Source organism: Perognathus longimembris, chromosome 3 (genome assembly GCF_023159225.1).
Source record: "Perognathus longimembris pacificus isolate PPM17 chromosome 3, ASM2315922v1, whole genome shotgun sequence".
Taxonomy (NCBI): Eukaryota; Metazoa; Chordata; class Mammalia; order Rodentia; family Heteromyidae; genus Perognathus; species Perognathus longimembris.
The window spans coordinates 114,246,548-114,495,529 of record NC_063163.1 but is presented as its reverse complement, the minus strand read 5'-3'; the positions used below and the strand labels follow the sequence as shown (position 1 = coordinate 114,495,529).

The following is a 248,982-nucleotide window of genomic DNA, read 5'->3' as shown; positions in this document are numbered from 1 at the left end:
CCAGGCTCTGTCCAGCACCCGTCCACCACTCTGCGGCATAATGGACTCCGGCCAACCTCTTGTTAGGCCAGTTTCAGGTCTAAGAGGAAGAGGTCATTGTGACCCCTTAGATTTTGTGATCACTATTCCCAATACTCCGCAAATAACAGGAAGACACGGCTGAAATCCAACACCCAGATGGCACCGCATGCCCGCTACCTTCATTTAATTTGGCCAGAGCAGGAAGCTTAGGCTGAATAATTCCGTTGGGAAGTAGGAAAATCGTATTTCTTCCATTGAGGGCTTTCCAACGATGTAGCAGCCAAACTATGTTCGTAAGTGACTTGACAGGTTATAAGCGAGTGATACAGCCTTCTTCGGTTTCCAGCAGTTTGGGGGATACACCAAGAAAGAATAAGTTGAATTTTAACTATCTCCCCCTCCACCCAAATGCAGTTGCTCAACTAAAACACCGTAGTTCTGTTTCTCATAGACTGACCAGCTTAGCAAGCATCCCTTCTCCTCAGAGTTACTCCAGTGACTGGAGCCCTTCCCATCGTGCTTTCTTAAAATCTACTTTTGAGTGGGTGCCTCCTGTACCAGGTATGCTATGTTGTAGCCAGCAATGTCATGGTTTGGATCTTCAGTGTCTTCCGAAGGTCTATGCGCTTTGAAGGTCTGGACCGCAGCTGGTGCAGCTATGGTTGGTGGTGGGAAGATTAGGGCGTGGAGCCTCATTGAAGAAAGGAGATCATTACAGAATGTCCTTGAAGAATATATGGAGACCCTGAGCCCATCTCTTCCTCTCCTTCCTTTCTTCTTCTTCCTCCTCCTCCTCTTCTTCCTCCTCTTCTTCCTCCTCCTCCTTCTCCTCCCTTTCTTCTTCCTTTTCCATCTTCCTTCCTTTCCCCCTCTCCCTCCACCTCCTCTTTCTTTCTCTCTCCCTCTCCTTCCTGAACATCATGAGATTGACACTTGAAATTCTGTTCCTTGAACTCAATGCCAATTCAAAAATAATAGAAGCACAGTTTTGGAGAAAAGGAAATAAAAGATTGGTTAATTTTGCTAGACAAAATGAAGGCTAAACACTGTTACTTCATTGAAAAAAAAAAAGCACAGCCTTAGCTCCAAGAGGGTGTGTGTGTGTGTATGTGTGTGTGTGTGTGTGTGTGTGTGTGTGTGTGTGTGTGTGTGTGTTTACAGAAAAGCTGAGCAGAAGTATGCAGCCAGGCCCATCCATTCCCCAATGCACTGGCGTTGCTCTCTGGAGTTATATTCTTGGCCATCCTGAACGTGTCTTCATTTCCATGGTTGGAAGATAAGGCAGGGAGTGCGCGGGTCTTGTCTGGAGCTGCAGATACCTTGAGCTCCGGCACGTGGAGGATGGGGTAAGAAGGAGACAGGACAAGGAGAAAAGAAAGGAGAAAACAGGCCCCTGCTCATGCCGGATTCGTTATTGGGCTGCGTTATTCGTTATTCGTAAAGCGGATTCGTTATTGGGCTGCAACTACAGGGTGGGCATCTTCCAATGTCTGTGCCTCTTACGGTTTCCACCATGAAATACCATTTCAACAGCTTTCACATTATGCCAGAGTGGGGGAACCAAGTGTTTTGAGGTTCTTAGGACCAGGGCTGGGTGAGCGAGGGCTGTGTTTTGGGGTTCAGCGGAGTAAGAATTCAGCTTGATGAGCCCACAAAGGAAGGGTCTTGAAACGAGCAGCATAGAGCGAGTGGAGTCGTGGTAAGGAAGTTCTTAGTTAACAGTGTTAGCTTCGGAGACAAGCCTGTCAGAGAACACGTAACAAGGTGACTTTTGTCCTTGTCATTGTCTTCTTTACTACAGAAACAGGGAAATATATCAAAAATGTCAATGAGCTGGGCGCTGGTGGCTCACACTTGTAATCTTAGCTACGAAGGAGACTGAGACCTGAGGACCCTAGGACTAGTGTGTGTGTGGCAGGTACGCGCATGCACACACGTAACACACACATACAATGTCAATGAGGTTTGTATGATACATGTATTCTCTTCTTTTTGTCTGTGTGGGGTTTGAACTCAGGGCCTGGGCACTGTCCCTGAGCTCTTTCATTCTAGGCTAGCGCTCTACCACTTTGAACCACAGCACCACTTCAGGTTGTCTGGTGGTTAATTGGAGATAAGAGTCTCATGGACTTTCCTGTCCCGGCTGGCTTTGAACCACAATCCTCAGATCTCAGCCTCCTGAAGAAGCAAGAGCCACCAGCAGCCAGCTTAAGATTTTTATTTAAGGCTCATCAATCTCTGAATGTGAAGGACCTTCAGCAATTCTAAGATGTGAAGGGTTAAGGACATCTCCCATTTGCACTGCTGCCTGGGGAAGGGTGGGGGAGAGTGGAGGGGGTAGGCGGGAAGGAGCTTAGAGAAACAAAAGTCACCACCATACTGACAGGGCACTGATTGGGCATACAATGGGAAGAGTTGGAAAGTATTCCACTTATCCAATTATCTTGTGTGCCTGCTAGTTCCTTTGCTAGATTATTAGCTCTCTGCGGGTGGGCCAGGCCTGTAGTCTATTCTTTTCCTAACCCTAGTACCTTTCATGGTCAATCACATTCCTTTATACTAAGGAGATTAGGACAGAATTGATGAGAAGGCCAACTTTCTCCATTTGTTTATGCTCTGTCAAGCATAGCACAACTGGATTTATGTATTCTTTAGATGTCCAAAACTTTGCAATAAATGACCGTACAGCACCATGTCTCTTTGTGGTCTAAATTTGGCATGCATCTATATGGCTATCCATGTGTATGTATAGCCGCTCTGTGTAATCTACCTCTCTTATCTCCTTCATTGTCTCTTTCAAATGTCTTTTCTAGGGCAGCACCACAGTATATCATTTTCACTGATACCAGTTCCAGGTTCAGTTTTTCCCCCTCTAGCACTTTCCTTAATTGCTGATTTGGCAACAACATTGGGTATTTTTGTTTTGTTTTGGTTTTTTTGTTGTTGTCTTCACACCTGCCAGTTTCCTTCTCTTAGAGCAATTCCTGTCAAATTGTGCCCACAGCACAATTACCAAGCACACACCGAAATCACAAGTATGCATTAGTTTACCAGGGTTATGCCTAGAATATATATTTTTTAAAAAAAGAACAGAGAGAAATAGAAAGAACGAGAGATAGATTGATAGATAGAAATAAGAAAGACAGAAACCGAGGACTGGAGATTGACAGGCGGATGGAGTGCTTCATTGTTTTCATTCTGCTTTATAGCTGCAATGTCCCATTAGAGAGCCTCCAGCCTTACTAGCATCCGCCTCCTGCAATGACACTAATGAAGAAATGTTCCTTCTTTAACCAACTGTGTGGCTCTTAAGCAGGAAGATGGTGCTTTCCTTCCTGTTCACGCAGCTACGAACAGCCAGGTCTCTAGGGTGTCTCTCATGTAGGCAACATTCGCTTCCCTTTGGGATCACTCTGATTAGATGGTAAATACACTTCCTGTCAATAAATCCAGCGCCCCAGATATTTCAAATTATGGGCAGAAACAATGAGTTGTTTTTCTTTATTTTTTTTTCCCCTTCCCGCTGGCAGGAAACCCAAGGGGGAAGAGAGATTGCTTTATTTATCATCACATTTCTCTGCTTTGGGGAACCACAATGTTTTCCTTCTAATTATTTCCTAATCATTTTATTCAGCCTTTTTTATATATATATTTTTAAGTGAAGACTTCTACATCTATAACCATTTTTTCGTATGTGTGAAATCTTCCACACGTGGCTGACTTCTAACTAGTTTCTCACTTAAGCAGAAAGTTATTCTGCCACTTTGCCAACACATCTACTGTGGGCTTGATTTCTCCTGGGGCTCATTTAGCTCATTCTCTATTTTCTTCTTTGGGTTCCTTCTGTTTGCCCAGAGGTATAGAGTTAGATCTCATGTCAGTTCTTACAGACTCACAAATAACTGAAGGTTAGTTTTGAGCAGTGAGCTGTGTTTTCAATTCACACTGACCTTTTTAACATGGTGTATAACTGAAGTTCTGGGTTAGGGCCAAACTACCTGGGACAGACCCTTAGACAGAAAAACGTTTTCCAGATTTAGGATCAGAAAGTGTCTTCTAGGGAGCAAAACAGATGCTCTCCTGCTTGGCAAGCACTTTATTTCTAAAGGATAATAGCCAGAACTTTATCCCACTGTGTACAGAAACATCAAATTGAATAGCTGGGTGTTTGAAACGAAGCTTCTCAAATGCCATCAAAATAGGTAAGTAGATGAAGAAATTTCTTTTTTTTTTTTTCAGCTGTGGAAAGCCAGAGAGTGATACAGTGTTTTTAAACAAAAAACCAACAACTTTACTTTCCAAATATAACTGAAACCACTGAGTAGGAATAGCCACCAAAGGCTTTGCTAACATTATTATCATAATTACTATTGCTGCTGTTAGCAATTCAAATCAACAACGTTTATAGAGGCATGTTATAAAAAGAAGGGGAGGAAAATAAATGACAAAATTAAATGACATAGCCCTTGAAATAAGAAGCCAGCAACAATGGCAGAAATAAACATGCAAATGATGGCTATAAGCTAAGGTGGAACGGCCTAAGGTCTAATTAGGAAACTCAGAGGAAAGAACAGGTAAATATATTTTTGTTTGTGAAAAGAGGTTTCCCTATGTACCCAGGCCTGGCCTTGAATTTGAAGCCTTCTTGCCTCAGCCTCTACAGTGGTAGTGAAAGGGTAGATTAGTTAGGACCCAGGACCCCAGGTCAACCTGGAAAGTGAAATCTAGATACAAAAGGGACAACATTGTTTCAAAAGAGATTCTATGAGGAAATGCCCCTCTCGAGCCCCTCCTAGCTTCTCCTGTCAGTAACCTTCCCATGACCTTAAGGGAAGAATTTGCAGAGGGTACCTGATTTGAAATTAACAACCTATCAGATCTTCAGTTGTCCAAAGGAATAAAAAACTCACCTTCTAAAACATCTAATTATAATAGAGGGGACCAATCAGAGCACAGACCAGGATATTAAGAGCTTCTAGGCTGAGCCATTTGGACCACAGCAACAGCCTTTGATTAAGATACTTCTCTTGGCTCCACCTGTAATCCTAGGTATTCTGGAGGCTGAGATCTGAGGATCAGGGTTAAAAGCCAGTCTGGGCAGGAAAGTCCGGGAGACTATCTCCAATTAACCATCTCCTTCTGTGGCTCAAAGTGGTAGAGTGCTAGCCATGAACAGGGGAAAAAGAAAAAAGAAAGAACGGAAGAAAGAAAACCAGATACTTCTCTCCTGAATAAAGTTCTTCATCCTCACCCTCCATTGTCTGTGGACCTCATTTGTCCACATAGCAGCCGGAACCGAAGGTCGTGAAGCTGTGTCTTGGGAAGGTATTGGCTGATCCTAGCAGGGCTGGCTTCAAACCCAGATCCTCAGATTTCAGCCTCCTGAGTAGCTAGGATGACACGGTGTGAGCTCCTGACAGAGTGTGCTAGCCCTGGTGTAGTGGACCACACTTCATCCGGTGGAAGCGTAGCTCGATCGTGGACATGGTATCCCAGGATGAGTCAGTTTTCCTCAGCAAATCAAGCTTTGAAGGGCAAACCTGCACGCGTAGGGCAGACCTCATTCAAACTTGCTACACATTTAAGTCTGTGGCATTGTGACAGAGAACACAAACATGCCTTGTTCCCCAACCAACAGCTCCTCCAGCAACTGGGACATGGTGGCCAGTTGTGCCTCGTGACGCGCTTTCTCTGGGGCCCGGAGTCTCTTCCCCAAGGACCCTGTCTCTCACACTGGTCTACATACAGGCTGTCAGCTGCAGGACAGTGATTTTCCTACTTGCATCACAGGCAAGAAGTTCCAGCAGATAACATTGTTGGCAGAAGGAATTTTTCCTTTCCTCCCGCTCTTCTAGGATCCATTTTAATGGAAACACCAGACCCTGCAAAAATAGGGAATGTTTCAGATCCCTCAATACTAGGACAGAGCAGACCATCACCGGGAAAATGCCAGATGATGGAAACATTAAGCTAGTAAAGATTGGAAGATTTTGGAGGGGGAGGAGTGCATTTCTTTGTGTTTCCTAGAATCTTCTGTTTCAGAGTCCTTTTTGTTTGGTATAAGAACTCCATCAGCAAGATGCCGGTAACTCACGCCTGTAATCCTAGTTACTTTAGGAGGCTGAGATCTGAGGATGGCGGTTCGAAGACAGCCTGGGCAGAAAAAAAAGTCCATGAGACTCTTATCTTTAATCACCAGAAAACCAGAAGTTGTGCTGTGACTCAAGTGGTAGAGCTCTAGCCTTGAACTCTCAGGGGCAGTGCCCAGGCCTGGAATTCAAGCCCCACAACTGACAAAAGAAAAAGAAAAAGAAGAAGAAAAGAAAAGAACTCATTCAAACATCAAACCAATGCCAATTGGCTGAGGAAAGTATTGAAAGCAGTGATTGATGGCTTCCTGACCTCTCAAGAGAATGATTGGGGCTGGGGATATGGCCTAGTGGCAAGAATGCTTGCCTCCCATACATGAAGCCCTGGGTTCAATTCCCCAGCACCACATATACAGAAAACGGCCAGAAGTGGCGCTGTGGCTCAAGTGGCAGAGTGCTAGCCTTGAGCAAAAAGAAGCCAGGGACAGTGCTCAGGCCCTGAGTCCAAAAGCCCCAGAACTGGCAAAAAAAAAAAAAAAAAAAGAGAGAATGATTGGACAGAAGGATTTGATTCAGCTACACTCAGAGCAATAAAACCACAGAAAAGGCTTGGAGAAGCTGTGGCTATTAGAATTGTTCCTAATCAAACCCCTATAATGCTAGCAATATGATGGGTTGAGTTGTTTTTGTTTTTTTTCTTTTTCTTTTGTCGGTTGTGGGGCTTGAACTCTGGGCCTGGGTACTTGTCCCTGAACATCTTTTGCTCTAGTGCTCTACCACTTGAGCCACAGGGCCACTTACGGTTTTCTGGTGGTTCATTGGAGATAAGAGTCTCACGACTTTCCTGCCTGGGCTGGCTTTGAACCAGGATCCTCAGATTTCAGTCTCCTGAGTAGCTAGGACTAGGATTACAGGCATGAGCCACCAGTACCTGGTTGATTTTTTTTTTTTTTTAGTCAACAATACATCATTTATTAGATAGTAAATATTACAGGAGAATTATTATTTTTAACGTATGTGTTCTCCTTTTCTCCTTTTCTTTTCTTTTCTTTTTTTTTAATGTTCAGCTGTGTAAATTGAAATGTTATCCCAGCCTTCGCTTAGTCTCTGGGATGGTACAGATAAGATCGTGCCTGACTTAATGACAACCCCAAGGAGCTAAGAAGGAGTCAAAAAAAAAAAAATAGAAGAGAAAGAACATGACTCAGGGACTTCAGGTGCTGGCAGTGACAAGGAGACTGTTTGTGAGTCTTATTAAAAACACAACAACAGCACCATTCTCTGTATCCTGCTACCGGGGGATTTGTTGTCTAAACTCAAGAGAACACACCAGACTAGTGTTAGACATAGCTTCGGTGTCAGACGTCCCCAGCACCTGGGAGAAACTCCATTTCTTAGTCTCAAGTGTCAGCTCGGGGAATGGGTTTTACTCCTGAGAGGTGCTGTTTGCTGTTTCTTCCTAATGATGGTTAATGTATGAACAAACGCAGGCCCCACTGCTGGAATTGATAGCATCTACAATCCTGGTGTGTACAAACAAGGACCGGTAATGAAGCAGAGCCTTGTGGTTGGTGCTTTGAAAACAAAACAAAACAAAACACACACACACACACACACACACACACACACACACACACACACACACACACACAAACCAACCCGTGGTGATGGAGATGGAGGGAAAGAGTTTGGCTAAATGAAGTCATTTCCAAGAGCAGTAGATAAAAGGGTAGAGTTAGAACCAAGCAACTGCCGAAGGCAATTACATATTTAAATCCTTTCACCCTGTGTGGCAAGAAAAATTCCTGCTTTTTTTCCTTCTTTTTATCACTTTCTCCTCTTGACATGCTAAAGCACCCAAATTTTCAAATCCTTTAGGGGCAGTGATCTCCACAGATAAAAATAAAAGGCCCCATCTCCAAAGGGGGCATTTTGGTAGGAGGTGATGGGCAGGTAAGACATTCAGAAAACAACTCTGTCACTCATCTCGCCACTGTCTGTGGAGCTGATTGCCTCTGTCAGCTGGGCCTGGGCCTGAGCCTCCTATTATGTTGGGGTGGATGTTGCCACAGTGACTTGCTCTGCTCAGCCACCATTAGCGTTCTGAGGGTGACAGAAATGGAGTTGTTGTTTTGGAGGTATGTGCGTGTGGGGGTTGGGGGGGAATCCTAGATCTCTGCCTGTTTTGCCACCTTGGAGGAAATGGTTATCCCTAATTACACAAGATGACAGAGAGAGCAGTTGACTAAAATCACTGCAAATGACAGTTATTTCCCAGAATAGCCGGAGAGAATAGGTCAGCCTGGCTAATCCACTAACAGCATCCTTTTCTGTGTATGCAATTTCACATTCCCCGAATGCTTGCGTGCTGACTGACATCTGCGGAACACAAAGCAGCTCATTCTGGTTCCCTTCCTGGGGGATGTGTTTACCTGTAGTCCCCATGATTTGTGGTCACAGGGAAGTTTTGCATCTGCAGTGGGAACAAGGAGATGGCTTTGAATGAGGAAATGAAGGCTGTGTTCAAACAGCGGAATCTAAAAGCACATGTCTGTTTTCCCTTTTTCTTGTCTTTCGGCATGGTTTTATTTTTCTCCTGGTACAACTCTGAATAGAAGTGGAGACATCAGAAATCCTGTCCTTGCCTGGTACCGGTGGCTTACACCTGTAATCCTAGCAACTCCAGAGGCTGAGATCTGAAGATCACCATTCAAAGCCAACCAGGGAAGAAAAGTCCTGTGAGACTCTCATTTTTAAATAACCACTCGAAAGCCAGAAGTGGTGCTGTAATTCAAAGTGGTAGAGCACTAGCCTTGAGTAAAAGAGCTCAAGGACAGCACCCAAGCCCCGAGTTCAAGCCCTACAACTGAATAAAAATAAAAATCCTGTCCTTGCTCACATTCTTACTGTGAAAAAAATATTCAGAATGAAGCTAATTTGATATTTGGTATAGATTTTTCAAAGATACCTTTCATCAGGCTGAGGAAAATTTTTGCTACCAATTTACTGATTTTTTTTTTTTTGGCCAGTCCTGGGCCTTGAACTCAGGGCCTGAGCACTGTCCCTGGCTTCCTTTTGCTCAAGGCTAGCACTCTGCCACTTGAGCCACAGCGCCACTTCTGGCCGTTTTCTGTATATGTGGTGCTGGAGAATCGAACCCAGGGCCTCATGTATACGAGGCAAGCTGTCTTGCCACTAGGCCATATCCCCAGCCCTACTGATGGTTTTTTAATCATAAGTAGATACTGAATCTTACTATTACTTTTTATTTCTCATTGCGATGATCGTATTGTGTTTCTCATTTATTCATTTATTATGAATTGTATGAAATGATTTCAAATACTAATTTAATATCCCTAAATATTCCCCACTTTTCTTGATGGATTAAATTTGTTAATATTTTTGAGGATTTTTGGAATTAGACTTTGGTCTTTATTTTGTTGTTGTTGTTCATGGGGCTTGAACTCAGGGCCTGGACCCTTCCCCTGAGCTCTTTTGCTCAAGGCTAGTGCTCTACAACTTTGAGCCACAGCACGGCTTCTGGCTTTCTGATGGTTTGTTGAAGATAAGAGTCTCACAGACTTTTCTTCCTTGGACTGGCTTCAAATCTCTATCCTTGGGCTGGGAATACGGCCTAGTGGTAAAGTGCTCGCCTTATATGCATGAAGCCCTGGGTTTGATTCTTCAGCACCACATATATAGAAAAAGCCAGAAGTGGCGCTGTGGCTCAAGTGGTAGAGTGCTAGCCTTAAGCAAAAAAAGAAGCCAGGGACAGTGCTCAGGCCCTGAGTTCAAGTCCCAGGACTGGCAAAACAAAACAAAACACAAATCTCTATCCTCATATCTCAGCCTCCTGAATAGCTAGGATTACAGGCAAAAGCCACTGGGGCCTGGCTGTTCTGTAGTTTTCTTATACTCAAGCCTATTATTTTTTATGAGTAAGTAATATAGAAGTGGTTTGGACTGTGGGGAAGTATATTGAGGTTGGTGTGCCATTTGGTGAATCTAAAATTATACTAGTGAACAATTACCCTAACACACACACACACACACACACACACACACACACACACACAGTTTAAGCATTGCTAAAAATATTGTTAATGCAGTCTTAGGTGATTTCAATGACCCAACACAATTCGATATAAGTTTACCCGATATAAGAGTAAACTTGGCAGAAAAGTATGATTAGAACAGCAAAAGAAAGGTCTTAGCCATTTACCCTTATGTATTCTGAGGAGGAAGGGTAGAAGACAGAAAGCATTTCCTTTACCTATTCTATTATATATAATGTATATATATATGAGATACATAAATCATATATTTTGATTTATAAATTTTGAGAGTGAGAATAAAATTCTATTTCATTACCTATAATAGATACATTATAGTTTATAAGCCTCTTGATTTATGAATTTCAAAAGTGACAAAAATTCAACTTTTGGGGGATTGAAAGAAAAAGTTTGGGGTCATCTTAATAAGCTGTATGCAGAGAGACATCTGAAATCACGGCAAGTCTGTCTGGCAGGTCCTTATTAATGACAAGTCTATCTGGGTCTATGTTTTGACAGCTCTTTGATTTAGTTTTATCCCAGGACCTCCTTTTAAAGGTCATTGTCCCACTTCTCTATCTTCAATTGAACTAACAAAAGATATTTATATCTGGCTAAGAGCTACTAGAAGGGTAAAAACAAACAAATTGATGGAAAAGAGACAAGATAAGTGTTTCACATTGTTTTCAGACGGGAAGACAGTGGGAAGAATATGGCACTAATGTGTTAAAAACATGCGTTTTGACAAATCTGACAACACAATCTTTGAAGAGGGCTGCCTTGAAACACGCAAAAAAAATACATATCCATACTCCAGAACAATGTCAAAATCAAAGATAAGATGAAGGCATGCACATACTATAAGAACACAATTATCCTAACAAATTTTCTAGTCATCGCAGAACTATTCAATGGACAGCCATTGCCATATGGTAAAAACATAATACAACCATTAAAAGTCATCCTGGTGAGCTCTATGCAGCATCCTAAGAAATGTCCATGATGCTGTGTAACAAAAAGTCCAGACACACACATGTTCAAATATGGCGGGCCCAATGGGAGAGAACAAAAGATAGTGCAAAAGGTTAGCCCTTAGATACTGGACATGTGCATAGAATGGCCACTAGAATGGAAATACTAAACTAGGACTCACACTTCTACCTGTAGGCCAAGAACGTGTAAGATTTTGCTTTCCTTCTACTTTTCTTTTTCTATCATGGGGCTTGAACTCAGAGCCTGGGTGCTGTCCCTGAGCTATTTTGCCCAAGGCTAGCCCTCTCCCACTTTGAGCCCCTGCTCCACTTCCTGTTTTCTGCTGGTTAATTGGAGATAAGAACCTCTTGGACTTTCCTGCTCAGTCTGGCTTTGAACCGTGATCCTCAGATCTCAGTCTCCTGAGTAGCTAGGATTACCAGCACCACAGCTCTTACTTGATCTTTTGAAAGCTTGCTCTTTGTGAAGTCATTGTCTAAAAGCTTGATTGTTCTGGTCCTTGGCCAATTTTCTTGTTTCCACCCACAGCTGTTGGTTTCCTGAGCACTCTGAGCTTTTGCTAAGTTTGTAAACAGGGTTGCTATGACATGGGTTCTGTGTTGCAGGTGAGTACCAGGTTCTGCTTTGCAGACAGGCCAGGTACACTAGGCAATAAGCATATTTTGAAGCCAGTACCTATATATGCTTAGTCCGCTTTCGAGAGACAATGAGGGAAGAAAATAGAAGGGGTCTCAATTCAAGTCTCTGCATGACAGACTCTAATGACCTGGACCTTCAGCTCATCTGTGAATGTGTACACTGGATGACCATTTCTATACCACTGTACAATATCAGAGTTCTAACCAGTTCAACCAGTTCTAAAGTTTACATGGAAAGCAAAATCAAATCCAAACCACACTTCGAATAGTTAACGTAAGACTGATGCAGAACTGATTCCAGCCAACTTCAAGAATCTACTGAAAAATGATAATCATCGAGACGGCAAGAGAATGGGCCAGGTGATCAATGGATTGGAATTGAAAGTCCAGAAACAGACCCAAGCAATATGTCAGCTGATCTTTGACAAAGGAGCAAAAGCAATCCAGTAGGAGAAAGGGTAGTTTTTGCTTTTCCTGGAATGGTGCTGTAACACTGATCACTGCCAGGTTAAAAAAAAAAAAATCTATTTGGGAGGTGGAGACCAGAAAGATTATAGTTTGGGGCAAGAGCAAGTAAAAAGAAGTTAGTAACACTTACATCTCAACCAGCCAGCTGAGAGTAATGGCACCCAATGTAGTCTCCAATGCTCAGGAGTGTTAGGTAAGAGTTGGGGTCAGAGGTCAACCTCGACAAAATTGTCTGAAAAATAATTAAAACACAAAGCCCAGAGACTTAAAATGGACCATAGCCTTGAATGTAAAAGGTTAAAACTATTAACCTTGGAAGGTTAACCTTGGAAGACAGCGTGGGATCATCTTGAATTTGGGGATCACTTTTGGTTTTGTTTGGTTGGTTTTGGGTTTGATTTTATGAGGTAGAATCTTGCTATATAGGCCAGGCTTCCTTGAGCTCATGATCCTGCCTCAGCTTCCCAAGTGCTGGGATTACAGGCATGTTCTACCATGCCTGGCTGAGTGACTGACGACTTTCTAGATACAACACAAAAAGCGCAACCCATGAAAGAAGAAAATTGGTTAAGTTGGGCTTCCTTAAAAATCAAAACACTTCTGCTCTGTGAAAGCCGCTGTTAAGAAAGTGAAAGCCAAGCCTCCAACTAGGAGAAAATATTTACAGAACATATACTTGACAAAAGACTGGTATCCAAAACAAACTCAGGAAACTCAGCAATAAGGAAAAAAACAAAAACAAAAACCAAACAACCCCATTTTAAAAAGTAGGCCAAAGAGCCAGACAGACACATCACCAAAAAGGATTCACAGATGACAACGAAGCAACTGAAAAGATGTCCCACATCCTGTGTCAAGGGAATTACAATTTAAAACAACACAGTAGCGCTCCACTCCCTGGCGCTTGGTAGAACGTTAGCCTGTTCAAGTGGCTGAGATCCAAAACAAGAACAACAGCACATGCTGGTGAGACTGACAGGCAAGAAGTCCTCCTTCACTGCCTGGTGGGAAGGCAAAACGCTACAGCCCCTTGGAAACAGCTTGACAGCTCCTGACAAAAACAAACACGCTGTTACCATGCGATCTGACAGTCACATTCACTGGCATGTAACCAAATGAGTTGAAAACATATGCACACATTAAAAACCTGCCCTTACATGTTTATATTAGCTTTATTCTTAATTGCCAAGACTCAGAAACAACCTATCTCTCTACTGGGGAGGCATGAAACAAGTGTGGTACATCTACCCAATGGAATATTATGCAGCAATTAAAAAAAAACAAACTAGAAAGAAATCAAGTCACAAAAAGACATGAGGCAACCTAAAGAAAGAGGTATTATTGTTCAGTGAAAAAGGCAACATATATCATGCTTCCAACTATAGGATACTCTGAGAATGGCAAAAACTACAAAGCCAATGGAAAGATGAGTGAGTGTTTGCAAGAAGTTAGGGAATGACGGAGGAGTTTTAGGGGGGAAATAGATTTTTAGGACAGTGAAATTCTTTTCTTTTCTTTTTCTTTCTTCTTTTGTGCCAGTCCTGGGGCTTGAACTCAGGGCCTGGGCACTGTTCCTGAGCTTTTGCTCAAGGCTAGCACTCTACCACTTGAGCCACAGCGTCTCTTTAGGTTTTTTCTGTTGATGTGGTAATTGAGGAATCGAACCCAGGGCTTCATGCATGCTAGGCAAGCACTCTACCACTAAGCCACAGTCCCAGGTCCAGGATAGTGAAACTCTTTTGTATGAGACTATAACAATAGACACACTTCAGTGTGTACAGGTTGGCTAGAGGCCATGGCTCAAGTAATAGAATACTAGCAAGCACAGTACCGCGACTTCAAACCCCAGGAACACCAAAATGTACAATGTGAATATCAACATAAATGTGGGGGTTTATTTACTAGCATTGGCTTAACGGTGGTTAAAAAAAAAATGCACCACCCCAGTGCCAGACATTAATAACATGAGAAGCTGTGCTCTGGGTGACAGGGCTATATGGAAATTCTATGGGTTTTTTTTTTTTCTGTACACCTAAAACTCTTCTCCATAATAAAGTTACGTTTTTAACTGTGAACGCCATTTTTTTTTTTTTTTTTTTTTTTTTGGCCAGTCCTGGGCCTTGGACTCAGGGCCTGAGCACTGTCCCTGGCTTCTTCCCGCTCAAGGCTAGCACTCTGCCACTTGAGCCACAGCGCCGCTTCTGGCCGTTTTCTGTATATGTGGTGCTGGGGAATCGAACCTAGGGCCTCGTGTATCCGAGGCAGGCACTCTTGCCACTAGGCTATATCCCCAGCCCTGTGAATGCCATTTTAAGCAAAGTACTCAATTAAGATATTCTTGGCTTCAAGTAGCTTGAAGCACAATGAAAAGTAATTCAGAGCCGGATGCTGGTGGATCATGACTGTAATCCTAGCTACTCAGGAGCTTGAGATCCAAGGATCACAGTTCAATATCAGCCTATAGTCTGTGAGACTCTTACCTCCAATCAACACCCCAAAAAGTGGTAGAGTGCTAGCCTTGAGCACAAAAATCTCAGGGACAGCACCCAGACTCTAGGAATGTGGGGGAGGGGGGAGTAATCCAGTATCTAATGATAGATAATAGATAGATGATAGAAAGAAAGAAAGAAAGAAAGATAGATAGATGATAGATAGATAGATAGATAGATGATAGATAGATAGATAGATAGATAGATAGATAGATAGATAGATAGATAAATAGATAGATAGATAGATGATAGAGACAGACAGACACACCGAGAGAGATGATAGACTCAAGAGAAGCTGTTTGGTAGGGAGCTGTTAGTACCTTTCATAGCATGAAGCAGACAGGCTGTTATTATAAAGGAAAGGCGCACATTAACAACCATGAATGTTGCTCAGGTAACATGCTAATCCTGCGCTCAGTGCTCATGTCTTTAACAGTGACGGAAAATTCTTCCTGGGTCTTCCATGAAATGATGTAACTATTATTTTCTTTTTTGTTCATGCTCGTAAAATATATACACAGTGTGAGATGTGCATTCATCTAAAAAAATATATAAGCATTTGCAAGAAAGACATTGCAAACACTGTCAAATCACATGGACATCTTCTGCTTGGGGGAGCGTTTTGTACCTAGATGTAAGCCCTGCCTTTCTAAACTGCCGTTGAAAGAGAAAATCAGACACAGAAACAAAACCCAGCCCAGTCAAGAACCAGGCTGGGTTTGTCTATATATGTTGCTGGTAATCTCTTGGGTTCTGATGGCTATTTGAGGCTGAATGTTCAACTAGAAAAATGCTCTGTTATTATCAGATACTAGTGACCATTACCAAAAGAATATATATATGCATATAATATATACATATATATATACATATATCCTTTTTTCTTCAAGTGTCATTGAGACAGGTGATCTTAAACCTGGGATTGCTGCTCTTAAAGATTTAGTATCTAGCACCGTCCTATTATGGACTGTGAATAAAAAAAAAAGAGTCTACATCCAGCTGAAGTGACAGCACTGCGGGAAATATACAAGACAGAAAGGAGATAAGGCTCCAGGTGTGTAGGAACCCTTCTTTTTTTTTTTTTTTTTTTTGCCAGTCCTGGGCCTTGGTCTCAGGGCCTGAGCACTGTCCCTGGCTTCTTTTTGCTCAAGGCTAGCACTCTGCCATTTAAGCCACAGCGCCACGTCTGGCTGTTTTCTATATATGTGGTGCTGGGGAATCGAACCCAGGGCTTCATGGTACGAGGCAAGCACTCTTGCCACTAGGCCATATTCCCAGCGGAACCCTTCTTATCTATCCCACAACCATGCGCCCAGGGTCTAGAATGGCACCTGACTCACAGGAGATATTCAATAAATACTTGTTAGATGAACGAATAAATTGATACAAATGGAACAAAACTGTTAAGGCTACAAGCATCATTAACCCACATCAATTAATAGTTCATTATTGTTGGAGTTATTCGATCATTATTGGAATAATGTGATTAGCTTATATACAAGAGGAAAACGAATAGCAAGAATGTAGAACTGGTTATATTTCAAAGGAGGGAGGGAGAGATGGAAGAGAAGAGAGAGACCAAGAAAGCGACAAAGACAGCAAGATTGTATGTTCTGGTGGGCACTTTCTCACCACTCTTCTGCATAGAGGACACAGATGGCTTCCGTGTGCTTCTGAGGGGGTACACAAGGTTCCCCAACATTATGTATGCAGAGTGCCAGTTATCACTGTTGGATGCTGACTTACACGCCTTTGAACATGTGTCCAGAGGTGGTAAAGCGAGATTATCTGGCAGTTCCATTTCTACCCGTTCGAGGAACCTCCATACTGGATTTCCATGGTGGCTACATTCATTTACATTTCCCCCAAATAGCTATAAGGGTTTCCTTCCCCACCCCACCCCGTCCTGGTGGCCAACACACGTTGTTATATACTTATGTATGTTGTTTATATTTGGGCACTCGCTTTTCTTCTTTCTAATGGGCTTACCTCAGATATACAGGGAGGATTTCAACCCATGTTTACAATATATTCTCATCTAGCTCAACACTCCACCCCTCTCTCCCTGCCCCGCCCTTCCTGGATGAAGTTGTTTCTGTCTCATCGGGTGACGACCCCAATATGGTTCCCATGCCAACACATTCATCTCAAGTATGAAGGCCCAGCTGATGGCATGGAGGAAGGGATTGAAGGTCTCTGGCTGGCACCATAACCTATCCCTTTCCTGTGACCCGATGAAGCATTCTATCTGGCAGACTCTCTACAGAAAATGGCCTTTCCTCAAGTTAGCCACATTGCCACTGCCTACTCCTTCTCCAAGACTTTCTGAATCTTTTCCCCCTCTGATTCCTTTCCAGTTCTACATCTTAAGACAGCTTGCTTCTGCCAACCTAGTTTATCTGTGAACAACACTTCAAAACTGACCTTAGGCGAAGAAAAATCATGATCAACGAAGCCTCTCGGGACAGCCCCAAGACAGCTGGACAGGATCAGAAAGTGTGGCTGAGAAATTCTCCACCAGCAAAGATGGAGCCCACGCTTCATCGCACACAGCCTGGGAGGGGGACAGGAAGAATACGAATACAACCAGCGGGGTGCTGAGCCAAGGGCAGCTACCAGCAGAACCAGGCACTGAACAGAACCACACATCAGGACAGAATTGGCCATGCCGGGAGGAGAGGGATGGAGGGACGTTGTGGTCAAGCATAAATGATACTCTGTGGGGCCCAAAGGAGCTGCCCAGGAAGGAAAGATGGTTTCGAGCACCAGGTCATTCGACGTGAGAAGTGACTGTTGAGTTGGGACTCGAGCATGCAACCTGCGGCAGACATGATAATCACCAGCAGGGCTTGTTGAAACATGGGCTGCCATGTCTCACCCCTCAGAGTTCCCAATTCCACCGGTATGGAGTGGGCCCCGGAGATTTTATACTTCTACCGAGTTCTTTGAGTCTTGCTATTTTTAATTTCACATATAAGTGAGATCAGTTGGTGGTTAAGCTGAACAAGGAGTTTTGCATTCTGACCTACTGTAAACACACACACACACACACACACACACACACACACACACACACACAGAGCCCTATACTAATGGCAATACATGTGGAAGCTAGCCTGAGAACACATGTTGAGAATCACAGATTTAGAAAAATAGCTGAAAGGCTTGTAACAACTCAGTTCTTGGCTTACACTTTCACACCTCATATAAGAGAGATGTTAATAAACACACACACACACACACACACACACACACACACACGGCTGGGAAGGTAGCTTAGTGGTAGAGTGTTTGTCTAGCATGCATGGAGCCCTGGGTTCAATTCCTCAGCACCACATAAACAGAAAAAGCCAGAAGTGGTGCTGTGGCTCAAGAGGTAGAGTGCTAGCCTTGAGCAAAAGAAGACAGGGACAGTGCTCAGGCCCTGAGTTCAAGCCCCAGGACCGGCAACAACAACAACAACAACAAAAACCAACTATATGTGTAGCATATTGAATGAATGGTACTGGTGGCTCATGCCTGCAATCCTAGCTACTTAGGAGGCTGAGACCTGATGACATATGGTTTGAAACCAGCCCAGGCAGGAAAAGTCTAGGATACTCTTCTCTCCATTTAGCCAGCAAAAAGCTGGAAATGGAACTGTGGCTCAGGTGGTAGAGCGCTAGCCTTGAGCAAAAGCCAAGCAAGAGCATGAGGCCCTACGTTCCAGCGTCGGTCCAGATACACAAAAATCATACTGAAAATTACAAAATAGAATAGTTTTCCTACCTGTGACTTATAAATAATATATTTATTTTTATGATTTAGAGAATGAGAGAAATCCAAAGTTAAAAAAAATGATAGGTTCTGTTGAATAAAAATGTAAAAGTATGGAACATGAAAATTCCATAACACAAGACAAAAAGACATGGCAAGAGAAGAAAAGTGTTTGCTATAAATATGACTGCATATTTAAAGTTTAATATGTAAAATATATTGGGTTCATTTAAACCAGGGTCTCAGAGGACCAGGACATGCACAGACAGTTTCATACGCCAGAAATACCAACATTAAGCCAGCTTTTGGAACACTAAGCCTCTAAAGTTAATTAAAGAAATTCAGATGCAAACAATTATAAGGGGCCATTTAACACATATCAGATAAACAAGTAAAAGGATAAATGATAAAATTCAGCACTAGTGAGACTGTTGGGAAATCGTTGCTAGGAAAAGTATAAATTGGTTGATTTTTGGAGTAAGACACACACACACACACACACACACACACACACACACAAATCCTTCCTACCAGAAATGGTAAGCAATTCATAAGAATAACAAAACTGTGATTATAGCAGTATTTATAGCAGAACTTATTGATGTTAGTTAAAAATAAAATTACCCCCCAAATACTCAATCGTAAAGCAATTGGGAAGTAAATAATGCTATAGAAGCTAACGTTCATTTATCAGGAATGAAGATGTATGAACCTTCTGCAAATGAAGCGAAGCCTGTGTGTGTGTGTGTGTGTGTGTGTGTGTGTGTGTGTGTGTGTGTGTAAATAGGAGAGGAAGGGGCAAAAGAATTGCTAGTCTGGAATCCTGAAGATGTTTCTGAACTGTGCTCAACATTTTTGCTTTGCTTTGTTTTTGCCAGTCCTGGGGCTTGAACTCAGGGCCTGGGCACTGTCCCTGGCTTCTTTTTGCTCAAGGCTAGCACTCTGCCACTTGAGCCACAGCGCCACTTCCGGCTCTTTCTGCTTATGTGGTGCTGAGGAATCGAACTTAGGGCTTCCTGCAGGCTAGACGAGCGCTCTACCGCTAAGCCACCTTCCCAGCCCCTGTGCTCATCTTTCAAAGCCGCTTCCCTCTCACCCCACCGTGGTTTTCTGATATCTCAGCCACTAACCATATGAAGCTTGGGAAGCTCACTGGTGGCTCAGACCTCTCATTCTAACTACTCAGGAGGCTGAGATCGCAGGATCGTGGTGAAGAGCTAACCGGGGGCAGGAACGTCCATGAGACGGTCATCTCCAATTAACCACCAAAAAGCCAGAAGTGGCGCTGTGGCTCAGGCGGTAGAGTGCTAGCCTTGAGCAAAAAAAAAAAAAACAGCAACAACAAAAAACAAAAGGAAATTAAGCTTGTGGTTTTTGTGTTCTGTGAAAAATCACACTTCCTCTCAGCAGATTTGTACGTGTTCAGTCCAGTCTGATCACTCATGCACTCTATTGGATAACGGATCTCCAGAACGTATTTATCTTGCATAACAGACTCTGTAGCCACTGACCCACTTATTCCTTCCTGAGCCCCCAGTGTACTTCTTGCTTCTTCGAGTCTCGCTATTTTAGATTTCACGTATAAGTGAGATCAATGGTATGTACCTTATTAAGGTGGTGAAGACGAACAAGGAATTTTGCATTCTGACCTATTATAAGCGCACGCACACACACACACACGGGCACACACACGTGCAACACACATACTAACAGTAACGTGTGGAAGGTGACTTCTAGGGGTGCACAATCGTCACACCCCACCTTTCCCCATGGCTGGATCAGGGACCAGTGGCAGCTTCTGGAGGACACAACTTGATTCTCCCTTAGAAATTACCCAAGGACCCTTCTTTTCCTTCTGTAGATGAACCAGAACCCACCTCTCGCTGAAAGCTATTGGCCGCCATCTTGTGGCCTCTGGTGGAAATACAAGTTGTGGGAAAGCAGAGCAGGGAAAAGGAAAAGCAGCTAAGGGATGTTAGTTAGCTCTGAGTTGCTGGATCCAGCCCTGTCTGAAGCTTGAGGTCTCTGAGCTTTTCAGGCATGTGATTTTTTTTTGTCTTTGTCACTGCGGCTCAAGTGGTAGAGTACTAGCCTTGAACACAGAGAGGCTCAGGGACAGTGCCCAGGCCCGGAGTTCAAGCCCAGGACTGGTAAAAACCAACAAATAAAGTAACAACAAACCTCAGTGTGTATACTTCTAAAAAGAGAGCATCTCAACACATGAAGTAAAAACTGATGGAACTGCAAAGAGAAATGGATGAGTCCAGTGTTATAGTTGGAGACTTCAACACCCTTCTGTCTGAAATGGGTGCATCCAGGAAGAGGAAGACATCGTGCAGAATTTAGAAAACTCAAGAATACCATTAACCAGCCAAACCAAACATCTCTAGGCCACTTCACCCAACATCCTTCTCAACACTGCATGACCTATTCACTAAGAAAGACTGTGGTCTGCTCCAGATAATATACCTTTTATAGTGGTGCTCAGATTTGAACTCAGAGGTGGCTACTCTACAACCTGAGCCATGACTCCCCTTTTTGCTTTCGTTATTTACCAGATAAGGTCTTAGTTTTTCCTCAGGGATGGCCTCCTACCTCTACTCCTTACATAGCTACAATTACAGGCATGCACTACCGTGTCTGGTTTGTTCTTTGAGATACAGTCTTGCTTGCTTTTGGCCTGGGCTGGCTCAGTGATACACCTCTTTCATCATGCCCAGCCTCTTGCAGGTTTCTGTTCCGGTAAGCTTGATTGACCCATCTCTGTCTCTCTAGTTTTGAGTATTCTGTTTACTCCACGCCTCACCTCTTTTATGGACCTAAGTTATAAGAGTTGTTGACTTTTCAAGTTTTGTTTGGTTAGACTTTACATGTTGCTAATCACAGTGGTGACTTACAAACTTCTCATATGAAAGACCAGCTAGTATTCCCTTTTTATACCTATCACCACCATGAGAGATTTTTACCTATTTCTGCTGCGTGGGGGAGGGGAAAACCTCGCACTCCCCTCTAAGTTAGAAGACATGGCCACTAATTAACAGCCCCCTCCCAACACACACACACACACACACACACACACACACACACACACCTATTTTCTTCAGAAACATGGAGTACATTGTGTCATCTGAGAGACTATTCACTTTCTGAATTAAAAAAAAACAAACAACGAAGCCAAAGAAAATATCCCCATAGAAGGAAACTCTGGATTACAAAGCAAACAAAAATGAAACTTCAACGTACATGCAAACAGAAGTGGCCACAGCCATCTTAAGTTGGGGAGGGAGCAAGAGGGCCTAACAAGCAGCCTGGTGGTTCTTTACAAAGCGCTTCTGAGGACTGTCCCCTTTTAACCAGTGATTTTTCTTACCCTAATGAACCCCAGATGCTTCCAATAAAAAGAATGGCTTGTATTCAAGCCATTTGCTAATTCTGCCTAGAGGTAAGAGGGAAAGGGGGGAAAAAGCTGTGCTTCACATCATTAATTTTAAATATCCTATTTTGTTTTATTTTCAGAATGAAATGGTATGGAACAGTGTAATGAGCAATAGAAATATGGAACCAAGAAGCAATTATATCTTCAAAAAAGCAAAATGAGAGCAAGTAAAAGGCCTTGCCCAAGTTAGCATACAAACAGGCAAATCAGAACATCATTTACTGAGTCCCAGTACATGCCTGGTGTTATGTCTGTAAATTATCTTCACAAACATCATGTTATACTGCTGGAGACTCATTTCTGGGCGCTCGTAAAAATTGGATTTCTCAAGAGTTTCCTAAAAACATCTTAAATTTTCATTTCTCCAGTATGGAGTGTCTCTGGTCGGTGGCCATTGCCAGGGGCTGGGGGGGGGGAGGGGCACCCGGGGACAGCGTGTACCTGCAAAGTTCCCACAGTCCAGTTGAAGAGACGGAGCCACACACGAGGGGACGGTGTGGGGCGTCTGCTGGGCATGCTCCCCGATGGCATATGGGATTCTGTGTGGAAGGAGGAAGCAGGGCTTTTGCAAAGAGAGAGGTAGGCACGGAAGCTCTCCAGCCAGTGTAAGAACAGCTGGGACCAGCCTGTCTTCCATCACTGTAGAAGGAAATACCCAGGGCTGCGTGGAGAAAGAATCAGAAGCATCAAACCAGCTTCTTAGCCAAAGGTCTCTACGAGTGAACTGGGGCTAATGTAGGTCTAACTCCAATTTCACAATCATTCTGTTTGGGATAATAAGGAACAGTGATTACTATATTTAAAAAAAAAATAGGAGCTCTACCCGTGCTGTCTCTAAGTATGACATCGCAACCATGGTGTTCCACAACAGAGCTAAATGCCCAAACACATACACGAAGATCCCGTTTGAAGTTGTGCCTCTGAGAGGAGCCCTTTGAGATACCCGACAGGGAGGAGCTGCCCAGAAAACAGTTCTCCATGCAAGTTTTCGTACAAAAATGACAAAGCCCCTAATAAGGACCCTGAATATGAAATCATACTCAAGAGATAGGAGGGATACCACGTTGAAAACAAATGTGTTTAGAATCTTCAGAGATAAAATAATAGGTTACACAATGTAAGGAGAGAAGAAGTATATCAGGAATGAGTATTACTAAATAAATATGGTAGAAGCTGACTGAAAAAAAAAAAAAGCCTCACCAATTCCATTTCCACTCCTAGGCACATAAGAAAAAAAAAATGACATTTCCTGGAAGCCATTGGAACCTGTGACTAGAATGCGGATGCAAGTGAAGTGTTTAACCTTTAGTCCTGGCCATAAAGCATGGTAGGTGATTATCTTCTCTGGATACCATGACATCCAGTGGAAAGAAAAAGTCATCGTTTCTCTGAGTCAATTTGGAGGTCACCTGCCCAGAGCGCCCCAAACCCTGCATCCAACAGTGACAAAGACAAGAAGTCAACTTTCCTTTTGCTTTCTGAGTTTGTTTTGCAGCCTAGAATAGCTTACTTTGGATATGTAGGAAATATCCTTAAATAAGTCTTCAATCATTGTGGAAGAAAATGCCTAGAGCTACTTGGGAACTAAAAGGAGCCAGAAACAAGATCCTTAGCCAAACATCTCTACAAATGAAATAGAATTAATACAAGTCTAGCTAAAATACTGAAAAAAAATGAGATATAGATGATGAGCCATGAAGCACCACTATAAGTATAATTGGTGTATCAAATGGAGAGAACAGAGTAGGGGAAAGAAAATATAACAAGAGATAGTAGATGAAGAATCTTCTAGAATTCAAACATGATATTAGTTCATAGTTTGGGAGAAAAAAATCATTCAGTGTGCCAGCTTATTCATTATAGTAGATTTCACTAAAATGAATACACAAAAAAAACCCAAATGAACAAAAAAAATGAACCCACACTTAGGAATATACTATTATCTTTTGAGCTTATTTCATTCACTCATTGATTCTTTAACTCATCCACATAAGAAATGATTTTAAGAACATTCTTTAATTCATCAACATAAGAAATGATTTTTCAAGAATATGCCAATGTCATATTCCTTACTGGGAACTAGAAGGTTGTGTATACTTCAACGGCAAGTCAGAGAAGTTTCTCAGAAAGCACAATATAGAGAAAGGAGGATTAGATTAAAGGCATTCTGACATAATGAAGCATAATACACCCAAAAAGAAGCATTTTCCTGTCTCAGTGTCCGAGAGAGTTCTGTGAACTGTGCTATTATTATCGTTATTCCCACTTTAGAGAAGGAGACTCCATGGTTAGCATTCTAGGAATCCATGCCTTGGAGCTTTGACTCAGAAACCCACATGCTTAACGAATGTCTAATTAGTGTTTAATCACCGAGTGTGGAGGTCCACCCAGCTGGACGAGAGGAGGGAGAAAGGGGTTCCGGGAGGAATAGGAGACCGTGGAAGTCGCTCCTATTGGTTGGAGAAGTGCATGGTCACAGCTGTTGTGTAACAGGAGATGGAGATGGTCAGTGGAGCACCAGACATGGAACTGTTTTCCTGAAAGCAGAGGAATGGTGGATACCCTCAACAGCAGCAGAGGAACAAAGTTGGCACCAGCCAGGCACTGGTGGCTCACACATGTAATCCCAGCTACTCAGGAGGCTGAGATCTGAGGAGCGTGGTTCGAAGCTAGGGGCCAGAGAAGATGTGATCTGAGGCGTGAGAGTCATTGGCGGAGCAGCTGGTATGTCAAGAGGAATGGGGCTGTGTCTCACCCATCCAGGAGCTGGAAGATCAGGTGTTGCACGAGAGGAACTTTGGAGGGACCACCATGCGCCCCCAGGTCCTCTGAGATCAGACTGGGCCACGCGTGGATCAGGCCAAAGCTCTAGCTATGAAGTTACCTACCACCATCTGACCGCGTCCGGTTTTTCTACCTTAATCTGGCAGAGGTAAGGGGCTGTGCGCTCTGAGAATGAATGAATCTAAAAAGACATCCTTGAGAGGAGAGGCGGTCTGAAACTCACCTGGCCAGAGTTGATCTCGTCCTCTCTGAAGGAAACAAGAGCCAAAGCCAGGTTCGAGGCCTGGCTATGCTGACTCTGAACATAACCATACTTCTCAGTTCTCCAACGTCTGTCGCTGCCCACGTCCCCCGCGTGCTGACCATCCCCGTTTGAGTCCTCCACATGGTGGCAGGAGATGAAGCGCATGAGCCGGAGCAGAGGCTGGCTAGTCTCCAGCGAGCCAGAGCCACTTCCATACTTCAGAGCAACTTGTCAGACCTTTCCAGGAACAGAAAGGCCAGAATCTCTGGAGAAAGGACCGCCATTGCCTATGCACAAATTCTTTCTGCCCGAGGACGTGCGTGGCATTTGTCTCCATCCCCCCATGTAAAATGAAGAAAGAACCCACTCGGCATGATTTCCCCCATGTGGCCCTCTGCCTGCCAGTACTGCGATGGTTTCATCTGGGAGGGGGATGCGGCCTGCTCCATCGCCGGCAGGACTGTCAAGAAACTTAGCTTCACTGGGCACACACCTGTCATTTGAGCTTCTCAGGAGGCTGAGATCGGAGGATCGTGGTTCAAAGCCAGCCCGGGCAGGAAAATCCACCGTGCTATGGGTGAAAAGGGGAGGAGCGCTAGAGCGCTAGCCTTGAGCGGAAGAGCTCCATTCTCCTTCAGCTCAGAAGCCCCACTCCTCAGAAATGCCCTCCCCACCTGGCTTTCCACACTGGTGTTCTGCTCATTGATGGCTTCTCGGATCGAATCCTATTGCCTTTGCAACAAAATGTCATTTTTTACAATTCTGGAGACTGCGAAGGTCATGTTCAACATGCCACCAGGCCCCCTCCCCCCAAGTCTGGGGAGGACCCCCTTCCTGGTTTGCGAATGGCTCCCTTCGACTGTGCGCTTACGTGGCAGAGTGTCTTGCAATAAGGGCCCCGATCCCATTCTGAAAGGTTCTACCTCGATGACGTTATCACCACCACCACCCCCCCAAACCCTGCATTCGAATCCATCCCACTGGCCCAGGCGGGGTTGTTCAACATAGGAATGTGAAGGACCACGATCATTCCTTCCATAGCACTTGCAACAAGAAATCGCTCCGAGAGAGCAGGGACCGTGTGTGTCTGGTTTACTATTGGTCTCTAGGAACCAGTGTCTCACACTCAGGGGGTACTTGTGAGTTCAGAAGCAAGGGATAGAACAAGATAACCCTGGAGACCCCGGAGTTCAGCTCACCTAGCCTGCCACTGGTGGGGTGGAGTGGGTGCTGGGGAGGATTGTGTGTGTTGTGAGAGGCTGGGTGCTAGGGGAAGCAGCTTTCCTTTCACTCCAGGCTAATGATTAGCAAGTTACCAAGGGTGCTGAGTTTTCCCTGCAGCCACCAGACCCTCTGTGAACTGTGAAACAATTGATTCTTCTCAAACACACTAAGCGCATTTAAATGTCCATAATTACAGTTGCATTCCTGAGAAGGACACTAATTATCTTTAACTCATGGATTATCCTTACTGCCTGGGAGGAAAGCAACTAAAGCCCACACTGCCTGGTGGAGAGGCCCCCAGCGTCTCCCCTACCCTGCCGTGGGTCTTCTTGGAGTCCTTTCTACCCAGCCGTCTAGGTCCAGCTGCAGCCAGGGACATCACTCAACCCTGCGCTTTACCCACTGAAAGGAAAGAAGCAAAGCATTAAGATATTCCCAGGAGGGCTATGGCCTAATGGTAAAGTGCTTGCGTCATAAACATGAAGCCCTGAGTTCGATTCCTCGGCACCACATATATAGAAAAAGTCGGAAGTGGCGCTGTGGCTCAAGTGGTAGAGTGCTAGCCTTGAGCAAGAAGAAGCCAGGGACAGTGCTCAGGCCCTGAGTTCAAGCCCCAGGACTGGCAAAGAAAAAAAAAAGGTATTTCCAGGAAAAAAATGGTGTGCCTGGTTAATTTTGAATTTATGATCCTGGTGTGCCTTTGTAGTTGATATTTGCTCATTTTGCTTTGGGTGTTAAGAAGTTTCTGGTTAGGTAAAGCAGAGTGAATTTTTTTTTCTTGCCTGCATTTGTGTTTTTAAAAAGATTTTTAAAGTGTTTTTATAAAGGTGGCATACAGAGGGGTTACAGTTCGATAAGTCAGGTGAAGATCACATTTCTTTTTGGACCATTTCACCCTTTCCCTCTCTTCTCTTCCAGTTTGTCCCCTCCCATCCACACCCAAGTTATATAATTCATTTTCCACATAATGTCCAGTGAGTACCATTGCTGTATTTGTTCTCTCTTTATCCCTCCATTCCTGTGTCTCAAAGAGGGGGAGGTCAATTTTATTTTATTTTATTTTTGCCAGTCCTGGGGCTTGAACTCAGGGCCTGGGCACTGTCGCTGAGCTTCTTTTGAGCAAGGCTAGCACTCTACCTCTTGAGCCACAGCACCATGTCCAGCCTTTTTTGTTCATATGGTACTGTGGAATCGAACCCAGGGCTTCATGCATGCTAGGCAAGCACTCTACCGCAAAGCCACATTCCCAGCCAGCGGCAGGCGAATTTTAAGCGCAGGGAAATACCTTGATCTGGGAGACTCAGCTGACCCTTTCCTTGAGAATACGTCCAGTATTGTAAGGGGGCTGCGAGGCAAATGGCTCAGAGCGAAGACGGATACAAGCACGGACACAGAGATGACAAAGCTTTCCTCCTGCTTTTAATCCACTTGCCAGCCTGAGTAAGTGACCTTGTCGGTGTCCTGATCGGGGGACTGAGCCTGGGGTAAGACGTTAGGTTTGGGTGCCAGGTTGACAAGGGGCGGACTTGTCAAGCTGTGGAGGGAGACGTGGCTAGGACGTGGGTGGCCCCCACTTGGGTCAGTGAGGGTGTGTGCATATGGGTGGGTGGACCGTGGAGGAAACGCCTTCCAGCTGTGGGCAGCACCAGGCCGACGTGATGGAGGGTGGAAGGAAGGGACGCCTGCACTCTCACACTTGAGTCTTGTGGAGCAGGCGCGATTTGTGGCTGCCGCCGTGACCAGATTGCAGCCTCTGCAGCCTTCCCGAGTGGACGCCCACCAGCCGGGCCCTCAGCCTCTCCCGCTCCTTGGACTGGGCGGGCACTGGTTCGCTCAGCCTTCCAGCCTGCAGAAGGCCGTGGAGACTCTGCACGCTTGGAGAGTAAGCCAGGCTACTAGATCCCTTCTTGCCAGGCGGCCGGTGGCTCGCGCCTGTCATCCTAGCTCCTCAGGAGGCTGAGATCTGAGGACCGTGGTTCTAGGCCAGCCCAGGCAGGAAAGTCCCCGTGAGACTCCAATTCATGACAGAAGAAACTGGAAGTGGCTCTGTGACTCAGGTGGTAGGGTGCTATCCTTGAGCAAAAAAAAGGAGCTCAGGGACAGCACCCAAGCCTAGAGTTCAAGCCCCATGACCAGCCCCATTCCCTGGCCGCCCCCCCCATCCCCTCTTAAAGTTCAGGGTTCTTCTGTGGAGAACCCTGACCAATAGAGATGAGAAGATTATCTTTCTCTATTCCTACATGACAATGACCCCTGTTACCTTGCAGCTTTAGTGAAGATACAACCAGTGGAACGTCTGAGCGTGGACGGAAGCAGAGCGATTGGGCTGGGGTCATGGATGCAGAAAAGGATAGCAAGGCCTGAGGCCCGAGACAATCCTCAGACTGGAATCTCCCCCAGGCCTCGCGGGGAGAAATCCCAGTGACTGGCCCCAAATGCCCCGGAAGATGAGCGGAATTGCAGGTTGGGTGAAAGGTGAGGTTTCGCGTCTACCCGCACCCCGAAGGACACGATTAACTCGGGTGTTGCTGGTGTTAGAATTCCATCCTGACAAGTATGCTCCTGTCATTCATAAACCAGAATACCGTAGCGCTGGTGGGTACGTACACCTCAACCTCTCATTTTGCGGGGCAGAGGGGTGAAGTCCCTGGCCCCCACCTCAGCCTCAATTTCTTCGGCAATAAGTCAGGACGTTTCAACTTTTGACTCTGTAAATATTAACTCATATTAGAAAGATTATGAATTCTGCCGGGGCAACGTTTGTATTAAACACTGGAGAATGCCACAGCATTGAGCAAATTGTACAAGGTGGTAAAGAAGGGGTAGAAATTGATGGCTAAGAAATAAGTAGTACTGAGAGAACTGAATGGCGTCCATAGAATCCTCCTCCTCCTCCTCCTCCTCCTCCTCCTCCTCCTCCTCCTCCTCCTCCTCCTCCTCCTCCTCCTCCTCCTCCTCCTCCTCCTCTTCCTCCTCCTCCTCCTCCACGTGCCTGCTCCGAAGAAGATTAAGGTCACTTGGGTAACAGCTTCAGGGTTAAGTGCTCTTAATTCCTCTTTTGTTAAAAGTTGAGAAGGATTCTCTGAGAAGCCAGAGACAATACCTAGCAGGAAAGAATCTACTTTCTGGTTTTTAACACTGAAGTCAGAACAAAGACAATCTTAACTCAAGGATCTGTTCAGGGTTTGAAAGTCCACCCCAATCCATCCATCCGTCCTGTGAATTCATTAGATGCTGTTAAAATAAAAATTAAAGTTTGGAGGAGAATAATGGTTTGGCAAGCGACTGTAGCCACAGAAAGATTTCTTTGGCTTATTATTTTTTTTTAATATTAAAAAGTTGGGATTCAAGAAAGCACAAAAACCTTTTTTCCCTTTGTTACATAGAACATAGAAGATGAGTTGGATGCATAATCTAATATTTAATAGTTCTCATGCAAATCTGGACAGCAGCCTCTCCATATGCTTTATTAAAATTTATATTGTGCCTGTAAATCCAAAGGGGGAGGGGATTTAATGTATCTTCAAAAAATAATTATGCATTTTTTATATAAAGGAAAATGTCTCCCTTCTCTTTCCCACAGCCTCATGAGTAGAGAAAGGGAGACATTTTGGAGAGGCCCTTCCTTTGGAAAGTGTATCTTAATTTCAACTTTTTTTTGTGTGTGTTTTTTTTTTCAAAAACAGGCAAACACAAGAAGGGATTCAACAAGGGCCGTGTGCGCCCCCTGCTGGAGGAAAGTTAAAATCACTCTTTTCATCAGAAAAAGCAAAACAAAAATGGACCGCTGGTGTTTCTCTTGGCTACATTAATCTTTAAACACATGTATCCTAGCTTGAATTTTTCTTGAGCGGAGCTGATATAGGTCCGCTTTTGTAGCTTTACGGGAAGGTACAGCTACCAGAAAAGCCCGATTTTGGCTTGTTCTGGTGGACACTGTCAGAAAAGGCGAAATGTGCTTGAATGGTGAACCTGAAAACCAAAAGAATGAGTACTTTGCCTAGGCTCTGTAAAAGTGCCTGGCCTTCTTGCTTTCTCCCAGGCAGGTTTCCAAGCCCTGGTGGCTAGGCTCTGTGTCGTTTTCAACGTAGCAGCCTCAGTGCCCAACCCCAGTCAGAGCCTGCCACATACCAATGCATCTCTTTTGAATGAATGCATAACCATAGTGAAGACTCTGGCGTTGAGGAGCCTGTGGTACTTCCTTAGCCATGTACAAGACAAGGTTTTGGAACGTTCATCCTGTAACTGTTCCTTAGAACGTGCTGCTGTTGGAAAGCACTTAGGCCCCACAAATGTACAAAGGAGAACCACAAATGGGGGAGAAGCCTGGACACCTCTGTCTCTGTTTTATATCGGTGTCTTCAGCTCTGAGCCATTCTTGCCTGTGGTCTCTTTGTGGCCATCTTGCAATCCAGGAAGCACAGGGATGGAATCCTGGGACAGGAGTCAAAGCTACCAGGCAGCAATAACGTTCTTATTGTCACAAGGGTCCTGCCAACTGCTCCTGAGATAATAAGCAACCAGCCAACCTCTGACCAGCCCATTCCCCTGACCAGAACCGTTTAATAATTATGAAGACCTCTTGCCTTCCATCTCCCATGCATTCTTAATGCAAACCTTAAGCACACAGACTGATGTGCTTACCTTGCTCTTCCAAAGTGTGCTGGTGTGGCCTTAATAAGTGTCCTCTCTCCTTTGACACTACTTGTCTCTTTATGTGGCCTGTTGGGGGAGAGGGGCTGGACTTGACCTGAAGAACCTCTGGAGTTGGGGGCCTGTGGATCTGCAACTCTGGCTACAATGCTGACTGGATTCATTAAGAACATCTATTAGAGCTGGGTACCAGTAGCTCACACCTGTAATCTTAGCTACTTAGGAGGACGAGATCTGAGGTTTGAAGCCATGCTGGGCAGGAAAGTCCATGAGACTTATCTCTAATTAACCACCAGAAAACTGGAAGTGACACTGTGGCTCGCGTGGTAGAGCACTAGCCTTGAGCTGAAGAGGTCAGGGACAGCACCAAGGCCCACAACTAAAAGCCACAACCACAAAAAGCTATCGAATGTAGCAACATGTGGCTCTGTGGCTACCCCAGAAGGGGTTCATAATACCACAGTTTTCTAATGCCTGTCACATAGCAGGTTACAAAACGCCTTCACAGGCATCTCATTTGATTTCAATCCAGACTTGAGAGGTGTGATTCTCACCCGTTTTCCTGAGGGGTCCCGAGTCTGAGGAAGGAGGAGACGCTGGGGCCTCGTGGCAAGCTCAGTCTCTGGGCCTCCAGTGCCAAGCACTTCTGCCTCCTCCTTGTCTCCGTCCGATCTGTTGGTCGCCTCGGCTGGCCTTCTCCAAGCTCGGTGAGGTTAAAATTAGAGGGGGCAGCCACCGCTCTTACGCCGAGCTCCGTACGGCCTATCATGGACATCTTCTTTGATTACTGTTGACAGCTGATGATGGGAATTACTAAGGCTGAGCGCATGACAGCAAACGGGTTAACAACCTCTTTAATAGCTTTCTTTTCCCAGGACTTTCCCCAGGGTATCGCACACTGACTTGTGGCTTTGCTGCGTCAGAAAAGTTGGCTATGGGTGAGACTGGTACACATTTCCTCAGAAAGTGAACTTTAAAAAAATCATCATAATAAAGCTGAGCTGGGTCAGTGGTCAGAGATTTACAAGGGAGGAGCTGCGCGATCCCTCGTCCAGGTTTGCTCGTGACTCGGTTGGTCTGTTTCATTTCAGGGAAAGCAAACAGAAAAACCAGGAGGCAAATGTTGGCAGAGGCCCGAGGTTCACGGGCAGAGCAAACCCGTGAGGGGTCTGCTATCTGGGGGAGTCATGGCACTGCCGTATCCACGCTGCCCCCCTCATTTTCCCTTTCCTGCACCCCAGACCCAGATCCCTCTCCTCCAACTACCCAGCGTGGCCAGCCTCGGAGTCCTCCCCCCATCCCTGTGGTGTAACCATGTGAGTGGAAGTTTCTCCAAGAAAATATTGGCTAGCAGAGAGATTCAGAGGTCTATACTATAGGCAAGTGGTTTCCAAACTGTTTTCATCACAACTTACTTCTAGTCATAAGGATATAGCATAATCCAGTTATGAGCAGGTATAGATGGATGAGAATGATAGACACAGATAAATGATAGAGATAGAAATAGAAATCGATCGGTAGATGATAGATACATAGAAATACAGATAGGTGATAGATAGGTAGATGGATACAGGTAGTTATGTAGTTGCACAGAGGCAGGTAGGTAGCTAGAGGCAGAGATATAGAGAGGACAGAGGTAGGTAGATAATAGAAGGTGAAGATAAAAGATTGGTGATAGATTGACAGATAGTAGGAGATAGATAGGTGGATGGTAGACAAACGATAGATAGGTGATAGGTAGATTTACAAATGTAAAAACTAGACTTCACAAAATACTACTACTGACGTGGTACAATCTGGGATTTGTTTTCCAGATTAGTCTTCATCATTTCTTGTAATGGTTATTGTGGAGTACTCCATTGGTTTGCTGCTGCGTCAGTGAATGACAGCTGACATTTTGAAAAACAGCGGTGTGGCTGGCACTTCGTCTGTCATATTCCTGCTCCCTACTTCATCTCTGATTTTCTCTTCAAGTGCCTGGAACCAGAAGAGGTTTGACAGGGGCGGGCAGTGGCGGAGTGTGGACAAGCACGGAGAAAACAGCAGCCCGCCTGTCCCCTCCTGGCTCCTGGCTCCTCTTATAAGCAGGACTGAGTGTCAGAAACTAACCAGGCTGTCCACAAGACATTTTATTAAACTATGGGCACAGGCAAGGCCGCTTTGGGGGGTGGGGGGTCTAGATCAGGGATCTGCCAGCTACAATCCTTACTTCCAATCTATCTACTTATGTTTGTTTTACTTATATTTATGATTTAATTTTTAAATTATTTTATTTACTGTTTGTGATTTTTTTTACTTTTGTGATTTATTTTTACTTTATTATATCTATGACACTCGTATTTATTTATTCGTTCATTTTTATTTTCTTGGTTGCTCAGCTATCTTTGATCCTCAGATCTCAGCCTCCTGAGTAGCTAGGATTACAGGCGTGAGCCCCGGGCGCCCCGCTCTACTGGTTTATTTATATATTGTCATGGCAGAGTTGAATGGCTTCAGTCAAGCCCAGGGGGTTCCAGAAAGCCAAAGCTATTTACTATCTGGCTCTGGGCGGGGTAAGTTTGCCAACTGCCCAGTAGGATGAGAAGGGTGTGCGACTTCTCTGCCTGGAAACAGGCAGAGCTTGGAGGCCCCGAGGCTGACCCCTGGCAGGACAGGACCTCGCCAGCCTCCTCAGCCTGGGTGGGGGCCCGCGGCGGGGCCTGGGCAGAAGAGGCTGAGCAGACAGCTGCGGGTGGGGCGGCCATCGCAGGTCAGAGTCTCCTTTGGAAGGATCTGGGCCCAGGGCAGTGGCACTTGGGGCTTGAGTCAGCTGACACTGGGGTGTCGTTTGCATGGTCAGGGCCTGGCCCAGGAGAGACATGGAAGGTGCTAAGTAAATGTCTGCTGAACCGCTCTTAAATGAGGACGGCGTTGGTGGCATGTAAGGATGTTTGTTTATTTTTTGCCAATCCTGGGACTTAACCTCAGGGCCTGGGCACTGTCCCTGAGCCTCTTTTTGCTCAAGTCTAGGGATCTACCACTTGAGCCACAGCACCACTTCCGGCTTTTTCTGTTTAATGTGGTGCTGAGGAATCGAACCCAGGGCTTCATGTGTGCAAGGCAAGCTCTCTACCAGTAGGCCACATTCCCAGCCCCAGGCCTTGAGTTTCAGTGCACTCCCTCTTGAAGGCCATTGCCGGCGGGGAGCCTGCTCCCGGCTTGGAACTCCAGACCTCCAGACCTCTTTCCTCCAGCTGCTTTGCCAACCCCTAGCAAAGATGATGGTGGCCATGGTTATGAGAAGAATGATCGTAGCTCTCATCGCTCACATGTCTACCGATGACCATCCCTTCCTCTGGGTCTTTCCTAAGCCGCAGTTGCTTTTCATTCTCTTAAGCAGTTCTCGTCCGAGCTCATTTTGCAGATGAGGAAACGGAGGCACAGGGAGGTGACGTGACTGGCCTCCGGGAAAACGCTTGAGGGGTTGACGGCGTTTGGAAACGGGCTGATCTGTGTAGGAGAGGGAAAAGGTTGAATGGCTGGGATGAAAAAAATAAATAAATAGTCGCTGCTCTCCAGCAAGGCTGCGATCACCAGCAAGCCCCTGGGCTTGAGCAGGGCACGGAGTGGGGGGGAGGTCTGGGCAGGCCACGTGTAGGCAGCCTGGGGCACAGGCCCCCCCCTTCTTCCCCCCAGAGGCTGGCTCTCAGTTCATTCCCTGCCTCAGCTTCTCCTCTTTTTCCCACCTCTGGACTCTGAAAAACACAAACCAACCAATGTTGCTGGCAACCCTACTCAGGGAGATCACGGGTGGCTTTGGTGAGGACCGGAAATAGCAGCGTGGTCCAGCATCTTTCAGGGCATCCCTGTGGGGAAGGAAGAAAGGAAGGAGTCTGGGTAGCTCAGTGGAGCCGGGCAGGATCTCTTTATGAAATCTTGGTGTCTAGTCACATGGAAATGACAAGGATCATTTCTTGCTGCCTGCTTCCTCAGTGCCCTGCCTCCGCCATGAAACTCATCTCCCTCTGCTGCTTTATTATTATTGACTTATTAATTGTGGTTACTATCCTTTTCCCCTCCGCCTAACTACAAGGAACAACCACTGGACCCTTACCTAGCAAGTAATAAAGGGATTGAAATGTTGAAACATCGTCTTTATAGTAGTTGCTGATTAAGCAAGAATGTGGAATGTGGGGTCATGTATTCCTTCTCTCTCTCTCTGTCTCTCTCTTTCCTTCTTTTTCTTTCTTCTCGATAACTCTAAGGATTGAACCCAAGGCTTTGGGCATCTTAAGCAAGTGCCACACACATTCCCATTTCTTTTTTGGTTTGGTTGAGTGTTTTGTTGTGGTCGTGGTCCTTGTTTCTGAGATAGGGTGGTGCGAAGTCTTGCCTAGGTTGGCCTCGAACACCAGAAATGGAGCAGATTGTAGCTCCATTTGGACACATTCAGTTGGAGCTGATTTTGAGACTGATGAATAGGAATGTTTGTAACTAGAAAGAAATGACTAGCAGTATTCTCTGCTAATTTCTCCAGAGAGATAAAGTAGGGAGGGGTGTGTGTGTGTGTGTGTGTGTGTGTGTGTGTGTGTGTGTGTGTGTGTGCGCGTGCGCGCACGCGTGCGTGCCAGTACTGGGGCTTGACCTCTGGGTTTGCTTCTGGCGTTTTGGTGGCTAATTAGAGATAAGAGTCTCACAGACTTTCCTGTGGCCTTGAACTACAAGCCTCCTGAGTATCTAGGATTACAGGTGTGAGCCACTGGTGTCTGGCCAAGAGCACCGCTACGAGAGCGAGGCTTCCTTAATTAAGGCCCTGCCAAATATACTCACCATGACCTCGAGATCCTGATTTTGAGAAAGAATATCAACATGCTTTTTGCAAGTCACAAAAACCCAGAGACACGAGGAAATAGAGACAGTCCGCTGGTTTACAAGGACAAACGCGGCACCTGTGTGCACTTGGAGACCACACACTCTAACATCTTGTTTAAACAGATGTGGAGAGCTTGGTGTGGACAGCACTGACTTTGGGGGACCACGACCAACTCTGTATTTGACCCCCACTCGCTTGCATGCCCTGGCTCACCTGTGGGAAGCTCTAGTCTAGACACCGGTGCTCTTCCAACAGAAACGTGCCAACCGTCCCTGGCAGCTCTCCAGTTGTGTACGAAGCCAGCTTCCATGTGGTCTGGGGACCCCACGTCAAAGGAGTTCCAGGGGCCCCAGGCTGATGAAGGCAAAGGCTCCTTTTCCTCTGTTCATGACATAAGCTGAAGTCGTTCGGCGCTTCCTGTTCCGCTCTCTGACTTAATGAATGAGGAGCGAGAGGGCAAGCCTTACAACTTCCCAGCAGTTGTGAAGATGAGTGATCTCGCAACGCACGCATCACGCCCCAGAGGTGGAGGAAGATGGCGGGGCTCCTTTTTTCCTTGCCAGCCATCAACCCAAGAAATAGCTGCAGATCAAGGAAGCGCTGATCTTGGGAAGAATAGGATGTAGGTTGATAGCTGTGCTGGAAGATGGGAGGAGGACCTAAGTTACCTAGGGATCAATCACTATCTTCTCCCAAAGAGTTGAAGCCCTGAGTCTTGTGTAAGGATACAAATTAGAAGACAGGAAGAACCGGGAGCCCCAAATGCAGTCCTTCATTCAGACACAGTGATGAGAAAAGGAAGGGTACCTTCAGACCCGCGCTGATGAGGCGGTCTGGGATAAGTAATGGTTTTTAGCGTCCTGCTGGATTCTCAGGGCTCATTTCTACGTGAGATGGAAAGGCCCGTGAAGGCTCAGGAAATTGAGAACAGAGTTCCGAAAGCCTTCTTGACATATGATTTAGATTTTAGAAGTGTGGAGAACTTTTTCTTTTTTTAATGAGCTTTTCCTAAACTTCTACAAATCCTGGTAAATTCCTTATTACATAGTTAATAATTTTTTGATACTGTCCAAATCCTCATATCTATGGTTTTTCTAGTTAATATCAATTTCATTCTGTGCAATCATGTATTTAATAGGAAAGAAAAGTTCAGAAATGACTTTCATGTTGAAGACTATATCTTGACTTCGAAGGCTAAGTGTGTAAAATTCTGAGCAAAGGGGATTGCAGGTTAGAATGGTATAACCACCCAACCTTCTCGATTTATTATTAAATGCTACAAAAATGGGGCCATATTTAAGCCATATGAAGTAATTTTACAGTGTTCTTTGTGAAAGTGACAAAAATACATTTCCATGTATGCATGGAGTTTAAAATGTCACTGACAGCCAGGCACTGGTGGCTCACGCCTGTCATCCTAGCAGCACAGGAGGCTGAGATCTGAGGATCGCTGTTTGAAGGCAGCCTGGGCTGGAAAGTGCATGAGACTCTTACCTTCCACTAGTTAAATCCCTCCACAAATAGTCTCGAAGTGGCTCAAGTGGTAGAACACTAGCCTTGAGTACAAAAGCCCAGAGACTCAGGACCCCAGGATTGGCACACGTGTGTGTGTGTGTGTGTGTGTGTGTGTGTGTGTGAGCAGCAGCCCCACCCCCCACCCCCAACGTGTCACTTATAGCTAGACATAGGATAACAGAACCCAACTTGGGTCCTAGCAAGCATTCTTGGTTAGGAAAAACCAACTGTCACTCAGGTACTCTCTGAAGGTCTCAAGGCAGACACGCGTTGTTCTACCTGTTCCCTTCCAGGTCACACATGTAGGTCACCACGGGAGACCAATCCAAGGCCTCTGGCTCCTTCTTCAGCTCCTGTAGGTTCTGATCCACAGAGCGGGTGACGGTGATCTCCTTGAAGGACTGGCAAGTGGAGAGTTGCTGGTAGACTGTGGGGTCAGAGCCGATGCCAATGAGGAGGCCTCCCTTGACATCACCTGTTACAACAAGAAAGGAGGGAGGCAGGTGGAGGCAGGCGTTAGAGCGCGGAGAGGGCTGTCTTTCCATTTCCCTTGCTGGGACTGTGTCCTTGTTGGGACTGTGACAGAGATCCTCAAAGACCGGCCGCCGTGCTACGCCACTCTCCTTTGCAAGTCCTTGTGAAAAACATCTATTCGGTTTGTATTTTGGAAACAGAAAGGGGAAAAGCCATTTAAGATAATATGAGGTAATTAAATCCCTATGTCAGATGCCAAGTCATTTAAATTTCTATATTCACCAAGCCCCCAAAATAGATTCCGGCTGCCAGGATTCCAATTTGAATTAAGGAGTTAAGTGAATCAAGTATTAGGTTCCTCAGTGATGACATTTTGCAGTTTTAGAAAAGTACTGGCTACACATTTACTAGGATCCTCTCCCCGCAACCTGACAGAAAAGCTAATCATTATTTTGCTGAATGTTTGAGTGGAAGTTACCAAAGGTAGTCCAGTTTAGAGAAATAATAAGTTAATAAATGTGGGCTTTACTAATTTGTTCTATAACACTCTCATACTTGTCTTTTTTAATTATAAAGTATCTATTTCTCAAGTTAAGAGCTTAGCTGTTTTTCCATACCTTTTACTTTCAGTTTTAGAGTTCAGGTTAATTCAGATTAGCAAGCATATAATAATGGATTATATGTTTAACGCCTAAGCTACTTTTAATTTCAGCATTCTTATTATTTCAGCTGCTATATTCTTCAAGCAATTTTAAAAATCATATAAGTTTTATGTGTGTGTGTGTGTGTGTGTGTGTGTGTACTCACGTGCACACACACAAGCCAGTACAGGGGCTTGAACTCAGGGCTTGGGCCTTCGCTTTTTTGCTCAAGCTGTGCCACTCGAGCCACAGCTCAATTCTGCCTTTTTGGTGGTGAGTTAGAGATAAGACTCTCACTAACTTTCCTGTCCAGGCTGATTTTGAACCACGATCCTTAGATCTCAGCCTCCTAAGTAGCTAAAATGATAGGCATGAGCCACCTTTCAAGTGCCTGGCTAGAGATGTCTTACTCTTAGGAACCTTTTCACTTCGCATATTCCTTCCCAAGCCCAGGAGGGAAGCATGTTTTTCTGAGCTATTTTAAGATCTAGGAGAGGAAAACACACACACACACACACACACACACACACACACACACACACATCTGGTATACAGATGCTCAATCCTGAAAGACTTCTCCTGAACAATGGAAGTATACTACTTGCAAAAAATTGGGAGGGGGGGAAAGTTAATTTTTGTCTCAAAATTGATATTTTATAATGACTTTTCCCTGTCCCCTCCCCAAAGTCACGTGCTCAATCCTTAATGTACTCCACTCATGCCCAACCACACAATTCCTTTCAGTTAGGAATTAAATACGTGGCAGACGCTCCATTTCTCACGCAGCCCACTGAAGTGAAGTGCCTCCCCAGAGCGAGCCAGCGGATCAGTGCAAACTCGAGGACAGCCTTCTGCCTCGTAGCCTTCCATTGGCATGACCAAACCGCTGTGAAAGCCTTCGGTGAACGACAAAGTAGCGAAACCAACACTCGTGGGTTTTTCCAGGTATGATTTTATTGTTGTTGTTACTAAGGGGTTGTACAGAGGGGTTAACATTCCGTAAGTTATGTAGTGAGTACAATTCTTTCGGGACAATGTCCCCACTTCCTTCGCTTTCCCCCAGTCATCCCCTCTCATTCCTGCCTGTAGGGGATGGCTATACCTTTAAGACCTGGGGCTGCTTGGCTGCTAGCCCCTCCTACCCCCTTCCGGGTTCTACCGGAAGAAATAGCAAACCAACCCCGCCTTCCGCCTCGGCCATGTGCGATATCATAATGGCCCCAGGCCAAGCCCAAGGAGGAGGTTCTGTGGGCCGTGGTCTCCGCCACTGAGGGAAGTTCCGTGACATCACCGTGATGGACAGTTCAGTAGCCAATCGTTAATACCCAGTTAGTCCCTCCCCTTCCTGCCGCCATTACTGTTATATAACCCCCCCTCCCCAGTAAACCCGGTGGGATTCCAGAAGCTCACCCCGAGATGCCCGCACTCCTGTCCTGTGTCGTGCTTTAAGGGACTGAGGGGAGGAGGGGCGTCTTGCGACTAGGCACCCCCAAGGTTTGCACACTGGGCCGCGCTCCAGCTTTTCCGCCCGGCGGGATGGGGCGGGATACGCGCGAGGGTGAAGAGGGGAGCCCGACACCTGCCCACAAGCTGCATGGTTCGTGTTCCACGTGTATTCTCAGAACCACGACTGCATTTGTTCACCCTTCCTCCCTCCATTTCTGTGCCACTCCCTTTGCCCCCCTAAAAAGGACAAAAAACAAAGGCAAAGATAAATACCAACACCAACAATAAAAAAAACCCAAACCCGCTTCCCTTTCCTGGAATTGGTTTAGATAGCTAGCGTTTTAAATGTCCATCGGAGTCACACTTGGGGATTCTTCTCCTAAGAGCACCTTCCTCATTCCGCTTGTGTGTGTGCACACCTTGACTCCTGTAAGTGTCACCACGTCCACCTACATTTCCGGTCTAGCTCCTGCATACGAGAGAAAGCATATGTGATTTGCTTCTATGGCTGACCTCATTTAACAGGATTTGTTCTAGGTCCTTCCATTTCTGTGCAAATGCTATAATCTTATTCTTTCTAATGGATAAGTAAAATCCTACTGTGTATAGGTACCACACTGGGTGGCTCCTCTCATTGATTGTAAGGCATCTGGGCTGTTTTTTTGTTTTTTTTTTTGCTGAGCCAAGGACGTGAACTCATAGCCTAGATACTACCCCTGAACCTCGCTGTGCACAAGGCTAGCACTTTACCACTTGAGCCACAGCACCACTTCCAGCTTTTGCTGAGTAGTTTATTAGAGATAAGACTCTCGTGGACATTCCTGCCTGGGCTGGCTTCAAACTGTGACCCTCAGATCTCAGCCTCCTGAGTAGCTAGGATTGCAGGTTGAGCCACCGGTGCCCGGCTACCAACATTGGTTTTCAACCCTAGTTAAAGACATCACTGACACCAAAGAGCTGTCAGACAATGATGGCTAGACACAAACCCCATCCTGCCCTCCAAAGCTTTCCTGACACTCACATTTAGGCAACAGCCAGACAGACAGCAGACACACTTACCCAAGCAGAATATCTTAAAAAGGCCTTTCAGAAGATGCCTCAGGATTTGGTTTTCAGCGGAGTGTCCGGATCCAAAGCTGTAATATTTTTCTAGGTAATCCCAAGGGTTAAAGTGGCTGAGATAAGTGTCTCTGGAAGTGACGCTAGATGCCATTGTGACTCACTTCTGTGACTAGCCCACTGTTCTTCCTTGTCCCTCAGAAGCTCTGTAGAAGTTGTCTCCCCTCTGTCAGCTGAACCATCCCTTAGAGACAGATGTTTGGTTAAACACTAACAGAGGAAAATAGACCACAAATGTCTGACTCTTTTAGAAAGTGATGGATTCCTGGAGAAGTGAGCTTAGGAGAAGAGCGTGGTCAAGGGCAGGCCAGGAACTCCATGCCCCGTTCTACTGGGTGAAGATTGGCTGCAAAGGCTACGGACCAATGGAATCCGCTGTGCTCATCAGGAGAAAGGGACAACGATGATGACGAACCTCTGAGTTCAGGCAGATGGGTCCGTTCTGAGCAGCAGCAGCAGGCTGCTCTTTCTTGCAGCCACGACCCCAGAAAACATAGTCACAAAGAAAGATTTACATTGAAACATGGAAGTCAGGTGCTGGTGGCTCATACTTGTAATCCTAGCTCCTGAGATCTGAAGATTGTAGTTCAAAGCCAGACCAGGAACAAAAGTCCCTGAAATTCTTATATCCAATTAACAGCAAAAAGCCAGAAATAGAGCTGTGGTTCAAGTGGTAAAGCACCATCCTTGAGTTTAAAAAAATAAAGCCAAGGAGACAGGTGCTCATGGTTCACACCTGGAATCCTAGCTATTCAGGAGGCTAAGATCTAAGAACTGAGGTTCAAGGTCAGCCTGGGCAGGAAAGTCCATGAGACTCATAGCTCCAATTAACAACTAGTAAACAGGAAGTGGTGCTGTGGCTCAGAGTAGTGGAGTGCTTGTCTTGAGCAAAAGGGCTCAGGGACGGCGCCCAACCCGAGTTCAAGCCCCATGACTGACAAAAAAAAAACAAAAAAAACAAACAAACCTCAAAGAGATAGAGCAAAAGCCCTGAGTTCAAGCTAGGACCTGCACACCACACCACCCTACCCCCCACGCACGTGCGCGTGCGCACGCACACACACACACACAGAGACACTTGAATCATGTAAAGAAAAGAGGGAAACCAAGTGTAGGAAGTGTGTTCAGGGCTGAGGAATGTTGGCTAAAGAAGGCATCTCCGTTGACATTTGGAAACGGTAACTGAAAAAACCCGACCAGGCGTGCTGTGAGGTCTAGGCCATCCAATGATCACGTGACTCTCCTTGAGTCCTGATACTACCAATGGGGGGAAATGCTCCAATTTTAGACAGCACAAAAATAATGCAATTGGACTGCATTTGCTTCCAAATCCGTCAGGGGAGGGAAACGGAGTGACAAAGTAATATCAATTCAAATAATATCACTATCAATGGGAGAGGGAGCGAGAGGTGTGGATCAGTGGTATAGCCCCTGCCTAGCAACTCTGAGGCCATGAGTTCAAACCCCAGTCCCACCAAGGGGGGAAACAACAGAACAAAGCAGGGATGGAAAGAAAAACGCCATCGGTCAGGTCTACAGGGCCTCACAGGGAATGGAAAGAAGACTGAAAGGACACGTGTGAGAGTCAGGGAAAGCGTACCATATCGGAACAGCAGGATTCTTAACCCAGTCAGCGCGGCCGACGGCCCCTGATGCTGGATTGGGGTGAGGATGTTTGAATCTGTCCAAACTCCACACCCGGAAGCCCCAGCACCCATGTTCATGGTGCTGGGAGACGGGCCTCTGCAAGACGGTTAGGTCGCCAGGGCAGAGCCTCCAAATGGCACGAGCGTCCTTCTCAGACAGAACCAAGGGCGCTGGCTGGTCCCCTCCACCCTGTTGGGGCACAGCAACATGGGTGAGCCAGAAAATGGTCTCCACCCCACCCTGCCCAGTGCCTTGACATCGGACTTGATCTCAGCTTCTAGAATGGTAAGCGAATGCGTTTCTGTTGCTTCTAAGCCACCCAGTGTAGGGCATTTGGTTATAGCCACAGGAATGGGACGGAGACACCTACACATCTGTTTCAAGAATACATCTGGGGGCTGGGAATATGGCCTAGTGGCAAGAGTGCTTGCCTCACATACATGAAGCCCTGGGTTCGATTCCCCAGCACCACATATATAGAAAATGGCCAGAAGTGGCGCTGTGGTTCAAGTGGCAGAGTGCTAGCCTTGAGCAAAAAGAAGCCAGGGACAGTGCCCAGACCCTGAGTCCAAGCCCCAGGACTGGCCAAAAAACAAAAGACTACATCTGGGCCTTTAATAAACCACTACATGCTAGCTCATAAAGCAAGCCCCAACCGCCTCCAAAGGTCTGGAAGGGAATACACTGGGTTCTTAAGCTAAAAGTGCAACAGAAATAAAGGTCAAGAGAATACCCTGATTTGTTTGAGAACGAAGAAACACACCAATACACCCATTCAAAGAAGAAATCATGATGGAAATTATAAAATACTTTGAACTGAGCAGTTACAAAAAAAAAAAAACCCTACTTATTAAAAATGTGTGGGCTGCAGTTAAAATGTAAGGAAACTCTTCTCAAACTTATATACTAATGAAATTAGGGGGGTGAAAATTAAGGGACTGTGACTTAGTGGTAGAGTGCTCACCTAGCATATATGAAGCCCGCCTGGGGTTCAATTCCTCAGCACCACATAAACAAAAAAAGCTGGAAGTGGCGCTGTGACTCAAGTGGTAGAGTGCTAGCCTTGAGCAAAAAGAAGCCAGGGACAGTGCTCAGGCTCTGAGTTTAAGCCCAGAACTGGCAATAATAATAATAATGAGCTGAAGGAGGTAGGAAGGGAACAGTAAAACATACAACAGTAGAAGGAAGAAAAGAATGCAAAACAGACCATCTCAACTACAATGGCGAGGATTAAATGAGGCCTAAAAGTTGATTTTCTGGAAATTCTCATCATGATTACGTTTCTGGCCACCACAGTCAAGAGAAACAAAATGAAGGTTTCAATAACCAATGCCAGAAGTGAAGAGAGGAAAACATCAGACGCTGCAAACACCGCAAACATAATAAGAAAGCGGGGCCCCGGTGGTGGGATTCCAGCTACTCAGGAGGCTGAGATCTAAGGCTCACAGTTCAAAGCCAGCCCGGACAGGAAAGAATCTCACAGGAGATTCTTATCTCCTGTGAACTACTCAGAAAAGGCCAGATATGGCCTTGCACTTAGGATCTGAAAAATCTCTCAATTCTCTGGAACATGCAACTCATTTGTTGATCAACTTTCATTATCTTCTTTTCTTTATTTCCCGTCCTGGGGCTTGCACTTGGAGCTCTTTTTGCTCAAGGCTAGTGCTCTACCACTTTGAGCCACAGCACCACTTCCTTCAATTTTATTTATTTTTTAATCAGTACCGAGATTTGAACAACTAGCCCTTTGTGCTTCAGTTGTTTTTCAGATCAGGTCCCGGGCTTCTACCTGGGCCAGCTTTGGAGTTTGATCCTCCTACCTATGCCCCCCAGGTAACCGGGATTACATGGATGTGTCACCATGCTCAGCCCAAACTTTACAATACTTGTCTGAGTTAAGGACCATATCCCCCTTTTGGTATATGAGGAAACGAAGGCACAGATAGATAGCGTAAGTAACCTGGCCAGGCCATACTTGTTGCTAGCTGCACAGTATAGCCTTGTTTTAGACCAGGTCTAATCAAGAGTTTATTCTGTTAGAAGCTACATTGCAACCAAGGTGATGATGCGTGCTGGGCACATGAGGTGATCTATCGTGTAAAAAGATTAATGAGGCTGGAGGCACGGCTCGAGAGATAAAGCGCTGTCCATGTGCAACTGAGCATGCGCGAAAGGCCCTGAGTTCAAGCTTTGGCACTCCTACCAAAAAATAAATAAGTAACAATAACTAATGCTCACCATAGCATTTCCTATTGTAGAAGAAATACCTTCTGGTTTATTCCATCGATTCAGAGTTGTTGTTGTTGTTGTTTTAATCTTAAGTTTAACATCCATCAGCAATAATAATCATACTGAAAACTTCTTGCCAAAATTGAAAGAACACGATAGAGAACATGCACACAATCTCACTGGCTATCGTGTTTAATGACAACACACTTGAAAACTTGCTGCTTGACATGAGGATAGAGATAAAAACCAATGTTACTAAGAATTCTACTAGAGATCCTGGACACTACCAGAGGTGAGAAAAATAGACGAACAAAAATAAAAACCCCGTAGGAATTAGAAAGCAAAAGATAAGTCGGTTCTTGGCAAATGATGTGCTGGTTCATATCAGAAAGTAATTATAAATTACTAGAAATAAGCGTTTAACAGAGGTTCTAGATGCAAATAAAAAGCTACAGGAAAACATCAAATTTAGTTTTGATACGCAACCATTATCAAATGAAGTTTAAAACAGACCTTTCCCCCTACAATGACACTAAAAAAATATGAAGTGCCTAGGAATAAATCCAACAAAATATGTACAAGACTTTTAATAGGGAAAATGATAAAATTTTATTGCAGGATACTAAAGAAGATCTAAATAAATGGAGAAAAATATCACTTCATGGATTGGAAGACTCCATATTGTAAAGATGCCATTGCTATCCAAATTGATTTATAGACTCACTAAAATCCCAATTAAAATCCCAATAGGTTTATCTCTCTCTCTCTGTGTGTGTGTGTGTGTGTGTGTGTGTGTGTGTGTGTGTGTGTGTGTAACTTGACAAGCTGGCTCTAAAAATTTATATGGCAGTGCCAAGGGCCAAGAGTAGCTACTCGCTGAGAAGAAAAATAAGATGGGAGGACTTGCTCTACTAGATATAAATACTTATTATAAAGCCATTGTAATTAAGACATGCGATATTGGCACTAGGGTTGATGAATAGACCCACGGACCAGGGAAGGGGGACCAGGGCAGATCCAGCCAGTCGGCAGGTGTGATATATGACAGGTGGGCGCTCAGATCATCGGGAAGGAGAGAGACTTGCCATGAATGGTGTTGAGATAACTGGGCGTCCATAGAGAGGAAAATTGAATTAGAACTCCCCACCTTGCGCTGCACACAAAAATGAGTTATAGCTTATTAGCAAGCTGCACACCAAGGGCAAAACGCTATAAAGATTTTCGAAGGGGATACAGAAGAATAGCTATATAACCTTGGGCAAAGGGAAGGATCCCTTAAACCAGACACCCAACTCATGAATTGTAAATGAAAGATTTATAAATTTGAATGTAGAACAATTAAGAAGTTGTGTTCCAAGGATAATTTGCAAGACTGAAGAGACAATCTACAGAGCGGAGAAAAAGACATTTACCACACATAAAACTGACAAAGGCCTAGGATTTCTAACTGATGAAGAACTCACATGACTCAAAATGAACACGAGGATGAAAGCAGGAGACTTGAACAGTCTCTTTGTAACAGAGAAAATCCAAATAAAGCGAGGGAAGGGTATTTAATCTCGTCAGTGAAATACAAGGAAGCCACCACAAAACACTATTACACAGCCATCCAATGGTAGCTGGCCCACACAAGGGTGTTGGCTGCGTTTTTGGTGGGCATATAAATGAGTGTGCCATTCCATCCCAGCCTGCCATACAACAGTGCGCTCGTGGGGTGTAGCATACACCCTTGCCCAGCAATGGCACGTTGAGCTTCCTACTCAAAGAAATGCCGGCACATACGTGTGAATATTCTCAGCAGAACTGGTCAGGACAACCCCTAGAAACACCCTAAATGCCCAGCAAGAGCAGAATAAATATGAATAGAAAGAAATAAAAATGAACAAGTTACAGTTATAGGCATCACATGAACAAGGCTCTAAATGGTGGAGGATGAAAAAAATAAGTCAGACTTTTAAAAAATTCAAAATAGGCGCTGGGTGCTAATGGCTCACACCTGTAACCCTAGCTACTCAGGAGGCTGAGATCTAAGGATTGTGGTTCAAAGCCAACCCAGGCAGGAAAGTCCATGTAGCTCTTGTCTCCAAGTGACCACTAGAAAACCAGAAGTGGAGCTGTGGCTTTAAGTGGTAGTGTGCCAGCTTTGAACACAAGAGCTCAGAGACAGAGCCCAGGCCCTGAGTTCAAGCCCCCACCAACAAAAGAAAAAGTTCAAGACAGACAAAGGTGAATGGTATTATTTGGTAGTGCTTAAATGGGTGAGGAAAACTATACAGAAAAACAAAGGAAACTGGGTACCAGTAGCTCATGCCTAATACCCTAGTTACTTAGGAGGCTGAGATCTGAGCACCATGGTTCGAAGCCAGCCTGGGCAGGAAAAGTCCATAAGACTTTTTCCCCAATTAGCCATCAAGAAAGGAAGGGAGGGAGGGAGGGAGGGAGGGAGGGAGGGAGGGAGGGAGGAAGGGAGGGAGGGGAGAGAAAGAAAGAAGTGAGAGAGAGAGAAAGGAAGGAAGAAAGGAAGGAAGGAAGGAAGGAAGGAAGGAAGGAAGGAAGGAAGGAAGGAAGGAAGGAAGGAGATGAGGAGTGGGACTCAAGTGGTAGAGAACCAGGCATGAGCAAAAACCAAGGGCCCTAAGTTCTAGTCCTGGTAAAAGCACACACACACGTGCAAAAGCAAAGAAACAAACAAAAACAGTGGAATGGTCAATGTAGCTTTCATGTTTAACGATTGCTTCTAGCTGGGGCTGAGAGAGAGAAAGGGTTGTGTTTGGCACTTCTAAAATCTTAGTGTCCACCAGTGTCTGTTCCTTATTAATAACTCTGTGACTGTTCATGAATTCTTTAAATTTTGTTTATTAATCATTGGTTGGTTGTGGGGTTTGAATGCGGGATCTGGCCACTGTCGCTTGAGCTTCTTCACTCTACCACTTTGAGCCACAGCGCCATTCCCAGTTTTTTGGAGATAAGAGTCTCACAGACTTTTTCCTGCCCCGGCTGGCTTTGAACTGCCAACCTCAGATCTCAGCTAGAATTACGGGTGTGAGCCACTAGCATCTGGCTGAATTTTTTTTTTTTAATCTTACAAGATCTAGCTCACAAGTATAAAACCATTCTTCACATCTACAGACTAAGGTACTTGAAACTACTCTACGTGTCCCCAACTTTCCTCTCTCTGCAGGGCCCAGAGTGTTTCTTTTACTGAGTTTTATTCCAATGGGGTTCAAACCACCCAAGCACACTGAAGGGGAAACAACATCTCAGCGCACACGGGCACTGGTGGAGAACCACAGAAAGTGTAACGCACATTTCTTTTGCCTCGAAGCTTCTCTTTCCAGCCCTGGAAGGGACCTTCTTGCTCCAGAAAGCACCGAGGCCGGATTGAGACCCCAGGCCCTAGGAGGTCGTGTCTCCAGCTTATCTCCGAGAGAGACCGCACCCCACGCACCCCACGCACCCCGGCCCTTCGCAAGCCTGTTCGGTAGGGCAGAGGCTCACGCATCTCACCGAGCAACGTCCACTAACTCTCTTCCCGGTTCTCTTTCTCAAGTCGCACCTCATGGCAGATGTGAGCCTTCGGGTTCACAAGTCTAAGCCAGAGTCAAATTAAGCAACACCCGGGAGGCAGCAGAACTGGCAATTTGGAAGCCTTTCATGTGCTCGGTCATTAATAATGAACAAAATTACAACCAAAATGATAAGTCATCCGATCTGATGTGGTCCCACGGAGCCTGACGGACTTGGATTTTAATGAAGGCATGTGGTGAGGAGACCAGGGAGTCATTAATGGGGGCCTTAATTACAGGGAGGGAGGGAGCCCCTTCCCGCAGTGCCCATAAGTGGGGGCGGATGGCCGGGACCGTGGGAGGGGCCTTCCCACACGCAGCGTTCCCACAGGGCTCCGGGCTGGACATCCACACGCCATAGAGACACTGGCTCATCGTGGCCAGGGCTCCATCCTCAAGCTCTCCCTCCCAAGTCCTCTTCCCAGAGCCCGAAGCGCCCTTCTCTCCCCTGATTCCAGGGAAGCCGGCCTCAGACAGGCCCGGGGGTGCTCCGGAAGGCACAGAAGGCCTGGCGGACTGCTTCTCTTTGCACACCCCCGTCCCTCGCCCATCTCCAAGAAAGAAGCGCATGTCCTGGGCACCCTCGCAGTCAGCAGACGGCTCCGCGGGCGTGGGCCTCAGTCAGGCGGCAGTGAGATGTTTAAACTGGCAATGGGATCCATTAGAAACACTTTGAAGGGTGCCAGGGAGGGCAGAGAGGGGGAAGGGGCGGGGGGGGTGAGCTGCTTGGCTTAAGGAAGAAGAGAGATGGACAAAACACACACTGGGAAGGGAAGCAGTTGAGAGTTACTTTGAAAGGATTCTCTGTGTGTGTGTGTGTGTGTGTGTGTATACATATGCACTAGTACTGGATCTTGAACTCAGGGCCTGGGCACTGTTACCTTTGAGAGTGAAAAAAAACCTTTCCAGCTTTTTGATGATTAATTGGAGATAAGCGTTTCATGGACTTTCCTGCCTGGGCTGGCTTCGAACCAGGAATCCTCAGATCTCAGCCTCCTGAATTGCTGGGATTGTAAGTGTGAGCCATGGTGCCAGGCCTTCTAGATTCATCCTCCGCAGGGCACAGGAGTCCCTCGTCAACTTCACTGTTTTCAGTTTACAGAAAAGGTGCTTGTTCCAGCACAGGACATAGAAAGTCTCCCAGAGAAAAGGAAAGAAAGGGCCACCCCTAAAACTAACTTCCCAGCCTCCAAATTCTCCAGTCTCCCCAGTGCCGTCATCCCTAGCCTGAACCCTCAAGTCATCCCTAGCCTAAACACTCAGCTGTCTGGACCTCGTCTGGGAGGGTACAGGCCGCCCAGCAAGTCCTTTCAATTGAGGAAGAGGCGCAGAATGGGAGGCACACGCATGCCCACTATGTTGTAGCACCGCCCTGGCAAACCACAGCTGGCACTTTCTCAACACATCGCAACCAATCCCACCACCCTGTGCCAGGGCTTTGATCTCCTGCTCGCCCTCTGGCCTCTTGCCTGCAAAGCCCTCCCTCTTACCCTTTCGACTTAGCTTGGGTGAGAACCACCGTGAGTGACTGCAGGGCAGGTTGCTCTGGACTGGCCTCCTCTTCCTGACTCTCCACACACAGGTCAGGATCAGGACGGGAAGAATCCTTCCTCCCTCATTGGCCAGGCAGCCTCGCCCAAGGCTCTGCTGCCCCCTTGTGTCCAGAGAGGAAAGGGCAAGGAGAACTCAATCCCTAGCGCGGCTAGGGATTTAAATTGGCAGCCATTCTGCCTTCTTCCCAAAGAACAGCCACCACTGGAGACCATTCTCAACAGATGACCTGGCCTGTGCCCAGGAACAGGCCACCCGGCCACTGCCAACGACTGCCTGGAGGTCTGAGTGCCTGGAGCCATCTTCTGGAAAGGGGAAGGGAAGGATTTGAAGGGTTAAAAGCTTTTCCATGGGAGGTCCCGGATGGAAGCATGCTGGGGGCATTTGTACCCGGCTGTAGTTTCTGCTTCTAGAGTTCTTTTGGTTGCAGAGCAAGGAGGATCCAGCCCTGCTGGTGCCTCCTACCCTACACCCTGCCGGTCTCTCTAAGTCCAGGCCCAGGTCTGTCCCAGGCACTGTAGGTAGCCATCTCCCCACCAGCTCCTCGGTCTCAGCTATCCTGAGATGTCCTCCACATCTTCCCCGACACAGGAAGCACCCCGGTGTTTGGCTCATTGTCTGTGGGCTGTCATCCCCTTTCCCCTTCCCCTTCCTCGTCCCTTCCCAAACAAAATGAAGGCAGGGCCTTTTCTGAGGCATCGCTGTACCCTCAGAATAGAGATTAGCACCCAGCACCCAGTTGGACCCACAGTGTCTACTTCCCCATCAGTTTCTAGTTGTGGCTGTGGCCCTAACCCGAGCCACACGCCCCCCCCCCTCTGCGCCCCGCGGCGCCTTCAAACCCACCACCCACTTCCACCTCACTGCCTTGCCTGGCAACCCAGGCCCCGCTGTTAATTCAAGACTCAGTTTAAACACGGTGCAGCCTACGAAGCCTCTCTTATCTCCCCAAATCGTGCATTTCTCCCTGTGTACCCCGCCTCCTGGAACACTGCCGCCATTACTATCTGCAAGCACAGCAAGGGCAGGAGCTGGAAAAATATTTGCTTATGAACTCTGATTACCCCTGGAAGGAAATCAAAGGCCGCCCAATGCCCCGGACTCCCTCGCTAGCTGGCCCCTTCTGCTCCAAATGAGCCTGCTTCTTGTCACCCTCTTCCCAAAGCCATGTTTCTAGTAGAATCGTCCCCTCAGTAGAAATGCCTCTGTGTCAACCCTCTTGTAAGATTCCTCTTCATGGCCTTAATCCTATGAAGCCTCCCACTGAACCCCTCCTTTCCCTACGTGTTAAGAATCAGCAGGCTCTGGCTAGGTATGAAATGCACACCTGTAATCCCAGCACTCGGGAGGATGAAGCAGGAGGATTGTGAGTCGGAGGCTGACTTGGACTGCACAGTGAGGCACTGTCTCCAAACAGACAAACAAGCAGCAGCAGCAGCAGCAGCAGCAACAGAACCAGCAAACTCTGCCTTGTGGCAGATCCATGCCTCCCCCAGGAGAATTTCATAAAGGCCGATTGCTGCTGCTTGTTGTGTTTGTTTTCTTTTGTTGATCCTCCTGGGGCTTGAACTCTGGGCATGGACGCTGTCCCTGTGCTTTCATGCTCAAAGCTAGCACTTACCATTCAAGCCACAGCACCACTTCCAGCTTTTTGTTGGTTAATTGGATATGAAGTCAGCCCAGGCTGACTTCAAACTGCGATCCTCAGATCTCAGCCCCCTGAGTAGCTAGGGTGACAGGCGTGAGCCACCAGCTTGAGTGCCTGTTGCTTCTTGTTTCAGCGAACTGTGAACTCTTCGTGGTCACTGGGTACCCAGGAGGCCAACTGCAAAGCCCGTTCGGAATGGAGAGTTCATGTGGAGAGTTGAATCCACGTGCGCCAACAGCCTCCATGGAGGGGCCACTGATGGATGAAACTCCTCTCACACACACACACACACACGTGTGCATGCACATGGACACGCTCATGCACATAGTATGTGGGTGTGTACTCAGGAGGATGAGGAGACTTTGTGTGTGTGTGTGTGTGCAGGGGTCCAAACCCACAGCTTTGCACTTCACAGGCAAACACTCTACCTTTGAGGCCCTTTCCCAGACAAGTAAGAACTCTTGGTGTGTTCAGCACATTTTGCCTTCTGCCAGTGAGGACAATACGAACCCTTTGCTTTCTCCAGCCCGCTGTGGTGTCTGCACTGGTGGAGGGAGGCGAGGCCGTGCGGGGCCTCCGTGTTGCATCCACATTTGGTGGGAGGACCAGCTCTGAGCACAAGCTCAGACACCTGGCACAGTCCCTCGCTTTCCAGAAGCATCCAATAAGTATTTGCAGACCGAATCAGCTACTGGCTTGCTCCCTTCCCATGCGTTTGTTTCCACAGTCTCAAACTCCTCCGTCTTCTTGAAGCTGGCTGGGTCAAGCACCAGGGGCTCCCGGTGCTGCCGGTATCTTCCAAGCACACCAACCCTGTATTCCTACTTGTGATACTGTAACGGAAGACCTGAACGAATTAACCCTATACAAAGAAAAGAGGCTTTTCAGTCCACTATCCTGGGGGTGGGGGCTCTGGATTGGGCGGAGCTTCTGCTTTAGGCCTCTGTGGCCAAAAGACAAATCGGCCAGGCCCATATAACAGGGCCAAACATCACACTTCATCAGCCAGGGAGCCGCAAGAAAGAAGAGGCCCCTCCAATGTCCCGCCCCCAATGGCCTGAAGTCTTCTCCCGAGGCTCCACCCCCGAATGATTTCCCACGGCCCAACAGCACCACCACGGGGCTGAAGCCTCCAGGATGCTCAGCACCCAGACCAGAGTAGCTCTCCTTTCTACCCAAGTGAGCAGCTCTTCCTGACGTTCACCAAGCACAATAGGTAGGAGTACTTCTCCTGTGATCTCATCACACACTCCTGGAAGTGCCGGCTCTTCCGTACCCCGCTTGTGCTCCTTGCTTCAATTCAGCTCTCTCTTACATATCACTTGTCCCTGCTCCAAACTGAGCTAAAGACAGTTGGGTTTCCTAACTCTTTATAAAGCTGATTGAAATGTGCACATACATAAGGCAGGTCAAAATCTTTACCTATGACATTGCATCCATAATTATCGCCAAGGGTATTTGTAGCAGATCTTTAGGGTCCTACAATAACATCAGGGAGGAGATAAGGAAATTGAGGCTGAGAAGTGAGAGAGAGAGAGAGAGAGAGAGAGAGAGAGAGAGAGAGAGAGAGAGAGAGAGAGAGTACTCAGGGCCTGGGCACGGTCTCTTAGTTTTTCACTCAAAGCTAGTGCTCTACTGCTGGAGCCGCACTTCCACCTCCACTTCCTGCTTTTTGGTGGTCTTTCCTGACCTGGCTGGCTTCGAACAGTGACCCTCAGAGCCCAGCCTCCTGAGGAGCTAGGATGACAAACTATGAGCACCAAGCTGAGGTGCAGAGATAACAACGGCCCAGGAGAGGCCACAAAGCCAGAGGGCTAAAGGTGAGAACCCATCCCTCCTGACGGGACAAGACTAGAGGGAGGGGTGAGGACGGAGGGGGCGAATGAGCTCAGACACGGCGCCACCCCAAATCACCTACCTCAGAAGACGGGAGGGCTGCAGCCGTTTTGCTCCGTGCCATCCTGCAGAGCTCTGTACACCAGAGGGAGGCCCGGCTAGGTTTCTCGGAACTTGTTCTTTTCTCCCCACCCCGGGGGCCATCATGGGCTGGAGGCAGGCACCCTCATTTAGCTGACTCTCCTGGGTCAAAAGCCTTGGAGGGCGTGGGCCCTGAGCATGGGGAAGGAAACGGGCTGGCTGCACAGGGAAGCAGATGAGGGGCTGAGCCTGCCAGCCCCAGCTCTTCCCCAGGCTGGGGGTGGGGGGTGGGGGGTGGGGAGGATCTCTCTGTGAGGCCCATGCTGTGGGGGGGGGGGAGGTCAGCTGCCTGTCCCCCGCAGGGCCGCCCACGGGGCTGCTCCCCCTCCAGAGGGGGCACAGAGACTCTCCTCGTCCCCCACTGCACAGAAGGTGACCTCAAAACCTCTACTGTGCGTCCCCCCATGGCCTCCGGGACGGCCCAGGAGATCCTGAGGTAGCTAGCACCAGGCACGGGGCAGTCACAGGTGGGGGCGCCCGGCTTCCCGGTGCGGGAGGTGGGGGGCAGAGCCTGGGGGGGGGGGTCCGGTTGCAGATTATGAATGTCAGAGTTGAGCTGGGGGGGGCACTCTCTGAAACAGCTCCTCCTGGTCAGATGGACGAGAGCGCACCCAGCAGGGCCACACCCACGGCACAGCGCATGCGCACTCCCGCCCACGGCACAGCGCATGCTCACACCCACGGCTCAGCGCATGCGCACTCCCGCCCACGGCTCAGCGCATGCTCACACCCATGGCACAGCGCATGCGCACTCCCACAGAAGAACCTCTGGGCCTTCACAGAGCTGTCCATTGCCAAAGCCAAGCCTGCGTTCAGGGCACTTTCTACTGTAGGCACTCTCTCCCTCCCTCCCTCCCTCCCTCCTTCCCTCTCTCCCTCCTCTCTCTTTCTCCCCCTCCCTCCCTCCCTCTCCCCCCCTTTCCATCTCTCTCCTGTGTCTCTCTGTGTGTTTCTCTGCCTCTGTCTTTATCTACCTCTGTTTCGTGTCTCTCTTCTCTACGCCTCTCTGTGTTTCTCTCTCTGCTTCTCTCTCTCTCCCCCACCCTCTGCCTCTCCCTCTTTGTGTGTCTCTCTCTCACTCTACCTCTTTGGGTCTCATGTCTGTGTTCTCTATGCGTGTGTGTGTCCCTGCTTGTGCCTCTGTATGCATGCGTGTCTGCCTCTCTCTGTCTCTGTCTCTGCCTCTCTCTTCCTGTGTCTCATGTCTGTCTTGGTCCCCTGTGACTCTGTCTGTGGGTTTGTTTCTCTCTCTGTCTCTCTCTCTCTCTCTCTCTCTCTGCAGCAGGCAGTGAGGAGAGAAGGCAGCTAGTTGCGGCAGTTCTGCTGCAGTTCCACCTCTGGCCTGGCTTCTCACCTGTAGAGCCATTTGGAGCCCCTGTCATCTGCCCCCCCCACCCCCCCCCCCCACCCACCAGCCTAAGCCGGGAGCGGCTCCGCCATCTGATCCCCGAGCTCTTATTTAGGCGTAGTGGTTCTTAAATGTCTTCAGATGGCAGGACACCTGGAAGTCTTGGCCCGTTTTGTGGAACACCGGGGAGCAGTCAGCTCTTGTTGTTGTAACACACATGATGGACAATTTTGCAAGCAGGAAGCTGAGCCCAGGGCAGGCGGGGACGGGAATCACCTTGGCTGATGGCACGTAGCCCGCTCATCGGACCCACGGTTCTGCTGCGACTCTCCATTTGCATCCTGTTTGTTGGATCTTTATCAATTTAATCGGAAAATTCTTTCCATTGGGTTAGGTTGGCTTTTCTTCGTGTGAATTCTAAGAATTTGCCCATTATTTAATTTTAATTTTTTTTTTTTTTGGTCAGTCATGGGGCTTGAACTCAGGGCCCGGGCACTGTCCCTAAGCTCTTTTGCCCAAGGCCAGTGCTCAAGGCAGAGACAGCACCGCTTCCATTTTCTGGTGGTTCACTGGAGATCAGAGTCTCACAGACTTTCTAGCCCAGGCTGGCTTTGAACTGCGATCCTCAGATCTCAGCCTTCTGAGCAGCTCAGAGGAATAACGGTGAACTTGGCAGCTAAGAGAGAGCTAGTCAGCTCACGCTGCAGCCACGAGCCACCAGTGTGTGTCCAGCCCATTATCTTAACGTCCTAGCCTTTCTAGTCCCACACCAACAGCGCACAGGCACAGGGAAGGCCTGCAGAGGAGGCTCCGGACACCTCCTGCTGCCCCGGGAGCCCCTTTGGGTAGAAATAGGGAGAGGGGGAGGGCTGGGAATATGGCCTAGTGGCAAGAATGCTTGCCTCGTATACATGAGGCCCTGGGTTCGATTCCCCAGCACCACATATACAGAAAATGGCCAGAAGTGGCGCTGTGGCTCAAGTGGCAGAGTGCTAGCCTTGAGCAAAAAGAAGCCAGGGACTGTGCTCAGGCCCTGAGTCCAAGCCCCAGGACTGGCAAAAAAAAAAAAAAAAGAAAAGAAATAGGGAGAGGGGAGCCCACTCGTGACTGCTGAAGCCACAGCTCTTAGCTTCCGAACTCTAAGGGCCTCCTGCCACACACCGCGGGGAGCTGCGATCTCCCTGCCAGCCAGCTGCTGCACATCCTGAACGGAGGCCCAAGGCTCCCCGCCATTGCCTGACCTTCCCCAACCCCCTCCCCTCCACCCCTGACCCGGGCTTGACAGAAACGAACATTGGATTCTAGGTAACCCGGCCGCTGCCTTCCCACAGGAAGAAGGGAAGCACATTTGGCTCAAAAAGGAAGGGAGTGGGGTGTTCCCCCGGGGGAAAACAAGGATTCGCTCCTCAAGGGGTTGGAGCCAAACTGGGGAGTCCAGGTGGCTTCGGGCCACCGAAAGAAACCAGGCGCTGCCTGCCCCGCGGGTGGCTCACCCCTGTAATCCCAGCTATCGGGAGGCCCCCAGGATTGTGGCTTGAAGCCAACCTGAGCCAAAAAAAGGCTACGAGACTCCACCTCCAACTAAGCTCAGAAAGCTAAGCTGGGAGGGTGGCTCAAGTTAGTAGGGCCCCAGGCCTCTGGGAGGTCGGGGTGGGGGGGGGGAGCTTTAGCCTAGAGGAAAGGATTTCCAGTCTCTTCTGCACCGATTCTTCCGCTCTTTTCTACAGCGGGTGTTCAAAGGAGCACCCATGATTATTAAACCAAGTCTCCTGGGAACACGCGCCCCACCCCCACCCCCCTAGCGAGGAGCAATAACAGAACAGAGGCAGTGCCATCGGGCTTCACATATGTAGTGTTTTCTGAATCACACCATGAGACACAACACCCTGGTTCAGGCTCCTATCAAGAAATGCTAGGTATGGGCTGGGGATATGGCCTAGTGGCAAGAGTGCCTGCCTCGGATACCCGAGGCCCTAGGTTCGATTCCCCAGCACCACATATACAGAAAATGGCCAGAAGCGGCGCTGTGGCTCAAGTGGCAGAGTGCTAGCCTTGAGCAAAAAGAAGCCAGGGACAGTGCTCAGGCCCTGAGTCCAAGGCCCAGGACTGGCCAAAAAAAAGAAATGCTAGGAAGATGGAGGGGTTCAGAGGAGGGGTGAGGAGAGAGGAGGGGTTCAGAGGAGGGGTGAGGAAGCTCAGAAGCGACGAGTTTGTTTCTGAGTACGCTCAGCTTGGGGGCTGATAAAGCCTAATCCCCTACATCTGATTCCGACCTAGAACTCCGCCATCGGAGCCGAAGCTACGAGGGTAAGGGACGCCCGGGACACGTTTGTTCTAGAACTGAACGGAGCGTGTTCTGCACTCCCCATTCCAGTGGGTGTGGCACTCGTGGAGTCTCCCTGACTGGTGCCGGGTGTGAAGGGTGGCATCGTAACCCTGCACACACACAGCTCCCTTTTCCATTCGCCGCTTATCATGGACTCAACTGTGACTCCACCCACACGCGTGTGCTAAAGCCAAGCCCGCCCTGTGGGATGTGGAGGAAGATCCTTCAAAGCGGAAATGCGGTCCTAAGGATGGAGTCCTAACCTAAACAGAACTGCTGTTCTTCTAAGAAGACGGAGAGCCAGGCACCGGTGGCTCACGCCTGTAAGCCTCGCTACTCAGGAGGCTGATTTCTGAGGATCGTGGTTCAAAGCCAGCCCAGGTAGGAAAGTCCAATGAACCACCGGAAAACCGGAAGTGTTGCTGTGGCTCAAAGTGGTAGAGCACTAGCTTTGAGTGAAAGGGCTCAGGGACAGTGCCCAGGCCCCAAGTTCAAGCCCCACAACCGACAACAATAACAAGAAAAGGGGAGAGACATTGGCATGGGCATACACAGAGAAAAGGCCCCTGTGGACACAGACACCAGACAAGGAGAGAGGCCTTGGGTGAAAGTATCCAGCTAGCACCTGGACCTGGCCCCTCTGACCCTCCATGTTGGGAGAAAACAATGGCTTCTGTTTTAACCACTGTGGCTGTTTGTTCTGCAGCTCTAGCTGACTAATACACCCCAGCGCTGGGAGCATGGGGATCAAGGAAACTTTCTCCTACTCTCCTCCCTGTGGTTGTCCGAGCTGTGAAACCAGCATCAAAGCACACCTTCTGTTTCTACGCCATGTTGAAGAAAGGACAACCCTTGAGTGGGGGCACAGGTTTCCTCTGCTCAGACTTCCCTGAATCATTAAAGAACCAGAAAAAAAGTAAAAATATAATTAGCAAGTTAGGCTGCTTTATATATTAAGCTTTATACTCTGCACCTTCTTTACAAGCTACTTGTGGAATATTATAAAACAACTGTACTTCAAAACCACAATTCTCCCCAGCGTAGAATAATCCAAAAGATTCTCTAACTAAAAGGTAACAATATGAAGATGAATGACCAAGCCAGTAATCAAGAGACTCTACCACTCAGCAATATTTTTTTTTTTTTATAATTTTCCTTTAAATATTCTTGGGTCACAGAGGAAACTGAGACCAAAAATGTGGGGTGCACCGGCTGGCCCCGCCTGTCCGCGCCCCGGAGGTGTGTGGTTGTTGCACCTCAGGAGTGAGGCCCTGAAGAGCCCCGCCTGCCTCAGTCCCTGGGGGCGTGCTTGCTTGCACCGCCTCCCGGAAGAGGGATCCCGGTTAGCCCCGCCTGCCTTCCGGGTCCGGAACTGGAAAGGCAGCTCTAGCTGGCCACGCCTCCCAGCCTTAAGACCGTGTGCAGCAAGATGGCTGCCGGCAGTAGCCTGGGGGCAGTCCTGCTAGTACTTAGGCCGCCCCTTAGGGAGGTCCCATGGCCTTCCGCCCTTGACTGACAGCTCGGACCGCCAATCATCGCCCCTGGCTAGGTATGTTACACCCTCCTCTTCCTGCTGCCATTGCCCATACTTAAGATCGGGTCCGCCCCACTAAAACTGAGAGCAGTCTTGAAATTCTCCCGAGTCGCCTGATTGTCCAATGGCCGGCGAAAGGTTGGGCTGGGCTGGGTGCGGGCGACTCGCGGCTCGTTACCTATTCTGGGTTCACCCTCGGCGGGGTGCGCTTCCTCACCTCTCCCGCTGGTTGGGAGAGCACCCGGGGTGCAGGGACCCCTGCACAAAAAGAAAAAAAAATAGCAATGTACAAGTGACTTATGTCTGCAATTCCAACTACCCAGGAGACTATCTTCCATGAGCCAGCAAAAGGCCAGACGTGGAAGTGAGGCTCAAGTGGTAGAGCACCAGCCTCGAGAGGAAAAAAAAAAAAAGCCAAGCAAGATCAAAAGGTCCTGGGTTCAAGTCCCAGTATCAGCACGCACATAATAAAGAACAAATATATTGAAAGAAACCATGAGGATAAAATGCATCTGGTGGAAGCAGGGGAGGAGCGGGTTCTGAGCCAGGGCAGAGCTGAGGTTGGAAGCCAGGTGGTGCGGAGGGGAGGGGCAGGAGGGGGGAGGGAGGCGGGGGACGTGGGGGCCGGGCGGGGTGTCAGCCACACCTGGGGTGGGGGGAAGACAGCTGGAAGCGGAGGAGCCCCTGACAGAGAAACACGCAACATGCTGACAGCGGGTCAAAGCCAAGGAGCGGAGCCGAGACCAGTCAGATGGAGAGGGACGCGTAGGAAGCCGAGCTCACAGCTGAAATGGTGTTTTCCTGAAAGTGACTGGGGGGGGGGGGGGTGTGCTGAGATGTGAAGAACCCTGTGGCAAAGGAAGGGTTAAAGACCACGGGGTACAGGCAGCCCCCTGCATCCAGACGCAGGCTTTCAGGAAACACGGGGTGGGGTGGGGGGTCCACACTGGTCATGCACACGCTTCTGTCATTTCTCTCTCCCTCTCTCTCTTTCCTCCCTCCCTCCCTCCCTCCGTCCCTTCCTTCCTTTCATCTTTCTTTTATTGATGTCATTCCTGGGGCTTGAACTCAAGGCCTGGGCACTGGCCCTGAGCTTCTTTGCTCATGGCTAGTGCTCTACCACTTGAGCCACAGCTCCACTTCCAGCTTTTTTTGGTTTTGTTTTGGTTTTGGTAGTGAATTGGATATCAGAGTCTCATGGACTTGCCTGCCTGGGCTGGCTTTGAACTGCAATCCACCCATCTCAGCCTCCTGAGTAGCTAGGATTACAGGCATGAGCCACCAGTGCCCAACCAATTTTTTTTTTGTTATTTCCTAAAGAGTAAAAACAATTTACACAGTGTTGATATAGTATTGGGTATGTATTGTACATGCTCTGGGGGTGATTTAAAGTATAGCTGAGGACATTCAAGGCTCTGTGCAAATCTCCATTTTGTGTAGGAGACTTGAGATGTCTGGTGGATGGTGAAATGTGAGAACTGGCAAAACTGTTGGATGTGGGGCTCGGTGGAGCGCTCAAGACAGAGCGTGTAAACCTGGGAGTCACTGGCCCTCACTGTGAAGATGTAGACAGGACACTGCAGGGGGAAGTGCAAACCCACAAAGCAAGAGGACCCAGGAACCATTTAGAGATCCTCTAACATCCAGAATTGAGAGAGAGAGAGAGAGAGAGAGAGAGAGAGAGAGAGAGAGAGAGAGAGAGAGAGAGAGAGAGAGAGAGAATTGCCCATGTCCTGCATGCAGTTTCCGTTCTGTCCACCTGGGGTCACTAGAAGCTCACTCTATGCCGAGCTCTGCTGACGCAGGTGGAGAGAAAGCCACCTGCAGCTCTTCAGAAGGAATGGCAATAGCGGACACCACTCAGACTTGGTGTATATAGAGCAGGTGAGCCCCAGAATCCCAAGCACCGGGCGTTTAGAAGTGCTTTCCCAGCCATTGACGCTGTATCCATCTGCAATGGCTGGGAGACCCAAGGCACAAAGGCGAGAGGAGCACAATTCCACTTCAAGGGGGACGGGGGGGGGGGGGGGGAGTCTACAGCCCCCCCCCCCAGAACCAAGGCCAGTCCCCCCTCCAGTGAGTGGTCTCCGTTGCGGGTTTCCCAGGCCGTCTGAAGGTGCTTGACCTCAGGGAGCACTTTCCTCCTCTGTCTCCCCCCACCCTGCCCGAGGTGCCCACCCCTCCTTTAGCCCATCTTTCCCAGCAGAATTGCCTTAGGGGAGCTGAATGTCATCTGAGGTTGTTGAGATTGGGGGTGGCAGAACTTCCCCGGTAAGCCCTTTGAGGATGGAAAGCGTGGGGTCTGAACTCCCGGTGGACCAACAGGAGAGGAGATGGGAGGAAAAGGGGTCGGGATAGAAAGACTGACTCCGCGAGGCTTCCAGAAGGGACCTACGGATGCCCCCATTCCTATAGATTTGAATATTCCGTGTCCAGAACAGACCCATATTCTCTCTTGGCCAACATCTGGGCCGCCGGAACACCTGCACCCAGTGCCCACTAGGTGGCGTCAGAGTCCCAGGGATCCTCCAGGGGCGGCTGGGCTCCCGGGGCTCCTGCCCTGGCACAAGGTCTAGGCCACCAGCTCCCCTTCCGGGCACCCAAGTCACCGCCACCTGCAACTGGGCTCCGGCGGTGCGATGGCGTCCGCCCTGCGCATGGCTGTATCTCCCCCGGGTCTGTCCTGAGGGCGGATGGGCCACCCACGTATCTCCAGAGGGGGGGAAGGAGGACCTGAGACCCGCTGCCCTCTCTTTCTGAGGCGCCTGGCCCCGCAGCCGCCAAAGCTGTCTTGAGTCAAGGTGGAGGCCGGCGGCTTGACTTCACGGGTGCCCATCCAGCTTTAGGTGCGAGCCCGGCTCTGTGTCGACTACTGAGACGCTTGCAAGTCTCCGCGTGGAGCAGGTGCGCGGACAAGGCAGGGGACACCCGGGGACTCTGGGGCTTTGCTTCAACACCGGTGATGGGGTGGCAGCCCGTGGGAACCGGCCAGGACTACAGGAATGTCTGCCTGGACAGGGTGGAGTCTGGAGAGTCTCGTGGTCAGAGCTGCTGTGCGCCACCTACGGCCTGGCCAATCACAGCCTCAGTTTACCTCTCTGTAAAAATCGGGGCCAGCAGCCAGCACCTTGTCACATTGTGACACAGGGGGAGTGTCCTGTAGATAGAACCTTCTGGTAGGTGCGCTCGGCCCGACAATCAGAGCCACCCTGGCAGGAATACGAACCGCCCAAAGCAATGGTGCCTCAGCGCTCATGACGGTCCAGCCCAGGAGTACTCCGTGAGGGTGTGCAAGTTTGAGGGGCGCTGTGTGTCTGTACTCCACCCCCTGGGGCGACTCGGGCTGGAGTGGGGGAGAAGGACAAGGTACACCCATCAGCCTGCAGTTGGGAGCCCTTCAAAGCAACTCTGCTTTGCCATTAATGTAGTCAGTAAATAAAGGAGGGCTTAAGCCTAGCATACAGCAATCAGTTGTGGAACTGCAGGGTAATTAGCGCCGCGGGAGGCTGCAGGGCTGCGGAGTCAGGTTTAAATGAGCGAGTTCACTTTCACTGAGGGGCCTCCCCCCCCCCCCACAACACACCGCCCCGGGGAGCAGACAAGGTTGCCCAGAGGAGCCTGCTTTCCTGCTGGTCCACAGCTAAACACGGGGACGGGCAGAGGCAGGGCCTAAGGAGCGGGAATCTGCGCCACGCCTCCCTCCCCCCACCCCACGGGTGCCCCACCCATATTCCCCAGCCCTGGAGCACCTGGCAAACGTGGCACCCTAGGCCAGGCAACTGTAAAAGCAAAGGCACCGGGGTGGGGCAGAGCCTGGGGCCACGCCACTGACCTGCGGGCCCGCAAGGCCACGCGTGGCACATGGAGGCGCCGGGCAAGCACATGGTAGACTCCCGCTTGCGGGGTTCTCCTGTCTCTCTTCTTCCCTTCTCCCCTCCCTCCTTCTTCTACCCCCCTTTGCCCAGCGAGGGGGTGCCAGCCCCTTGTGTGCCCGGCGGGGTCTGTTAGGTTTGGGGAATGCGAAGAGACGCGTTCCACCGTGTTTGACTTCAAGCTCGGGGTTGGTGACAGTTGACAAACCAGGTGGCCGGATGAGGGGACTGACTCCAGCCCGTGCTTCCATCCACGAGGGCCGTACAGACCAGGGGATGGAGGCTGGAGGCCGGCTGGGGCAACGTAATTAATGATGACGACGATGATGAGAGTTTTTTAAAGTTGGCCAGAGTGTGTCTCAATCCACGCCCGGCACAGCGCCCTTCGCCGGGCATCGGAGCCACGCGGGGAAGAGCTCTGTTCAGATCTGGGTTCAAGCCGGCCCAGCGCACACCACAGGAAAGGGGCTGGGCAAGGTAGCTCAAGTGCCAACGTGCCTGCCCCAGCAAGTGTGAGGACCCGAGTTCAAATCCCTGTGCCCACTCCCTCCAGAAAACACTCTGAACGATGGCCCGATGGTGGCCTGCAGGGAAAGCCTCATTCAGACCTGGAACGTCTTCCCTGAGGGAGGGTTTGAGTTGAAATGTGAACAGGGAGGATTTGAGCGGGGGGGGGGGGGGGGGGGGTGGTGGTGGTGGAATGGAGACTTCGCTGGGGGTGTGGGGGGGTGGATTCCACCGTGGGGGTGGGAGAGGCCACTGGGGACTCTGCAAGAGAAGAGCCCAGGCGCTCGGGGCCAAAGGGAGGGTGAAGGCCGGAGGAGCGGAGGCAGCGCCCAGGAGGCCCGGGGTTGGGGGGGGGGCTTCAGTTCCTGAGTCATCGAGGTGGAGGACGAGGGGGAGGAGGAGGAGGACGAGGGGGAGGAGGAGGAGGACGAGGGGCAGGAGGAAGGCCGGCCCCCGGACCTGGACCTTGCGTGGGGAAGGCCTGGTCTCCCTCCGTGCCAGGCCCCACCCGGCACGCGGGGGCCTCGAGGGTCACCAGGCCCTGACCTGGCCGTGGGGCGGGGATGTCCTGGACGAAGTGGCGCTCCACGCGGGGAGGGGGAGGCCGCCGTCCCCCCCCACCCCCCCACCCCGCCCCACCCCCGGCCCGGCCCGGGCTGCGTCCTCCGGGCTTCGGGCTGCGCTCGGTCCGCCCGCCCGCCCCGCTGCAGGGCTGCCGGCAGGAGGAGGTTCTCAGGCCGGGGCCCAGGGCCGGGGCCGGGGGCCCCCTCGCTCCATGAGATCATATCTGGGTCAAAGAGCACGTAAAGCAGCCGCCCCCGCGCGGACACAAAGCCCATTCAGCCGCCCTATTCACTCACCTCCTCTCCCGCCGACCCCGGCCCGGCCTAAGCCCCGGCTTTGATGTTGCTTTCAAGAGGGAGGGAGAGGGAGGGCTCCGCGCCCTCCCATCTGTCAAGAGAGAGCTGAGGTCTGGGGAGGGGGGGGGAGGGGGGAGGCCCAGGGCGGGGCGGGGGAGGAGGGGGGAGGAGAGGGGAGGAGGGGGGGTAAGGGGCAGCAGCTCCAAATCAAAACAAATACATCTTTTGGCCCAGGAATTGTTTTCCAAGAGGAGAAATAGGGAGAGGTGGGTGTGGGGGGGGAGACAAAGGCAGGATACCCCCCCTCCACCCCCTCCATTCCAAACCAGGCGGGCGGGGGGGTGAGGAGAGGGAAGGGAAGGGGGAAGGGAGGGAAGGAGGGAAGGGGAGGGCGGAGGATGGAGAGATGGAGGGAAGGAAGGAGAGCAGGGCGCCCAGGGAGAGCGAGTCTGGGGGCCACAGCTCTTGGAGTACCGACCAGAGCTCGCCCGCCTCCTGTGGGGTGCGTACTTTGTTCTGGAAGGTTGTCAGGCGGGGGTGTGAGGGCCAGGCAGGCCTCAGGGCCCAGGGCCCAGGGCCCAGAAGGGGAGCCGGAGGCGCTGGTCTAGTCCCCACCCCTGCCCCAGCCCTGGCCCTCGGGTCAGGTGGAGGGTCGGCCGAGCAGAGGAGGGCAGAGGGGCACAATGCGCTCTGGAGTGGGCGTGGCTGCGCCCTGGAGTGGGCGGGGCTGCGCGCTGTAGTGGCGTGGCTGCACCCTGGGTTGGGTGGGCCGTGCTCTGGAGTGGGCGGGGCTGCGCTCTGGAGTGGGCGGGGCTGCGCGCTGTAGTGGGCGTGGCTGCACCCTGGGTTGGGTGGGCCGTGCTCTGGAGTGGGCGGGGCTGCGCTCTGGAGTGGGCGGGGCTGCGCTCTGGAGTGGGGCCGTACTCTGGAGTAGGTGGGAGCTGCATTCTGGATTGGGCGGGGCTGTGCTCTGGATTGGGCGGGGCGCTCTGGATTGGGCGGGGCTGCGCTCTGGATTGGGTGGGACTGTGCTCTGGATTGGGTGGAGCACTCTGGATTGGGCGGAGCGCTCTGGATTGGGCGGGGCTGTGCTCTGGATTGGGTGGGACTGTGCTCTGGATTGGGTGGAGCACTCTGGATTGGGCGGGGCGCTCTGGATTGGGCGGGGCTGTGCTCTGGATTGGGTGGGACTGTGCTCTGGATTGGGTGGAGCACTCTGGATTGGGCGGGGCTGTGCTCTGGATTGGGCGGGGCTGTGCTCTGTATTGGGTGGAGCGCTCTGGATTGGGCGGGGCTGTGCTCTGGATTGGGCGGGGCTGTGCTCTGGATTGGGTGGAGCGCTCTGGATTGGGCGGGGCTGTGCTCTGGATTGGGCGGGGCTGTGCTCTGGATTGGGCAGGGCTGTGCTCTGGATTGGGTGGAACGGCTTTCACAGTTGAAGATGAGCCCGGTGAGGCTCCGGCCACTGAGCTAAGCTCCACCCCAACCAACCTCCCTCCACAGAGGTTCTTGGCTGTCACAGAACCAAGACACACCTGAGCAGAAGCTTCATGTGGAGACAGACATTTTGGAAGCTTGCTGAGCTGTCAGGAAGAAGTTGAGCTCCACTCTTGATATGTCGGTTCTTGGCAGGATGCTGAGCAAATTATCACACACACACACACACACACACACTTTGCAACTCCACGAGTGTTTGTCCCTTGTTGAGTTCTCAGTGCAAAACAGTCTTATTGAATGGGCAAATAAAAGAATGCTTACAAATACTGTGCCCCAAGATCGGCTGATATTAACAAATTTAACAGGACGGACCCTAAAACACATCAGGCAAGCGTGCTATGTATGGCACGAAGGTGTACTTTGTGTGTGGTATGTCACCTCACTGAAGCCCCATGTGTGGAGCCCAGACTCTTCTCGGTCCCCACCCAAGGGGGGGGGGGGGAAGCAGGAAAGAAAAGACCAAGCACGAAAACCAGTGACAACTGAATTAACTTTATTCTCATCTAACTGCAGATTCAAGGTATACAACTGAACATTGCTATTTTTCTTATGAGACTTATAAATAAAAATACAAAAAATGTTCACTACAAAAAAATCTACTGTTAGTAGGATGTAAAAAATATTCTCTTTGCTATAGAAGGCACAACTTCACTTGGTGACACATGGAGAGAGAAAAAAACCTGCAGCAGTAAATTCGTTTTTTTTTTTCATTTTTTTCATTTTTTTTTCATTTTTTTTCTCTTTTTAAATCTTGTCAGAAACACTGAAATTCCAAATAAAATGCATTAATCTACACGAACCGAAGGCAGGTGCGGAAAGCTGCAACTGAGACTGCACGACTTGGACTGAACTACTTCAGAAGACAGAGAGAACTGGCAAGCACGACTTGGTGGGGGGTGAGGAAGGAATACGGTGAGAAAGATGAGACAAACAGGACCAGGGACCCAGAGGAGGAGAAGAGAGAAGGAAAGGGGCAATGAGAAAGACAGGAGAGACCCAAGAAGACAGGGAAAGAAGGGAGGGAGAAAGGAAGAAAGAATGGGAGGGGAGGGGGAAAAAGAGGGGGAGGGAGAGATCAATTTGTACAAAAAAGAAAAAGAAGAACCAGGAAAGTTGAAGAAACAAAATTGGGCAACCTCCTAGGATCAGGCTAAGAGGAGGTGCTGAGGTAGACATCAACTAGAACATCAATGAATTCAAAACACTATTCTGTAATACAGAGCGATCAGACTGGCACTTGTGCTGTCACCACAAAAAAGACAAGCCACACACACACACACACACACGGACACACACACATACGTACACACACATACACACACAGAGACACACAAATGATAAACCAACAGGACAAAGAAACATAATACCCAAACCAAAAGGCTTAAGTTTTGCTTGGTCCAGCAGGGCCACAGGCCCTCAGTGCTATAACTTACATACATTATATATATATTTATCTTTATATATAGGGTGGATGGCATGGTGTACCATCACGGCTTCTTTACCTTACAAAGATCATGCATAACACTATGGAAACAAATGCTATGATACACACCAGGAGAGGAGACCCTGTCTACAAAGTGGGCTGCCAAGGCCTTGAGGGGGGGAGGGACTGCACTTGCTGATTGGCAGGCTCTGTGTGTGTGTGTGTGTGTGTGTGTGTGTGTTGCGGGGGGGGCATTGCTTGCACTCCCTTTCCCCCACTCTTCCTCTGACCCAATCTCCCAGCTTTGCCCAGGACTCCTCACTTGGCTTCTAGCCTTCATCCACAGGGCTGATCTGTTTCGATTCTCACTGACACAGCCAGGAGATTTTCCAGGGAGGAGGAGACAAATTAGAGGGGAGCGCGGGGGGGGGGGGGGGGAAGATGGGCTGAGGAAAATCAACAGACAAGACTCTTGTCTCTGCTTTTCTCTCATAGCGTGGTACCCCCAGTCCCCCCTGTAGTCTAACTCGCCAGGAAACTTAGCCACAAGTTTCTTCCATCTCCCCTCCTCTCCTGACCAAGTCCACGTCCCCCCCCCACCCCTTTGCTCACTCCTTTCTAAGGTTTCCTATTGCCCCCCCCCAAGACACGTGTACCTATAGCATCCAGAAAGGTACCGCATTTCCTTGTGAAAAGGTCGCAGCTTTTTTCCCCTACATGGAAAAACTGTTCAGGCACAAAGATTACATCAGCCCGCGTTGCCTCCCGGGATTGTACTGGTTCCTGGGTCCCCTGGCCTCCCAACCCAGCCTCACCTCTCAGGTGTCCCATTCTCATATTCACGGCCTCCAGCAAAGCAGCAATGACATGTACTATTTTATATCTCTCTTGCTATATATATATTTCTCTCTCTATATAATTTTTTTCTATCCTATATACACATAGGATTTTAATGCTTTGAGTGAACAGGGAAGGAACACATGGCTAGAAGGGGTGATGTCACCAGAAGCATTCGGGGACTCCCTCGCAGGAGCCGGACACGGGCAAAGGCCCACTAACCCACCCAGGCTTTCCACGATGGAGAAGTTCCCTGTGTTGGTAAGGCAGTAGTAGCGGGTCTCCATTCTGCAGGGCTCTATACTAAAGGCAGCAGAGTAACTCTGAGGACCAGGTGGCCCAAAGAAGAGAGGCGCAAATACACCCCCTCACCTGAAGAGGGCGCCACTTCCACCTTCCTGGTCTCCCCAGCACCCTCACTGCCACCCTATCGCCCCAGATAAGGAAAGAAAGGCCTCTTGGGACAGCCAGGGAAAGCCTGGGTCACTTGAGCATGGCTCTCGCGTCGATCTGTCCTTACAGGCAGGAAGTTTGGAGGAGAGGGCCGTGTTAAACTCCACTGGGGCATCTGGGGTTATGCGGAGGAGCCCAGCAAATACAGGGGTGCCTCTTCAGTCTAGCTGCCTGCCTCTACCTCCCAGGTAGCGCTGCAGAACCCCCCCTCCCCCAGGGGCAGGGGGTGCGGGCAGGTGCTGGGTTAGTACCATCCAATGCTGAAACATACGATTCTGACAACACAGTGTGAGTTTACACACACACACACACACACACACACACACACACGGAGGGATATTTTGGTGGTGGTGGTGATGAATTGTGGGGCTTTATTTTTTGTCTTTTTATTATATTTTTTTCTTTACTTCCTATTCACATTACAAAAGAAAAGGGCAAGGACTTGTAGAACTGACGAAAGAACGGACAAATATTACAAAAATATTACAATTTGTAGAGATCCGCTCAGCCTTCTCAAGCTTTTATGAGTGAGCAGAGAACTGGGGGGGGCGGGGTGGGGGGGCGGGGGGGGCGAGGGACTCGCTAGTTCTATGGAACCGTTTTGAGACTAAGTTTTGTGGGGATTTTTTTGTTTGTTTCTCCCTACCCCTATGAAATGACTTCTTGCTGTTAAAATGCTGTTTTTGTTTTTTTTTCCTGGGCTGTATGGATGTCCTGAGGGTCAGCGAGAGAGTGCCCTCTCTTCCCGGACGGATCGGGGAGGAAGGCTCGGTGCCTAATGATTCTCATCCGTCCACATCGTACACCTGACACCTGTTCTGCTCACAGTAACTCAGGTGTAACTTCTTCCCAACACACTAAGTCATTGTCAGAACTGCAAACTAGCCTCTTCCCTACTTTACCATCCCTAGTCCAGTCTAGTGACAAGTACCCCCTCGTCCACACCCCCCCCACATACGATTTTTAAGGCTTTCTGATTTGGTGGATGAGATTAAAGGGCAGGGCAGGAAGGATGGAGCCGAGGGACAGGGAGGTGGTTACAGCAGCACCCATCCCTCCGACTTCCCTAGATTCCTCTACGCCAACCGCTTCCCTAAACCACCTTCAAACAACGACAGCGAAAACAGAACATCGCAACGCGCTCACCACGTTCTCAGAGAAAGGAAAGAACAGAACAAAGCACAGTACACACACACACGCACACACGCACGCACGCACACACACATACAGAAAAAACAACCCATCAAGCATGAGATGACACCGAGGGCCCATCCCAAGGCAAACGCAACTCTTGCAGATGTGCTTTCTACACGTCAGGGTGGCGAGGCTGGAGGAAATGGGAGCGCTGAGCAGCGGAAGGGAGCTTCGAGAGAAGAAAAGAACAACTGGACGAACGGAAGAGGTAGCTTTTAGAAAACAAACAACACACCACCCAACACAAGACAACCAAGGCCGGGTCTGCTCTCTGCCGTATCTTGCACACGCACACATGCGCACTACCAGCCAGGAAAAAATCTACGTAACGATGTTGGCAAGAAGGACCCCTGCGAGGCCCGACACAGTTGCACGGATGTGGACGGTACGGGCTCCCTCGAGCCCAAAGAGCCCAGCCAATCCTCAGAACTGAGGAAGGTGGGGATTTTTCCCTTCCGAGTATTTCAGGCTGCACGGACGCTGGGTTCAGAGGGCACAGAGGGCAGAGCTCCCCGTGACTCTCGGGGGGGGGGGACAGAGGGTCGCCCATCACCCTCAGCACCCCTCCACCTGCCTTCTCCGCTCGCCCAGCGCTCCCAAGCAGATGTCACGCATTCGGCTCCTGTGCATTCAACTCCCGTGCGACGACGCGTGTGTTTCCTAGCTGAGGGGCTGTTTACCTGGCCGTGTGGGCAGCCTCGGCCAGCTGAAGTCTAAAGCCAACTGCTAACTTACACAAGAACAGGAAAAAAAAGCAACAACAACAAAACAAGAACACCCTCCTTATTCCTCCAAGCCTTCCCTCCCCCAACCTAGAAAAGACGTACAGGGGTTAGAAACCTAAAAAAGCTCATGAGGTCACACACACACACACACACACACACACACACACACAAAACTGAGGTAATTCAAGTACAATGTGCTAACAGGGGACACAGAAACGAAGCAAAACAGAACACAAGGCCAAAGAACTCCTCCTTCTCCCCCTCCTGCCTGTGTGTGGACTGTGAGCCAGAAATTCTGTGCTATTCTCTGGACCTAGGTCCCCTGCCTCCTGCCACACACACACACGCACACATACAAAGCTCACTGGGCCTGGGGTCTCCCAGACCCTGGGCTTTCAAGGGTCCCCAGTAGGACAAAAAGTTCCTCCCCTGGTCGTCACTCCTCCCCTGGGCTGGGCCAATGTTCCCTCTGGCAGGAGTGGCCCTCGGGAGAGAGATCTCTCCTTCCAGGGCCTTTTCAATGGGGCAAGGGGATTCCTTCCCTCAGGAGCTGAAAATGGAGTTCTAGGGATGTGTGTGTTTGACATGGAGGACACATTAGGTTTTATATATATATATATATATATAAGTTTTCCATTTTGGAAGCAAAAGCAGCTCCGCAGGAATCTAGCTCGTGAGTTTTGAGGACCAGGGTGGGGAGCTGGGCTTCTTTTTGTTCTCTGTCCTCAGAACCTAAGTTGAGAGGTGGAGGAGCCCGACGCAACTTTCCCCACAAGGGACCCGAGGAGGGAAGAGCTGCCAGCCCCACGAGGGACCAGGGACGAGGGACGGGAGCCCGCCGGGACCTGCAGGACAGCAGTCAAGCAGGAGCCAGGAGCTCAGGGAGAGTTAGGGGACCGGGAGACCCTGAGGGGCAGCCAGCTGTAGCAGGGCCGGGCGGAGAAAGCAACGGACGAACCCAGTGGTGGAGAGAGAAAGAGCCCTTCCCCTTCCCATGCTGCTCCTAGCAAACCAGAGCTGCCATTTTGAACATCAACCAGGTACCCTTCCTCTTACCATCTGTAGCTCCTCTCTCCATCTTTTGAGGAGACAGGGAGAAGGGGGTGTAATGGGTGGGGGGAGGGGAAGGGGACAGGCAGAAACGGTGTCCATTTCTGGACACAAAAGGAGGGTCTGGGGAGGAGGAGGAGAAAAATATGCCACCGTGTGAATGAACAAAGACCATCCTGGCCCCACCCAAGAAAATCAAGGAGAGGAGAGCCCCCCCCCCCAGAAAAAAGGGCAGGGACTTAGCCCTCGGTATCCCCAGAAGCCACAGAGAGAATTCAAAGCCACATCGCTATCAGGTTTTCCTTCTCTCTCTCTCTCTCTTTTTCCCTTTTCTTTTTTTTTTCCCTTTAAATCTCTTTGCACAGTCCTTCCTCCACTTCATCTTGCTCTCTAGAGCTCCTCTTCCCGGCTTCCCACGCGGCACCCCCCCGTGAGGGACGCCCCTTTCACACGTAGCACAGGTACAGGTACGTCTTCTCTATCCTCCAGTCGGGCGGGATCTCCTCCGGCTTGTGGCCTTTCATGTGCTTCTGCATGGAGGACAGGCTGGGGCAGTACTCGGTGCAGATGGTGCACTGGTAGGGCGAAGCTCCGTTGTGTGTTCTCAGGTGCTTGATCATAGCCGAGTAGTCCCGGGACCGCTGGTGGCACAGCTTGCACTCAAAGGGTTTCTCCCCTGGAAAGAGTGGGTAACACAGGGCAGGAGACAGTGAGGAAGGTAGGAGGTCCCCCACGAGCCTGTGCCACCCCTGGGCTTGTGGGAAAATCTCGGTCCCTGTAGCTCAGCACTCAACAGAACATCCTACGACCATGGACCCAACCTCCCAATATGGCGGCCACTGGGCACATATAGCTACTGAAATGCCTACTGCAACTGGAGTGCCAGACTTTTATTTCTTTCTTATTTTTGCTTTGTTTTATTGTGATCGTTGTAAACAGCCTAATTTAGCTAGTGACTAAGGGCTGTCTGAAGCTCCAGCCCTTTGCCTTGTTATTCTGAACTCTCCCAAAGACTGGTCTTGTCTCTTCTCATTAAGGAAGCGCATGTCCTGAAAGGGTGTGGTAAGAGATTAGGCAAGTCCTTGTGGGAAGGTGGATGGAGTCCTTTCAGAGCTTCTGCTGATGGCCAGTACAGGTTAGGGAAATCCAAGGAACCCAATCTTTTAAAACACACTACACCTGGAGAGATTTCTAGACCATCTCTATCTGTATCTATATATCTATACAGAGCGCAGACAGGCTCCGTCAGATCTTATGCCTTCCCCTCTCAGGTGAGAACGGCGAAGGGCCTCGCCTGCTACCTGGACTTGCCCTTTACCCAAGTACCCCAGAGCTGAGCAGGCTGTGAGGGAACCTTGTTTCAATACAGTAATTAACTGGCCAGCCATCTCGCTATCGATACTCCTCCGTGCAGAGGCCCCAGCAAATAATGAAGTAATGAACAGCCAAAGTGATCTAACTATTGACCAGCTATTTACAATAGTCACTGCCAGTGCCTTTAACGATCCGCTCGCCAGGTTCCATCCCCAACAAGGGGTTAAGGGAACCCCAGGCCTAGGAGAAATCCACTGGGTCACTCAAGTTGTCGGCAATAAGCACCCACCCTCTCCCGGGCTCCAAGCTGGGGGCAGGAAAAGAGAGCTCAGAATATCCGAAGCTCGGCTCCCTAATCCAATCCCCATGGGTCGTTAAGCAGGGCTGCCGGAGTTTACCTCTTCTTCCTCGGTCTCCCCTAGTCTGCCAGGTGAGTTCTTCCATACATCTATCATCCCACCAACTGAGAGGGTGCAGATGGGCGAGCTTTGAATAACTAGCTCTCCAAAAACGCACCCCTGGTAGTGTTAGGCTGTGAATATACCCACTACGGTGGATTTTCAGCAGCCAAGGGGATGCCACTCAACTTGAAACTGGGGAGGAGTAAGCTTTGGAAAGCAATTCCAAGACTCTACTACCCTCAAAACTCAGAAACTTCTGGAAGTCTGGACTGCCTAGACCCCAGGGAAAACAGCTGTTCCTATTTCTTTTATGTAAAAAAAAAAAAAAGGAGTGCGGAAGGCACTAGAAATGATCCACATTTATATGGAGAGAGTATTAAATACATCTCAGTACTAAGTCTAACTTCAAGACTGTCTGACCCTTGTCACAACCTTATTCAATAGATGTGATTTATATTCTAAGTCCCACACAACACGGCACAACTCTAATCTTTACTTTCTGTTGATATGGCCAACTTGAGGACCAATGGATCGATATCATCTGAACTCTTCCCGGGTGTGGCTGCCTCCCCACCCCAGGGGCTGTCCAGGGTCTGCTCTCATGGGACCCTATGCTGAGACTGATTGGTAATGTCTGCCTTGGCCTTGGGACTGGGCGGTGGAACTCAGGCCACCATATTTGCTCTGAACAGTGCTGCTCCTCTTGGGCTCAGCTTCGGACCAGCCTCACCTGGGCGGCTTCCACTCCCCCATTCCCACCCAGGTCTCCTCTCGGTACCTGTGTGCACCCTGTAGTGCGTCTCCAGCTGGTGCTTGAGGCTGAACTTCTTGCCACAGCCGTTGCACTCGTAGGGTTTCTCGCCAGTATGGATGCGCTTGTGGCTTTTCAGTGTGCTCTCATCCCGGAAGCAGCTGCCACAGAACTCACACTCGTACGGGTGGTCACCTGGGGAGGCAAGGGGTTGGGTGAGGGAGGCCCTTGCCTCTCTCCGTCTCCTCTCTAAGAGGGGCACCGTTGGTGCACAGGAGAGTGAGGCTGACTATGTGTACCCCCTCCGGAGGTGACTTCAGATCCACAGCCTCTGCCCACCCTCAGGACGTGAACGTCCACAGGTGACAGCGACCCGGCAGTCACCCACGGGGTAACCGCCAGTCCCAGCTGGCTCAGCGAGGAACCCCAGTCTTCTGAAAGCGGGCTCCGCGAGGGCAGGGCAGGCTTAGGGGCCCTGAGACCTGAACTACTGGCGCAAGTGCCATTCCGGCCTGACCACTGTACCCATGAAAAAATTCTCTTACCTCTCATTGTCCCCCAAACATTCCCACTTCTCCCCTCCTCTACTGTCCAATGTAGCTATTTCCTGTTTAGTTTCTTCCTCCCTCCCCCCACTCTCTCGCCCATGAACTCCAAGTTATCTTCAAAGCCTAGCTCCCATGGCACTCTAGCTGGGACGTTTGCTCTGAGCCCCCTGGTCTGAAGAAAGGACACTGTTTTTCTTTTATTTGCGTGTCCGTAGTAGGACTTGAATGCAGGGTGTCATGCTCTCGTGTGGCTTCTTTTTTTTTGGTCAAGGCGGGTGGCTCTACCACCATCTGAGCCACAGAAATGAGTCTCACAGGTTTTCCTGCCTGGGCTGGCTGTAATACCACAGTCCTCAGATCTCAGCCTCCTAAGCAGCTAGGATTACAAGCATGAGCCTCCAGCATCCAGCTCCCACTTTCTTCTTTAGGGTACTTTTCCCATTAAAATGGGCCCTACATACATGCGGAGGGCTCACTGCCATGCTAAGAATACACCATGTAATCATAAAGGCCACCTGAAAGACATTATTTTCATTTAACAGATGAGAAAAAAAAAAGTGGAGATGCTTGGAGATACTTCAGTCTCGTCCCCAAAGTCACCTAGCTAGCGGAAAGTAGCTGAGCTGGGATTCAAGTTCTGATCTGGTACCTCGCTCTGGTGCTCATTCATTCAATCACTGAATGACATGCTATACCGCACTGACTGGCAGGAGACCACACCTCTAACTCTAAAACGGAAGCATCTGGAAGGTGAGAAGTGAGCCCTCATGCGTCTTGGTAGCCCCAGTATTCAGTCGTCAGGAGGGACTTCCGAGAGATGCCCAGAGAATGCTGGGGTGAAGTGTCTATCCTCCCTCAGTCTGAAATCTATGCCGGTTAAGTGTCTTTTCTGGGGGGGAGGGTGCCCCACTCTTGACTTTCTGGAGGGAGGGAGGATAGGATGTGGGGTTCACCAGCTTGCCTACGGAGCCCAAAGTGAGGGGTGTTACGAAAGGTGCAAGGTGAGGACTCGAGCTACTTATTTATTACAGGAGTGAAGGCGCAGACAATAAAGATAGATTGATCACCCTAGACTTTGTTCATGAATATTTAAATATCGCTGATTCGTCTTGTCACTGTAATTACAATTTCTCTGGGCTGCATCTCCAACAACCACAGTTTATGGTAAAGAATGGCCCACTGTATTTCACTTGTCCCTCTGCAGATGTGCGGGGCTGCCAACCGTGTAATGTCCTCCGCATTTCATACATTTTCTTCAGCTGCTGAAGGTTTAAGTCATCCACAATGACCTACGTTTTTTCATTATCCCCATGTCAAACTGTGCTCGTGCCTGGGCATAAATTGTCCTTCTCCTTATAGACTCGCATGCCTGTGCCTTCACTTCCTCTTTAAAATGATATTTTACTCTCTCCTCTTTCTCTCTCTCATCCGCAGGCCACTAACCAAACCTCCCCCTTCCCGAATGCAAGCCCCATGCCTACATAAATCCTCATCTCCTCTGATGGCTCTGAAGGGTTTTTAAGGCTCTGTGGGGAGTGGATGCCGGGATCTGTTCACTGGCAGCCTCTCTCAGGGGTGGAAGATTTGCAAATAGCACTGAGAGCAAAATGGGTGTGTGTGGGGGGGGGGGGCGTACGTAATCTCTATCAAGGAAACTCAAAGAGTGCAGCCCATCTCTCCATCCAGGTCCTATCAATCCACAAGGTGTGACCTGGCTCAGAGGTACGGCTGGATTGTGGGGGTCCTCAAGGGTGATCTGGAGATAAGGCTGAGTCCTGGAGTTCTTGGTTGGGGAAATCAGTGCCTGCCTATCTTCCTGCTGCCAGGAATGCTCGTTCCCCGGCCTCGCTGAGCCCAAGGGAAGGGAGGCCCGTGTAGGCCTTGGCACTAATTGGCTGTGTGTGTGTGTGTGTGTGTGTGTGTGTGTGTGTGTGTGTACTTGCATGCCACTCAATCTCTGTGTCTGCGCACGTGGCCCCGTCTGGTCTGACATCCAATTCCTCCCCCTCCTCCCTTACCGAATCAGCAACGATTACGACTTTAATCAAAGATTCAGTATCCTCATTAAGATATAAATAAATAAATAAAGCAAGGGCCGTGTGAGACTTCAGCCAGAGCCGGTAATTAAAACGTACATCGGCAGCCACCCGGCCCCTGGGGAGGCGACGGGGGCGGGGGGGGGGGGGGGTTGATGGCTTGTGTGTGTTTTTCACCTCCAGAGGGGGCCCTAAGAGTTTAACCAACAACAGAGGGGTTTGTTTGATCAGATTTTTTTTTTATGAATTTAATTATGAAGTGGATCGCATGTTAAATGAGTTTAAATGGGGACTCTCTCGAGCCTGCCCAGGGAAAGGAATAAAAAGAACTTGGGATAAAAAAGAAAAAAAGAAAAAGACAAGTCACCTCCCCACCCACCCACGTTTTGCAGTCAGATAATCACCCAGCCTGCAACCCTCACCCCAAAGCTAATCGTGCCAGTGTGGCCATAATGTACACAAAACTGGCGGCAGGACTCAAAATCCAATTTGTGGTATGTTGATTAACTCTGTAGACTTGTTAATGAGCTTGACATTAAGTGCAGGACAAACGAGACTAATTAGAGCCCCTCTGGCCTGCCCAGTGCACCTGTGACCTCCCCCCCCCCTTCCTCTACCATTACCTGGTGGTTTCCCTAGCCTTGGCCAGGCCCAGTATCTCCACCCCCTCCTCGGCTCCAGCCCCTCGACTCCTGGGCCCTCCCTCTCGGCCCCTCCCTTCAGCGCAGCTGAGAGTTTATTATATGATGAGCCATGTGAATCAGGGATCCATCAATGCCAAGAGCACGGCTGGACAAACCTACCAAACACAGCTGCTGTGCTAAATGCCTGGCCCCGGTAGCAAATGGGCCAAGAACAACAGAATAGTAATGAGGTATTGTGTCTATGTGTGTATGTGTGTGTGTGGGGGGGGGGGTTGGTTCAAGGCCTATATAAAGCCAGTGTGTGTGTGTATGTGTGTGTGTGTGTGCACGCGCGCACGCATGCGGGCACACATTCATTCCATTCCCTAGAATAAGCAAAGGCTCCCCTCAGCTCCTATCCCTCTCCACAGATCTTTCCCAGTTACTGACACCGGGACAAGCAGTATGAACATAGACGGGTTCATGTCTTTGAAGGGGATGTGGAACCTATCCTGGGTGGACTTACCAGGACGACCATCATTCAAGTCACAGGAGGCCAAATGACTTGACCCAGGCGCTGCAAGGTACCTGGGCTGTCTTTCCTAAGGCAGACTAGGGGACCCATTGAGGTAGGAAGGTGCCCACGGTTGCTGGGAGATCCTTATGCAGTCACCATGGAGAAAGTTCTGGGTACCATTTTTTTCCTCCTTGGGGCCTATACCCTTTGGGTCTGCCATACACCCCCCCCCCCCAAGCAATCCCAGGTATAGACATCTAAGCACCTGGTGATCAGTTCACATCTGCTGCTATAATGCTCCTCGAAGGAGGATAGAAGTGAGGGCCCAGGTAGGTTGCGGAGTGAGGAGGCTTTGTGCTAGCCAGCCACGACAGCCAAGTCCTCTCTCTCCTCCTCCAGCAGGGTCTGTCACCCACGTAGGGTTTGGCTTCATTCTCAATCTCAGCTGTGACAGGACTTGAGAATGAGGACAGAAAGGGAGTCCTACCCTTGATCCCTCTGTGAGGCATGTTGAGGTCTCTACCCTCCCCCTCAGGAATGAGTCACCTGCCCCCTCTCCACCCACCCACACTCTTAAAACCAGGACGGAAGACACACACTCACACACACACACACACACACACAGATTCAAAAATGGACACTCATTTACCCAGTTGCGGTGGGAGAAGATCCCTATTCTTGTTTAAGGGGAAAGAAGAAATGTAAGCCCCCTATTCTCTTGCCCAAAGTCTGCTGCGGGGAAGCAGCGGCCTCCCGGCCCTCACATACCAAGTGTCTCATCTCCTAAATTTAGAGGTCGGTGGCAGGGATGGGTCAGTATCTGGGCACCTGGCCCAGTCTCCTTGACTCACACCCCGCCTCTCACCCCATCTGTGGGTGAACATAGCGTGGTGCATTGTTTAAATACCTTCCTTGGCACTCCCAAACAACATGAAGGCACAGACAGAAGCCTTCTGCTATTGTGGAGAAAAGTACTTTTTTTTTTTTCTTTTTCTGGGTGGCTCTTGGATTGAACTCGGGGCCTCATGCACGTTAGGCAAGTACTCTACCACACAAGTCACACCCCTCAGCTGCCCCCCCCCACTTTTTTTTTCTTAACCTGAGTTTATGTTTCAGATTGGGTTTTGCACCCTCACACTGGCCACCCACCCAGGACCAAGGTCCTCCTATTTCTCCCGTCTGCATGGCTGGGATTACAAGTATGTATGGTTACGCCCAGCCTGTTTCCCAAGGCCTTGTTGACTTTTCCCCCAGCCAGGTGCTGATTCCAGTCCTCCCTCTCTCTGCCTCCCAAGTGGCTAGGATCCGAGAGCGATGGATGGCTTTCACGGGCCGTCCAGAGCCCCAGGCTGACTCTGACATCACTCGTGGAGGTAGAATGGCGGGGGGGGGGGGAGAGGGGGGACGTGGTGAGAATGGCGAGAACTATGGCAGCCTTGAGCCCTACTAGCAGGCCAGCTGTTGTCAGAACCCGCTCTGGTCTGCTTTGCCTCAGAAGCTCTCGAGAGCACTTGCTTAGTTAGGCCGGAGTTTTGGATCCTGCTCTGGACCACTGACTCTGTTTCTGAGTGGGACTTGAAGAATCTGATTTCTTAAGTGAACCTCCTTCCTCTGTGCTGGACACGTGGGATGGGGGAAAGGTCAACACTGGCTGGCACTACAGGAGGAACCTGTGTCCAACCCAGGAGCCCAGAAAGGCTGGAGGCGCCCGAGCCTTTTGCGTGCACCCTAGATCTTTGGAGATGAAGTCCAGACACGTGGGCTCCCAGAATGCCTCACCCGCCCACCTCCCGAAGGCCTTCCTACCTGTGTGCGAGCGCAGGTGGCGTTTGAGAGCCGTGTGGCTGGGGAAGGTGCGGTTGCACTCGCTGCAGATGTAGCTGCGCACGCCGGCATGGACCTCCATGTGCTGCTGGAGCGCGCTCTGCGCCTGGAAACGCTTCCCACACAGCAGACAGAAGACGGCCATGTCCGTGCCTGCAGGAGACAGCAGCAGGAGACACTCGTGAGGGTGGAGACACAGAGGTGGGGTTGCCATTGCTCGAGGAGCCGGCCTGAGGCCTGCAGCCTCCACACCCCCCGCCCCCCGCAGCAGGATGTCTGGGTGGTACCAAGTGTGGGCACATCTGCCCCATGGGGCGGGCACAGGGAAGGTGGTCAGGGAAGGGGGCCAGTCCAGCCTGGTCAGCATGCACAGGAGCGGTGTCCGGGTAAACATCTGTGACACGGCAGCCTTTGCTTCAACCTGAGGATTTCCACCAGCACCGGTGCCCTCTCGAACCCACAGCGCCCACCCCATAGAGCGCGCTGACTAGGCCAGGCGTGCAGACAGCTGTATGCAGACAGTATTCAGGTGCAGGCGTCTCCTTGTGCCTCCTTTGCGATCTTCAGGATGGATGTGCGGGGTGCAGGGGGCACGGATGGAACCCCAGGAGGACTGCCCGAGCCTACACATCCAGCTCAGCCCAGAGGGGCTCTGGTCCCACCTCACAGGGCAGACCCAGACAGCTTCGGTCCTCTACCCTTTCGTTCTATCCAAGCCCCTAGATGCTGCTCCAATCTGCCAGCCCTCCTCTCTCAGGATGGCCTGAAACCACGTCCCTCCCTGTGGAGCTGACCAGGGGACGCTAAGACCGGGCAGAGACGGCAGGTCCCAGGCTAGCGTGGACCCTGGTTACGTCAACACGTTCTAAAGGACAGATAAGACAGTGTGACTCCAAGGAGAGCTGAAGGAATCAAGCCAAGGATGGGAGATGGGGCACCCATGCCAGGCTAAAGCAACACTCGCAGGCTGATTTCAGAGCAGGTGACACGAAGGGCGGGTCCAGGGATGGTGACGAGCCAGGAAAACTAGTCAGATCACGGAGTTCCACGTACACCCACGGCTCAGATGCCACCGAACTGGCACTGCAGGGTCACAGGACTGGTTGCTACGGGCAGCAGATTTGTGTCCCCCTCAACATGAATGTGTTGAAAACCCAACTCTCAATGTGACAGTGATGAGAGGCAGTGGTAGGCACTCTAGGTCATGAGAATGGAGCCCTCAGGATATAATAGGTGCCCTTATTAATAGGAGCTCAGGGCGCTGACTGACCTCCACCACAGGAAGATACTGTCTAAAGTTAGCAATCTGCAACCAGAAAAACAAAAAAGACCTTCACCAAAACCCAACCATACCATTACTTGGGTCTCAATCACCCAGTCTACGGTTATATGCTATAACAGCTCAAACTGGTGGGTGCTAGCAATGGAGGGCAGTATACCACACAGAACAATGGCAGGGACAAACGGCCCCAAAGGGGCAAAGGAGTTGATGGCTCTGGTGCTACCACTAACCAGGGCAGGGACTTTGAGAACAGGAGGGAATAAAATTCCTAGAAGGCAGCTCTATAGGACCTGGGCTTGTGTATGGAGGAGTGGTACTCAGCTCCCAGCCAACCAGTCCCATACCTTGTCAACAGGTACAAAGTTATGTGGTCACCAGCTAGAAAGGAAATATTGCAACGTCCACCCACCGTCTCTTGTCCTTTTCCAGAGATATCACACAAAGCAAAGGGGGTCTCCCTAGCCACCTAGCCACCAATCAAGGCTCAGAGGGGATGGGATGGAAGCTTGGAGGCTTTCTATCCCCTTGCTCCATTCTTCAGCTAGGAAGAGCATAGAGTGATAGGAAAAGATTATTAAAACAAGAGGGGAAAAAAAAAACACCCAGGGAAGTGTGGGTGGGGGGAGGGAGAGTGGATGAGACACAAGAGAAGCTACTGGTGCATGCAACTTAAAAATCTCAAGACTGGATTTCAGTTATTAAACAATTTGCTGTCGTTTCTGCCTAGCTGATTGTTCGCATGTATGATGAGTCAGGGCAGATTCTATTACACTGGGAGATTAAGCAAATAAATGCTAGCTTTTGGAAACACATTAAAATGTGGGGCTATGGAAATAAAATTATCTAGAAAATTGTATTAGCAATTCATTAGCTGCAGTAAGATGTGGAGAGCGACAAGGGACTGGCAGCATTAGAGCACTCCGCTCTCTTTAACGCCTAGCCTAAGTTCTGCTCTCTACTTGAGGAACCTCAGGGCCGGTTCCCCTGGGGAAAGGGAGAGCTTTGCTGCATGGAAATGGCCTTCAGAAATCCAAGCATCAAGCCAGGTGGTCAGTGGCTCACGCCTGACATCCCAGCTATTCAGGAAGCTGAGACCTGAGGACTGCCATTCTAATCCAGCCCAAGAAGTCCTTGAGACTCTTACCTCCAATTAACCAGTGACAAAGCCAGAGATGGGGGTGTGGTTCAGTTTAAGTCAAGTGTCAGTCTTCAGAAGGAAAGCTGAGGGAATAGCACCCAGGTCCTGAGCTCAAGCCTGTAATCCCAGCTACTCACAAGGTAAAGAGTAGGAGAACCTCAGAGGTCAAAGCCATCCTTGACCAAGTGAATAAAACTCCATCTCAGCCAAGAAGAATTGTCACCTGAGGCTGGCCCTAGTCAAAAATTCAAGATCCTATCCCCCCCACCCCAAAAATAGCCAAAGCACAAAAAAGGCTAGGAGCATGGCTCACATAGTAGAGTGCCTGTCTACTGAGTACAAAGATCTACGTTCAAATCCTAACACCAAGGGGGGGGAAAAAACAGTCCAATAACAATTTTTAAAGAGAGGAAAAGACAAAGGGAGGAAAAAGGAAGCAGTGGCCCTAACTCTGCCGCTTCATTTGCCTTGTGGCATGAAGTCATTGAACTTTCTCGGTCCAGAGAATGTCCATCAAATTGGTGGACAAGAGTGGTGGTTGTTGAGAAGGTTAAAGAAGATGCTTGGAAGCTTCAGAGCCGTGCGGTGGTGGCAGAGCCACCATGTGCCTTCTGGATAAGCAGGTGCAGATCCTCACCTGTGGCCAGCGAGGAGAGCTCTGGGTTGAAGTCTCCATTTCTCCCTCAGCCGGACACCCTGGTGCAGTGTCCAGCCCAGAGCACGAATCCTGGCAGCCCTGCACAACATCCAACCCTAAACTGTTTTATGGACTTTGGGTTGCTTCTTCCAGGAAGCCAGCCCCGGCGAAAGCATCCTGCATGAGTTACACCATTTAGGACTCAGGGCCAAGGACAGCATCGTCTAGTGAGTTCTCACCGTTGTAACACATAAAACCTTTACGGCATTTCTTTTTGAGATTGTAAGACTCCTACATGATTAGAAGTCTCCCTAGCAGGAACTGTCACTTTATGTTCCCCAACCTAGAGCAAGAGGCCTGATGCGGATAGGCACCCCCCAAAATACATGTTAATTGGAAAATAAATAAGGGGCCATGGAACAATTACAAAGGAGGGAGGATGATTGTGGTTGGAGCCATCCTACAGAGACAGACCAAAGTCCACGGAGGAGGCCTCGGCGGAGCTCTTCCCACACATTCCCAGTGATGCACAGGCGGCGGATCTCACTGAGGCCTTTTCTCATCGGGCTGGTGTGCGTCTGATGACCCAGCCACTCTGAGCTCTGCTGCTCAGACCATAGGAGGCCCAGTCCACCCACCTGACAGTGGAGCCAGCTGAGAACTCTACTCGTGGCTCCGAATAGAGCTCTTTTTGGCTTTAATATCCTAGGACAGGGAGAGGTGTGTGTGTGTGTGTGTGTGTGTGTGTGTGTGTGTGTGTGTTGCCGGACTACTGAACTCAAGGTTTCACGCTTGATAAGCAAGTGCTCTACCCCTTGGGCTACGTCCTCAATCCCTTTCTTGCTTTAGTTACTTTTCGTATCTGAAAAGGTCTTGCACTTTTGCCCAGATTGGCCTAGATCACAATCCTACTACCTATAGTCTTCGATATAGCTGGGATCATAGGTGCATAACATCTTGCTTATTGACTGAAATGTGGGCATTCATTTACTGTTTTGTTCAGGCTGGCCTAGAATCCTGATCGTCTCTCTCTCCTGGGTAGCTGGGATTACAGGCATGAGCCACTCATAAGTAGCTTGACCCTTGGTATGGCTGGGATGTGGCTTGAACCCTTGAAGACCCATCTGTTAAAGGCTTAATCTTAGCTTGGGGACTTTAAGAGATGGCACCTAGAGGGAGGTCGTTAGGACAATGGAGGCATGCCCTAAGAAGACACCTTCAAGGGCACTTGAAGGGCAGCTCAGTCCCTCCTGTTCCCCTCTCATTGACTTCCTAGCCATGGGGCAGGAAGTCTGTTCCACTTCGAGCTCCTTCCTCCTCATAGGCAACAGGGCCAATTGATTACAGACTAGAACTTGCAAAATTGTGAGCCCAAACCTGTTCACAAGCTAATTATCTCAAGGGTGACAGAAAGCTGACCAGCAGACTTCCATCTCAGTTTATTTACTGAGAACCTAGAATCCATAACCCAATACTGACTTCATAGTGTTGCAATAAGGCTACTGTACGTACGCATGTATATACACACATATGTATACACATACACATATATACATATATACGTGTGTGTGTTTGTGTGTGTGTGTGTGTGTGTGTGTGTGTGTGTGTGTATAGTACTATTCCTAGAGTTTGAACTCAGGGCCTGGGTGCTGTCCCCGACATTCTTATTTTCAAGGCTAGCCACTCTACCACTGAGCCACAGGGCTACGTCCAGCCTTTTCTGAGTCGTTTATTGGAGATAAGAGTCTCACGAACTTCTCTCCCGGGCTGCCTTCCAACCTCAATGCTCAGATCTCAGCCTCCTGAGTAGCTAGGGTTACAGGTGTGAGCCACCAGTGCCCAGCTGATAATGTATTTTTGAGGACAGAAATCCTAAATATGTATTAAAACATTTTCTATGAGTACCTATACTTTGATGTAAATCAGATGTAAAAATCAGCCTCTGCCCAAGGAATTTAAGTCACCAGGCCAAGAAACCAGACTGTTCCCTACTCTTCCAGAAAATGAGTAAGGTCTACCTTATTCTGCTTTCCCAGGACATCTGCCCAGGGTGCGTTTAAATGAGAACAATGGAGTGGAGCTGGCATGGGTGGGCTTGGAACCTGGCTCCAGCAGCCTCTGCAGGTTTCTGGGATCCATTTACAACACTCTTATCCCAGAAGGAAGTGACCCCCACCAGACTCCTCCAATGACAGCAGGGCCAATCTGGGATGCAGAGCATGTTCAACTCACAGACTCCCAAGTTTAATTTTAGAAAAGGAAAAAAAAAATAAGGTAGAAAGCCAGGGCAAGATAGAACAGGAGGCAGGAGGGGTGACAGAGTCTAGGGTATTTATCTCACCTAGGTGATGACGGGGTCTGAAATTACCAGACACAAAACCTTCGTGTTTACACCTGTGTCATTTCCATACCAATTAGCTCTTTAATAGAAAGGAAGGGAAGGATCTGATCGGAGGGGCACACAGCTGGAGAAGGTGCTCAGGTGCTACACCTTCTTGGAGCAAAGCTCTTATTATCTTCCTCTATAAGCTGTTTCCTAATCAAAGGAGCAGAGGGATCTAAATATACTCCTGCTTTTTATGGTAAGCCGGCTGGGCTGACGTGTGTGTGTGTGTGTGTGTGTGTGTGTATGTGTGTGTATGTGTGTGTGCGTGCGCATGTCGGTGTGTGGTGTGTGCACATGCATGTGTGTGTGTGTGAACATGGGTCACAGGTGGTCTTCTCATGGCCAACTTCATCCAACAAAGAAGGGTTGAGGGCCTCCCCTTCTACCCTGAATGGCTCCTTCTTCCTGGAGGAAGAAAATATATATTTCTTTGGTCCCAGTACTAGGACTTGAACTCAGAACCTGGGTGCTATCCTTGAACTTTTTTCCACTCAAGGCTGAGTCTCTACCATTTGTGCCGCGGCTCTACATCCAGCCTTTGGGTGGCGAAGAGATGAGTCTCAGGAACTTTCCTGCACACCTGGTTTTGAAATGCTATCCTCAGATTTTAGTCTCCTGAATAGTTAGGGTTACAGGCATGAGCTACATGCACCTGGCTGAAGATTTTAAAAAAGTGTGTGTGTGTGTGTGTGTGTGTGTGTGTGTGTGTAAATCTTGGTTTAAACTGGAAGCCTCTCCCACTACCCCCATCCATTCCCCCACTCCTGCAGACATGTCTTTCTCTTCTCTCTCTTTCCTAAGACATTTCCACCCTCAGGCCCAGCTCCCGACCATACACCAAAGCCATCACTTTAAATTGCGGCTCCTCTCCTTCCATTCCCCCCCGCTTTCTCCGTCTTTCTTCTGCTTTGCCTCCAGGTTGTTGTTGTCGAAGAAGGTGGCAAAGCTGTATCATCCACTGTTTCTCATATAGACAGGCAGCACAGGCTGAGTCACACCAGAGGCAGGAAGGCTCTGTCTGCATCTTAAGAGGCTGAGGTGGTGTGTGTGTATATGTGTGTGTGTGTGTGTGTGTGTGTGTGTGGACAAGGCAGAAAGGAAACAAAAGCCCATCCAGCCCATAACATCTGTGGTCTTTCCTCGTTCCTCGCTCTGACTTCCCCCCCTAAGCCATCAGTTAGGATTTGGCTCCTTCTCAAGAGATCTCTTGGAGCTAAAGGGCTAGGGGCTCCCTCCTGGTTTCCTCTGGGGTCTGAGGGGTAAATGAGGGGGGAACCAATCCTACTAGCCCCTTTGCCCCCATTGACCACTCCTCCCCTTGGGGCAGGATGGAAGGTCTTACTTAAACTAAATTAGCACTCATCTTTCCAAACCACCCCAGAAGTGGCAAAGCTTCAGACTGAGTGCCTTGTTTATATTTTCAGTCTTCCTATCCTAGCCTTGCTTGGTCTTCTTCTTTCCCTTTGTATCTGCTTAGAACTTTGGAAGGCCATGTGCACTTCTGTATTGCCACCAGAGGAAAGGAAGAGTTTATGGGTTTATATATCATCAGTCAACTTTATATATCCTTGCCGGATAACAACACAGGGGAGGGAGGAGTGTGGGCAGCGGATTCAAATTTGTTTTGAAACTAAGCAATGGATGAGTGACTGCAGTTTCTCAACACACACACACACACACACACACACACACACACACACACACACACACACACACACCCCAGTTTCAGTCTCTTGGGGAATGTAGCTGCCTCCTCCGGCAGTGGCAGCTCGCAGAGCCGGCTCCCGGAAACGGTGTATTTGTTTAGCAGTGAGCCCAGACACAGGCGCATTTCATTACACCGCACCTCCAGCTACAGTAAACAAATTTGTCAGCTCACTAGCTCATTAAGGTGCGCCCTGGACACGCGGGATTTATTGAGACCTGCACAATAAAAGTAACATGAATGGATTTGCTAATTTCGTCAATCACTCCAACAAACCAACCGAGGAAGGGGAGAAACTGGGGGAAGTGGGCAACAGGAAAAGGATGGAAAAGAAAGATAGGAAGGAGGTAAAGGGAGAAAAAGCGGGACATTTTGGTGTGCGAGAGGCAGATGAAAGGGGGTGGCTGGAGACGGGCACTGACGTCAGGGTACACAGCCACCCCCAAGCTCAGTGCACCTTGTCGGCTGGGCCCATTCTAGGGTGCAGGCGTCCTGGGCATTCCTTCCATTCCTCAGATCCTGAGCTCACGAATCTGGGGAGCAGAGGCAATGTGTGGGAATGCCAGAACCTCTGTGTCTCCACAGAGACTGCCTGCCACCTGCTGCATGCGTCCCGGCCTCTAGACTTCCCAACCCAGAGGCTGCGCCTTGCTAGATAGTCTCGAGCGAACTCAACACTTCTACTGTGAGAGCGGAGGGAGAGAAAAAGAGGGAGAGAGAAAGGAAGAAGAGGAGAGGAGGAGAGAGCACAACCATGAATGCGTGCGCTTGTGCCTGGGGAAGGTGGTAATGTGTCCGGGTGGAAAGTAAATCCGGAGAAGTATGCAGCTTTCTGGTCTGTAACTTTCAAAATGACAGCAGGACTGGGGCAAAGGTCAGGGGGTCCAAGGCCTTAAGCACCTCGGCCAGCTGTGGCGGGAAGCCGGGAGCCCACGGGACGCCTGCCCATATAAATCAGCGGCCAGCAGCGCCCGCTGGGGGCGAGGACAATGGGCCCACACGGGGGTAGAAGGTAGGACAATGGGGCCCGGCCAGTGCGCAGGCCCGGAACAAATGTGCCCTGGCACCACGGGGGCCCCCATTTGTGAAACTAATTGGCCCACGATTGAAAAATTGGACCAACTTCAACAGTCCTGAGAGGACTGCAGGAGATAACTTGTGCAGAGGCTGGGCCAGGCCTCGCCCTGAGTTCTGATGTGAGAGCCTCCCAGGGGCGGGCCCCAACTGGCCGGACGGGTGTGGGAGAAGGGATGATTGGGGTTCTGAGGCAGGTGGAGATCACGGCCATTTCCAACACTCAGGGAAGACCCTGCTTTTTCCTCTGGGGTAAAGCTCAAAGGACGGACGCCGTCGACTCTGCAGGTTTCTCAAGTGCAGGAGCTCCTACCCCTCGCAGAGTGGGCGGGCTGGTGGCAGGTAGACAGAAGTTCTGGGCCCCCTGCTTCAGACCACTGTGGACAGTGGGAGGCCTGTTACTCTCTGTGAAGTAAGGCTGCCTGAGGACTACAGGAAGAAACAAGGGCGGGTAGTAATACATGACTGTGATCCCAGCTACACAGGAGGTGGAGGCAGGAAGATCTCAATCTGAGATCTGGCCTGGGCAAAAGCATGAGATACAATCTGAAAAAAACTACTGAAGCAAAAGGGACTGGGGGCATGCATGGCTCAAGTGGTCTCTATGACTTAGAGGACCTGAGTTCAAACTTCAGTGTGTGTGGGCAGGCGGGCGGGGGGGGGGGGAGGATGGAGATCTCAAGAAAGAGGAAGAGGAGGAAGAGGAGAAGGGGGATGAGATGGGAGGTCCTAGGAAGATGGGAAAGCTGGCCCTGCGAGAACGTGAAAGGCTTCCAGGAGGTGTGCTGCAGACGGGTAGCCATGCACATGCACTTGGGGGCCATGCTTGAGTAGCTGGGTCTGAGGAACCTGGGATGAAGGCTGGCTGGGGAACAGGGACTTTCCTCCCATAATCCAAACTAAGGCAATAGCAACAATGCATAGAGGGCGAGTTAGTGGTCTGGCCCTGTCAATTTAATGGCACCATTTCCTTAGCATGCGTCTCCCATCTCTAGGTCTCAGCTGTGTCCAGAACTTAGTGAAGGGCTGAGAGCTTCAACCTGGAGAGAAGACCCCATTTCCTTACTGGTACATTATGTGGTCCCTGGTCTCCATCCTCACTGGCATGCTCCAAGCCTATTTTCATAGTCGTCAACTTCCCCAGCATCCCCCAGAGTCACCTAAGTCCTCCAGGGTCCAGACCACTTCAACTGGACTCTCTTTAAAGCTTTTGGTAAGCCCTAATGCAATGAAGTGGAGGCAGAGGGCCAAGGTGGAAGAGAACAGACCAGAGGAAAGAGAGGCAGGACAAGACAGAGTCCCAGGGTGACAGGATGGAGGAGGGCAGGGAGCAGGGGCTGGGGCCCCAGTAACTCAATGTAATGAAATCCTGATTGTTTCAGATCCACTTAAACATCTGACAAACATTGGCAAGGGAAAGAAAAACCAGCCCATGTAAATAAACAAAATTTAAAAAAAAGAGAGAGAGAGAGAGAAGATGTATTCATTTTCCTGACATTTTAATGGTTCCTCTCCTTGCCCCCAGAAGATGACTACAAATTAAGCAGCATTTAGATGCTTTTTACTGTCAACAATTAAAAGGAGGACGGTGGGCCTGGAGAGTGTGGGGGGCCATTCATTCCCACGGTAACCAGGCTAGCAGAGTCCCAGGGAGGCTTCACGTACTGTATGGCACACACAATGGCCCCAAAGGGACATATACATATATATATCTTCCATGTTGCAGGACATCCAAAGGCAAATTCAAATAGAAAGAGCTCTGGGCACAAAGGTAGCTATTAAGAGGAAGGGCAAGATGGGTCTCTAGAGTTCAAGTCCCAGTAATGGCAGAGTTTAAGCGTGGTCTGGTTCTAACTCACTCAGGGTGCCTATATTTCATGTTAGGTGTGCCCGTGCACGCATGTGTGTGCCCGTGCAAAAAGAACTAGAGATTGCCACTGCTTTGCCATCTTATGGACAACAAAGGACCAAATGAGCAATTCCCAGAATCTTTTCCTACACTCTAGAACAAGTCCGGGAATGGGAGAGAACTCACCCTCTTCCCCAGCTTGGCCTTCCCCCTGGGGATACGACCACCAACCTACACACACACACACACACACACACACACACACACACACACACACACACACACACACACACACTCTACCTGGCCTGAGCCACTGAGCTGCAGTGGATACCAGCGGCTTCTAAGTCCACTTTGCTCAACGCCAAGGAAGGATGTCATTCCAGCATGGACCAGAAGAACGCGCTTACTATTTCAGAAATGAATTCTCTTTATTTATGTATGTTGTTACTTCAACAATGGTTACCAATGCATGTCCCAGCCTAAGACCACTGATTCTTGCGCCTCTCTCTTTCTCTCTCTCTCTCTCTGAAAGGTTCAAACCCAGTCTGTTAGGCTCTGTAGATTCTATTACTAAGAGTCTTGGGTTGTTTTTTTTTTTTCGTTTTTGGGTTTTGGTTTTTTTTTTGGCTAACTCTGTATGATTTACAAGAACCTCTATCATTTTGGGCACCCTTGTACACAATGTTCCAGCATAAAGCGGAGAAAAGAAAAAGATTTCAAAGAGAACAAGGATGGAGGGTGGGATGGGGGTCGTGAGCTGCGGCTTATCATTCTCTTTTCAGCAGTTCGGGGAAAGCAGGAAGAGAGCGGACTACAAACCAGGTGAAGGGGTAAGAGGCAGCATCTAGAAGCAGCCGGGGCCCATTTCTGTGCTGTAAAGTTTAATATGCAGGAGGGACAACGGAGAAATAAAAGAGACACGTCCCCTTTAAAAGGAAATATAATTTACAGTGTGCAGCCAGGCGGCCCATAGTTTCAATCTCGTTTACTATAGAGAAAACTCTGCTAGCTGTTCTCTATCCCACAAATCCGATTTAATCAGACAAGCCAGCCAGCGTGGCTTGGAGTAAAAACGGATAATTAGTAAACAGAGAGCTACTCCAGTGCTTCATTGGCATTCGAGTTGGGCTACTGTGTCGCATTTAAAATGCAGTCTGATGAAGTTTACAAAATCAAACCATTTGTTACTCCTATTGAAGAGGCTTCAGGCCACTTGCAATTAAATTGGAATTAGTGCTCAGAATGAGACACAGCAAATTCATACTAAAAAGGGATCTGACTTTGAGACATTTGACTTCAACAGTTTTCTGTGTTGAGTGTGTGGTTGTTGGGTGTTACTGAAAGATTCTCTACTCACCCCAACTCCAAAGGGCTCCCCCCAACTCGTTGAATTCGTCCCCCCACAACTTGGGTTCGCTTGGGTGGGCTGTGGGAGACGGGGTGGAGGGGGAGGGGAGGGGCAGTCGACACTGGAGGGCCAGCCGAGCGTTCACACCAGGAAGATGCGGTACTAGGGCAGTGCGGCTACAAAGGAGCATATGGCTCCCTTCTGCATGGAGTCTTTGGACCCAGGGGGTGGAGGGCAGGGGGTGGGGGAAGCTGCCAAAGGCACACTTCTGTGGGGTATTGGCCCCGCCCCCTCAGACAGCAGGCTGGCGGCTGGCTGGGAGAATGGGCACCTTTCTCAGTTGGCTGGGCTCCTATGGTGCCCAACGCAGGGAGGGTCTCATTCATTCACCAACCTCTACTCATCAGCACACTCCTGCTCGCTGTGTTGCCCCTAGACAGGCTGCAAATGCTCGTCTCGCTAGGGTTTCTCAACCAGGAAACTAGGGTTCCCTACCAAGCCATCCCGAGATGGCAGTCAGGGTAACAGGGAACCTTGAGGGAGAACAAATTCACTCATCTCCAGCTGAGATTTAGGAGTTGGTAGGCAACCAATGGATCATATTCTTAAGTACCTGTAACACCTTGCTCGCCGTCAGCTACCATAGAGATTTTCTGTTTGCTTTGCCATGCCATTTATGCAGATCAATCTTGCAAAAATACCATGGTTTTCCCTCACATCTTGATCTTGTTAGTCAATAGGCTAACAAAGGAATCACAAATAACTACACTACAAATGTTGCCTTTCAATTAGGTAGCCCTAGGCTGGCTCTGAACTCACTGCTTAGCCCTAGTGGATGTCATATTCTCGGTTCTCCTGCCTCCATCTCCCAAGTGCTCAGATTACAGATAGAATCACCACACCTGATGTACAAATGGTTTTTTAAATACTTTCATTACAATCTTATGTCCTTTACTTCCTGCATTCACAGACATTATTCTGAGGACTCTTAAGGAGTTGTTCAAAGACCTCATGAGACTTTTCAAGGAGTCCATGACACAGAGAAGTTAGATGTCACTATCGGACAGTCTCGAGGGAGAGGGAAGAGGGGTCTGGGTTTCATGTGTGCAGTTCCAGTTTTACACGATGACCAGACACTTACCAGACAGTACAACCTCATTAATACCAGTAGATTGTACTCTCTGAAGATGGTCCAAATAGTCGACTTCATACTGTATCTTACCAAAATTTACAAAAATAAAAACAAGGGCTGGGGATATGGCCTAGTGGCAACAGTGCTCGCCTCGTATAGATGAGGTCCTGGGTTCAATTCCCCAGCACCACATATACAGAAAAGGGCCAGAAGTGGCGCTGTGGCTCAAGTGGCAGAGTGCTAAGCAGCCTTGAGCAAAAAGAAGCCAGAGACAGTGCTCAGGCCCTGAGTCCAAAGCCCAGGGCTGGCAACAAAAAAAACAAAAATAAAAACAAAATCCTGGTCTAAAGTAACCCTAACCCTCCAGGGACTCTGCTGCTCAGAAATATTTGGACCAAAATATCTATCCAGTCCTTCAAACTTTTCTATCTGTCACCAAGAGCAGAAGTGACACTCAGCCTCACAGGAGGAGAGGGCTACGGCACGGGGGTCCTGCAAGAGGACCCGGTAGGAGAGCCAGGCTCACTCCTCAGCTCTGACATGAATAAGACTCACAAGTCTCTCTGTCCTGTCCCACGAGCAGCCCCCTTACTGACCCCCCACCTCTTTCACTGGCTCCCAGGCAAAGGATCCCTAGTTCTGCCCCTGTCTTTTCAGATTTCTTCCTCTGCTTAGACACTCCTTCCTGATTCTTCTACCTCTCAAGTTCAAAGTACCTTCACATGTAAGAGGGAAAAGCAATATTTACCTGGTCCTCCTTAGTCCTCTTTCTTAACCATTTTTTTTTCAGACTACAGAGGGGATGTCATTTTTTTTTCAGATACTATGAGGGGGGCACTGAGATTTAGAACATGGATGGCACTTTCTGTTCAGTTGGATTAGAGTGAGTCAGATTTGGAGGATCTGGGTAAAGAACACTGAAGGGCGTGAATTTGATAAAACTCTCAATGTTCCAATTTGAGCTCAGATGGAAGGCCTGCAGGACTTTGCTTAGCCCCAGGGATCAGTGGGAAGAGAAAGAATGAAAGACCCTGTCATTCCGGAAGATGCCTACATCAAGAATGCTTCCGCACTGCTCTCTCCCAGGATAGAGTTTCTTCGTCAGTGTTTTCTACGTCGGGAACATCAGAGCCAAGCCTGGATGATACATGGTCATAGCCACTCTTAATAATCTGAGTCTCCTCTTTACCCTTGCCGACCCTTTATTCCTCCTCGATTCCTCCATTTCTAAGCACACCCTGGCACATTGAATCTGTCCGCTCCTCTTTCCTTTCCCAGCCTGTGTCACTGGGGTGTAGTTTGAACAATGGCCTATTGATAAACCAGCACCATCAGAGAATGCTAGAGATCACTTCTCCCTCTGAGGGTCCTGGAGAAGAAAGCACTTGTGAAATGGGCCAGGGGGACAGCTCAAGACCTTGGGTATAAAGGGGAAAGAAATCACCCTTAGATGACACCATGCAAGCCTGAGTCTCGGGCCTTGGACCATGCCATGAGGAAGGAGGAGAAGATGCAGTTGGAGATGGGAAGGGGGAAATCTGTGGAATACAGTACCATCTTTTCTACTGCAACTGCACAAACGCCAATGGTATCTTCACCCACCTCCACTGTTGTTTGCTTATTATGCAATTAATTTTAACTCTTAAGACAAAGCTACTTATTTAATCTCTACATAGGCAGGGTCTGTCTTAACGCTCCAAAGAAACTCACTCCCCAAAGGACAAGCACCCACAAAGGCACAATTTATGCAGGGCTCGAAAGGCAGCCCCTACACACGCTGTACAGAAAGGCTGCCTCGGAATGTGAAGACAGGGTATTCATATTAATTAACATCTTCACAGGAAGAAAAACTCTCCAGGGAGAATCTGTTTGATGGTTCTTATTTACTCAGTGGTATTACTGCTTGGTTTTTCCCTATCCTCACTCTAAGGAGCCTAAGGGGATACTGCAAAGGAAAAGGAAATGATCCAGCCTAGAGAAGGTGGGCTTGAGGTCCTCCTGGTCTCTTGCTGGAAACACTAGCTATAGTCTGTGCCTTGGATGTGAAGGAATATAGAAGAGACCCTTACCCACTCAAGGACAGAGGGTGTGCTTCTGAGACGGACAACCTGGGTAGTAGCATCTGAAGTATGGAAATCAAGGACCTGCGCCATGGCCAGCCCATCGGCTGCATCACAGCTGTGGTTCAAAGTCCTTAATCCTACACCTCAAACGAGCCTCACCACTGCCCCTAGAGGGGAACCGTGTGAGTTACAGTTGAGATTCTTGATCTATTATTTCTTTACTTAGACACGAATTAATTAGTGGAGGAGGAGTACCACCAGGCAATAAAGAAGGGGAAGAAATGACATCTGCTGAACTTTGCTCCGTTGTTCAATCATGTGGCACCTCCTGTGTACCTGCCCAGGTGCTGGATGGGGCTTGGGAGTTCATCGAAGGAGATCATCACAGTCCCCCCAAGGGTGGGCTACCCTACCCACCCATGGAGGGAGACAAAGTTAAACACACTGCGACCAAGTTTAACAAGTTTAACCCCAAGTTAAAATGGTTATGAAAAAAATCTCAGGGCTGGAACCGGGAAGGCATCAGGCTCCAGGTATTTACCCAAAAAAATCTCCTCACCCCATAAACACTCACACTTTCCTGCGAGAATCGGAGGCTATAAAAGGATATATTTACACACACATGTGTCCATATATCCCCCCGTTCCGACACCCACAGCAGAGATATGAATGGCTGCTATTCAGGGCCAGGGGCCTGGGCTGTGTCATTGTGGAATGGCAGGCAAGCAATGGCTCCAACTTCCTTGTCCTGGAAGTCTGCTTCTGCCTGAGCTGATTTATTCTGAGGACCATCTGGGCCCAGGGAACAATGTACTCTCCCTGCTGAATGACCGGCCTGTTAGTCATACCCTCTTAACTCGACCCCTGTGCCCTAATCTTCACATTCTTTGATGGAGGCCAGGGCCTGCCTCTCTTTTTCTCACCTCTCCCTGGGCTGGAGACGCTCATCACGACACGACACGACGCTGTGGCCTGCTATCTGTAGGTCTAGAAGTCAGGCAGGGGGCAGGCCAAGTGGAAGGGGCTATCTGCAGGGTACCCTGCCTCATTCTCCTGACCTGCCTCAAAAAGACGCACCCCAGACTTTCCAGGCTGTAAGCCAGACAGACTGGAGAATTGGCTCAGGACAACTCGGGTTGCCAAAGCTCTGCTTGGATTCATCCCACCTCCCTCCAGCCCTTCATAGGACTGGGACAGCAACACTGGGGCACTTGCCATCCCGTGTTCTCTACCTACTTAACGGGGGAGAACAGCTAGTTCTTCCAGAGCAGGAAGAAAAACGATCTACTTTTATCTCTCTCACTGCTCACAACGTAGCTAGGACCAGACTCACAACACGATGTTGCAGCAAGAATGAATGACCCTAATACAGAACCTCTAAATCCTCTGGCTGGAATAAAGAGCCTAAGATGCTCCTTCATCCCCTGCCTTCCCTGCCCTTCAGCCCAAACCCTGCCTACCTCGGGTGTGAAAAGGGGCGGGCCACCTGTCCAGAACTCCCATAGAACACCCACACCTGTGCAGGAAACGGCCCCTGAACATTCACTTGCAGGTTAATGTTTGTGACCTGCAATGTCATGGTTTGTTTTGATGGTTTCTTGTTTTTATGGTTGGTTTGTTTTTGTGCTTAACAAGAAAAATTAAAGATAAAAAAAAAAAGAATTCTTGGCAGACACTGATGGCTCACGCCTATAATTCTAGCTACTTAAGAGGTCGAGATCTAAGAATTAAAGTTTGAAGCTGGCCCAGGCAGGAAGCTCTATGAGACTCTAAGCACCAATTAATCAACAAAAAGCTGCACGTGGAAGTGTGGTTCAAGTGGTAAAGTGTTTACCTTGAGGAAAAAAGCTAAAGAGCAGTGTCCAAGCCCTGAATTCAAGCCCTAATATTAAAATAAAATTCTGAGCCATGGAGATTTTCAACTGTTCCTTTCCCACCACACTGGTTCTCATAGGATATAAGCCCATACTGCAGTGCCTTCCATTCAAATGAAATGGGAATCAGTGAATTGCCCCACACACACACACACACACACACACACACACACACACACACACACACACACACACCCGAACTCTTGCTTTATGTCTAGCCTTGTGCCAACACAGAATTGATGGTGATGAGAGAAGGAGACAGGAAAAAAACAAAACCCAGGCAGACGTTTAGCTGGGTTAGGTTTATGGCAACAGGCAACAAACTCATTCATTTCATGTTTTGCAGAATATAAAAGCACCGAAACATTTTAATTTTAAATTCTTATCATTGAATTTACTGCTTTTCTCTCACAATGATTTGTGTTGCTTTTTAATTTTTACAGTCTCTACAGAAGCCAGATGCTATTGCCTAAGGACAAAATAATAAAACCCTACTGCAGTCATGAGTTACAGAACAAAAAAGAAACAAGCGGTTGACAGAAGTTAATATCTCAATTTAACAGTGCTGCTTTGCTAATGATCCTTTGATATGTGTTTATTTAGAAAGGTCTGATCTTGACCTTGAAGGCAAACTCAACCACAAAGTCTTTATGAGAAAAGAAAAAGACTTTATTTATAGATTGGCTTTATGTCAATCATGCTAGCAGCTGGCCCCCAAAGCGCCGAGCCACTGAAGGAAGGGGGCGAGCGAGGGAGCTGGACACACCTCAAATGCAACATTCAGTTGCATTCAGAGATCAGTGTGGGAGAGGGGAATCGGAAGTGGGGTTCTAGGGAAGGCAAGGCCCACCTGGGACGCTGTTCTCTTTGAAAGAGGCCAAATGGCTTACAACCAAGCATAATCAAGAAAGAGACAGGCATAGGGATGGGGCTATAGGATGAGGAAGAAGGGTTCACCCCAGCTAGACTTCCAGGAGTCCATGCAGGTCAATGAGGGACCATATGGCAGGAAATGTCCTGCACTAAGAACCTTCTAAGAACAGTATGGAGAACTGACTGTCCTGCCACCCTGGGGCAGGACTTTTGTTCTGTCACCTTTTAGAGCCTTGTCAGTTCTGAGACTCCAGCCTGTCAAATCTCGCTGCTGCCACTCCAGGGCCCACCAGAGACCCTGGGATCTGATCATGTCTGGAGCAGGGCCGGCAGAGGGCCTTCTCGCCCTAAGAGCTCCATCTTTACACGGGACCCCTCTGCAGGATCCTGGAGGCCCTGAGCAGAGCCTTTGCCCTCACGCTCATCCCCAGGGTGCTTTGCTTTCCACCTCGAGTGCTTTGTTCCTGCCATCTGTTCCAGGAGAACCCTACTCTCGTGTGGTCACAGTGACACCCCAGCCTGTACTCCCCCCTCCTGAGGTAAGTACAAAACCCACAAATCCAGCAGCTGCCTGGACTCCATGGGCATCTGTCACCCCAAAAATCCAAGCCTGGAGTCTCCATCTCTGTCCCTCAAACCGGTTCCTTTTCCTGGGTCTTCAACTGGATTGTTTGCACTAATAGCCACTCTGTTTAAGTGTGTGTGTGTGTGTGTGTGTGTCCTGGGACTTGAACTCAGGGCCTGAGCACTGTTCTTGGGCAATTTTTGCTTAAGGTTTAACAACTCTACCACTTGAGCCAGAAACTCCACTTCTGGATTTTTGTGAGGTAATCAGAGATACGAGTCTCACACGGACGTTCCTGCGCAGGCTGTCTTCAAATCATGATCCTCAGATCTCAGCCTCCTGAGTAGCTAGGATTCCAGGTGTGAGCCACTGGCACCTGGTTTAATGCCACTCTGTCACCTGCCCCAGACATCATCCTGGAGGCTCCTGGGTTCTCCTCCCCACACATCCCAATCTGATGATTCGTAAAAATTATTACCTAGGCCTTTCTCTTCTATTCCCCTTTCTCCATATACCAGACAGGTACCAGCCTGGCCCAAGCCAACAGCAGCCCTCGCCAAGGTCCTCCACCGGGGGCTCCTGAGCAAAGCGCATCTCCCTTAGCTCTGACCAGCCTACCCCCACCGGTGTGTCAGTCGGAAATGTATCTGATCTCTTAGCTTTGTGTTTAAAGGCGCCTTAGGATTCATTGCCTCCGATGGACAAACCGCCAATTCCCAAATGCAAGGCCTCTGGTCACATCTATCATATTCAGATGTCACCCTATGCCATACCACTACCATTTCTAAACACTCACGGCTCCGTGACTTCTGCCTCCCACTCCCTTCATCCTACCTATTGTTTTATAATCTCGCCATGTGTCTTCTCCAGGAAGTGTGTGCTTGGGTGTCGGTTGTGAGTCCTCCCTCTGGCTGTTCCTACAGTCTCCTAACCACTCACCTCTCCACACGACGCTCAGCATTTGCCATTAAAATGGCCCATTTCACTATCTGTCTTCCCACAGCACGGAAATCCCTGAATCGAAGAGACCAGGTTTCGTCACCTGGGCTGCCCCAGCATGGACATTACTAACCCTGAATGACAAACGGTTGCTGGTCTTGGTTCTTTTCCAAACACTAGTGACAAGGGGTCATTTGGTGATATTCCGACTCACTGAGAATCCGGAGAGGTGGCTTCTTATTTCCCTCCATCTCTAGCCTTCCTCAGCCAAGTAAGAAATGCAGGTACCAGGGCTGCCTTTCTTCTTTGCAGGCTGGTAGTTGTAAGTCTTGCCAGTGGAGAGTCCTCTGGGCCCCCAACCAACTGGGGGTGAGTATTCCTGTGCCCATCAAAGGTCACTGGGATCCACATGCCAGGCATGGCCACAGCACTTTCTCGACCTTGTCACTTCTTTTGGGACATGGAAAACGACCAAGTCAGAGCCCCTGTTGACCTCAATAAGAATTCACAGTTGGCGGGGGGCTTGGGGGGGTGGGGAGGTAAAGGAGGCCCACCAACCATTCTGGGCACACAGCCAGCAGAGGCAATACTCAAAGCACAGGCAACAGATGTCTGAGCCCACCTTCAACCCACCCCCCAGCTCTGTTAGAAGGCGATCCGGGCTCACACACTTAGCCTTTACAGCTGTACATGGCTACCAGGGAGGGAGGCACTGCAGAGAGAGGTGGGGAGGGTCTTCTCTGTTCTCCGCACAGGTCAACAGCTCCAGGACAGGGTCACTCAGGCTGCTTTTCATGCAGACAACACAGAAAGAGTTGGTAGCCAATGGAAATCCTAGCCTTATCCCTGCTTTCCTTCATCAGTGCTCCCAGACCCCATTCTTGGATGCTGTTTGGGCCTTCCCATTTCTGGGTTTGGCACGGTGGGTAGCATGCAGCCTGTGGACTCCAAGCTCCGGTCTCTTGACTATTTCACATGGAAGTAGTCAACCTTTCTTAAATGGTGTTCATGGATGAGCAATGCTTGAGTTTTATAAGCCAGCATCCACTATTTTTAAGATTTGTAAACACCAAGTTTTAAAATTAAACATTTACTAAAAAACATAAAACGCTATAAAGAGCTAAGAGTGTGAGTATTTGCTCACCCGCAACAGAAGCAACTTCTAGGAACATCTTTTCAACCTTAGAAAGCTCTCCCTGCCCCTGGAGCTGCTTGCCACCATTGCTTTTTCTTTTCTTTTCTTTTTTGTAAAGTTCAATATTCCTGAGGGTGGAAATCAATACCTTCCCCCTGAAAACCATCGAGTGTGCTTCCTTATCTTTTAAAAAAATTTATTTCTTTATTGTCAAAGTGATGTACAGAGGGGTTACAGTTTTGTACGTAAGGCAGTGCGTACATTTCTTATGCTTCCTTATCTTTCCCTTCCTCTTTTTGGCAAATGCCAATTCTCACCTCAAGTTCTTGGCCATATTGGGTTGGCAAGGCAGGTGGTCCTTCTCCAGAGATCCCCCTCCCCACATTTGAGCACCCTGAGCCTCATCTTCCACCAGAGGAGAGGGGAGCAAAAGTAAACTCTGAATCCAAACCCCCAAGAGAAGCAATGCGGAAACTCCTAACCCAGTCATTTTGTGACCAGCAGCCAGGGCAGAGCCAGACTGAGTTACATATCCTTTGTGCTGAACAACTACTAGCTATCAGTCAGTCCTAAAGGATCATTCACAAAATGAGATTCACCACTTGTTTTTATAGCACTCGTTAAGCGACATAAAAGACCATTCTTTTTGGCGTTTTGGTGCTGAATTATAAATTCAATTAACTGGACACAGTTAATGTCAAAGATCCAGAAATCCTTATATCAAGGAGGCAATTGCTGAGTAGGAGCAGAAAAATGTGTGTGTGTGTGTGTGTGTGTATACACACGCATATATATGTATATGTATATATGTGTGTATCCTGAGCCAAAGGCTTGAATCCTTCAGCAAGATATGGGCCTCTCTCTAGCCTTAGTTTATTTACTCTGGGGATAATAAGAACCACAAAGCTGGTGGGAAAGCTAACTGTAACACGGACAGCCTCCCTGGCTGAGTCCCTCGCCCCTGGGAAGCCTACAATGAAAGGTAGATGGTCAGTAGTACCATTTACCTAAGATTTAGTGTCAGTCCAAGTCCCATCTTTCTATCAAGTCTTTCCTATTGGTTCCTAGTCAGGCTCTGGGATGGAGAAAGGGACAGGCACTGGACCGTTACTTAGACACAGGAGGCTAAATACCATTTCCTCATTACACAGTCCCCCTCTAAATTCCTCCCTGAGTACCACCCAGATTGGCCGGCATCTGATTACACAGTGACCTTTTGCTGGTCTCTGGCTGATTTATATATGTTTCCATATAGTGTCTTCCTACCAGATTTATGTTAGGAAAGTGAGAAAAGACAAGGCACAAAACAGAGGCACTGGGTTCCAGCCCAACTCCAGTCATTCACTGTCAAATCAAACCCCCACTCCATCATTCCTATGGCTGTGTAAGCTCAGGCAAGTTACGCAAGCCCTCTGTGCTTGTCTCTTTGGTAATACTAGGCAAATTATGCCTAGGTCACAAAGACCTTATAGGAGGTGATAATGTTTCAAATGCCCAGGACTACTTAGCTCAAAGAAATGTTCGGCAACACGTGAGTGATGGTGGGTGTAGGTATGTATCCCAGGTACATGCCGAAGCCCAACCCTTCCTCATCTAGACAAAGCAATAGTCTCCTTGCAAAGCTGAGATGAGGCTAAATAGAACCATCGGGGCCAGGCACTCCCCTGGCCCACAGCACTCCGTGACGCCAGGGATGCTTCAGTGGACAAGGCCGGTCCACTCATCAACAGGAGACAAACCTTACCCAGCGTTCATCCCTTCCTCACCCTGGGCTCCCATCAGCCCAAATTAGCATTCACTAATTTAACTTGAATGGGAATGGGGGAAATGGAATGGAATGAGGAGTTCTAAAGCTATTCTGCAGAAAATAATTTCTATGTAGAACATTTCTTTAAATGGGGGTGACTGGGATACAGGGAAATTGGGGATCCGAGTTCCACAGGACACAGAACTGACACGTAACTCCTGGCAAAGAAAAATCCCTCTGACCAGATGTGCGCCGAGGTTCAGTGCGCCTCTGAGAGCCAGGAGGAAGGCAGCTGTGCGTGTCCCAAGGCCAGAAGCTTGGGTGAAATCTCTGCGAGGCAGTGAAGCTCCCTCGGCACGGCACCCTAGACCATGATGCCGGGGAGGTCCCTTCAAGGTGGACAAAGACCAGCTTCTCCTGTGGGTCACCCCAGAGTGGCAGCGAGAGGTACTGAATGACTCCACTGTAGAAGACACTCAGGCTGTCAGACTGACCAGGGGTGGGAGGGCGGCGGGCGTCTTCTGTCCAACAAGGGACCCAGACACTCCCTCTTTGCAGACTGTTTGGAAAGGAGCCATTCCTTTGGGACATGAGCACACCCTGCTGGCTCAGAAGCAGAGGGAAGAAGGAGCTGTGGTCTCTCAGGGCCTCCCTGATTAGCCCGGGGGAACCGAGGAGTGGCCTCCAATATCTCCACTGAAGAAACCACGATGGGGACGTGACATTTGGCTTGGCTTGGCACCCAAGGGTGCAAAGGCTGCCTCTCCACAAGTGGAGAGGAGCTGGGGAAGGAGGGGGACAAGATCCCAGCACCCTGCCTGCGGCCTTCGCTGCTGTGTGACTCTGGGCCACGACTCTCAAGGGTCCTCTGCAACAAGACAAAGCTGGACCAGACAAACGCCAAACCTTTCTAAATGTCCCCAGCGATCTGAATAAAGAGGAACCACCCCTCTCCTTCCTGTTTTCCCAAGGGGGTTCCGTACGGCAGACTGAGTAGAAGGTCCCAACCCCAGGGCACTTTGAAGGTGTCTGAGGGAGAGAGGGAGAGACAGAGACAGGGAGAAAGAGAACAAAACCTTTTACTTTCCTTCTTTCTTCCCCTCCCCCCGCCCCCGGCCCCCTTCAAAGTCACTCTCCGCTTCTTGGGACACAAAAGTATCTGTTAAGGTAAGGTAAACCTTCTCAAGATGAATTTTTCCTGCTACTTTTAATTAAAAGTTCTTTAGAATCTAAAGGACACCATTCAGAAAAGGTTGAAAAAAAATTGCATTGACACTCGCCCTCCCCACCCCCCTCCCCACTTTTCCCAAGGAAGGAAAAAAAAAAAGCGGTTTTGTGCCCAGTGCGCTGGGTCCACACTGTACAAAAGGAGGTGGGCCGGCGGCAAGACACAGGGATGACCCCGTGACCCCAGGCCGCTGACAAGTCCTCAATGGCATAAATACCAGATAATCAATCACATGCCAGGAGGGCAAGTCCCCCTGCCCTGGCCCCGGCGTTGGGGTTTATGAGAGATACACTGTAAATAGACACTGGCTGCTCAAAGGAGGCCCGCTCAGCATTCCAGGGCCGGACATAATCCCGAACCAGGCCGCACCAGATCCTCCGCCATCTCATTTTACAGCTTTCATCGGGAGCTTATAAAGAAAGTGCCTGTACCTCCCTTCCTTCTAAGTAGAAACTTCCCCGTAGGAAATCAAACCTTAACCTCCAGTACGAGAGAGAGAGCGAGAGCGAGAGTGAGAGCGAGAGCGAGAGAGAGAGAGAGGAGAGAGAGAGAGAGGAGAGAGAGAGAGAGGGGAGAGAGAGAGAGAGAGAGAGAGAGAGAGAGAGAGAGAGAGAGATGGGGTATCTGAAAATGACTGCAAAGTCATCAGAGGCAGAGGAGGGGGAGGAAATGGGAAAGTCACCAAGAAAGCACCAGTGTGGGCTGAGCACTGGTAGGAAGGATCACAGCCCAGGCTGGGCCCAGGGTTAAAAGAAACAAAAACATGAAAATCCTGCTTTAAAAAAAAAAATGAAAGGATGGAAATGTGGCTCAGTGGTAGAATGCTTGCCTAGCCCCGGGTTTGATTCCTCAATACCACATAAACAGAAAAGGCGCTGCGGCTCAAGTGGCAGAGTTCTAGCCATAAGCAAAAGAAGCTCAGGGACAGCACTCAGGCCCTCAGTTCAAGCCCCAGGACTGGCAAAAAAAATAAGGTAGGCAAAAGAGGGTGGATGGAGGTGTGGCTCAACTGGTAAAGGTACCTGCCTAGCAAGTGTAAGGCTTTGAGTTCAAACCCCAGGACAGGAAAGGAAGGAGGGAGGGAGGGAGGGAGGGAGGGAGGGAGGGAGGGAGGGAGGGAGGGAGGGACTGGGGGGGGCGGCAATGTGTGTGTGCAGGAGTCAACTCAGACCAGGGAGGTGCTGAAGATACTTACAACAGTAATAATAATAACTAATAATATTAGTTCATAATAATTAATGGTCATTAAATACTCAGTAAGCACCTCATGCATTTTAAGCACTCCCCATCTATCTTATTATCCATCCTCAGAAATTCATGGAGAAGGCAGGTGTTGTTATCACTCCATTAGAATCTGGGACTAGGGCTAGACCCAAGGTCATGCTGCCAGTCAACAACAAGGAAGATGAGATCTAAACCCAGGGAAATGACTCAGGGGTAGATACACATCCACTCCAACCCAAAACAGATGGATTTCCACCTGGAAGGGGAAGATGTTGGAAAGCAATCCTCCAGAATAGGGCATTGGGGTCAGACAGCAGCTGTATGAACCGAAATGTTAAAATAAGTTCTGATAAGGAGGGTCTGGAAACCAACAGGACTATTTACACAGTCAAATCTCCAAGGCTTCCAGTGACTAGGCTAGTTTCACAGGAGAGCTCTTAAATCAATCCACAAATTCTGAATCCCACCGAAGTCTAAAAGTCTCACCTCTGTCCTTTAACCCACCTTAGACCCCCCAGAGCAGGCTATGGACTACTACAAGCTCAGAACGTCGCTAAGGCAACTCTGGCCTCTGAAACCTTTGCTCTTGCTCCAGAGAAGTTTACCAAGATCCTAAACCAGCCCCTGCAAACAGTGAAGAGGGGGTGGAGAGAGGAATCTCTGAGTAACTAAATTTGATAATGCTTTTGTTTCAGGGTCAAAGGTTAAATATGGCCACACTAATCTGCTTCTTCTAGAATTCAAGCACAAGGGAGATATTTTCGTAGCTTAGCAAGAGCACTTTTTTTTTTTTTTAAATCATTGCTGGGGAATGGGGATCTCTGGCAATTGAGGGGAGGGATGGGATGGGATGGGACATGAACTTGTGTTTCTTTAGACAGAACATCTCAGCTCCAGGCTACCCTAAGTTTAAGAGTTATTTGCTATTAAGATCAAGGTGAAAGGAATGCAGAGTGACACTTGAAAGATTTAAAAATTCCTCTCCACCTACACCACCTGCTTTTGAATAATACTTCCGGAAAGACTGGGGAGGTAAAACAACTTAGAAATGTATATTCAGAGAAGCTGGAAGAATCACATACACAAAATGCCAGCCTTGGCTACAAGAGAAGCCATTGATAACCACATGGCACATTTGCGGAGCGTCTCGAGGAACGCAAGGCACCTCTGTTCCTGTCATTCCATTGCACATCACCGGGGGCCCATTAGCAAGGGGCCTAATTGACCCTCTTCTACCAAGAAGCTAACAGCACCAACCAGGGCCAGAACTGTCTTTGTTCCTGTGACCGCAATACACAAGATGAAAGAAAAAAAAATCCACGGTTCCTGTGATAGACAAACAAGAAGGCCAAAGGGATTCAGGTCAGAATGGCTCTCTGGGGCACATTTTCCTGGTGGTGGGGTGTTCCTGTCCTGGCAGATGACAGAAGGGGAACCACAGAGATAACTGGGAATCTGTATGGTGTGTGTGTGTGTGTGTGTGTGTGTGTGTGTGTGTGTGTGTGTGTGTGTGTAATTAAATGTTCCTCCTCTTTCCCATAACTCTGGGATGGAGAAATGATTTCCCCCATCCTCAGCCTTTCCCCCCCTCTCCTTGGTTGGGGCTACAGTCACCACCCTGAGGCAGAGAGGAGGGCTCCCGGGGGATGGGGAGGCAGTCCCCTTCTAAGAAATGATTGTCCGAGTGTCAACAACCTGCTGCTTCCCAGAGCCTCAGGGTCAGAGGCCAGGAGGGAGCACAATGGCTTTCTGGAGCTCAAGGGTCCCGGAGAGGGGCCTCTGGGGATCTCCGGAATGCAGGAGGCTCTGAATCCAGGCACCGGGGTCTCCTGCCCTGCCCTTTTATATCCGTCCTCCCGCCCCAAATCCTAGACACCACTAACCTCCAAAACAGGAGACCAAGAAAGGAAGGGATTACATACACATGCATGCACACAAAGGTTTATTCCCCCAAGAGATGGCCGGCAAATCCTTCAGCAACTTCTACCCTAAGCGGGAGGAACAGGGTGAGAAGAAAATGCAGTTAGAGAGTTTCCTCCTTCTGCCTCCAAGACAGTCTTGGATGCTGGTCCCATGAGAATTGAGTCGCCACCCCTTTTGTATCCACTGAGCATGGTCTGCCCAGAGCTTCTTCTCTGCCCTTGCCCTAATTCTGTCTGCCAGTGCCTGAAGGATAGGCATGGAAGTTATTTTTGGAGGTTGGCACTTGTTGCTGGTGGTTATGGCTAGTGTCCAAATCAAGCCTGATACGTACATATGATTATATAAGATGAGGCTAAGCAAAATGTACTCCAAGAGATGGAAAGAGGAGGATTTTATTGTTGTCGTTAGGTTTTATGTACTAGGTGAATTTCCTGGGGCGTACCCCAGGTGGTTGCTGTACATGATTTTGGTACACTGGATATTGCATAGATGCTTATCTGAACTAGAGAAGGGAAAGAAAAATGAGGGAGGGTGTAACAAATATGACAAGAAATGTACTCACTACCTTATTGTTGTGTAACTGTAACCCCTCTGTACATCACCTTGACAATAAAATTTAATTAACATTAAAAAAAGATTTAAACTAAAAAAAAAAAAGAGAAGGAAATCAAGCTTGAGGGGGAGAGAGAAGGAAGAAAGGAGGGAGGGAAGGAGGAAGGAGAGTAGGCAAGAAAATGAAAGGAAATGCAGTATCCAGGCACTCACTCTCTTCTTTCTGACACTTTCCACTCAGGACCGGTAAGGATCTGCCTGTGCATTTGGGATGCATTTAGATGGCGCTGAGTGAAAACGCCATAAGAGACCTCTCCTCCCGACTTCTGCCCACCACCTGCCACTGGACACTTAGGTCCTGAGTGGACCAGCCTCCTTTCCTCATTGGTTTATGTCATTCACAATGTAATCGCAGTTGCCCTGCTTTTGTAAAACAGTCACTGTATGTGCAATGGCACAGCATGGCGGTGCAGAAAGGAAGCCACTGGAAGGAATGGAAAGGAAAGAGCTAGGATGGGAGACTGCATTGAAGAGCTCTCTGAAGCCCAAATCACCATAGTGCGGGGGTGGGGGTGGGGTCTGACCACCACACACCAGCTTAAATCCATTGGGCCTCATCACTTACAAAGGGCCCACTATGTTCTGAGCTCATTTTGTTCCTCACATCTCCCTATGCGGTTTGATGGCCTAATTTTTCAGATAAGGAATCTGAGGCTTGCAAAGGTTGAGTGACCTGTCCAAGGCCATACTGCTGGCAAGTGGACAGATAAAGAGATTCTGCATTCTTGTTTTCTCAGTTAACCACACACCAAATATTAACTACTTACACAAACAAAGTAGAAGGGTCCAGAGGACCAATGATGGAGCAGACAGGGCCCTCAGCACAGGAGACCAGAGGAAGGGAGCAGTGTGGGGAAGGGAGTCCCAGAGACCAGCACAAAGGAGCTAAGAGGGAATATGCCAGGCAGAGGAGAAATATGAGAATGGAGTTGGGGGAAAATACATAAAGAAAACAGCAAGACCTCAAGAAACTCCAAACAGCTTGGTATAGATGCGTTGCAGGGCTGGCCTGTAAGGCCCAGGAGTGACAGGATGAAGATTCTGAGCCATACAATGGAGTATAGTATTATCCTATCAAGCAGTATTAAACCCTGATGAACACACAAGGATTGTCTAGGAAGATTCCTTACTTACACTTGAGGCTGTTCCCATGATGGGCAGTTTGATTCAATTGGTATTTGTTTTCCAAAAAAGATTTCCTTCCCCTCTCTCTCTCCCTCCCTCCTTCCCTTCCATCCCTTTCCCCCTTCCCTCACTCCCTCCCTGCCTTCCTCTCTTGTACTGGGATTGAAATCAAGGCCTAGTACTAAGCAAGTACTCACTCACGTGAACCACATCCCCAGTCTTTTTGTTTTAAGTTTATCAGACAGGATATCTTGTGCTTTTGCCCTCAGACTATGATCCTCCTACCTCCACCTTCCCAGTAGCCGGGATCATGGATGTGTGACACTACACTGGGCCAGTTTCAAAAGATGCTAATAGGTAGCTGAGGTAAGACCGGAAGGATGCTTCTTGTCTGGAATATAGGGAGTGAAGACGCACAACAAGACCCTGAACTGTACCCAGCAACTTCACATCAACCTGTCCACTGCCGTCTATGTCTAATAGAAGTGAGGCAGGCATACAGGCAATGAATGGTGCTTGTCACCATCCGGGGCCTTGAGTGGCAATCATCTGACCTAGGGTCCTTTGTCAGCATCAATTGCCTACAGGGAAGCTACAGCATGTACAATCAAGCCCACTACTCCCACCCCAAGAAACAAGGCTCTATGGGTAAAGGAGCTATGGGTTTCTGGCCATAGCAAGAAGGATTTCAGGTAGACAGAGAGAACACTGAACCATGAAACTTCACCTCTCAATTCCTAGAGCATGTATCACATTCAATTGCCTCGTCTTGTTCATTTTCTTCTTTGAACATGTGTCCTTTGGACCTGTGGTCAGCTTTCTGAAGGTAGGGATGGAGTTTGGTTGAGAACGGCACAGCTAGTAGGCAAAGCAGGCTTGCTACCAGCTCTGTGGACCCTCACAGGGCCCTAAGGCTCTCTCTCACGCAGCTCCCTGCTTTCAGATTCCCAAGAGAGCCTCCTGCACCGGAATCTCCTATTTGAGGTATTTCCTGGGAGAAAAGGATGGTTTGCTGGGGACAGCCTACAAAGCAAGGGATAGTAAAGTGGTCTAGAACCAAGAAGCTCTGGATGAAGCACACAGTGTATGACCCTTTAACTTGCTGTGTGATCCTGAGGAGAATCACAGAACCCCTCTGAAATCCAGGATCATATTCCCAAGTGCCCTGAGTTCTAACTTCTAGGAATATACAGAGTTTCGAACCCTTAGCCTCTCCCCCACGGGCCACATGGGTATAAGTGGCAACTCCAGGCTCTACTTTGTTCTGTGACTCCCTGTCCTTTTTCTGAGGGGTACCCAAGCCCGCTCCTGACATCTAAGAGCTTCAGGTTAGAAGACCAGCAAGCAAGCATTCTACAACAAGGAAGACAAGCTAGGGAGCTGACCAAGGTCAGGGGGCAAGACTTCACCTTTGGGATCAATGGCCCTGGAGCTGAGGGACCCCAGGATTCATTTCATAACCGAAAAGCACTTGGTGCTCATTCACTCGTCAAAGACTTCAACTGCATTTCCCCAGAGGAGAGAAGTCAAAGCAACTCCAGGACCCAAGGGACAGCTTTCAGACACCAAGTCTACCCCCTACCCCCAGCTTTTCAATTCCTGTAACTAAAATGAATATGGAAAAGATAATTACCTTTAAAACATACTTAATACTTGAACACATTATCTCTACCTGCAGCAAAGGAATGTTATCTGATGGGATCTTCCCCATAAGCTTAATCAAATTGCTATCTTAAAACTCTCTGGAGTCCTGTGAAACAGTAATAGAAAATCCGAGGCAGAGGCTGGAAGCATTTTATATTTGTTTGGTTGAGGCGAACGCATATCCCATCTGACAACGGGCACTTAGAGACAATGTTATCCCCAATCTGTAATGGATCTTCTCCTGGCAGGGGCAAGGAAACATTTGGTCTGACCCACACCTGCAATCCCTCTGTGAAGTAACTTTGCCTACATGTGCAGAAGAGAGAAAAAAAAAAAATCAGAGGAAAAGTCTTTTCCCTGAGGCCTGTTTGGGGCTCATCAACTCAAGGAAACCTTCCCTAGTTGGGCCTAAGACATTTAATATATGGAGATGTTTAACTTGCTACTTAACTCTGGGTTTTAACTTGGCAAATAAATTGATGCCTGGGTTTCCCTCAATCTGCCCAGCACCCCCTTCCCACCCCCACCCCCTGCAAGCAGTGCCATTTGTCAGTGAAGAGAAGTGGTAAATTACCTGCCCAAATCCTGCCCAGGGCCAGTGGCCATTGCAAGGTGGGAAAAAACCCAAAGCAAACAGCTTCTGAGAAGATTGAGTGTGGGGACTGGAAGTGTTGCCAGAATCTCAAGCTTGCCTGGAATGGCTGCGTAAACAGTGGCTGGTGGAGCCCTGCCCAGCCAGTTCAGTTTGTCTTGTTGACAGGAACCTCCACAGGTAAGTGGTAACAATGCACTGTCTCTGTTAGCCACTGCTCTGGCCTGCAGTCCCCGAAATGTCCTTTGAACATGCAGGGGGGGTGGGGGTCGGTCTGGTCCCCCACTGTACAAGCAAGGGACATTTGGGCATACAGAAAAAAAAATAAGTGGGGATAGAGAAGAACATTAAGAAGCCATTAAAATAATCATCAAGGAACAGGTTTGTTAACAGGCAAGCAACAGACTACAAAATGGCATCTTGTGCACATTGCACCCCCACTTGCGTTTAAAAGAAAAGTGGAAATTAGAGGGCAGAAGTATTTTATTTTATTTTTTGCCGGCTGTGGGGCTTGAACTCAAGGCCTGGGGTCTGTCCCTGAGCCTCTCTGTGCTCCCAGCTAGCACTCTACTACTTGACCCACAGCCCCACTTCCGGTTTGGGAGTGGTTAACTGGAGATAAGAGTCTCCTGGGGATTTTTCTGCCCAGGCCGGCTTCAAACCCTGATCTTCAGATCTGAGTGTCCTGAGTAGCTAGGATTACAGGCATGAGCCACCAGGGCCTGGCTTGCTTGTATTTCCTAACTTCCCCACCTGAATGCCTATATATTACTTCTGTGATACTCCCCCTCCCTCCCCATCTTCCTTCCTCCTCCGCCCTTCCTTTCTTTACCTTCCTCTCTCCCTCCCTTCTCCCTTATGTACAATTTCTGAAGATGCCGAAATAAATGGGGAGGGCAATGGATCCCTGATCCATTCTACTCCAATTCCAGGACATTTTTCTCACCCCACAAAGAAATTCCACACTCATGAGCCTTTCATCGTCTCTGCTCCTTAGCCCCTGGCAGCCTGGAACCAACCAGGTCTCTAGAGTTCGTTGTTCTGAACATTTTACACAAATGGAATCATACAATATGTGCCCTTTTCTGTCTGTTCTCTTTCGTTTACCACATGCTTTTGAGTATCATTTGTGTTTTAGCATGTGCAGTACTGCATTCTTTTTTTAATGGCTGAATCATATTCCATTTTTGGATATACCACATTTTGCTTATCTGTTCATCAGCTGATGAACAGCTGGATGGTTTCCTCTTTGGAACTATTATGAATGATGCTGCTATGAACATTCACATATGAGTTTTGAGTAGATGCATCTTTTCAATAACCTTGGGCTGGAAGTTGCTTTAAAAAAAATAAATCCTTATAGCCGGGCACTTGTGGCTCAGGTCTGTCATCCTAGCTATTTAGGAGGTTGAGATCTGAGGATCACGGTTTGAAGCCAGTCAGTTGAGACTCATACCTCCAATTAACCACCAAAATGCCAGAAGTGGAGCTGTGGCTCAAGTGGTAGGGCACCAGCTTTGATTGTAAAAAGCAAAGGGACAGCAACCCACTCCATGAGTTCAGCCCCTCAGTACCCGCCCACACAGAGATATAAAACATGATACAGGATGTTTAGGACATAGTTTAAAAAAAAAACAAGACTTCCAACTAACTTGGCTCCAAGTAACTGTCCTCATCATATTCTAACTTTATTCAAGTGCAGTCCCTCTGCTCCATCCCAGACTCCAAAGCAACCCCATCCATAACTCACAGGCCTCAGCCACCAGCTTCTTCCTTTAGGCAAGAATCTACATTGCAGCATATGAAATATTTAAGCCGCTTTTCTAAATATATACATTATTTAGCCTACAGTCTATAAAATATTTACATTGTTTGTCCTCCCACCCACAAATATCTGCATTATTTACAGTATGGCTGGGGAAACCTTCATTCAGGTTTCCCTGACTTATATATCTTTCCCCACCCTTTCCTGTCACTGGGGCACACGTGTACGAACTGTGGCATGAAGGAGACAGAGAGAGAGAGAGAGAGACAGAGAGACAGAGAGACAGAGAGAGACAGAGACAGAGAGTATTCTTTTGTCCAAGTCACATAGAAGGTTCTAGAAGTGCAGGACATGGACACCATGCTATTCAAAGCCAGACCAACCAAACTAGAGTCTCATTGCAATTTGGGCAGTTTTGTTTTTTTTTTTTTGGCCAGTCCTGGGCCTTGGACTCAGGGCCTGAGCACTGTCCCTGGCTTCTTCCCGCTCAAGGATAGCACTCTGCCATTTGAGCCACAGCGCCGCTTCTGGCCATTTTCTGTATATGTGGTGCTGGGGAATCGAACCTAGGGCCTCGTGTATCCGAGGCAGGCACTCTTGCCACTACGCTATATCCCCAGCCCCGCAATTTGGGCAGTTTTGTATTCTAAGGCCAGTGTCTCATAGTGTTGATATATGACTGTCCCCAGAATTTCCCATACTAGGAATCACTCCCCTTCCCGATGAACTCTTCTCTGTCATGAATCTAGAGGTAGCCTCCATCTTCATTCAGGGAGAAGGACCATTTCTACTGTTTTGGTGACAGCTTTGGTGACAGGATGGCCTCCTGACTTCTGAAGGCTGGCACATGCCAAGCGTGTTAAGGCAACGGTGGCGTCTGTGTCCTCACAGTGGGGAACTAAAGCACCCACCTGTGTGGCTGAGGTATCAACGTTCTCTGTCTCTCCCCAAACCCATTTCCATGTACATGCAGCCTTTGTATGGGGAGAATGAAATGCAAAAGTGAAATCTTTCTTACTAATAAAGAGACCTTTGAAAAAGTTGAGTGGAATGTGAATGCAAAGAGTAGTTATTAAAAAACAGGCAGAGGGGGCTGGGGATATGGCCTAGTGGCTAGAGTGCTTGCCTTGTAGACATGAGGCCCTGGGTTCAATTCCCCAGCACCACATATACAGAAAACGGCCAGAAGTGGCGCTGTGGCTCAAGTGGCAGAGTGCTAGCCTTGAGCAAAAAGAAGCCAGGGACAGTGCTTAGGCCCTGAGTTCAAGGCCCAGGACTGGCCAAAAAAGAAAGAAACAAGTGGAATAAAAAACAGGCAGAACATTCTTTGCTCTATAATCCCATTGGTAAAGACATTCACTGCTAATGGGCAAGGAGCCTTATGGAATCTTACAGGATAGTTCCGCTTTATAGAAAACCAGATTCAGTATATAACCTGCTTTCTCTCACACCAGCTTTTATCATACAAAACCTCACAGACATCCTATCCAGGTCAGGTGCCATAATTAACAGATACCTTACCTGTGGACATTGAAATCATTCTCTATGCTCTGAAATTACAAATAATGTTGTAGTCAGCATCTCTAGAGGAAGTTTTTGAAAAGTTGGTTGACTGAGGTGGAGCACCAGTGGCTCATGCCTGTAATACCAGCGACTTGAGAGGCTAAGATTAGGAGAATCTCAGTTTGAGGCCAGCCTGGGCCCTCAAGATCCCCTTTTAACCTGTAGCTAAGTGTGGTGGATGCACCTGTCATTCTAGCTTCTTGGGAGGCTGAGATCAAGATTGTGGTTCTAGGCCAGCCCAGGCAGTAAAGTCCACAAGATTTCATCTCAACAGATGACTAAGCTGACTGAGATGACAGGTATGCACCTATCCTGTCACCTCGGCTACAGAGAGAAATAGAAAAGTAGGAGGATCAGGGACTGGATACATGTTTGCAAGACCTCGTCTCAAAAGTGATCAGTGCAAAAGAAAAGAAAAAAGAGCTGGAAGAATGGCTCAATGATAGAGCACCTGCTTAGTAACACACAACACACACACTCGCACACACAAGATCAAGATTTTGCTACATAAAAATACAAAGCTGGGGGGCTGGGAATATGGCCTAGCAGTAAAGTGCTCGCCTCATATACATGAAGCCCTGGATTTGACTCCTCAGCACCACATGAACAGAAAAATCCACTTGTGGCTCAAGTGGTAGAGTGCTAGCCTTGAGCAAAGAGAAGCCAGGGACAGTGCTCAGGCCCTGAGTTCAAGCCCCAGGACTGGCAAAAAAAAAAAAAAGCTGGGGAGTAAGTACTGAAGGTTTCTGTGCATTTGCTGCACCATTTCAGGGGTCAGCCCACAGCAGATCTCACTGCCCTGGTGGTCCATGGTGAAGAGAGAGGTCTCGGGCATAAGCAACTGAAGGCCTATCTCTGTAACACACACCTCAACTTAGAAAAGATGACAAAGCATGAAATCGACTGCCTCCTCTCTGTTGAACTCATGAGGTTCTCTCTTCCTCCTCCTCCTCCTCCTCCTCCTCCTCCTCCTCCTCCTCCTCCTCCTCCTCCTCCTCCTCTTCCTCCTCCTCCTCTTCCTCCTTCTCCTCCCCACACCTCCACTCCCCTTGGGTACCTCTACTTACCCTGCCTCTGTTTTGAATCTCTAAAATAATGTGACAAGTTAATGATGGGACAATTATCTAAATGTTTAACAGACATGTTATCTAAGTGAGTCGGATTGAGATTCCATCCCGCTGACAATAAACATCAATGGTGGAGCAGAAAGCGATAGGCAAATTATAGCAAACCCTGCAATTTCAATGCTATTAAATTTGGAGGAATAACAGCCTTGAGGCCTGTAAACTCTGAATAAAATAGGCCCTTGTGTTTGTCCAACTATTAAATCAAAACGCTACCAACATCCTAAAAAAAAAAAAAACACCACAAGGCGATTTATGGCTTTTCAAGTTTCAGTTACACATGGGTTTTTATTAACTCCTTTCTGTCACTGGGCAGTGGGGGTGACACTAGAAAAAAAAGGGGGGGTAGGTCTCCAGAGAGGAAGGAACTAGAGTATGGGAAAGGTAAAGGAAAGGCATGGGGTACTGAGGCAGGCATGAGGGGGGGCGACTGGAAGGGGGTAGCTGGGGCCCTGATATGGGGACCGTTAAGAATAAGAACAAGGACAGGATGGCTTGAAAGTGTCAGATTGATGACTGGGACCTCCATGGGAATCCCTGTCCTGCCATTGGCTGAGTCCTATTACTTACATCCCTCTGAGCCCAGGATTCCCCATCAGAGACCCAGACAGGGAAACCTACCTGCTGTGGGCTTAGATGACTCTATTGGACATTGCCTAAAAACTCAGCAGAGCACAAGGGCCCAAACTTCCCTCCAAATTCTAATTCTAAAAGATCCAGTTGTCATCCTCTTCTTTCATTTTATGGCAGCTTTAAGCAAGCAAAAGGTCTTTATCTTCATGCATCTTTGATAGATAGTTGTGAAATAAGCTTCCATATGAGATGAAGGAAATCTCTGTCTACAGCTCAGAGACAATAACTGTAGACTTCCAAATGAAGCCAGGCGAGTGAAGACAGCAATGAATCCAGGTGCTAGTGGCTCACACCTATAATCCAAGGTACTAAGGAGGCTGAGATCTGAGGATCTCAGTCGGAAGCCAGCCTGGGAAGAAAAGTCTATGAGACTCTTATCTCCACTTAACCAGCAAAGCACCAGAAGTAGCAGTGTGGCTCAAGTGGTAGCCTTGAGCAGAAGAAGCCACGTGGGAGTTCAAAGCCCTCAGTTCAAACTTCAGTATTAGCACACACACACATACACTCATACATGCACAGGTGTACACACGCACTCACACACAGCAAAGGGCAGCTACCACAAAGGCTGTTCTAAGTCAGTCTCTGGGCTGTATTACTTTATTGAGTCTTTACAACAGTCATTTATTTTTTCTTAACCAATCCTGAGGTTTGAACTCGGGGCCTGGGCATTGTCCCTGAGCTTTTTTTTTTTCTTGCTCAAGGCTAGTACTCTACCTCTTGAGCCACAGTACCATGTCTGGCTTTTTTGGGGGGGTGGGGGGATGGGATAAGAATCTCCCAGACTTTCCTGCTTTGGCTAGATTAGAAGAACCTCAATCTTCAGATCCCAGCCTCCTGAGCAGCTAGGATGACAGGCATGAGCCACCAGTGCCCAGCACAGCCAACTATTATTAACGTGAAAACTAAAGCTGAGAAAAAAGTAGACCATCAATACAACATCACATCAGAGCATCCTGGGCTGTGCCTGCAAACATACAAACCCCCAAACAGCCATTTTTTCCTTGTCCAATTCCCACACCCTACATTTGAGAGAGGGAGAGAAACGAAGCAATTTGTCCCGTGTCATAAAGCAAGTTTGTGGCAGAGCCAGCACAAACACTGAAGTTCTCCTTCCCCCTAAAGTATTTCATTTCCAAGTACCATGTCCCCTTTCGTGCTCCCTCCCCCCCCCCCCAGCCCCTACAACCATGTTCAACATTGTTTCTGCTACGGTAGGAGGCCTGTGGAGGATGACGGGCATGTGTGCCCTTCTCACTGCTGTATCCCATCCCAATGGGATGCTCAGATTGAGCGCTAAGCAAAGGAGCTCCAAACCTACTTCAGGCCAATTCTCTTTCTCCAATCCTCAAACAACAAAATACCTCCGATTCCCTCCAACACTGCCCAGTGCAGTAATGGCTCACATGAAAAATACTGGGGTGTGGCTGAGCACCTTGGCTCCTGCCTATAATCCCAGCTGCTACGGAGATAAGAGACTGGGAGGATCATGGTTGGAGAACAGCCCAGGTAAAAAAAAGTTAGTGAGATTTCCATCTCGAGCAATAAGCTGGACCAGAGGGTAAAACACACCTGTAATCCCAGCTACGTAAGAAGCATCGGTAGTAGGTAGGTCACAATCCCAGGTTGGTCTGGACAAAAAACAAGACCCTATCATCATCAACAACAACAACAATAATAATATAAAGCAAAATGGGTTGGGTGTATGGCTCAAGTGGCAGAGTGTACGCCTAGCAATTTTAAGGCCCTGAGTTCAAATCTTAGTATGCTTAGAAAAAAATAAAAGGATTGGGATAGAAGAAGATTTTCCAGGCAGTAAAATGTTATGACAGTGGTGGCAACGTCTAAACCTACAGGTCATCAACCACGCACCTGAGGTGAGGGTGAGGTATAGGTGTATAGTTTCACTGACTGTGGCACAGTGGAATGGATGCCATAGTCAGGGAGGTGTGTGTGTGTGTGTGTGTGTGTGTGTGTGTGTGTGTGTATGTGTGTTTTCTGGGGCTTTATAGTCAGGGAGGTGTGTGTGTGTGTGTGTGTGTGTGTGTGTGTGTGTGTGTGTGTGTGTGTTTTCTGGGGCTTTATAGGAAGCCTGTACCTTACAGTTGATTTTGCTACAAATCTAAGACTGCTGTTTAAGAAAAAAACAAACAAACAAATTTTATTAGTTAAAATATTAGCTCTCAGGGGCTTCTCCAGCAGAGCCCCGGGAGCAAAGAGTAGAAGAGAAGGCAGCATGTCTGGGCCAGCAGGTGACAGCTGGCTTGTCCCTCCCTGCTCTACAGCAAGCAGCTCCAACAGAGCCGAGAGCTCTGTGCTTGGAAAATAAAACTCTATATTAGGCATCAAACATGCCTTTATAGTAACAGCATGAAATTAGGTCAAGAGTAAACCTATGCTGGGGCACTGACTGTACAAACAGCAGCACATGACCCTCCTTCCCAAATGCCGGTGATGCTCTGCGGCCGACCCGGAGCGCCGGCTTCCCGTGTCACATTCCTTGGCACACCATGTGAAATGCTATCCAGATCACCTCTGATATTTATAAAAGTCAAATGCTAGGATGCTTTCAATGAGGAGGTCACACCAACCTGCATGGAGCCCCTGTATCCGCCGAGATGATTCACTGTCCTGCCCTTCTGCTATCTTCCAGCATGGGGCAAAGGACCCCCCTCCTTTGTACATATGAAGTTTTAAGTACATTGCGTTTATTTCTCTCTAATCAGTTCCTTCTCTCTTTCCCTGCCTCCTCTAGGCCAGGCTCTAGGAGAAGCCAGAATAGCTGCTGGTTTGCCTGCTGCTAGAGGGACCAAGGCCAACTACCCTGACACGGCTCTGAGTACCCAGCACTGCCCAGCCTGCCAGGCTCAGGGCAGGAGAGAGGCAGGGCCAGCTGCGGCCACTCCAAGGGACAGAATGCAGCCACTCATCCATTAAACCCTCAGCCCTGCCTGCTACACCTGCATCCTTCCTCTGGTCAACTCCACACACAAGGGCTCCATTTTCCACCCTCAAGTTCAGAGCCAATGCCATCCTGCTGGTTCCTCCAACCGTCATGAGCAAAACAGAGGTGAGAGGGGACAGGAGAAGCAGGTGGCCAACACGAGGTTGGAGGCACACTTGCACCATCAATGGGGATAGTTGGAAAGCTGTAGAGTGTGTGCATACATCTGATAACAAGTCCAGGAAAATCACCATCTCAACATTTATGTTCCCTGGAACACAGGAAGGTAGAAACTGCATTTCCCCCCCCAGGCCCCTAAAAGAAAGTCTTTATTCTGTAGTCAGAGAGCTGAAAAGGCTTGGGTTGGAAGTACAAATTTCTGTGTCTTAATTCTAGTTTGGGGACAGTTAGTTCTTAACTGACCCCTCCCTCTTCCAAATATGGGTTTTGATTTCCTTGTTCATTGGATGAATGTTTATCTATTGAATATCCAGGCCCCGCAGAGAAGGTAGTCAATGTTAAAAGGAGATCTTGGATGTACACGCATTGTTATCTAGCTGGACCTTCAAGTGGTATTCCCAAACCCCTCTGGGTCTCAGTTTTCTCCATCAGATACAAGGAATAATGTCTAACTGACAGATTGTAACATAAAAGTACCCAAGAGAGACTAGCTGCTGAATTATCCATACCAAAATATAAATTCAAACGACTCACTCATTGACTGCAAGTACTATAGGCTTCATTCAGGAAGGAGGGACCAAACTTTGTAGCCCATTATATAATATGCCATTATTTGTAGCCCATTATGATAGATACTTTAAAGCTCAGGGAATAAATGCAGAAAGATAAGACAGGACATGCTGGTAGCGCTGGCTACGTGGATATTCAGAAAACAAATCACTAACCTGGCAGACATGCTGGGCAGGGCTCAAGGAGAGAGCGGAATTGCTCTGGGATACAAACCTAAGGTCTAATTCAACCTAGCACCCTGAGCACATAGATACTACACCTAAGAATGACCCTGCCAATATCTGTCTGCCTTTTTACACCTTTCCTTCTCAAGGAAAAGGTAGGAAGAGACAGAAGGTCCTATGAGAATATCCAAAATACGTAGGCTCCCAGTGATGACAGATTTGAGACTTCACTAAGAATGCAGAGCTCCTGTTTCCTTAAGGACACTGCTCAGCACCTCCTCTAAGTTGCAGCAGGACACATGCTTGGTGTTCCTGGAAGCAAGAATACCAACTTAATCCCAATCCCAGTTTGCTGCCTGCCCAGCGTAGGTATACAAGTCACCTGTTTAGACACTGCATGGAGGTGGGGCTTGTGGGCAGCGATGGGCATTCCAGGCCCTGGGTTCTGAAGATCTACCAAATCTATCCCCCACCCCAAAATGTGAAACCTCATTCTCCTTGACTTCTCTCAGTTGCACTGAGGGGGCCACCCTGGTTGTGAGCCTGATGGACATACTGGAACTGTCCTCTTGACCGGAGGATGGGAGGAGGGTTCCTAGAAAAGCTGGACACAGTTTCTGTTCCTACACCTCTATCACCTGGACTCAGCCCTTCCTCTCACACCTGCACAGTGATTGGTTCTGGGCTCTTCATCTCTGATGAAGGCAGTAAAGACTCAAGGACAGGAACCACCATCTCCTGAGAGTACGCTCAAAGCCTATGCCAAGCATCTTACCTGGACATCTTACCTAACAGTTTTGTTCTTACAATGCCCCATACACAAAATCAGGGCACTATGACTACCCTGATGTTAGAGGGAGCAGATCAAGGGTCAGAAAAGTTAAGCAATGTGCCCAAGGTCATCAAACCAGTAAGTGTGGGAGCTGGATTTGTGATATCAGATCCCAAATTCTGCGTCATCGGGCACTGATATCCTGAATTACGTACAGGGATGTCAAGCTTACAAGAGAACCTCTCTTTCCTGGAAGTCTTCCTCCATAAGGACCATGTGCCTCCAAGGCACATCCATCCTCCTAAGCAGTCATCCCCCATGTCCACCCACATCTACCCGTCAGCCTGTTCTCATCTCTGTCTGGCCTGGATTACACAGATCATCACTGACTGACCTCCACCTCCGTGTGGCTGCTCCGAAGTTCTCTACATCTAGCCTTAAAGAGGTGAAATTCCTATCGGTCACACCTCCTGTCTTCTCCCCAAGACATGTTGAAGATGCTCCCAGCACTTCCCCATGGAGCCTAGCACCACTCTTCTGCCCTCTAATTAACACCATCCGCCTCTGTCTGTTGCCCCAGGCCTGTGTGAGTCCCAAATGGGAATGTACAGTGGCTTGAACAACGTTATGATTTGTACAACTCATTCCTAATTAGTTTGACTTTGAATAAAGAGGGTAATTATTTTTAAATTTATTAACTGCTGCCTGGCCGGAGAAGTTTCCAGATCAAATGACATAGAGGAGCTATTTCTGTCCAGTGATACAGCAATTTATATTACCGATCGGTCATTAAAACCTCTGGCACAAAACCACTGGTGTTTTCCTGAGCCAAGATAGTGTCTGTGTGTCAAATTTCAAACCCAGAGTATAAATTAAGCCATTAATGGTATTTATCAGTTTATCTGGACTTAAGGAACTACTTATTAGTTTAAGACTTTCCCAGCTACTCAAACCTAGGCAGATTCCTGGGTGTGGCTTGAATATGCACACATGTGCATATATGTGTTCTCTCACTCTTACTTTACTCAACAGTGTAAAAAAAAAAAAACCTACGAAATTTCTGATGTGTAAATGAACCACAGCGTCTCGAGAGCTGCCTAGCTGTTAATTCCTCGCTGTTCTGCAGCCTAAACATTTTGGAAGCAGCAGTGTTTTGCAATATGTATTTGTCATAATATAAAAGGTGTAAAATGATCTCTGTTTATCTCCTCAAAGTCTTTGCTGTACCAAAACAGAACACTGAAATATGACAACATAGCCCAGCTCAGCCCTGCCATAAGTGTGGCCTCCTTAGGCACCAGCTTGAGCTTGTCAAGATCTTTGTAGAAAAGCAATAAGGAAGGGGGAGAGGGGTCCACACACACCAGGATCAAGACCCAGGCTATGTAGTATGAAAAAGGGGAATAGGTCAAGCTAGGAGTTGGTGGCTCCCAGCTCCTCAAGAGGCTGAGATCTGAGAATCACAATTCAATGCCAACCCTAGCAAGAAAGTCTGTGACATTTTTTATCTCCAACTAACCACTCAAAAGCTAGAAGTGGAGTTGTGGCTTAAGTGGTAGAGCACTGTTAGTTTTAGCACAAAAGTGAAGAAACAATATCTAGGCCCTGAGTTCAAGCTCCGTACAGCACCAAAAACATAACAAAACAGCCCAAAGAAGTGTGTATGGGGGTGTCATATGATGTTGTCGTTTGCTTGGCTAGACTGGAATTGGAGCTAGTTTCTACCAAGTTCATTTTTCACTCTCTAAAATACCTGCAAGACCTTATGCAGTGTCACCTATTTCTATTAACCCCCACCCCCCACCCCCCACATACACCTGGTGGCTTGGGACATTGAATTCCCAGATACAGTCTGATTCAGGGAAACCATGCCCAGTCCCAGGGGGAAGATTTGGAATCAGAGCATTGAGAATTCATAGTTAAATGGGCCCTAGGAGTACAAAAGAGCCCTGCCAGGACCAGGTGATGATCTAAATCACTCTGAATGGACTCTCCATGAAGTGCCCAGCCCACGAACCCACAGGGTGGGTCAATGAACGTGCAGGTAGATGAGGAATAGGAGGAAGAACAGTGAAGCTGGTCAAGTTTCAGCTCTCCCCTCCCCAGAGGGTAGCTCCCAGATCTTTGTTTTCTCATCTGTACAATGGGTATGGAAAATATTCTATAATCTAAGACACGAAATATACATTATTCTACTCACCCCAAAATCTCTACTTCTTCTCCTTCCTTCCCCCGCAGCCTTGCTTATTTGCTGACACCTGGCACCTCCCTGGGCTTGTCACTCTCCAAGAACTTTAGCATCGTGCCCTATAATCAGTCCTCTCCCTTCTCCTGGCCCCCCCCTTTCCTAAAACAAATATGGTAAATAGAGCTGGCAGGTCCTTTCATCGTTAGGGAAGTCTGAAGATGCACGTGGGGCTCATCAGGAGGTAGTGCTGTGACTCCTAAGTGACCAGTGTCACACAGGCTGGCCTCACACAGAGGGTGGGGCTGCCATGACATCTCCCCTCAGTACAGTGCGCAGTACTGACCCCACACCTGCCACTGCCGAGCCCTTCACTGCCTACAGCCCACCCTCAAGCAATAGGGCCTCCTCAACGCTCCTGGCCTTGGCCTCACATCCCTAATGAGGATGCATCTCCTCCATTCCTTACCTGTTCAAGAGCTCAGTTGACCCAATCTCTAATGGGCAAGTTACATGTGGAATACTGGGTAGAGGAACCTACATAGCTGACTTCCTTCTGGTGGAAGTTGCTTCCTCTGAACCTTCTTCTTCCTCCTCCCCCCCCACCTCCTCCCTGGTGGAAGGCAAAGACTACTACCTTCATTTCCTTCAGGAACAGGAAGTGTGTGTGTGTGTGTGTGTGTGTGTGTGTGTGTGTGTGTGTGTGTGTGTAGCAAGGATTGCAGGGATGAGCCGCCATGCCTGGCTTGTGTTTTATTTTCAAGTTGTAAGAGTTCTTTTATTTTCTAGCTCCATGTTCTTTACCAAATACATGATTTGCAAATATTTCTTTCTTCTCTCACAAAACTCAAATTCCTTACTGTGGCTGAGAGACCTGTCTGATTTCTGCCCTAATCTGCCAGCTCATTTCTTGGTCTCTGACATACTACCCTGTTCAGCCTTGGACTTATCAGGCCCAATCCAGTCTCAGGGCCTTGATGGGTGCTGCACCCTCTACCAGGTCTTTTCCAGAGATCTCTGAGGGGTGTATTACTTCCAAAATACTGCTTTCCTCCTCGTCACATTCTATCTCTTTTCCGGCTTCAGTTTTCCCCCTTAATACCATTTATTACAACTCCACATTTCATCATATACTAACCTGCTGATCTGGCCTCCCATCTAGAATCTCAGTTCCATCAGGGGCAGGAACGGGGGTCTGTCTTCTATGTGACTGTTTTTTCAATGGCCAAACAGTGCCTGGCATACTGAAGACACCACCCAATACACACTTATCAAACTACTAATTGTTGAATGCTTCTTATAACCCATACATCGAGAATCACTGCAAATAAAACATCACCTTTGGGCTGGGGATATAGCCTAGTGGCAAGAGTGCTTGCCTCGTATACATGAAGCCCTGGATTCGATTCCCCAGCACCACATATACAGAAAATGGCCAGAAGTGGCGCTGTGGCTCAAGTGGCAGAGTGCTAGCCTTGAGCAAAAAGAAGCCAGGGACAGTGCTCAGGCCCTAAGTCCAAGCCCAGGACTGGCCAAAAAAAAAAAAAAAAAAAAAAAACTCACAAAAAACATCACCTTTAACATCCCTATAACAACTCTATGCTCTGAGATAGATACAAATAACTGTGCTTTTCTAACAGATGAGAGAACCCAAATGAGGACAGTTCAGGAAATTGACCTGTGGTTCTACAAAAGGGAAGTGGTAGAGGCAGGATTAAATGCAGGCAGTCTAATCTCTTACCTACAGGCTCTATAAGCACCTGTCTGTCCCCACAGTTGAAGTCAGCATATCCCTTTCCCTCCTTGGAGCCTCAGTTTCCTCATCTGTACCATGGAAGTAGCCTTCTGCCTCACAGGGTTTGTGAAAGACTGGGCAAGTGAAAACAGTGTCACATGGTGAACATTCCATCAAGAGGAACCATAGCAATGGTGGCAAGGTGCTATCAACCATGATGAGGCTAAAAAATCAACACTTCAAAATCAAGTCAAATGACACCATCACTGGTGAAAAGTCTTCAGTTACATCTTTGCATACACATTGATAGCTTAGTCATTTGTGGGTTTATTTTGAACTTAGGTGCCTGAGCACTGTCCCTTAGCTTTTTTGCTCAATGTTGGTGCTCTACACTTGAGCTACTGCTCCACTTCCAGCTTCTTAATGGTTAATTGGAGGTAAGAGTCTCAAAGACTTTCCTACCGGGGCTGGCTTCCACCCTTGATCTTCAGAGATCAGCCTCTTACATAGCTAAGATTAACAGATGTGAGCAATGGGTGCCATCTTTCAGATGTTGGCTCCGCCCACACCAGCCCACTGTGGCTCTAATGAAGACTCAAGAGTTTCATCAGAGGGGTACAAATGGTCTCCTGATCATTTTCTTAAGGAAGGGGAAACTTAGCTAACACCATAGGCTTCCAAGGCCTCAGCAAGAGTGTCCAAGATGCCCCCTGAAGACACGGTCTCAGAATCCTGGCCTCATCCAGGACAGCCATTCCCACCTGTACATTCCTGCCCTGCCCCACAGGTAAGAGTTACTGTGGGCACCACAAGCCCAGCCCCACTCACAGTGACCCCTAAGAATGATTGGACATTGTGTTGTCAAAGAAGCTGATGCCTCTGGTGTATTTCAGACCCCTGCACTGGGACGCTGGGAAACTTGGAGAATCCTAGAGGACGGGAATCAAAGGGAACTCACCAGTGTGGGTCTGCCTGTGTGTCTCCAGGGCGTCCTCCTTGGAGAACTGTGCGCCGCATTGGTCACAGACAAAGGCTTTGGCACCCGCTGGAAGAAAGGAAGAAGCAGTTGAGTGCTTGTGCATGTTCAGTTGTACATTAGAGCCCTGTAGAGCAGGTATAGCACCTTTTTCTGTTTTCAAACCACCTCAGATTTCCCAAGACTTTACTATATACTAAGCACAATGCTACCCCCTTAATATGTATCACATCATTTCCTTTAACTCCTAACAGCAACCATTTCAAGTACATACTATTAGACTCTATTTAGCACACGAGTAAAGGCAAACTTAAGAGAGGTTAAGCAGTCCATCCAATGTCACACTGCGGGTAACAGTAGAGGTGGATTTGAACTTGGGTAGCCTGACTTCAGAGCCTTCACTCTTTAAAGCCTCCTCGGGAATCCTTCTCCAAAAATCCTTTGTGGATAAGAGGCGAGCTCTGCTCAGAGAGACAAACATCGCATGCTTTCTCTCATACATGGAAACTAGATCTAAAGTGCAACTAGACATGATAAGTTATATAGGACTGTGGGCATTCACACATAGTCATACTAAAGGAGGATTTCTTCAGGGAGGAGCCCAAAGGCATAACTCCTCTGAACATCTAATATATCAAAATGAACTCCAGGAAATGGAAACACGGGGTTTTCTTTGTTGTTGGTGGTGTTTGTTTTGGGGTTTTTTTTTTTTGTCTTTTTAAGGGAGCAGAAAGGGGCATAGAAATGGAAGGAGGAAGAGCGAACAAATTCAGTTGTGGTATTCAATACACACTATGTAGAAAATGAACAATACAACTTGTGGGTAGGGACAAAAGGGGAAAGTGAAGGAAGGGGTGACACTGTATTCATGACCTGACTATGGAATGGTAACCCCTCTGTACAACCTCTTAATAATTAATAACAATAAAATTATATATACATACATATGTGTGTATATACATACACACACATATGAGCTCTGGAGTCTCTTCTCTGAACCCAGAAAAAAAAATGCAGGCTTCATTTATCCATTTTATATCATCAGGTCTTGGCAAAAATGGTTTTCTGGAAAATGATTTTCTTTGGAAAAATGGTCCTACTACCTTTTTAAAAGTGTAAGGCCTGGTATCCCAATGCATACTTATAATCCCAGAAGGGGAGACGGAGGCAGGAAGATCTCGAGTTCAAGACCAGATAAGGCTGCAAAGTAAGACCCTGTCTACCAACTCTATTCCTTTCAAAAAAAAAAAAAAAGTTAAGCCAGGTACAAAGGCTCACGCCTGCCATATCAGCTATGTGGGCAAGTGTCAATCTGAAGATCACAATCTAGGCCTATCCAGGCATAAAACATGAGACTGATACAAAAAAGAATAGCTAAAACAAAAAGGCTTGGGGACATAGGACTTAGCTCAAGCGGTAGAGACCCTGCTGGCCTAGTAAGCATGATGCCCGCAGGTCAAATCCCAGTAAAGCCTTGGAGGATTAGCATATACCTAAGTGCCTGACACTGGTGGCTCACGCCTTTAATCCTAGTTACTCAGGAGCCTGAGGTCTGAGAGGGTTCAAAGCCAGCTCTGATAGGTAAATCTGATACTCTTATCTCCAATTAGCTCAAGGTAGAGTGTGAACCTTGAGCAAAAAAGCCAAGCAAGAGCACAAGGCCCTGAGTTCAAGCCCCAGTACTGGCCTCAGACATAAACACTAAGGAATAGTTAGTGGTTGCCAGTGAAGACTATAGGACCCTACAGTATGATCCCTATATTTCAAATATTAAGGGGACATTCTAGTAGGTAGGTGTTCAATACATAGAAGCTGATTGAATAAATCAGTGACAAAATACCCCTGGGAGACATGAATTTACTTTTCCTGCAGAGAGTTTAAAATAACTATTGATGCTGGGGGCTGGTAGCTCATGCCTGTGATCCTAGCTACTCAGGAGGCTAAGATCTGAGGATTGCAGTTTGAAGCCAGACTGGGCAGGAAAAAAGTCTGTGAGACTCTTCTCCCCAATTAAACACCTGAAAACTGGAAGTAGAGCTGTGGCTCAAAGTGGGAAAGCAAAAAAGCTCAGCAATACCAACTAGGCCCTGAGTTCAAGCCCCATGGCTGATAAACAAACATACATTGTCAAGGGGATGGGGATAGACAAATGGAGAGGGGAAAGGTAGATAAATTCATTTATATTATCCAACATACATATGTGAAAATGGAAGTCGGTAACTTGAGGGGATGGGTAGAGTGGAGTTGGGATCGATAAGGTGGAGGATGGGAACGGTGACATTAATCAAGACACATTATATTTATAAACTGATGTGTTGAATTAAACTCCCTTTATACTACTTAAAAAGATATTTTAAAAAACCAAACAAGAATAGAGCTTAAAAAAACAAACAAACAGCTATTGTCATTTGCCTTAGGTGGCTAGAGGTTGGTTTCTCTTGGAGGCAGGGAGAATCCTGTGCTGACCTCTAGGTGTCCTTCAACCTGTAGAACAGCCTCAGTCCAAACACCTGGTCTATGGCTTTGAACATTTCTATCAGGGATGATGGCAAAGCATCTCTGCATGCTCACAGAAGTGACAGCTAGAAGCGCTTTCATCCATTCACACGGGAAATGCAGAAAGTCTCTCAAAGAGCAGAGCAAGCCAGGGTAGGAGCGTTGGGACCGGATAAAGCCACGGCTCCCTGGCAATGAGCAACTCCCCCTAGTCCCAAATCATTAAGCCATCAATGATTTTCTGTGGATCTGTAAGGGATCTGATTTTAATTGCAATCCCGTTGCTTCTATCTGTTTTCCTCGGCTCTCTGCAGAAGACTGGGGGTGGGGGTCGGTGGAGGTAGGATGCCTCAACAGCTTGGCCCTCTTGCTTGGAGCCCTGCGATTCAGTGAGGAGCCTGGCGGTGTGGGGGGCTTCAAAGAGATGCGGTGTGGTGAGGCTCTCAGAAACAGCCATCGATGTGGTAGTAGCATCTCACTTTAACGACTGAGCAGCGGAGAGAAAGGAAGGAGGGAGGTGGGAAAGGAAGAGCGCCTATCTACCATCAGACTTCAGAGGAAGATAAAAACACATAAGCACACATGATCTAGCGAAGGTTGCTGGCTCAACCCAAGCCTGACCACATCTGCTTGCTTTCAACGTCCTTCCTCACTCCACCCCACTGGCTGAACTCACCAAACTGAGCTCAGTGTGTGAGAAAGTCCCTGTGTCTTTGGGGACTTTGAGTCAGCTTCTTCGTTGCACACAGATGACATAGCTGGAGGCTCCCACTGCTGGCCCCTCGTTCACGACTCTCTAAATTCTCCAGGCTGACCCCACAAAGCACAACCAGGCTTTATACAAGAACCAAACCCAGTGCACCAGACACCTGCTCTCCCAAGAAGACTGCACCTTTAAATCGTCTCTGCAATGGCTGGCTCACAGGCAGAAATATTTGGCAGCCCTGAAATTAAAAGTGATAAATTTCCTCGCCCAGCTTTGATCGATAATAGAGGCCTCATCTGTTAATCAATAAGACAGTCTCTGCCTGTTTACTGTGCGTGTGTTGTTCACTGCTGCCTTCAGTGTGAGGTCAGGCTTGCATTCAAAGCAACTCGAGTGTGTACGGACCACATGGCTATTCCCAAAATGCATTACGGTGACATCATTCAGCCCCTAATACATTCATAAAGCATCAATGGAGGAGGTGGGGGAGCGAGGCCGGGGTGTGTAAGGACCTCGTAGCAGTATTTACACCCACAATTTTACCCCCGCTGGGTCTCATCCGATAGCAGGGAGAACCTCAGGGACACAGAAATGGTCATGGCCACCACATCCTTCCTACATACGAGGACTGTTTTGTGGATGCCTCGGGAAATCTATTTTATGAATCACAGTAAGTAAGCAAAAGGGATCAGATCTCTGCTCTCACGGAGCTTACATTCGAAAGAGGGAGGCACTGCTGGGAGTGGTAGCTTAAGCCTATAATCCCAGCTACTTGGGAGGATGGTGGAGCTAGAGGATTGACGTTCACAGTCCTCCTGGGCATTAAAGTTCTCGAGATTCCATCTCAACCAATGGCTGGGTGTTGTGGGGCCTGCCTGTCATCTTACGTACAGGGGAAGACAAGGGCCAGGCACAGAGCACACCTATCACCTCCAGCAACATGGAAAGCACAGGTACAAGGATCACAGCCCAAACTGACCAAGGCACAAAAGCCAAGATCCCACCTCAAAAATAACCAATCAAAGGGGCTGGAGGCGTGGCCCAAGTGGTAAAACGCCTTCCTTGCAAATGTGAGGTCCTGAGTTCAAGCCCTAGTGCTGCCAAATAAAAACAAAAAGAGAGGAAAGCAGATTTTTTTTAAAGTATGCCAATATGAAACATGTAATGGTATAAGAGAAATAAGAGCACCAGGAGCTGTTATTTTGGATGTGGCAGTTTACGACATGGGCTGGACGAGCTGCTAATTGTGAGAAGAACGGGAGGAGAGGAGGCAGTAAGAAGCAACACCTTTATCTGGAAACATCCACAGGAGGCAAAGCAAGAACCTAAGGCCAGCTGGATGGGATAGGCTTGGTGAGGCAAGATGGCAGAGAGAGAAAATGGTGGAGAGAGACAGGCAGGAAGGTAACAAGAGAGAGCAAAGCTACACTGCTCTCTGAGTCAATCACACGGTCAAGCGCATCACAGAAGAGAAACTCACTCAGGATGCGGAGTGGGGAGCGCTGGTCCCCATCTTGCCTCAGCCACTCACCCAAGTCATGTCCTGTCTATGAACGAACCTGTACAATGCCTGCCTCACTGAAGCTACTCCAAGACTGGGGGAGGCCACGAGTAGTCAGGATCGCTTAGGTCCCTGTTAGTCACAGGGCCGCTCTGCTGCAGATATAAGGAACCGTGCAAAGCTAATTCTTCCTCAGGAGGTAATGGAGTGTGGTTAAGAGCTCAGGATTTGGGTCAGACGGAGCAGAGTTCAAATCCCAACAGAGCTCCGTCATTAGCTATGACCTTCAGCAGATGTCCTAACTTCAGTGAGCACGTGGCCACATCTGTAGAAGGGGAACAGCAGGAATAGTCGGCTCCTCAAGAGAGCTGGGACAAGGTAAGTAAAGTGCTGGGCTCCGTGTCTGTAGGTAGAGACATAGAAACAGTAAATAGTAGCCACCGTCATCACCACTCATTACCGCTTTAAAGAAGAACTCCCTCTGTGCAATTAAAGTATGATTGATTTTACTGAAACTCAATGCGCAGTTATGTAGGAGCCATCTATCTTGTATAAAGCAAGTCTCCACCACGTACTCACACAGCTCCCAAAGTCCCTCTGATTTAAAGGTGAGAGATGGTTTTGTTGAAAGAACCACAAAACTCTGTCATAGGGCCAGTATGTCAGTTCCAGTAGCTATTCACTGACTCAGCTCATAAATCTACCCGGATGAGCCCCAGGAGCCCCATTCAGTCCTGCTGTGGTTCCGGGCTCTATGCAGCCTCCCCTAGCAGACAGACTGCATGCTCATTGAGAGCAGGCTTGTATTTGTCGTGGGCTCTTCTGAATCCCGATGGCTCTGTACCATGCCTGGCACGCAGCCTGTGTGCACCTCCAGAACCGCTCGTGCAGGTTCCTGCTTCTAAAACTGGCCTGGAAAAGCGGCCATGGTCATGCAGGGCCCTGCCAGGCTGTCCCCTAGGGGGTGGCAGAGTCCTTATTCTCCAAACTCTGGGTTCTCTAAGGTCCCTTTCTTATTTTTTAATTTTGAAACTCAAGGACAGGGTTTCTGACTGGAGCTCAGGAAGCTGAAGGGAGACGAATCGGAAGGCGGAGAAGGGAAGCTGACTAGTATGTACACACACACACACACACACACACACACACACACACACACACACACACACACACACACACACAAACCCCATACCAGTTTGGTGAGCCTCTGCTGGCAGGCAGACCTCAGGAAGGCCAGCATGGACCTCCACAGATGGCAGTGACTTCTGTGAGACTTCTACTTGCTCAGTCCAGCTTATTCACCTGGTAGTCACCACAACAGACAGACATCTTTGCCCCTGCCTGACTTCCAGGGCCCTGCAGACCACAGCTCAAGGATGCTTCCAACGCCATATTGGTGGTGGTTTGGTGACTTGGCCATTTGAGGTTTTCCAGATTCACTCTTATCTCCCTTTTCCCTGACTACTGGGGTATGGGAAAGGGGCCACCTCCAGAAGGTTAGACAGAGTTTAGGGGACAGAGGCATCCACAAAGCAGGTCCAGGTTGATTTGGTGAGGAGAAAAGGATGCAAGACATCACAGCCTGACTGAGCTGGCTTGAGGCCTCCAGATGTGGGGGGTAAAGATCACCCCAACTCTCAGGAATCAATTGAGGGTGCCCAGCCAAGAATGCACTTATAAAAACATAAGGCTTTATCTGAATGCCAGGGTTCCAATGGAAACAAGAGCTGGAATTTGGTAGAAGCCAGGACAAGCTCCTCCCAGCTGGCCCCCTCCTCTCGCTTTTCCTCCTTGGCAACCCTCCCCCCACCCCCCACCCCCCAAAAAAACAAAACACTTGTCTTCCTAATCAGAATTGTGGCTGGAAATCTAGAGCATCTAGAAAAGAAATAAAAGAAGCTGGAGGCCATCAGATGCAGGGTGATGTCCCTCTGAAGGATGGAAGGCAGAGCCAATGAGAAAAAAAAAATTAAAACAGCCCTCCCTCTCCAAACCCGAAAGCTAATAAGAATTTAAAAAAAAGGAACCACTGAAAAAATACCTAGAGCCTGCCAGCATCTCGTGTTAGTGGTGCGTCCTTTTTTTTTTTTTAATTCCTTGAGATTTTAAAATAAACATCTTGAATGTTCTAATGAGATATGCATGCCTGCTTACATAAGGAAGTACAGGGTGTACCAAAACAGCAGACCCAAAAAAAGCATAAGCTGTGAGAACAATGAGTACAGACGCAGGGCATTTTACAACAGGCCATGGTGTACAGTTTTATTTACAGTACCTCTTATCAGACAGAGAACAGCACACTGCCTGCCAATTCCAAAGGCCAGCACTGCGTGTTCCTTCCCTCAAGGAGATGTGTACTCCCGGGGAGGAGCTGCTGGCAGACACACACTCGCTCGCTCTCTCCAGCTCTTGCTCTCTTTCTCCCTTATCAACAAAAGGAAAGGCTGGTTCAGGACCAGAATTTCTGTCAGACACAGATTCGGGGGAGGGGGGAAGGAATGAGGAGCAGGTGGGCAGATGCTCCGGGATGGAGAGCCACTCAAGCCGGTGGTGACCTAGGATGTGGCTCAAGGGTGCCGTAGCGGACACTGCCTCTCTGTAGCATGGGGGGTGGGGTGGGTAGGAGGTGGGGGATGAACCTGCCATACAGGGCCCCAAGTCAAAGGATAGGTGGAGAGAACCCCGGGGATGAGGCTCATTTCCAGATTTCTAGAACTCAGCTTGCTACTGCTGCGGGCACTCATGTGACTCAATGTCCACTCCACTCTGTACAAGAGGAGACCTTGGGATGAGCAAATGAGTTAAGGGACATCACCCAGGCCCTCAGTTCAAGGCACAGAATTCACACATTCACACATTCACACACACACACACACACACACACACACACACACACACAGTAAAAGAGGGAGAAATTCCTGTTAACAAGTCTGGAGACAGTACCTTCTGCTCTTTTCCATACTCTGACTCCCATGATCTGGAGAACCTCCCCCATCGGCTCTCCTGGGCTGCCTTCTTCATTTCCTACCCTTCTCTCTGAGTCCTTCTGCCCATGAAGAGCAACCTCAGCTCCCAGTCCAGCAAGGTAATACCACTGGCCATTACAAAGAGCCTAGAGAGGGAGCAGCAGTACCAGGCTCTAGGTCGGGCTCTTCTGGAGACTTCATCATATAGATTTCTACATGCATCCTTTGTCTGGCCTCAGAGTTTCCATCTGTAGAATGGAGAGCGAAGGCTTAGCCCCTCCCCACCACCTAGAGAGAGGAAGGAACTCAAAGACATGAAAGGGACAGGGCTTTCAAAGTGATCAGGATGGACACAGCCAGAGACACTAAGTGGGCATGTCATATTCTAGGATCAAGGCTTGATTCTCCTTCTTCAGTTCTCCTTTTGACCTCTAAGTAAGCAAGATGCTCTGTCGTGGGAAACTATCAATCATATGCACTGCACGTAGAAACATGAACTCTCACATTGATGAATGACAGTGGCACACTGCGAAGACAAGGTTTGCTTGATTGACTTTCGGTTAACCAGAAAGTCCTTTTATTCCATCTTTTCAGAGCCCCCTACTTACTTTGAAGAGTGGATCCTCACTCTTTGTTCCGGGAATCTCTTCTGTCTTCCCCCTTCCTGCACGTGCCTCTAAGAGCCTCCCCTTAATAACTAACCCCCTGTCCTCAGAAGAGCAAGAAAATTCAATGAGCATGGGGTTGAATATGCCAATTTACACACACACACAAACACACACACTCTTCAAATCAAAATGTCCTTTGTGACTCTACTAGTATGTGTGTGTACATGAATGTGCGTCTGTGCTCAAACACATGTGCCTGCCAGTACTAAGTCTTGAACCCAGGGACTGACAGCTGGTCCCTTAGCTTTTTTGCTCAAGGCTGATGCTTTATCACTTTAGCCACACCTCCACTTCCAAGTTTTTGGTGGTTAACTAGAGAAACAAGTCTCATGGACTTTCCTGCCCTAGCTGGCTTTGAACCATGATCCTCAGAACTCAGCCTCCTTGAGTCACTAAGATTATAGGTATGAGCCAAGAGTTGCCCAACTTCTTATTTTAAAAAGAATTTCGTCCAAGTAGTTGTACAGAGGGCTTTCAGCTGGACACGTCAATTTCGGATTACTCCTGAGGAGAGTGGCCCTACCACCTGACACGCCACACCCACCATCCCATCTCAGACCCTGGGGACCGCCATTCTCCCCCCTCCTCCTGGCCGGGCTTCTCCATGGCACCACAAGGCTGCCAGTCTCTCTGGGCCTGCTGTGGCTTTCAGAAAACAGAGCATGTCTATTTTTAGCCCTCCTCAGCCTAATAATACTTCCCAACACCCATTCAGCTTAATCACTTTATTGAGGACAAGAAGCAAGCTCTCCAGGCCGGGTGCTTCTGATGTGAGGAAGTAGTAAAATGTTCAAACTGGTTAAAAATGACACTCATTGGCTTGCCTTTGGTGTTTGTGAAACCCTAATTGTGGCTCAGGCCGTGGATCTAAAGAACCTTGCAGGTTTCAGAGTCTGGCTCTCTTACCCCCTGCACCATAATTGAGGTGTTGCATTACAGCTACAACACTGACATTTGCAGGCTCAAAAATCCTGAAGCCCGGAGGCGCCACACTGTTCAACACAGAAATATTGCCTGTCACAATCAATGCCCATCTCCCCAGCCAGTGGGGACATCCCACTAGCCTTCACTGGTATGCCCGATGCAAGGGGTCTACATGGGGTGGCTGTCTGGTGGGAAGCACCTGGCGTTATTAAAGTACTGCTGATAACTTAGATGACGTCGGATTGCTGCTTGACAACAGTATGGTTTGTTTGCTGTAATTAGAGGACCTGTGAATTTGGTGAGTGCAGAAAGTAAGACTGTTGATAACGTTGTTTCATGCACCTTTGAGACCAGGACTGCCAAAAACTTCAGGGCGTGTTACCTGCAAGTGTGTAATCTATACTATGGGAACAGTGGGCCAGAGAAGTGGGCAGTTCGGAAAGGGATGGACACAACTTTGCCCACTTGAGGCTAAGGCCAGGGGCTTCGGGGTCAGGCATTCTTGGAAGTACTGCCCAGCTCTGCCTCTTACTTGCTGAGATGATCACAGGCAGGTACGCACTGTTTCCTTATCTGTAAAATGGATGCCACAGCAGTGCCAACTTTAAACCAGGTCATGTGAGGGTTGAGTGAGACAGTGGAATAGATCGCCTGGCACCTGCAGGCCCAAGGTTAATGAAGTCTCCATTAGCATTGTCATCATTGGTCTCCTTCTTTCTTAGATTCAGTGGGCAGATTTTGCTCCTTCCCTCACCCTGAGGCCCCCCAGAAGAATTGGGGTTCAAGAATGGTTACCCATAGCCGCTTGTGGGAAGTCATGGGGCCTCCTGGCTCCCATGAAAGGAAATCCCTCTTGATTCAAAGTGGTCAGAGGGAGCCTGTCCCTGTGCAGGAGCTTGCTTTTAAGAGGAAAACCTCTCAAAAGGTCCCATCCATGGCCCTGAATTGGAAATTCATCTGGGATAGGACTCTTCCACATTCCTGGGCCACTATGCCTGCATACCTCTGTCCCCTCCCTTTCCTTCTTAGGCAAAGTGCTTGAAACACCTTCATAAGCTTCCTGCTCTTTGGAAGGCAGAAGCCGAATGCCTCATTAACTTTCCTAGCTAATTTTACAATTTAACCAAACACCACATTCCTGCCTCGATTCAGCCAGCCTCTGACTGTGACAAACTGATAACTGAGTCCAGGCCAGAGATGGGAGGGAAAGGAAAGGCCTGGAAACCATACTGGGAACTAAAGAACACAATGAAAGGCTCACTTTAAGAGAGAAAAGAAAAGTGGCTCCACATAGGCCCCTACCCACCCCCCAGCAGAATTCTGGGCTATGCAGGGCTGAGGAGCGGGGAGAAGAAAGCCAGGCCAGCCACACGGTGTCAGAAAGATGGAGTGCTCTGGTGACAATGACTCTTCCTGTCACCTGGGGGAAAAGAGTTTTAATGGGAAGCATGGTTACATGCTGTCCTCTGGAGGCATGATTCAATCCTGATGGGCAGCAGGCCAGAGGTGAGGCACGGCCACCCAGAGGACATGTTCAAGTTGGCCATGTCCCAGGCCCTTTTCCAAAGGGTACTGCAAGGCCCTTCCTCGTCCACTGAGCCCAGGCTTTGTGGGTAGTACTTCCAGGCTCTATCTTCTGATTAAATTCTGAGTAAAAGCAGGCTAAGGAGAAGCTGGCAGGTCTAAGGCAGTCTCCCCATCAAGAATCCTATAGGACAGAGCCAGGTGCTGGTAGCTCACATCTATAATCCTAGCTATTCAGGAGGCTAAGATCCGACTAAGATCTGAGAATCACAATTTGAAGCCACCCAGGGCAGGAAAGGTCCATAACACTCTTATCTCTAATTAACTAGCAAAACCTGGAAGTAAAACTATTGCTCAAATGGTAGAGCATTAGCCTTGAGCAAAAACAACAACAACAACCAAAAAAAAAAAAAAAAACAGAAAAAAAAAATCAAAGCTAAGGCAAAGTGCCCAGGCCCTGAGTTCAAGCCCCAGTACTGGCACACATATCCAAAAAGAACCCTTTGGGATATATAAGACCTGGGGATTGTCATATAACTGAAAATATTATGTTTTGCCCACTCAGGCTGGACAGACCCCAGAGAGACAGAGTGTCATCCCACTGAATACCAACCTCTAATCAAGTCCTGCCTTGTGCATCTCCTTACCCCCTGGTCAGCCTCAAAGCTTCTACCTGTTTCTGTCTGACTTTGATTCCAGAATGAATGACTCTCAGACATTCCCCCCGGGCCCCCCATCCCCAAACAGGGCTCTCCCAGCGCTACTGGGGTGTTCCCCTTGGAAGATCTATCTGAGCTGTTCAGGCAGTAATCCCACAGGGACAGCAAAGTCTGATCTCCAGGTCTTTGTCTTTCTCGGGCTCATTTCAGAAAGGCAACCAAGGAAGATTCTTGCAAATCAAAAGTTTCAGGGTGTTCTCTGCTTACCTGGAGTTACCTTGTTACTGAAATGACTATGGCCTTGCATAATTACTCCAATGAAATGCAGCCACCAGCAAGCTCCCCGTGCTCAATTACCTTATAATAGTCAGCAAGAGAGCTGCGAGGTTTAATCCATCTACCCCAGAAGGCTTTTTATCCCAACTACCTAATGAAAAGTTTAGAACTTGGTGTTGTTTTTTTTTCCTTTTTGCTTCTTTTCCTTTTGGATTGAAAGAATTCCAATCCAAAATGGGCCCTGGCTGGGGGAAGGACAAGGGAGTGTGCTAACGACTGCTGGGGGAAAAGTCTAGAAGAAGTGTCTGTGTCTGGCTGAATCGTGAAGGGAGTTAATTCCACAGAAGGCCAGAGCCCTGCCTCCTGCTGCCTTCCATTGCGCAGAAGTCAATTCACCCTCACCAGACCAGCGCACACACCTGAATGTCCCTGAGGGCCCGAGGGCGTGGGCTGGGGCCCTCAGTGCCCTTGCTAGGACCATCTGCATGACTGGTCAAGTCTCCCTCAACCAACTCACCGAGGGGCAGGCCCCATCTGTAGTTGTAGTGAGTGAGTCCTTTGGGGAGCTCCACACATACACATCATACTTTGGGGTTCCTATCAAGTCCTGGGCGAGAATTCTGTCTTCTGGGTCCATGTTCCCCGTGAAGATTCTTCACCTTCACACATGTGCATGTCTGGCAACTTCAAAAAGATCCCTGGAGATGACGGAGTGGGATGGTTCTCAGCCTGAGAGTAATATTCTCAGATACCTGAGGACCCTAGGCACTAAGCCTGTGAAGATGGTGGTGGGGAAGACAAAGAGGAGGCCGCGAGGCATCCTTTCCTCCTGGTTCCAGATCACAGGAGAAAAGTGGGTCCACTTCTACCAGGAGTTCTTTCTGGATAGTCCAGGAAAGCCCCATCCAATCCCTTCTGTCCAGGTTTTTTGGGGATTCTCCCTACTGTCAACTTATATGCAGCCCATCTATTCCCTTGCCAGGGACCAAGGTCCACCAGACCACCAGCAAGGGCTCCAATTCTTGTTTTCTATTAAGACTTGTGTATCACCGGCCTTCAGTTCAGTCGCTAAATGATCATTTACTTCAAACCCCTCTCCCCCCACAAATGAGCCATGCCTGTGACCCAGAATAGTCAAGAGTTTCTCTGCTATGCAACTTACATGATCTAGTTCCCACTAGGCTGATGTTCACTCCCCGGAGAAGGTTCCAGAATCCCCATTGTGTTCCTGAAGGAAATGAGGTTCGTCGGAGAGCGGGCATAGCCTTTCAATCTTCCTGATAGGTCATGCTCCGAGATGCTGGAAGTCTAAGGCCCCAGTAACAGCCCACAGGGTCCCAGATCCCACATTTCCGGGCTGCCACACAGGTTAGCTGCCTCTTTTACTCCCAACCCCTAGGAGTCAGGAACACAGCGTCCAACTAGGTAACCACACCAGGGGGACCATAGGCAGCTAGCTCTCTCTTCTCGCTTCTCTATGCGGTGCTTGGGAGGGGAAAGAGGGAGAATATGACACAACCTAGGTCTCCTGGGGTAGAAGCCACATACTGACACACAAACCTTCCTGAAGCGCTCCCAAAGGGGTTCTAGAGCCCTGGAGGGCCTCTGGGCCCTATACGACAATATGGAGAAGTAATGGCCACATCTCACCAGCACTGAACACAAGCTGCTCCCGCTGATGAGGGAGAGGCTAGTCAGCCCCTATTGCTGGTGACTGGCCCAGGTGCAGAACTCTGAGGTATTAGTCCATTACTGTGCCATCTCCAGGGCCTCTCTGGGGATAAGGGCCTTTCTGGTCTTAGCTCTCTAGTCGCTAAGATACTGGTTAGTTCTACAAACTGAAAAGCTGAGATTCAGACACTCAAAAGCATACCAGGCCAGGAATGGGTACAGCACTTACGTACACCTGAAAAGCAGTCAGAGAAAGATCTGAATCTGAGGCCAACTCTGCCATCTCCCAGCTATGAGACTGTAGCCAGGTTTACTCTTTAAGCCTTCACATTCTCATCTGCACAATGGAATCTGCAGGTCTACTTCCAAGGCTCAGGTCAGTGTGTTTAGATATGCAGAACCAAGCAGGCAGTCAATAAAGGTGTTTTCTCTTCTTCCTGAGCCCCACTATCCATCCTCAGCAATTCATGTATTCAACAGATGTTGACCTAGAGCCTGCTATGTGTTAGGTTGAGGAGATGATGCAAGAGAACATGCCAGTCACAAGGTTCCTGCTTCCCTTCCTGTCTCCTTGTCCAGATTTCAAGCTGCCAGGGCTATAGGAAGAAAGGGAGCACCTCAGGTCTACTCACAACCACCTGTCTTTCATCCATTCATCTACTCAAAACCCCCAAATATCGAAGCTGTAACCACCCTACAGATCACAATGCTAGGTACTATGGAGACAAGGGAAATAAATAAATCGCACCCTCTCAAGAAGCTTAGAGTCTAGTAGATGAAACAGGACAAACAAAGAGCTACTTCACAAAGAAGGTGACAGGTGCCACAGGAGAGAATAGATAAGTGGCTAAGAGCCATCAGATGGGGGTGGCATCCTCTAGCTGAGCTGCTGATTTCCAAGAGAGAGGAGAGATGGGTCCCCTCTCTGGTCTGACACGGTTCCTGACATGGAAAATAGGTAGGATCTATTTAAATCCACCAGAAGCAGGGCAGAGCCTTGACTGCCAACTCCCAAAACCTGTGCTTCTTGGTGCACCCTGGGTAACAGGACAGAATCGACACTGTCAAAACCTTACCAGTTTGTGAAAATCATCCAGCCATTGCCAGGATAGTAGGTGAACCTTGTCACTCAAAGGGAGGGTCTGTATTGTGACTTGGGAAGGAGGGGCTGTGGGGAGGGAAGGGAATTGAGAGAAAAAGGGAAACGCCCCACAAATATGGATCGAGGCTAGAGGAGAAAACACCCAGCAAAGGAAACTGATGCCTTGTAGTTGCTTTACTACCTAATTAATTCAGTAATTTCAAAAAAACAATTTTATTTATGTTCCATTTATCCACCATCAAAAGTGGGGGGAACCCTACTAATGCTAAAATAATACCTCAAGGCATCTATTTTTAATCAGTTAAAATATAAAAAGGGATAAGGGGAAGAGCTTTTTAAAAACATACAGAAAGAAAAAGTAGCCCTAGTTTCTATATGGTCACTTCCAAAAAGACCACCACACTGAGAGAGAGAGAGAGAGAGAGAGAGAGAGAAAGAGAGAGAGAGAGGGAGGGAGGGAGGGAGGGAGGGAGGGAAGGGGAGAGAGAGAGAGAGAGAGAGAGAGAGAGAGAGAGAGAAAGAGAGAGAGAGAGAACACAGCCAAACCCTCTTTGAGAGCCTTCCTGGCTGCTGAAAACCGAGCTTGTCAAAAAAAAACAAATCCATAATGGCCCGAGGCTCCTCTCCAATCTATTTTCTGCTCAGCTGGTTTTAAATGAAGTTATTATGAGTCATTAAAACACCCGCAAGCCAGTGGAAGTCAGCCAATTACAATTTTAAATTTAGCCTGTTCTCTGCCCCAATCTCTTGTTTTCTTCCTTTGCCCACAGAAGGCGGCTGCTGTTATTTTTTTTTCCCTCCCTTCCTTTACCCAAAGTGGAAGAGACAGTTATGAAAATGCATAGTATTGCACAGAACACAGAATCATTCATAGGAAACGCAAATTATTAAAAAAAAAAAAAAAAAGCAAACTTCTGCCTCCTCCGAAGTCAACTTGAGCCTCCCAGCATGCAGGGCTCCTGGGACACTGTGGTCTAGGTCCCGCAGGTCGGAGGCTTATTTGGATATGCTCTTTCGCTGGGGTCTTGTTGAGGAAGATTCCCAGTCCATCACACACAATCAACACGTTCCTGGCTGAATCCAGGGGGGAGGCAACACACTAACAACCCCCAGAAATTAACAACAAACAATGACGTTGAGACTCAAAGGTAAAGCCGCCTTTGCAAACAGTCACGAATGTCAGTGGAAGTCACTAGATATGAAGGGCTCATTTCAGTGTTTAAATCTCCAAGGTAATGGTCTATGCAGGCCCATTACAGCAGAAGAACAATTTTGAGTATTTCATGTAAATGCTTCTTGATCTCTTTTCCTGCCCCCCCCAACACACCACACACACACACACACACACACACACACACACACACTCACTCTCTCTCTCTCTCTCTCTCTCTGATGACAACTCTGCCCTTCATTGCTGGGAACTTAATTGTAGCTTCTCTACCAAATGTCCAACCCCATTTCTACCCAGTAACAAATGAGTCTTCAAGCTCCAGAGAACAGATCTCAACCTCTGGAGATACCGCCCATCATTACCACCCCTGCCCCCAGGTAGAAACCATGCCCATGAGAGAACCAGATCCCTGCCCTAGCTAGACTTTCAACGACTCTACTGCCCCAGAAGGGGCAAGGGAATTCAATGCCACAGACCTAGGAAGAAAGAATGCCGGGGAAAGGGAAGGGCTAATGCCAATCCATGGCCAGTCACTGAAAGTCAATGTAGAAAGAAGCCAGGATTTTACCAGATCTGTTACCAGGATGTTACCAGGTCTGTCAATCTGGGTGAGATGCAATTTGGTTTCCTGACCCCAACCAGCCATGCTGAGAAGAGCATAAAATACCAAGAAGTTTCCAGGACCCTGTGACCAATGATAATTTACCAAAAGCAAGAAGACTTGGTCTGAACTTTGTAGAATATAAACCCAAAGCCTAGCAAATGCAGCTGCCCCATGTTCTGAGGGTTCCCAGGGTGAAGAAGACGCCACCATCTTGTCCTCAGCTTGAATCTCTCCTTACTTGGCTGGGTCTCTCTGGGGGGGAGTCCTCATCCATAAACTCCTTCAAGTGGCTTACGGAGGCCCTATTCCCTTAGGCTAATAAAGCTGAAGCTCCAGGCCTCTCCTTAGTATGGGAGGGGTTGTAAAGACTTCACAATCTTTATTCACAGTCAGATTGTTTTTCCTGAGGGAGGGCAACCAAAACTGTGTGAACCTTGGGCCCCAACAAATGGAGATCCCCATGGCATTACAAACACTTCAGTTACAGACATATATTTATTCAGCAAATACTTGCGCAAAGCCTTCGATGTGCCAGGCGCTTTGCCAGGCCATGGGTACAGGAGAGAGAACAAATGGCAAGGTGTCAGGTGAGTTCTGTGCTCAGGTGTGCAACCCACATTGCCGCCAGCAAGCACAGAGACCGCAGGATGGGATTCTGAGGAGCAAAGCCCTTCCCCGAGGGCTTTACAAAGCCTAACCCTACTCATCTTTTACCCACCTTCAGCTCAACTTTTGAAAAAACATCAAGGGTCCCAGGAAATGTAGGGAAAACAATTTTCTGGTCCCTGCAAGGCAAGGGACAGAAGGTTCCATATGCTGAGCACATTCTCTGATCATTTGCTCAAGAGTTCTGACCAGGCCTCTGGGCTTTGAGTGGCAATTTATTCCCTCACTCTAACTGCAGCTCCACCTCCAAGATAAGGAACTTTGAAGGGGGAAGAAAAAAAAGGGGTGAGGTAGAGATAGAGATGGACCAAGAGCCAGCCAGCCAAACAGCCCGATGAGAGAAGATCAACTGAGACAGACGGAGACAAAGACAGATGAAGACACAGGAAAGAGGACAGAAAATACAAAGGAGTGTCGTGCAAAGGCTGAGCCTGACACAGACACAAGGACAGTGACAGAGAGATGAAAGGAGATTGAGAGGAAGATTCGAGGAAGATTCAAGGAGAGACCAAAAAAACAAAACAAAACAAAACAAAAAAGCAAACCTTAAAAAATAAATACCTGCCATCATGGAGACCTCAGAGGAGAGCTGAGAGGAACAGGCGCAGGGCTGGGGCAGCTGGGTTGAGACAGAGTCCCATCCACCTAGCCTGGGTACTGGGCCAAAGGAAGGGGCCAAGGGAGAACACAGCAACGGAAGCCCACCCAAGAAGCCTCCCATCAAGGTGCACGTCTAGAAAACCCAAGGCGAGGAGTATCTGAATAGAAGCAAGATGGGGGGCCTTTGGGCCCATCCCATGCAAAACTCTCGACTCTGTACCCCCCCCCCCGTCTTTGGACAAAACCAAGGGCCAGCAAAGCAGCCCAGAAAGAGCAAGGGAGAGAAAAAGAGAGAATGTGAGAATCAACAGCAGACAGACAGATGTCCCTGCATCCATCCCTCTAGGGCCCCATTCGTTCCTCATAGGGACATCACCACCTAGCTGTGTAACATGACGTAGCAATATAAAAGGAGGTGAGTGTAGAAGAAACCACCCCATTTGGGGATAGACAGAGAGAGAGACACAGCGAGGAGTCGGGGGGGGGGTGGAGAAGAGAAAGGTTATTACATAATTTCCACTTTCTTTCCTCCACCCTAAAAGTAATGTTCTATCTGACAGGCTCCTCTGGGGGGGGGGGGTAGGGGGGAAGATGACAAAATCCAATCCAGAATTCAACAGCCTGTGTTCTGTTCAGAGAGCACACAGTGTACTGTACAGCCCATAAAACTCCAAACAGCCTCCAGACACTGCTGCAATCGTCCTCCATCAAAACACTTTGTCTTGCATACAAAAATAAGATACAGCACTGAACGGAATACAAAATCAGCCCATTACAGTACAGAGAGACTGCTACTTAGCAACGAGGGGGCTCTAAAGCCTCGATGCTCTACAGGAAGCAAAATCTGTCGAGCCTGTTGGGCAAATGATAAACATTAGCAGTATTAAAAAAAAAACACAAAAGCCATGTAAATGGATAGACATAATGTGGAAACGAATTTATAGAATAAATTGGGATGGGGTGGGTTGGGTGGGGAGGGCTCACAGGGAGAGGCTGGGTGGGATCCAGAAGGGTAGATAGAATGATCTGCTCCAACCCCTGCTTCAGCACCATATGGAGGCAGAGACATGTGTACTGAGGGAGGGGGGCTGTACGTGAACCCCCCTCTTCACACAGGCTGTAGGTGAAGGGAGCAGAAAACACTGTTTATTTATACAATGACCTGCAATGAACTTCCCAAACTTTTTCAGTGCCGTTGGGCTGATGTGAAGTCTTGAGAGTTGTGGGGGGGGACAACCATGTATATACCCCGTGGCACTGGGGTAGGAGATTTACTAGCCCTGGGGCCAACATCATACCCTACATCCATCATAGAACCAGACCCTCCTAAACAAAACTCTCCCTACCCCCATCCCCCCAAAAACCACCACCAAAACAAAACAACAACAACAACAAAAAAAAACCCACCCCATCTGGGCTGGAAAATCAGAATATTTCATCAGGTAAAGGGGAAATATACTCTGGCTGTGATTCAGTGGCAGGGTTTCGGATCACAGCCAAAACAGGAGCTAAAAAGCAAAACCATATTCTTATAGCTCCGTTTAGGCTCTGAGGCAGAAAGTGAGAAGGGGCTGAGGGTAGAGAGCGGGGCAGCAAGGGAGAAGGGAGGGGAAGAGGGGAAGAGGACCGGAGAGAAATGTATTTTTCATCAGCCAGTGTATAATTTATAAACAGCATTAAACAGTTTTTGTTTTCTTTCTCCTCTCTCCCGTGTAGGGGCTTGGACCGCAGTCAAGCCTGCATTAATTTCTGCTTTGGGTACAGCGTGTTCTTGGAGCCGCATCTGCAAGCGATCATAAACTCACTGGAATGCTGGCAGAACATCCAGACCTGCCGGCAGGCCAGTGACGACACCACTCTGGGAAAAAGTTCGGGAAGCAGGCCAAATTCAGAGGAGGGAGAGGGAGAGGGAGAAGTGTGTGTTCAAGAGAAAGCCAGGGAAAGTGGCTTCAGTCATTCCTCCCTGCATCTCCAGGGCGTGGAGACCAAAGGCAGGACAGCTTGGCTTTGCAGCCCAACCCGCTGGAGCTAAGCTGATCTGTTCCACTTTCTTAACCCAAACAGGTGGTACCCACCTCTCTCAAAGCATGCGGAAGGAAGAGAGGTTCTTCCTGGATGACTCCGGGTTTGGTTTTCCTCCAGTGGCAGAAAGCTAGCTGGAAGAAAAGAAAGCTGCCCTCCATCAGAAAAAGGTACAAAGTGAATGGTCCAGCCAAGGATGCTCTGGGCCAGCACAATCCCAAGCTTCGGGTCACAAGCACTCATCTTTGGTTCCTCCAGTCGTCAGTGCGAGGACCACCTTGTTCCTACTCCTTGCGGGAACAGGGAACTTTGTAGTTATCTTGTTGTCCTTGTGTTCTCTGACTTTAAGAACCCTAACAAGCCATAGCCAAGCGACAGAAAGAGGCCAGATACCCTGGAACTGATGAATGGATGAAGGAGAGGTGGTAGAGACACACAATGGAACATTATTCAGCCATAAAGAAGAATAGATTTGCAGGCAAATGGATGGATGTGGAAGCCATACTGTTAAATGAAGTACGCCAGGCTCAGAAAGATAAAGGTCATATGTTTTCTCTCATATACGAATGGTAAGCCCAAAATATAAATATATCTAAACATACAAAGGATCCTACGTGCATACATACATATTTATGATCAATTTGACTAAAGTATGGTATATGCATATGTGAATGATACTAAGGCAAAACCCCTTTGAACAATTAATGTAATATTAGTTAGTCTGGGGTCATAATCGTATCTACTCAGGCTGAGTTCTGAGAATTCACAGTTCAAAGCCAGTTGGAGCAGACCAATCTGTGAGACTCTTCACTCCAATTAATGAGTAGAAAGCCACAAGTAGGAGCTATGGCTCAAGGTGAAAAAGGCATTAGTGAACAAGTTGAGCACTAGCACAAGGCCCTGAGTTCAAGGCCCAGTGGTGGCACACATGCACAAAGGTATAGGTACTAGTGTGTGTATGTGGGGGTGGGGGGAAGTAGACAAAGGTGGAGGGTGAATATAATCAAAGTACTTTATGTCCACATGTGAAAGTGAAACAAGGAAACAACGAGATGGCTTTGGGAAGTGGGAAAAGCAAGAGGGAGATGGATGGAAAGGGGTGGCTTTGGCTAAGATGCACTTTATACACAAGTCAACACACACTCCCTTTGTGCAACTAATTGATGCTAATTAACATTTTTTTTGAACTCACAAAAAACCACCCCAAACCCTGAAACGAAGTGCTCCAAAAAAGAAAAACAAAGGAACCAGGTCCACTCTAGCATCTTTGCCATCCAATCAGGGCAGGAGAAAACCCAAGACCACAATAGTCCAGCCCAGCCAACATTACCTTTCCTTCGTATGTCCTGGGCACAGCCTGTGGATTTCCTCCATCTGCACGGCCCGTCCTCTGGACATTTGGGCTTCCCTTTCTAGTCCCTTTCGGAATGCCATGCTCATCTTCTATTCAAGGTCTATCTCCTATGAAAACTCCTACACCCCTTTCCCGGTGTTGGGTACGCATGTGCTTTCGTCATGATGTTATAGTTAAGGCTGACCTCTACGGATCAACTCTAGCTCCTTGAGGTCAAGTATGCAGTGAATTCTTCACTGTTATAAATGCAAAGAGCCCGATACATCACTAAGGCTTATTAAACACTGCCCCCCCAACACACTCACCTCCCCCAGAATAAAGCCAGGCCAATGAAACACCCAAACTTCTCCTGATAGACAGCACAAGCAATTCTACATGCTCACGTATAACCCACTCCTACGTGAAGCCTAGCTGTGGAACCGCTGCCCTGCCCGACACGGATGGGAACTCACACACTGGCCAAGCTCAGAACCGAGGAGTCACGGCTGGAGCTGGGGTTTCTACAGGGACTCCCCAGAACTAGCAATCATACCTTGTGTTAGAAGAAGGACAGGCAAAGAGACAGGGCATCGATAGATGCCTCAGGACCCCATCCCCAGAATGGGGATGGATGCTTTGGGGTCCCTCTAGAACAGAGATGGTGCAGGGGGAGGACATTCCATTGCTCCCGTCTCCATCCAAGCCTCTCCCTCTCCCTCTGCAGGGCTGGCTTTGTAAAGCCCCGGATGAAAGTTGTCTATTCCCAAATACTCAAGTCTTCTGACCCTAGAAAAACACCTCGGAGAATGCATAGCTGGGCCACACCATCTCGTTAGTTAATGAGTTAGGTTATTGTTGGTTAATTTAAACTTATTGTTATCATCAGGTATAGCTTATAAACACTTGATTAGTTAACGCATTCAAATCGAAATAAAAACTTCAATTAAACTCAACATTCGCTCCTACCATTTAGGGTTCTTTAAAAAAAAAAGTCTGAAAAACAGAAAGTAAAAGGGAGAGAGGGAGAGAGGGAAAGAGGGAGAGAGAGAGAAAAAGAGAGAGAGAGAGAGAGAAAGCTCTGTTTCTCAGAAGGGCCTCCTACAGGGCAAACTTCTAATTAAACAAATTGTCAATTTCAACACAATGAAAACTGATTTAGGAGTGTAAATTTAGTATTCTAGTCACTGAAAATAAGACCTCGCCTGCCTGCTCAGATCTCCTAGAGGCTGATTGCATCTGATAGGGAAATGAGGAGGAGGAGAGAGAGAAGACAGGGAGAGAAGGGGGCAAAGATGTATGTAGAGGATAGAGAGCCAAAGCCTTCTCCTCTCATAAAAAAAAAAAAAAGCAAACATCGCGAAGAAATTCAGGGCGGCCTCTTCCCCAGTCTGGGAGAAACTTCTTTTCCTTGCTTCTTCCTTCACCCCACCCCTACTAGATTAGAAAAAAAAAATTAATCGTCTATGATGACAAGCATGGCTCAGCACTCACTGTACATACTGTACCCACAAGTCTGGCTTGCAGCCAGGCCTGGCCCAAAGCCAGGACTACAATAACAAACACAGGCAGTGCTTGCCAGGAGGGGGTAGGGCAGCCAGCAGAGAATGAGCTAGAGGAGGGAGGCCAAGCAGCTCCAGGAACAGCCGCAAACGGCAAAAGATATGCCTAGGCAGGGCCTTGGCAGCATTGAGGGGCAACGAGGACCCCAGTGCAAATCTCAGACCCACTTCTCTGTAGGCTGCTATTATTTTTTTAAATCTAGTCCAGTGCCAGAGGCTCATGCTTCTAAGTCTAGCTACTCAAGAGGCTGAGATCTGAGGATCATGGTTCAAAGCTAGCCCAGGCAGGAAAATCCATGAAACTCTAATTAACCAGAAAATAAAGCCAGAAGTGGATATGTGGCTCAGGTGGTAGAATGCCAGCCTTGAATGAAAAAGCTAAGGGACAATATCCAGGTACTGAGTTCAAGTCCCAGTACCAACACAAGAAAATACAATCTATTTCTACCAAGCTTCCCTCTACTGCTCTGAACCTCTAATCTGCGGTAACATGGATCTGTGCTACACATCTTTCCAGTCCGTTCTCACTGTCAGCTCCTTGCAGGGAGCCTTCAAAACAGAGAGCAGGAAATCTCATGTATCTTAGTGAAAACGCCTTCTAGAACAACAGACTTCTGTGGTCAGGCATCTTGGGGGCTCACATCAGAATGTGTAAAAAAAAAACCACTGTTAGCAGCACTAGCAGCTCAGCCCCCCAACCCCCAACTCCCAACAAGGCCAGGTCTCCACAGGGGCCCCAGGGGGTCCATGTCACTGCATAAAACTAGTTCAGGGAGTGGTGTAGGCCCCGTAACTCTTTGTGCCATCTGATTTTCCAAGACATCTCAGCATGCGGGGGGAGAGAGAGAGGTAAATATGGGGCAATAGAAAGAACTCATCAATAAAGACGAGAAGTCCCCGACTCCATAGGCTATGAGCTCTGTCCAAGGATGAATGAATTAACATACTCTCACGACTCACCACCTGTCCCCAGCTCTAAATCTTCCTTCACAAGGGCACTGAGAAGTAATGCTCAGTGCGACAGATCACCTCGCCGTGAGGTGAGGCAAGCTGATGAGACAAGCAAGGAAAGGGCAAGTTAGGACCCAAATCCCAAGGCCTTGGAGGGATCCGGCTGAAACCATGGGGCCTGGAGGTGACATCTGAGGCAGGACCAGAGACAACTTCCCCAGGGAGCCACCAGTCTGGTCCACAGAGGGGTGTGCACAGTCATTAGCTTGTCTGAACTGGAGACACAGACCTCACCGAAAGTATGAAATCAGCTCTCGGCCACACCCGGCACTGAAGCCATGGGATTCACAACAAGGACACAGTGATTGCTTCACATCTGCTCCTACTACCTGGAAGAGGGGGGTGCTATCATGGGCCAGGGGGCTCCTGCATGCCCCCTTCCCCAAATGAGACCAGGCAGGAGCCTGAAGTCTCATGGAACTGTCCATCAGCCTTCCTGGCTGCACTTGACTCATGTGACAAATACCTATTGACTCCAATAACATGCCTGGCGATGTGGCAGACACGCTGGGGACGGATCCTGCACTCAAGGAGCTTACAGACTATTAGAGGGGAGAAGGGGGAAAGTAACGTGCCCGGCATAGTGCAGGCAATGTGAGCCTTAAGATTTCTCAAGCAGAGTTACAGATTCTTGCTTTACAGCTAGGCACCTGTGGCTCACACCTGTAATCCTAACTACTCAGGAGTCTGAGATCCGAAGAGTGCACACGGCTCAAAGCCAGCCTAGATGCGAGAGTCCATGAGACACTCATATCCTACTAACCAGTGGAAATCCAGAAATAGAGCTGTGGTCCAAGTGATAGAATACCACCAGCCTTGAGCAAATAAACTAAGACACAGCACCCAGGTTTTGAGTTATCCCATTACACACACAAACACACAGACACACACCCACACACAGACGTGCACACACAGCGGTTATTACTTTACAGATGTAGATGCAAAAACTCAGAGCCTCAGGTCACACCATTGGGGGTAGGTGCCAAAATTCATGCCTCCATCACACCCTCCCTCTCAAGTAGAGGAGATAAGACAAGCCCATAAATAACCGTAACACACCAAAGAAAGGTTATGCTCAATGATAGTTATACATAAAGAAATATGGCCAATTCAGAAGAAGGCACTATTGTTTCTCATTGGAGGTGGAGGGATTGGTTGAACATAGCATAGTAGAAAGGATCTTGGAAGATGGGGTAGGGTTCTCCTAAGCAGAAAGAGGTAAAAACAAAGCCACAAGGCCCAGAACCCAAGGACTCTATGAAGCCACATGGGCTCTGCAGCCAGATCACAACCAACTGAAGCAAAGCCACTGACAAGCATTGGTAGGATGGTAACACAATGAGCCGGAGAAGAACAGGAAGCAAACAGCCCAACCGTCAGGTGATAAGGGCATGCCCCAAAGTGACTACTCCAGAGGCAGGGAAAAAGAGGCGGTACAAGCCAAAGGCACTGATACCTATTCATCAGCCACTACAGGTCGGGGACTTGCTACGGATGTCTTTGTCACCTTACTCTTTAAAAAACAATCCTATGAGTTAGCAACACTTGCACTGTGTGTACTGGCATTACTAACACCGACACAGAAATCTGGCCACTTTTAATACAATGTGCAACTGGCACAGATAGGATTTGAACCTTCATCTGTCCTCCAAGCCCTCACTGGATTCATAAATGCTACAGAGGCCAGATGCTTGAGGCAAAATGGAGAAAGAAGAGGCAGATGTTGCCTTGTACCTACATGAGGGCAGTGAGACCAAACAACATAGCCTGCCCCTCTCTCCTAAAACTCACATTCAGGGTTGCAAAGGCAAGGTTCTGAGCAGGACAACCAAGGAGGGACCCGGAGGGAAGTGTGGGCAGTTAGCCCCTTGGCCTGGAAACCACAACGTCCAACCTGGCTAGCACACCCAAGCAGGCTGGATGTCAGGGCTTCTCCCCTTCTCCACGCCTCACAGGACAGAGCTGCTTTGCCCAAACATGAACAAAATTATCAGCCGCCACATAGTCGACCCCACTAGAATTGGATAAAATTAACTTGCAAAAGACAGCACGCTATAACCAGCTTTGTGTTCCAACCTTTCTATATCTATTTAATTAAAGGCTCCTGTATAATGTGAACCCAATAGTCAGATTCATTAGACAGCGAGAACCTAATTCGACAACTGTTTTGCTAATGAAACTGCAGTCTACTTTGGAAGGTAGATCACACACAGGGCATGGGTGCCAGCAACGCCCTGGGAACTCCGGGAGACCATGACGATCCGTTGCGTCCGACAGGCACATTAGGATGGCTTTTCTGCTCCAGGGGCCTGGAGGAAAAGCTTCCAGGAACAAGGCGGACCCAAGACCTTGGCTGGTATGGGGATGTCTGGGTCACAGCCGGCTCAAGTTGGGGGTGAAGATGGGCAGGAGGTAGTTGCCCAGACCTGAATGGACTGGTGAAGGCATCTTTGCCTACCTGAATGAGCCAGTAAGTGCATTCTCAGTCGCAAACTATCCAGGAACCGCTTTCCACAGAGTTCGCAGCCGTACGTCTTCATCCCACTGTGCAGCTTCCTGTAGGGGAAAGAAAAGGACAGGTTGCTGCTGCTCTGGCTGGACAGAAGACAGACCCACCCCACTGTTTGGGGGGTTCTGAAACATCCCCCTGGCAGGGGAACAGGGGACAGAGATGGGAGACTTGACACTGATGGAGGCTCATCCTGAATCCTCAGACAACCTTCCAGGGGCCCCCGGATGGCTGCGTTCATTCTTTAAGTTTTGTTTTTTAAATTGCTGTAACAAAGGTGAAGTGCAGACGGGATTAAGGTTAGGTAAGTCAGGTGGCTACGTTCATTCTTAGGCTTGTTGGGGAAAGAAGGAAGCCTAGGGCACTTCCTACGGCTTCATCCACTGGCATGCAAGGGGGCAAAAATCGGATTCCATTTCAGAGGGCGGAAGGAAACAGCATCCAGGAGAGTCCGACAGATTAAACAGAAAACAAACAAACACTTGTCAAAACAAGCGCGGATCATCAATGGAGGCCCTCCAGCCTCCGCTCGCCTAGAGATTGCATTCTCCTCGCTGTGCTGCCACTACCCACGCCTGGCTCTCCACCGCCATACTTTCAGAGGGCTGTACCTGGATTCTACCCCTGCCCAGGCCCTGCACAGCGAGTGGCCTGAATAAACAGGAAGGGGATGCTCTCTTTATGGACATGTCACCCAGATGCTCTTAGAATGGCAGTCACCCCCAGCACACACGTCTTCCCCCTAAGCCCCAGCTTCAGAAGTGTCTTCTAGCTCTGCCTCCCCACCCCACCCCCGACAGTCAGAAGGATTTTGAGAATACTGGAAAACACTGTTCTATGACCTCAGGTGTCCGCAGCGGTCATGTTATCTTATTGTATGGTATCTTATTTTGTCGTTGCTAGGCTTTTGTGAGATGGGCTGGGCTGGGTTACTACCCTGACAACAACTGGTCCCACGCCCAGCATGCAACAGGGCTTTCTCCCATCCCAACTCCCCCTCTGCAGCCTTTCCTACCAGTCCCCTGGCTCAGTCCTGAGCCAGCTATGGGGCCCACAAGACGTAAGGAACTAAGCGGGCCAGCAGGCAGAGAGCAGAGTTCTGGGGAGAGGCTCTGAGCTGCAGGCTGGCCCCAAACCCTGACTTTCCTTCCACCCACAGTTCCACTCTCAGGCCCGCATGGCCACTGTCAGGATGCAGAATACACAATCCCATCTCTGCTCCAGTCTCTGGGCCTACACTGCCTCTTCCCCTAAGGATTTAGGGCAGGCAGCAGCAGCCAGAGACAGGATCTGTGGGTGGTAGAGCTAGCAAGAGAATGCAGGGTTCTCCGAGAGGCAACCATCTACTGAAATCAGAATGCTGATGTGCTAGGACTGCAGGAAAAGGCCAGAGAGCTGGTGCCCATACCAGGAAAAAAACAAAACCTGCAGATGGGACAAGGGGGTTATTAGGCCCTGAAACTCCTGGCAATGAACCCAACCCTCCCACTGCTACCAACTTCCAAATCCCAGAATGAGAACCAAGCAGCCTGCTACAACTATGTGTTGTCCCGGGTGAGGCTCCTCAGTGGTCCTGGGCCATCGGGAGCCGGAGGACGTACCACACACTATCAAACTACGTGTGCAAGTCTCCAGGAGGGACCACTCAGAACTCTCCCGACAGAACTCCTTCTCAGCCACACTGTTGTCTTTGTTGCCTTCACTTTTCCCCCGTTGCCAAAAACAAATGATTTCTCAATCTCTCTCTCTCTCTCTCTCACTCTCTCTCATCCATGGTAGGACACCACCACCCCCCTTCTTATCTCATTTTTGGCCATGGCTGAGCTATTTCCAAATTGAGAAATAGTAACAGTACAGAACATTTCAACCGAACCTCCTTAACTCTAAATATGTTTCACAATGGGACATGTCCTCATCGTGTTTGGGACAAAGTTGCGCTTTGAACTAAGTTCTCAGGCATGAACTTGTGCATACATGGGAATGCATGCACATGCACACACGCACGCGTACACGCGCGCGCACACACACACACACACACACACACACACACGGCAGGGCTGCATTCCTGCCCTGTGCCCGGGCATGATGGATGTTTGCTACAGGGTGGCAGAGGCTCCTTTGTGAATGCTCTGGCAGGTGAACTCCTTCCTCGCACACAATCATGAGTCTGCTGGGTAGGGACATATGGGATCTAGTTTTATTTTCATCCTCCTTTTTTTTTCCTGAGGGATTTGTTAGTTTCTAGGAGTCCCCATCTCTCTCAGGTGGGGTGGACACTGTCAGGAGAAGCAGGAGGACAGATATCCATTTAGATTATTTTTATTTATTTTTCCCATAAAAGGACTCTGGTATGAGCCATCTTCAGATTTGGGGAGCCACCCTCAGGCTAAACCCCCATCTTGGTCTCCCATCTCTCCTCAGAAAGGAGAGGTGAGAGACCTCTCCTTTTGCCCTTCAGAATGTCTTTGGAAGGGGTGGTAGTGTGGCTCGGTGGTAGAGCACTTGTCTCTTATGCCAGAGGCCCTGGGTTCAATTCCCATTACCACTCAAAACAAGAAAGCCAAAAACACTCTTGGGGCATACCAGTGCATTTTTTCCCCGTAAGTATGAATGTTGTATTTTGGGTGGTACTGCGGAGAGAATTCAGGGCCTCTTACACATGAGGCAGGGACTCCACCAGTGTTTTTTCCCCTGGATGAGAACGATGTGCAGTGAGGTTGGTGCGATGGAAGAGGGGAGGACCACTCGACCTCTTCCTACAGAGGAGGCAGAGAAGAACTCCCAGAAAACTGCTAAAGTGATGAATTCTCATCCTCACTTGGCCACCATCTTGTTTTAAGATGACCTTGAACAAGCCATGCTATCATCATCTCCCCATCATCCCCCAACCTGTGAACAGATGTAGACAGCTAAGTGATTGGAGATACAGTTTATTATTCAAGAGTCTTATCCATGCCCTTTTCCCCTAGCCTCCAAGGAGACTCCTCTGAAAGGACAACATCTCTCCTTGAGCTATGCTCCATTTGCCATTGTTTCACTGTGATTAAACTCTAACCCCCAAGCAACTAGGCAAGGGCAGACCAATTAAAACCCTATACCCATCCCAGCAATGGATTCATTTCAAAACCATCTACTCCAGAGGACTTGTGTTGTCTCCTTTACTTGCTGCTATTTATCTTTCATCGGGAGTTTGGTCTCAGAACCTTGTTGCTGCCTTTGGAGATACTGATGTGTCCTGTCTTGTCTAATCCTTGGGGTAAGGACACTGCCCTGAAACCAACCCACTAACTCAGCGGCCCACACAGGTTCCCTAAAGTAAATCTAGCACGTTCTACAAAGTCAATGGTCCTACCCACGAGGCAGTGAGAGCCGGGCAAAGCACTGAGCTCAGAAGAAGGAAAGGAATAACTTTACAGGCCTTGCTGGGAGGTCACCAGGGCCCAGCACAGGTTTGCTCCTATTTTTAGAGACCGTTCATTCACGTAGCAAGGAAGGAAGAGTGCGGAGAAGTAGAGGTTTGTCCTACTTCAAAGAAAAAAGCAAACAGGGAAGCAAGTGGCTCATGCCTATAATCTTAGCTACTCAGGAGGCTGAGATCTGAGGATAGTGGTTCAAAGCCAGCCCAAGGAGGAAAGACCATGAGACATCTCCAATGAACCACCAGAAAACAGAAACTGGAGCTGTGGCTCAAAGTGGTAGAGCGCTAGCCTTGAGGCAAAAGAGCTCAGGAACAGTGGTCAGGCCCTGAATTCAAACCTTACAACCAACAACAAAAAAGAAAAATACCAGCACTATATGACACAGTTCGTAGAAGAGCCAATATGGAATCTGAATTCTGACTGCAGGAACTTTGTGGAAAGGCATGGACATTGCCCGTTAGGCCACAACCTTCCAAAACCACCACTACCACCATCACACTATGCAAACACTCAGATCAAAATGGAAGTTCTCTTCTCTTTTTCCTGCTCCCACATTGCCTCCATCTGCTTCTGTCTTGTCGCAAGGTTTAACTGCTCATGCCAGGGAAGGAGTACAATTGGGGATTACTTTTGCATTCTGTGTACTGTTTTGGTAGATGATGGAAGAAGCTGTATTTCTGGCCACTGTTTTAAACATAACAGGGTATGTTGCAAGACCCTACTATTTTATTCTTGGAGTGAACAGTCATTCTTACTGATGATCCATCTCAGACAACGCCTGGCCCACTAGGGAAACCATACCTTGCATATAACAGATATTCGCTTATGTCTATTAACCCCAGCCCCCCAAAATGAAGCCCTAACAAGTTTCACTCTATAGTCTCAAGAAAGTTGAATCAGTATGAGGAATTATAGGTAAGCAAATTGGAACGTTTTAATGAGCAACCTAAGAGAAAGACCCATTTCTTCTCATCAAATCTCAGGCATGCAGCTCTTACTAGTCAGATGGAGGTAGAAAGATACATTCTGGTTGTTTGAGCCATTTCTGTATTGCTGTGATTCTGAAAAATCCATCAAGAGTCTGTCTGGGGGCTGGGAATATGGCCTAGTGGCAAGAGTGCTTGCCTGGTATACATGAAACCCTGGGTTCGATTTCCCAGCACCACATATATAGAAAATAGCCAGAAGTGGCGCTGTGGCTCAAATGGCAGAGTGGTAGCCTTGAGCACAAAGAAGCCAGGGGACAGTGCTCAGGCCCTGAGTCCAAGGCCCAGGACTAACAACAACAACAAAAAAGTCTGTCTGGATTAGACTGCAAACTCTTCCATGGCAGGAGCCATGAATATAGCTCCTTTTCTTCACAAGACCTGGTTTAAAAAGGATTATTTCAACACTGCTGAAGAAAACCCTCGATGTAAGTCAAGTCTAATACAGTTGTCTACCCATCTTAATAATATTCCAAGTACCACAGCTTCACAGGTAGCCTTCAATCAGGAATCAGAACTTGTCTGGAGGCTCCATAACAACTTCCTAGCAACATAAAGGCTGAGCTGTAGACCACCCACACAACTTCAGGGTAAGTCCTCACCAAGCCAGCCTACCTGGAACGACTCTAGCAGCATGAGTGACATCAAGGTGACCCTTACCAAGTTCTACCCTCCCTACATTCAGTGTCCAGGGAGAGCTGCTCCTAGCACCTGCTAACTAAGGGCATTCTCTATGTATAGTCTCTGAAGGAGAGGGTTGGCCATCCTCCATCCCACACAGCCACTGACCAAAGACTTGTACAAAGGCCAGAAGAGGGGCTATGGTACCAACCAGTGCCAAGAAGAAACAGCAACACTGGCTGGCAGAGAAGAGTATAGGAGTGGCTAACAGTATGCGCAACCTCACACTTCTCAAGTTCTTCTGCCTAAATGTCTAAGTCAGAGCAGACTCACAGGCAGGAAAGGCCTAGAGGAACTCTCAGTTCTGAAAGCCAAGTAACTTAAGAGAAGGACCCCTTCGAGGCTGTCATCCTTCATTCTCCTACTGGGAAGCTGAACTTGCCTGACCTGTGAGTTTTGAAGGGGAGACTAGCACTGGGAACCGGGACTTGTAATTGGGAAGAGTGGGAGGGAACTCCACAGCTGGACCAGGAATAATGTTTTCCTTGTTCTGTTGAACTGATTCATCTCCTGATCCAACACTCACACCAGACCACGCAGTCCTCACAACGCACCCTTATCCTCCATCCCACATTGTTCCACACGCAAAAGCCTCTCCAGGGCTGGTATACCCTTCCTTTCCTTTCTGCTACCGTGACATCCAATTGATGACTCCGTGCTCCTAAGGGACACTTAGGCCAAGGAGGAGACTCAAGGCTAGGTGAGTGACTCTGTTCTCTCAAAAAGCCTGCTCCCCTCTCCAAGATTCCCCACTTATTATGAGAACCAAGCCACTATGCAAACCTCTTGGGTCTCTCAAGAGTGGGAGTTACTGTTGTGCCAAGCCTCAGACATGCTGACACAGTCCCTTCTCTTTAGGGATGGCATGAGTGACACCCCTTAAGGAGCTCTGCCAGTTCCCCCCGACCTCCCCAAGCTCAGAGGATGGAGCTGTACCTGGCTGAGCTCACCTTTCTAAGAAGTGAAAGAGCTGCTGTACATCAGTCTTGGGGTTTGTCTTCAGTTTAAAAGTCGTCACTTCAATGTCCACTGACCTTTTAGTTCAAATGACAGTAGAAAAGTCAACTAGCCAGTAGCATCTTGCACTCTTAATTTTAAGAAAGAGATGAATGAAGGTGATGAGACCGTCAGGAATATGTCCCCCAAAACATCTTCCAGAGAGATGGCAGCCCAACCTCCAATACTGCATACACATCTTAAATGGCATGAGGTCTTGTTACGTAGTGCAGACTGGCCTCAAACTCATGATCCTCCTTGCCCCTGCCTCCTGAGTACTGGGCTTAAAGGCATATACCACCACACCCAGATTTCTATGTATCTCTTTGTGGGAAAAGAATATTCCAAAGAGCTGGTTCTACTCAAAGCCTCATCCTATACCAGAGCCGACTATTCATAGGGCCTCTGGGACTCACTCAAGAGCGTTCACTACCTTCTAAGGGTGGCATTAGACTATCCAAAAGACTTTCTCTTAATGTCATCAACCGTGTCATATTCCAGGCAAGGCAGGTCATCAGTCACACCGGTGTCATTCTCCTCATGTTGGTGATTCAAGACCAAGCCATTTGTAAATTCATTAGCTCTACAAGCTCCTTAGGGCGGGAACTGCCTTCAATGTCAGTGCTGACGCAGCCAGAGCAGGTGGATGAGGAGCTATTCACAGAGAGGGACTCATCCCAGATCACTGAAATGCAACCTGGCTACTGCCTAGAGTTGAGAAGGGTTCTAATCTCAGCAGGAGAATGGGTCATTTTCATTTTCTTAAGATGTGAGAGAAATTACCCTTTTTTTTTTTAAACTGTTGAGATTAGACAGTCATTTGACAAGCTGTGAATGCTTAGCTGGTATTACCACAAATTATCCTTCTAGCGATAGAGTTCGTTGCTCCCTGACTAGTCAATATTAATAAACATTACCGAATGCTTTTACAACACAATTTATTTTTAATACAGCTCTTTATGTATGCCATAAAGTAAATATACCAATAAAAGCCAAGGATTTCAAAGAGCAGATTAAAAAAAAAAGAGAACTGAGTGCTAGTTAACACCTTCTATGCTGCAGGTTTGGGGGCTGTAAACCCATAGTTATGAACTGGTGAACGCTTGGTTGTTTGGGAAACCCATAGCTATAGAACTGGTGGATATTTGGTTTTTTTGGCATCTTATACAAGGAAGGGAACAATACCAAAGAATCATCAAATGAAAAACAAACAAACAAACAAACATGATAGCTGGGAGCTAGTGGCTCATGGCTGTAATCCTAGCTACTCAGAAAGCTGAAACCTGGAGGCATGAATTTTTAAGCCATTTTGGGCAGAGAAATTCATGAAACTCCATCTCAAATGAACCAGCAAAAAGACAGATTGGAGGTATGGCTTGAGTGAAAGGGCACCAGCCAACAACTATGAGCAAAGGAGCCAAGCAAAAGCATGAGATCCTGAGTTTACGCCCTCGTTTCTCCCTCTCTCTCCTTCTCCCCCCTTCCTCTCTCCCTTCCTTTCTCCATCTGTCTCTTTTTCTCTCCCCTTTCCCTCCCTCCACCTTACTAAGATCTTACTCCATCCCTTTCTCTTCTTTCCCTCTCCTCCAACACACACACACACACACACACACACACACACACACACACACACACACACACTTACACCAGGCCGGAGGCAGGAGAGCTGATCTTTACTGGCTCTGTCAGTGACCACCACTTCTTGCCTTCTCTAGTTTTCACTTTACATGTTTACAACAAGGCTAAGATTGAGCCAGATCTTATCTTGGGTTCTTTCCAATCAGTTTTACAACACTGTAAGGCTGAGGGGCTGAGGCTCCAGGTTAGGTGGATTTTGTTTCTCTCCTGTAGAGTCCACACCATATTTGCCTTCTCAATCTACATCACTGAGCCCAGAACATTCTAGGAGCTCTGTGCATTGCATTAAATGGCTGAACAAAGGACCAAGAATGAAACTTTGCAGAGATAAATGTAGAGGCTGTAGAGGTTAGCCCCCCACCCCCGCCCAGCCCCAACACATTATACCTATCTCAGCACAAGAATGCTTGTGCCTGTCGTCCCAAAAAGAAGCCTTCTCCAGGGTTCTCAGAAAGAAAAAAATCGCACATTCTGCTTTGGCCTGGGATTAAGGCCAAAGATCTGGAGCAGACAGAAGGGTGCAAGGAACAATCCTAAGCTCTGAAAATAGGAGGAACAACAATGAGCAGTGCAGCTTGCAGCCATAACCGCTGCATGTAAAGTACCTTCTAATGTGGTCATTTCCGAGTGTGAAAATACAGTGTGAGGAAGGACAAAGGGCCCAGGCCAAGCTCCACGCACAACTGCTCAACGATGGAGCTTCATGGCTGAGCTTCATGGCTGAGCCACAGGAGGCCTGCTGGCTGTTACGTAACCGGCCCATTGTTTTAAAATACTGAGTTCTCCACCAAGTCCTTTATTTGAAATATCGCCATCAACAAATTTCACCAAGAACAAAAGTTTTTCATTTGGGCCCTGGACTATGGAATGATGTTATCACACACAATCTCATACAGTCTCTTTCAACAAGGTCTTAGCATGCTTATCTACGAAGTTCCTAGTAGCCAAATATGATTGAAATGTTCTATTTATGCTCACTGGATTAAGGAGATGTTACAAACTACACAAAAACCCAGCAGATGTAAGCAAGGTATTACAGCCCGGGCAGTTAAGATCTGAAGGAAAGGAATCAATACACACTTTTGCAGTTTTCTTTCCTTTCTCTTCTAAAGAAAACAGAAAAGTTGTGCTTTTAGAAAAATGGAAGAAGAAAGAGAGTAACTTGACTGGAGATTTATAGCTCTTCTGAGCTTTTTTTTTCCTTCCCCAAACCCCCAAAACGGCAGCATGATGCATGATTTGATGATGTCAGCCATAGGGAAATAAAAATAAATCCAAAATATTCTCTGTAGTTCTTCACAGGCCCTATAAGGGAATCAAATTGTGGCCAGGGATATGCAGAATTTTGTTGTGTTTTTTTTTTCCCTCTCTGCCATACAAGGCTTTTAACTGGCACAGACAGCCAATTTCTGGGAAAACAGCTTTCAATAAAGCTAGATTTTCTGTTATCTCCCTGTTTTGCCTGAGTACATAGAGGAAACGACTTTGTCTCCTAGTTATCAAGATTCATATGTATATGAATATATATATATATATATATATGTATGTATTTGTACTTTAGCCAGGAAGCTAAGACATTACCTTCCAATCCTACAGACCAGCCACTGAAATTCAGAGATTGCTGAAAAAGACCATTTAGAGGCCTTACCAATGTTCCTCTGGAATTAAACCATTCTGTATAAATGTATATTGCCTCATTCTTTCTGCTTTAGTACACTGAAAATTAAATTACTCTTATATGAGGATTATGAGCGTGAGAGTGAACGCTCCCAACATCAATTAGGACTCGGAGAGAAGAGCTGGGCAGATTACCTGTATGGATTGCCAAATTACATTGGGGAAATTATTGTCATTTTAATGAAGAAAATCTAAAGAGATATTTGCTTCTTTTTTGTTGTTGTGTTGTTCTTTCTTCTAGAATATATATATTTTTTAATCTAGCTAACTGAGACTGTACCATAGTGGAGCTGATGCATGTATGAATCAATTCTCACTTGGGAAGATCTTCACAAGCATGACCTCAAGCCCCTGTATCTGGGGTTGAACTCTCAGCTTCTATTTTGTAGACAAAGAGACTAAGTGCCTTACTTTCTCTTGGAAGCAGGCAAAGACTCCAGAATTCTCCTTTGCCACCCTGAGGTAGACCACGGCCGAGTCACTGAGCCAGGCTCTCTTTGCAAGGTTCAGGGAAACCAGCAGGAAGAGTCAAGACTGAGACCCCGCCTGGGTCCTCCCCAGCACAGTGAGGTAGAAGTAGGACCAGGCAATAGAAAAGCCAAGAAACTTCCTCTTTTTTTTTTTCTGGCATAGGTACTGGGGCAGGAACTCAAGGCCTCCCATTCTCACTTAGCTTTTTCACTCAGGATGGGCACACTACCACTTGAGCCACATCTTCATTTCTGGCCTTTTGCTCGTTATTTGGAGATAGTCTCTCAAATTTGTTTGTCCCCGCTGTCTTTGAAGCATGACCCGCAGAGTCTCAGGCTTCTAAGTAACTAGGATAACAGGCATGGGCCACCAGCACCTGAACAGAGAAATTTCTAAGAAAAAAAAAAAGAGGGGGGGCGGTGAACTAAATAACGATACTTACAGTTCACAGGCAGGCTTTGGAATCTGGACGCTCTCAAAGAGAAGGGCATGCTGATTCCTTCCCTACTCCTATCTACCCTGCTAGGGCTAGTAAGCACCTACTGTGTGCCAGCCACTAGGCATGTCGGAATGCACTTAGCCCCATAGTACTCCTGGGTAGGTTCTTGTAGCCACACTATTCTCCACTACTTCATTCCACTAGTTTACTTCATAGCACCTACTATGATTTTCAGTTCGATCTTGCATTTATTTTTCATTAGTATTCTTTTTCACGATTAGAGTATAAGCTACATGAAGGCAGGAACCATCTCTACTATGTCCTCAGAGTCTTGCAGGGTGCCTGGGACCGAGTAGACAATCAATACACTTTCCTAAATGGCTTTATTGAGATACTATGCAAATACCTTAGGAGTCACCTTTGTAAAGTATAGCATGGAAGCTGGGTATGGTGAGCCATGCCTACAATCCCAGCACTTGGGAGGCTGAGGCAGGAGAATCCTGAGTTCAAAACCAGCCTGAATAACAAGACCCGGTCACAAAGCCAAATAAAACAAGGTTATGACACAGAGTCATTCACCCAACGATTCCATCTTCATCACTCCCTAATTCCAGAATATTTCCATCACTCTAAAAAAAAAAACCAGTCCTAGGCCTCTTCCAACCACTAGTCTATCTTCCTTTTCTGGCTTTTGTCTATTTTGAACATCCCATGTGAATGGAAGTCATACAGGGGCAGCCTCTGGAGTCTCACTTCTTCCACAGAGCACAGTGCTTCTAAGCTCCACCCATCTTGTAGCCCATGTCAGTACTCTATCCTTTCTTCTCACGGAGTAACACATCGCTAGATGGAAATCTCACACTCTGCTAATCCACTCATGGTTCATGGACATGCAGGATATTTAAATCTTCCAGCTATTATAAAGAACACTGCTCTGAGCACTGGTATGCAAGTTTCATCAGTGGGTTCGTGATTTCACTGTGCTTCCTTCTGTACATGCCTAGAAGTGGTATTGGGTCATATGGTAAGCGTTATGCTTAACCTATTAAGGAACTACCCGGCTCTTGTCCAAAGCAGGTGCACCATTTTACATTCTCATCAGCAATGTCTGAAGGTTCCAACTTTGCAAGACATTGTTAGACTAAATGAATAAAGATTCTTTCTGCTGAGGCTCTGTTGGTAACTGGCTTCTCCATCTGCAGACAGGGCATGCTACATTCAGGCTCAACAGAAACGTTCACACAATGCTGCTGTCGTTTAGATCAAGTTCATGTTAGAAAGACAATCGAATGAAAAACAACACCAGATAATTCAAGTGGACCGACCTTCCTTCCTTCCTTCCTTCCTTCCTTCCTTCCTTCCTTCCTTCCTTCCTTCCTTCTTCCTTCCTTCCTTCCCTCCCTCCCCTCATTTATTATCTTATTCCTTCCCTTTTTCCTTGCTTCCTATATTCCTTCCTCCTTTCCTCCCCCCACCCCCTGCCCTTCTTTCCCCTTCTTTCTTTTACAGTGCTGGGGTTTGAACTCAGCATGTTACTCCAAACAGGAAAGTGCTCTATCACTTGAATCATATCTCTAGCCCTTTTTTTTTTTCTCAGATAGAGCTTTGCATTATTTGCCAGGATTAACCTTAGACTATGATCCTCCTGCCTTTGATCATACCTGTCCTATTTGTTGAAATGAGATCCTTTTGTTCCTGGGCTGGGCTCAAACTCAAACCTCCTGAGTAGCTGGGATTCCAGGCATACCTCCTCACCTGGCTATCAAAATGAGTAGTATGTTCATATATGTAAGTTCAACCTTACTCTTCCCATCCCATGTCTGAACTCAGTAATTTAACAATGCACACTCCTTAAACAGATTTAGCTGAAGACTGTGAAAGGTGTTCCAAATTATGTACAATCAAACTTGATTTTGTCAGGAGTGAAGAAAGCATGATTTGGCAGCCCTGCTTTCTACCAGGAAGTTTAGACACAAACTTAATAACACTCAAATAAAAATGCACAGAAGCTGGGCACCAGTGACTCACACCTGTAGTCCTAGTTTTTGGAGAGGCTAAATTCTAAAGATCATGGTTTGAAGCCAGCCCAAACATGAGACTTATATCTCTAGTTAGCTAGCAAAAAAAAAAACTGGAAGTAGAGGTATGGCTCGAGTAGTTGAGTGGTAGAGCGCAATCGTTGAGCAAAAAGCCAAGTGAGAGCTTTGAGGTACTGAGTTCAAGCCCCAATACTGTCACAAATAATAAATAAATAAAATTGCATAAAGCTGGAATATAGCTCAGTGGTAGCATACTTGCCTGGCATACACAGCTGTGTACTGCATCGGATCTCCAATAACACACACACACACACACACACACACACACCACAAAAATGCACTAACAGATATTCCTGGCAAACTGTAGGTGTGGAATCTATCCAAGCAACCCAAAAGCTGAATGAGCTAAGGGAAAGAGCAAAGCCTGGCCCCTCTACCTGAGCTTGCGTGAGTGGGCGGGAGATCTGGGCTCCCCAAACTTCTTTATCCCCCTTTTCTGTCTCTGTAAAGGAAGATAGCCTATCCCCTTTTCTGCACAGACTCCTCGCAAAGAGCAAACAAACAAAAGCTGGGAGCCAGCAAGGCCCTTTGTAAACTGCAGGTAATTAAAACGGCCTGTAAATGCCCTAGCAGAAAGCACTTCAAAGAGACAATAATTCCAGCCATGGCCAGTCAAGGCTGTGTGGTGTAAAAATTATGAGTTTTCCCAACAGGGGAGCTTTTTTGTGAAAAGGACGGGGGTTGGTGGCAGAGGGAGGGTGAACCACACAGAGGAGGCTTACAATTGGTGTCCATACCCACTGTGTGCAAAAGTGTGTGTGTTACACACACGCCAGCAAATGGACACTGTGTGCCTGTGTGTGACAGAGCACACACATTTATCAACGCTCAGGCGGTCCAAGCATGTGAACAGAGAGATAAAAGGCAAAATAAAATAAAATGTAACAAATATGCATCCTCCTTCCCGCTGGGCTGGCGTTTTCACTGGGACAAGTACCAGGCCGCCTGCCTGTTCCTCTGGCTCCTAACTTGAAAGCTTCCCAGCACACAAGCAATGCATACCCAGGCTCCAGGCCCAGCCTGCAGCCAAGGCCAGCAGCGGCTCTCCGGATAGGCCTACCGCACTTGCAGACTCAAGAGCATGGGGCATGGCAGCCGCCCACCACCGCCAGCTCTGTTATCTTGAAAGAGCGAGGACAAAGAAAGAGGGAGGGAGAGACTGTTAACCTTGACTCGGATTGTCTTCACTATGGCCCCCACACTGCACAAACCTGGTGCCCTGTGTGTGGATGACGCGGAGACAAGAACTGGAGCCCGGCCTGTTGTAACACACAACACAGAAAACCCAAATGCTACGCCAGATACATCTGACCGCGATGGTCTGAAAAACAGGCCGAGAGAGAGAGAGAGAGAGAGAGAGAGGAGAGAGAGAGGAGAGAGAGAGAGAGAGAGAGAGAGAATTGTTCTGATATCTTTTTAGATGCTCCCCAAAAGGGAGGTGGTACCCTGACAGGGACATTTCACCAGGCAAGAAGGCTAGCATCACCCCTAAGCAGGCTTCCCAAAGACCCCCCACCGTCTCCCTGCCTTTGCACGCACATGCGCTGTCTACGGCCAAGTATCCCCATGATGGAATTCTCTGCTTACTTCTCTCTCTCTCCATCTCGACAGGCAGCCTCCCCCTTCCCGCCCCCCCTTCCCGCCCCAAACATAGTGCATTGCCACATCCATTCCTGTTTCCTCAAGTCCGGCAAAGGACATGGCTCCAGTAGGTGTTGAAGATGAATGGATGAGACCTGGGTGTACGGTGGTCAGACACCAGGTAATAAATCAATCAGGACATAGAACCAACGACTCCGCACCAGTATCAGTCAGTCAAGCATTCATTCAGACCACAGGAGTAGGGCGGGGTGAACCCCCAAAGCTCACCAAGGTGGCAAAGAAACCAACCCTGGCTGGTGGCTTTATTTCCTCATAAACAAAATCCAGCTCTGCCTCCCTCCCTGTCTCACCCACTAACTCCTCCTTGACACTGCTGGCTGAAAGCCCACACATAAAACTGTCCTTTACTATTTTTATTTAATGAGCTTTCATTTTTCTTCCCCTACTCCCACTTATTTTCTCTTTCTTCTTCTTCTTTTTTTTTTTTTTGTAAATGAGAAAGGAAAAGCCCACCTCCTAATGGGTATGGGGGAGAGGAAGCAAAGTGGAATCTCTTTTAATAGGCCATAACTTCATAAAAGCTTTTTTCTCTCTCCACCACCATCCCAGCTGCCCCCTCCCCACATCCCAGTGCCCGCCCCACTCCTCACACACACCCCCCCCCCCCCCACCACCAACCCTTTTCCGGACACAGCATCCTCCTTTCTCGCCATTCAAAACAAGATACATGGATTTGGGGCATTTGATTACTTTTAAGTATATATTTTTCCCTCAAATAGACTGAATACAATGGTTAGGAAATGTGACAGAAAACTATTCTGAGCCATTTATTGCCTTAATACCCACCTTTGTCCAACAGGCAGTTTTGACAACAGCGATAAATTCCAAATTTATGTCAACAGAGCATATGTTGAACACCTCATTTCTGAGCTAAAGCGGCATGCTGCCCTATAAATCACCGTTCTGTTTGAAATGAAAGTAGATTACAGGCCTGTGTTATTGAGCAGTTAGAGCTATAGTCATATAAATCAGAACTTTTAACTCTAGGCAATCCGTTGTGCAATTAACTAAAGGGTACTTTGTCATTTCAAGGCTTGTGCACAGACTTGGCAGGGCACACAGCTACTAGGAAGGGGGTGGGAGGGGGAAAAAAGTTTTCAGCCACAGAAGGACTGTGGACTACAGTTCCTACCCCCATCTCACCATGCTTTACCCGCCCCCCCCCCACCCTCTGCTACCTCCATTCCTACCAACACCACTACCACTACATGGGCCTGCCGAGGCTGCACAGTACCTCACAATCACAGTCTGCCACAAAGACAATGGAATATTGATAGGCATTCATCATCAATGAGCTAGCTCTAGAAGCCCCAGTGCCTTTCTAGTTAGACCATGTGTATAAGGCTGTCTTAGATGTTAAGATGACTTTGGAGGTAATGCAAAAGAAGAGTTTGCACTTAGCATGGGCAAGGCCTTAGGTTTGGGCCTCAGCTCTGTGTTAACAGCAGCTAATGAAGCCAGAGACAAAAGAGGGGACAAGAGTAACACAAGCGACAATGTTTAGATGATGCTAACAGTGAAGAATTAGAAGAACACTATGTGAAATACATCTGAACGTGTACCGTCTTCCCAGCTCTGTTCAAGACATGTTCATACCTCATCTCATTCTCCCCTCAGAACAACCCTATGAAGCAGAGGTGTTATTTATTTATTTTGCTAAAAAGAAAAATTGAGTCACAGAGCCGGATAGAGTAGCTCATGCTTACAATCCCAAAAAGGTATCAACAGCTAGGTGTGGTGATACACACCTGTCACCCCACCTAGATGAGAATCCTAAGTACAAGGATCATAGTCCAAAGTTAATCCATGGAAAAAGTGTGAGACCTTATCTGATGATTAACTAAAGTACGAGAGGGCTGGCAGTGTGGCTCAAGTGGAATACCTGATTAGCAAGTATGAGGCCCTGAGTTCAAAACTCCAGTACTGCCAAACAAATAACAACAACAACACAAAACCTGAGACGCAAGGATGTTATAAACAACTTGCCTGTGTTCATTTTAAGCTCATGATCAAGGCTTAAACAATTAAGTAGTAGAACAAAAGTATAAGGACTCAGACTCTTGTCACCAGCTTTCTTTACAAATCCCAGTCTACAGTAGACTTGCTCTACAACTTTGGAGTTCTAAGTCTCAGTTTTCTCCTCTGTCATCACTATTGACATCTGCCAATACTGTTATTAAAGAGAGCAGGCAAGGAATGCTGCACATAAAAAAGAATGAGCAAAGCACCAAATGTGTACCAAATAAACACTCGCTAGGTAAGGCTAACGAAGGAAAACTTCTGCCCCCTGAGCCATCTACTACGAGAAAGAACTGGAGAAAGAGATAGAGAAGGAACGCTGAAAAGAGGGTGTGGTGATGAGCTGGTAGTTCAACAAAGATGTCAACATGCTCTCAGTGTGCAGAGGAGGAACAGAGACAACAGCAGGTGTGTGGCTGGGGATGTGGTGGCCTTCCGTGAGCTTTTGGAGATCTACAGGGCTCTATGCAGGGTGGAGCAGTACTTAGAACGGAAAAGCCCCGGATGTGGTTGAGCTCCGGATGACAGTGATTTCCACATGCGCTAGGATTTAGCATCAGCATGCGCAAACCATGGGATTATCGTTTGGGAAAACTGGCCTGGAAGGTGAGGCAGTGGGTGAGTAAGCTTGCAGAGGTGGCAGCCTGGGCTGAAAGGAACCCAGGACTTTGGTGGCATTGCTGCAGTCACTAAACTGTCACCAAAACCCTTCTGGAAACAATGGAGCAGGCTGGGAATGAAAGGCTCAGGGGAGTCGGGGAAACATGGAAGGAGAAAGTCAGACAGAAGATCCCCAATGCTAAAGGAAGAACAAGGGCATTTCCAAAGACAGCAGTGGGGTCAGCCTTCCATGGCAAAATGCCGACACAGTCTAGATGCCACTCATCTGCAGAGAGCTGCTATTCCTTAAGATGGTTCAAGAAGAGAGAGATTGGACCAAACCACTTCTCTCCATCTACTGCATGGCAAAGCTGCCTGTCTCCGAGGAGTACAGGCTGCCATGGCAGGAAACTGCCAAGAGCTGTTCCTCCTGTTAGCATCTCCATCCAGGCCCACGTGGTCCTGCAAGAACATGAAGTAGCACACCTGGAGCTGGTCACCATCGCAACATGGTAGAATATGGTCACTAACTCAACATGGTGGAATACTTAGGTCTCCTTCTTCTCATGAGCCAAGATAATCCAAGACAATTCACTAGGTGTTTATTTTACATAGGAAAAAAATTACAATCAAAACATAGGACAGAAAACCTGTCCTCAGAGAGGTTTAGTTGAAGAATGAACACGGTATGCAAAGTGACAGAAAGCAGGACATATACACATGCTCTATTCTTTTGGTTGTTGCTTTGTGCTGGTACTGGGACTTGAACTCAGAGCCTCAACCTTGCCCTCACATTTTTCTCCACTTAAGGTTGGTACTCTACCCCTTGAACCACAGCACCACTTCTGGCTTTTTGCTGACTAATTGGAGGAGATATGAGTCACCTAGACTTTCCTGCCTGGGCTGGCTTTTAACGGTGATCCTCAGATCTTAGCCTCCTGTGTAAGCAGAATTACAGGTATGAGCCACCAGTGACAAGCACAGGTGTGCTTTGTCAGGTCCTGAGCACAACTATAATACTCAGAAGGAAATCAAGACCTCAGAGCCCTCCCCAAAGAGGTGGATCCCAAGACTGGGCTCGACCAACATAAAAAATACATGCCTGCCATCTTAGCTACTCAAGAGGCTGAGATCTGAGGATTGCAGTTCAAACCCGGCCAGGGGCAGGAAGGACCAGGAGATTCTTATCTCCGATTAACCCCCCAGAAAACCAGAAGTGAAGCTGTGGCTCAAAGTGGCAGAGCGGAAGCGAGCCTTGAGCTCTTTTTAAAGAGCATAGGGACAGCACCCAAGCCACGAGGTCAAGCCCTATGACTGACAGAAAACAAAAAGAAAAAAAAAAAAGTACAGCAGGTATCCCTGGGAAGTCAAAGACAGGTCCACACAATCAGATGAGTGTGGTGGTGTGGTGTGGTGTGAGAGGAAGGCTCCAACTAGAAGCGGGGGCGGGCAGAGGGAGGGAGAAAGTGTACTTGGAAAACAGACCAAGAGGGAGGGATGAGGGACATGAACTCTACCATGGTCCTCATGGGCACTGGTCTGACACACTCTAGAAGCCTCCATGCTATCCTTCTAGCACAACATATGGCACTACAGAACATCTGGCCTTGGAGACCAGCCAGGCATTTGCTCTTCCAGCCTCCTGCCCAGTTTCCACTCATGGAAAAGGGAGTTTGTCGTAGAGGCTATGAGGGTTCATGGGCCTTCCTGCCGCTCACTCTGCATTTGATTACTTGCTCCCATGATGCTCTGGTCTTACTCCATAATGGCAAGCCAACAAGGCAAGAAAGTAGTGCAGACACCAGGACACTCGCTAAGAGTCTCGCTGCAGATACAAGGGACCCTTCGTAAGGCTCCCTCCCCGTGGCACACGTGGATGAGCGATGAGCGGGCACACCCACTCACACGCCATCTCTCACCATCTGGCTCAGCAAACTGCTGGTCTCCAGGGGAGAAAACGGAAACGTCTTGGAGATACTTGTTTAATGTCTGAAAAGTGGGGGGGGGGGGGGGGGGTGGCAGATGAAGTATGCAAGTTTCATTTAGAAAATTCATTAAGTAACTATTATAGTAAAATGAGGCTTCCCGTTTCCAAATCAAGCTGAAACAATCATACCAAACAAACTGGCAGAGCTGGCAAATGAAGGAGCAGGAAGGAAGGAAGTACAATTAAAATAATAATAATACTACTAATAACCAGAGGAAAGTTGGAAATCATGAAATGCTGGGCAATTAGAAGCGGCCCCTTCTCCTGCAGGACTGAGGGGAGGGGGAGGGGTGGGGGTTGGCTTGACCAATTAGGAGTGGGAAAGCCATGGATGACAGCTAGAAAGGTCTCCACTGGTTCTTAGTAGTATGGCCTTTATGTTCCAGGGACCACTCCATTCCTGTACATACATACACAGGTGTCTCGTGACTTTCAGTTTATAAATCCTCATGCTATCACTTGAGGCTGATGTCGGACTCTTCTGGGGAGAGAAAACTGGGTTGGGAGACAGGTGAGAAAACGGTGGTAATGAGTAAGCAAGCTCCCTTGCAAGAAAGGAAATAAGCCATGGTATTCCCATTCACTCCAACCAAGTTGACATGTTTATTGTCTACTGAATGCAAGGCATAGCATTAGCCTGGGTGGAGGACTTCAAAGAAATAGAATAACACTAGTTGTGCTCCCTAAGAGCTTACAAATTAAGCAGGGGACACAAGACATATATACCCATGCCAGAGACTTAAAAATATACATGCTAATGGCAGAATAAGAACCAGGGAGGCACAAAGCTAAGGCTACATGAAGGGTACTAAAAATTGTTGATGTAGGTTCCAAGCAACCTCCACAGAAAACTGCCTGTTCTCTATTTAAAGTGTATTGCCATCTGGGGACACATCCACCCCCAAATCCCTGTGCATCCCTCCTGTGGCTCTTATAGCCTCTCCGTCACAAGATTCTAAGTCTACCAGGAGTAAAATACTAATCTTACCCACTCCTAGTTGCATGGGTTATATGTCTCCAAAATGGCAGAGTTAAAGTGCACTACAGTTAAAATGCACCCCCGGTCTTAGGAGTTGCCGCCTACCCTCCCATACCACTCCCTGTCTCCTCTGCATGGCAACAGAGACCTGGTTGGTGGGTGTGCCAGCAGCAGCCAAGCATCCTTTCCTTTTGGTCCCTTACAAAGTCTTCCTTAGCTAAGGGACCCGCAGGTCAACCCCCTCCCTTCCTTCCACATGAACCAGCCAGAGAAGTTGCTCTTGTCTGAGTGGTCCTCTCCCTACCCTCTCATGGGAGGAGCTGACCACACTCACCTCTAGCATAGGGTGCACCAGAGAGCCTCTCGTCTCAACTCTGCCCTAGAGTCTGGCACGAGAGGCAGACCCCCACCAGGGACTCTGGAAGCCATGGCTATGGTTTTCTCCATAGAACCCACCTGGTACTCATTGTCTAAAGGGAGGGCCATGGCCACTTGCCTGTAATCCTAGCTATTCAGGAGGCTGAAATCTGAAGATTGAAGTTCAAAGCCAGTCCAGGCAGGAAAGTCTGTGAGACTCTTATCTCCAACGAACCACCAGAAAACCAGAAGTGGTGCTGTGGCTCAAAGTGGTAGAGCACTAACCTTGAACAAAAGAGCTCAGGGACAGTGCCCAGGCCCCCTGTTCAACCCCTATGACTGATAAAAAAAGAGAGAGAGAGACATAGTCAACCTCAATAAGATAAACTGTAATAGAGTAGGCAGGGGACTTCATTTCTCTCCTGGAAGACATAATCTAATCCACACGCTAATTGTCTTGGTGGAGGCCTCCAGGGCTCTCTCTATGAACAGGCTGGGAGAATTTGGAGGTGTCGTGGCCTGGGAATCCTCAAGTCTATTCACATAAACACTTCATTGCCATTGGAACATTCACGTCGTGTCACTTCACTCTCCTCACGTCATTTCATGATCCTGACCAGCGCTGCCAAGTTCCCTCCCCGGTGAGGCTGAGATGGGAAGGCCCTCATGCAGCCCACTCATCTCTCATCACTTCAAAGTGGTGGATGCCCTTCACTTAACTCTGTGTAAATTCTAAACATAAAGCTGCAATGCTCAACCAAGTCCTCCTTAGTAGACAGCATCCGTCCGGTTTGCTGATGGAGAATAAAGGCTCGGACCAAACCTTTGCCTGATGGTGAGTCTCCCTCATCTCTTAAGGGGAAGAGAGCTCATACCTCTGGCAACCACCACAATTCACTCACAAGCCCCCAAACTGACAACACCAGAATCTAAGAACCTCAGAGCTTTCCGAAGCAGTAACTGGAAAGTCTCGGACTGTCACAAACTCCCTGGAAGATCATGCATGGACCACTGTCCTCTCTAGGCTTCAGTTTCCCCAACTACAAAATCTAGGTGCTCTTTCCAACTCTGACCGGCAATGGCAGACCTACAAGATCACGAGTCTTGCCTTAGTCTGATGAGTGCAACATCTGCAAAGACTCAGGTCAGAGTTCACTTCCACAGCCACTTTTGGGGGAGGGAGGCTATACAGAGTGCCCTTGCCCTCCAAACAAGAGTCTAACATGCCAGTGTGAATATGTGGCACTTTCTGGGAAGTTCTGCAGATGTTTAAACCTGCACCTCGGTTGTTCTCACAAGGAAGACAGGTTAAAAGTAGGATTGAGTGCAGAAAAGTTGGCAATGACAACTGCACCCCAAGACCACACTCTTGCATAGCACTGCATGGAATTCCACACAGCCAGCCCTCGCCCATTGTTCTGTCAGAGACACCCCCAGAAGATTCTCCAACTACCACCTGCACTGCAAAGGTGCCACTGAGCAAATCACTCATTCCTAGTGGCTTACCTAATCTTAGGGTTTACCCCAGAACCAGGAAATCAGGAAGCTTAAGCTGTGGAACCAACCTGGAAGGCATTTATTTAAAACCATATCAGGCTGTCTATCACACCATAGGTACTTTAAAAAAAAAGTTATCCCTCTTTCTCCTTTCTAAGGCTCCTTTTTTTAACCCATTGTCACTGTCTAAAATCAGATGACTTCTTAGATGGACAGGGATCAAGAACAAAGCCCATAGGGATTTGAAATGTTTCAGTTCTTCAAGCTTTACCTATATCGTGTCCATCAACTTGGTGGGCACAGGTACCCACATTTCAACTAGGGCAAATACACTACAGTAACTACCATCCCAGGCACAAAATACAGTGCCAAATTTATGCAGAGTCACCAGCTAGTCCCATTTACATTTACTGAAAATAACAAATGACCTTTCCATCAACTTCAGGAAGAGTGTGCGAGCCACTAAGCCCAGGATCCCGAAAGTTCTCTATCGCTCTCTTTTTTTTTTTTTTTTCCCCACCACTGAATTTGAAAAGAATAGGAAGGAAAGGCCTATTCAAAGCTAAGGAAACACAGCTCTGGTTGGCAGTGATTCAACCAGGGTCGAGACATGAAACCAGAGCCATTAGGAGGGATGCAAGTCAATTTTGACCAGCATCTCCTTTGGAGTCAAGGTAAACACAGGGGCAACCCAGAAGAACACAGAAGCACTCCCAGGAAGTTCAGGATTGATACTCGTTCCGTTGAGAATCAAGTGTGGCACTCATATCAGGATATGTTTCACAGGCTTGCTCTCACTAAAAGATGGACCTACACCGGTGCTAAGTTCCTGTGTGGCTGAGGTACCCCACTTCATACCCGCCATGTTCTCCCCACTTTGAGAGCTCTGAGAAACAGGTTTTAAAAAAAAAAAGGTCCTACTTCCACAGGAGGCAGAGAGGTACCTCCAGCCTCTGGGGAGTTGTGCAGGGAGCCGCTGGTGAGGCACCCGAGGTCAGACGATAGCCTGGGCCCCAGGATCTGACCCTTTGCCTAGTCTTTGGGCTGCTGCAGTTCTGAGGACCACAGAGCTGAGCCAGGTTAGCACCTGGCCCCACGGAGGCTGCCAGAGGAGCCACGCCAACTGACGCTCACCTGCCAAGAGACCCATTTCCTCTGCTTCAAGTCCCAGACCCATTGAGGACCACCCAGGCCTCACTTTCCTGCCTGAACCCATAGGAAGGACCAGGAAAAAGGCCTTAGAGAAAAATCTTACCAAACTTCAGGACCTGCTGGACTTCAAATTCACCTGTTGCTCTTAGTGTGTGTCTGCCCCTTTTGTCTGTGTCGGATTAAGGCTGGTCTCAAACTCATGATCCACCCACCTCAGCCTCCAAGTGCTAGGATTATAAGTGTGAATGCACACACCCTGCTTGTGCTGTTGCTTTCTAAGTTCCCTACTCCAAGTGGACACTGGTGAGACTGAGTCACACCCAGAAAAGGAAGTGTGGCAGAAAAATGCAGATGGGAACTTCCAAGGGGAGATTTGGCCTTGCAGGCCTTTTGTGACCAGTACACAAGGGGTGCGTAGGCCTGATGAGATGCCATCTCCACTGGGCTCAGGGTATTAATTAGGGCTGAAAAACGGTACCCCACATTTTGTCAATGGAACCATTCACCCACAGAACCCAGACACCTCAGCAAGGCAGGGCCCTAGTGAATTTTTGTAACGAAGGGAACAGAGGAATGGACAGGCAGCAATTTTGATTTTGGTGAGATCTGGAAGGTTACCAGGCCTGTACGAGTAGCTGCACTATAAAAAGAGTCAGACACTAAGTATTTCCTTTCCTATAAAATATTCATTGCTGCATGGAAGAGCCAAGAAGCCAAAACCTCAAACATTTCTAACTTTGTACTGCAGTAATAACAGAGTTTGAGAAGAACCTTCTGACTGTACTTGTACCAGACTATAAATACATTCCCGTCTAAGAGAAAGGAGGGGAGACGCACGGAGCGCCCCTCGAAGTCTACAGCATGCGGAGAATGACCCCCAGGTACATACACCTAGAACTCCATTTATTTAGCATTTCAGCCAGCAAACAGCAGATGGAGTGATCTGTGATAGAATAGCATGGCTAAAAAGAAGTGTCTGTGCCTGTCTAGGAGCTCTGTCTCCTCTCACAAATAATGCCTGTGATATACCCCAAACCAGCTTCACAAATGCTACTGCTCCTGTTTAACAAGGGAGCTTTGCCTAGAGGGTCTGATACTTACCCAGCTCATGGCACTTCATTATGCTTTCCCACCCCTTCCTCCTGAAAAAAAAAAACAAGCCAACAAAAGGTGGGGGGGGTGGGCAGGGAGGGTGCTGTGGTCCCTTTGAGGGCTCAGGGAGAGTGAGCAACTTGTCCAAAGCTGCAGAGCTAGAAGGCAGCAGCGCCAGGCCAGAGCCTCCTCTTGATTCCTCGTTCTCTATGCGCAAATAGAGCTTCAGCCATGAGCCATGCTTCAGCCACATGAGTCTGTCCTTGGTGGGTGATTTAGAAAACCGTCAGTCTCACAGGGGTAGTCTTTTCTTTTTCAGTGTGTATGAAATAATGAGCCCCTGTCAGAGGTCACTGTGACTGGTAATCTGCACGTTAAGGCAAGTGCAGAACACTCTGTCTCTTAACTACTCGCTTGCGTTCACCAGACACACAGACAGACACGCTGACTTCATTTAACTACCGCTTTTACAGCGTTCTAGACAGAAGGGGTGAAGGCTAATAAAATGATGGGCAATAGTTCCAGAACATTTGATGTGGAAGCTTCATTTGGGATTAAGTCCAAAAGTAAACGCTCTCCCTTTACTCCTTCAGAGTTTCCCATTCTTTTCCCACTCAGTTACATTCCGCTGAGTAGACTGCTGGGAGCGACTTCACCGACTACCAATGATACCTTCAAGGAAAGAATCAAATATAGGAAATCTCCTCATTCATCCTGCAGGACACCTATCACACAAGACCAAGCAGACTCCCAGAAGCTCCCACAAGGCCATTCCCAATGCGCAGACAGCGTTCTGCAGTGCGGCATTTCCAGATTGCCAATGATCTACAGTTGGTAACCCTTGCAACAGTGCAAAGTTCTGCTGAAGTTAAGTTCCAGTTGCAAAGAAACCAAAGGTGTAGAGCTACATTCCTCACTGTTCCTGCTTGAACTGAAAGCTGGTGTGGCCCTGATGGTTTTCGATGGCCGTACATGACTTAATGAATTCGGGCATTCACCATAGACCATCTGGGGACAGGCCTGCCTATCTGGCAAAGGCCTGATTTGTTCTGCAGAAAATTAAATGTCAGTGAATTAGAAGCCCCAGATATGTCAGAGCATTTCCAACACCTGATGCTTAAGGAAAACCAGGACAGTAGAAACAAAAGATTTTATACATAAGAATTTGAACATTTTTTGAACAAACAAAAATAGGTTTGAAGCTCTACCTTAAGACAGAGTTTCTCAACCATGATACTACTGGCGTTTGAGACCAAGAAAATTTTGTTTTTATATTGGGTGGAGGAGCAAGAGCAGAGATGGCTGTCCTGTTCATTCACACAGAATGTAGAAACATCTATGGACCAACCAACTACATACCAGTAAACATTTCCCTCAGTTAGGACCAACAAAATATATCTAGACTTTAGCAAATGGGCCTTTTGAGGACACAATTGTTGCTGGCTAAGAACCACCACCTAAGAGAGTATAACATTAACTGAAACCAGGTCCAGGCTTTCCTGCAATCATAGGTAGTGATCAAAATCTTGGTCCTCATTTCCTACAATCATGAAATGTCAAAGGACTCAATGACTCTGCCACCTTGTGTTTATTACTAAGATAGGAAAATGTACTGTCCTGTTTTGTAAAGTGTTTCAGCAGAGCCTATAACCAAAAGAATTTTCCAGTTAAGACTTAGCCAGAAAATGCAATGAATGGCCACAGCTAGCTTCATCCTCAAATTTCCCCAGTTACTTTCTTAAGTCTCTCCACGGGAGCAGACTCATATACACACAGAGGATCACCGGAAGCTATGCTAACTGAGCCTCCTAAAAGGATTTTCAACTATCAGCCCAACTATCTCTGCAAAGCGTCCATTTTATTTAGGAGCATTCCGGGAGGGAATTGGGGAAGCAAATGCAAGAGGAGAGAACATGAAGTTCTGATCACTTCACTGGATACTGTCCCTTTTGGTTGTCCAGCACTTGCCAATTAAAAACTACTCACTGTAAGCTTGGAGACGGTTGCCTATAGACATGTGTGGCTATGCATGTGCTAGCAAGCACACATTCCAATACACACCCAGCCATTGATGTCAACACCTATAAATTACATGCCTCTCCTCAGGGCACAGCATTGGTCCTCGATTCACAAGTGTCACATCTCAACTAAACCCCCAGCATGAAAGAGGACGAAGACTACCTGCAAGGGCATCACCCACTCAGGACCCTCCGCGCTGCTGGGTACACACAGCCGCCCCTCTCCTGTGGTGAAGTAGCTGGGGAGTGTCCACAGGCCTGCTTTCCCAAAGACCCAGGAGGTCACAGGAATGACATCGCGTGCTCTGAGGTCAGGCCGCACCCTTGTGACATTCGTTCTTGCCCTCCAAAAGGAGGGTGAGCCCACAAAGCAAGACTACAACAACAACAACAAACAGCCTTTCTCCCAAGCTAACAAGCAGAAACTCTTGCAAGTGAGAGGAAGAAAAGAAAAGGAAAGCAAAGAAAAATGCCTCTCCTCCCTGAGCGTCTTACCTCTCTCTCCAGGACTATCATTAAGAGATGCTTGATTTCCATGCACACGTTTGTGGACCAAGGAAATAAATATGAAAATCAATTCATCCACTGATACATTTTATCAAGATACATGTGGCAATGCCACTTTTCATTTACAGTGTGGCACTCAGAGAAGCTAAGGGAGGTCACTGGCTGGCTAGAAAGCGGGATGTGGGAGCAAGGCAGGAGGGCAGGGGGAGGGTGGAGAAGCCCAGGATCTTCATTGCCTGCAAATAGAAAAGTGAATGAAATAGGAGCAGAGATAGAAAAGGGAGCTTGGGGGAATGCAACAATTACTGTATGTAGGAAGCAAGGCATCGCTCCAGCTTGCAGGCTTATTTAAATCCTGAAGTAGTTGGTAGATTTCTAATTCTCAGTCATTTTCTTTCTTCTTTTTTTTGCCTCCTTCTGACCACAGCAAACTGAAAAGGGTGTGCTGAGCAGTAGAATATGAAACAATTTTTGAGCAGGAAATGGAGAGAGAGGAGGAGCCAAGGGGCGAAGGGGGCACAAGAGTCGGCATGGGGAATGAAAGGGACCAGGTGGGCGGGCTGAGGGGCGCATGCCAGGGAGCCAGCGTAAGGCGAGAAGCAAACGGGAATTTCAACAAGCCTTCGGGAGGGAAATTATGATATCTGCATGGCTGCAGAGGGGCATATTTTTAGTAAATTTGAAAGTGATTTGCCACGCGTAGCACCATCCCACTCGGAGAGCTCTCCGTCGGCTGCAGGAGCAGTGCCATGGATCAAATGTACTCAGTAATTGCAGAGTCACCGCTACCCTCTCACCTCTAAACAGAGCGGATTAAAATAGCATGAACAGCTATAATAACAGGTTTGGGATTCAGCTTTTTACAGCCAGGGGGAAAAAATGCTTATGGAAATAAGGATTTTGCTGACTATTTTCCAAGTGAAGAAAAGTATCCATGGAAGCTGAAGGGCAAAACTACGCCGAGGAGGCTCCAGGCTGCACAGGCCACCCATCCAGACCCAGGCTGTAATGATGAAGGGCACATGGAAGGTTCTGGACACCTGGTAGACATTGGGGTCTGTCCAGCTCCTCCTTTCCCATGCTGGGGCCTGTCCCCCATGGTCCCTTCTTTCTCCAGGATCCTGTAGACAACACTTCAAACTGAGTTGGCTGTCATGTGACTGGTACAGGACAGGTGGGAGGGGCAACTAACACATCAACTCAGGGTCAGTGCCCTTCAAATCACGGGCACCTGTGGGTCCCCCCACCCATCCCTAAGGCAGCCCCATAACTCTCATGGCTCCTCACACCCCAAAGCAGCAGTGACCAAAGGATGGGACAATGAGTTCCCAGAAATGGAAAGGGATTTTCCCAACATCCTCTCAAGACTTAACAAGAATAGCCTCGTCCTAAGAAAGCCTAGCCCTCGGTCCCAGACCTCCATCCCACCTTCTGGAACTTGCTTCGTGCCCTCAGTGACATAGGAATGTGATTGTGGATGATGGAGGGAGACATCGCTAGATGTGCAGACCCTCACTTGTCAGAAGGCAGCAGCAGCACTCGGCAACTCCATCCTAAGACAACACACTGACTGAGCCGCCTCCTCCAGGGCACAGAATAATCTAAGCTGGAAGTGCCATTCTACAACACCTTCAAGGGAGAGGCAGAGAGGTGCATGGTCCAGGGGCTAGCCAAGTAGAAGGGGAGTTCAGGTTTCACTAGTGACCGAGCAGGCCCCTCCTTGAGCCTCCTGCTGTTTCCCCAGCAGCCCCTAGAAACTCAATTCTGAGACCCTCTTCTGGATCTTCCTCTAACCCTTGACACAACTCCTAGTCACGTATGCAGCCTCAGGAGCTGCATCTCCTACCCACCCACACCTGGAGGGGGAGGAAATCACGGCAGCAAAGGTAACCGTGTAAAAGGACCATTACAGCATGACAGGGGTTCTCTTACATCGCTACACATTAGGATTCTCTGGGGGAACTTCTTAAATATAGATTTCTATTCCTACCCCAGGGGCTGTAATTCCATCCCATCCAATTGGATGGAGAGTTTTTAAGGCACATCTCGTGGGATTTGGAGGCAGTGGCCCCTGGGTCACTTAAGCGACAACTCCTGGATACGTGGGCTGCTGAGGATTGCCATGGCAGGCAGTGAACCAGGAGGGTGTGAGGCCTTCAGCAGATGAAGGAAGACACTGCTGTCAATAGGCTCTGTGACCCACCGGAGTGGATTAAGTTCTCTAAGGGTGGAAGGAGTCAGACAGTGCTCATCTAAACCTGGAGGCGGGGTTGGCAGCCTTATCTTCTAGCCTTGTTCCACTAAAAGAAGAAACACCAAGTCCCCGCCCTAAAGGGTTCCTGACCTGCTGGCTTTAGAAGAGACTTTTACATCCCAAACCAGGGCAGACTGTCCCTCAAGAGGCCTTCATATCTGACTCTTCCTCCAGGCTCTCATCCCCTGGTGTTACTGCAGCCCACGTCTCTGGCTTCAACCTTGATGAAAACAATACCTAGGTATTTCCAACAACCCCATCTGTCTTTCTCACAATGGATACAGTGGGGCATGCTGCCTTCTCTGTTCCCCACCACAGAGCCCAGTTCCTTTGCAGTCACATTTCCTGGGATCAAACCCAGAAGACTCAGTTGAGTAGACAGACTGGCCCCAATCCAGGTTACATCTGGGATCACTACCACCCGATTAGCATGTGATAGCCCAGGGGTAGAAATGAAACCAAATGACACCAGAAGGGACAACAGCCAGAAAAACTAGGTATGGACAATGAAACAGGAAGACAGGGGCTGTAAAGTCCCTGGTTTGTAGCTCCCATCTAGCTATTTGACATACAGTACAAGGTTCACCTCACTCTAAGACCAGATGGGCAGAGCAGCATTAAATAAAAGCATTATCCATGCCAGGGCAAAGGAAATGCATTCCAATGAAAGGGCAAGGAAACAAAAGGCCCAGAGCTGGAACAATCCTTAACACGGGAGAACCGGCAGGAATGGTTCGGCTCATGCCAACCCTTTCACCTAGAGCCCATACTGAGGAGCCCTGGAGGTTGTGGTATGACCCAAGATGTGATTTTCCAGTAACCACCGGCTCTCTCCTCTATCTTTTGTGAAGGCAGAGTGAGTGGTCCATTCTCTCCATTTGAAGGGCTGCATTGTGCTTCTAGATTGCTCTGTGGCTGCTTCATGGGAAAACAGGCATTTGGGGAATGAATTTCCTTTATGGAATCGAGCCTGACTCTAAAAATCTCATCAAAATATCCACAGTCTAAAGCAGGTCATTCCTGTAATCAGCACCTGGGGCCTCACAGGCTCTGTCCCAGATGAACTGTGCAGGATTCTTGGCCCATCATTGAACAGACACCGTGGTCTGGCTCTGCGGCTACTTGAGATCAGGAAAGGAAAAGAAAGGGACAATGGAACTGGTAAAGGCTGGATGTGGGTACCTTCTGTGTGTGTGTGTGTGTGTGTGTGTGTGTGTGTGTGTGTGTGTGTGCCAGTACTGGGGCTTGATCTTAGATCTGGGGCACTGTCCCTTAGTATTTCTGCTCAAGGCTGGTATTCTCTATGAATGGAGCCACAGTTCCACTTCCTGCTTTTGGGTGGTTCGTTGAAGTTGAGTCTCATGGACTTGCCTCCCCAGGCTGGCTTCAAACCTGGCCTCCACCCTCAGATCTCAACCTCCTTGAGTACCTAGAAATTACAGGCATGAGCCTATTCTTGAAACTTTTCTATAGGCTTGAAATTATTTTTATAAAAATGGGACACACATCCATTCCCCTGGAAAAGGTTTGACATGGAAGAGAATGGCAGATATGGTTAAGTCTTTAGGTGAATGTTTGTATTGCTTTATTCTTAAAAGTGGGTGTGTATTGCTGCTGTCATTGTCATTTTAACCTATGAAGGAAAAGGAAAGCAGGTGGGTGGGGAAGGGGAGAATCTGGCATCTGTGCCTGGCAGAGAGAGAGCACCCACCCTTTGGCCCACTGTCTTTGCACTAGCAGAGCAAGGTGAGCAAGCTCTTGGCTCCCGTCCCAGCCCCAGTGCCAGCTCTGTGACTCCCAGAGATGGCTCAGTCACTAACCTCTGCCTCTACAGCCCTCTCCCTGTGGCCCTCTACGCTCGATGGTCATTCAATACCTGTGTCTGAGAGACAATGAGAGTGTGTGAGAGGCTGCAACAGGTGTATCCTGCTCAGTCATTAAGGACAGAGAGATTGCCATCAGCCTAGCTTGGCTTAACTGTCCCCTCTGTGTGCAAAGCTCGGGTTTCAGGGCTGTGCTTGATTTGCCAGTGGCTAAAATGGTGAAGGCTCCTCCAAGCTACAAGGCCAAGGGGTTAAAGTTTGGGAGCTTTTCCTCTCCCAACACCCTCTTCCAAATGACTGGCCTTAATCCCAGAGCTTAGCAAGGATAGAATTCCAGAACATTTTAGTTCCGGGCCTTCTTTGGGCAAGAGGCTGGGGAAAGAGTTACAGGAAGAGAGACTAAGAGAGCCCAGAAGGTAGGAGAAACATGTAGAATAAACATGAGAACTCTGGGCCCATGTTCTAGCAACTCTGGTGTGAATGTGGGTGACACTGAATGTATTAAAAAATAAAGAAGATCCAGCTGGTGGCTCATGCCTGTAATCCTAGTTACTCAGGAGGCTGAGATATAAGGATCAAGGATCACGATTTAAAGCCAGCCCAGGCAGAAAAGTCCCTGTGAGACTCTTACCTTCAATTAAACCATTCAAAAACTGGGAGTTGCACTATGGCTCAAAGTGGTAGAGCACTAGCCTTGAGCATAAAAGAGCCCAGGACCTGAGTTCAAGCCCCACAACAAAACAGAGAGAGAGAGAGAGAGAGAGAGAGAGAGAGAGAGAGATGGCTGTTTGCTTCCAGAAGTTACCTAGACCCTGCAGTGACAAGCCTTACATCACACTTACAGTGGCTGGTAAGCTAAACAAATATAACACAGACATCCTACAAGAACCAAGTTGGACTTCCATTTACTTCCATCACCTCCAACTATCTCCCCAGTCAAAAGGACCTTCCAAGCAGAATACATCTGCTGAAACCCTGTCGAGATTATTCATATGTTTTGGTTCCTAATTCAGAAATAATAAGTGGTTCATGGGTTCCAAGTTTAAAAATATATTCATCATCTGGTCTCTGCCACAGCATGTATCGACTGGCACGGGAGTGAACGCAGCAAGAAGCTCCCTGAAGCAGCCTGATGCCCAGTTCGCCATTTACCCATAGGTGACAGGAGTCTGTTGTCCCAAGCTCTTCTCCCCACGTTATTAAAGAAACTATTTTAAGGCCATTGTCAGGAAGCAGGACTTAAATTGCCTGCAACATAGAGCCCAGAGCCTGGCCAACTGCAAATCCAGCACAGCTTGACCATCCCTTAGAAATGCAGGAAACCCACAGTGAGAACAAAGGAGGATACAGGGGAGGAACACTAAGGCACAATGCCTTATGATCATATAAAATATTTAATATTTACAAAATGAACACCAGGAAAGAGAAATAAGAGGGCTTTTCCCCTCTGTTGTTGTTTTTGTTATCTTTCCTTTTGTCTTGTTTATCTGTCTTTGAGAGGGAAAGGGCAGTCACAGAAATGGAGGGTCAAAGGGTGAACAAATGCAGCGGTGGTACTCACTAGACACTGAGAGAAAGGAACAGCTTGTGGGTGGGAATGAGGGGGAAAAATTGGGGGAGATCACAGAAAGGAGTGACATTGTACAAAAAGAAATGTATTCCTTACCTGACTTAAGTAAATGTAACCCCTCTGTACATCACCTCAATAATAATAATAACAATAACAATAATAATAATTTTAAGTAGGAAATCCATGAGTATGAGAAATGGGAATTAGTAGTTAATTTCAACTCCATGTATAAACCAACATGAAGAGCATCCCATGACAGTGTGTTCACAGGGACCTGAGGACCAACCTCAAACCATCTGCAGGAAGTTCAAATACACACACGTGCACATACATGTGCACATACATGTGCATACAGAGGAGAAGGAAAAACATATCCCACGTAAACCTGGGAGTCCTGGGGTGGTCATTTTTAGGTTCACTCTAGATGAAGATAGAAAGGAAACTGGTTGCATGGAAAGAATGAAGATGAGAGCAAGAGCATCGCTCGACAGCCAGATTTTAAAAATGTTCACTTGCCTTTCAAAGGCAGAGGCTGCATTCTTGCTCTTAGAATTCACAAATCACTTCTGTACTGTGACAATAAATCCTCTTATTTGGCTTAGGCTGGCATTATTGTTAACATACATGTGTACATATACACACCTATGTTATGTTATGTATATATGTGTATATATACACACATACAGAGAGAGATAACTAATAGACATATATATACAGTCAGGTAGACTGCAGTCTTTGGGAAACAATGCACTATTGCCTCCATATTTATTAATTACCATAGGCTAAGTGTCTATCATCTATATTCTACAGACATGGAAGTGACAGACATCAAAAGAACAGAAACCAGTAGGTACACCTGCCAAAGAATATTCCCACTGCCAAACACAGCCCAACTTAACGCTCCAACAAAAATCGGCCATAACTGACACAGCCTTCCGTGCTGGACCACAGAGCTTAATATAAGACTGCCATGTCTCTCCCTCCTCTTTGCCTCACAGACAGGGCACGCACTCAGGAAGTGAAGAATAAAAGGCCGTTTCCATTTCTGATCCCCACCCTCTCTGCCAACCATACCAGGCACACATCTGCTATTATAAATGGTTGCTATAGAAATCACCATTTTTGGAACAGGCAAAACCCAGTGTCGATGAAGAATGCAACCATTTCAGTCCTCAGAGAAATCTGTGGACTCAGGACTCAGGAAGTGTCCTGTAAGAACAGCCAGTGCCTTGCAGCCAAACTTACTGAAGACAGGGGTCATGACGCCTCACGGCTCAGAGAATCCACGGTGACAACCTGAAATGAAGAGCTGCCAGCAGGCGTGCAGATGAAGCCAGAGGTCCTCAGTGTGAGAACACCAGCAAAATTTAGAAAAACCTGTGAACTACTACAGTCTAAGACAGTGGGATGGGTTTGGGATCTGGTTTCCCATCCTGGAGCTACCACTTCAGAGGCTGTGCAACCCTACACAAATTCCTTAGCCAGTCTGGAGATTTTCTTTTAAATAATAGTCCCAACCTTGCCATATATGACTCTCTGTGATTAAATGAGATAATGGATAGACCATTCAATTCATGTGAGCAACATGCTCAGTATTTTTTTACCTAAGAGTCACGGTGCTAGCCACAATGAAGAGCCAGGCATGAGAAAAGCAAAGACAAAGGACAGAGCCATGGATTTCATATTTGGATTTAGATAGGAAATAATCTCCTTGTCCTCTTAGCAGGGCAACCAAGGATTTCATTTCCATTCTGCTACCTTACAACAATTGCTAGGATGTACACACAAAGGCCACTGTGAAAGCAGGGCCAGGTGGTGTATGTCTATAATCCTCGTTACTCTGGAGTCTGAAGGCGGGAGGACCATTGGCCCAACTCAACCTAGGCAGAAATGAGAGACCTTATCTGAAAACAGAAAACCACCTAAAAGCAAATGGTGTCCCTGCTCCAGTGGTAAAGTACAAGAACATCCCCAGTACTTCCAAAAACAAAAAACAAAAAAGACTCTTAAAAAAAAATCAACCTGAATTCCAAGTCACAATCTCAGCAACCTGTGCACACTTTAGTCTCTGCTGCTCTAGTCCAGCATCCATTATGTCAAGAAAGCACTGAAGAGCCAGGACACTGGTAGCTCATACCTCTAATCCTAGCTACTCAGGAGTATGAGATCTGAGGATCATGGTTCAAAGCCAGCCTGGGCAGGAAAGTACATGGGACTTTTATCTCCAATTAACCACCAGAAAACTGGAAGTGGTGCTGTGGCTCATGTGGTATTATACTAGCCATTAGCTGAAGAGCTCAGAGACAGGGTTGAATTCAAGCCTCATGACCAACAAAAGAGAGAGAGAGAGAGAGAGAGAGAGAGAGAGAGAGAAAGCTGTGAAAGCCAGCACACTCTCTCCCATCACAAGAGACATGTCCCCTCCATTCATCAGAACATTCTCCTCCTACCCCTCATTCAGGTCTTCTTGGCCATATGTTCTAGGAAGAAGAGAGAAGTAGACAGACACACCCTGGTTCTAGACATACTGTCTCCTCAGGCCTCAGTGTATGCACGGAGGGAACGCTCATCTGCAATCTCTAGGAGCCAGGAGTCTACCATGTACAGTTGAGACTTTGTTAATAGCACCAAAACCAAACAAAAATCTTCCCCGTTACACTCACCCGTTTTCTCCCGACTTTGTGGATTTTATAAGTAATCAAATATGTCATAGCTTTCATATACTAATTTCAGACACACACCTGGGGTCCTCTGATAAAGTTGGTCACATGTATAGAGACAAGGATTAAAATTTCATAGAGTCATGATTTCATCAGTCACAAACTACAGAGGATTAATTAGAAGCGGAGAAGAGCTCAGGGCTGGGAGTCCAGACCTTAAAAAAAAAAAATGTCTATCTCTGTTCCCCAGACATCATGACACTGTGAATACAAGGCTTTGAGGAACATACTTCCCTTGATTCAGGGGACTCCAAGAATGACTATTTTTTTTGCCTTTGAATTAAGATACTTCTTAGTCACTTGAAAATAATCATCGAAAGTCAATGAATACAACTGAATTCAAACACTGACATCTCTTGCTTGCTTAAGGATCTTTCCCTCAATACCCACTGCAAACACACAGACTGCTTCCAATGGTTTTTGTACATAGCTTCCTCAAATTGCATGTCCAAAATAGGAAGCTGAGGAGCCTTCCACTCGGGCCATCTTCTCTGTTCTCTACCCGTTACCCAAGCCAGCAGTTCAGGACTCTCTCAGCCTCCTCCAGCAACATGCCTGCCCTCACTAACAACAGATCCATTTGACTCTGCCCTCTGACCCTCCCTGCCCACTTCCTTTTGCCCTTGCCATTGTTTGAACTGAATTTTCACCCACCTGGAGCTACACATATACATCCTCAATGCCCCTCTACAAGTGCTTCCTTTTAAGACCTACTTATTATTTTACTCTCCAAATAAAGCCCTTTTGACATGTTCCACCAGAGTTACCTAATGAAGTCTGAGACCCTCTGGGCTTCACTAGCTCTCTAAAAACTACCTCTTTGTACCTCTCATGTCCCCGTGAAACCAGAGGACCACAGATCTCAGTTCCCTGCTTCGCTAGGACCTTTGCACATGCTCTTTCTTCTACCTGAAATGTCTTTCCCACTTGTCCAATCTACCTCTGAAATCCTGTTTCCATGTTACCTTCTCAGCAAATTCTCATCTGCAGCCCCTCCCAAAGCAGCCACTATGGTTCTACACTTGCTCCTATCTGTCTTATGCTATGATGTATGGCGAAGTCTGTGTGCCTGTTTCCCTGTGCTAATTTATTAGATTCTTGGGAACAAAGACCAAGTCTTTTAATTTCCTTGTCTCCATTGCCCGGCACACAGTAGAACTCAATACATACTGAAGACTGAAGACTAAGTTGGATATGATCATCCATACCTGGTCTCCTAACTCGCACTGCCCTTTCCTGCCCCCTGGGTCTTGAGGAACATTTTTATTCTTTCTTGTATTCCAGTCATTTGTGTACTAGTTCTAACCTCAAATGAGAAGCAAGGCTTCAATATTCACCATCAGGTTCTACAGGAGAGCCAAACAAATCTTGCAGGTCCTCAACAAATATTTGATGAGTTGAATGAAGTAAGTTCAAAGCTACTCCCCAGCAAAGACTTGCCTTAAAAAAAAACAAAAACAATGTAATGCTCATTTACCTACTCAAGAGGCCAGGCCCCAAGAGGCAGAGGATAGCCAGTTTCTGGGCAGAAGGTTACAAACGGTCAGGCTCCAACCCATGCATGCACAGCACAGATAAGCTGAAAAGGAAGCCCATACCTACCAGGTGAGTGGTTTCCTAGTATCACCATCTCCATCACCCCTCACTCCACCCAGACCACCACCCACCAGAGGTGATCATCCATCTGCACTTGAAGTCACATTCTTCCTTCTAGAGTTTTCTGCCGTCAATTTCAGCTGGGAGTCAGAAATGCACATTTTTCTTACAAGCAGAAGAAGAGGATTCAAACGCATCTCCAGTATCTGTTTTTGGTGGTTTTGATCTCACATTGTGTGGGCAGGATGGGAAGGGGAACAGTGAGCTGTCCACCACTGCACTGAAGGACAGTGCAAGGCCAGGCGGGGTACACGAATGTCGATCTGAGCACCCACCTGTAAGCCGGCGTGCAGATCCCTTCTTGTGAACAGGGGCATCCACCTGCCTCTCTGTTCCTTCTTCCACATTTCCCTTCCTTTGGGAAAGATAAATTAGCAGGCTGTCAGCAGAGGACAGCCAAAGCACTTGTGTTTCTGTAACAGGGCAGTGGAAGTGTCTTTGATTAATGGAACCTTAATACGCGGCTGTTAGACAACCTCCATTCAGTTGCTCTGAAGGGAGACACAGCCCTTCCAAGGGGCTCGGACAAGAAGGGGAGATCTGGTATATGGCGTGCCCACCACTCTGCGGGGAGCCACTTCGGCAAAGCACTGCTGGGGACCAGGGGACTGGGGACAGACCCAGCAGCAGCATCTGGGACTCTTGTTCTAGAAGAGAGAAGAATGGGGTTGGAGGAGGAGCGGTATGACCCTTCTCTCTATCCCAGAAGAATGTGGAGCTCTCTCGCCTGCTCACTAAAACCAACACCTGCCTATGTGCTAAGAGTCCTCTTGAAGTCCCAACAATAGACATCAAAGCTGACATTTGGGAGTTAAGATAACAAGGAAAGGGAGTTTAAAAAAAAAAATAAAAAGAGGAAGAAGTGGAGGGAAACAACACCAACAAAAAGGCTGTCTCACCTTTGACCTCTGGATAGGCTGACAGTCCCCAAACACTTTAAACCACTGGAAGGTACACTCTACCCACCCACCTCCCATTATGGCTTCTGTACAGAGAAGTCATGGTGCTCTTCTCTAGAAGACGTTGTTCCTCCAGCTATGATAATAAAAAGCTTTCTATCTGCTCAGTTGAGAGAAGAATAGCAAAGATCCACAGTGATCAATTCATCCTACCCTGTCCTTGTCATGTCGTGTTCACAACCCCCCCCCCCACTCCACCCCCCGCCTTCCTCCTAACACAAAGACCAAAGGGGAGCAAAGGAGGGATTGGGGGAAACAGCTTTATTTCTGTGTCCCAGTAGCCCCGTGGGTGTCGAAAGATCTACAGCACTGCTATGAAAGTCAACTCAGGCCTGGAACATTCCAGGGAACACATTAACTTCCATTCTGACCTCTGTTCCATGTATTGGAAAGTATGTTCTGTTCCTGGAAAGAATTCTGATAAGAACCGAAACAAACTTTTGCATAACACCAGGACTTCAGTCATCTGCCTGTGCTTGCTCTGCAGAGCCAAGGCTGGACTCCAACAGCCAAGAGACAGACCCCACCCTGTGGGACAATGGCAAGAAATGGTTCCTACCTCCAGTTTTCATTCATAATCCTGTCTTTCAACAAACCCATATTGGTCCCTTACTTGTAAAAGACACTGTGCCACGAATCAGGAAAACATTCTCTAGCTAAAATACTGAGTTATTGGAGACCCTGGGATTTGTACTTGTTTTCTTAAAAAGTCTCAGAGAGACAGGAATAGTACTGCTGCTAGTAATCCCATGGAAGTTATAAGGCAACCCACAGGATGACAAGACGATGAGTTTTGGTGCTAATGTTATCCCTTCCTCCCATTACTGCCACTAATAATAAATACGCTTTGTAACAGAGAAGGAGTAGAAACCTACTATGAGTCCTGTGTCCTTAAAACTTGGCTAATGCAGCAAATATTGATTGTGTAGCTTTTTCTTGAATGATGAACTGAATGAATGAATAAATGAATGCATATACAAATCAAAAAAGAAATGGCAAGCTTCAGTTCCAGATGAGCTGGATGGCTAGATAGCTAACTGTGGCTGCCCACATCCTTTCCACAGTGTTGATTTAGAAAGATAGCCCTGCCAGCTTCACTGAGGAAAAAGAAGGAACAGAAGGGGGAGGAGATAGCACCGGTTTCTGTGTTTGATTCTCTCCTCCTCCCTGAACTAAATTTTCTAATCCTAAATCCAGAGTGGCAAAACTCAGTAATGCTTGCAGAATAAGCCATAAATTGACTTTTGGGAAATAGGTCATGATTAGAAACTTCTTAGTTGGGAATACCCTGAGAGCAATGCTAGTCATTCAGGAATCTCCTCTTCCCTGGCTCATTTACATACCTTCTTCTTAAAATTACAATGGGTTCCCAACCTAATACTTTAATGTAATTTATGTCAAATATTTACAATGTTGGACTCCTGGGGCCGTAACTTGGAGAGTAGGTGAATCTCAGAAGAGTATATCAGAGAAAAGGATGAACAGATTTGGGCTGTTTGGTAAACAAACCCCTTGTTTATAAATGCTCAGTAGACTCATTCATTTCAGTGTCTGAAACCATTGCTAATGAGTGACAGTCTTACGAAGAAAGAAAGATTAAACATGTAGAAGGTGTTGCTGGCAGACAGAAACTGTAGGTGCCTTGAGTGGTAAAAAGTATAGACAAGGAATTGGCTTATAGAGATTGTGTTTCAATTAGATCTAAGACTGGGTAGAACCAGGAGAAAGAATTAACAGGACTAAGAGAACGGGTGTTTTCTATACAGACAAACCAGAAAGATTCCTTTCTCTCCCTCTCTTTCTGTTTCTCTCTCTGTTTCCCTCTCTTTCTTCCTCCCTCCCTCCCTATTTCTATCCCACTTTTTCCTTTCCCTATCCTTCTCTCTTCCAAAATTCAAACTCTAAAATGTGACCATCAGCAAAGGGTCTAGAGACTATCTACTCTACAGATACTTTTGTGACATTTTAAAAATAAATAAATAAGGGGAGAGGGGGGAATGAGGGACGAGGTAACAGTACAAAAAATGTATCCAATGTCTAATGTATGAAACTGTAACCTCTCTGTAATTCAGTTTGATAATAAAAAAATATATTAAAAAAATAAAAATAAATAAATAAAAATGTTATATGAACAAAGGACCTATCATCAAAATCGTAAAGTAAGTAGACTGGGAAAAATACCTTTCCTAAATTTGACAAATGAAGGATTAATGTTTTCTACTTACACAGGGAAAAAAGCATAAGGAAAAGGCCAAAAATCATGAACAACTTTTTAATAATTTCGATATGGTCAAATTTATTTGTCTTTTCCTCTGTATCCCTTAGATTTTGAGTAGGACCTTTTAAATGTATTATCTAAACAAAAAGGTGTATTTGACAAACACACATAAGAAAGAAATCTTTCTTGAAGTAAGCCCAGAAGCATCAAAAACAGAGAGAGAGAGGAGAGGGAGGGAGGGAGGGAGGGAGGGAGGGAGGGAGGGAGGGAGGGAGGGAGGGCCACAGATTTGGGTAGAAAGAGAAGAAGAAAAATGTGTCCTAACAGTAGCCAACAAAAATGCTCAAGATAAACAAATTCAACATTCTGGCATCTGTGAACATAGAAAAACTAGACTACAGATTAAATTAATTAGGAAAACCATCACCAACAAAAACAACAGCACCAGGAGAGAGGAAGGGAGGGTGTGTGTCTGTGTGTGTGTGTGTGTGTGTGTGTGTGTGTGTGAGAGAGAGAGAGAGAGAGAGAGAGAGAGAGAGAGAGAGAGAGAGAGAGAGAGAGAGACTAAAGGGGCTGATGAAACAGAAAGGTCACGATAGTGAATAACACCCAAGGGAACTTCAGGACCCACCCCAGGCCAAGGTGGTCCCTGGGTCCCATTCATGACGCTTGCCTTGGCTGAAGTTCTAAACCACAAAAACATCTGTACAGAAGGAAGCAACCGATTGTAGTGAAATGCTTCTGGAAACATCTGAGATATTTTGGGTAATTTCATAAGCAAGATAATGCAGTGAACATTCCACACTTAGAACAATACCCACATTAGAAGTGGTGACCAGGCTCCCCTTCTTCCTACTGATGTGAAAGGGAAAGAGAGAAAGGAGGAGAAGGGTGGGGAGGTACTGGGATGGAGCGAGAAACAGGGAGATAAACAATCTAAGGAGCACAGCCAATTATTTAAGTTGGCTTTCATTTTGAAACTAGTACTTAAATACCAATGGTATTGCCTTTAGCTCTCTGGAAACTACAGTGTAATTAGGTTCAGTCAACTTAACTTAAAACATGCCCAGTCATTAAAATTTTTTTCTTGATACAGCCAAGTTATTACACACACACACACACACACACACACACACACACACACACACACACAGAGTCTCTAAACCAAAAGTACATCATGTTCCCAAGAAAGAACAACAACACATCATTGCTTTCTACAAAACACACTCAGGTTTTGTGACCTTCCTTAAAGATAATGCTCTCACGATTAATTAATTTATGAATAGTTCCCCCTACCCCCACAAACATGCACAACAGGTTCCATGCAAATTCTTGAGCTTTTAAATTATACTGTTAATGAAAGCAAATAAAGGCAGTTAAAAGGCAATTTGCTCAATTGGTGTTAATATTTAAGCACAGCATGTGTAAAAACGAGATCACAGAATTCAGTTTTTACCAAGAAAACTTTAACCCAACTTCATTTCCAAAAGATCAAACGTGTTCCCAAGAATCCTTTTCCCTCTCTACCCTTCAGCATCAGGTAATGAGGCTTTTTATTAAGTAAATATTTCACATTAACCTCATCAGTTTCTATCACTTAGAAATTTCCAATCTATAAAATCAAATCAGTTTAATCATGTTTAGATTAAACCCTGCATCCTGAAGGCAAACAAAATTGTTTACATCTTCCCTCTCCTTGGCACATTTGGGCACCAAAATTTGAAGGTATCAGAATAGAAAGGAAAGTTATCACTGCCTCCCTTCTTCCTGTGTCCTCCCCTTGGCTGCCTGAACTTTGATTCTGCATTGGCAATGACAACACAGCCATCTTGACATCTCTGAACGTCCTCTTAAAACTAGTAATCCTCAAAAGCCCTAAATGTTGACTGGCCTTGCTTCCATGCCTTTCCCTATAGTATTCCTATACTTCCTATAAAAGGAGAAACATGATCAGATCAGATGAGGATCATATAATCTCATGGAGACCCAAGGAGACCCCTCTGGGAATTTGTATACAGGTTGTCACGGGGTGTGTGTGTGTGTGTGTGTGTGTGTGTGTGTGTGTGTGTGTGTGTGTGTGTGTGTGTGTGTGTGTGTGTGTTTGTGTGTGTGTGTAGACCAATGCTAGGACTTGAACTCAAGGCTTCTTGATCTCATTTGGCTTTTTTTGTTCAAGGCTGGCACTCTACCACTTGAGCCTCACCTCCACTTTTGGCTTTGTTGGCGGTTAATTGGAGATTAAAAAGCCTCACACACTTTTCTGGCCAGGCTGGCTTCGAACTGCAATCTTCAGATTTTAGCTTCCTGAATAGCTGAGCATCTGGCTAGAAGACCCTTTTATACTTTAGTCTCTAACTTAGTGGAGGTAAAAATGCTCAGAAGCTGAGGCTAAGCTTCTTCATGATACTTAGGGTCCCCACCAAGAGCCTTAAACACCTCCTAGTACACACACATACATATACACACAGAGACACACACATATACATGCACAACTTCTCCCACCTTTTCCTTGTCCTACTCTGAGTGAGTAGTTTCCTCAAAACATCACCACTTCAAGGTAGTAACTATCATAAATATGATTGTGAAGACCTTCGAAGTCCTTGAATGGGCTGGCTCCTTCCACAAGTGTTCAGATAGCTCCCACCAGCTTTCCCACCATGCCACACTTCCTGGCTTTTAACACACCTCAGTTTTCCCTCACTGCCCTGCCCAAAACCAACATATGACCCTGACTACCCTGTAGGAGAAGCAGCCACGTAGCTAATTTTTTATCAAAGATAGTGGAAGACAGCCCCTAGGCTAGCTGTAGTCGTCTTAAGCCTCTCCCCTCCCCCAGCTCTTCTTTTCCTCTCTCCCACTCTCAGATCACTCATCCCTCCGACCATTTCAATTCGATTAAGAGGACTGGCCTTGCTAGGATGTTTACATTAGGCTCACTTCCAGGCCATAACCCATCCTGAGGGAACACATTCCTGATGGGGGCAATGGAAAAAACAACTATGGGAAACATCTGGGCTCTCTGGACTCCCTAACTCCAGCCTGGGGCAACTCCATCAAGCCCCAAGTCTCTCCAAGAATAAATGTCCCTGAGCAAAGGAGAGAGGACCTGGTTCTGAGGACCTGGGAAGCTGGGGGGGGGGGGAGGTACGGGACATTTTCATCTAGCTGAAGACCCTGGCTAAGCCCACAAGGTCACACCACAAAGCACAATGGCCCAATCATACCACAGGCCACCTATTACTTCCAGGAAACCACTATTTTCCGAAAGATCAAAGGAAACGGTGAGTGCAGAGACAAAGTTCCTTGAATAACAGTCACATTCAGATAGAGAGCTCCTGACATGCCAAGTGAGCTCCCCCACTGGAGAAGAGATCAGAGATTTTATCTTCTTCTTCCTCCAAATCCTGGCTCCCACAGAGCCAGATCTCAGCTCCAGTAGGCTGAATCTTGGGTTTGGATTACACATCTGTCTCATCTCCACCCACCAGCACCACCACCACCCCCCACCACCCCCTAGCCAAATCAGCCTGGTTCACTGATGAACAAATCAAGAGGTAGGAATAACCACAATTGTGTCAAACCAGTTCTGGTCCGGGTCCCCTGATCAACGCATCCCAATACTGACTGAGCAAATCCAAGAGGAATAAAAGCACAAGCTAAGCAATATTTTTTTTTAAATCTAAGTTTGAATTCCAGCTACCAACTTAAAAGCATGAACTAAAATATCTACCCCCTTTGAACTTCTCATCTGTACAGATGAGATTTTTTCTTCTGTCACACCAGGATGCCAAGGACCTGACCTAGAGACTGAATGAGGTCATGTATCTTACTGCTGAGCTCGGAGCTGGCACACTGTAGGTAGCCACTGCCCCTATATCCAAGAAAGAAAGCAGACACCACCACCATCTACCCTCACCAACCCCACAGAGCAATTTCTAATAGTGTAAGTGTCTTGTATTGTGGGGAAGGAAGGGGGTGCAGATGGGTTCAAAGTCATCACCAGGTTATAGTGAACTCCTTCTAGAATAAGAAAGTAGAGAGCTCCGAGTGAGAGCCATAATAAGCACAGGTCATCAGTTCCACAAAAAAAATCAGATCCTGTGACCGCTGCTACTATAATAGAAATTGGCTCAAACATCCCCACACTGGGCTTTTAAAAAGGAAGGAAAGAAAGAATAAGGGAAGGAGGGAAAGAATAAGGGAGGGAGGGAGGGAGGAAAGGAGGAAGGGAAGGAAGGAAGAAAGGAGGAAGGGAGGGAGTGAAAAAACAAAAAGAAAGAATTGTAAGATGTTGGGCATGATAGTATTCTAGCTCCCAAGCCACAGGACTCAGAAATAGCTTTCTAAAGGCTGACGTATTTTGTACATTCAGCTGCCCCTCCCCTGCCCTCTTTTGTCAAAGCCTGGGGTCTCAGAGCTAAAGCTGGTACCAAAAGACCATCTGGGGCTGCTGTCTTGCAAACAGAAGTTGAAACAGCTCAATGAATGAACCCAGGAATTAATGAATGACAAAGCCGTATGGTTTCCTTCAGCCTCTAGGCTCACAGGCCAGTATTCACAATTCATCCAGTGTCTTTTACAGTGAATGTTTGCTAAGTCCAAACAACAACAATAATAATAAAGGTGGGAGGTACACAGAGGATCTCATTTACAAGGAAGGCAGACTTTAGGAAAAATAGAAACAAAAATAAATTCTAAATATTCCATCGTATTTACTATTTGCTTCAGGTTCATGTGAAAAGCCTCTCCTCCAATGAAATAGTAAAAAAAATGAAAGAAAGAAAGAAATGGGGGGAGGTATTGTAAGTACACCCCACCCTAATTCTGCCCTAGCCCTGTTCTTCATTGAAACTCATTTGTCTCCAAGGTCATTTTTACCAACACCCCGCAGAAATATGAGTATATAACTATCCCAGATGCATATGCATAGACCCATATCTCACAGACAAGAATGGAAAGAAGATAATCTCTTCGTCATTCTAATAGCTGCACAATTGTTCTTTTGGGGTGGAAAATTGAGCACCACAACCACTTGGGTAGACTAAGAAAAAAAAATCATGTTATATGAAGAAAAGACATCATGGAAGAAAGACTCATTTTGCAAAGCAACCCACACCATTCCATAAAGACACCCTAGGCAGAGTCACTAAATTTGTTCGCTTAACAATCATTTTATCACCAAGTAAGCCAGAACACTAGGGAGGAGGGTTAATCTTAGATCTGAAAGAGTAAACCAGATCTAAACACAAAAATAGCACTTAATAGAACACCTTACAGGACTCCAGAGTTCATCAGACACTGTGGGAGACAAAGCACAAGCAGGCTTCGGGCAGGTGAGCCTCAGGAATCCTGAGACCCACATCCAGGATTTGGAGTCCAGGCCAGCCTTGCATGCTGGGTAAGCAGTCATTTCAAACAGGCAAAAGATGTCATGCAGCTATGGCCCTCACTGGTGGGCATGAAGTTTTGGCAAATCACTGACCCCTCGGGGATTCCATTTTTTCTTATCTTGCCTAGAAAATTAAAGCAGTCACCAGGTCCCTTCTAGCACTGGGCTGGGGTCTGCATCTCTTTTCTTGGGGGCGAATATACATGCACATACTTCACCTATAGTCTTACTCCTCGCCCAGTCCCGATGGTGACTGGTGAAAATTATATCATGCTTTAACGACACAAAATAAAACAGCTGAGCAGGGACTGGTATAAAGGGTAAATTTCTGGGATCAGAAGAGCCTTCGTTACACAAAAGAAGAAAGACCAAAGGCACGAGGAATTGACATTTTTGGAAGTGATAAGGGAATAAGAAAAGATGAGAAAGAGCTAGATTTTTTTTTCTTTTTCATCACAGAAGAGAAGGTGATAAAAGTTGGAGACCCTCAGGCCAATTTATACAGGCTACTTCTAAGGAAAGATCCAAAGAAAACCACAGCCAAATCTCAAAGTTTCCCCTTTAATTTTCCCACACATTATATCCGAACGAGGTTTCTTAAAAGGTAGCCTCTCTGTCTGAACAATTACTTGAAGATAATTTTTTTAAGGGGGCCACCAGAGTAAGGAACCACAGTGACTCCAAAAGAGGATAAATACGGACATGAACTGGGCCGAGGGAAAAAGAGATATGCAGTCCCCTCCTCACAAAGCTTACATAACACGCCAGCCGTTGGTGCCACATGCCTATCATCCTAGCTGCTCAGGAGGCTGAGATCTGAGGATCATGGGTCAAAGCTAGCTGGAGCAGAAAAAGACTCTGAGATTATTATCTATAATCAACCACCACCAAAAAAAAAAAAAATCCAGAAGTGGAGCTATGGCTCAAATGGTAGAGAACAAGCCTTGTGAGAAAATGCTTTGGGGCAGCACCTAGGCCCTGAGTTCAAGTCTCAGAAATAGCTTTAAAAAAAAAAGTCACAGAACACAAGAGGTGCCCCTGTGACACTGCTAAAAAACACTCCATTCAGTGGGAGGGAAAGGCAGACAGAAAGAAAACAGGCATTTCTCCACTAACAACCCTCCACTGTTAAAGGTTAATACAGACCAGAGGGGCGGAGGACGGGGAAAGCGAGCCCAAGGAAAACACTACACGATATTAGAATGCTACTTTTATTTTAAAAGCCATCATGTGTAAAGCATTAGTGTTTTTGAAATTGCATTCTTGAGTTAATTAAATGGACAATCTTTTATACATAAAAGTGAAAGAAAGCAATTAAAAGCTAAATGAAGAAAAACCGCCTTCTCCTAGGGATCTGGGCTACCCCCAATCCCTGTGTATTAACATGGAGTAAAGACAAGCCTCTCTCCCCAGAACCAATGTCCAAATGTCTCTTTTATGGCACCCTCGGTGACAGTTGAAAAAGTATTTGTCTTCCTTCTAAGTTTACCTATGAGACTGTTAGGATAAGGGCGGGGGGGGGAGAGGGGGGGACAGAATGGCAGGGGGAGGGAGGAATGGAAAAGAAAAAGAAAAACTCACTTAACCATGGTGTATAAACAAACAAGGGATCTAACTCAGAGCGCAGTCAGATCTCTGCCTCACATGAAGCCAACACGGTTATTTACTCCACTTTTTTTTTCTCTCTCTCTACCCACCAAAACTCAGTCCCGCCCAGTATTTTCACCCGTGAAAATTAATTCAGAGTTCTGGACTGTCCGGCCAGGCTTAGTTCACAGGCTTGCTGTAAAAAAAAAAAAAAAAAAAATCAGAAATAACTCAAATCGCAAGAGATACTAAGGCTAGTGACCAGGAGGAACTTCTGCACGTACAGCTATGTCCTAACAGGTACTGCACTGAGTTAGCACTTGGCCAATGTGTCTTCCCTGGGTGAGTTAGATGTCTATGCCCTGGGTAAAGTGGGAGTGTGAAGTATGGCTAAGTGTTAGTGGATCACACTTGTCAATCTACCTACTAGGGAGGCTGAGATTTGAGGATCACAGTTTGAGCTTAGCCCAGACAGGGAAAATACATGAGATGTGTGAGACTCTAATCTCCAATTAACCCCCAAAATGCCAGAAGCAAAGCTGTGGCTCAAATGGGAGGCACCAACCTTGAGCAAAAAAAGGAAAAAAGCATGAGAGAGCATGAGGCCTTGAGTACTAGAGAAAACATCGTGTGTGTAGAGGGCTAGATGCTGATGGGGAGGGGTGGGGGACAAGGGACTGGGGTGGGGCACAAACAACATAAAAAAGAAAGAAAAGAATGAGGCATAGCTTCATGAAGTACATACTGGTAGCCCATCCTCATCTCAGGGGAACCTGTCATGGAGAACTCCTTCTCCTTAGGCTCAAGTGGACTTTATCTTATTACTCAGAGTGGCTGAGATTACTCTAGTGCCCCCCAAAGAAATGTCTAAACAACAAGAGCCGTGCTTTTCTCTATGGTGTCAGCAATAAGTAAAGCATGAATTAGTGAAGATCAAGCCAAGGAAAACTTTTTTTTTTTTCCTAGTAGACACATGAAGATCCCTCCTCCTCCGGTGCGCAGACTCAGAGGGCCAAGAGTTGCATGGTGACTTACTTCCAGGCCTTGCAGCTCTACTGAACCTCCTAACCCTTTGGCTCCCTGACTGAATCCAACCATCATCCCACAGATATTTTGGAGAACACACAACCAACGACATCAAATTGGTGCAAATCCGGTCTTCCCTCCACTTAAACCACCTCAGAGAACTCAGCCTCCTAGCTAGGTCCCATGTCGAATGCTACCTATTATGGGGCTTTCTTTTCCATCCTACTGTGGTAAAAAGTTCACTGGGAGAAGAAAAAAGCAAAGCAGTTGCACACACCAGCAGCTCATGCATGCTATTCTCAGGAGGCTGAAATCTAAGGATCAAGGCTTGAAGCCAGCCAGCTGGGGGAGGAAAGTTGCTGAGGCTCTAATCTCCAATGAACCACCTAAAGCCAGGAAGTAGAGCTGTGGCTCAAGTAGTAGAGTGTCAGTCTTGAGTAAAAAAGCTAAAGGATAATACCCAACCATAAAATCAAACCCAGTACGGGCACATGCATGCACACACATGTGCACACACAACACGTGAACACACACACAAAGTCGACATGGTCTGGTCCAGAACAAGTAAGAAATGCTCAAATCACAGGTGCTAGAAGTAAAGGCTGACATCTTTCAGCAGCTAATTCTGTCCTTCCCGGACTAGCAGGCAATGCCTACAGGCACAGGCGCGCACACACACACACACACACACACACACACACACACACACACACACACACGGTATCTTTTTACAAAACTATGCTAAAACAGTCCCGCCTCTGCTTCTGTCCTTTCTGCCTTCCAAATACAAACTATTATGAGACTTAAGAAACAGAACGTGGTTAGTTCCCAAATTCCTACGCCTGTTCAGCCTGGGATGGAACTGAAACGCTAAGCTTCTACACAATCCAAATGCATCGTTTTAGAAGATGTCTCACCAAGCCTAGAACACAGAAAACAAAGGGGCATGATCTCCCTGATATATGACTGTTAACAAAGGGAGATGGAGAGACAGTAGAGACCAAGTCTGTGAACACTGTATATGTGCTTGATACATTGTATACTGCATATGGGTCTACCTGACCTAGACAAGGGATGGGAAAACAGGTTGTAAGATATCACAAGAAATGTACACAATGCCCTACTATGTAACTGCACCCTCTTTGCACAGCACCTTGTAAAAAAAAAAAATTTATGTTCAATTGATAATAAAAAAAAAAAAAAAAATACAAAAAAAAAAAAAAAAAAAAAAAGAAGATGTCTCACGTGTATGCAACAGATGCCGAATTTGGTTATTCTTTCCTTCCTTGTTCTCCCTTGGCAAATGAGCTCAAATTGGGACATCCTGGTCAAAATGCTGGCCTGAGAGGAAGGAAAATGAGAAGAAAAAAAGAAAGACAGACACTGGTGTGGGCAAGCCAGTGGATTCAACTGTATACGTGCACACACACACACACACGTGTGTACACACAAGCACCAATACCCAAAAGAATAGCTTGTTACATTTCTCTTTGATTCCCGGGGGCTCTAAACCCACATACCAAAGCCAGGGAGGGGAACCAAGGCAGGCTCCCCACCCCATCACCAACCCTCCTCTCAGATCTGTGGTTTTAGTACACCTTGGGCCTCAACTCATGAAAGGAATTCAGGATGAGTTAAACGTTACCTCTATCTCCACCCCACATCTCCTAGACCATCTGATAAGGACTAGAGAAAACATCCTGTGTGCAGAGAGCTAGATGCTGATGGGGAGGGGTGGGGGACAAGGGACTGGGGTGGGGGCACAAAGGGTTAATCCCTCACCCTCACCCCTGCGATAGTGCCCACTCTTTGAAAGGCGCACACACATATGCAGGCTAACACTCTTCAACCCAATGGGAAGAAAACTCAACCTAAACTTCGTTAGTCCTAGTGTATACCTAGAAGGTATACACAAAAAAAGAAGGGATTTTTTTTAAATAATAGAAAAAGGAAAGGTATGTGGGAGCTGATGGCTCATGCCTGTAATCCTAGCTATACAGGATGTAAGGATGAAAGTTCCAAGCTAGCCGGAGCAGGAAAGCCCTTGAGACTCTTATCTCCAATTAACCACTAAAACTCTGGAGCTGAGGGCTCAAGGGGTGGAGAACCAGCCTTGAGCTTTTTAAAAAAGCTAAGGGCCAGCGCCCAGACTCAAGAGAGGGGAGGAGAAGGGGGGAGGGGAAGAGAAGGGAGAGGAGAGAGGAAAGGGAGGGGTAGAAGGGGAGAAGGGAGAAGGAAGGGGGGAAAGGGCATTTGAGCAGAACGTTGAGGTAAGCAGCAGTTCTGGTTAAAATTCTGTTCTGGTCTCTGGCTGGATTTAGAATGCAGTCACTGTCTATTTTGGGTCCCTCCTCATACAGTCCATTCTTATCCCTGCTCCCCACAACACACATGACCTCAAGGCTCTCCATGACCCTCGGTGATCCCAGGGTTGTAGTTCAAAGCAGGAATAATTCTTGGTGCAGTAACATGCTGTTTGAAAGACCTCTGGTCTCAGTAGCACAGATAGACTTGTCCCTTAATGCTTCCAGAAGCTGAGCAGAGAAAGATACAGGGTTTGGAAGGGGACCCACGATTTGATTGGAGCAGATAATATGGGCACACAAAGGAAGGAGCGGTGGTGGTTGACTCCATGGCCCCTTCTCAACACACAGCAAGACTGGCAAACATCAAAGGCTTCGGTTCCAAGGAGACTGCCATGAAAGATGCTCCAAGATTGGTCTCCCCTCCCACCCCCCCCCCATGGAATTGCCTTTAAGCTCTCCTGCCTATAAAATTCTCCAAGCACTCAATAAATAATTAAATGACTGTTTCTCTCCTTCTAAACCACACCTCGGGATTATAGGGCCAACTCCAGGCTCTCAGGAAAATGCATCCTCTTGCTACACCCAGCAAAAGGATTCCAGAAGCCCTGAACCAGGCATTTCGCAGCAGGCTCACTTCCTGGAAGTCAGAGCGAGAGGCGCACCTGGAAGAAAAAAACATGTACAACTGAATCCATCTTTTTCCCCTCTAACAAAACCACTCTGTGGTCCGCACCTCCTGCGCCTCTGTGATGGATGAGAAGAGTGATGGCAAATGACAAAGCTCTCTCCGGAAAACCCCGGAGTGAGAAATTCAGCCTGGATCCAGAGGACAGTCCATGCATAAAAAGTCCGGAGCACGTTAGTGGCCCCAAGTCGCAGTGAGATTTCAACTCACACACAAGCTGTCTGGAAACAAGTCCCCCGCGTCATAGTACCAAGGCCTTCTCAAAGCATTTCTTAAGGACTATTTTTTTTTCTTTGAAAGGAAAAGCAAGTGAGCACAAATGCCTGCAGGGCAGAGCAGCTACAGCCATCTCAGAGATCTAGGAATGAGGATGTAGCAACCATCACTTAACCATCACTTATAAAGTTCACAGCCAACCCTCACCCAGAGCACCTCCTCGAATCGAAGAGGTCCTGGCGGTAGAAAACAGAAGGCTCTTCGCCATCTGACATATCACCATTTTCTTTCTCATTACCATCATATATACAAAGGTAAGCAACAAATAAATGAATTGATCCCCATTTGTGCAACAAGAACAACACAATGAAAGCAAATCAGATCTTCAACTCTAAAGACAAGAAAGGTTTTGAGAAACTAATGTATATTTGGCATGATAATAAAAAAAAACAGATGTGTGTTTATTTTGTTTTCCATTTGATCTTCATAGTATCCTTATAAATGAAGTCGTATCATGCCTGTCCTTTTTATATATCAAACCGTGTGGTTCTGTTCCATCCGTCAGGTTTTCTAGCAAACCCTTCAAATAAATCAGGTTAAACAGAGAGAGCAATCCATCCTAGAAAAACATACCTCCACGCTCCCCCCCAAAATGCCACTCCATTGCTGGATAATGGGGGTCCCTGGACAGGGGATGACTATCCAATCCATAAACATAAAACATGGAAATCCAGCTCCTAACATTTCTAGCTGTGTGCAACCTCCCTACCCAAGTGCTGGCCCACACAGTAAGTCGTCATTGAGAAGGACTACAAGGTCAACACTCACCCTACTAGGAGTCTGCCTGGAAGTCCCCAAGTTAGCACCAAATCTTAATCTAAAAGCACTTGATCCCTGATTGCCTGATTGTGGTCACAAATGGGGAGACTGACAGTCATCGTCTGGACCTGCTTAGATTTTATAAATATCCCAGTCCGACCAAAGAGCCAAAATTTCATAAAGTAGGTGTACCCAAAGTTACATATCACCTCCCTTCTCAGGACTTCACAATTAAAACTTACCCCCAAACACCAAAAGAACTCTGAGCGTCCTTATTGGTGTTTAACTTTTCCCAGCAGAGCCTGAGTACCCTAAAGAAGAAAGAAGCCAACTCACTGACCTCCCCCTCACCCCCAAAACCCCACACTGGTCTGTGACTACGTTCTCCCGAGGCGAACAATTCTCTTGTTCAAATCAATCTTGGTTTGTCTTCCAAATAGGCAAGAACTACAAAACTTAAGTAAGACAGTAAATATATATCAACCTTCTCAAAATAGATCAATTATAATTCCTACTATAGTCAAATGATAAATTGGAGGGGGGGCAAAATAGACAGTAGTAAGAAAAGAAGAGTTGGGTTGTTGTTTTTTCCTTGAGCTCCAGGAGCCCGAGCTCTACAGACCCAGCTCCCCAAGCCCTCCTACCCTAAGCTGCTGCCATCCACTTTTAAGTGTTACCTTAGGCTGAGCACAAACAGAGAGATGATTGGATAAGCCACTAAACATCACGTGGAAAATAGAAAAGAGACATTTTGCCACTATTGATTAAAGAGAACCTGCCAATCTGAATTTAAAAACGCAAACGCAAACATGAGAATTCGGAGCACATTAGTGTCCTTAAGAGACCAGGTCCCCAATCGTGGGACGGAGTGTGTTGTATGTGTAAGTGCACTGGAAGCACTGGGCTATACACCAGGGTAGAGAAAACCCTGAGCTTCTTACCAAGGTGTGGGAACCGCAGCAGGGCCACCGGCACTCCCAACCACACCAATACAATACTTGTTTTATACCTTGGCATCCTTTGGCTCTGAAACAATGTGTTTAGAAATACATTTTTTTCTACTGAATCACTCAGATGAGAGAGGAAAGTGTAGCGTTGCTGTTCTTTCTCAAACCAGAAAGTCAAGTAGGGAGGACCTATGCTATCTCTCCCTCCTCTTTCCAAAGGGGATGGCCTCCTCTCCTCTCTCTCTCTCTCTCTGTCTCTCTCATACACACACACACACACACACACACACACACACACACACACACCTCATTTCATTCATCTGGGCTGATGCCACACTGCTTTAAGAACCATTGGACCACCAGTAGCCTGGGTCACTGGACTCTTTAACATCCACTGGTTCAACAAGACTCACTAGAGACAAGTTACCATACTACGTTTCTCTCTCTCACTTCCTTTCTTCCCTCTCTCCTCTCCTCCTTCCCCTCCTCCCTACTTGTGCCAGAACTGGGACTTGAACATAGGGCCTCATACGTATACTTGGCTTTGGCTTTTTTGCTCAAGGCTGGTGCTCTACCACCTGAGCCACAGTTCTACTTCTAGCCTTTTGCTGGTTAATTGAAGATAACGAATCTTGTGGACTTTTCTGCCCAGGGCTGGCTTCAAACCCCAACCCAGAGAACTCAGCCTTCTCAGCAGGCATGAGCCACCAGCAGCCCAAGGTGGTATATATGTTTTCTTGATGTTGTGTTTAAAAAAAAAAAAAAGAATGAAAAGATAGATCAGGAGGTCAGAAAAAGAAAAAAATAGCAAAACAAGCTAGTGTAAACCAGGTACCAGGAGATGAGATAAACCTTAATACCACCTGTGCTTTATTACAAACTACACTTTTTCTATCAACTGACTGCATTGTGCCATTAGCAAATAGCTCTCTTACACACACACACACACACACACACACACACACACACACACACAAAGAGGACAGAACATCAGATCATTCACCTCCCCTCCTCATGGGGGAAAACCCTCACTGGCTGTGAGACCACTGTTTTGAAGCACAATCCCCTACTGAGAAAACTAAAATCAATATCTCTGTAGCACCTCTCCCGCCCTTCTAAGATCGCAGTTGTTTTCGGAGGATACACGCTTCTGAAATGCAGCCTTAACAAACAGAACATTGCTCAACTGTTCTAGAGGCAGGTGTCATAAACAAGCAGCCACATGGCAAACATATTGATTTCCTGGCCTTATCTCACAGCAACCAGCGCTCAGTTACCAGGCTACTTTAATATGTAATTTACTGCAGGGAGAAGAGAGCGGGGCTCAGGATGTCTGAAATATTTACTGTAGAATTCGCCAGGGCCACAGATGCTGGCAAGGAAACACAGAGGAGGAATTCTGACTTGGAAACCACAAATGATCATTAAAATTACTAGTAGTAGTAGTATTAATTTGTATCACTCCTGGGGCTTGAACTCAGCAAGGCGAGGGCATTCTCCCTGAGCCTTTTCGTTCAAAGCTGGTGGGGCTCTACCACTTGAGTCACAGCTCCACTTTGGGTTTTTGGGTGGTTAATTAGAAACTGTCTCACAGACTTCCCTGCATGGCTGGCTTTGAATTGTGACCCTCAGTCTCAGTCTCCTGAGTATCTAGGATTATGGGTGTGAACCACTGGCCCCCAGCATTAGCAAGCTATTGAAAGAAGAGGACCGTCTACCCTCTTTTCTCCAAATCAAAAACCTGCAGCTCTGGCAGTACTGGCCATTCTTACCGATGCCTATGAGATTAGGGCTCACTTCCACCTTTATTTAAGTACAGGTGCTTAATTTCTGCCAAGACAGCCCAAGGAAATTACCTCTATGTATTATGTGTGTTAAACTGAACTCTTCCCCTTGATTCTCTGCCCACCAGGGCCCAGATAAAAATAGACGACCTTGGAAGCGCTAATGGCTCAGTTATCCCAGCTACTCAGGAGACTAAGATCTGAGGATCAAGGCTTAAAGCCAGTCAGGGCAGACAAATTGGTGAGTCTCAGGTCTCCAATTAACTGGCAAAAAGCTAGAAGTAGAGCTGTGTCTCAAATGGTAGTGGTAAAGGTCTAGCCTGGAGCAAAAACATAAAAAAAAAAAAAAAAAAAACTCAGAGACAGCGCCCAGGCTCTGAGTTCAAACCCCACTACTGGCATATAAAACAAATAAAGAAGACAAGGAGGTTAAGGTTTCAGAGTCTACAGAAAGCTGGTTCCTGCAAAATCCAGGAGAATGGTAGGAGTTTGCTTAATTTTTTTTTGTTGTTTTAATTTAAGTCAGACTTTTTATATATCCCAAGCTGCGAAACACCCAAGAAAGATCCAACACTAATTAAAAGCAATCAATGTATATAGTTATATTAAGTGGAAAAGATGCTCTGTCTGGCGTTAAAGGTTGTAAGTTTAAAATAAACCTAGAAATGCCAAAGCGAAACTTTCTGTGGTGGGTGCCAGTGTGCCTACGCGCCCTGTACCCTACATAAGGTAAGCCCCAGGCTTCAGCCGCAAGGGGCCAAGCTGCTGGTCCCATGGGGGTCGAAGCAGCTTCCATTTCCGGAGTTCAGGTCTCCATCATCTTCAGATTCCAGTTTACTTGGGCATAGATGTTTCCACTTTGGCTTTCTTTAGGGCTTTTTCATTTAAATGAAAAGCAAACAACAAAGAAGAAGAGCAGGTAGAGGGTTTCGTTCAAGCACAAACTCGCCAGGTGTTAGTGGCTCATGCCTCCAATCCTAGATACTTAGGAGACTGAGGTTTGAGGATCATGGTTCAAAGGGAGCACAGGCAGGAAAGTTCGTGATTCTCCTATCTCCAATTAGGCAGCAAAAAGCCAGAAGTGGAGCTGTGTCTCAAGTGGTAGAGCACTTAACCTAGAACAAATATGCCACACAAGAATGGGAGGCACTGAGTTCAAGCCCCCAATAATGGTGCATGCACATAGACACAGACACAGACACACACACACACACACACACACACACAGTGTCCACGAAGTGCCATCATTCCTGTGGAAGCCCCGCCCTTCTGAACTAGATGGAAGTGATGGTCCTGAGTTCAACCCCAGAAAGGCTACTTAACGAAAGATTCATAGGGTACAGGGAATGAAGCTGAGCTGTTTAAAGAATGATCTTAATACAGTTCTCACTGCCTGGCATGTTTCTGAGACAACACTATTAAAAACATGGGCGTGCTGCCCGACACGACCTCATTTAAACCTGCTAGGGACTTACTGTACTCAGCAGCATGCACAAACAAGCACGGTGACACGTTCAGTCATCCGGGCATGCAGCAGAGACCGTAGAGCTCTTGCCTCCATCTCCCAACAGCCAGACTTAAAAACGCCGTGATACAAAGCAGGCCTATCTCCTCAAGATAGGTACATCTTAGAGGGCAATGTCTTACCACAAGTCAGAAAGAATAGATAAGCCAAACCCTCCCAAGTCTAATGAAAGCCCGGAACACACCAGCGCCCCACGGCCCAAAGCCTAGCGACATATTTCAGAAGCTCAATTGGAGATAAAAGCTAAAGACAACAGAAAAGGCAATTTGTCTGCAGATACAATATTAAAATGTCGGTGGGATTGTTTCCAAGGGCCAGGAATTTGCTGTTTCATAGAATAAACTTTTCTTCCCAGGGTCTTCCCCCACCCCTCCTTTTTTGAAATTTTAATACAGTGTCTTAAGTAGATCTTTTGGAATTTACAAGATAAATACTGGTAATTTGATTCTTATCTCCTCTAAATCCAATTCTAAGCCAATTTTGTGTAAAGGACACTAATTATAGCCTACAGGGAAAGAAAAGGTAACCTATCTCAGAAAGTACACTTGAAACATTTAAAAGGCTACGGGACCCTGAAAAGTTAAATAGATTTCAAATCTATTGGAGTAAGAATAATAATTAGTTAAATGGAAATGATTCTCAGGCCTGGCCTACTTCCCACGGCACCTCAGTCTTGTCAAGTATGCTGTGGCATAGAGACAGACCCCAGGTTTGTACAGACCCAGAGCTTGTTCTCTCTACCACTACCCACCCTAGACCTAAATCCAGCCTTAGGCGTGGTGTAATAGATGGTTCACACCTATAATCCCAGCTACTCTGGACCTAAATATCAGAAGAACTGGACGTTTCAGACTAGCCTGGGAAAAAAGTTCCTGAGACCCTCATCTCAACAAACAAGCTGGGTGTGGTGACCAGTGTCAGTCAGCCTTGTGAAACAGCAGGTGGAGACAGGAGGTTCTTTGGTCCAAGGAAAGCTTGAGCAAAACCAAAAATATCCTGGGGCTCAAGGTGTGTGGTTCAAATAGTAGAGTAGTACTTCCTGAGTTCCCAGCCTTGATGAGCAAAACTACAAAAAGGGTAGAGTGAACCAGATCTTCTCACCAGTAAACTACTCTTCTGTCTCTCCTTTCCTGCTCCAAGGATGAGGAATTGATTACCTAAGACTCTGTATTCTTCCAAGCCAACCCTACAGCCTGCCGTGGCTACAGGATGCAGTAGTGTCTTTGTTCTTCACCAGTCCTACCTCGTTGTGCTATTACCTTCTTGGTGATGGGAGATGCCATAAATCTCATCTGATGTCCCAGGCAGCTGTGGGGATCTCCCAGCATGCAGAGAGCCGGGGTGGCCTGTGGCCTGGTGCTATGCATCCTGGAGATGGTGCTGAGCCCACAGGGAGCACGAGCTACTGCAGGACCAGTGACACAGAACCCAGCGGGCCCTTGGCCTTTGGGAATTCAATGAACTCAGAGCTCAAAACGCCTGACCCACATGGCTTGTATTTCAAGACCACACCAACCTCTGAAGTCCCAGAGCCAGGGGTTGGGGGGTGATCGCTGGGGTCTCCTGTGTTTGCCTGGAGGGCAAGCAGCTCACCAGGGCACGGGACCTAGTTAAGAACCACATCCTCTCACAACAAGAGCCACCTTTTTTTTCCCTAATTCATACAAAAGCACTGGGCAGAGTACCAGCAACCCCCGTGCCTGAGCCCACACAGAAACTTCCTGAGCAGCATCTCGGAAAGCTGCCCTCTTCTTATCTACTGCCTGCACGCCCACTGACCCCTACCCTACAAGCTGAGAGGAGGGGCACCCAAATAGCCACGGCATGGTGATCTCAAACTGCTCTACCACTGAGTTACGACCCCAGCCCGTGTGCAATGTCTTGTCTACAAACCATCTAGAAAACAGACATGGGTTAAGTGGCACAAAGCAGGTTTGGGACTTCTTTCTTGGAGATTCATCCCACTGAGAAACAAGGCAGCAGATAAATGGTGCTGGCCACGAGGGAAGACTTCCTTCAGTGCATCTCTTGGTTTTTTTTTCCACAGGCTCCAGCTGCTGGAACTAGACGTGGACCCAAGGGCCAGGACACACTCGAGAGTCCTGCCCAATTTACATTGAGTGTTTGGGGTGTGTGTGTGTGTGTGTGTGATAGAGGTTTGAACTCAAGGCTACACACTTGCTAAGCAGGCCATTAACCAGTTAAGCCACATCTCTAGCCTCTTTTCCTGTTGGTTACTTTTCAAGGCCAAGTTTTGTTTTACGCTCCTGATAGACTAGACTCTGATCCTCCTATTTGTGCTTCCCAGCATTGTTGGGGATGATAGGCCTGTGCTACTGTACCCAGCCTGCCCAGCCCACATTGAATGCTACCTTTCAGACTCATGCTCCACCATCCTTACTCAGACCATCTGCTTGTCTTGAAGGTGTTCTCTGTTTTCACTTCATCTCCCTGCTTATTCACCCTCTCTCTGGGAGTTGAGCAAGGACAAAAGAAGGGATTGTCCCCTGGGGAACAGCTGTGGCAGGAAGTGGAGTGGAGAAGAGAGGGGAACTGGAGAACACGAGGCTGAAAGGAAGCCTGGCCCTTGTATAGAGGAGGCAACACCTCCCAGCCAGAAGCCATTCGCCTCCAGACAACACCAGCTGCCCAGAACGTTCTTAATAGCTATGGACTGTCCAGAGGCTTGTGATCAACTGTTCTGGGCCACTGCCTAACAGTGGTCAGGATTTCTGGTTCTGAAAACAGGGCTACAAAGATACAATTAAAGGGCACAAGCAAAACCAGCTGGGCCTCAATTCCCCCATGTGGACCCAGAAGTTGAGGCTATTTGAAGTTGGAGCAGGTCAATGAAAACAGCATAGACAGGCTTGTCAGAGTTCACCAAGGATGGGTGTAGTGGCACATGGATGTGCACACGCACCTTTGTACACACACACACACACACATACACACGGGTACTTCACAATCTCAAACTTAAATCATCCTAATGTTCTGGAAGTTTTCTCTTTTTTCTAGCACAGAAAGTACATCAAAGTCTGTAAACCCCAGGGAAAATCAGGGGGGAGGCTGGAAAGTGGGCATCTTACTTGGACCCCTCTGGATCACAAAGGGACCACGGTTAGTTGCAAAGGAAAGAGCCCTGTGCATGCCAACTTCAGGTGTCACGTGACTTAATCAGGGATGGGCTATCACCACACACACACCCTCACACACCCTTGCTTGTTTCTAAGATGTACACACAGGCTCAGCAAGATCACCCAGGGTGGAGAGGAAACAAGGGACAAAGACAGAGCTGTTGGTGAGAATGCTCTTTTGAGTAACAAGAGTGGAGGGGGGGACGACAAGGTGTCCTCTGCTCTTTGTCTCCAACCATGGCCTGTATGAGAACTGGGTCCATCAGGAGCAGCATGAGCAGGAAGGAATCCACTGCTGTGACAAAAGCAGAAGCTCAAGATGGCGCACCCCACCCCAAGCCAGACCCTGAAGTTATCTTTTAAGAAGCAGCCGGAAGCTGTCTAAACACGCCATGCACAAGGCAGCCTGGGCAGTCCCAGGCTTCCAGTTTCTCCTCTCCCAAGCCTGACTGCTCATGACACAAAACCCAGCCACATCCCCTTCAGCACCCACCTTTGCAGCCAGTCCCCCTGAAAGGCCCGAGTGCACACGCACAGTTCACATTCACCACAGTGCTGGGTCCCCGACTTGCTGGGTGGGAAAGGTGGCACTGACCTGATGCTCCTTCCCCACCTCCTTTGCCCAACTGTACCAGAGCTCCAGCCCACCCAGCCCAGGTCCCTCGACTCAACCCCACAGGGCACCAAGAGCTAGCACAACCATGAGGCCTCGAGGCTGGTTTAGAGGTGTTTACAAGGAGGGATGCTCCACCTAGTTAACCCCAATGACTTGCAAGCATCTGGACACTTGCTGGAATTGTCACTGGAGAAATCACCCCAGAACATGTCCTGCGGGAATGGCTGAGGGGTGGAGGAGGGGAGGCCATTTGGTTTCATTCTCTTTGTCCAGCTAAGGACAAAAACAGGAGACGGAGAGTGGGCTGGGGAACCAAGTCCATTCTCAGTCACAGCCACACACAGAGGACAGTGAAACTGAAGTATAAACAGGAACCATGTCAGGTTAGGTGCAGGAGAGGGACAAGAGGGGGAAAAAGAGGGGAAGGGAGGGGAGGGGAGGAGAGGGGAGGGGAGGGGAGGGGAGGGGAGGGGAGGGGAGGGGAGGGGAGGGGAGGGGAGGGGAGGGGAGGGGAGGGGAGGGGAGGGGGGAGGGAGTTTTCGTCCATAGCCATGAATCTGCCATCTACACTGAGTTGTGCAGGGTAGATGATGCACTGCTAGGTGGTGGCAGAGATGTGGAAAGATGGCGGCCATGAGGAACGAACACCCTAAGGTATACCCAGAAAAAGGGGGAGTGGAAGTATAGCTGGGATCTAGGATTCTGCATGTCTTTGACCACCCACCAAGCTAATCCTCTCCCCTCTTTTCCCCTCCCTTGCCCACTTCTATTCTGTTCTTATTGAGGTTTCAACTCAGGGACTCAAGATTTCTAGCAATTGCATCCTTTAAACCATGCCTCCGATCCTGTTTTGCACTGAGACAGGCTCTCACTTCCTGTCTTAGTACTCGCCATCTGACTTCCTATTATAGCTGGGAGGACAGGTGCATGCCACCACACCCAGCTTCTTTCTACTGAGATGGAGTCTCGTGAACGATCCCATCTAGGCTGGCCTCAATCCAATCATCATAGCACACACTGCCATGCCCAGCTACTGGTTGAGAAAGAGGGTCTCACATGGATGCACAGACTGTCCTCAAATTGTGATTCTTCTGATCTCAGCCTCCTGACAAGCTAGGACAACAGGCATAAGCCACCAACATGCAGCTCTGGTTTCTCCTCTACAACAGATAACAGGGAGTCAGTGCCGGTTTTAGAGCAGCGCTGTGCTTAGAGAGGATGTGGTGAGCAACCACCATGAGGTACTTCGGGGAGGCTGGTGGTTAGGAGATCATGGTACTGGGTAAGGAGACGGGTTGGAGAGCCCAGTGGTAGGTGTGGACGGCAAAGGAGAAACAGGAACCACAGGTGGCGCCAAAGGCTGGAGTCGGGGACAGGGCAGAGCCTCTGCTTACAACTGCAGACACAGAAAAGATTCTAGAAGGGAAGCTTTAAAGCCGCTCATGGCACACAATGTTCCTGTGCCCAGCAGGCAACCGGAAAGGAATGTGTGGAGCACCAGAAAAGACAAAACAAAACAAAACCAAAGAGAGATTAGACATCCAGAAGTCACCATCCAGAGCTGCTCATGGAAATCAGGCGGTTGCCAAGAAATGGAGTGCAGGGGGAGAGAAGAGAAACGCAGGGACTGGCCCGAGGGGGCACTTGCATGAAGTGAAAGGGCGGTGATCCACATGCCAGCCCCCTGCCCTCCCTGCATGAGGTGAGGAGAAACCACAGGCTCAGCCGCCCTTCGTGGAAATGCTTGGCACCTGAAATACTGCCAGTTTTGGAGGGTTGTGTTTTTTGTTTTTGTTTTCAGCTTTTGAAATATTTGCATGGTCTGGTGCTGGTAGCTCATGCCCATCATCCTAGCAGCTCATGAGTCTGAGATCAGAAGATCTCCATTCAAAGGCAGCCTAGGCAGAACAGTCTGCCTTGCATCAGCACTCAAGGTTTCAGATTTCAGATTTTCAGATTAGCAATGTTCCACCTGAGCCAGTAATTTGCAGATGACACAGTAGACTCTTGGGGTCAAAGTGGTTACTGCTTGGAACCGCTAGACTTCCTCGAGGACTCGGCCTCAAAGAACAACCCAGGCATGGCAGTTCACACCTGTAATTCCAGCTACAAGGGAGGTATAAGTCAGTAGGATGGTCCAAGTCCAACAAAGATCATGAGACCCTATCTGAAAATGAACTAAAAGCAAAAGGGGCTAGAAGGGGGAGGTGGTTCAAGCAGCAGAGAACCTGCCTAGCTTGTAACAAGCTCAGGGCCCCAAGTTCAAATCCCAGGACGCTGTCAAAAATAAAAGAGAAGCAAGACAAGGAGGAGGAAGAAGAAGAAGAAGAGGAGGAGGAGGGAAAGGAGGAATAACAGTAAGAAAATGAGGAACAGTAAGAAGAGGAGGAGGAGGAGGAGGAGGAAATAAAAGGACAGCATGATTCAATCGCAGATCCCTAGGGCTCCATTTTAAGCAGGCATGGTCCCTAGGGAGAGAGTTTCAGGAAAGAAAAGGGGAGGGGGGGTGGAGTCAGTGACAATGAGAGGTAGGGCACAAGCCACCGCTGAAAGAGCTCAATCCCCATAATCCATGAGCTCTTGAAGCCACTGAGGCTAGACATCTGAACTTGTAGAACATACATCTGTGAGAACCCGAATGTGAGTGCCCACTGCATGGGTGGCGGTGGGGTAAAGCGTGGCACTGCCAACAACGTGCTCAGATGCTCAATCGGCTGCCACGTGCTGTGTCTGCCGTGTGCTCAGCAAGGTCTGGGCAGGGAGCACAGGGAGAGAGGACAAAACACACAATGGCTGTCCTCACAGGACACGGGTTTCCACTGAGGGGGACAAAACCCAGCTCCAACAGGTTAATAAGAAGGCAACCGAGCTCATAATCACACTGTGCCCCACGCTGCAAATGCCACTGGAGACAAGAGGAGCCCGCCCTTGGGCTGACAAGGCCTCCGAAGGAGCCTGACCGACTCGAGAAGGTCTTGAAGGCTGGCTGAGCCACGGATGGGCAAAGGAAAGGACAAGCCAGGTATGTGGGGGGGGAGGGTTTAAAAACAAAAGCCCTTTCATCTCCAATCTTGCTCCTCTGGAACTTGCTGAGGCCCAGGGCTGACTTTGCACCGCTGTGTAATGTTTGCAAAGAGACCAAGTGTGCAGCCCGGTCTCCTGTCTCCATTCCCGTGTCACGGAGTGGGGACAGGAAGAAGTTCAGTGAGCACCCAGCCGAGGATGCCTGCATGCCACCCCAGGTCTGTTGCCACGCACACACTGAAGGTAGATGATCATCCTTAGTGATCGAGGTGATCGATCACCTACCACCCCACTGGTCTGCTATCCAATACCAAATCCACCAAGCCTCGCAAATACCCAGAGCGCTAGCCCGGCATTCAGAGTACTCCGGGACTCCAGCCCGAGCCACCTTCCCTACCCGTTCTCCCATCCTGTCCCACACCCACCCTCCATTCTAGCATGCCAGCCGGCTCCTCATCCACACAAGGCCACAGCTCACCTCCCACCTCTGATCTAGAAACAACTCCCATCATTACTTCCCGTCCAAGGCCCAGCCATCCACCATGCGCTGGCAAAATGCCACCTCTTCCAGGAAGGAAGCCCTCTTGAACCTTCCATCTGAATCATCTGCTCTCTCTCCATGGCTCCCCTCCTCTGTGCCTCGCTTCTATGGAAGTTGAGCATATGGTCTGATATATAAAGGATACGCATACGTAGGCATATACACATGGCTGCCATTTCTACTTGACTGTGGGCTCTCACCGGGGTTTATTCAATCTCTGCCCTGCCTCCCCCGGCATTCTGCAAACCACCTCCGTAAATGTTTTCTGAAAGGACCACCTACAGCAGCCTCCCCACACTAAGGACTTGGACTTTGGAGTGGGGACCCACCCGCGCGTCTCCATTAAACGTTTTTACACGCGAGAGGATAGACAGAATGCAAAGACGGTGACGTGTGTGATAAAGAGTTTTGAAGATGCTTTGCCTTCCCGGAAATTTGGATGTGTCCCAGGTCAAGAGAGAAAACACAGCCACAGCCTCCATTATGAAAAAGCAAAATGTCAAGCGGGGCACAGTGTATCAATCCATAAATCCCAGCTACTTAGGAGGCAGAGGTCCGTGGATGGTGATTCCATGGAGGTTACCCAGGGCAAAAGGAGGTCTGCCAGACTCAGTCTCGTTTTCTGGCTGGGTGTGGTGGTGTGTGCCGGGTTTTCCAGCTGGAGGATTGCTTCCCAGCCTAGCCCGGCAAAAAGCAGCTGCGGGGGGAGGGGGGATGAGGGCTCAAGTGGCAGAGTGCCTGCCTAGCAAGCCTGAGGCCTTGGGTTCGATGCTCACTATTGAAAAAGAAAAACACTATTATCTGAGGTGTCATAATCAAAAACACAATTTATGAAAGACTCCTAAGGGTCCTTAAACACTAATGGACCACCACCTACCAGCCTCAGGACAGCATCCTCACGACAGGGTTCTGACAAGAGTCATCCATCACTGACGCTGCCCAGCGCCCGGACCGGAAAGCCCACGGCCCCAAGGTGAGCAGCAAGCCCAAGAACACAGGAGACAGCAACTTACTACACCCAATGGGCTTGACCAGCAGGTGACTTAAACACTGGGTGCCTTATATACCTGCCAAGAACTGTTCTGGGCTCTCCAGGGCCTTGTAACCTCCTTGCAGAACAGCTAACTATGGCTCTGCCACAGCCAGCCAGGTTTGGTGTTACAGATGACCCACGGGGGAGTGGGGTACGGGACTCCCTCCCTGCCTCACTTACCTAGCCTGGCACTGCTGTTTCTGCTACCTCCCATCACTCCCCATTCCCTAGCCCACCTGCCACCCCACTGGACCACAGATCACTACATAGGTTCAATAGTCTCCATCCTCAGGACCACTTCTCCTTCTAAATAATGAATTTCTCAGCCCTAATTAATGCAAGGAGAGGGATGATATACATTTCTCTGTTGCTTTAAGTTACAGCCAAGTTGGACACTTGTGAGGGAAGAGATGCCTCTAGCTAAAGGGTCAGATAAGCTAAAATCAATATAAGTCTCTGGCTCCGAATCTTTTAAATCACCCCCTTTCCTTCCCTCACCAGCGCTGGGCCAGGCCCTTTCAATGGGCACTGAGCGGTTTCCAGTCTGAAGTGACCCAGCTATGCAAGCCAGTGGTGAAAGATAGATTGGAGCTCCTCCTTCTGTGTGTGTGTGCATGTGTGTGTGTGTGTGTGTACACACATACACCCAAATCACAGCAGCCTCTGGGAACAGTCAGACAGCTCTGAACAGAGGAAATAGCCTGAGGGTATGCGGTGAAATTAATAAGAAGGAGCTACTGAGATGCTATATAAGTATAAAATCTTAAACAGAGGAGGTAAGAGCCAGGGTTCTTCCACAATCTACTCGCTGCCACTATTCAATGCCACCTGTTTATAACACTAAACATCATCACTCAAATGTGATCAGAAACGGTGATTTACAAAAACGTATAAATTCAGGAGCTGGGTGCTGGGGCTCATGTCTATAATCCCACCACCTGGTTATGACACATGTGATCAGAAACAGTGATTAACAAAAATGTATAAACTCAGAAGCCAGGTGCCAGGGGCTCAGTGTCTATAATCCCAGCTGCCCAGGAGGCTGAGATCTAAAGATCAAGGCAGACAAATCTGAGCAACTCTGTTATCTTCAATTAACCAGCAAAAATAAAAACAACAACAAAAAGCTAGAAATGATGATATGGCTCAAGCGGTTGACCACCATGCAGGGAAAAAAGTTGAGCAAGAGCACAAGGTCTTGAGTTTAAGCCCTAATACCGGCACACAAACAAAACAAAAAAAAATTGCAAACTCAGAAATTCAATGAGAGGGCTGTGGAAATGATGAGAAATTTAATCGTGGTCTAAGGACAACCAATACCCTCAGTGAAAAGACACAGAGCCATCTTACCAATGCTCACCAGGCCTGGGCTAGAGTTTCTATGAGGACTTAGTTCTGGAGTCTGAGGAGAGGCTAGAGGATGCCCAGGCTAGAGGATGACATTTCAAAACAGGGTGTCCACAAAAGTCCCTTCTAGCTGTGGCCTCTATGGGGCAGAGAAATGTGGACCAGCTATGCATCCTCAGAGTGGAGGGTAGCTACAGAAGATGGAAGGAAGAAGAAAAGCCTAAGTGTGATGCCCTTCTCCACCATGGCTCACGGCATGCAGCCCTGGGCTATTAGCAACACTTGCTTGCTAGGTGCTGGTAGCTCACACCTATAATCCCAGCTACTCTGGAAGCTGAGATCTGCAGATCACAGCTGAAAGTCAGTCTGGGTATTAAAATCCATGAGCCTCCTATCTCCAAAGAATCACCAAAAAACCAGAAGTGGTGTTGTGGATCTAGTGCTAACCTTAAGTGAAAAATCAAAGAGACAATGCCAAGCCCCCCACCCCACCCCGTTCAATCCCCAGGATTGGCACCGTATTTTTTTTTAAGTAGCCTGACTTATTTTCAAGCCAGGCTCTTGGAGCCAGACTTCAGTGATCCTAGCAAGGCAGAGGCTGCTCTCCACCACCTGCTGCATTTCCACCTCCAGTTGGGAGCTGTTTGTTTTCTTTTGCTTTAAGGTAAAGGCGGTAGATGCCAAAGTGAGTCTGTCTCTCTTGTCTCCCTTTCAGCTTCTCTTTAAGAGAAAGGCGGGGGGAGAGACACAAAGAGAAGAGAAAAACAAAACAACCCAAGCCCTGTAGGCCAGCACGGCCCGGCCCGCTGTGGGCGGCCTACATGAGTTTCCTTTATCCAACCACAAAAAAAGACACCAGCAGAGCCAGCCAGGGGCCGGGAAGGGTGCTGCCAAACCGGCCGCCCCTCCGTTGAGGTTAGCAGTTACCCAGGGGCCAGGAGCCATCGGGCAAACAGCCTGTGCCCCTCATTACACAACGCCGGCCCTTATCTCCCCGGCCACCATCCGTTTTCAGGCATTGCATAGAGCAATAACCACAGCTGAGACTGGCCAGCCAGAGATAGCCGCCTCTGCCCGCTATCAGGGAGGCAGGAGGGCAGGCTGGACGGTTAGCCTGGGTGCAGACCCGCGGCCTATTAAAACAGTCAGAGAGACAGCTAACAGCCACGCAGATCAGCTCCTCAGTGTCACTTCCTCTGACTCTACTGGCTGAAGCCCCCACTCCCCAGAGCCGCTTTCCCACCCCTACCCATCCATCCGCTCAGAGGGTCCATTTCTTGTCATTTCATCAAGCCCTGCCAGGAGACACAGATGCCTCCTCGGGGGCAGATGCTCATACTCAAAACACGTTTTTGTGACTGACTTGCGGATGCAGGAAAGGAGCTGGGGGGGGCGGGGCAAGTATGTCTTACACTTAATGGACTAGCATGGTTTCCCAATGCCACCAATGGCTACCAGCTACTCCCTTCCCCCGCTCCCCCCCCCAAAAACACAGCCTAAAACTGAGCAACAACTGTATTTATTAAGCCATTACATTGTTCCAGGCACTGAAGCCTAGAAACGCTTAGAATCTTCTACTGCAGGAAGGGAGAACAACAGCAGTATGGGGTGCTTGACACCACCCTTCAAGTACAAGCATGAAAACGTGACCTCAGGCTGCTGACTCCCAGGCCCGCTGTTCTGCACTTTTCTCATTCCTTCTCGTCTAGCCCAGCACTTTGGGCAGCTCCAGGGGACCCTCCAACAACTGACCCAGGATGGATCAGCCTCAGTCTGCTAAAGCAGCTCTTCCCCCACTCTCTCCCTGGCCTTGATCGCCACACTTCTGTCCTCCTGTTCAAATCCTACTCACATCCTTTCGTAGCTCATCACCTTTCTACTCACTGTCGTTCTCACCAGTTATTTGTAGGATCGCTAAGCTGAGTGTGTCTGTCTCTCACAAGGAAAGCCCAAGAAGGAAGGTCAGAGGCCTCATCTGTCCTGCTCATCGCTGAACTCCACAATTGAAAGTACACAGCTCCGTAGATGGAAGCTGCTTCATCCCAAGTATAAATGCCTGTCTACCACAATCCTTCCATTGCTTCTATTCTGCACAGTGATCAGCATACACACTTTAATTCTCTTCTTCCAATTATAATGTCACTGAAGACAATAACCTATCTTGATACCTGTTCATCTTTGCATCTCGGAACCTCTAACCCAGGTTCATCATCCTCAAATCTTGAGAACCCCGATACAGGGCTGGGATGCAGCTCAGTGGCAAAGCACTGTCCTAGCAAGCACTGGATTCAATCCCCAGGACCCCAGAAAGAGGTAAAGACAAAGAAAAATTATATAGTTAAAAATAAGCAACAACAAAAGAACTCCAATATACATTTATCTATTCAGGGCTGACAGCAGTGAGGTTAGTGAGAGCCCCAAAAGGCAAGTCACTAAGCCAAAAAACACCTAGCACCCTTAAAGATAGAGACTTGATAGTGTTCTCAAGTCAGATTCTAGTCTGGTCTCCTCAGAATCAGGGAACAGACCTAGGCAGTTACAAGCAGGCAGGTGGGATGGGGACGGAGGAATTCAACAACAGAGCGGGAGTTAGAGATCTGGGTTCCAATCCTGGTTTTGTCTCGTTTGCTGTGTGACCTTGGGTAAATCACAAAACCTCTCTATAGCTCAAGAATTCCTCCCTTGGTGAACATTTTGAAGCATCCTACCAGCTCTAAAGTTCTGTGTTTCTTGGTCATCTTTAGAGCCCACATCTGCAAAGCAGTAGAAAGCTCTTAAATGCCTCCTTCAGCCAATGGCAAGAAGAGGGATGGAGACAAGAGACACTCCAGTCAGACACCCCGAAAGAGTGTTCTTCAACGCTCCAAAAACACAGACAAACGTTAGCTAGTACGTGAGCCAGGGCCTCCTCCCATTAGCAAGCTTGGCAAGCACAACATGCGAACATGGAGTCGTATACATGAGAAGGACAAAGCAGACACAAGTGATTTCCCAGTCATACACAGCCTCTCCCTTCACTGAAACCTGAATTCTTCCCCACAGATGTATACTTTCACAGATCCAACTCAGGAAATGTTCAAATTAGCACGACCTGGCCTTAAATACTGTGCAAAACACATAGTAAGCGTTTTGCTTTTATTTATGTCATCAATGGCTTCAATGAGGTGACTCATCCTTCCTCTTTAACACTCTGTTCTAATACGGTTTACTATAAATAATGCAGGGAAGGAGGGAGGGAAGAAAGGAAGGAGGGAGGGAAGGAAGGAAGGAGAGAAAAGGGGAGGAAAGAAAACAGAGACAGAGAAACAGACAGAGACAGAGACAGGGAGACAGAGACAGACAGAGACAGAGGAGAGAAGTGGAAGAGGAGAGGCTGAGCACAGATTCTGCCCAGCTAGAACTTGACAGAGCCAAGCCCTGACACACAGCCAGCCTGGTGACGGTTCCATAAAGAGGAAAAGCCAAACGTTCCTTGCCCCATGGTCTATGTGCTCCGGGAAAGTAATACTGTCAGGAAAGGGAACTGAAAGACTTGCTGGCTTGGTGCCTGGAACACATAAGCTCCTTCCAGACCTTTCCAAAGTGTTGGACTAAAGATTCAAACCTGGGCCACCATGCCCCTCCCCCCCACACACTACCACACCTTGAGATATTCAAGTTAAAACTCAATCTAGTCTTTCTGACCTCAAGCAACATCAACTATTGATGGCCCAAGTTGGGGGGGGGGCGGTGTTTGTTCATTTGTTTGTTTATAGAGTGATTCCCATGAACCCAAACTGCCAAATACAAAAGCATTACAGCAATAAGAAAAGTCTTCTCCAGATTCCAGCCACCTCCCCTTCCTCCCTGGGATTCCAGAGCCAGCATCCGGAAGTTACGAGGGCCTGGCCTTGTCTCCTCTTCCTATGCAAGGGGCTCACCTAGGCTGGAGGTGACAAGGTACTGACCTCAGTACCTGTGACCCAGGCAGGCAGTCACCCCAGAATGCTCACACAGATTTGTCACTGAATGGTCCTGGCGATTTCCCAAAGTCAAACCTGCCCTCCCAGAGACAGATGCAAGACCGCAGCTCAGACCTCAGAAAAGCTTCATTCCCAAAGACTCCTTAGACATGACAGGCAGACGGGGGTCACCAGATGAGGAGATCTCCAAGGGAGGAGGGGCAAAATAGCCGTTTCTAAGGGCCTAACTCTATGTGACTGTACAATACCAGCTTACCCAGGATCTACACTGTCTCTTGCACCCTCACAATCACAGACAAGGTGCCTCAGAGAATGGAACTCAGAAAACCTCAGCAACTTGTCCAAGACACACAGCTAGGAAGTTCTACAGCCTAGGTTTTCAGCCAGCATGCCTAGACTCTCCCAACCAGTCCAGGTTGTCCCTAGAAAACACAACTACATTCTCCCAGAAAGCCTTTCTGGAATCAGGAGCCCCTCCACTATCATCTCCATCTCCTGGACTTTGTGGAAACCCCCTGCTCTAAACAGCCCGCTCTTGGTGATCAGCAAACATTAGAAGGACATCAAAACAAAGCTATCAGTTGGGTGCCTGGCTTTAGCAGCCAGTCCAAACTCTTTTGTTTGATTCTCCCGGCAGCTATTGACCAGGTGATAGGGGTCAGAAGTTTTCTCTTCACCTAGCTTCTACTCTGCAGAAGAAAACGCAGGTGGAAAAAGTTCATTCTTTAACCAGTTCAGATTTCCTATTGCCTTTTGTAAGCACCAATGACTTACCAGCCAACTTGCAGGTCTGGAAGGGGCAAAAGGGAGGGGTGGGTGGGTGGAAATAGGAACAAAAAGCCACAGTGGTTACCTGTCTCTTTACCCCTTCAGTGTGAACGTGGGCAGGAGACCCACGCCATGAGATGCACAGTCTCTGAGGGTCCACTGTGAAGGGGAACACGGGGGGAGAGCAGGAAGCTGACGCGTGGGTGGTAAATGCAGCCCTCGTACTTGCCACCAATACCTGCTTTCCTCCATCATCCGTCCTGATCTGAAGCAGAGTCCGGACTCCCTCCTGCCTAACACACTACCCCTCACCCTGACCCTAACACTTTATCTCTGCATATTGGAAACGCTGGCACTTATCAAGTGATCCGCTCCTCATAGATTGTTCAACAGACCACAGGGGTTATCAGTGGGGCCGATGGAGGAAGATAAACAGCAACCTCTTATGCAAATAGCATGAAGAATGCAGGACTGGACGCTGGACCAAAGCAGGTTTTTAAAGAGTATGAATCATAACACTTTTCCCCAACTCCATCTCAGGAGCCCCTGGGAGGAGACACTCTAGGTAGGGATACCCCCTCTTCTTTTCTGGAAGGATAGGGCAGGGCAGGTGTGTCTGTAGGTTCAGTCTGCTTTGCAAAGAACTTCATATGGGACTATTCCAAGGCCTCTCTGTAGCCACATGCTATATACCTCCTCCCAACAGCCTTCTTGCTTTGTAGTCTCCAGATCCACTGGAATGTGCTTTGTTAGGGTTGAAAAGGTGAGAGAGATTGGGGGGGGGAGAGGGGAGAGAAGAGAGGAGAGGAGAGGAAAGGAAAGGAGAGGAGGCCAAGGAGAGAGAGGAAGGGGAGGAGAGAGGAGAGGCAGGGAGAGAAGAATGAAAGAAAGAAGGGAGGGGAGGGGGAGAGGGAGAAAAGAAGAGAGGGAGAGGGAGGGAGGGAAGAAAGAAGATAGGGGAGAGAAGGGTTTGGAAAAGATGGGAGGGGAGAAGATGGGTAGGGAGAAGGGGAGGTGGGATGTGTAAGAGGTTAGCAGGAAGAAAGATCTGTAGGAACCAGGAGTTCTGGGTTCTGAGCTACAAGGCGAGGCTCTGAGTCCCTGATAGAGACAGAGGGAGAAGGCAGCCCAGGGTCCAGGTGGCATCTCTGCAAACCCTTCTCATTATTCTAAGGGCAAACTCACATCAAGCACTAGAGGCCAGGGGCTCCAAGTGACAAAAGAATTACCCTCCAAGGGACAGAGCGGCTGCATCTCACACCGGGCCGCAGGCTGGGGAGGGGAAAACCAGAGCTTGACAGAATCCAGGGCTGGCCAGAATGAAAGACTGAATAGAATCGGCTAATTTACACAGGAAGTAAGCACTTACCAGACCCTTCATCCCAACACACAAAACCCTCCGCCATATCTGGAAGCAATTACAGCCAGTTAACATGATCTGCTGGCCACTAAAATTAACTGCAAACAGAAATATTTTTCACTTTTGCAACAGGGGGATGCTAAGCGTTGGCCTTTGGGGTCCCCCACTCCACCCCCACCCCCAAGCCCTTGAATCTGGCTGCTGAGGGATGTGTAACACCTACTCAGCTCAAGTAACAAAACAATAAAAAGAAAACCCATTCTTGTAGTTGTCGAGACACAGAAAGTAGTAGATGCTTACGGTGGGGGGAACAGGAGGGAGAAAACCGTCAGGCCGGATGGAGGAAAGAAGCCAGGCACACAGCCCTCTTAGGGTTCTTCATCCTTTCTAAGTCCAGTCTGGGTTTTTTTTTCCCCCCTGCACTAAACTTCAAGGAAAGAAATGTGTTTTTAGAGTCCCTCGATTTAGCAGCCGTTCCACATTGTTTTTTAGGTACCATCTTCTGCCAAGGGGGCGGGGGCGGGGGGGGGGACGCAGGGAGGTAAGACTCCCAAATGTTAACGGTTCCTTAATTTAGCACATCATTTGGGGGACAACTGTCACGATTTTCACTTTTGCGTTGACTTTCCAATCCTTACTCCCAGAACGCCTTCGAAGCAGCTTCCACCTGCTCTAAAGTAACGAGAGCTACTTTTTTTTTGTCTGAGACACACAGTTTTTCCAAGTTCAGAGATGAAAGAGAAGAAAAACAAAGCCTGAAAGGAGGTGAGAATTTGCCTCCCTGGGGGTGCGGATGCCCAGAAAAGCAACCCACAACCTGTTCTCCAAAATTCCAGGCCTCCACCCCCTGACCACTCTCCTCCTTTCTTTTGGCACTCAACCCCATGATGCCATAACCATGCAAGGCAGATGGGCGGACTTGCTGTAAAAGTTCCTGGGAAGACATCCCTCCCTCCCTCCCTCCCTTATTGCATCCCCCTTTTCTAGTCCAGACAGACAGCTTCACCCCCCCCCCCAAGAGCAATTCACCCCTCTGTCACCAGGAACCTTTAGAACAGCAGCAGCAGCAGCCAAAGCCACAGACGTAACGCATCCATTTGCCAGACGACGCACAAACATCTTTTCTAAAAACGTGTCAGGCAGAAGTTTCCCTCAAGAATGAGGTCAGACACTACTGCTCTCTGCAAAATTCACATTTAGCAACGTTGCCACAGAGGAGGGGGAGGAAGGAGGCCACTTGAGTGGCCTTCCTTTAAGCACTGTAGGCTTGGTGTGTGGCAAACGGGAAAATGCACTGTGCTATTCTTTTTCACTTTTTAAAAACTTGACTGGAGGCGCGGTGCAAGTGGTAGAGCACAAGCCTCCCGTACACAAGGCCCTGAGTTCTAACTCCAGTACTATCTGAAAAATTAGAAATATCAGCACTTTAGCATCAGGGGAAAAAAATGAAGGAAGTTGTCACGACCTCAACAATCAACTGCCATTCCAGCAGTCTGTGTGTTCTGTACATGGCACTCCACCTAACAGTATACTACCATTCACTTCACCCCGAAGTCCAGGAAGATGGGGTACCCAGGTCACACTGCTTTTAAACGTCAGAGGACTGATTCGAACCCAAGTTCACTTCAAGATAAGATGTGCTCCAGCCTCTCACAGCTCCTGTTGGCTGGAGTGCATTGTGTCTAGGATGCAAACATGACCCCACACACATGCACATGCATGTATGTACACACCCACACATCTACTTGCTTGCACATGCATACCTGTGTATACACCCATGTATATATGTGAACACCCAAGGTGCACATAGGCATATACACATACAGACACATGTTCAGGCGTGCATGCACTTGCACATAAACACACATGAGGACTTGCATATGTGTATATGTGAAAATATGCACGTGTGTGCACGGATGTATATACATGTACATGCACACACACACACACACACACACACACACGGCTATCAATTCCAGCCATCCAGGCACAGAAAAGGTTAAGTCCCCCTCAGTGCATAAATCAAAAGTTCAAGGCTGCAACATACCACAATGATCCCCTCCTTACATATGACAAGAACCAGAGAGGGGTTGCAAATCCAAGCATCCTGCACGGGGTCTCCCCGGCCCGCACAGGTTACGCTGCCAGGGTCAGGGCCGGGGACCTTTAGCAGCAACATTCATTTCCTGAACAGGACAAGTTCTCCTGACCATAAAGCTAATAAGAACTTCCTCGTACGGCCAGCTCCGGCTGACAGGCCTACTTGTCACTGGCCACGCAGGAGGGGAGCACTGGTTCCCATTAGTGGCTTATGATGCCAGGTGCTACTAATAAGGTACATGGGCAAGAAACAAGAGCTTGCTAAGTTGTCACTCCAACTCTGGAAGTAATCAGGTCTGGGCTTCAGAGCTGAGGAAGGGCCTTAAAAGAAATGCTGGGGAATGAGGGGGAGAGGGGTTAGACATGGTAGATTCCTACAGCACCTAACCTGCTGATCAGCTTAAAATAAATAAATTTCCAACAATCTCTCCACACTTCCCCTAGCTACCATAAAAGACTCCCCCAAATTAACACTAATAATGTTTCCCCCAGCACTGAGGGTCTGATGGATCACCCTGAGGGCCATTACGGTCGGCCACATCTGCTTCTCACTACTGCAAAGAGAGTCGTGCCAACGGGCCTAATGGCAGCAAGATCAGAATGCTGGGCTAATCCACTTAGAGAGCAACCGGGGAGAAGGTGGCAGGGGGCTCCCTTGTCAAGCTGGGGTCACGGGGAAGCGGGAGGTAGAGAGACAAGACGACATTGGAGTCTCCGCCATGTGCTTTAAGTTATAAGCTATCTCATTTTTGCTCCTGCACAAGGGCCTTGTCACAGGCCAACATAATGGTGTGGGGGTATGTTTATTCGCTTTTAATAAGCCTGGAGATTGTAGTTTCTGAACACATCTATGTCTTTGCTTCTAATTTCTGGGGGAGGGAGGGAGCTAGGTGCTGATGGCTCACACTTGTAATCCTACCTACTCCAGAGGCTGAGATCTAAGGATCATGGTGCAAAACCATCCTGGAGAGGAAAGTCCATGATGAGACTCTTATCTCCAATTAACCACCAGAAAAGGGGAAGAGGCACTGTGGTTCAAAGTAGTAGAGTGCAAGCCTTAGGTACAAAGAAGCTCAGGGACAGTGCCCAGACCCTGATTTCAAGCCCGAAGACTGACATAAAAACAATAAAAACAAAACAAAAAACCTAATTTCAAAGGGTGGGGTAGAGGAGTCCAAATGGCCCCTAAGGAGGGGAAAACTAAAAAAAAAAAAAAAAAAAAATTAAAAATCCACCTACACTCTGATTGGCCCAGCATAACCAAAACGTCCATGGCCTGGGGCTTCTAGTAACTTCTTCAGTAATGCCCTACTCTGGCAAGAAGTTCTTTCTCCGACCTCACTCGAATTCTTCCCATTGCAATATCAAACAAGATCTGTTCACACTGAAGGAAATCAAGTCTCAAGCGCAGAATGGAGAGTGAGCAGGGAATTTAGAATGAAGCCGGGGATTTTTGATTTTTATTATTAGTATTATTTGCAAGTCTTTAGCCGAAGTGTCCATGCTGGCAGTAAAAGTGCCCGACGCCCTTCTTGAAGCTGCACAGGTAAAGCCTCGCATGGACAAAACCCAGCCATGGATTTTCCCACCAGAGCCCACATAATGAGGAAATCTAAACCTGGGCTCTGGAGGAGAGACAGTAGATTGTGCTGGCACGAGATGAACCACATGGGATTTTTAAAAACTTATTTTTGTCAAGGGATTTCGTCTTCTCGGGTTCGGCTTTTCACAATAGCGGGGAAAGCTCTCCCATTCCCTCCCAGAATCTGGTCTCTGTATCAGTAAGGAATGAACAGACTTCTCAAACCACTGGGGTCTGCGAACCCAAAGACTTGAGCCTTTGCTGTAGGAGACACTCTGGTTACTGTCCCCTTCTCATGCCAGAAAAAAAAACAAGAGGCCAGAACTGGACACCCAACATCAGAGATCGGGATAAAAATCCAAGCACCCCATCCTGGTTTACCATGAACAAGTCCATTAACCTCTTGGGCATCAGGCACGTGGAACTAGCAGCAGCTCCCTAACAAGGCAGCTGGGAAGGGGGATTACAGGTGCTGATTGGGAGTGCAGAGCCTGGCGGGTGACAAGGATGTTCCTGAATCCACCCACCCTTCGGAGCCACCCAGGTCCCTCGAGCTCCCTTCCGTAAGCCGGTGGTTGAGCTCCACTAGATTTGCATGCCTGACCACGCATCCGGGCGGCTGCATGCCACACTGAGAAGCGGCATGGCAAGCCGACGGCATGGAGTGCTGCCCAGCTAAATTGAAACGAGAACTGGAATGACTCACCAGGCCCACAGGTCAATGGGACAAAGAGTACCCTGCCTGCCACAGAACAACAGATCCAGCTTCTCGGAGAAGATACAGGTACACAAGGTGTTAGCCCCCAAACGCATGGGGCCCGAGGCAGCTGGCTTCCAGCACTGGGTTGAAGGACAGCCTCTGGGAAAAGTGGGGCTGGACCCTCACAAACACATTCTTCCCCTGCACTATTCTTGGTACACTTGGATACAAGTGCAAACACCCATGGGGCACACACTCCATGCCACTACTGCATGCCCTGAGTGAATATTCTCTTGGTTGATCCTCACAACAACCCTGTGAGAAGGCACCGTTATTACAAGCACTCGGAGAAGCACACCCAGAGCTGAATAGGTGGGAAAAGAATAGGATCAGGATTCCCATTCAGAGAAGCGGAAATGTACATTCATTATATATGAAACTCAGGGTTGGAGGTAGCTGGAAAATATTGTGGCAAATCTTTCTTTCACTCAGAGTAACTGCCATCAGCACTTTTAACTAACATGACAAAAGAGAATCTTTAGCGGTCATGAAAAATTCAAGAACCCTCCAACATCCACCCATATTCATTCAGCAAGACTCTTAAGTCATCTACTTGCATGTCAGTTGAAATTGTTTTAGTCATTAATTAAAAAAAAAAACACAAAGTGATTGGAGATGTTTTTCTTCTGAATTAGCAAGATATGAAACAGCTACAAAAGGGGGTTGGTTGAAACAATTTGGGATAATGACATTTTAAAGTCTGGTAGCAGTTTTCCTAAAACATAGGAGAAAAAAAATGTTACTCAACTCCCCTGTCCCCTGCCCACCCACCCAGCAATAAGCAGGCCCATCCACTAGTGACAGCAAATTGAAAGGGGACATCTCACTCACAGGAAAGAGCAAGCAAATTATCCTCCACTGGAAAATAAAGATGTCATCTTCAAAAGTTCCAAGAGCACAAACTAGTGCCCAATGGCACAGTAAACCTCAGCAAGCTAAAACAGTGATGAATGAAATCAGAGCAGAGAGAAGCAAATCAAACTGACTCCATCTTGGCTAGCTGGCCTGTCAATCCAGACTCCAAGCAAAATACAATTAGCCAAAAGGAGTTCAAGAAGATGTAAGTGGGCATTGGGGGTAAAGGAGTGCTTAAAGAGCTCAACGATGCACACAAAAAGCTTATCCACTATGCTCCGTTTTACAAATGAATAAAACTGTGGATGCCAAAAAAGAGACCAAACGTGGTGACAGAGAACTGAAAGAAACGCAGAGCTAGAAGAAATGAACGCCAGTGGCACAGGCCTGTAGTCCTAGCTACTCAGGAGGCTGACAGCTAAGGATCACAACTCCAAGTCATCCTGGGCAGAAAGTCCATGAGATTCTTATCTCTAATTAGCGGGGGGGGGGGGGGGGGGGGGGGGACAAACAGAAAAGAAGCTGTGGTTCAAGTGGTAGAGAGGGCTACCCTTGAGTACAAAAGCTAAGAGGTAATACTCAGGTAATCAAGCCCAAGCACCAGCACAACAAATAATAATAATTAAAAAAAAACACAAATTCAGAGCTGAGTTCTAGAGCCTTGACCGTCCCACGGCTGGGCATACCCAGGCAAGGCTACCCGTTTTCCACCTTCACAACCAAAAAGGTGTCTCCCAAAGACCAGATTTCCAGAAGAAGTCCAGCAGGTTAGAAACTGAAGTCATTCATCAACCCCAAAAGGATACTTCCTGGAAACAGACAGGGATTCAAGAAAGGATTTAGACAAATCTGTGAATGACAGAGCAGCCATAAATAGCTGCTAAGAGAGGCCTGTATACACCTGACCTTTAGAACTGACGTCAAGGAAGATGGCTACAGCCTCCTAGGGCGGCAACTTAGGATAGTGCTGGCAACTGAAGACTAGGTCAGATGGACATGACCCAGAACAGCAATCTCTATGTTCTTATATGGACTGCTGTGGAGGGAGACAGCACAGGGCCTGGCTCTATCCATTAATAGCTGTGTGACCACGGGCAAGCACCTACTTGCTCCAAAGACCTTTTTTTTTTTTTTTTTTTCCTTTTCTCTAAATCAGGGACTCACAGCTGGGCTCCAGTGGCTCACACCTGTAATTCTAGCTACTCAAGAGGCCGAGATCTTTAAGGACTGTGTTTCAAAACCAGTCCAGGCAGGAAAGTCCAATTAACTATCAAAAAGTCGGAAGCAGGGCTGTAGCCAAAGTGGTAGAATGCCAGACTTGAATGGAAAAAGCTAAGGGACAGTGCTTAAACCCTAAATTTAAGCCCCAGTATCAGCAATAAACAAACACACTGGGGCCTGACAATGGCCCATGATTCTGTACCCCAAACTGCTGGGTATTTCAGAAATCGGAACTGTACAGATTTCAGAAAGGCACTCCGGCGCATGTGTTTAGCAGCTCCAGCGAGACTAGGACGGCATTCTGTAATCAAACACGTTAATATTTTTTGCAGCAAAAACATATGAATATTCAAAATAAGTGGGATAAAAATAGCCTCACATCAGTTGGGATCAGGCCTTGCCACTAAATGAGTTTGCCACAAACTTATACAGAACCTTTTAGCGTTCAGGGCATTTCAGATTCCATATTCGCACAACGAGGCTCATGGCCCTATACCCCCTTACATAGTAAGGGCATGTGGCTAGTCATGAGCCCAGGGACATGGCTGAGTCCGTTCTTGGTGGCACCTGAGCTTCTTTTCCAAAACGAACAAAAGCTCCTAGTGAGTCTATGCAGGATAGAGCCACCCTGACCTGAATGAAAGACACAGAACATCCTAGAGAAATGCATACTCAGATTGTGCAGCACCAAGTCCAGAAACATATTCAATATACCAGCCTAAAAAGACTGAGGGCTATAAATTAAGACTATATTCCTACTTAAGTCTATGCTGTGGTGTCACATATATATACATATACATGTATACACACACACATACCATGCAATGCAGAGAATGATAATGTACATTTTTCCCAGTTGAGCTGGTCTCTAGACTAAACCAGTCCACATTCAAACTGTTCCAGTCTTTCAGAGAGAGAGAGAGAAAGAAGACAAAGCTAGAGCACAAGAGCGAGCCGTCCTTCCAGAAGCCTGATATGATCTTCTGTCCCTCAGACACTCCTGTAACAAGCGCCCTGAGGAAGTCAGGGTCCGGAGCTCGCTCTTTCACCTGCCTAGAGAATGCACCTGATTGGACAAGTCTTTTCACTGTCTGTCTTCCTTCTGGTTCCATTAGTTAAGTAAGCCCCAAGTGATTTATCCAAATGGTATCTTTGTCTGGCCTTCCAATCCATCTGTAACTACGCTTGACTTTACTTCTACCACAGGGACCATGATGAATAACTTCACTGTTTCAATCCAGCTACTACCTGTGTGGCCAAGAGGTGCCCTCACCTCACTCCATCCCAACTTGGGGTCAGGTTATGGATGAGATCCCATAACCAGCTCCTTATCTCCGCTCTCTTCCTCATACTCTGCCCTTTGTTCCTCACCAAAGAAAGAATAACTTCTGGGTACCTATCTAGACCAATACCCTCAGCTACTGACTTAAGATACCATAAACCAAGCCGGGCACCAGAAGCTCACACCTGTAATCCTTGCTACTCAGGAAGCTGAGATCTGAGGACCGCAGTTCTAAGTCAGCCTGGACAGGCAAGTCTGTGAGACTCTAATCTCCAGTTAAATCACTAAAAAAGCAAGAAGTGGTGCCATGGCTCAAGTGGTAGAGTGCTAACCTTGAGCAAAAGGAGCTCAGGGACAGCACCTAGACCCCAGATTCAAGCTTCAGGATCAGCAAAAACAAACAAACAAAAAAAAGCCCAAGAAACAAACAATAAGCCCTACAGCCTGTCACCTGGTCATGGTCACATCTGTGTATTTCCAGCCAATTCCACAGATTCCTGGCATCAAAGTCTCCCACTGCTTTTTCTGCCTTGCCCTTTTTGTTTGTATTCACGGCAGTGATTTTTCTTCTTTTCACCTGAACATTTCTCAAACTGCTGATGGGTAAAGATGGCGAGAGAGACGGAGAACAGTTAAGAAATGGGGAAGCTCACATGAATCTCAGAGCTTTGAGGGTGAGGGAGAGGAAAAGGCCTCCCACAAAGTGCCATCTATCGGGCTGCTAAGGACCACCATGTAATTGGGACAAGTACACATAGGAATGTCTCCTTGCTCCTTCTCAGTTTCCTCCGGCACCCACAACTGTCCAGCTAAGGCACTGTCCACAGGTCTAGCTCCTCAGTCTAGAGTGCCAACTTTCCATTCTCTCTGTCACACAGTGTGACACTGAGGACTAAGGACCAGTGTATCTCTGTCACCTGCTCATGAGGACAGGGTCCTCAGCAGCACCACCCTATAGACAAACGCAGACCCTGGAGGAGGAAGCATGGAGAAAGAGCTATACAAACACAAGACCAAAACAAGATGGCAGACGGCTGGCTCCGTTGCTCACAGTGGCTAGGCGAAATAACCTGACATAGCTCTAGAGATTTCTGGACTTGATTATATTACTTCAGCACCAACCTTGTGGATCACCACCATTTTAAAAAGTGAATGTGGCTAGCAGGGTGCCAATGGCTCAGGCCTATTGTCCTGGCTACTTAGGAGGCTGAGATCTGAGGACTGTGATTGAAAACCAGCCTCAGCAAATGAATCCAGAGACTGGTTTCTCTAGATAACCAGCAAAAAGCCAGAAGTGGAAGTATGACTCGAGTGGAAGTGCGTTATCCTGAGCAGAAAAAAAAACAAGCTTGAGGGGCTGGGGATATAGCCTAGTGGCAAGAGTGCCTGCCTCGGATACACGAGGCCCTAGGTTCAATTCCCAGCACCACATATACAGAAAACGGCCAGAAGCGGCGCTGTGGCTCAAGAGGCAGAGTGCTAGCCTTGAGCGGGAAGAAGCCAGGGACAGTGCTCAGGCCCTGAGTCCAAGGCCCAGGACTGGCCAAAAAAAAAAAAAAAAACAAGCTTGAGAGCAAGGGCCTGAGTTCAAGCTCCAGTCCCAGCACATACACAAAAAGCCAACATTGCAAACTTGAGGAAGCTCAAATAACTAGTTTAAACTCTCACGACCAGATATAGCTAATGGCACCACTCATGCACTGCAATGTAACAGAACCAACCCCCAGAAGAATGAGGGTCTCATCACACAAGACCCCAGAAATCTCAGGCTAGTGACACCTTTTGTGGTCTATCAGGTAGAGAAAAAATAAGCACAACCTGGTGAGATCCAGAAGAAAAAAAAAATGACTTTCCATCGTACCACATTTTCCCTCAGCAAAGAGCTGACATAATTCACATCCGGAGAAGATGAGAGCTGCATCTGGGAAACTTTGGGGAGGGGGTTTCCTCCTTAGGAAAGTCTGAGTGAGAACAAATACAATGTCGTCGGCCTATTTCCGGGGGGGGGGGGGGCACACAAGCATCAACAAGGCACACCTTAACGGAGGTTATTTTTTTTACCCACCGGAAAGATCCGGCTACTTTTGAACTCGGCAGCACTTTCCACAAGGTAAAGCTCAAAGCAGCAGACTGAGCAGTCTCCGGGGCAGGCTGCAGCTAGGGGTGATTAGATCTGCTTCCCAACGCCCCCACCCACTTACCTCCCCCCACCTAAATGAGCAATAGAGGGGTGGGGGAGAGATAGAGTGGGTGCAAAAGTGCAAAATCCACCCAAGATCAGCATACCGTCGGGTCAGAGGGTACACTCAGAAACGTTAACGACAAATTAAAGATGGATTTGTAGACGTCAATCAAGAGGCGAAGAGCGTGAACGACCAGTCTATAGTTTATGACAGAAACAAGAAGACAAACACTACAGACTCATCCTGTCCTTTCTTCCATATCCAGTAACAAATCATGTGTTCTGCACACATGATTGGCCATCAAGCCCAAGGGTTAGAACTAAGTCTTGAGTTTGAATCAAGCTCTGTCTCTTATTCTCTACATAATGCAGAAAAAGAGTACTTGTAGCCTGAGTCTTAGCATCACTCTGCCCTCCCAAACCTGTGGTAACAAAGAAGCTCCAGGTGCAGTGCTTGCTCCTGATCCAAGCCTATCATGAGAGCTCAACGAAAGGTTATTTTACAGAGAAGGAATTGGAAGCCAGTGGGCAGGCAAGGCTGGTAGGAAGCCGCACTGCCTTCAACATGCACAGAGATGGCAGAAGGAAGAGACTACACAGACGGCAAGACCGAGGCTCTCAGACTCATCCTTCCCCAGCTCCAGGGTAAATCAACTTTCACTCAATGTGGCTGCAGGAACAGACATTGGGGACCTGGCCTACGCACTGCTCAGCCCCTGCCATCTCCCTGGGCTGCGGTCAGTGACAGCTTGCATGTGAGCTGAGGCCCGAGGACCCGAGGCCTGGTGACCTGGCCAGATACAGGTCACAGAGACCCTCCTCCTGAACCACACGTACTCCTCTTCATCAATGACTCCAGGCAAAGCAGCAAAGACGACACCACAGAAAGAAAAAACAAAAGAAGTGGGAGTCCAAAAGCAAAAAAAGAGAGCGAGAAGAAGCCTATTAAGAATCTGGGTCCATGAGCTCCCCAATGTTTCAGGTAGCCCCCCCCCCCATTTCACCCTACCACCTGTAGAGCGAGTGTCCACTGGACATTAGCACGTGTCGTGTGTGTGTGTGTGTATAGAGGGAGCCAAGCCTCCAGACTTAGGAAGGGCCAAGGTGTGAAGGTGGGGCCTAGGGCGAGAGGATGGACTCAGGTGGAGGACGGGGTGGGGGTGGGGGTATGAAGCCTACCTGTGCTGTTCCACCGCCTCGTTATCTGGGAGCTCCACGCCACACACACTGCACTGCTCCCCAAGGGGCCGGCTCTCCGACTTCATGCCCACAGCCAGCTCACCCAGCTTGCTGAACAGCTCCCTCTGGATGAAGCCCTGGGGCAGCAGGCCCCCGTAAGTGCTGAAGTCCATGGAGACAGCCAGGGCAGGCTGCACGTGGAGGCCAGAGGTCACAGAAGATGGCATGCTCAACACGGCATCAGCCTTGTGGTTGGGCAACATGGAGTAGAGACCCAGATGTTTCTCTGCTAGGGGCCCTGGGGGATCTGGTCGGGTGGGGGGGCCCTGGCCAGCCTCGGCTGCGGGGGGCAGCTGCTCAGAACTTTCCTCTCGCCCATAGTGCAGCTCCCTAGCGCTGGTGATGACGCTGCTTCGAGTAGGTGTCCCGGGCCCCTCTTTGCCTCTCTCCTCCACCTTGTCTCCCATCCCTCCTGAGATGCTGGACTCCGCTGCCCCAGGACTGTCCTGACTGGGCACCTCGTCTACCTGCATCATCTCCATCTTCACCTCCGCCACCATAGGGTGCCGCCCAACCCCCGCCAGCATTGGCTCCTCGGGCCCTACAGGAGGCTGGAGAGTTCCCTGCAAGAGAGACTGCCCGATGGTCATCAAACTGTCCACTGCAGCCTTGGTGGGACTCATGGCTGAGAGACCGAACGAGGTGGAGACGGAAGGGCTCTGGTCCACCAGGGGCCCGGGGAGGCTCTGTCCAGCCACACTGGCATACCCGCTCTCCTCGCTGGAATGCTTCGAGATGAAGATGTTCTTGAGATAGCGAGCCTTGCGGTCCTCTTCTTCCTCAGGCCCGCCGTCAGCCATGGTGGCTTCTGTGTCATTGTCATCGGAGGCCTGGATGGTCTCCAGGATCTTCAGGCACTGCTCTTCCAGGTACTCAATCTCTAGGATCTCTGCGGCATACAGCAGGTCATCCAAGTCCTCCGCCTTGGCTTGCAGCGTGGCCGTGTATGCATATTCCAGAATCTGCTGGAAGGTCTTTGGCGAGAGGAAGTCCAGCGTATAGTGCTGGCTGTTACGGTGGAAGAGGATCTCGAACATCTTACTGGTGCAGGCCAGCACCGTCCGGTGAGCGTGGAACTCCTGACTGTCCACCATGATGACCACATCACACAGGGTCCCAGCCAGCCGCATCTGGTTGGCCTTGCACAGCAGCCCCGTGGGGTGGCTGGGGTTCTGCAGCTGGATCATACCCATCTTCGTCACATCCATAGTTCTTGCCTGGGCTCAGGCATGGGGCTCTCTTTCCTCTGTGTTCTGTGTGGTGGGGCAGGGTGGGCTTCCTGGGCCAGTGGAGGGGTCTGCAGGAGAGAAGGGAAGAAGGAAGAGAGATGAGAGGAATGGTAGATTCATCAGTGTTCCTGAAAGTAAGAATGCAACACCGCATGGCCCCCGCCCTACCAAGCTCTCAGCAACAGCTCCTCAGAGATTTCAATCTCTAACAGAATTTCATTTGCCTTCCCAAGACAGGTATGATGAGAATAAAGAAAAGTTCCTGCCACAAGAATTTCTCCCCAATTCACAGCTCTGGGACATGTGCTGCATCAGGTGAAACGGAAATGGCATGCTGTCCAGGACACTCTTAAACGCGAGACTGAGGCCGGCATTTCACGCTGAGGAAATGCCCACACCCTTACTAACAAGATCTGAACTCCTTCCTTTACTCAATTAAAGCATTCAATCTCACTCTCCATCCCTTGTGTAGCCAACCTCATCTTCAAAACCAAGTTTTCCAGTCAGGTGTGGTGGCTCACACCTGTAATCCTAGCTACAGGAGAAGCAGAGAACAAGAGGATCTGCATTCAATGCCCTCTCTGGCAGAAAAGAAAAAAAGAAAGGGGGAAAAAAAAGTTCACGAGAATCCATCTCAACCCATAAAAATCTGGGTGTGGTGACAAGTGCCTGTCATCTCAGCCACACGGGAAGCATAAATAGGCAGATAGTGGTCCAGGTTGGCCCAGACATAAATTCAAGTCAAATTTTAACTATTAAACACAGTAACTAAATCAAAAAGGGCTGAAGGTGTGGCTCAAGCGATAAAGCATCTACCTTACTAGCAAGCACAAGCTCTGGAGTTCAAGCCTCAGTATAACCAAGATAGACAGACAGATAGATACAAACATACACACATACATACACGCATACATGCATAAACACATGCATACAAGTCCTATTGCTGTTGCACTTTGACAGCCCCAGGAGACAAATCAAATCCAGCCAGGACCAGCAGCCTGCTGTTGTGACCCATAGAAAGTCTCTGAGAAATGGGGTCTCTTTCCCCAGGCCTATCCCTGCATCAGCCAGTGCCTCCCTGGGCCTCTGTCCTTCCACGCTAGCATGGACACCTGCATCCCTAATAGAAGTTAAGGCCAGTATGAGGATAACACAAGGCTGAGAGAGAAAGGCCTCTCCCAGGGCCTGTCGGGATCAATAGGACGCCTCCAGAGCTCTGAACCCCTTCAGATCCTGACTGAGAGACTCAAGGGGCCCAGGTCCCTCCCAACTTCTGCCTGGCCTGACCAATATTGCAGCCAGCCATAGGGGCTGGGGCGGCCCAGAGCTCACGCGCAAAGGGTTAACCCGGGGGGGGGGGGGCTGCTCCAGACACTTTGGCTGCCCACCCAAGGGTGGAAACTCAGGCCGTCTAGGGCGAGCCGACCATTGCACGCGCCTCAGCGCCTTGGGCTTTTGCCTGCAAACATGCAGAGTTTCGGAGAAGTAGAAAGGAGTCGGGAAACGAACCGAATTCCTTCTCCAAAACGAGTCTTTTGGGGTGTCTTGATGGGAAAATGGGGTGCCCTAGCGGCCGTCTCCCCCCCCCCCCCCCGCCCTGTGGCTCGCAGCTTGGTGAGGCGGCCAGTGCCGGCTGCGCGGCTCCGCCGGGGTGGGGAAGAGCCGGTGCTCAGCAGCCCGGAGCTCCGCGATCGATCGGACGATCGCGCTCTCACACACCCCTAAGTTTCCAGCGACCCCCGCCGGGACTTGGAGACGACTTCGGCAAACTTCGGGAAGGAACTTTTCCCCAGGAGTCGGGGAGCCTGAGGGGAAGGGAACGGAGTTAGGAAAGGAAGGAAAGCGAAAGAGATCGGGCCAAAGGCGCAGCTCGCCCCTTCGGGGTAGCACACACCCCGGCGAGGGCGGAGAGGCAGCGGACCCGGGCCGCCCAGAGAGAAGGAAGCACAAAAGCTCGGCAGCGGCGAGTGGAGGGAGAGTGGGCGAGAAGGGATCGGCGGCCAGCCCCCACCCCTCTCCCACCCGGGGCCCGGAGTTGTGTCCCACCCCCCCCCTCCCCACACCTCCCCCGGGAAGCGACGGGCTGGGTCCCGGGCCTCCGCACGGCCAGCGTGCCGAGCCCCGGGCGAGCGTTCCGGGAAGGCGGAGAGCGAGTGTCTGAGGAGCGCGCCCGGCACATTTCGGGGCGTCCGCGGGCCGGATCGTGCGCGCTGCGGGCGCGTGCGGGGAGTGAGCCAGGGGCCTGGCGAGCCGGCGAGCCGGCGAGCGGGAGGGAGGGCGGGCGGGCGAGCCGCCCGCGCCCGCGGTTGGGAAAGGCGTCCCGGACGGACGCATCAGGTGCAGAGCCCCGGCACCCACCGCGCGCGCGGCCAGGAGCGCACGGCGAGCTCCGGCGCCACCACGGCCGCTCCCCCTGAGAGCCGAGGAGGGCCCGGGGCGCTGGGGACTCACTCGCGGAGCTGCCTTCCCCCACTTCCCGAAAAGGAAAAGGTTGAGGGGGGGGGGGGTTGATCAAGTCCAACCAAGCAAATAAAAAGGGGGGGACACTGCGATTTTTTGTGTTTGGGGGGGGTTGTTTTGTTTTGTTTTCCAAAGAGAAACAAAACCCGAGCGAGTCGTAATCACGCCGCTCTCCACCTCCAGATCCACTCGTCAGCTTCCTCCGGTTCTGGCTCCCCAGCCGGCCAGCGAATACACACACAAATAAATAAGCCACAACCCGAGCGAGCTCACGCCCGCGCGCCGGTCCGCACACGCGCGGGCACCCACAGGCTCGCAGCCCTCCCGCCGGCCGGCCGGCCGGCCCCGGGCGGTACAAAGCGGCCGAGACACCCCCCCCCCCACCCCCCGCCCCGACCCTCGGCGCCCGCCCGGCCGCGCCGCCCACCCCCGACCCTCTCCCCCCGGACGGTGCCCACAGGACTGGAGAGAGGTTGGGGAGGCAGCGGCGCCTCAGCTGACAACCGGGGAAGGGGGGATCCCCGCTTCCTGCTGACCACCACCACCACCACCACCACCCCCCGCTCCAACCTGTGCGGGCGACGGCTGCGTCCGCCGGGGAAGGCGCTCGCCCCAGCGCAGCGGCCGACGCCGGACCCCGGGGCGCCCCCGGCGCGCGGCGCTCCCGGGCGGCGCGCACCCCCTCCCCGATCCCCCCCCACCACCACCACCACCACTCACCGCTGCCGAGCCGAGCGCCGGGGGTGGGTGTGCGCGCCTGGTGTGTGGGGTGTGTGTGTGTGTGTGTGCGTGTGCGTGCCGGTGTCGGGGAGGGGCGGGGTGGGGGAACTGTTGCTCTCCGTCTCACGGCGGCGGCAGCGGCGGCATCGCCCGGCAGTTCGCAGTACCCGCTCTCATCACCCTCAACTCCACTCTGAGGCGAGGTTAGCAAATCACCACCGGCGGCGGCGCCTCCGCCGCGTCCCACGTCAACGCCGAGCCCCCTCCCCTGCGAGGCCCCGGCGCCTCTCCATCTTTAGTGCTGGCGGCCGAGCGCGGCTCCCTGCCCACAGCTGCCCCCTCCCTCCCCTCCCTCCGTCCCCTCCCCGCCCGCGCGGCCCCCGGGCTCAGCCCGCCCACCCCACCCCACCCCCGCGCCGGCCCAGCCCGTGCGCGCGGCGCTGCCGCCCCGCCCCGCCCGCCCCGCCCCGCCCCTTCCCCGCGCGCCGCGCGCCGCGCTCCGGGCTTCGCCTGACATCTAGCTGCGGCTGCGGCGGGCGGGCGGACGGCCGAGGCTCCAGCTGCCGCCCGCCCCGCGCCTGAGCCCCGGGGGCAGCGAGGGAAGAGGAAGGCGAGGGGCGGCGCCCCCCATGGGGACGCCAGGGGGCGGGGGGCGGGGGGCGTGAGGGGCCCGGAGCCCCGAAGTTTGCATTCCCACCGGGCGTGGGTTTGATTTCCCTTCCTCTCCCCGGGCTGCCAGCGCGTCCCCGGACGTTTTTTTTTAATCCCGGGCTTCCGACGTGAGTTCCAGTTCAGCGAGTGTCACCCCAGCCCCGTCCTCTCCCGGCCTCGCCGGCTCCCGGGCTCGCGGCGGCGGATCTGGGGGAGGCTCGGGCAGGGTGCGCGGGGCGCCCGGGTCGGTGAGCGAGGCGGCCGGGAGGTGGGCGGTGGACGGTGGAGGGGAGACACCTCGCTGCGGCCAGCGCCAGAGGCCGAGGTCAAAGCCTGAGAGACACTTCCCTCCCTCCCTCCCTCCCTTACCATTTGGGGCCTGCCCGCGGGGCCCGCCAAGTCCTGCTCAGTGCGAGTTTTGTTTTTCTTTTAGGTAGCAGAAGGCGGTGGAAAGTTCTAGGCTGCCCCACTTCAGGGGGTAAAGTTAAGATCACTAACCCCAGGGTAGAGCAATTAAAAAAAAAAAAAACCGCCCTTCCTCAGGCTGCCTAAACTACCCCCCCCCCGCCCCTTTTCTCTGGACGCTGGGCAAGTGTAGGTGACCAACAGACGGAAAACACTCCAGCCCTGGCCTGGAACTCAAAGTCCCCAGCGGTGGGCCTGAGGGTGAAGAGTAGAGAGCTTAGTCTCGGGGTCTCAGGTCAGCACGGCCCTTCTCTGAGGTCCTAGGGTCCCAGCAGTTAGTTAGCATCGCAGCCAAGGAGTCCCCGAGTCTGCAGACATGATGGGGTCCTTGCCCAGCGGCCAGAGGCTTTCTTTCCGCAAGAATCACATCTTAGCCCTGCCCCAAACCAAGAGTCAAACCCCAAGAGCTGTAGGGTCACGGAACAAAGGCAAAAACCCACCGGAGACCAGGCTGATCCACGAGAGCTGCCGATGAGGTGGTGGGGATACAAGCCATCCTACCCCAGCAGATGCTCCAGTCTCCTACTTGAGTGGAAAAAGCTCAGGCTCAGACCCATAGGACCAGGAGAGAAACCAGGCAGAGGCCAATATTTGGAAGTAAAGGGAGGGGCTAAGCTATCCTGTGACAGCCAACATCAAATCAATGGTGTCTGAAAAGTTCAACCCCAGGGTCCTCATTTGGTGACCTAGAAGGAGCAATCCCTATTTAGAAACTGCCTTTTTTTTTCTTTTTCAAGCGGAAGTCTATGCCCTGTGAAAAGAAAGATGTAAAGAAACCTAAGTGCCTTCTACGTGTCATCCTAGCTACTCAGGAGTCTGAGATCTGAGGATCATAGATTAAAGCCAGCCTGGGCAGGAAGGAGGGTAAGAAGCTTATCTCCAATTTGCAATCCAAAGTCTGGAAGTGGAGGCATGGTACAGTGTCAGCCAAAAAGCTAAAGGAGAGCTACCAGGCCCTGAGTGCAGGCCCCGAGACTTGAACAAGAATAAATAAAGTTCAAGAGAGAACCAAGCTGGAAGGAAAGCCAGAATGGATGGACATAAGGAGAAGAGGAAAGGTCCTGAACAGGTCACCAGGCTGCACTTGTTGAGCCTCTGCCTAGATGGTGCTTGCTGGAAGCTGACGCAGTGTCCATTCACCTGCCAGCTTCTCCCAGCAACGCAGGAGACGCTCACAATTAACCCCGGAGCCTAATCTCCTAGTAATCCTCAAATCAGAGAAAGAGAGAATCTCTAGAAACAATGGGAAAGAAAGAACCATCTCTCCCTGGCCCCTGGCTGCCCCCACCCTATGCCATAGTCACTCTATGTGAAAATCTCCCTTGCTTCATAAACTCTGCCTATTAAGAAGCCCAGCCCTTGTTAGTAAGTGTTAAAGAGAGATTAATGCCTGAATTTAAGAGGTGGAGAAGGTAACAAAAAAAAAAAAAGGGAGAAGGCAGGCAAGGCTGTGGGCTGAGTGCCAGCTCTGGGCTCTGAGCATTTCCACTTAGCGCTGAAGGCTGGCTGCACAGCAGTTTGATAAGGTTTATTGGGCCCAGATACAGCAGTAGCAGCTCCCCCACCAAATCTGGCACCATTTATAGCCACAGCTATGTCCTTGGGTCCTAGAAGGCTGATGAGAATCCCCAGTTCAGAGATTTCATATGGCAGCACCTAAAAACAAGCAGGATGGAAAATTACAAGGAGAATCTCCCTCTGTGTGTGTGTGTGTGTGTGTGTGTGTGTGTGTGTTGTCCTTCTGTCTTTTTTGAACTTTTTTGTTGAATAATATGACAAACCTAGTGCTAGTGGCTCAGACCTGTAATTTTTGCTGCTGAGGAGGCTGAGACTCGTGGACCAGTCCAGGCAGAAAAGTCCTCAACCCCCTATCTCTAAAATAACAGCTAAAGTGTGGACTGGAAGGATGATTCAAGTGTTATAAATAGCACTAGCCGAGCAAGCAAGTAGTACAAGTGTGAGGCCATGAGTTCAAACTCCCATGCCATATCTGTGTGTATGTGTGAGAAAGTGAACTGGAACCTCAGCTCAGCTCTCATGAAAATACAAGAATTCACCTTTAGGGGCAGGTCAAGCTTGAAACAGAAATAAATGAGCTGACCCTCGGATGGGATTCCACCTTTAAATCTGCTTCCTTCATCTCCTCCCATGCCCACATACTTCCCTTCACCCATGGCGGCCTTTCTGAACTCAGTTGGTGAAACAGGAGACTGGACCAGATCTAAGGCAGCCTATGGGACTGGAGACATGGAATCAACCCTCACCTTGACCACCGTGTGTCACTTAATTTTCATAACCATGTGTGGGTGCGGTGTGACTTCTCAGGTCTGCAGACAGGAAAGCTGCAGCTCAGAGAGGTTACGTGCCAAGACTGCAGCTCTATTACACCTCAGAGCTCATTCTTTAAACTAGACCTTTCTGAGACTGCACAGCTAAGCTCTTAGCAGAAGTACATCAAACAAACCAGGGCTTTTCCCTTGACTTCCTTCCCCTCTTACCCACTGAGGCCAAGTCTATGCAGTGGCTTACCAAGATGAGAACCAGTTGGAACCCCCAGGTAAGCAAGTCCCCAGGGTTTCTGCACTCCCCCCTACCCGATCAGAATCTCAGGTAAAAGTTGGAGAGTGGTGTGTGTGTGTGTGTGTGTGTGTGTGTGTGTGTGTGTGTGCGCGTGCCAGTCCTGGAGCTCGAACTCAGGGCCTGGGCACTGTCCCCAAGCTTCTTTTGCTTAAGGTTAGCACTCTACCATTTGAGCCACAGCGCCACTTCCGACTTTTTCTGTTTATGTGGTATTGAGGAATCAAACCCAGGGCTTCATGCATGCTAGGCAAGCACTCTACCACTAAGCCACATTCCCAGCCCTGTGAGTAACTTTTGAAGTACAATAAAACATCAACAGAGACTCAAGAAGAAAAGTAGATAACAAAGGTGTCTTGAGTATTCTGTCTGAGTGTGAATGGAACATTGCAACTCCTTATTTTTTTTATTCCAACTGCTCATTTGGAATACATATTTAAACTTTTTCAGTTTAAAAATAAGCTTTCCTGTGATAATAGGTAAATGGAAGATTCCTGTCTTTGGGGGAGGATAAGCTACTTTGCATTTCCTAAAAGCTTGTCGTGAGCAGGAGAGATACATGTTCATAGAGGGAGGCAGACCATGAAAATCTGAGAAGTGGTCTCCTCTGCCATTGTGATCATTAAGGGACATACCTGGGCACGTAAGTCCATCCATCTTCCCTCAGTGGAGACCCCAGAAGACACAGCAAGTCCATAATGACTTTTCTCTAAAGCCATGGTACAATTTCCCCCAATCCCTCAAGCTATCGTTCAAACATCTACAATATAAACACAAACGATGTAAAAAAAATTAGTCAGAATCTACCCCATGCATATATTAACTTTTTTCTTATGCTTCACCTTAAAAAAATAAATTCTTTTATATCCCTTGGTTAAATGGCCCTTCCATAAAATGGAGAGGGGGAAAATGATCACACATGATATGTGTGTCCTGGAAGTTAAGGCTCAGGAAAAGATGGGGCGGGGGGTGTGGGTATGTGTGTGCTGGTATTGGGAATTGAACTCAGAGCCTCAATGCTGTCCTTTCAGCTTTTTCGATCAAGGCTGGCACTCTACCACTTGAGCCACAGCTCTACTTCTGGCTTTTCAACAGTGAAAGAGAAAAAGAATCTGATAACTTCTCTGCCTACGCAGGCTTCAAACCTCAGTCCTTAGATCTGTTTCCTGAACAGCTGGGATTACATGCATGAGCCACGGGTACCAGGCAAAAGATTTCTCCTTTACTTCCATTATTCCTCTCTCTTTGCAGCATCTACAAACCTGAGCTTCCCTCCCAAGAACATTCCCTTCCTCTCATCCATCTGTAAGATATGGGATGATTTTGTTCCACTTGTTTGTTTTGTCTTGATTTTTATTTTTGAAACAATGCTTTCTATCTATAGCTCAGGCTGGCCTCAAACTCAAGATCTCCTGGCTCAGACTCCTGAATGCTGAGATTATAGGTATATACCACCACACCCTTCTTAAGATTGACTTTTCAAAGGGAGATAAAGGGAGAATTTTTTTTCTAGTGCTCTGGAGACCTTAGATCATCATGACCCCAAGATCTTCACAATTGAAGACAAAAAAAAAAAACCCTTTTCCTTCTCCCCATCTCTCTCTTTCCTGCACTCTCTCTCTGGCATATTGCAAATGGTGTTGGGACCTAATGTTGTCAACTCAAATAGCAAATTTGAGTTGTTATTAGTGCAAAGATGCCCTGAGGGTCCAAGCACTGTGGATGAGATCTGCAAGGATGTTATGGGAAAGTGTGTTTATAATTATAATGGGATTTAATGTACACTGGGACCAGATGATGGCAGCCATTTAAAAAAGAGAGACTTAATAAGAGAGGTCCCTTAATGACAAGCAGCCTGGGCTCAGGTTATTATGGAAAAGAACAGTGTTTCACTGGGTGTCACAAACCATGTGCCAGGTTTTATGGGGTGCCTGACAAAGCTTTGGGGTGAGATATAGCAACCAGGACTGTCAGCTCCTGGCTCTAATGGTTTAATGTTGCTGTCTTTGAGAGGGGTATCGATGGCCCGGGAAAGGCATTTTCTCTTCCTTTAAGATACACAGACAGGCTCGGGCCTAGTGCTCAAGAGTTTTTGGAATTTCTGGAAATCTGCTTTGTTCCGAGAAAGACAGCCTTTCGTTTCAACACTAAAATTTTGTAGCTGTCCGGGGGTGCATTTTCCATAGAGTGTGCATGAAATGAAGCGGCATGACTCCCATTACAGAGAATGGGGAATCCCACAGCTAAAACCCCAGGCACCATGCTGAAAATTAACCCCCAAAGTCTTCATGGGGGAAGCAGGCTTTTTTAACACTCTAGTGTTTCTGTGTTGGGGAGGGGGGTTCCAGGAAGAACAGGAGCATGCAACATTTTTCTTAGGGTGTTTAAATAGCGAACTGTTTTATCCTTCCAGTTGTATGCCCTTATGGATTTCCACGCACCACAGCTATTGTATGAGATTGCTGTAATCATGGTCAGAGACTGGAAGGACACACAGGGGAAAGAAAGGTCAGCGCTGGTACCAGGGGTGCCCCAGTCCAAAGACACAAACCTATGTTCCCTACTGAGCTGTATTCCTTCAGATATTGCTCCCCTGGTGTGAAAACCACTTTATTCACCTCATACAGGCCTTTTCCATGGCCATTGCCTTGTCTGTTCACCAAACACAGGTTAGCCACCTGAGAGTTCGGCTTTAAAGAAAGCTACATACAGGCTTCTACTGCCTAAGAGCAATGATGGGAAGTGACAGAACATATCTAAGACAGTGGTCCCATTGGATGCTATGCAGAAGATTATGCTGTCTAGCGTGTGTCAGTGCACGCTATGGCATTGGCATAAATGCTGAAGTGATGCCAACTGCTGGTGGCTCATGCCTGTAATCCTAGCTGCTAAGGAGGCTGAGATCTGAGGATTGTTACTCAAAGCCAGCCTGGGGGCAGGGGAGGGGAGGGAGGAGCTCATGAGATGCTTATCTCCAATTAACCAGCAAAAATCCAGAAGTGAAGCTGTGGTTCAAATAGTAGAGTACCAGCCCAGAAAGTAAGCCAAGTAAAAAGAGTAAGCACAAGGATCTGAAGGTAATAACAACAAGAAAACAAGCAAATATACAATGAAGAAGGAGGGAGAGGAAAGGGAGGAGGAAGATGAGAAATAAAAGGGAAAGGAGGAGGGAGGAAGGAGGAGGAGGAGGCCTGAGCTTACAATATCACAATATCACAGACACTTGGGCTCTGCCTCCCTTAACAGACCAGTTCATTCTTCTCTTTTAGAAGTCACTGCTAGGTCTTTGAGTAATCTTCTCCACTCCACCTTCTGGTCAGAGTTAATACCTCCTCCATAAGTCCCTGGGCACTGTTTGAATATGTGTCATAGTATCTACCACCACTGGCCTTGTCTCTGACCGAGGCCTGTGCATCAGAACCACCCTGCCTCACAGTGAGTTTCTGGAAGGCCCAGCCTCCCTCCCAGACATTTGAGTATGCAAACCCCCAACCCCAGAGCAGCACTGGGTCAAGCTGGCTAGATGTGATTGTAAATAGTCTGAGTGAATGGGTGTATGCATGAGAAAACAAATGAGTGCACAGACACCAAGTGTTAGAGGAATTCAGGAGAGGAAACCACTTCCATATTTATGATGGAATTCTTTGTAGCTATAGGACCAACCCTTAAGAGATCAAAGAAGTATACATAAGGGTTGCTGATGGAAATAAGAGTTGATATCTATGAATTTATTGATAGTAATTTTTGTTGAACTACTGGGGATTGACCCATACCACCACCCCTCATTTTGTTTTGGAGATTCTCCTGCTTCTGCCTTCCAAGTAGCTGGAATTACAGACATGTTCCACCAGGCTTGGTTCTGTTGTTTTAAATCACAGACAGTACATTGAGGGTACAACTAGCTCTATTTCAGTTTCTATCTCCCAGTGAGGTGCCAGACTTTGAAGTCAGGCCCCACCACGTGAACCCCATTTTAGAATTGAACCCTGAGCCAATCATATTTGTACCTGTGTTCTAATCTTGCTTGCACAGCTGATTGTTGTAACCTTGTTCTTTGCCTTTATAAGCCCTGTGTAATCACAGCTCGGGGCTCCCTCCTAACCTCCACTGTGTCGGTGGGTAGGACGAGGCCCGAGTTGGCAGCTCGTTAAATAAAGCCTTGCCTTGCTTTTGCATTTCGGAGTGTCTGAATCTCGGTGGTCTTCTTGGGGGTGGTCTTGCGACTTGGCACAACACCAGAAGGGCCTAGAACCAAGCTTTCCTCAAGATCCCAGGAGATTTAAATATTTGATAAATATCAATACATTTAGTAAATATTTAAATGTTTTTAGTAGTAATTTTATTGAACAGAACTGAAAGGAGTTGAACCCAATCGCATTGCACATTACTCCCACAAAGGCCTCACCAGCCTAGTCCTGGGCCACATAGCAAAACTTTGTTCAAAAATAATAGAAAGGAGCTGGTCCTGTGACTTAGTAGAAGACCCCTTGCCTAGCATATGTGAAGCTCTGGACTCCATCTCTAGCACTGGAGAGAGAGAGAAAAAAAAAAACATGAGGTATTATGGATGCTGGTGGCTCTCACCTGTAATTCTAGCTACTCAGGAGATTGGCTCTAAGGATCACAGTTCAAAGCCAGCCCAGGCAGGAAAGACTGTGAGACTCTTATCTCCAGTTAACTAAAAGAAAACAGGAAGTGGAGCTGTGGCTCAAAGTGGTAGGGCACTAGCCTTGAGCAAAAAGAGCCTCAGGGGCAGTGCCCAGGCCTTGAGTTCAAGCCCTACGACCAACCAGAGAGAAAAAGAGAGAGAGAGAGAGAGATTATTAGCAACAATATCTGGTTGTCCTTTCTACTCTTACCCCTACCAAGTGCCATATTATAAACACCTAGGGTAAGACCTTGCCATAGATCAGTCTGACAGAATGAAGTTGGACGTGTGCTTACAGCTGCTGGCAGCTGCTGGTGGCCCTTGTGCTTCCAGTCCGATCCCATTTGATTTGGTTCAGGGTAAGGCAAGGAGGCCAGTGGAGAGTGAGGCAGGGTGGGCAGGGGGTGGTGTTAATTTTCACCTTGCGGCATGACGTGTTTATTAGTGTATACGTATGTTAAGCACCGTAGCCTGGCTTCCTTCAGTTAAATAGCAGTCATGCCCAACTGGCTCTCCATGTACCATTACTCCAAGTGATTGAGCCAATTTCTCCCTCCGCCATGAGTTTAAGTTGTAAACCTTTCAGCCAGACAGGGAGGCAATGATGGGCTGCCTGTTGCAATTATTATTAACCTTTAGCATTACTACACTCGCAAGGCCAGGGGGTCCTCGGAGAAACGGCCGGCTCCTGTCCACGCAGCTCAGCGTCCCCCAGTTCATGTCTCTTCTCAACAGGACAGGCAAGCTTGGGAATGTTTGCCTGGGCCTTGTAAAGAGTCTCGGCCTATCAGGCTACAGTGAGACATCCCTTGTGCTGGCTGAATGGAGAAATGCCCAATGTCCTGCCTCTGTTCCAATCAGGCAGAAGAAGGAGCATTATGGGAAAGCTACAAAACAGACCCGATCCGTGGATGTCTCAGAACTTATTTCCCATCCCTGGTACCATTTACATGTGCTGACTGAAAAAGAAATCACTAGCTAGGCCTCACGTCTTCTCTTTGCCATATATGTATGTCTTAGCCAGATGCTAAGCCATCCGCTTGAAAATTTGACAAGACAATGGCCACCTCCTGTGTGCTGCCCATTCACCCGGGCCACATACATTAAAGCAGAACTCGGATGGGAGCCCGGGTTCCTTGAAAGCTGCAGGGACCAGAGAATGTGTGGAATACTTGACTCACATCCAATCCATATCCACAGCTCCCATTGCTTCCTCTGTTCCGGCCCCCACTTCTTTATTTTTCCTTAAAGCAACCCACCTTCTTCCTTGTGGATTAATCACAGATGGGTGGGGAGGGCAGCTCCCTGACTGTAGGCAGCTTGTTTTGCTTATCTGAACACTCTGTAAAATCTGAGACGGGAAGAGGCCACCCCCACCGGCTCGCTACTCCCGTTTCTCGGTTCTAGGTCCAAGTGGGCCTGGGGGATGGCATTGGGTGGGGTCTGTGGACAAAAAAGCATCAATCCACACCCTCAAGGAGCTCCATTCCTACTTTAAACAAGGCTGGATTCAGGAAAGGGAGGTGTGGGAGGCTTTGCATAGTGTGTGTGTGTGTGTGTGTGTGTGTGTGTGTGTGTGTGTGTGTGTGTTGAACTCAGGGCCTGGGCACATTGCCTGAGCTTTTCTTGCTCAAGGCCAGTGCTCTACCATTTGAACCATAGCTCCACTTCCAGCTTTTTGGTGGTTAATTGGAGATAATGTCACCGACTTTCCTGCCTGGACTGGATTGGCTTCAGATTGTGATCCTCAGTTTTCAGCCTTCTGATATGTCCAACATATCATTGCTTCTTTTGGGGGAGGGGATGGGGTTAGGATAAGGCTCTGAGAGGAAGAAACACATGTTCTCTCTCTCTCTCTCTCTCTCTCTCTCTCTCTCTCTCTCTCTCTCTCTCTCTCTATCTCTCTCTCTCTCTCCCTCCCTCCCTCCCTCCCTAATCTGGCTTCTCCAGCGCCTGTGATCTTGCTCCACTCCTTCCTGCCAACAGGATGATAAACTCTGTAGTCTGTGCAGAATGAATATTGAGTTGGTAGACTTAAACAAATTGAAGCTTTGCCTTCCACTTGTCTTTGGCTTGGCATTTATCGAACCCTGCTGGCGAGGTAATGGCCACAGCCAGCCGGTACCCAGGACCTCGCTGGCGCGGGCCCGGCCCTGGCCTCACACCATCTTTTCTCCTCCAGGCGCTCCCACCAGTGGGTGTTTTTTGTCACTCCCCCCTCACAGCAGAGCAACTGAGGCTGAGAGGCACGGCCGCCCCTCTTGTGGGCCAGCCGCTCCCACGGCCTTCACCCTCAGAACCACGCGTCCCTGTCCTTCCTCACTGGGTCCATCTCCACTCGTGGCGGGGGCCTCATGAGTGGAAGGAAGGAGTGGGGGGGTAAGAAGCAGATTTATACATCACCATGGTTTTCAGATCCAATCACCCTGCTGTGCTGCCCCTTGGAGGTTGAACCCTGGGCGGGCGCAGGAGTGCACGCATGTAACAGGTTTCCCCAAGGCCTGAGCTCCCGCCCCCTGCCTTCTCCCACCATGAGGAAGGAGTCCTGCAGTACAGGAAAAGCTGGACAGCAGCCTTCCTCAGGGGGCCCTTGGCCGGGACAGAACTTGGGGTGAGGAATATGTCCCTGGTGTGAGCATGGCATGGCGGGGATACAGGTCCTGCAGCAAAGCAGCTGAAGACCCAGGGGTATAAGGAGATGGCACATTCTAGCCTTCCCTGGGTACCTTGTATGTGCCCTCTGGGTTAAGGGGAAAGGGAATGCGGGAGGGGGGAAAGGGGCTAATATGAAAAATGGATGGACCCATGAAGATGTCCTCCCTTTCTTTCTTTCTTTCTTTCTTTCTTTCTTTCTTTCTTTCTTTCTTTCTTTCTTTCTTTCTTTCTTCCTTCCTTCCTTCCTTCCTTCCTTTCTTTCTTTCCTTCTCTCTTTCTTTCTCTTTCTTCCTGTCCTCCCTCCCTCCCTCCCTCCCTCCCTCCCTCCCTCCCTCCCTCCCTCCCTTCTTTCTTTGGTGGTGCTGAGGATTGAACTCAGGGCTTTCTTGTACTTGCTAGGCAAGTATTCATCTGTTGAACTGAGTCCCCAGCCCCTCCTGTGTGTGTATGTGTGTGTGCACGCACACGTGAGTACACGGGCACACATGTGCGTACTGGCACTGGGGCTTGAACTCAGGACCTAGGTGCTATCCTTTAGCTTTTGCACTCAAAGCTGACATCCTATCATTTGAGCCACAGTTCCACTTTGGGCTATTTTTGGTGGTTACGTGGAAATAAGTCTCGCAGACTTTCCTGTATGGGCTTACTTTGAATGATGAGCCTCAGATCTCAGCCTCCTTAGTAGCTAGGATTACAGGCATGAGTCACCAGTGCCTGGCTCCCTGCACTGATTTCTAAGTGAGGACCACTGGACACTAGTGTCCATTCTACATATTAGGTATGGATGGAAGACAGAGCAGTCCAGTTCTCCATACACACACAGAGCTTGCCCTCTTCAAGAACATCCTCTCATCCAGCTTTACCACTTTACCACATAGGAAATGGAGCTGAGAGGGCTTAAGCATTCCCAATGCCACACAGCTAGTCCAAGCCTGGCTTGAAACCAGAGCCACTATGGGCTCTCGTGAGAATGTCACTGAAGCCACTC

At 48.3% G+C, this 248,982-nt stretch overlaps 2 protein-coding genes and 2 long non-coding RNA genes across 6 annotated transcripts; all 4 read right to left on the bottom strand.

Moving 5' to 3' along the window:
- Positions 1 to 4,220: 4,220 nt before the first annotated feature.
- LOC125349588 lies at positions 4,221 to 5,315 on the bottom strand. The gene is made up of 2 exons (XR_007210538.1): positions 5,273 to 5,315; positions 4,221 to 4,745 (listed from the first exon to the last, which is right to left on the bottom strand). It is a non-coding gene; the product is annotated as an uncharacterized LOC125349588 (long non-coding RNA).
- Positions 5,316 to 34,210: 28,895 nt separating this feature from the next.
- On the bottom strand, positions 34,211 to 41,120 carry Nnmt (nicotinamide N-methyltransferase). Its single transcript, XM_048340753.1, is given in 4 exon segments — positions 34,211 to 34,454; positions 34,456 to 34,581; positions 37,494 to 37,689; positions 40,835 to 41,120. Coding segments are annotated over 4 exon segments (720 nt in total). The 5' UTR covers positions 40,989 to 41,120.
- A 24,812-nt stretch (positions 41,121 to 65,932) lies between these two features.
- Positions 65,933 to 237,070, bottom strand: Zbtb16 (zinc finger and BTB domain containing 16). Of its 3 annotated transcripts, none has more exons than XM_048343875.1 (7): positions 236,999 to 237,070; positions 232,530 to 233,886; positions 149,770 to 149,867; positions 123,838 to 123,924; positions 79,135 to 79,305; positions 73,632 to 73,799; positions 65,933 to 71,814 (listed from the first exon to the last, which is right to left on the bottom strand). In XM_048343875.1, the coding sequence occupies exons 2-7, from the start codon at positions 233,795 to 233,797 to the stop codon at positions 71,585 to 71,587; spliced, it is 2,022 nt and encodes a 673-aa protein (XP_048199832.1). In that variant the 5' UTR covers positions 233,798 to 233,886; positions 236,999 to 237,070; the 3' UTR covers positions 65,933 to 71,584. The 3 variants fall into 3 exon arrangements, with proteins under 3 accessions (XP_048199832.1, XP_048199835.1, XP_048199834.1); XM_048343878.1 differs by lacking the exon at positions 236,999 to 237,070 and adding an exon at positions 235,996 to 236,164; XM_048343877.1 differs by lacking the exon at positions 236,999 to 237,070 and adding an exon at positions 234,751 to 235,315.
- Positions 202,557 to 209,731, bottom strand: LOC125349587. The gene is made up of 3 exons (XR_007210537.1): positions 208,820 to 209,731; positions 206,815 to 206,823; positions 202,557 to 202,577 (listed from the first exon to the last, which is right to left on the bottom strand). It is a non-coding gene; the product is annotated as an uncharacterized LOC125349587 (long non-coding RNA).
- Positions 237,071 to 248,982: the final 11,912 nt, after the last annotated feature.

What these genes read in the sequence shown, in the direction of transcription:
- Zbtb16 (XM_048343875.1), bottom strand. Translation starts at nt 233,797, where the DNA reads ATGGATGTGACGAAGATGGGTATGATCCAGCTGCAGAACCCCAGCCAC. An exon ending in GCACTTACTGGCTCATTCAG is followed by an intron (nt 123,925 to 149,769) that starts GTAGGCAAAGAT and finishes CCTTTCTTCCAG; the next exon opens with CGGGTGCCAAAGCCTTTGTC. An exon ending in GCACTACAGGGTGCACACAG is followed by an intron (nt 71,815 to 73,631) that starts GTACCGAGAGGA and finishes CACTCTTTCCAG; the next exon opens with GGGAGAAACCCTTTGAGTGC.